Here is a 288,358-nt window from a genome sequence, read left to right on the forward strand (position 1 = left end):
AACCATTTATCCGACATGTTAACCATACTAACCTCTAATGTTAAATTCCATAATATAACTTGTCTGGAACTGCTGGCATAGTCCTGCATTGACATATGGTGCTCTGGGTCTGTAGCTGAATATTATTCCCTCCTTCTTGGATCTTCATTACTTGTTAAGACGCTGAAGTTAACACTTTTCCCATAATTTCCTAAATATTTCCATTGTTTTCCATTATTTTCCTATTGCATCAAGGGTAAAAATTAAAGTGGTGACTCTCACTAAAAAGGGGATCATTTTTTCCTTTTCTTTTTAACAACACTAGAACAATATTGACAATAACAGGGTATTCAATCTAACAAAGCTTGTCAATCTAATTCTCTTATTGTGTTCAAAGTAACATGCTGTAAATTGAATTTTGGAGTTACCTAAAGTCTTATTGTTTTCCACATTACTAATTTATTCCACGTCCTCTATGTGAAGAGAACCTTTAAAACGTCTTCATGAAATCGGCAAGTTCTCATCTCTGTTCTCGTGTTCTTGTTGAGGAACTCAATTCAAGGTACTGTATCAGCGGAGACCCACAGCACTTATTTCCATTCATAATTTTAAACAGTCATGTCCACTCTAAACCTACGGTTGCTCTAACTGTCAGCTTGGTGAAACAATAGAAGCAAAACTTAAAAGACTTGTAGACTAAAATGAAATGTGACCTCAACAATTACATGACAATACTGTTAAATTGCAGCAAAGAGGCAAAAAGAGGACAATGCAGAATATATCATACCTGATCGTTAAGCTGCCTGTATTGTCTTCTGAAATATGGTAATTGCTAACGAGTTTTCTTGACAGTACAAACCAAACTCGTTTGAATGTTCCATCTCTGAACCAACCGCTTGCACGGGCGGCAGCGCTGTTCCTTTAAATGCGCGCGGCGCACCGGCCCACGCGCCTTCCGTGTGTCTTTTTCTTGTTCCTTCTATTCCAGATCTTCGTCCGGCGCGTTGTCGCTCGCTGTCATTGTTGTTTTCAGTGCTTTTGTTTCTTTCTTTACGATTACCATTCCAGTCATGGCTGCCAATTTAACTGACGAGCCTTTTCCTTTTCACGGATTACTTCCTAAGAAAGAGACCGGTGCAGCGGCTTTTTTAAACCGACACCCCGAATACGATGGTCGGGGAGTTCTCATCGCAGTCCTCGACACCGGCGTAGATCCAGGAGCACCGGGCCTACAGGTAACTCCAGCGGGAGGCGGCTCAAATTGTGTAGGCCCCAGCCGGCAAAAGTGTGAGATTGAGTGAAAACAGATAGGAAGAATGTGTTTCCTGTGTCATTCCACGCAGTTTGACAACTGACAATCACAAACGTGCATGTGCGTTTTAAATGATGGCCGGGATTAAACGACTGCCACCTCTTACTAGCAAAAAATTCGTGAGCAGCACCTGACACAAGTCATTTGTTACGTTGGTACACGTGCGCGTGTTTATAGTGGTATATTGCTGTAACAAAATGTTTCTTTCAGTTCAGGATCAAGGCTGGTTCGGAAGAGGGTGCTTCAAACACAGTCACTCAGATATATTAAACAGTTTGATGTAATCGCTATCAGAATCGTGACATTAATGTGGCCGGACAAAAAGATGTCCCTGATTGTAGTGTTGCTGCGGTCTACCGTTGTGCGGACACTTCAGTTTGCTGCTTTCAGTGGCATTAAATACGAGTACATTATCATGAATGACACTAAATCAGTTGTTCCTTTTTTGAGGCATTACTGTTTGAACCTGTCATTTTAATTGGAGAATGCCGTTGATGGTACACTGATTATCATCAGTTCCTCACGGATCCCACATCCTAAGTTTGAGATCTGCACCAGGTTGCTGTCTGTGTAGGCTATGCATGCTTTTATGTATGTATTACCATAAATATCGACATTATGTCATGTTGATTGGCACTTCGAAACTGCCCCTGTGTGGTTGGGTGGGTCCAGCCGTGGACTATTGTCCAATCCAGGGTTGGTTTTGCTTTGTGCCCAGTGCAGCTAGGATAAGTAAGTTTGAGAACGTTACTTGATCATAATGGATTGACTTTTAAAGTTGGATGGATGGATTATTTTTTAAACTGAAAAGCTGTTTCCAACTATAACTTAATTGTACAACTGTACAACATAATCATTTTGAATTTCTTGCACCATCATTTGATTGACTATATGAGCTGGGATTACATCCAACTTTTCATTCATTCTCTAACTCACTTAACCAGTTCACGGTTACAAGGAACTAGTGGGTTACTCAGGCAGCATTAGATGAAAGGCAGGGACAGGGCACTATTCATATATATATATATATGTATGTATGTATGTATGTATGTATGTATGTATGTATGTACATATATATATATATATATATATATATATATATATATATATATATATATATGTATATGTATGTAACTGAAATTAACTGCATGCTTGTTATTATTTAAAATGTATGTGGAAAAACTTCACTGGACATTCTCTAACCAAAATAATGCACACATATTAACTGTTTTGAGAATCCATCCATTATTCAAGCCTTCCACCCATCTCACTGTTTTCTAATCCGTTAAAACTGCCTTCTCTACTACAGTACAGTGGGAATCTGTAGCTTATCCTAGCAACAGTGGGCACAAGGCAGAATCCAACCTGATGTGGCTTCAGTCCATCTAAGGGTGCACACACACACACATTTACACATGCAAGACCAAATTAAGTCAACACGTCTTTGGGATGTAAAAAGAAATATATGCAAACACAGAAAGGATGCATAAGTGCCATCTACGTATACTGTACAGTAACCTAAGCATAAGTTGATCTCTAGCTCCTGGAGCTGCGATGAAGCAGTATAGACCAATATGCCACCTGGATGAAAATGTAGATATTTTAAGCTTAATGATTCTGTAACATTTTCTATGTCCTATTAAAATGTATCCAGATTATTTTATTTCCTATTAAATAAGTCATGCATTTTGATTGTAATATTTCAGTTGTTTTATGTGAATTTTAATGTTAAGAATTTTGGTCTTTAATGTGTTAATGGATTGTTTCCTACTTGGTCATTTTTTAAAATAATCTGAAATACTAGCTGCTTGTTATGTTTCCAGTTTTCTCTTAACGCTTATTTATAAATGATATTTTCTAAAATGAGTTTTCTGTTTAAGACCTGTTTAGCTAAATACTTCATTTTTCATAACAGTATTTATTGTAGTTTTTTTTTTTTCTTTCTAGATAACAAGTGATGGGAAACCAAAGATTATAGACATTATTGACACAACAGGCAGCGGTGATGTAGACACATCGACAGTTGCGGTGCCGAAAGATGGAACATTAATAGGCTTATCGGGAAGGACATTAAAGGTCAAATTTCTGAATTGATTACTTTATGGAAACTCATGCTTACCAATGCATAAATGTTAAATGTTTTCCATGTCCTGTTTTGTTGTTTCAGTTGTAGCAGTGATAATGTCTTCTATAATGTGTATGGCTGAACATTAGTTGTGCAGATTAGCAGCAAAGTGTGCAGAAATTAATGACTCATCCAAAACATTTTTACCAGACTAGCAGAGAAAAAAAAAAGTTAATTGAAGAAGTGTTTTTGAAAGTGTCCAGTATTGCCTGACCAGTGTTTTGGGAAGGGGAAATATTAGACTAAGAAATTTTGAAGTACTCTTCACATGTTGAGTTTAAATGTAGCTATTATTATTGGATAATAAAGGTTTTTGAAATTGGCGGAGGAAAATGAGTAGAATGGATGTTTGCATTTTTGAAGTGCCTCTAACTTTAGAAAATCCACATCCTACACTGATTTTTTTTTACTCTGTGATATGTTTATTTAAAAGGTCTGGGTTTACACAGGTTAAAACAATTGCCTTATTAACACTCACATTTCCTGGAAAAAAATCAATTATGACATCATCATTCAGGTTGTGAATCTGAAGAATGGCAGTAAAATGAAGACTAAAGGGCGTTCGAAAACAAAGTTAGTACAAAACAGTATCCACAGTAAGAGTTTGGTTGTCAAAGTGAGCAATGCTGTTTCAATTATAAGAAAATAGAAATTACATTTGACCACTCAGATACTGCCTAGAATAAGTTGTCCCTTAAACACTCAGAGCAAAATAAAAGGAGACCTGTGATAAAAGCCATAAAGTGGCCAACAATCCGTTTTAAGGAGGTACAGTGTTAGTAGCTGTAGGTGTATCAGTCAATCTTTTTAAGAACTTTGCATGACACTGGGCAGTATAGGAGGGTGTTGCAAGAATCATGTGAAAGCATGATTGGAATTTGTCAAAGGACATAATAATGACCCAGTTGTGATGTGGAAAAATATTCTATAGTCAGAGGAGACCAAAAACATTTTAACCAAAGTTCAAAGAGACATGTTGCACAGCTATGATACTGTCCACACATCCCAAAATACCATACCTCTAGTGAAATATGGTGGTGATGCCAACATGTGCTGAGATTACATTTTATAAGCAAGCACTGGACATGTAGTTAAAATTGAAGGAAAATGGATGGTGGGAAAATGTATTTCAGTCTGCTAAAATATTTTGAAGAAAGTATGTCTTTCAACAAGGCAATACTTCTAAACACAAGGTAAAAATAAAATAAAAATAGCTCAATGACAGGAGGGTGAAAGTCCTGCAGCGGTCAGGTCAATATCCTAATCTCAATCAGATTGGGAATCTAAGGCACTGTTTAAAAAGTATGGTGCCTAGGTGTCATCTGTCTAACCTCAACAACCTGCCTGGAAGTAGGGGCTAAAGTCACTCCCAAACATTGTGCAAAGCTTGTACATACATACCCCAAAAGACTTAATGCTGCTGTTTCTTCAAAAGATGACTGTTTAAAATATTAAACTGTAGAGAGAGAATCAATTTGCAAAAAGACTATTTCATTTTTTTAAAGATTTGTATCTTCAAACAATGTCATCCTACAAAGATAATTTTACATTTTTTCATGTAAAACTATACAACATTTCAGTATTGCATCGTTATCCAGCAAAACTGGACAGTTGCTTACAAAACTGAATATTTTTGTGAGGAACTGCATTTGTATATTGAAAACTAGTTACAAGTAACCACTTACTTTAGTGGAATACAAGTCAGGAAGCCAAGTGTAAATGGGTAGTGTTAGGGTTGGAAACCCCAAGAGAAAATATAATATTGACTGTTTTACCTTTTTTTTTTATAAAAATGAAATTGTTCTTGATGTCAACACAGCAGATTCAGTCTAGTTAAAGTTTAGCCTTTATGTTTGTTGGAGAAGTTACTGTATAGTAAGGTTAATCTGGAATACATTGTCTAGTGTATTGTGGTTCGTTGAGTGCATCTTGTGCTGTTAAACATCTATTCAGATAAACGTTGCTCTGTATGCATTGTATTGGTTATACTGTGTGCAACAATCGAATAGAAAAGCTTTTTATTTAACTGACATGGTTGCTGTCAAAGTATTACATATCATTCATTACCTGTTCGTTTTATTACTTCAATTATAGGATGTATTTAAAATATTGTAGCTACCGTACCAAGTGATTGTTTTAATTGCTGTTCACTCATAGCAATTTGGTCACAGCAGTCACAGTGACGCATTTTCTGCTACAAAATTAATATACTAATAAGAGTGGAGTGTCCTTTTCCAAAACTTAATCTTTGCCTGCTTGTGTGCTACATACTGTATGATAGTCCCACATATTCCTTATTTCTCACTTTAGTTGCTTGTCATTTCCAATTCTGTAACTATGCACATATTTTAAAGAAGCTACTCTTTATGCTAGTCTGATAATAGTGATTATTCTTCATTGTTGCCTCATAGACCTATTTGGTAGGGCCCAAGTATGAGGCTTCCATGTTGATTGGTCACTCTAATTTGGCTTCATATGAAACAGTGCTCATGTGTGTGTGACTGTGTCCTGTGTCAGACTGGCACCCTTTGGACAATTTATTCCTGCTTTGTACCCCTTGCTGAAGAGGAAAAGCTCTGGGAAGTAGCATGGCATAAGTGTGAACGGATAAATGCACAAGGGAGCAAACAAAACAGAAAAATATGCACACTGTCATTAAATCGTCTCTTCAACTTTAGCACTTGAATCTCAAATGTCTTTAACAAGAAATATAAGAACCCTAACTTGACATCTGCCATTTTTAGTGGCTAACACATTTGTAAAACACACACCAGTATGCCAACTGCAAATGTAATTTGGTGTAACCTTTGCAACGAATATCGTAAATTAAGCTACACAACACAAACTAGACATGTAAATGAAAATATGCCGGGTGTATGTGTGTTATGCGCATATTGTAAGAGACAACAGGACTGTTTTTTAGTCTTGTTGCCACAGATACTGTAACTGTTTCTGAACAATAATTTTAAAATCTGTTAAAAAGGGTAAACCATTGTAAAATTAAGATTCTTAATTAGGCATGTGCTTTTCACATGAACATACATTTTTGTTTACTGAAAGTTCTGCTTCTGTTTACTTTGGGTTGATATGGAAACTGCATCCCATGCATTAAGGCCTTGTTCATGATGAACACAAATGCATCAAAGATGTGTCATTTATAGTGTCCCTTATATTTGCAGCTTCTACATTTCAAAGCACAAGGGGAGAAAAAATGTGTCTGATTATACTTTGATGTGCATTATGCTTAAAGGTATTAGTTGTAAACAAAAATCTGATCCGACATATTTTGCAGCTGTGTCAACGAAGTTACTGAGCAGGCTTCATAAAGCCTTTAGCAGCTTCAAAATCATTTTGACAAATGTTTTCATGCACAATTTGCTGTTCTTTATACAAAGAGGACTGTTTGACTTATGTTAGGTAGATTGCCCAGAGGGGACTGGGCGGTCTCGTGATCTGGAACCCCTACAGATTTTATTTTTTTTCTCCAGCTTTTGGAGTTTTTTTTTTTGTTTTTTCTGTCCACCTGGCCATCGGACCTTACTTATTCTATGTTAATTAATGTTGACTTATGTTTATTTTTTATTGTGTCTTCTATTTTTCTATTAATTTTGTAAAGCACTTTGAGCTACATTTTTTTCTTTGAATATGTGCTATATAAATAAATGTTGATTGATTGATTTATTGTTTAGTGCTATCAAGAAGCACATCTTGATTTTCTCTGAAGCACAGTTCGGTTTGGCTGAGGAACATTAACATAACTCAGTTTAGTTCCTTTCCTTCTAAATCTAAACCCAGTGAAAGCCAGTTCCAAATATCTGACTTCTCTGTGTTGTTAGTAGTCTGTTTTATAGGAAATCTGTCATTCTCCAATTTTCAAATCTGACCACCAATGCTTATCGTCTTGAGCGTGAAAAGGTCCCATACCTACAACTTTTACAATCTGACCACTAATGCTTAGCTAGCACCCTCATTTACCATATGACATGAGGGTTCACATAATGATGATAAATAATTAGATTAATCAAATAATAAACCAACAATTAGAACTATAAGACCTGTAAAAAGTGTGATTTGAAAGATATCACATCCTAAGGCTGAAGTCTTGGTCAGAGTCATGCTTTTTAAGCTTTCTGGAGTTGGCGGCAGAAGCCTAATAACTAATAACTCCACAATCATGCATTTGCAGATGGAGTTGAAATATAATTTTGATTATAACATAGAAGTTAAACATGAATTATGATTTTTTCCTTTACCACTGAACATTTTTTTTGGTTTACTGGAAACAAATTGTTTTTTATAAAAATAACTTAAAGGCAAAATAGTAAATGTGGAAAAACAACATAACACAAGTACAAATGCTTTGAACAAACTGAGAGAAAATATGTCTTGTAAATGAAATGATAACTGTACTGTAAAACTTCTAGTTCCACATTGCACAATAATTTAAAAAAAGTCTAAATGCACTACCAATGCATGTGTCAGTGAGTGCTTTTACCTGTGCTTTAATAACCTGGTTATTCACAGAAACCTGGTATGGAAAAATGCCAGGCATAGCAGTGTGCGCCTATGGGATGAGAAAGAGAACAAAGTTGTGCAACAACTTACACCACCTTGTAAGCAGGTACAACAGGCTTAGTACGGAGGATAATGTTACAAAATTAACTCCACACACATTTGGCACACTGTTACAAATATGAAAAAGAACTTATATGCTCTTAAAAAATATGGAAACAATATTTTATATTTATATTTGGACTAAAGTATCGTGAGGTACTGAACCAAATATATTTAACTCATAACCATGGGGAAGTATTTATATTATGTTTTATGTTACTCGGCCACTGGTTCTGAAAGTGTGCATTGAAAGGTGCTGCCAATTTCTTAATCCTGTATTCCTTTGAAGTGCTGTGGAGGTATATTATAGGTGGTCTTCAGATTTGAAATGAGCTGTCTCACAATATGTATAGTACAGTATAATAAAATATATCTCTGTATAATTCAGTATGTGTTGCATAAGGCTTGTGCTGTGAAATTTGTGCAGCAATGAGATGTTCTTTGTAAATATTGTCCCGTCTTTGACTAGGTATTTTCACATTTTGATTACTGTTGAATTTATTTGGTTATTAGGAAATATTTGCACATTACGAATGACAGTTATCAACTTATCTGTATTATGCTTCAGGTATGTTTCTCCTAACATGTACCTCTCATCGTCATTACTTTCCATATAGGGATTTCAGGGTCTTTTTGTACACTCGAAGTGAACGTTTATAATAACGATGGCTTAATGATTGTTCTCTTTTTTTTTTTGTCAAAGAAATTATTTTTATTACAGTTTTATCCTGTTTACTTGAGGGTGTACATTTTCCTGTGTTCTGTCCCATTGAATTGAGAGAAATTTGTAGTGGCATGTTGAATAGTTGAGAGAGGGTGTGGTATTAATTGCTGGTGTGCTGCCGTTAACAGGCAATCAAATGGCCAGTGAGCAAACACAGAAGAAATACAAGACCAAAGAGGACTAGCTGCTGATTGCTTAAAGTTGGAAGTAATCCCATTCTGCTGTTCACTGACACAGCACTTAGACTTGAGGATCATTTCCTTTTAGTATCTTCACATAGTCTGATCTTGATTCTTTCCTATTATGGTACTATCTTGGGTATTCTGTAACTAACCCTCTAGCTCCATGCTTGTTTTCAGATTCAAGTTGTCTGATGGTGATGGTATTTGAACTTTTTTTTTTTTTGTGCACAGTTTAATAATGTCGTCTGAACATTTTGCCAAGGGAGAATTACATAGGGGGTTTGTGCTTTAAATGGAAGTTTTTATTAAATCGGATTTCTGCTTTAACCATGTTACTCACTTTATGCAGATTCTGTGTATGTAGATTCACTCGGTGTTACCTGTTGCAGGCGGTTATTAAGAGGATGAAAGAAAGAGACAAAACCAATAAAAAGGTTTGGGGTATTCACCCTATATAGATGAAAGAAGGGTTTTTCGCATGAGCAAAAAGAGTCATTTTAACTGACTGAGTCCACAACTGAACTGAAACAACAGAAAATATGGAATTATATAGGGCAGCCAGAATGGGGTGTGCTTTGAGGGTCAGTACCAAGAGTGAGGTCAGAGTGAAGTAAGTACATTGTTAGTTTCACCTGCTGATCTGCTGATGATTTATGTAAAGTGCGTCATTCGCTTAGGATATCCGCATTCCTTTCACTTTTCAAGATTTTGTCATCCTTGTCATAATTATTACTATTGTGTAAGACTGTATGAATAAGAATTTTTTGCTGCTATAAGTGATGCTCCTTTAAAATTGTCTGTAAAAGATTTAATCTTCTACATTTACTCATGTTACACTGTTGAACTTGAATTTATTTAATTAGGATTAATAAAACGCAAATCATTTTTTTCATTAAGCAGTCACAAATTTGCTATGACAAACCTAACCATGCTCTGGTGTAGCTAGTCCACCTTTGTGGAGCTAAGGTGCTTCATACCAGATCAAATTGAATTCTCCTGTTTTTACGAATGTACATTTTGTTATGTCCTATATAATGTAAAAAAAAATGACATAAAATGGAGATTATCATTTAATACACATATCAAGGAACTGGTATGAAAAAACCGTAGTCCCAAATTATGTAAAGTTCATTAAAAACAAATTTTGGGGATACAAAACTGTGATTCTCTTATTGGAAGTACAGAAGGACAACTGAGTAACTGATTGAGAAAGCTGCTATTCAGGAATGCAACCAAAATGCTTATGACAATGCGAAGAAAGTTGACAACAGAAACTGTACAAATGACCACGATTGCCCATGCATTGCTAAAATAGGCTAAATGCAGAGTAACAAAACACCTTCCTGGTAATCCCTGCTTTTAGCAACTAAGTAACAATGTGCAGTCTGAGAACACCATCATAAATGAATGCCAAGAAGGTCAAAGTTATTAAAATGTCTTTCTTATAAATACTGTAAGAGACATGGAGAAAGTAAACAGTATGAGCCACAACAAAAACAAAATAAACAAGAAAGCAAAAATCAAAACTCTTGTTGCTTTTTTGGATTTTCCTATACAAGGTCATTTTCAAGTTAGATGGTAAGGCTGTTCTTCTATTGAACCCTTGCTCTGACATTGTCCCTAGCATGAAGCACAATGGCTCATTGACTGGAAACAGACTTTAAGCCCCAAAAAGTGGGACCAATTCTTGCGTAATCGTCCAAATAATTTCCAAAGGATTAGAATCCTTAATGAAACTGTTGAGGTTACCTTCCTGTGAGTTCCCTCCCTCTGTTTGCCTAGGGTGTTCTTCAACCCTGAGCACCAGCTTACATTTATAAGGATAGGTAACCAACCTTATAGTCTATCACTTAATTTATTAACACAGTTATATTTGTTCACTCTCTTAGGGGTCTTCTCCTGTCCAGTTGCATTCACCTTAGCCTGCAATTCTGGTCAAGACCAGGAAGTGCACTTCACATAAATCTTCTCGGCTTTAGGAATTTGAAAGGTTTTGAAGACATAAGGCAAAATACGGTAGTAAGGGGGGGAAAAAAAACTACTCTAAGAAACATGAGAGATTAATCTTTAGTCAGGACAATGACGCAGCCTATACGACAAAGGAGCGGCTTACTCAAAGCTTCACACCTTAATCCAATTAAATATGTGGCATGAAATGTTAATTGTTGTTTGCCAGTTGTTATTATGTAACTATAGGGAACTTGAGTTTTGCCAGATAGAAGGTTAAAAAATACATGTGACTTCTGCAAAAACATTCTTAATTGTAATTTGTACCAAATGCTTTTATTTGCTAGCAAAGAGGATGATTGTTCTTGTATCAGTTTTTTTTTTTTTTTAAACATTGATTTTACTTTTATGTAATAGACGTGTTAACTGGAAAAATGTCATATATTTAACAGTTCATATTGTAGTAGAATAATATGTAAAAAGGTCTAAAGGAAGATAGTACTTTATATAGGCATTACGTGTACTTTTTGCCAAAAAGTCACTATGGTATACAGTTTCAGACTAAATTATCCAAACATACAGTATTTACAAACTCAGAGAAGATATACTTTTAAATATGCTGTCAGTATTTTAACTTTTGGCAAAACTCGTTGATTTTTAAAACCAGTAGACTCTAATACAAAAATAATTGTATGAGCTTTCTTCCTGAGATGCTTATAAATGTAACATTTTTTATGTACATATTTTTTCAGCTGCACACCTTTCACTTCAAAAAGCACAAATACATCTTGTAAAATTCCTTATTGCTTATTGTATTAATTGTAAACTATATAACTGTAATAAATTAATTTCTTTGACAAAAAAGAGAACAATGTGCTTATTAAAGGCGTATCATTTTTAGTATTTTGGTTTCAATGAGAATTAAGTCCAGTAATATTTGTTAAATGTCTATGGTTAATTTTGACAATGTATTGTTTTAAATATTAACATGTTTAACTTTTTAATAAAAAATACACAATGGTTTTTGAAAAATAACATTCAGTTTTCTGACATTCCTTGTTATAAATACTGCTTTCTAATTTCTTGATAAATAAAAATGTTTACATTTGTTTTAATTGCTTTTAACATTCCCATGCTACTAATCCCATGTACTAATTAATAAATGACCCTTAGTGAACTATTTTTCTTTAGAATGTTTATACTTGTGCAAAAGAAAATACACATTTAAATGATTTTTAACTACAAATGATTGATGATGTTCATATATATATATATATATATATATATATATATATATATATATATATATATATATATATATTTAAGAATTTCATTTAGGTTTGGAAATTGTGGGTTTTAAAGTCATTTTTTTTTTTTTGTTGCTGATGGCACCGTGGTTAGAAGTGGTTAGTTTTGTTGCCTCATATTTTCAAGGACCTGAGTCCTATTTACAGCATGGTCACTGTCTGTTTGTTCTTTCTCTCTCTGACTGATGTCTCAAAAATGGCCCGTTATGAGTGAGTGCATGTGTATTTGTGTGCTGTCTGAAGGACTAGTTGCTTGTCCCAGGTTATCTCTCAGAAGTCATATAATTGATTTATCAGTTTTGTTTACAGAGCACTATTAAGCTTTTTCTATTTCTGTGGAATATTTTTTTTGATGTATAACATATACAGTGCACCTAGGTTTGTCTTAACTTTGTCTTTTAAACATTGGGACATCAAATAAGCACACACTAGACAGCAAAGATGATTAATTTCTACTGCATTTCCTGTTTCCTCTTCCTGCATTATGTTGTATGAATATACGAATCTCCTGAGCTATTCAACTGCAATGGCATTAATATAGTGCCAGAATAATTATAAACAGACTAATAGCAAGCATCTTATCACAGTCATTGAAGTAATCCCTCATTAAACGGCTTCCTGTCCTGGAGTCTATGCTCTGATAACATGGGGGTTTTTCATCCTACTGTATCAGGATTTTTTTTTCTACTGATAATAATTTATATGACAAATATTGGACATATCTAAATTCTTTCAATCATTAATAAATTAATATTTTGATTTCTAAAGGTTTTACATAATATGGTGTTAAAAATGGACAATATGCAGTATATAATTAGGATATTTTTCATAATTAGGCAATTGTTGTTTTAGTGGGTTCATAAAATGGAATGATGGATGTAGAGATTTTAATCTGACTGACAGACCTAAAAGACTTAAGACCTTGTCTGGTAGTGTTTTTGAAAAGTAAAATGTGAAAAAAGATTTTTTTAATTAATTAAATTCTGCATGCTATTCTTTCTGAAGCAAAAGTATATTAACGTTACCGCCATGTTAAATATTTGAAAACTGGGTCCATATCACTACAGGCTAGCAGCTTAACTATACCATCCTGAACTTTAAAGGGTTTTCTTTTTATGCCTCTTGATTTTAAGTTGCTACAGGCAAAATATTGTGGGCATCGATGGGTGAATTGACGGTTTTACTGTGTTGCATGTAATCTTGGCAAAGAAATATGTATTGAAGGTTCTTGTCTTTTGTTTTAGATTCCTACAGCCTGGACAAATCCCTCTGGAAAATATAACATTGGTATCAAGAATGGCTATGATTTTTTTCCAAAAGCTCTGAAGGAAAGAATACAGGTAAGCTAAATATCCTGCATTTTCTCATCACTCACTAAACAGAATTGTTCAAAGGCAGCTTAGAGTAACTGTGTAAATTGTAGAGTAAATTGATTAAACTCTGAGTTGTGTCCTTTTGTGAACATTCACTTCATTTTTTTTTTTTTTTGTTTTTGTGAATAGCACTTTTCCATTTTTATCATGAATCTTTAAAGACATTGTCTGTGCGTGTGTGTATAATTTGTAAACTGAGGTGGATTTTATGGATTAATCTAATCCCATCATTGTAGTCATTATTGTGGCAGTTTTACCCTATTTTGTATTTGAATATTTATTGAATAATTTGATATATAGAATATGAAAAACTCGCACATTAAAAAACACAACCAAAATAACTCCAAGAAGAAGACAAACACAACACTGTCACCAGGTTATTTATCAGCCTGACTGCACTGACTTGAGAACATGGAAAGAACCCAGAACTATTTTAGTTAAAGGGTACCTAATGTTTATACCTTTTTAACGTCAAAACCAGGATTTTGCTTAGCTGTTTGGTCTGTCCATTACCAGTCTAAACAGTAATAGAAACTGTGTTTCTTCTCCAAAAAGCCAACTTCTAAATAGGAGACGCTGTCCTATGCTGTTGTTGAACTGCAAGCTCTCATTCAGTGTAGATTAACTGCACTGGATTAAAAAAAACAAATGCTATACATTTTACAGTGTCGGCCACGTCACTTATTGGATGTGATTTATGTATAATTTAATGTTTGGAGAAAATATTTAAAATACCTTTATAAAGGGTTACCTGTGCTTATATAAGATGTTACCACTGCTAAGTAGTTTTTTTTTTTTTTTCAGGTCCATAAGTTTACCATTAAAAAGTTGCAGGCCCTGGCATAAATATCTGACAAAGAGTGAAAGGGCAACTTTGCCCAAAATAAAGCTATCAAAAGTGTTTAAAAAAACTATTATATTTACAGTAGCTACTATATATACTGAAACGTTGTTTTACTTAAGCACACTCACAAGTAATAATAATGGCAACTGACACATGCTTTTACCAGAAAATTTGTGTGTTCTGTCTGAAGAAATACTGTGGTTGTAACTTTTGTCACTAGCATGAATTTTTAAAGCAATCTAGCTTCATCCCCATGAAAGAACTATTGTCAAACAGTTTAAATAAGAATAAATGAGTTACTTACAATATTGTTTTGTCGTATGCTATATTTTCATAATGCATCCTCTTCGGGTGTTGTGGAACACCACACAATGATCAAACAACCACATTCCAACAAATACTTCCACAAAGAGGGAATTTTGCATGATATTTTGGGGAACTTTATTTTGCTAAATGTCGGTCAGTTGCCCCCATAATTATTGTACCCAAGAATTTTATAGAGGGTCACAGCATGCTGTTGTACAGTGTGGGAGAGGGACAGGAACAGCTAATAGAGCAAGAAAATACAATTTGACTAAAATTTTATTTGGTTATTTGATTACATCAGTTAATCTCGGCAGCCCACATATTTACTTTGTAATAGACTAGTCTCCTATCCACAGCTGATTTTAGCCTCATCCCCAGTGCTTGTTTTGATGGATGTTGGGTCTCCATAGCCTTGTCATTGAGTAAATAGATTTCAATGGATATATGTATTATTTTAACATTGAAAACGCAGAATCTGAAAAAACACAATGTTTGAAGTAAGACAGCAACTCTCTCATAGTCAAAAATTCTACTTCTGTTTCATTTTTCAAAATTAATGAAAATTTGTTTAATTTTTTGTTTTGCTTTTGATGAAGAAAGACAATTCTTTTTGAAATAGTTGCATGCAGATATCAGATTCTTATTTTTATTTATTGAAATTATTTGTTTCTCTTACAGTATATGCTTGGTTTTAAATAACAAGTGTTGAGTGTGCAGTTGTCCTTGAGTGTGTGGGGGAAATGCTTGATCTTTTAAGCTCTTCTCATATACTCTATGTAAAGGTAATTGAGCAACTCGATTTGAGACTAGTATAAAATTATATTTCTATTTACATCCTTGCTGCTTGAAGAAAATACCCTTCATTTTCAAAAACTGATTTTCTACATGATTTACTTAAAATAAAAATAAACATTATTTACAGCAGAAATTTTTTTGCTAAAAGGAAAAAAAATGTTGTTCAGTGTTTCAGTTAAAGCTGACTCTTGATCACTATTTTTACCTGAAACACTAGACTACTTTTATGCAAGGTGTACTTTTTTCTGCCTTGATTTAGGCACTCTACTGTACATTTAAAACTTTTGCCCTGTGTATGTACAGTATTTGTCTGAAACTATTCATGTTGCCTGAAATTTTTTAGTTTCAGGAGTTGATCTCTGTAATAATGAAGACATTTTTATTCTTAATTAGTCTGCATCTAATCATTGTCAGAAAAATCTCTCCTTGCAGCATTTCAGTTTGGATACCGTGCTAACAGGTCAGTTGAAAATGAAGTCAAGTATAGCTCTCCATTATACCTTGCAGCATTCAGGCTTATGTTAGCATCTTATTTATGGATTTTAGAATTTATCCATTGCAAAATATTTCAGTATGAACATGGACAATGCCACATGTCTATAAATTTATAACTTTCTGAGAGCAGATATTGGGCAGAGCAAATATCACTCAGGATCTCTTGAGGAGAGAGTTCTGTCTCTTCTATTTTTGCCCCTCTCTCTACTCCAGTGGCTGCACCTCTAGTGCTATATCTATTAAACTGCTGAAGTTTGTAGATCAGACACATAGTGCCCTATTCAAGGGAAAGTGCATCAGCTGGCTATTTGGTGTACCCTCAGCAATGTCAATCTAAAGGCGTTTTTCCACTGCATAGTACGGCACGACACGGTTCAGTTCAGCTCACTTTTGGGGGGTTTTCCACTGGGAACAGTACCTGGTACCTGGTCCTTTTTTTAGTACCACCTCAGCCGAGGTTCCAAGCGCGCCGAACCGTTACCAAATCGTGACGTGTAAACTCTGCTGGTCACTGGTTGGCCGGAGAAAATCGTCATTACTGCGTCATTGAACTTGCGACACGAAACACAACAGACCCGCTAGATTTTTAACACAGCCAGCGAAGGTTTGGACGCACCATTTTGTTTTAACCAAAAATGGCTGTTTCGTGGTCTATTGAGGAAGTACAGACGTTCCTCGTTGGTAGCCGAGGCGGATCCAGCGAGAGCTGGATGGGGCGACGCGGAATGAAAAAGTTTTTCAGGAGGTCGCTTGTGCCGCGTTTACGATGATGTCACGGCAGTAGAGGCAGCGCAACTATAACGACACGTGAATAATCCCGCCCACTCTAAAGCGGTACTAAACTGCAGTCGAAACGCAAACTGAGCCGAACCAAGGTGAGCTGTACTGAACCGTGCTGTGCCATACTATGCAGTGGAAAAGCGCCATTAATACCCTTACAACTGTGAAAATAATTGTAGATTTTAAGAAGCACTCACATCTTCTATACCCTTGGTTATGAGTGGTCTCCATGTCAACAATGGAGATAAATTCTGAATTTCTTTGCACTTTTATCACTCACTGTCTGACATGGGATGGAATTATAACTTGTCAAATGCATCAGTTCTGCATTATCAAATAGTTTTATATATTTGGATTTTTGTACCACGTTTTGGCATTCACCACGGCTATATATAATGTTGTGATGGTGTCTTTTATATTGTACATGGTTACTGTTAATTGTATTTACTTTTTTGTGCTACTTATGGATATAGCACCAATAGAAATTCCTACCCGTTATGCTGCCTGCCAATTAATGTTCTAAGCCCCAGAAAAATTTAAAGTTCAAGTTTAAAAAAAAAAAACAAACAAAAAAAACAAAACATCAGAGGACCTCTTAATGAAAATGTAGAAAAAGACAGTAGCATCAGAGTAATTTAACAAAACCTAATTGAAGCTTAAAGTGTTGTCCCTAGTGATGAGTAAACCCCATCTAGTTTACTTCATTCTGAGTTTGAAATTACAGACATGTTTGGGAACTTTGCTAAACTTGGCAAAATGTATTGAAGTCAATAGGAAAAGAGGAACTGAATTATTTTAGTGGATTGGAATGGTGTAATAGTATTCAGTGTCCCTGGGAGCTAAGGAAGCATCTACCAACTATGTTGGACCAATTATTGTGGACAAAATGTGATCTGAGCTGTGAGGCAGCAGTGCTAACCTCTGAGCCACCCTGTTTCATACAGCAAATGATGCAGACAAATTGATAACCAAAAACAAATTACAACAAATGGCCACAAACTAGCAATAAGTAAAAACAGATATATATATTTACCAGCAGCCGTACCACATGCACCTGAAGCTAAGAAATTTTGGGCCCAAACAGTATTTGGATGAGAGACCAACCAGTAAAAGCATGGGTTGCTGCTGGAAGAGGCCAGCAGGAGTCACTTACCCTGAGATCTGAATGTGAATCAATGCCCCAGTGCATTGATGGGTTCATAGTGCTGTAAAAATGGTACTGTCCTTCAGATGAGACATAAAACCAAGGTCTTGACTCTCTGTGGTTATAAAAGATCCCTGGGCATCTTTTGTAAAGAGCAGGGTGTTTCCCCGATATCTAGGCTAAATTGCCCTCCATGGCCTAGTTATTCTTGCCCACTGATCGTTCATTTTCTCTAATTGGCAAACTATCTCTCACCCCTACACCACCTATAGCTCATGTGTGGTGTATCATCCAAGTGGCTATCACACATTAATGGTGGTTGAAGTGGCTCCCCACTCACTATGAAGAAGCACTTTGAGTAGTGAGAAAAGTGGTGTATAAATGTAAAGAATTATTATTATTATTATTATTATTATACATGTTTATCAGTGCATTCAAAGAGTTCCAATAGTCAGGGCACTGATTGGCTGTACAACAAAGCAGGTAGTAGCCAGAGCCAGAGTCTATATAAGGTATTTGTGTGGAGTGTGAATGCATGCACAACAAACCTTATACCCTGTGAAAAAATAATAAAGATTTATTACAAGTTATAAGGTGTTTGTCTCTTTGTTAAAAGAAAAAAGAGAGAAAGATCTTGGAAACAAAAACAAGTACTAGTTGTGTCCAGTCTACAGTATCTGTGCAATCCTTTGTAATTTTATCCTCCATCAAAAACATAGAAATTCCTAGTAAATAGTAATACATCTTTTGTTATTTCAGAAGGTCTCATGTTTTCTAAGGTTTGTTTTAATTATGTACCTTCTTTCCTTATATGAACCCAGTGTGAGGCAAATTGGTTGCAACTTTGGTAAGAGGGATCTGAAGTTCGGTTAATGTTACTTCATATTGGCACTTCCCTGCAGCCTCTAAGAGCTTATGATGTGAGAGATCAGTGGTGTATACTCTGGGAGTTGTACGTGGTCTCCACTCAATAGCAAGGAGTATAATGGGCTTAATCCAGCAGTAAAGTTTCAACATACACTGGATCTATGCTGAACAAAACAGTATTTTCATAGTGTTCTCAATATGGTCAACCAATGTACTTCTCAAATGAAAATACTATGAGTTTTTGGTTTTTTTTGTTTTTTTTTGTTTTGCTTGTTTTTTTTTTTTGTTTAGCACCTGCACCAAACATATCGGGCAGAGACTTAAATGCAAGTTGGAGTACACTTACAGTACACATGCCTGAAAGTTCTGTGCATGGCTGTTACAGTTCTGTCATGTCACTCTATCTCCACAAAGCATAATCTGTTTGTCTAACTCGGCCACACAGCTAATTTCCAGGAAAATATTTGGCAAACAAGGTCTCCAGCGAACACAGCAAATTCACTGCAATAAACACTGACAAATTTCACCGATCACCACTAGCTGTAATGTGTGAAACGTACGGTATTGGCAGTATGAAATCATAGTTAATTTTTTGTTTCCATTTACAAAACACTAGCATGCATGCACTGTTGTGTCATTTTCACGTGCTGTTTGTTCAAAATTGTTTTGCATTGTGTTTGTCAGCTGTTAATCTTAGCTGGCTACAGATTTCTCCTAACATGGTTACAGAGGTGTTTTTTTTTTTTTAAAGTAAATGTTGTTGAGACTGCTCTGACCTGAATTAACATTTTCTGAGCCTTTATGGATGACAGATTCTGAGACCTGAACATATGATGTGTTTTTCCTCTTTTTCTGATGTTGCATTATGCCATATTACAAGTGATAATCAAGTGTGAATATATGTCCCTGAACTGTCAAAACTGGCACAACATTTTGTAAAGCTGTAGTGTGAATGTGGTGTCATGTTAATATTGTCAGGTATTTTTTTAAGTAAATATTGCTTGGTTGGTAAAATGAGAAATGATTTGTACTCTACAATAAATGATCACTCAGTTGAGCATGTTAGTATGAAGGCAGTATTATAATGCTTTAAATATATGCTGTCCCCTCAAAACACAGAAAGAACGGAAAGAAAAGTTATGGGATCCATCACATCGAGGTGCAATTGCTGAAGCTTGCCGTAAATATGAAGAATTTGACAGCACCCACACTAACTTATCTCAGGTGTGTTCAAAGCCTATTGTACACAAACTGCTTAAAAATTTTTAGCAAAGTGTTTACATTTTTAAAACTTTTTTTAATTATGTTTGCTGAAATTTCTGTTAACAATATTCATTTTAAAGGACGAAAAATTGGTAAAGGAGGAGCTGCAATGTCAAACAGAGCTGCTTAATTCACTAGAGAAGAAATATAGTGATCCTGGGCCAGTTTTTGACTGTTTGGTGTGGCATGATGGTGAAACATGGAGGTTAGAATGGTTTTAATTATTATGGAATGTATTTATTTGCCTACTAACCCAAACAGGATTTTTGGATAATTGATAAAAAGCCTCTGTTTTTATTACTTTACTTTTTCCTGAGATTTTGTTCAAATCAACTTTTTTACTGTGTGAAAATTTTGTCATTGTGTTTCCAGCTTTTTATTTTAGAGATCAAAACTATTAGAATTTTTCTTTTGCGTAAGAATTTAAATTAAGGCTTTCTCCATATTGTATGCTTAAACAACTTGGGGCATTTAAAATTATATTTGCATAGTAAAATAAATAGAATGTTTAACAAATATTTCATTGTACATATCTATGTTGCTTTTTAATAGTAATAGAGAGCAGCATTGGGATTATCCTGTAGCAGTAACACTTGCCATTGGACCATCATGGAATACACAACCTAAATGTGCTGTGTTTACAAAGTAAAAGCTTGCACAAAACAGTGGAGGCCTATTAATCTGTGAGCAACATTGCAACACGGTGTATCCGTGCATGCTTCCAACCTTTCAACTAACCTTATATCTGAAAGCATTAAAGGAAGTTACTAAATAATAATCCATTTGATCTGTAACTTGCCACAGTGTTTCAGTGAATAAAAATAGGATTGTGACAAAAAAGCCAGGCTGAAAAAATGTCCCTGATCAGATTTCCTCATATGGAAGGGTTTGACTTCTTAGACAGGCCTGATTTAGACAACATATTTTGAAAAACTGGAACATTAGCATTCTACTTTGTCTTTTATATTGTCTTCACCGTTGCTTCCTATAATAAATAACAATATAAAGTATACAGTATTTTATGGACGTGGCTTTTTTTTCCTTTACTTTAAGGTCTCCTTTACTATTTGTTTCATTGTTGGGCATTATCATCATCATCATCATATTCATCAACTAATATCTATACTTTTCCAAAGATAGTTTGAATAGTTCTGCACCCTTCATATCTAACTAACCTCTAATGGGAGGGGATTCTCTAAGGACTGTTACATTTCACTCAGGGTGTCAACCCTGGCCTATACTTAAATTCCTTCTTTAATTGATTCGTTGTACTTTTCAAATTCTTTTGCTTACATTAATATTGTTATTTACACAAATAATAAACATAATTATGTTCCTCTGCTTGTGTTTTGTGGGTGTTTTCCCCAAGAGGTGAAAATGAAGGCTGGGAAAACAAGCAGTCCCTTTTGGCTTAATGAACTTGCTTTGTGGTGTTGATGAATCCTCATGATTATTGCCCTTTTGATCTTTTTGCTCCTACTTTGCCGTTTGTGCTGCCCGGAGTCTCCTTTGTTTCATAATATTTTGTCCAAATAAATCTTATTTATAAAGATTTTTCTCCCCCTATCTTTTGCTTCAAGATGAATGTTTCACAAATACTTCCTCTTGTGAGAATATTTGTTTATAGTTTTTGGGATATCCTTAAGACATATAATCGGTTCATAAAAAAGCTTGTGACATTTTCAGCATATTCATTTTGGTCTTGCTATCCTGTTTATTTTATTATAATTATTATTATTATTGTATTTTTTATTTTGTAAAATTACTCACACTCATTGCTCCTTAGCAGAAATTTGGCAGTAGTATGAAAAGGCAGAAGACAAAAGTTAATTGAAGTAATTGGATCACATACTTTCCCAGTGGTTTAGAACAAACTGAAGTGCTTAAATTCTGACTATATGTCTCTTCTAAAAAAATCTCTTTTATAAATTATTGTGGTTAATTTGAATAAAATTATTTAAATTTCATTAATTATGCATAGCAGGGCTTTTCAATTACAAATTTAGTTGGGCCAGATTTTCAAACCAAGACGTTTAGCTGGGTCAGACTCTTTTCAGTGGCTGGTAAGCAGCAGGTAATAACAATTTTCAAACAAACATACTGAATATACTGTAACTGAGTACAAGTTTAAACTTAATGTCCTCATTAGTTCATCCCTCTCTTGGGTTCGAACTGGATCTTTTGTCTCTCAGCCCAGCTGTTGAACTATGCAAAGATAACCATTTCAGCTAAGGAAAAAATATATATTCATGCTGGGCAGCTACTGTCCTCACTGTCTGCAAAGACAGTGCCATCACTTCAGTGCAACACAATCACAAATTGACCTATGTACTCCTTGTGTGTTGATATATACGTAACACCTCTGGTGTACCTAACAATATCATTGTTTTGCTAAGTAGTAGTCCAAAACGTACCAAAGTATGCAAAAGGACAAAAACAATAATATTTTTTCCATAGTGAAGATTATGTGTTGCTTATCATGATTGTGTGTTTACTTTTATAAATTTTTTTTTTTTTTTTTACCATTTTATAAAATTCTTTTTGATATTCTGTTCTTTTTGAATTGTGTTGCTTCTATTATTTTTCAATTTCTAACCTAATGATATAATAAAAATAATTATTTTCCCAATTGTTTACAGTCTTTTTTAGTTGATTGGTTTTAATAATTGTACTACTAGGGCAGAGTGGTGGCTGTGAGGCTAAGGATCTGTGCTGGTATCCAGAAGGTTGCCGGTTTAAATCCCCATCACTGCCAAAAGAGATCCTATTCTGCTGGGCCCTTGAGCAAGACCCTTAACTCCAGGGGCGCTGTACAATGGATGACCCTGCGCTCTGACCCCAAGGGGTATGCGAAAACTAACAAATTCCTAATACAAGAAATTGTATAAGGTGAAATAAAGAACAAAATCAAAACAAAAAAAACAAAACAACATTCTAGGAGAAGTTCAATTTGGTAGTGTTGATTTCTGATTTATTTATTTGCTGGCTTCTTACCCGATTAACTCAATATTTATTTTTTATTTTAATTGTTTTATTTGATTTTTTTCAGAGCTTGTATCGATACTTCAGAATGTGGAGATCTTAGCTGCTGTGTTCCACTCCAAAATTTTAGAGTAGCCCAAGATTATGCAACATTTGGCACTTCAGAAATGTTGAATTATTCCGTAAACATTTATGATGAAGGCAGTATGCTGTGCATTGTGACAAGTGGAGGTAAGGATAACAATTAAAGATTGAAATGGTCAAATACAAGCAAAAATCATGCTAAGTTAAGTGTGTGTGTGTGTGTATGTAATGTATGTAATGTATGTATGTATGTTATGTATGTGTGTATGTATGTATGTATGTATGTATGTGTGTATATATGTGCATGCATGCACGGGTTCATGTATATACAGTAATAAAGGATATGGTGCTGCCTCTGAGCCTAAAGGAGCTATGAAGTGGAAGCAGCAGTTTGAATGTCAATGCTGTGAACGAAGCAGGCAAGAGTGTTTTTGGAGCTGCATGGAAGAAGCACCAGTGGCCGTGCACAGGAGCAGCGTTGTAGGATGGCCAAGAAAGGCGACTACATAAGGCATTATCTCTTTGACACATGTGCATACTAGTATTCCGTCCACCCAGGTGGTTACAATACAAATCATAATATTAAATTTACCTCCAGTAATAAAGTTTCATATAACAAGCAAAAATCTGTGTACATTGTTAACTAAGGCATTATTGTATATTATATATAGCTGCAACCAACAACTATTTTGATAATTGATTAGGTCAATTATTATTTTGCTCAATCACAGGTTTAACAAAAAAAAAGACATTTTTATGCAAAAGTGCAAGCATTTTATTCAGAACTGAAATTGTTCTGTTCCTTCCACAATCCTTTCCTTCATAACAATAGTCCAATGTTGATCTAAAATTACACTTGGCAAAAAAATTGCATAGCTGAAAGTCTTGTTTCTAACTGTGCAGTCTTTACTCATACAACTCTTGACAACAACACTTGACATTAAGGAGTAGGAAGCTGAAACTATTTTTAAGTAACAACAAAAGTGGCCTAGAGTGTATTGTTTGACTTTATCTTGTAGAAGTCTGCAAAGACTGTGAGATAAATGAAGTGTCTAACAATTCTTTATAGGACAGCATCAAACACTGGCCATCAATGTTGTTAAAAGAAATATATTGCAGAAGATCTTTTGCGTATTGTTGATGGGAGCAATTCTGTTGTTTTTTTCAGTAAGTGCGAATGGGAGGGGGATCACCATAATTCTAATGTGTTTTGTGAAAGATTTTGTTTTTTAATGTAAAACGAGTTTTACATATGTATACTTGCATATAGTATGTTGCCATTATAGAATAATTTCTTCCAGCCTTATCTAAAAGATTTCATAGATAAGTTGTTTGTTTATTATATGCTTTTTAGCTGTCAGTTCTTACCTTGTCAATAACTCTGATTTCTCTGTGTTAATCAGAGTGGCTCAAGCAGAGTGAAGAATTCACTTTCCACTCTCTAATGGATTGATACAATTAAAATAAATATATATTTATCCAAACCCTTTCAAAAGCGACTATTTATTTACAGTACATTCACAACATTTTTCTTTTCAGATACTACTGCAGCATATATGTGTTCCCATACTAACCAAAATACAGATTCCTTACCAGGTGTGACATAAAAATGACTACAGCCTTTAATCTGTTTGGTCTTTGGCACTCCACTGTATTTACATTCTCTGCCTTATCTCAAAAAATATAAATAAATTATATATATATATATATATAATATACACATACGTACATTATTTGACATAATCCTGATTTATACATTTTAAATAATTTTAAAACTTATAAATCTCTAAAAATCATATTGTAAATTCTAAAAATAATAACAATAGAAACCTCGAAGTTTCTAATGTTTTATGTCATCATGCCACATCTGAAAAACCAGACTCTGCTTCACTTTTGGGTATGACAGTCATGTGAGAAGTAAAGCTGTTCTGTATTTTAAGCATTTACCACAAGCAAGAAAGTTTGTACCAGCAGGAAATATTTTGAATATCTGAGCTACAGGCAACAGCAGAAACATTGTTTTCAGAACAGTAGTTGAAAATAAACAATATTTAAAATACATTACATTTCATACATTCAACCAGTACGTTCTTAAAAAAAACTCTTGCTAATATTCGTTTAATTACATTTTTTATTTATTTATTTTTTTTTTATATTTTAGGAGCACATGGAACACATGTAGCCAGCATTGCTGCTGGTAATTTTCCGGAGGAGCCTGAGCGAAATGGTGTAGCTCCTGGTGCACAGATTCTGGCCATTAAGATAGGAGACACAAGGTTAAGTACAATGGAGACTGGGACTGGCTTGATCAGAGCGGTAAGTTTCATTTCTTGAAGTGTATGTTGTTTTTGAAAAATTGATTGTTTGTGGAGTAGAGATGACTAGGCTACAGATGTCTCACAGAGCTGTCTTTGCAGTTTTTCTGCCATCATGAGGGAAAAAAAATTATCAATTCACATATACTGTAGTTCAAAAGTGGCTTGTGTCCATGATTTGAGAAAGAAGAAAATAATGAACATAAAAAAATATATAAAACAAGAAAAACCACTGCATCTGAACATTGTCTGTACTGACAGTGTTCAAATTTGCATCTTTGCAAATCCATTTAATCACATATCATACTAATTAAAGCTAAAGCTATGAAAACAAGCTCATCTCATTGCAAGTCCTAGTGCAAAAACATATGTATGTGTTTTGCTATTTTTTTCCCTCTCTTTCACAAATTAGCTAATATTTCTCAGGCTGGATTACATACATTTTATTAAACAACTTGTAATAAGAAGTCAGACATCTAGGGGACAGTTGTTTTATGGAAAAAGAAATGTTTTGATTATTTTACCAGCATCTTAATTATATCTCTAAGATACAATGTGAAATATAAATGATTTTATACAGGCATGTTTACATACTGTTTTGATTTGGGAAAATGGTTCAAGGGGTTCTTTAGAATAAGTGGGCAAAAATCAGAGAGAAGAGGTCTGATACTTCAATAAAATTTACTTATTCAATTATAACATTTAAATACATATAATGCAGTAGCGATCGATTATAGAAATAAATATATATGCTTACAGTAATATATTTAAAGAAACAAACTTATACGTACAGTAACATACATCAAAAGACCCAGAGCCATCATCCTAGACCAGTAGACTGAGGGAGCCCGCATGTCAGTCTCGTCAGAGGATCAACCCCATGTGCCTTTTATCAAGAGAAGACCGGGCGGTGTGCACCTTTCCCCACGGTTGAGCGTCCAAAGAAACTGAGGGCGGAACCTTCCCTTATATACTAAGGTGTCCTTGCCCAAAAGCGGCCTACGTGAAAGCAGTGCATGCAGAAGTGATCAGTTTCAGCATACCCCCTCCTTCCACGGGACACGTCGCTATTTTTCTTTTACTCGGCCTTGAGACTAGTGCCTGATACCAGAAGACACAGTAATATGCTTACATGTGAAAAAAGCCTCTCGAAGTGAAAAACAACTCCTTACATAGCCTTGGCTGTATCTTTAGAACATTCCCGGCTGTTTTTCCCAAAACATTAGTCTCTGTAGCTGATTCTGCGCTGAAGCGACCAACGCCCATCTGCTCTCCTGATTCACTCCCTCTCTTTATTTCACCTTTGCTTTTTACAGAGAAAAATCCTTCCATTACACATACATACTGACCCACAGAACTGTGCGACCTTGTAAAAACCTGGTGTCTCAGTGAATGTTACAGAAATATAAAATTAAATGTCAGCTCACAAAAAACTTGCAAAAGCTAATGGATTCAGACTAAGAACATTTTAAGAACTATTTCATAACTGGAGATGAAATCTGAATATAATAAATATACAGTACAATAATGGAAGCACGGTAATTATACAGTATGAAAGAAATTCAGGATTTAAGCTTGTGATTTTTTTTGTTTTTTGTTTTAAATTGAGGGTATACAGTATTCCACAATGATTATATGCCTCAAAAGACAGACTAATGGGTCGACATTACACTGATTTGCTTTGGAGTTTGTAGCAATGAATAAGGGAAAAGTGCCGACAATCCACTTTCTGATTCAAAACACTGCCTCACCAATCCTGTTCTCCAGATTTGGGTCCTTTATGGCTATCCTCTGTTCCTCAGTCTTAAGGGCTGTCTCCACAGGACGCACTATGCCGTGATTAATATGTGAAGTACATATGTGCTTTGTAAAATAAAACTTATTTTGTTTACTTAGTTTCCTTATAATAGGCCAACCTCAGACTTTTTAATGACCCGCCCATGTCTGCTTGTTTATATATGTGTGTGTATAAAAATGCATTCATGTTGTGTCATGGTGCAGAGGCTAGCACTGCTAGGTCATTGATCCTGTGTCCTGGGTTTGAATCCCTCATTCGATTTGTTGTTCATGCAGAGTTTGCTTGTTCACCTTATGTCTGTTTGGGTTTTCCTTGCACATCCCAAAAAATGTCCTGGCTAGGTTAATTTACATATGGGAGTTATGACCCAGCTGATCAGTGACTCATACAAAGGGAAGGGAGACCCGGTTGTGCTGTGGCTTGATCTTGCCAACAAGTGCGACTCAATACACCACAATCTGGTTGAAACTACCCTACATCAATACTATGTACCCAGCAGGATCAAGGATCTCATCCTGAACTACATTGGAAACTTCAGGCTTAAGTTTCCAGTTCCAGTGATTCTAACATCTGACTGGCACTGGTTTGAGAAAGGGGTCATAATTGAGTGTACCATCTCAGTTATTCTCTTCAACCATGCCATGAGAGTTCCACTGTCCAAGTCTGGCACTTGGCAGCCCCCCATCAGATCTTTCATGGACAAACTGACTGTCACAGTTATGTTAGTGCCTAGTAGCTGGTGGGTCCTCCTCCTGGAAAATCTCATCTCCTGGGCAAGAATGAGCTTCAGACCAGCAAAATCCAAGGCCTTGGTGCTGAAGTGGGGAAGGTGGCAGACAAGTTTCACTTTTTTGTGGATGCCATTACAATACCATTCATTACAGAGAAACCAGTTACAAACCTAGGCAAGATCTTTGATTGTACCCTTAGGGATTCAATAGCTATCCAAGCAGCGAGCAAGAAGCTTTTAGACTTGGTTCACCACAGTAGGCAAATCTGGCTTACTTAGAAGGTTCAAGGCTTGGTTAAACCAACATGGCATCTTGACTTGTATCATGTGGCTTCTGCTGGTGTACGAGGTGAATATGTCCAACTGTGGAGAGCCTGGAGAGGAAGATTAGTTGTTACCTCCGTATGTGGCTGGGTCTGCCACACAGTTTAAATAGTACAGCACTGTATGGGAGTAGCAGTAAGCTCCAGCTTCCAATAAGCACCCTTGAAGAAGAGTTTAAAGTGTCATGCACAAGAGAGAGACTGTTCTATCGGGACTCCATGGATTCTAGAGTGGTATCAGCAGAGCCCAGGATAGTCTGGAGCTGCTGGAGTCTCGGCTGAAACACAAGGCTCTGGTGGGTGTTCTGGCAACAGGGCTGGAGGGTTTGGAAGCAGTCCCACAACCTCTGTACAACAAGGTTCATGGCAAGGGCAGACATCATCTAGTCCAGGAGGAAGTGCGTGCAGGTGTGGAGGAGGAGCGAACCAGACGTAGGGTGGGCTTTGAGTCCTTTGAGGTGGGGTGTAGAGGCTTTGCTGGCTGCTCTTTATGCAAGGTCTATACCATGCTTGGCATGATAGGAGCTGCAAAAAGGAAAGCCATAAAGTCCGCCATAGAGACTGCAGAGAGGGTCTTCAGGAGGTCTGAATTGTGGACTGTTGCTGCTGGGACACAAGTCAGGACCTGGTCAACCATGGCTGGATCACCTGAGCAAGAGTATTTAATGTTGTGAGACCCAAAATACCCAATGACCTCAGGAAATATCACTGAATTTGTGTCCTAGCAAATCCTTGGATGTATCTTTAAATAAACAATTCCAAATTTCCCCTTGCTTACTGTGTGTGCTTGAATGGGCCCTGTAATAGCTCTGGGCAAGGTCTCACTCCATTTCCTGCCATATGTCCAAAGCTGGAGCCCTTCAGTAGTCCTAGATTGGAATTAGCAAGTTTGAGAATGTTGTGTCATGTTTTATTATGACTACTATAGGCACACGATTAACTAGGACATAAGATGATGTAATGTGGCTTTAAATCCATACAACTTGATTAATTGGTTATTATTATTCTTTTAATCTTTCATCATTTGCCACCATAGTGGAGAGAACTGTAAAACTCATTTTATTCTGATAACTAAGATTCAGAAATTGTAATTACTTTTTGTCTGAAATGACACAACAAACTCAAAAATGAGGAGTGATCTCTGACTATATAATATAAAATAAGCAAGAAATATGTTATAAGGTTTGGGTTCCTACGTAGGAGATCCTGATTTGTTCTGGAGAATTACAGGTTAAAGATGTTATAAAGGAAAGTTCTGGTGATTCATATTGCATAGATCAGGAAAGGAAAGCGAAAAAATGCTGCCATCCAGTCTGGAAATGTAAGTGAAGTGGATTAAGGAACCCACAGGCAATCGGCTAGGCAGACTCAAGTTGGTTTTACTGTTCATTTTCCAGCTTAAATTGAAACATGCGTGAAACCCATGCATAAAGGCACTCAGACAGAGAGATCTGATGTACCTTTCCTTGGCAGGTGGCATGTCTTATCCTGCTGGATCTGTAAAATAGTGGAGGAGTAAGCCAATACGGTGTTTTGTGTGTGATCATAAGCAAATTGTGTCTGCACAAGAGGCAGTTAAAAAAAAAAACAAAAAAAAAAAAAACAGGTTAGCAATGTAAAAATTGGAAAGCATTAGCTAATTGATATTACTAAGGAAACAGATTGAAGAATACCTAAATCACGGCATAAAGGGGTTCTGGAAGTCCCTGCTATTGGAGAAATAAATTGATGCTTTACTCCAAGTGTCCTTCTTGCTCGGTTCAATATATTATTCAAAAGTCAGTCTGTTATTTCCTAATTCCCTTAGTCCCTTAGGGTGGCGGGGACATTATGTGGTAGAGCCCATCCCAGCCAGCATAATGCACAATTCAGGAAAAAGCCCTGGATAGGGCACTAGGCCACTGCAGGGTGAACACACACATACACCCCAACCACACGCTAGGGTCAATTTAGGATTGCCAAGCCACCTAACCTGCATGTCTTGCGACTGTGGGAGGAAACCAGAGCATCCAGAGGAAACCCATGTAGACATGGGGAGAACATGCAGACTTCACACAGGCAGGATCTGGGATGCAAACCTTGGTCTCCTTACTGTGAGGCAGCAGTGCTGCCACTACCTATTCAAAGTGAATCTACATTTTCAAAAATGTGGTAAGCCGAGTTTATGGGTGTTTCCTGACATTGTATTGGCTAAAGCTAAGACAGCTCTAATGTTTGGCTAGACATCTTATAAAAACTTTTTTTTTTTCCTTTTTCATCCAGATGATAGAAGTTATAAAATACAAGTGTGATCTTGTTAACTACAGCTATGGAGAAGCTACTCATTGGCCAAATTCTGGGTGAGTAACATTTTGAAGATTTTGATGCATAAGCAAGAAGAAAGTAGATGGCATACTATAATGACAATGACATTTATTTGGTCAGGATCTTCACTTATCCTATTTACATGAAATATTTAGAAATACTTAAAATGTTTGCATTATTAGGCATTTTAATATAGTGTTAGATTTTTACTTACCACAAAAAAACTCAAGTTCTGTGATGCACCATGCATTCAAACTTCCTTTTTTTGTTTGTTTTTTTTTTTTTATTCAGGAGAATATGTGAAGTGATTTCCGAAGCCGTGTTGAAACATAACATAATCTACGTTTCCAGTGCTGGTAATAACGGTCCTTGCCTTTCTACTGTAGGGTGTCCGGGAGGCACTACATCTAGTGTTATAGGTAAAATAAACTTTAATTGTAGCTTCTTTCCCTCATCCAGCAAATAATCAGTTAACTGAAAACATTGCATTAGTAGCATTCATGTGATCTGAATCTGTGTACTAATACACAGAATGTTTTAGGTTTTTTTACTAAATGCTAAACAATTTGTAAAATATTTAATGTTTTATTTCAGATTAGCAGAGTTCGGATTCCTTGGACCTACATAAGTCTCTAAAAGTTAAATAATCAGAGAAACCCATGAGATTATATTTAAATTATTTAGTAGCCATTTGTGCCCACCGGGAAACATTATCTCTGTGAATGCACTGGGGAATTGCACTTTGCAAAAGTAATTTTTCATACAATGCCGTTTCAAAGCTGTAACAACTGCACAAATCAATCACAAAACAAATAATTTTGCACTTAGCTTGTATTAAAGAATATTACGATATACAAACCCACAGTCAAGCTCTTTCAGGATGCCCATTATAAAAGTGTACAAACATGAACACAACAATTAGGTGAGATGATCTCAATGTTCTGGCTGTTGTCTCCTCCAGATGCTGTGAAAGTGTGCAGAGGTTTGGTGTATGGAAGGTTATGGAGGGGTGCATTTCAAAGCATGTCAGCAGCTGTGGTGCCCCAGTATTTGTGGGGTCATAAAATGCTAGGGTATGGTAAAACTTTTTGTTACTTTAAGATAGTATTGTTTTAGTACAATATACTAATCAGTATCTAGGGGCTTCGTTCTATACATTTTCAATTGATTAAAAATTGCGAGTGATCTCCCTTCGGCTTTCTTGTATCCTCAGACATAGGTCATTCATATCGGTAAACTGAAAGAATAGGTCTTATTATTTACCTTATTATTTTAAGGGTTCTATGTTGGCATAATATTTTTAAATGTAAATGAAGCACCTTTCAAATATGTCTTTTAACTACATGTTTATGTTCATATTGAATATGAATAAAAATGTGCGTTGCCCGGGAACCACGACATGGACACAGCAGATACAGATTCCCATTACCCTTTTCTGGTGGGTTCAACATATGTGTGTTGGTTTACCCCTCAAGAGTAAATTTAATAAATATATTAATATAAATACAAATAAATATAACCAATATCCTACATATACAGTACTTTTACCAAAGTAAAGGAGAAAATAAAAAAAACCCAAAATATTAAATGTAAATATAATTAATTGTAAAACATTCAATAATCAGAATTAAATAATGAAACAAACAATACACCGCTTTGAACATCTGTACAAAAGTACCACTTGATCCGAAATATTTCTGTGGTGTAACTTCGTAAACGAGTTGTATCATAATTTTCTTCACATGGCTTTCTACCAAAACAAATAGACACCGCAAAAGCAATAGAATAGACCCCACAGTGAACATAGTTTGTATGCTGTACAACTTTTCCAAATAGATATTTTCTCCTCCAGTGAGTTGTTTATGATTTATACTATTGAAGATGTGCACTACACTACCATCATCGTATGAACAAATCCAGTGACCAATGTCCTCAGCACTTATAGCTGTCTCATCAAACAAAATCTGAATTTTTGGTGTATTTGTGGTATGAGGAATAATGGAATTGGGTAACTGAAGAAGTGGTGACTGAGGAGAAAATGTAGTTAATGTTGCTAATATTTTATTGAAATATTCACATTACCAACCCATTCTGGGCTAAAAATATCTTTATGGTGTTGATCATCCAATGGATGGATGTTGCTTCTATTTGCGGGTGGTGCAAAGAATAAAATGAATATTATGCAATTGAAGACTACATGCATGATTATTAACATCTTGTTTAATAACTGTTGGTTTATTTACACCTTTACTTCTTGTTCAGTCCTCTATTCTTTGTATCTTAGTCGGGGAAGGAACCAGCCCGGTGGTGAAATCGGTTATTTTCCCTGCATCAGAAAGAATTTTATAATTGGATATAAAATACACAGGTTTGTCATATGAAAAGTATGTTTCATACACTCCTGCATAAATTCCATTTGTTGCAAAAATGATGTATATTTGTGTATTCAAATCAGTGGTTGGGATTTCCATTGGTAAAGCAGATTAAAGTTTATATTTGCTGAAAGATACATGTAAGTCACTATTGTTGTCATCCATTGTATATGATGTTCAGATCTCCAATTACAGTGACTTCTTCAAAAGAGTTCACCTTATCCACCAGCGATTAAAAAGTGGTTCGAAACACATTTATTGGCGTGCGAGGAGACTTCTATCCAGAAACGATGGTCATCACAGGAACAGTAAAAACAAATAATTTAACATGGTAATCGTTGCTCTTCTCTATACAATGATGTATTACATCATTCAGACCATCAAGATTGGGTTTCGCAAAACAAATGAATCCTCTCTAACCGTGTTGAGCATCACTCCCAAATACTAACTTGTATCCATCAAGTCCGACTTCTTCGTTTTGAGAATTCAGAGTTTCAGAAAATATCAGTATGTCACTGTTAAAGTACCACTTTTCACTTTTGATAAATTCCAATTTATTCCTTAAAGAGCATACATTCTGATATGCTATTTACAGTCCTGTTGAGTCTTAAATACACGAAGTGGTATGTACAAATTCTTTGTACTTCTTAATATGCACAGCTCCTGTAAGCAGGAATCCTTACTTCTCGACTCTTTTGGGACCCAAACAAAGGCCTAGTTATCCTCCTTATTTCATTAAAATCCAATGCTACTACTTCATACGTCTGTTCTTGGCTTTTATGGATGGTAATTGCTTCTGCGGTAACATTTGGAAGTTGAGTTCTCAAAATCTGGTACTGTACTTTATTCGATATATTTAGTGCAACGCAAATTTTCCTAATAGGCACTAAGTTAGATGCAATTTCACTGTAATAGATGAACCTCTTGTGGACTGTTCTTGCTTTATTACTGAACTAAAGAATCTTTGGTTCTTGACTTTTATCATTTTCAAATGATATTAACCTTCATACTCCCCAGACCCCGTTGACTAGACCATCTTCCACTATTGCTGGTTACCATGCATTTTATTCCTATTTTTAAAATTAATTGATGTGGTTGGCCATTTACTTCACTCAACTTCTTGCACTTTAGTCCTTCCAACACTTTAATCCTTCGTTGTCTCTAAGATCTTCCTTAATATTACATCTTTCGCATAGGAAATGTACTCTGGCCCAGGATAATTTTTAATTGTCTCTTCATTGTAAAGGTCCACACATTTATTTTCACTATACAGTCTGATTGCACCATTCGGAACTGCTGACACTTGCCTGGACTTGATCAATATATTTTTCTTCCATATTTCCACAAGCTAATGCATTCAATGCTTCAATGAACTCAAATTCATCCTTTTGATGTATTATTTCTTTTTTTTTTTTTTTTTTTTTTTTTAATTTTATTACAATCAATACATAGCAATCAATTTTTACAAAAAAAAGAATTATGCTAAGAACAGATCGATCCCCACCCTTGAGAGAGAGAGCAAGCCAAGCGGTGTAAAATTTAAGGCTTTTAAAAATACCTAAATCAACAAATTCTCTGTGCTTTATAAACATTTCAAAATATTACTGATTAGATCCTGCCATGTTTTGAAAAAGTCTGCACAGATCCTCTAACTGAGTATTTGATTTTTCCAATTTTAAATAATATAACACATCAGTTTCCCACTGACTTAAAAGAGGAGAGTTTGGGTTCTTCCAGTTTATCAGAATAAGTCTGCGTGCCAAAAGTGTAGTGAATGCAATCACAATTTGTTTGTCTTTCTCCACTTTAAGACCCTCTGGAAGAACCCCAAACACAGCTGTTAATGGGTTAGGAGGGATTGTGAGTCCAAGACTGTCTGAGAGGTAATTAAAATTTTTGTCCAGAATAATGTTAATTTGGTGCAGGCCCAGAACATGTGACCTAGTGAGGCTGGGGCTTTTGCAGCGTTCACAGGTTGGATCATGCCCTGGAAACATTTTGGAGAGTTTTAGTCGAGACAGATGTGCTCGATATATAATTTTGAGCTGTATAATTGTATGCTTTGCATATGGAGCTTGAGTGAATTCTCTGCATTGCTACTTTCCACTCCTTTTCTGATATATTAATTGAGAGGTCATTTTCCCAGTGTCCTCTTGGATCTTTGAAAGGAAGGGATTGTAAAAGGATTTTATATATTGTAGAGATGGAGTCTAACTCCTTGAAATTGAGCAATAATTTTTCCAGCGTGGATGAGGGTGCAAGATGAGGAAAATCTGGAAGGTTCTGTTTAACAAAGTTCCTGATTTGAAGATAGTGAAAGAAATTTGTAGCTGGAATGTTAAATTTGGAATGTAATTGTTCATAGGATGCAAAGGCGTTGTCTATATAAAGATCTCTAAGCAAGTTAATTCCAAATTTTTCCAGATATTAAAACTGCATATGTTTGTGAGGGTTGAAAGAGGTGGTTCTTTTGCAGGGTGCCACAGAAAGAAGCTTCTCCGTCTTAAAATGCTTTCTACATTGGTTCCAGATTCTAAGTGAGTGGAGCACAATTGGGTTATTAGTGTATTGCCGATAGCGTGTGTTTATTGGAGCACAAAGCAAGGAATACAAAGAAGTACTGCAGGATTTTACTTCTATTGCGGTCCATGCCTGTGTATGTTCTTCTATTTGTGTCCAGGTTCTTATCGACTGTATATTTGCGCCCAGTAATAAAACTGGAAGTTAGGTAGAGCCATGCCACCTTCTGCCTTTTGTCTTTGTAGAGTCGCTCTTTTGATGCGTGGATGTTTAGAATTCCAAATAAATGAGGTTATTGTTGAATCTAATTGCTTAAAAACGATTTATTAATGTATATTGGTATGTTTTGAAATAAAAAGGAGCTTAGGAAGAATATTCATCTTAACAGTGTTAATTCTTCCAGCTAGTGTGAGATGAAGGGTTGACCATCTATGCAAGTCTTGTTTAATTTTTTCCATGCAGACAGCGAAATTTTGTTGATAAAGAGCTTTATGTTTACTTGTGATGTTTACGAGGTATTTAAACTGTTCTGCAATGATAAAAGGAAGGGTGTCTAATCTAATATTATATGCTTGCGAATTCACGGAAAGAGTACACTTTTATTCAGATTAATTCTGAGACCAGAGAGCTTTTGAAATTCTGTGAGTGCTGCTAAGACTGCAGGCACAGAATTTTCTGGATCCGATATATACAGTACCATGTCATCTGCATATAATGAGATTTTCTGTTCCAGTCCTTCTCTGCTAATCCCCTTTATCTGATCAGTATTTCGACAATGTATTGCCAGTGGTTCAATGGCAATTGCAAACAGCAGTGGTGACAAAGGGCATCCTTGTCTTGTGCCACGTTCTAGTTTAAAGTAGTCTGAGCAAATGTTATTGATGCAAACTGAAGCTTCTGGGTTAGTATACAGTAATTTAATCCATGCACAAATGTTGGGCCAAACCCAAACTTCTCCAAAATAGTAAAAGGTATTTCCATTCAATCATGTCGAATGCTTTTCTGCATCCAATGATAATAATATTTCTGGGGTGTTTGATTTAGTTGGTGAGTATATTACATTAAACAGGCGTCGAAGATTTGAAGATAAGTGTCGGCCCCTAATAAATCCAGTTTGGTCTTGTGATATTACTGAGGGAGCACTCTCTCCATCCTTCTAGCTATGATTTTAGAGAGTATTTTAACGTCGTTATTCAGAAGTGAAATTGGTCTGTATGATGCACATTGTAATAAGTCCTTATTTTGTTTTGGAAAGACAGTGATTAGTGCTTGGCGAAAGGTTTGTGGAAGAGATTGGTTATCTCTGGCTTCTGTAAATGTTGCTAGATAGGAGGGAGCTAGCTGAGCGGAGAATTTCTTGTAAAACTCTGCAGGGTAGCCGTCAGGGCCTGCTGCTTTTCCACCTTGGAGTGACTTTATAGCATCCAGTAATTCTGATAATGACAGAGGTTTATCGAGCTCCTCCACACTAATAGCGTCAATTTGTGGTATCTGTAATTTATCCAGAAATGCATTAGATTGTATATTGTCTTCTTTAAACTCAGTAGTATATAGGGATTTATAGTAGTCTCTAAAAGTGTACATTATATTTTTGTGTTCGATGATTTTATCTCCGTTAGTGTTAGTAATTACGAGATTGCGTTGTACATCTTGCTTGTGAATTTGTTGCTAAAAGCTTATTAGCTTTCTCTCCATGTTCATAATAATGATGTCTGGATTTGTAAATTAGTTGTTCGGTTTCTTTAGTTGTCAAGAGGTTTAATTCTGAATGTAGAGCCTGCCTCCTCTTATGTAGAGTCTCGCTTGGTAGTCTGGCATGTTCTTCATCTATTTTAGTAATTTCGCTTTTTATCTCTGCTACTTTCTTCGCGGTTTATTTCTGTGGGAAAGATATGAGATAATCTGTCCTCTTAAGAAGGCCTTAAGAGTTTCCCAGAGTATTCCTGCAGAGATCTCAGGGGATGTATTTGTCTCTAGAAAGAATTCAATTTGTTTGGATATAAATTCAGTACAATTCTCGTCAGCTAATAGAAGCGGATTGAGGCGCCATCTCTTGGGGTGAGTGTATGGGGCTTAGTAATTTCAGCTCCAAGATCATCGGAGCATGGTCTGAAATAACAATAGCATCGTATTTACAAGATTTAATCTTAGGCAAGAAGTTATTATCTATAAAAAGTAATCAATCCTTGAGTAGCAATGATGTACTGGTGAGTAGAAAGAATATGTTCTTGAATTTGGGTTTAAAAACCTCCAGGGATCTGATAAGTTGTGATCAGTTATAAACTTTGTAATTATCTTTGCGGTGTTAGTTGCCGTTCCCCCTGTGGAGGAAGTCTTATCTAAAAGTGGATTTAGAACACAATTAAAGTCCCCAGCCATTATAAGTTTATGAGTGTTCAGATTGGGAATGGATGCAAATAAATTTTGTATAAATTCCTTATCATCAACATTAGGTGCATAAACATTTATCAAAATCATTTTACAGTTAGATAAGTCTCCCATGACCATCACATATCTCCCTTCAGGATCCAATACTACATCTGATGCTACAAATGGTACTGTTCTATGTATGAGAATTCCCACCCCTCTAGTTTTCTTTGTAAAACTAGAATGGAACATTTGGCCAGTCCAGTCTTTTTGCAGCCGGAACTGATCCTTACTTAGTAAGTGGGTTTCCTGTAAAAATACTATTTTAGCATTTAGACCTGTTAGGTGAGAAAGTACTTTCTTTCTCTTTAATTCGTGATTCAGGCCTTTAACATTCCAGCTTACGAAGTTAACTGTCCCATCATGGAGACACTGATTCTGAGTTTTTGGTGTCATATTAGTCTTAACTGGAAGTGAAATAGTTTAGGTCTTAATTTCCTATTCCCCCAATTTCTTTCAAATCATAAAATCTAAATACCTCCCAAAGTGGATTTCTTCTATTAATTAGAAAAAAATCGTTGCCTTTTCTTATCTTGTAAATCGGTGAGTAGTAGTTGGTAGTGGTAGTTGGTTCAAATCCCAGACAACTAAATTGGATATTCCTCCAAACGATTTGTTGACACTCATTATTTGTCGCAAACAACAATCTACATGACTGAAAAGTATACTTCCAACCATGGAAACTTCATTGATTATGAGTAACTTGACGTTCAATAATTTTTCCCTTATTGTGTTGGCCACTTCTGTTAATAATTCAGGCATTTGACCTCGAAATTGAGAGACCGGTAATGCTGTATGCAATGTAATACCTTCAATAAGAAATGCAGCCTTTCCTGATGACACGCATAAAAGTACATCCCCAGTCGAACCTGGCTGAGATTCGAAATAATTTCTGATAGATTGATGTATACATCTGATGACCGTACTTTTTCCAACACCTGCTGATCCACTCAAGAAGATATAAAAAGGAGTATTTTCTTAATTTAAACAAATTCAGAATATGGAAGATGAAATCTTTCTACCCCTCATTTAGTCAGGAAGCCAATAAGCAGATATCCTCGTGGGGCATTTTTTTTGAACAGTTGTACCGATTCTTATTCATAGCTGCTTCCTGTCCTCCTTGCTGCAGTATATCCACGTTCTGTTCCAGTGAAACTTTTTTCTTTTATATATTCTTGTGCGTCTTCCTCTTCAATATCGATAACGTCTTGTTGGGCACTTTCCAACACCTCGTCCAAAATTTTCTCCAATTGCAGAAAATATTTTCCTATTTTCTTTGAACCGTGCCAGACTCTCATTGTACAACTCCTCACAATTGACATTTTGTGTCTTGGAATTCATTGTTCCATGGCAGAAAGAGAAGTACTTGTTCTCTGAAGTTATTTACTCTATCCTGTTGTAATTTGTAGCACCTGTACCTAATCACTGACTATTTCTTCTTGTGTCTGTACTCCTTGGATTCCTCCAAGTCAAAATTGTCTTCATCTAACTTTGCTTACCTCCTAATTGGTACATATTCAGATGCAAATTGTGCCATGCATATGTCATCTAAACTTTCTGGATGAACACTATACTTCTTAAATAAAACTTCCATGTAGACTTCCATGGAGTCTTCGCTAAGACATCCCAATTCTGCATTTGTCTTAGCATTCTGGCTCTTTCCTTCCTAGGTCTTGTATTTATGTAGATTGTTTTAAAGCTACATTTCGACAATGGCATTAACAACACATGGTATGCTGCCTCTTGCGTGGACATCAGGTTGCTATTAAGGAAAACGTTTCCAAAAGATCTAAATTTCTCTTTGATACCTTTATTGCCTTTCTTGGCATCTGACGCTGCATCATGTAGTATTTTTGACAATCCACTGTCAACTTTACTTATATATTTAATAATACTAGGGGGCTTTGCCCCCTGCTCGCTTCGCTCGCCAACCCCCAAGCTAGTTCGCATATCTGCCGCTCTCGTATGTGAATTTCACTTTCACCAAATAACAAACCTTTTAATTCTTGGGGATACGCTGCTTCATTGGGAAGAAATGCTACTTTTCCCTGATGGCAACATGAATTAGACAATCTACAATTATCAGACTGAAAGTTTAATTCTGAAAAATATATTCAAACTCTTTTCGCTATTCCATTATATCACTGCTTAATAATTTCCATTTGTTTGCGCTAATGCAATCTTTACTATCATTTTTTTGAGACTTACAAATTTTAGTACTTTCATTATCTCTAACCTGATCTGCATGTGTATCACACCATCATTTTTGAATTCTTTACGATGTTCTACCCCCGGGCGTGGTTAAATCTCTTGGCACAAAGTTTTGTCTCGCGGGACGTGAAAGTATCTCTCTGAAAAAGTCACGTCTTGTCCCAGGCTAAAAAGATAAAAAAAAAGATTTTTTTATTATAAAAGAGAGATTCGAAGCAATCCGTACTCTTCTAGTACATACTGTAGGTCCATATTTGACTCAAAGAAATGCAAAATATCTTTGTTGTTGCCATTGACATTAACTTCCATACTCCTTTTATCTTAAAAATATTTGAGGCCTTTTTAGAAAAGTCCTAATTGCAGATATATAATCATCTTCCCAATATTTGAAACTTTTAGAATTTCTTCAAATGGTACGTCCGCAGTCCTCCGTGTTCTTCGAATAATATACCATCTGCTTCCGTATTGCTGACAAACATTCTTTGTTTCGTCTTCGGCAAGTGGATCCAACAATCATCTTCCTCAGCATAGCTGGAATAAGAAAATTGAATCTGCACTTGTTTTTATTCCTTTTCCCTTTATAGCGCATATGAGACTGTCTGTGCATCTGAAGTTGGATGTATAGATCATCTTTTTGTACTCACAAGTAATAAATTCATCAATATTATCAATACATGCTTTAATCGGATTGGGATTAAATGAATCATTAACTGGTGCATTTTTAAGCCATAAAAACATGTGTTCATGGGGGGATCCTCTCTGTTGAAATTCAATACGTTTGTAAGAATCTTTGACGATGTATTTTCCAAATACAGACCCTTCTACTTTCAATAGCAACATTAGCTTCGACATTTTGTTGTTGTAATACCTTGCACAGGTAATGGGATCATTTTAATGAGATGAGTTTTTTCATGGTCGGTGAGAATGTTTTCGTGTTCCACACTTACAGGCAATCCTTGTAGCATCAAAAGTGTCTTGAGGAGTTCCAGCCACTTTGTTTCTCCAGCAGAAATTGTTAAGAATGTTGGTTTCTCCACTTGCCTAATTGTTGCCATCAACTTCTTTTTTCGGGTTTTCCAGTGCAATGGAGATGATCTACTGTAATCTGTTTTAAGATCTTGTAACCTTCGTCGTATTCCAGTGAATTATGGAGATAATTTTTATCAAGCACATCTTTCGCTTTCATTCCCGTCCTCTTCTTTGTTTTCCTCAAACACATGTTTATACTTGCCAAGGATGTCATTTCCAATTTATTCTTTGTCATAAGCAATAACCTTGAATGGACACAGGCATACCTATCTCTGTGGCGAGTATCAAACTTAACCCTATCAGTATATGAAAACTTTGCAGGTGTATTAAATGTATGACCGCAATATATTTTTGGGGAAACACAACTCATCAATGTCTGTTACAGCATGTCATAGAACCGGTAACTATCAATCAACATCACTTCTTCATCCACTTAATTGCACAAATTGTCTTCATCAATGTCTTCATCAAAATCCACATTTTCTGAAATAAAAATTATTGATAAATGCATTATCCTATAATTGGCTTGATTGCTCACTGTCCTTTCGGATAAAATCAACTGCAGTACTGATGTCATGGTTGGCATGTCGTTGGAGGTAGGTTCTGTCAATGGAAATATTGTGCGCAAGATCTAGTGGCATCTCCACTAAATGATCCAAAGCGTCACAAACTGCTGCTGCAAAAAATAATCCTTCACAACAACAAATTTTATCTGGCATGGAACACTGATCCTTAAGAAATTGCAATTTTAGTTTATTACCAATTTGAATCACTTGCTCTTAATAAATTGTAATAATTTTCTGTAGCCCGAAAGAAATCAACATTTCTTCTTTCTTGTTTTGATTATCTCTCTTGTAACTGTTCACTTTCACAATAAACATTTAACTTCATTGCTTCAGCGTTCTTCTCCCTTTCGACATTATAAGTATCCTGGATCCTCAAAATTTTCTTACCGTCCGCATCGTTTTCCCTTTCTGTCTTGCGATAGGATTCCTGGCTCCTCAAAATTTTCATAGCCTCAGTATTTTGGTGTCTTTCTGTGCTATGATAAGTATCTTGACTCCTTAAACGTCTGATAGCCTCAGCATTCGTAGACCTTTAAAATTCACGATAACTCTCTTGACTTTGCACTCTCCTCATCTTCTGTACTTTTTTAATTGTTTCTGCTTCTCTAAATTCCTCTTGAGATCTTGCTGACCTTATTATTATTTTTATTTCTTTTACTATATACAAAGAATCAGAACATAAACTTGACATTAACTGCTGGATCTTCTTTCTTTGTTGTAAATGACTTTAATCTTTAAGATAATTATGTGATCAATCAATAGCTCTTGCATGTTTACCTTAACAAAGATTAAACTACGTTTATTGTAATTTTTTTGGCTGAATGTTGTGCATAGGAGGAGGTCTTGGGGGGAGGGGAGGTCTACAGTGTGAGTTTTGGGGAAAAAAAAACCCTGGCCCTGTGTGTGTGTGCTTTGAGACAATTGAGTCTCAATAACGTGAACTGAATCAAGGAAAAGACACCAATGAACAACAACGATACACTGGCCACAGGGAGATTCTCTCGAGCATGTTGGTGGGCTTACTGACATGAACGCACAGCTCGCCTCCAATTCAAGTCGAGTGCAGTAACTGAGTGGAGCGAATGAAAACTCTCATGTTCACAAAATGCAGCCCCTAAACCCCGAGTACTTACCCTGTCTCTGTCGCGTAGTGATGCAGTTCTAAACTTGTTCGACCCCAGCTTGAGATGGGTCTAGCTGTAGACGACACTCTTGTCCAACTTTGTACCACCTCTTTCTTATTGCGGCAGACCGGAAATATCAAGCCATCACTTTTTTTTTTTTTATTGATGTCACAAAATGCGCCACCATACAACTTGCTAGAAGTACTTGAATAGAAGATTAATAAAAGGTAAAGTACCACTTCTAGTTAACGGAAATAGCCCAAAAATTGATTGAAATCTACGTTTTGTACCTAATACTTGTATGCAAAATATGGTTGACCTAAGTGAAAGCGTACTCAAGTTATCATGTTTACATACAGTACACAGAAATAATTCCAAAAATGGTATTTTCAGACTTGGGAGGTCTAAAATGTCGAGATTCATCAATATCTCGAAATGGAATTTTTGGAGGATTCCAATACTTCGTATACGAGAATGTTAGGGAGGTCTAAAACATAGAGATTCATCAAAATGTCAACATCTAATCTTTGGACGATTACAATGCTTTCCCTATACTTCATTTATGAGAAAGTAATCAATGGTTTGCTCCAAATGTGATGTAAAATTTGAAACCCCAAGTTTTAAAACCGTAAGGAGACATATATGGATTGTCAGAATTTTTAAAATCTCTTATAACACAGGGAAGCTGTCAATATCCTGCACAAAACACTGAAAATATTGAAACAGGGATATTTCATTGCTAGTACCAAAATGGATGTCAATGCATCCATTTAATTATTATTGAAACCATCACTCCATATATGCTATAAGTCATTTCTGAAAGATTTCAGTATTTCCAGTGACATAGTAAAATAGTAATAGTAATAAATTATCTTGACCCTTTACTGAGAGGTATGTGGATGAATGCCATTTTCATATTTTGGAAATCACTTAAACTTTTATATTTTGCATGCAGATCTGTTCTTAACCTGCATTTAATATGAAACAGGCACTTAACAGAAAAAAGACTGCAAGTTCCTTGGCTGCTATAATATATTTATGTTATAAAACACTTTGGTAATCATACTTACTATTGAGTACATCATTATGCTTATTTTATTTGTAAATCATCTTATTTTACTTTTTCCCCTCGTACATTTGTTTGCAGTTTGGTTTGTCATTATGCATAAATCTGAACTGCTTATATAGCAAGTCATTTGTTTTGTAGGTGTTGGTGCCTATGTTACTCCTGACATGATGGTTGCAGAATATTCACTTCGAGAGAAACTTCCTGCTAACCAGTACACTTGGTCATCAAGAGGACCGAGGTAGGTTAAATTAGTAAGACAGATACCTTTAATACTGTATGATGATGGGGAAATTTATTGTTTCCATTATTTTCTCAAAACATATATAAATGAAAAATTATAGGCTAACCTTTAATAAAATGATTCAGGTATCTTCAAGTAACTGCAAAGTCATAGGTTTGATGTCACTTTCACAATATCTTTTAGGAAGACAGTTAATTCTCCTTCCAAACTGTGCTGTTTACCTTATGCAAAAAGTCAGAGTAATATCACAGTGTTAACTTGGATACCCAATTTCACTCTTTTGGATTATGGATTGAAAAATAATAATTTTGAAAGATCCTCGAGCATATATAATGACACATTTCACAAAACACTTTTATTTCATACTTATTTACATATATAGAAAATTCAGGAGTTTTAATTCAGCGTTTCTCAACCTTTAAGTATTTGCGACCTGAGTTTTCATAAGTTTTAATCGCGTCCCCCCCCAACATTTATTTGGAAATGTAAATGCATATTTTATTATACCTTCTTAACTTTTATTGACATTTATCTAACTCTATATTTATTGTTCTAGTATCAGAATGTAGTTTAAGTTAATTTGTTTTGGTTTCAACAGATGGTTTTTCATATTTTTGATTCTTGTTTTCTTTTTTTCACATCTTCGCGCCCCCCTTTTTGTTACATTGCGCCCCCTATGGGGCCCGCCCTACAGGTTGAGAACCACTGTTTTAATTATTCAAGCTTGACAAATATAAAAGCAGAAAATGAGAAAATATGTAGTATTTCAGCATGTGTCTGTCTTGGCCACCTAATTACACTGACATCATCCTAAAGCAGGACTCTTATTGACTTAACGTGATGTCTTTTATGGCAATAATTACTGAGAGATTTTGATCAAATAAACAAAGGATTTCTCTTTTAAAGAGTGTCAGTTGCTATAAAACTAAACAAAACAGAATATAATGTGATCAGTAATTAACTTTAGAAAAACATTTTTGTTTATAGAACATTCTTTCAAAGCTAATAGGAAAGAAACAAAATGCATACCAGAAGAAACTAATATATGTAAAGAAGTTTTTAGTGTTAATTTTTTATATCGTGGCAGAAGAAGATATTTAGGCATATTTTTGCCACATGTAAAAAGATCACGTATTGAATGACTTAGAGCACATCATTTTAGAAATACGGTAAATAAATTTAAGAAAATATGTTGTATCAGAAAAGCTTTTAATTTCTTTGGTTGGGCCATATGTTCAGTTCGCATCTGTTGTGTCAGTACACAGCAGTTGTAATTCGTGACTGGGAAATTGCTTAAATACAGTATCTCAGATACTTATTGGTAATGTGAAGAGGGTCTTGTGTTTTGATTTCAGAATAAATGTATTTGTACATAAGTGATTTGTTTTTACCATATAGAGGATTAGAGTGTACTGATAATTAATGTGGCATTTTCTGTATTTATGCAATGTTATATCTTAGTAAATCTTGTAAATGAAATCTTTTGACTGTCATTGCAGTATTGATGGAGCTTTAGGAGTAAGTATCAGTGCTCCAGGTGGTGCTATTGCTTCAGTTCCAAACTGGACGCTCCGTGGCACTCAACTCATGAATGGAACATCAATGTCCTCACCAAATGCCTGTGGTGGCATTGCTTTGATTCTCTCAGGTAAAATGAAAAGTGTACATTTGGATTCATTTAAAGAGTTACATTGCATCATTGGTGTACTACAATACACAATCAAATACTCTGATATAGTAACTGTGCCAAAAATTAATTTCCAGAAATGTTATCAATAAATAAAAATAGTAAAAGAAACAATCTTCAAAGAAATATGTAAAACTCTTACTAAAATGCATTGGCCCGTCTGTGTGCGTTGCATTTCTTAAAAAACGATCAATTTGTTTGCTGATAGCCTAGTTTTCTAGCTGAGCGCTTACATATAGTAAAGAAGTCAATTTTTGTTAATGTAAAGTATAAGCCACTATAAGCCATGCTTACAAAATAATTTATTTGGAACTTTGTTTCATAAGGCAACGCACCCCAAAAACAGATTAGGACAAAAGTAAATAAGGGAAATTAAAAAAAAAAAACAAAAAAAAAAACCAAATCAATAAAAAAAAAAGATAAGCAAACATCAACCTCACTGAAACCCTATACTTTGGACATTGCCTTAAATTGGTACTTCAAAATGATTCAACACTTTCTAACCAAACAACAAAGCCATTTTATGATAGATACAGTAAGAATGCAAGATCACACACCGTCTATATCACAGCTTTCTGAAGATTTTGGCAAGGAGTTACACTTTCTCTACTCCTGTTTGCACTATCTTTTGAGCCTTAGCATAGCTGTTCGTGCTTGCATTGTGATCTCTCAAATTTGTTTCTGAGGCTTCTCGCATGCCATCTCTCTATATGGAATGAGACACCATCTGATATTCCTCATGTCTTAAATTTGTTTCACAGTGATGAATATCACTGTTTTGTTCCCACTTAATTCTAAATGCCCCATCAATGGTATTCTTTTATCCAGTAAATGTAAATATTTGAGAATAGACCTATATCTGTTGCTGAATAAAATTCTAAAACATAAAAAAGCCATCCCTGTACGTTCAATGAAAGCAAAAGTTATCCCCCTGCTGATCTTCTCCTTCCTGCTCAAATTGCTGCAGTCAAAATTAATGTAGAACCTGCCTGAATATTGACAGTTTTAGAATTCCACTCCCTCTTACATTATTTCCACACTTTTAAATCCCCTCTTTGAATTAATTTGAAATGGCAGGAAACATTACTTAAAATATAGAACACTAAGGCTAGGTTTATACATCATGCTCTGCGTGTTCTTGTGGACACTAATGGATGTTTAATGATTACATCGATCAATCCAGGGATTCGCCCATTCCAGCATGCATCAGGAGCCAGGCAGAAACAAACCCTGGACTGAGCATCAGCTCATCGCAAGGTGAATGAATACAAGCACACACATACTTTACATTAGCATCATTTTAGCATCACCAAATCCCCAAACCTGCATGTCTTTGGAAGGAAACTGGAACACACTGTTGAAACCCACCAGGAAAACGTGCAAACACCAGGAAGGGAACACAAGGGACATGACTCCCTGCGAGGAAGCAACACTACTGCTCCACCACCATGCCACCCCTGCATGAATAATTATTAACTGTATTCATTATTTAAATGAAGTTAACGACTTATCTGTAAAATGTATTATACAAACTTTAATGCATTTCATCATAAAAGTGATGTCAAGTATAAATATAAGGATTCTAAATGTGCTAGGAGCTGGAATATCATACATTTAATGTATTCTTTGTGGTAATTGCTGCTTGCCATTACTATCAGTGCAGGAGGTAGCCCCAGAAGCATGTAGCTATTAACAACTAGGTCGGTTTTAAGATGACGTTTGCAATGGTCTACTCTAATGACAAAATGAACTACAAGATTAAAGTGGAAATTTTAATATTAATGCCAAAATTTCCACTTTAATCTCAAAATAGGCATTTTTTTGTCTGTGGCTCAAATACATTAACAGAAGATGGTATGCGAGACCTTTAAAATGTATCGCGTCATTACAATGGGGAAAATGCGATGCTTGAATATAAAAGCACCACAAATGCATTTGTACGACAGCATTTTGCTTCACCACATCAAACCATTCATCAAACATTAAAGCACACACATTTACCTTGTAGGATCTGCAAAGTGGCATCCTGTCGCATGTTAATAGTAAACAGAGACTCTGACAGCACGTTCCAACTTAAACACACTGCACCCCCTGATTTTTATTTATTTATTTATTGCTGGTGCTGCAACTCGTGCACACAATGCGTTAATTTCTGAGGACATGCTCAGATTACGTATCAAATGGATGCTGGGAACACGTGGCAGCCATGATGCGTCTGCAAACGTGCTCTGAGTGTGAAGTATAAACTGGCCCTAACTTCTGCCAAAGACGTTGCTAGCCTCTCTTTACTATATTTGGAATTCAGTCATTGTATATAACTGGCCCTAACTTCCGCCAAAGACATTGCTAGCCTCTCTTTACTATATTTGGAATTCAGTCATTATATAGGTGTTGATTATTCCCTGTTAGCTTTATTAAAGTTCTTGAATTCTCTCCCTTCTGCTAACTGCTTGAGTTCTCTGTAGCTAGTCCTCACAAATTCACCAATATTCTGAATTATAAATCATTATACAGTAAATTTTGTAGACTTCATTTTGGCCCTGTTATAATTTGTACCATTCAGTCCTGGAGTAGACTTGGATTCATACCAAGTTTGCTCAAGTCAGCTCATATATGTAGTAATTTATTTGTCATAATTGGAGGACACCCATGCATTTAATCTTACTGGTGTCTTCAAGGCATTCTAACTTTTGCCATTTTTTTTTTCTTGCACACTTCCATCTTCTCTATACCTTTCATGTCTTATCTTTGACTCCGGTTAGATCATAGAATCAATTTTGTCTATCTGCAGTGTAATCTTCCTTCACATACTGTTTATTTCTAACTACTTTCTCTTCAGTTAATGGCCCTGTATTAGTTATCTACTCTTTCTTATGTAAATAATCTTCTAAACCTGTTCCTTTTATTTTTGTGAAGACTAAAGACCTTTCTTATTATAAAATAGGCATATTCTGGAACACAGATCATTCACAAAACATACCTTACTCTTAGAAGGCGACACAAAATGGGCCTGGTATCTGATCCATTGTGTCATTTCTGCTCACATGGTGTTCCTGGTACTTTTCTGAATAGGGATAAAAGTGGTCAGAAAATGGACGGACAGATTACAGTATTTAATGAAACAACAAGTTACCAATGGGAATTTATAACTGTCTTTTACCCCCTGTTTTTACCCCAGTTTTCTCTAGGCTTGGTCTCTCTCTGTGGCAGGTTTGTACTGTATATTATCCAGTTTATGTTGCTCCAGTTTCAAAAAAAAATTTAGGTTAATTGATGGTCAACAAAATCGATCCTGGTTTGATGTGTGCATGTGTTTGCCAAGGACTGGCACTAAGAATTTTTTTGCATTATCTATTATTCGCTGTAAGGTGTATATCGCTTTTCATGCAGTTAGTTAATTTGATAATGTTTGTATTATCCATTTCAAAACCAGACAGCTTTTTTTTTTTTTTTAATAATTCTCATAATTTTAGACTTAATATCAGAAAATAGAATTGATCCAAGTTCCTTATATATAGTCAATAAATGATAGCAGGAGATTTAAAGTTTGAGTGGATAGACATCCCATTTACTGAAAAGTAGCAAAATAAACACGGCTTTACAAATGAGCTCAAAACAGGTCTGAATTCAGCAGGTAGACAGAGGCTTTTATATGGCAGAGACAGGAAAGAGATGGTCCAGGGTGGATGGAAGAGGAAATGATGTCCGTGGTACATATTCTGAAGGAAGTTGTCATCAGAAATGGCGAAAGTGCCACATCAGAGGGTGGGTTTATGGTGACATCACTATTTGGTTGGTTCTTCAGCTGGTCTGCATAAGGACAAAAGGAGAGATTAAGTGACAGCGCCAACCCTTGGTCTGGCTGAGCAATCACATGATTTGAACTTACCAACCTTCTCCCAAGTGCATGTATGTGACATAATTTTTTTTTAACAGGTTTGAAATCTAATGGTGTCCGACCCACTGCATTTGCAGTGAGAAGAGCTTTGGAGAATACAGCAATGAAAGTAGATGATATTGAAGTATTTGCACAGGGGCATGGAATTATTCAGGTACTGTGAAATATACTTGTATGTGTCATATGTTTACTTATGATTTCCCAATACTCCCACCACAAAGACTAATTTAGTTAACATTTTACAATAGGTTTTTAGAATATGTAGCTTATTACCATTTAACCTATCCAGTTCAGCATATTGGAGTGTCCATCCTTCTTTTTTTTTTTTTTTTCTTTCTTTGTTACTTATTCTTAATATCATTGCCTAATCTTATTTTTCTTTTCTTGTAACTTTCTCTTTGACATCTTGTAAAGCATTTTTGAGCTTCAGTGTTTGTATGAAAATGTGCTATTTAACACTAGAATTACCAGAGCCTACGAAAAAACTCATAGATCCGTCTCCCCATAAATCGCTTCTCACCTCTCCGTCAGCTTCTTTTGTCCTTTAAATGCGTTGATAAGCAGCAAACAGTCTGCTATCACATCCCCCACCAGCACACAGTTTTCTCAGCTCAAGTCTGTTTACCTGCGTGTCAGTTGCATAGAGTTGTATAGAGTGAGAAGTCAAGCAAAATGACACCTTTTGTAAATACTATATCGTTATTTGGAACACTTGCATTTCATGTGTATTAGGTGTCTAAAATGATCTTTGTAAACACATCGTTAAAAAAGAAACATTTTTCATGTTTTAGTAATAATTGACAAAATGTAGACATGAAGTTTATAATGTGTGAAGCTTGAAGTCCAAATATCAAAGAAACGCTTTCACAACAGGTACAAATATAACAGAACAAGTGTGCTTTTATTCAAAAATATAACTGCAGAAAAACATTGACACACATTTACTACGGCTGCTTCGGTGGCGCAACGGTATCAACTGTTGACTGGTAATCAAAACTCAACAGGTTCAATCCCCAATGAGTCCGTTTTGAGAATTCAGCTGCTTTTATTCTCACTATTTTAAAATAAAAACCTATATTTGATTTCAGTCTGTAACAGCCGGGGTAAATGTATGATACTTGTAAAGGTTAGCTTTGTTTTTTTTTGTTTGTTTTTTGTTTTTTTTATTCCGTTTTATTCTCTCAGTCGCGTTCACAATCCTATCCTACCGCCCCCCATCTGACACTGCTGTTTTCACATAAAGACGCACTATAGCTCAGAAATTTTGTAGCCAATCTGTGCATTGCAGTTAAAGTATAGTAATGGAATCTGCAATGACAAGTTTGTTGATTTCAAAAATATTTTGACCATGGTAAATAGCACATTATATTGGTATAGTCAATCTGTGTGGTTATAGAACCTCTGCAGAGAATACCATAACAGTTTTGTTTAAGTAACCTCATAAAAGCATTATTAAACTCTGACTCAGCTGTTTGAACAGTTAAAGAGTTTCCCAAAGGTATTTAATTTACAATTGGCAGTTTGTTAGATTTAATTAAAGTAAACAAATAGCATAATCAAAACAAATTTTAATTGTAGAAGAAAGCCCACTTCAACTACCTTAAATTGTTTTATACTAGTTGGTTTCATAAATTAAATATTTTAAAAAACAATTTAAATACATATTTGTTATTGTTACTTATTATTTGCTCCTTTAAGTAATTATTATGAGATTTTGTTTTACAGACTATTTCCATAGTAAACCTCTGAGCGAAGGATGTAAAAAGAGAGAAAATATGTGGAAAATGATGCATTGTACTCAACTTTAAAATATATAAAGAATAACTAGTTTTATTTATTTTGTCTCGGTGCTAGCCTGATACTTTTGTGTGACACAGTAACAAACAAAATTTTTATTTTATATACATACACGGTGGCACAGTGTTGTTCCTTCATAGCTTCACAGTCTTGGATTCCATTCCTGGCATGGGTATTGCCTTTGTGGAGTCAGCATGTTCTCCCTGGCTACGTGTAGATTATTTCCAGGAAACTGTTTTTTTTTTTTTTTTTTTCCTTCATCTTAAGGATTTGTATGTTATTTCACTTAAAAGGGTCCATTGCGAGGGTGCTTGTATGCATAAATATGTTGGACTGGAGCTTCATTTGTGGCTGGGTCTTTCTTTAATCCAGTGCTTCCAGGACAGACTTCAGTTTCCCATGTCTCAGAACTAGATTAGGTTACAAGATGGATAGATATACACCATAAGCTGCTCAATCACAATCCTAAGATTTGGCATGTAAGCAATATAGTATTTACAGTAAATCGAGATATTTATCTGAAATTAATTTCAAGCCTTATTCAAATGAAATTTGCTGGTGTGTAAAAATGTACAGTACACTTTATAAGATTACACAAAGGTCAAAAAGATAGGAGATGCCATATTTGTGTTCGTTTAAATAATGTTATATGCAGTATAATTAACACTACCAGATGCCCTTTGATGATTTTAGAAGTATAGGTGTGTTGTAATAATAAAGGAAAAAAATGGCTCTTCTGTTGCCAAGACTAACCTCACTTTTTAGGTTGACAACTATATACAATTCATTCTTTTAATGAAAGCAAAGCATAGTTCTATGCAATTTTCATTTGCCAGAAAAGTGAAGTGGGTCTTGATCAAAAACATTACATTTCCTTTTACAGGTTGACAAGGCCTATGACTACCTCATGCAGCATGCATCTTTAGCAATTACCAATCTGGGTTTTACAATTACTGTTGGAAACCAACGTGGAATCTACCTCAGGGAACCAGCACACCTTACTGCACCTTCTGATCACGGAGTTGGAATTGAACCTGTTTTTCCAGAAAATTCAGGTATGCTACTCCTTTATTCAGATCATAATTTAGGTTTGTAGCTAATTGAAACACATTTTGGAATACCTTGATGATGCATTAAGAAAGCAAATGCACAGGTTAGTCATGGAATATTTAAATTGGGAAATAAATGTGTAAGGAGCTTAGCAAATGTGTCATAATGTATTAGACAGTAATGTTAATGCATATAAACAAAAACAGAAATTTAATAAAGCAAAGAAAAAAGCAAGATGAGTAATTAACAATGTTGTCATAAATAGAAACATAAGGATCTAAGACATATGCACAATTATAAAATAAATTGAATATACAAGAAAATGTAGGTAAGATAAAGTGCCTATGTATGAGGCTGCCACAAACAGTAGAAAAGCAAACATTTCTCTGAGGATATCTAATTTGAAATCAAAACCTACAAGCAGTATAGTCATGAGATTTTTCTTGTGCTACGGATTCCTGTGCGTTTTTAAAGCAAAAAACTCGGAATTAGCATAAGCCACCCTTATTCAGGGCATTCTTTAGAAATCTAATGATTTACTTCATGAGGTAGAAATACATAATAAATGAGTAGTTTTGTCAGACACTTGAATGTCTAAATATGTTTAATTGTAATAGAAATTTGTAATTTTTCACCTTCTATAAAAGGTCCCCATAGAGGGCTAGTAAGCAATCAAAAACAACATTTTTGTTATATAACCTTCTGGGAGTGATGCTTATGGGGTTATGATGACTGGTGAAGAATTATATGTCAAAAATATTTTAATATTTGTGGTCAGTGACTTCAAAATAGCATAAAGTTATAGTCCACATGTCTAGATGACTGAAGTTTATTTGGACCCTTGTATCCCATTAGGGGTTCAACCCCTACAGTCCATTGATTTGGCATGCACAACTTCAAGTACTTATGATTATCTTTGCTAAAAACATCAGTTAGGTTTACTCTTATCATAAGGGCTTTTGCACAAACCATTGTGAAAAATAGCATCAAAATGAGGGGTTTCATGTCTAGTGGGGCAAAAATAGAGGGGAACGCCAAATGTCTGCATAACTAGACATCAAGAGGAGTTAAATAGTACATCATATGTAGGGGTTTGTCCTCTAACCAGTGAGTCAGGAAGTGCAGGACAAAAAAACTGAAAGGATTTCAAAGTGTTCATAAGTGATTGTACATTACTTGAAAAATTCCCCAAGAATTGCACAGCAATTGGGTGTTCCATTTTAAAACATTGCAACATTGGTAAAAATACACATTATATCTCAGAAAATGTAATGCAAGAGTTACTTAATATTTTCGCATCAGAAATTAGATATATAATAACAAAAATATACATTCTGAAGATCCTTTCACACATGACCAAACTACAGGTGTCTTGCTTTTAATACTGATGATTGTTTATAAAAAGTTGTTAAATTGTTCAAGCATAAAACAAGTGAACTTCTTGTCATCTGTTATTGAGTAAACCACTCACTGGCATTGATTATGCCCAAGCAGCTACTGAAGTACTTCATTTAGTGAAATGTAATGAAATGACATCTTAAGGCAACCTTTTTCTTCTTTCAAAATGTGTCCATCAGGACAGCTTGTTTGACTATGATTAACAAGTGACACACTAATAAACAAAAAGTGTCACGCTGCTATCTATCTGCTACAAAAGTACATTATAATAATGATTATTATAGAATTACTGCAGCAGTGTGTAATTGATCATGTTATGTTATTCAGTTAATTAGTGGTTACCATTTTAAAAGAAAAAACTGCATACATGTCCTTATTAATGAAAGACAATTTCTTATTATACTACTTTTTCAATGTGTTCTTTTTCTCACAGATAATTCAGAAAGAATATCCCTCCAATTACATTTAGTGTTAACATGCAATGCTTCATGGGTCCAGTGTCCTACACACATGGAGCTGATGAATCAGTGTAGACATATGAACATACGTGTGGACCCTCTAGGACTCAGGGAAGGGATACATTATACTGAGGTACAGTATGTTTTAAAACAATACTTTGTGTTTGTTAACCTTTAATCATTTTTATTATGCCCTAAGACAATATAAAGGAAAACTTACTGGTGGAGCTCTTTTAACATCAGTGTCATGAAGGAATGGGACTAATGCTTTTCCCTTGTTCATAAGTAAACATTATCCCTTTTTGTCTGGAATGTTCTTCCACCATTACCAGTATTATTCCCTCTATTGCAGAGCAGATTAGATTTACACCCTTGACTGCTGTTCTTCTTGTTGTGTATTAATTTTCACATTATATGCCAAAATGACAAATATCATACAACAGACTTTGAACTTGCTTTTATATTTTATAAATGTGTTAAAATTCTTACTTGTGAGTACTTCAATAAACTAGGAATTACAAGCAAAAATTATAAAATGCAGCACAAATATGTAATACATGAATGGTGATTTATAAAAGTAAAGTTGCAAATATTTTGGTTAATGAGGTTTCTTTTGCAAGTGCATGCTATTCCAGTCATGCTGTACATCCTACATGCACAATCCCCATTTCAGTGTTTAAAAGCAAGTAGTGTACAGTGACAGGATAACATCAAATGCTGTATATGATATGAACAAAAATGGTACTTTTTCAGCAAAAGACAAGTAAGCCCTCATACTTCTGAATTAACTAGTTAAATATTTGTCTTCTTCATTAACAAGGCTAAATTAAATAAAAACAGTAAGTAAAAAGGGAAAGACTGTAATTTTTGAAAGACTAAGGCATTTCAGATATTCCAGTTATATGAATTGTTATCCTAATGAAACAAAATGTGAAAATATTTGTGTTATCGAGAGAATGACTGTACCATATTTATGGTTAGTAGTCTTTTACCTGGTTTCACTTGTTCCACAAAAATTGTGTAAAATTTAATTTGAATGTATGGAAAAAAAAGTCCTTTAGAAAAGAAGTGTTTTCATAATATTGATTTTAAACAATTAATGCTTTTTGTGAATTTCTCTCTCTTAGGTATGTGGTTATGATACTACAGCACCAAATGCAGGTCCTTTGTTTAAAGTTCCTGTAACAGTTATAATACCTACAAAGTAAGTTAGTAATTCTACTCTGTGTTTTTTTTTAACTGTTTTTGGATTTGAATCTGTCTGGAAATATTCTGTTTTCTTCATTCAACTCTTAGCTTGTATGTAGTATTTATGTGTATTTAAACCTTTACTCTTTTTTTATTTATAGGGTAAATGAAATCACTGCTTACGACATACCTTTCAAGGATATGTATTTTAAGCCTGGACAAATCAGACGTCACTTTATTAAAGTTCCTCAGGGAGCTACATGGGCAGGTAAGAATATAAAAATTGTATAAATTGTGATATATATAAAATTGTGGTGCAGGGCGTAGCATTACTGACTCACAGTAAGTAGACCAGGGTTCATGTTGCAGGTTCTTCCTGTTTGGAAGTTTGCATTTTCTCCCCATGTCCACTTAGGTTTCCTCTGGAGTTCTGGGTTCCTCCCACAGTCCAAAGACATGCAGGTTAGGTGGATTGACAAAACTTAATTGTCCCTAGTGTGTGTGTGTGTGTGTGTGTTTGTTTATGGTGTGTGTGCATGTCTGTGAGTGTGTACGCAGTGTGATGGACTGGCACCCTGTCCAGGGGTTGTTCCTGCCTTGTGCCCTGTGCTTACAAGAACAGGCTTCAGCCTCCAGCAACACTGCTCAGGATTAAGCAGGCTTAGAAAATGCTATGGTGAAGTATTAAATTGTAATAGTAAATTTATTTAAGGTTCAGATTAAAAGAGCATTGTCTTTTTTCTCATTTTCACCTCTAAATTGTAAGAACAATTGAACATATATTAAAGAATACAATGCTTAGGTAAAATTAACACAAATAATGTTTCAACACTATTCACAATCCACAACCTCTCTGGAAATTTTTAAAATTACTTAATCCATTATGTAGTTGCCACTCAATGATACTGAAATATTTAGAGGGTTAATAGTAACCTTGGATACCTCCTTAAGGACAACACTAATAACTTTTTCTAAATTCTAAACAAGCTTTGTACAGTTCCTCTAGTGAATTTTTTTTTCTAATTTTAAATCGAATAGGGAATCCATTTGTCCATTTCTTATGGTATACAATATAGCCTAAAAAATCTGAACTTTTTTTTTTTTTTGGTGGAATATTATCCTATTCGATAATATTTGGAACATTGCTATAAGGGAATTAGGTGTACTGTACTTATTTCAACACTTTTTAATAGGTAGAGAGAGATTTTTTTCCCCTATTATTTTCCAAAACTAAATTTGTAATACCGGTGTTTCTGGTCGGTCTTATTATTCTGTCGGTGAGTTAAGGGGTAGATAGTGTAACAAAGGCACCATATAGGCGCCGGACCCGACACAGATGGACACGGAGACACGTATAAAAAGTACAAAGACATTTATTTTTCTTCACCCGTGGGCGCACGTCTTCCCTGTGACCCACAGGCAATACACAGTCCCACAAAACACCAATCCAACACGTAGCAACACCACCTTCCTTCCTTTACCACCACTCCTTCTCAAGCTTTGTCTCCTTCCTACCAACTCTGGCTCTCTGAGTGGTGGTGGCTGGCCCTTTTTACAACCCATCTGGAAGTGTTCCAGGTGCTTGACCACCTAGTCCTAATTGCACCTCCGGGTGGGGCTGAAGATTTGTCCAGCCAGGCTGCTGAGTCCATGCAGCTCCCCCTAGCGGCCATCTGAGCCCCCAACCAGGCTGTGGAGGACTCCATCTCCCATGGAGCCCTGCGGGTGGTTGGGGAATCACCGTCAGCCATGGAGGCTGTCACCAAGCATCCCGGGGGAGGTACTGGAGTGCCCATGGTGTCTCCCCCGGAACATAAGCAGCAGGGTCATCCCTGCCGGGCATGGGACCCGGCTGTCCTTCACAATAGATAGATACTTTTGTTAATCCCAAGGGGAAATTCACATACTCCAGCAGCAGCATACTATAAAATATTAAAGAGTGATAAAAATGCAGGTAAACAGACAATAACTTTATATAGTGTGAACATTTACCCCCCAGGTAGAATTGAAGAGTCGCATAGTGTGGAGGAGGAACGATCTCCTCAGTCTGTCAGTGGAGCAGGACAGTGACAGCAGTCTGTCGCTGAAGCTGCTCCTCAGTCTGGAGATGATACTGTTCAGTGGATTCTCCATGATTGACAGGAGCCTGCTCAGCGCCCATCGCTCTGCTACGGATGTGAAACTGTGCAGCTCCATGCCTACAATAGAGTCTGCCTTCCTCACCAGTTTGTCCAGGCCTGAGGTGTCCTTTATGCTGCCTTCCCAGCACACCACCACATAGAAGAGGGCACTTGCCACAGCCGTCTGATAGAACATCTGCAGCATCTTATTGCAGATGTTGAAGGATGCCAGTCTTCTAAGGAAGTATAGTCGGCTCTATCTTCTCTTGCACAGAGCATCAGTATTGGCAGTCCATCCAATTTATCATCCAGCTGCACTCCCAGGTTTTTATAGGTCTGTACCCTCTGCACACAGTCACCGCTGATAATCACGGGGTCCTGGAGGGGCCTGGGTCTCCTAAAATCCACCACCAGCTCCTTGGTTTTGCTGACGTTCAGGTGTAAGTGATTTGAGTCGCACCATTTAACAAAGTTCTTGATTAGGTTCCTATACACCTCCTCCTGTCCACTCCTGATGCAGCCCACGATAGCAGTGTCGACAGCGAACTTTTGTACGTGGCAGGACTCCGAGTTGTATTGGAAGTCCGATGTATATAGGCTGAACAGGACCGGAGATAGTACAGTCCCCTGCGGCGCTCCTGTGTTGCTGACCACAATGTCAGACCTGCAGTTCCCGAGACACACACACACATACTGAGGTCTGTCTGTAAGATAGTTCGTGATCCATGCCACCAGGTATGAATCTACTCCCATCTCTGTCAGCTTGTCCCTAAGGAGCAGAGGTTGGATGGTGTCGAAGGCACTAGAGGAGTCCAGAAACATAATTCTTACAGCATCTCTGCCTCTGTCCAAGTGGGAGAGGGATCGGTGTGGCATATAGATGATGGCACCCTCCACTTCCACCTTCTCCTGGTATGCGAACTGCAGAGGGTCGAGGGCATGGCAGACCTGTGGCCTTAGGTGGTGAAGCAGCAGCCGCTCCATGGTCTTCATCACATGTGACTTTAGGGCAACAGGCAGGAAGTCATTCAGCTCACTAGGACATGATACTTATGGGACTGGGGTGATGCAAGATGTTTTCCAAAGCCTCAAGACTCCCCTGTTCCAGGCTCAAGTTGAAGATGCACTGTAGAGGACTCCCCAGCTCCAGCGCACAGGCTTTCAGTAGTCGTGGCGATACTCCATTTGGACCCACTGCTTTCATGGCACGAAGTCTCCTCAGCTCTCTGCTTACCTGGGCTGCTGTAATTGTGGGTGGGGATGTCTTTCCTATGCTGGTATCCGCAGATGGATGGGAGGAGGGTGCAGTACTCCCAAGGTGAGAATGGGTTAGGGTGGTCAAACCTGTTAAAGAAGTTGTTCATTTGGTTTGCTGTCTCCACGTCTCTCTCGATGGTGGCACCCTGCTTCGAGCTGCAGCCAGTGATGATCTTCATCCCATCCCATATTTCCTTCATGCTGTTATTCTGTAACTTCTGCTCCAGCTTTCTCCTGTACTGCTCCTTCGCCACCCTGAGCTGGACTCGGAGTTCCTTCTGCATGCGCTTGAGCTCATGCTCATCACTGCCTTTAAAAGCCCTTTTCTTCTGGTTCAAAAGGCCCTTGATGTCACATGTAATCCATGGCTTATTTTTAGCATAGCAGCGTACTGTTCTTACTGGAACTACAATGTCCATACAGAAGTTGATGTAGTCAGTAGTGCAGTCAACAACCTCCTCAATGTTCTCACTATATGATCCCTACTGAATATCCCAGTCCGTAGTTCTAAAGCAGTCTCTCAGAGCCTGCTCTGCCTCAGTTATTAGTCCCTACAAAGGTGGTGTAATTAGCATATATTTTTTAAAACCCTGAGGCAGCCACTTTTGCAGATTACTTTCATTTTTCAAGAAATGTAGCCAACTTTTCTTTTAGAAGGAATGCTTCCTTTTAATAGCTACATTCACTGCTGAAGGGGTAGTTTCTTTCCTTTCTGTGGTGCTACCTTTAGGTAAGTTAGACTCCCATAACCTCTGCTGTCCCTTTTCTCTGGGACCAGAGAGTTGCTTTCCCATAGCTAACCTATTCCTTAAAATTTCAGATATTTTCCTAGAAAGAAGTCTGCTGAGGCTACAGAGCAATATAAGTGATGATAATAACATGATAAAAATTATACAAATGATTTGTTGAATAGTACAGTGTTTCATAGGGAATTAATTTTAAGTTAATTTCTGTGGTAAAGATGTTATTTTTCTTAGCAGAAACTAGTAAAAAAGACCCCATGTTAAAATTTTGAAAGACATATTGTTTACTTTAGTAATTTTGGTGAGCTGTTTTTCAGAGCTGTTGAGCACAGATCAGTGTGAAAGAAGTATACAGTATTAGTAAAATACCAAAATATAATTTGCATAACTCATTTTTCTCTCTTTCATATTTGCACACAGTTAAGGCCAAACACTTTGCTCTCTCCTGATGAAAATATAGGATGGGTTCTTTATTAAAAACATTACTGATTTCTGTAAACGAAAGAGTGTAAAAGTATTTAGTTGTTAGACTTGTACAAATTTTAGTAATAAGTGCTTTTTACAGCATGCAATGAATTTACATTTTATTGTACATTTAAAATACAGTCTATTTTGAATGTGGATAACTATTAACTGTACTACTCGAAATATGTGCTTGGACCAAAGATGCAGATGTAGCTACTTTCTGTGGTTATTTTGTAAAAGTTTTGATGGCTTGTTCTGACTTTAAGTTTATAAAGCTTATTTTGTTATTAAAATGGTTATTTTATACTTTTCTCTGAATTTTTGTACTACTTAGCACAGTAAAAGAGTATACTACTTAGAAATCAGTTAAGAAGTATAATATGGAATTAACAAACTAAATAAATTAACATCTATAAGGTTTTAAGTAACATATGTTTATAGAGTGCTGTTACTCAAAGTATTACAGTAATCTATTTTCTGTGTAAACACCTGCATGAATCTGACTCTGTTGCGTTTTAAGCAGGAGTTTTAATAGTGTAGTGGCATGAGAGTATATTAGCAAAAAAAGAACTTAACATTAGTATATGCCTTTTTGAAATTGTATTTAGGACATCCATAATTGTAAGTAACAAAGTGGAATTATACGAATACTGAAATGGACTTTTAACAATGAATCTGATACTTATCAACAGTATAATCAGTATAGCAATAAACTTTTTTTTAAAATCATATTTACATATTCTGCATTCATCTAACATCATCTGAAGTCCGTCAAAATTTTAAAAATAACCAAATAATATAAGTTAAATTGCAACTGTATTACTAACTTATGTGTGTCCCTTAATGATATGTAAAATTATAGGATAGTGGTTCTCAAAGAGTGGTGAGTCAATGCGTCAGTCATTTTTGTATGTGCAATGTGATATTTTAATCAGTCATATATAAAAGGGTACATTCATAACGAAATAATTATTAATTTATCATAGTTCCTTTCCTGTTCATCCTTCACACTCCTATTTGAACTTCCCTGTTATTAGTGTCAATGGGAAACATACACCAACCCCAAACCCACAAACGAACACTGATTTCACACCTCCCACACAACTCCTATTTGCTCTCAGTGAGCGCTTCATCTTTGGAGACAATAGGCTTTTTCAAGATTGCTAAATGAAAGTAAAGAAAAGCACTACAACATAAAACAATAATTGACACAAAACATGATTTCCTTGTACAGCAGATGAGTGTATAAGAAATAAAAGGTACAACACATGTTTCAACGTGATGCTTTAAGTTTATTTGATGATTTGAATTATTGCTGCCTCTAGTTTATTGTGATCTATAATCTGTTTTTTTTATTATGAAAATCATGTTTCCAATGTACAGTATTTTAATTTCATTTTTTGAATGCTTAGTTGAAACTTTTTCATTTAATATATCCCTGTCTAACACAAAGTAAAAACATCCAGGAGATTAAAAATTTAAAACACAGTAAGTTTTATTGATAGTAAAATTTTTAATACAAAGATAACATTTTTTTTTTTTTTTACACTTTTTTTCCCCCAGAGGTTACCTTAACTTCCAACTCAAGTGATGTGTCTTCAAAATTTGTTCTTCATGCAGTCCATCTTGTTAAACAGAAAGCTTATCGTGCTAATGAATTCTACAAGTTTTCTTCTCTTCTAGAAAAGGGTTCAGTTACAGAAGTGTTTCCTGTGCTTGTAAGTAAAGTTATTCAAGTTTGTTTTTATCATAGACCTTTTTGGTCCTGTAAAATCGTGATTGTGCCAGTGTTCATTGAGATATATAGACCATAGAAAGATGAAGTATGTTTTATTGGTATCTATGAGTGCAACTAATTCATGTATTTGTATATGTTCCAGACCTGGTTATGGCTGATGCATATTAATATACAGTACATTTATTTTTTTAGCTGAGTGTTTTATCCAAATTTTTTTCAGTATCACAGAGTTAATCATTTTCAAAAATTAATCCTCGTTTTGCTTTCCAGATCACATTTTTAAAATTTCCTTGCATAATTTATTAAAACAAAGATTATATGTTTTTTTTTTTTGTAATTGCTGTATTTAGAAATGGCCAAAAAATTATTTTTTTTTATGTTCAGAATTCGAAGAGATCTGACAATAACAAATGTAATTTCTTTCCAACAGCCTTCCCCAAAAACTAATTTTATTGTGAATGTTTTGATAGCAGTTTTCAGATGTTGAAGATTTCAAATTTATTTTTGCAGGAAGGAAGGACAGTTGAGTTTTGCATTGCTCGATGGTGGGCAAGTCTGGGTGATGTTACAATTGATTATGTAATAAGTTTCCATGGCTTGACCTGTTCTCCCTCACCTCTTCACATTGTGAGTATCTGCCTTGGTAGATGATTGATCAGAATACCACACTAAAATTGGTTTTATTTTTAAATCATTTGTAAAATACTCAAAATCTTAAAAAGTTTCTTGATACTGGTAGAATCCTGTTGTAATAAAATTCATTGGACCATAAAAATATTTAGTTATAATGGAAATTTTGTTGTAACAAAAATGGGGAAAATAGTGTGCTATCGTGACCGGGGTCGTCTGCAATTCACCATCTCTAACAGTAACGGTGCAAAGATAGCTCCATAACTTCTCTGCTGCATCTGGTAAACAGGAAACCAAGGGTAAAACAATTGGTTGTCCTCTGCAGGATCAGGCTTGTCATACAATCGTTTTAACATTTAACACTTGGCTTTGACCTGCTCTTCCTCACAGTCCTGGTCTGCCTCATTGGTAAATTCTGAGCCACTGGTGTTCTTCTAATTTGAAGATGGAAGCTAAAGCAGGACGTTTGGCCCGTGTCACGGCTTCTATCTTGTGTGCTTAAGTACTGAAGTAACAGTTCCTATTTTAAATGAAATCTTGAAACTGTACCTGTGTTCTCTAAGCAGTAATAAAGTTCCTGTATTTTAAAAAAAAAAAAATTTTAAGAAACACAAGTATGAAAACAGAATAAAAATGAGACGTTAGATGTAACTTTCTTTTCAGCATAAACTTATGTAATTTCTCACTTTTTTTGATCATTGCAAAAAAAAAATATTGAGAAGCATTATGAAATTCAAACAGTACAGTATCTGAACACAACTCAACTAACCGCACGGATGGTTAGTGGAGCACTGACTCACATTTGGCTATGCCAATATGATATTTTGCCTACACTCTCGCTGAGCCTCACTGAGACAAGACGGCAAATTGCGCAACAAACTGTCACTTTCTTTTTGTCTAACAAGAAAGACAGCCTGTTGTAGGGTCTCCGATCCTCTGCGAAAGTATAGGCATGGCATTGAGTATTTTTTGCATCTCATTATTATCTTTGAGGCCATTTTTGTTAGGAAAAACATTTGTTATACTGAAATTTACATTTCATTAAAACAAAATCTGTTAAATATGATGATGTTGCATGAACATCTTTCTGGGCCAACAAAAAGATTTCTGAAAATTTTTTGTTATTTCAGTATTGCTATAACAGGATTTGACCTGTATTCACTTTACAACTTTTTTAGTTGTCTGAATTCTTTTTGTTTTTTGCTTCTCATGATAAAGAAAGTAAATCTCTTAAAGACTCTTGGTTTTCTTGCTTTTTTTGTCATTTGTTCTTTAGCATGCTTCTGAAGGTGTTACTAGATTTGAAGTATTGTCTGCATTAAAATATGAAGACATTTCACCAAGTATAAACCTTAAAAATTGGGTGCAACCATTAAGGTAAAAGTCATTTATCTTGGCAAATTACATTGTGACACATCTTTTGAGTGCTGCATGCTTATGAGCAACATACAGACCACAAGAATAACCTGTGCAGACAACTGTAGACATGTTATGTACTAAAGTAAATGTTATTTCTAATCTTATTTTTGCAGGTAAATCTAATTTTATTTTTTTTTCATATCTTATAAGACATTTTATCATATTTCGGTCTGGTCAGGTGTAAAAACAACTTACTGTTTTTGAAAACACAATAGATTTTTCCTTATCTTAATTATTAAAATATATTTCTATCATTATGTGTCTAGCATGCTACTGACAGCCCGAGGATTTTCAGTTATTTTCTGAATATTTTTAACATATAACAAAAGAAAACTTAAATGAGCACTTAATGTTTTTACCTTCTTTTTATATACATTATATACTTTATTTTTTGTATTTGCATTTTTTGGAACTTGTATTTTTTGTAGTTTTATTTAAATTTAAAAAGATACTGACTTAATAAGAATGCTTTTATATCTGATTAAAACACAGTTCTTTGAGGAAAAGAGGCACTAGTTTTTAAGATACTGTAAAATAGTGTTAAATCTGTGGCTGTGAGAACAGTATTCAAAATCCAGTATAACGTTTCAAGAGCACTACATTCCTTTGCATTATTCAAAATGCAAGGTTTCCAATAGGACAGAGCAGTGTTTTTAAGTTTTAAGCAGCATTATGTTGTTCAGTTATGTAAGGCTGACTGATGCAAGAATTATAGGTTACTCTGCAGGGCTTCGTTGTTTTATGGTACACTATTTCTTGGTGTATGGGTTTCAGATGTTGATCCTGTTTTTCCATGAGGTTAACAGCTTGATTTCAATAATTTAGGTATACAAATTAATAAGCTTGAACTCCATCCATTCATTATCCAACCCACTATATCCTAACTACAGGGTCACGGGGGTCCGCTGGAGCCAATCCCCACCCAACACAGGGCGCAAGGCAGGAAACAAACCTCGGGCAGGGCGCCAGCCCACTGCAGAAGCTTGAACTCTATATACAGTATTTCAGGAAAAGTACAGCATACTGAATCTTTGTAGTTTATACATAAAAAATAACACTCCCAAATGACAAATTTCTTGTTAACAGTTTGTTTTAATAATCTTATATACATTGCATTACTACAACACTTGTGCTTGTATGTTTTAAAAAGGAACACAAGAAATAAAGGAGGTTTGAGTGCTTAGGTGGGTAAACCTCAATCAGTGTAGTGATTGTTTAAACAAATAAAGAAGAAAATGCTTCTGGATTTACTTTTTTAAAGGTTCTGTCTTCATAAAGAGAGTTTCTAGAATACACTAATCATGGAAAGACGTTAGAGTTGACAAATGGTAATGTTTTCAGTGTATACTAATATGAATAGATTTTACAGTAAAATGCAGATGGTCCTATGGCTATGAACAAGTTATCTGAACATTTATCTAACATTGTATGAAAGTTGGAACTTTCCATAAATAATGCATAATGCTTTATTACTTATTTTACGGAAAACTTTTTCAAAGTGACAATGAAGTTATATTACTATATGTAATTAAAATAAACTACAAGTATGCACAGCATGTCGACCTTACAGTATACTTAAACATCCTACAGGTACCTCTTTAGATTTAAAAAGCTATAATGATGGCATGAAAACCTCACCACTATCTGACGATTGATGTTTTTGAAGTGATGTGCTGCCTTTTCTGAGGGTTCACTGAGTGTCACTTTCCCTTCCTACAGCTAAACTCTCTGAGATAACACAGCTGGCACATGTACTTGAAACTTAGAAATTACAAGTAGTTGTTTCTAAAATTCTACTAACTGGCCAGCTGAATGGCTGTGCGCGCTGCTTAAGGACGCAATGATTAATAATGATGACTTACTGTGCAGTGCTCATACCCCAACCATGGTGATGGCCGCTATGTATTTATCTCCTTCAAAACTAACATAGTTCTCTTCAATGTGAGTAAAAAACTGCACTGGCTAGATGAAAACTGAATTCAATTGAAAAGAAAATTTTGTGGGTTTTATGTGCTATTTGTATCTGTGGAATTGCCCTAAATTGAGATTCCTATAACCTGAGACTTTCATGTATGTAACACACAATAATGCAAACAGATACTTGTACAAAAACATAAGATTTTCTTCATTGATAATTCTAATAGCTGAACATATTAAAATTGATTAAATAAACACATGGTCACAAAGTTGCGTAGATGGCTAAAAATGTGTGAAAAGCAAGCTGGTTGAAAAATTTAACATTTTTTCTCTGTAATGTTTTTTGGAATTAAAGTAAAAAAAATCGTCTAATTATTCCAGAATGATGATATAGCAACAGACATCAAAATGGGATGTGGTGTTTTCCAGTTAAAACAATAATTCTAAAAATATGTGAAATGACAGATGAGACATGCAGAAGTTCTCAGTCACATATGCTTTCACTAAATGGCAGCAGGCAGTGTCAGTACTGGTCAAATTAATGGTGTATTGTAGGTGTGCATTAACTCGGCACATTAGTCATACCTTCTCTACTAATAAAAATGGAGAAATTAGAAAGGGAACAAGTGTGCAATCAGGGACTAATCAGCTTCTTAAAAGTCTTTGCAAATAGTGCAGATAATGTCAATGTCGAATTTATTTACAGTGGTGTGAAAAACTATTTGCCCCCTTCCTGATTTCTTATTCTTTTGCATGTTTGTCACACAAAATGTTTCTGATCATCAAACACATTTAACCATTAGTCAAATATAACACAAGTAAACACAAAATGTAGTTTTTAAATGATGGTTTTTATTATTTAGGGAGAAAAAAAAATCCAAACCTACATGGCCCTGTGTGAAAAAGTAATTGCCCCCTTGGTAAACAATAACCTAACTGTGGTATATCACACCTGAGTTCAATTTCCGTAGCCACCCCCAGGCCTGATTACTGCCACACCTGTTTCAATCAAGAAATCACTTAAATAGGAGCTGCCTGACACACAGAAGTAGACCAAAAGCACCTCAAAAGCTAGACATCATGCCAAGATCCAAAGAAATTCAGAAACAAATGAGAACAGAAGTAATTGAGATCTATCAGTCTGGTAAAGGTTATAAAGCCATTTCTAAAGCTTTGGGACACCAGCGAACCACAGTGAGAGCCATTATCCACAAATGGCAAAAACATGGAACAGTGGTGAACCTTCCCAGGAGTGGCCGGCCGACCAAAATTAACCCATAGAGTGCAGAGACGACTCATCCGAGAGGTCACAAAAGACCCCAGGACAACGTCTAAAGAACTGCAGGCCTCACTTGCCTCAATTAAGGTCAGTGTTCACGACTCCACCATAAGAAAGAGACTGGGCAAAACGGCCTGCATGGCAGATTTCCAAGACACAAACCACTGTTAAGCAAAAAGAACATTAGGGCTCGTCTCAATTTTGCTAAGAAACATCTCAATGATTGCCAAGACTTTTGGGAAAATACCTTGTGGACTGATGAGACAAAAGTTGAACTTTTTGGAAGGCAAATGTCCCGTTACATCTGGCGTAAAAGGAACACAGCATTTCAGAAAAAGAACATCATATCAACAGTTAAATATGGTGGTGGTAGTGTGATGGTCTGGGGTTGTTTTGCTGCTTCAGGACCTGGAAGGCTTGCTGTGATAGATGGAACCATGAATTCTACTGTCTACCAAAAAATCCGGAAGGAGAATGTCCGGCCATCTGTTCGTCAACTCAGGCTGAAGCGATCTTGGGTGCTGCAACAGGACAATGACCCAAAATACACCAGCAAATCCACCTCTGAATGGCTGAAGAAAAACAAAATGAAGACTTTGGAGTGGCCTAGTCAAAGTCCTGACCTAAATCCATTTGAGATGCTATGGCATGACCTTAAAAAGGCGGTTCATGCTAGAAAACCCTCAAATAAAGCTGAATTACAACAATTCTGCAAAGATGAGTGGGCCAAAATTCCCCCAGAGCGCTGTAAAAGACTCATTGCAAGTTATCGCAAACGCTTGATTGCAGTTATTGCTGCTAAGGGTGGCCCAACCAGTTATTAGGTTCAGGGGGAAATTACTTTTTCACACAGGGCCATGTAGGTTTGGATTTTTTTTTCTCCCTAAATAATAAAAACCATCATTTAAAAACTGCTTTTTGTGTTTACTTGTGTTATATTTGACTAATGGTTAAATGTGTTTGATCAGAAACATTTTGTGTGACAAACATGCAAAAGAATAAGAAATTAGGAAGGGGGCAAATAGTTTTTCACACCACTGTATATAGCACATTTAAAACAACATAGCAATGCTTTAGCCAAAGTGCTTTACAATAATAGAATAAAAGAAAAACATACAATTAACATGAATGACATAAACAGAAATAAATAAATGAACATAAATAAAATAAATAATAAATAGAAGTAATGTGTTACACAATGAGGAAACCATCAGTATTACTGAAGGTCACGGAATACAAGTGAATAGAAACGAGTCTTTAATCTTGTTTTCAACAGTTCAATTGTAGACGACTCCTTTTATGTAATGAGGTAAAGAGTTCCACAGGTGAGGAGCAGCCGCTGCAAAAGCCCTGTCCCCCTTAGTTTTACACTTGGTACGAGGGACAACAAGAGACAACTGATTAGGAGATCTAAGCACTCTAGATGGCTGGTGTAAACCACACAATTCAGATAAATAGGCTGGAGCAAGCCCGTGTAAAGATTTAAAAAATAGCAACAAGATTTTAAAATCAATTTGAAAACTTACAGGCAGCCAGTGTAAAGAAGCTAATATTGGAGAAACAGAATCAGTCTTTCTTGCCCCAACCAGAAAGCGAGCGGCAGCATTCTGGACCAACTGTAACCTGCGTATCAGGGATTTGCTAATCCCAGAATACAGCAAGTTGCAGTAATCAAGGTGAGAGAAGATAAAAAGTATGAGTAGCTTTCTCAAGATCCCTAGAAGATAAAAAAGGCTTGATCTTACCTAATAGACGAAGCTGGAAAAAGCAACTCTTGATACAGAATTAAACTGTTTCTCAAAAGAGAGGTTACTGTCAAAGAACACCAAGATTGCGGACTTGAGGTTTGCAAAAGACGGAGAAAGAGCTGAGAAGTCCAAGACCAATTTGCACTTTAGCTGATGGACCCACTATAAGCACCTCTGTTTTTATTTTGATTTAGATCAAGAAAATTATTAACTAGATAAGTTAGGTTGCATCTCTAAGGATGCTAATTAAACCAGAAACTATTCTGGTATGTACTTTTATAGATTCTGTTTCTTTTATAAATGTCTATGATTCAGCACTTCATATTTAAGACTGTGTGTGTAATGCAGTCATTTATGTTTTCACACTAGTTATTGCACTAAGTTAATAAACTTAGAATAAAATATAATTTAGTACGAAATAAAAAGAGAAGTTCTGAGCAAGCAAGGCACTCACAATTGTTTCATTGCCACAGTTGATTTGCTTAGGACATTGTCAAACTATGAGTGTTTCTGTAACTGTTTATCTAAACCTGCCATTTGGATAATAAACTATAAAAGTACTATATGTATGAATGCATATTTAAAATGAGAAATAAATAGCTCAATAGTAATCAGACCAAGAAAAAGGATAATATATCACCTCCAGTCATTGTTATGGCAACACCATAGTATTATTGTATATGTAACTTAAAGCATTCTTTCTATGCTTCTGTAAATAAGAGATGTATCTTAATTTTTTTTTTTTTTTTGTTTTAGACCTGTGCTTGTAAAAATTAAACCTTTAGGCTGCCGAGATGTCTTTACAAACAATCGTCAACTGTATGAGATTATTCTGACATATAACTTTCATCAGGTAGGTGTTTTATTGGATATTTTAAGGCAATTTCAAAATACATTTATCACTTAAGTATTCTATTTGTACACATTCAGGATAGATTCTTTCATGCCTCTGTTACTTTCAATTTCAAGTGAATATCTTTTTCACTTTTAAAAACATAATATTTAGGCTTTTATTTTACATACCTTGGATGAAGTTATCTGTTTATAAATTAACACTGCACTCTTACAAATCTAATTTGAGCTACTTTTTAATGTTGAAAAATGATTCATCACATGGTGGATACAGATTTGTTGAAAGTGCATTTTTAAAAAATATATATTTGTACAGTAGATGAAACAGCATATTGAACTAGACATCCCATTTTTTTCTGTTTATAATTTGAAGCTTAACTATACGTTCTATATTCCCTACTGGCTTAGTCAGTTTACAGTACATAATGAAGTTAAATCAGCAACTTAGGCCAGTCTAAACTGACACTGTTTTGTGTAGCACACACCTAACCAGTTTAAGAAACTAATGTAAAGATATTGTTTTCTGCAGCTCCATTACAGAATAATTTTATATTTCAACCGTTTTAACTTCTGCAATATATAATTTTTCTGATATTGTTTATATTGCCAATCTTTTTCCACCCTTTGATCAGATATGTCTTAAATATTACATTCTTCCAACACATACATAGTTTTTTTTTCTATTTTTAATTCAGTAACCTGATTAAAAGGAGTCTGCCCTAACTTTCCTAATACTTTATCAGCATCCATGCTTTACTATAGTGTATCTAGTAATAAGGAAAATATCAGTAGTATATCTAGACTTTATCAGTAATGTTATAATGTGCACAGTCATACAATTTATGGCAATTCTGGGATTAATTTAAATATATTCATTTGATTTAAATAAACAATGACAGGGCTGAAACATCAATGTGCACATATATATATATATATATATATATATATACTGCTCAAAAGAATTAAAGGAACACTTTTTAATCAGAGTATAGCATAAAGTCAATGAAACTTATGGGATATTAATCTGGTCAGTTAAGTAGCAGAGGGGTTGTTAATCAGTTTCAGCTGCTGTGGTGTTAATGAAATTAACAACAGATGCACTAGAGGGGCAACAATGAGATGACCCCCAAAACAGGAATGGTTTAACAGGTGGAGGCCACTGACATTTTTCCCTCCTCATCTTTTCTGACTGTTTCTTCACTAGTTTTGCATTTGGCTATGGTCAGTGTCACTACTGGTAGCATGAGGCGATACCTGGACCCTACAGAGGTTGCACAGGTAGTCCAACTTCTCCAGGATGGCACATCAATACGTGTCATTGCCAGAAGGTTTGCTGTGTCTCCCTGCACAGTCTCAAGGGCATGGAGGAGATTCTAGGAGACAAGCAGTTACTCTAGGAGAGCTGGAGAGGGCCATAGAAGGTCCATAACCCATCAGCAGGACCAGTATCTGCTCCTTTGGGCAAGGAGGAACAGGATGAGCACTGCCAGAGCCCTACAAAATGACCTCCAGCAGGCCACTGGTGTGAATGTCTCTGACCAAACAATCAGAAACAGACTTCATGAGGGTTGCCTGAGGGCCCAAATGTCTACTGCCCTGTGCTCACTGCACAGCACCGGGAGCTCAATTGGCATTTGCCATAGAATACCAGAATTGGCAGGTCCACCACTGGCGTCCTGTGCTTTTCACAGATGAGAGCAGGTTCACCCTGAGTATATGTGAAAGACGTGAAAGGGTCAGGAGAAGCCGTGGAGAATATTATGCTGCCTGTAACATGGTTTAGCATGACTGGTTTGGTGGTGGGTCAGTGATGATCTTGGAGGCATATCCATGGAGCGACTCACAGACCTCTACAGGGTAGACAACGGCATCTTGACTGCCATTAGGTATCAGGATGAAATCCTTGGACCCACTGTCAGACCTTACGCTGGTGCAGTAGGTCCTGGTTTCCTCCTAATGCACGACAATGCCCGGCCTCATGTGGCAAGAGTATGCAGGCAGTACCTGGAGGATGAAGGAATTGAAACAATTGAATGGCCTTCACGATCCCCTGACTTAAACCCAATAGAACATCTGTGGGACATTATGTTTCGGTCCATTAGGCGCCGCCAGGTTGCTCCTCAGACAGTACAACAGCTCAGGGATGCCCTCATACAGATATGGGAGGAAATGCCACCAGACACCATCCGTCGTCTCATTAGGAGCATGCCCGACGTTGCCAAGCAAGCATTCAAGCTCGTGGGGGCCACACAAGATACTGAAAAGCATTTTGAGTAGCAGAAATTAAGTTTTTGAAAAAATGGACTAGCCTACCACATCTTCATTTCACTCTGATTTTAGGGTGTCTACACAATTGAGCCCTCTGTAGGCAGAAAACTTTTATTTCCATTAAAAGACTTGGCATCCTTTTGTTCCTAAGACTTTGCCCTGTCGTTATTTGTATAGATATCCAACTTCATATTGAGATCTGATGTATCTAATGTGTTTCTTTAAAGTGTTCCTTTAATTTTTGTGAGCAGTGTATATATAGTTATAGTACAGGCCAAAAGTGTGGACACACCTCCTCATTCAATGTGTTTTCTTTATTTTCATGACCATTTACATTGGTAGATTCTCACTGAAGGCATCAAAACTATGAATGAACACATGTGGAGTTATGTACTTAACAAAAAAAGGTGAAATAAGTGAAAACATGTTTTATATTCTAGTTTCTTCAAAATAGCCACCCTTTGCTCTGATTACTGCTTTGCACACTCTTGGCATTCTCTCGATGAGCTTCAACAGGTAGTCACCTGAAATTAAACCATATATACCCGCGCTTCGCAGCAGAGAAGTAGTGTGTTAAAGAAGTTTATGAAAAAGAAAAGGGAACATTTTAAAAATAACGTAACATTATTGTCAATATACAGTAATTGTTTTGTGAGTGTTATGAGTGTTGCTGTCATCAAGGATTTGATTATCATTATTTCTTTCAATTAGGTTCGTATTTGTAGGATGTGTTGTGTTCAAGTTACATTCCGTGTTTGTCAATTGTTGTAAAGATAACAGGTTTCATTCATCGATTCGTTTTTTACTGCATCAATAAACAGCTCGTCTTCCTCTTTATCTGAGACGTGACACACTGCATGCACGGGTTTTTTTTACACTGTCTTCCTTTAGCAGGACATTGACTTTTTCCACCGTGTGCTTTGTTTCCGCAGTAGCTGCACTTATGAATATGCTTGTATGTGTCACACGCTTCATATTTTTTTGCTGCCTTCTCAATTGTGTAATTCGGTTTTTGTTCAGCACTCTTTTGAACTGTTGCTTTTTGTCTGTGCACTGCGTCAGTTCAAGTGAGCCGCTGGGTGTACATGCATCGAAGGTTCCCAGCTGTGCTGGTGCCATCTCGTGCAATATCCACGGTTGTATTTAATGTTAGCTAAGACCCGGCACTTAAAAGTTTCTCTCGCAGTTTCGCTGAGTTTGTGCCAAACACCACCCTGACCATCTCATCTTCGTCTGCATAAGCACAGTCCTAAACCCGTGAATATTTAGCGGCAGTGTTTCTATTGGACTGCCGCTGACGGACGGCCTTATATGGGCAGGCACTAAATTACGTGGGAGGCGTAACTCCGCCTCCCACGGCCATCGAGCAGAAGTCTATTATAGTATGTGGACGAAAAAATAAGTTCCAGTTATGACCATTGCGCGTAGAATTTCGAAATGAAACCTGCCCAACTTTTGTAAGTAAGCTGTAAGGAATGAGCCTGCCAAATTTCAGCCTTCTACCTACATGGGAAGTTGGAGAATTAGTGATGAGTGAGAGAGTGAGTCAGTCAGTGAGTAAGTGAGTCAGTGAGGGCTTTGCCTTTTATTAGTATAGATATATTGGGGACTGGACCCTAATTGTAAACGATGCCATCTAACTTGCCGAGTCATGTTTTGGGACTGTCGTAAATTAAGACAGATGTTTGCCTATGTATCAGATAGTGTCAGATTCACAGTTAGTCCTGTGATGGCATGATGACAGAGTAACATCAGATGGGAGTAGACTATGTAGCTTTAACTCATCCACTAATTTTGCTTATCTGGAGGAATCCTCATATGCCTTCCTTCCTTAATTCATTGAGAAAGCTAGATCTTGTGTAAGGGTGTTTTTTTTTTTTTTGTTTGTTTTTTTTTTTAAATGATGGAACATTACAGAAATGTGTTAATGTTGTTCTAAAATAAGTGTAACAGGTTCCAGTCTTTGTTTTCCCCCGTTGTTATAATTAATATGAGGAAATATTTTTTAATGAGCTTTTTCAAATAGATCTGGGAAAGGGGGACTGGAGCTTATGATTTAATGCATTTTAAACCCCTCCTTGAAATGTTGTATTAATTATATTTTTGATCAGACTATGGTTTATATCTTGTAATGTGAATTATGTTTTTCTTAAAAGCACTGTAATGTATTTATTTTTTTGAAAATGGCAAAATAGCATATTTTGCCAGAAGTTTGCTAGTTATCTCTAAACTCATAACTGCTCATTGTTTCTGTGGGATACAAGAGTTTCAGAGATAATTTTCATTCGTATTTTCCTTTTACTTACAGCCTAAAATTGGAGAAGTAACTCCAAATTGCCCTTTACTTTGTGAGTTGCTTTATGAGTCAGAATTTGACAGTCAATTATGGATGCTTTTTGACCAAAATAAAAGACTTCTTGGGACAGGAGATGCGTACCCACATCAGGTATGATTAATCACCTATTTTAGCTGACTTGTTGGAATTATTTCTTTAGTATATAGTATGTTGCCATATTTGATTTTCTTTATAACTTTTGATTTTTTCAATTTGTTTGTATACTTGGTTGACATATTATTTGATATTTTAACAAAGTTTTTTCCCTCTTTTTGCAGTATTCACTTAAGTTGGAGAAAGGAGACTATACTGTACGGCTTCAAGTCCGTCATGAACACATTACTGAGTTAGAACGGTTGAAGGATTTGCCTTTTAATATTTCTCACAGACTTTCTAATACTTTAACCTTAGACATTTATGAAACTCATAAAAATGCCCTAATAGGCAAGAAAAAAGCCAATACATTAACTTTTCCGCCAAACTGCTCTCATCCTTTCTTCGTAACATCTTTACCAGATGATAAGTAAGTACAAAAAATATATATATATGGCATTTTTAAGTTTATATCAACATTGTAAAAAATTGTTTGGTTCATAGATAATATTGTGATTATAATATCTTGTTTTTGATAATTTTGTATTAGCATTCTCTGCTTGCAGAAGCCTTATTCGTGCTTGGGTCAGCGCATCTGACAATGCTCTGACTAATGCTAAATTCTATTCTGAAAACATAAAGAATACCGGGTGGCGTTTAAGGACACTCCTGACTCAACTATAAACCTTGAATGATCACCAAAGAGACCAGTGTTCTATAAGAAGAGAGTGTTATTAAGAAAATAATAGCACTGGGGGCATAAATACAAGGAGGCAAAAAGTAATAAATCACCTAAAACCCCTATTTGCCAGAATGAGCCTTTCTAAACATTTTTCTTGCACCATTGTTTGTCTAGAATTGGCCTAACATTTCCACCCTTTTAAAAACAATAAGACCCTCCTATATGTTCCTCTGTACTCTTTCTGTTACTCTAACCTGCCATGCTTTGGCCAATGAAATCCTAATTCCTGCTTATTGTTCAACTCCTAGTCCTTTTGGCTGAAGTGAGTTTTTAAGATCTGACTGTTGGTTGTTTCCATGGTGATCCCCAAAAGTACTGCCAAAATCTGGAATACCCTCTGGAGCACCTTGACCATATTCCTGGAGTTTCACCTAGAAGAGCATGGGTTTACCTTCAATCTTGAAACCTAGTTCCCATTTAAAGGAACAGTCATTCCCCAGGTAGCCTGTACACCATAACACATGGCAGATGGTCATGTATAAAGGATCTCTCTGCTGCCACCTATTGGAATGGAGGACATCTAAGCAATTACCCATAATCCTTCACTAGCCTGTGTCTAATTCTGTGCCCTCGAAATTCTTGGTTCCAAGGCACTCCCTACAAACATATACAGTGCATCGGGAAAGTATTCACAGCGCATCACTTTTTCCACATTTTGTTATGTTACAGCCTTATTCCAGAATGGATTAAATTCATTTTTTTCCTCAGAATTCTACACACAAAACTCCATAATGACAACGTGAAAAAAGTTTACTTGAGGTTTTTGCAAATTTATCTATACTAATAAAAGGCAAAGCTCTGACTGACTGACTCACTCATTCTCCAACTTCCCGTGTAGGTAGAAGGCTGAAATTGGGCAGGCTCATTCCTTACAGCTTACTTACAAACGTTTTAATTTCGAAATTCTACGCGTAACGGTCATAACTGGAACCTACTTATGTACATATATACGGCCATAGCCTGCAGCTCGGTCGCCGTGTGAGGCGGAGTTGTGTCCCTCATCGTCACGCCTCCCACGTAATTGAGTGCCTGCCCATATAAGGCCATCCGTCAGCGGCAATCCAATAGACACGCTGCCGCTACGGGTGAAGGACTGTGCTTATGCAAACGAAAATGAAATGGTCAGGTAAAGCCGGGGACATCGCAAGATCGCACAAGAGAACGGCTCATGTGAACTGACTGTGAACGCAGTATGTACCGAACAAGGAAGAGCTCCAAAGAGCGCTGAACAAAAAATGCATTACACAATTGAGAAGGCAGCAAAAGAATATGAAGCGAGTGACGCATACAAGCATATTCATAAGTGCAGCTACTACGGAAACAAAGCACGGTGTAAACTGTAAGTTTAAATTAAGTTTATAGACACGCTGGCGTTCGTCATGCCTACGATGAATACCATATTCATGAGATACAAGTTTAAAATTGCTGTAACGGAGTTAAACTTGCGGGTGAAGGACTGTGCTTATGCAAACGAATAGGAAAGCAAAGTGTAAAGCTTAACTTTAAATTAAGTACATAGACACGCTGCTGCTGACGTTTGTCATGCCTAAGACAAATACGATATTCGCGAGATACATGTTTATTGCCAGGATGCAGAGTATAAACGAGACTTTTGATCACTTTCTAACCGAGTTAAAATTGCTGGTGAAGGACTGTGCTTATACAAACGAAGATGAGATAGTCAGAGATAGAATAGTGTTTGGCACAAACTCAGCAAAAATGCGAGATAAACTTTTAAGTGCCTGGTCTTTAAATAATTGCTGGTAAAGGACTGTGCTTATGCAAACGAACAGGAAAGCAAGGTGTAAAGCTTAACTTTAAATTAGGTTCATAGACATGCTGCCGCTGGCGTTTGTCATGCCTAAGATGAATACAATATTCGCGAGATACAAGTGAAGGACTGTGCTTATGCAAATGAATAGAAAGCAAATGTTACGTTATTTTTAAAATGTTTCCTTTTCTTTTTCATAACTTCTTTAACACACTTCTTCACCGCTGCAAGGCGCGGGTATTTTGCTAGTTAAAAATAAAAAAAACTGAGAAATCACATGTACATAAGTATTCACAGGCTTTGCTCAATACTTTGTCAATGCACCTTTGGCAGCAATTACAGCTTCAAGTCTTTTTGAATATGATGCCACAAGCCTGGCACACCTATCCTTGGCCAGTTTCGCCCATTCCTCTTTACAGCACCTCTCAAGCTCCATCAGGTTGGATGGGAAGCGTTGGTGCACAGCCATTTTAAGATCTCTCCAGAGATGTTCAATCGGATTCAAGTCTGGGCTCTGGCTGGGCCACTCAATGACATTCACAGAGTTTTCCTGAAGCCACTCCTTTGATATCTTGGCTGTGTGCTTAGGGTCGTTGTCCTGCTGAAAGATGAACCGTCTCCCCAGTCTGAGGTCAAGAGCACTCTGGAGCAGGTTTTCATCCAGGATGTCTCTGTACATTGCTGCAGTCATCTTTCCCTTTATCCTGACTAGTATCCCAGGTCCTGTCGCTGAAAAACATCCCCACAGCGTGATGCTGCCACCACCATGCTTCACTGTAGGGATGGTATTGGCCTGGTGATGAGCGGTGCCTGGTTTCCTCCAAACATGACGCCTGGCTTCACACCAAAGAGTTCAATCTTTGTCTCATAAGACCAGAGAATTTTGTTTCTCATGGTCCGAGAGTTCTTCAGGTGCCTTTTGGAAGCCACTCCTTAGAAAAAGGCACATGGCAGCCCGTCTTACCACTCTACCATACAGGCCTGATTGGTGGATTGCTGCAGAGATGGTTGTACTTCTGGAAGGTTCTCCTCTCTCCACAGAGGACCTCTGGAGCTCTGACAGAGTGACCATCGGGTTCTTGGTCACCTCCCTGACTAAGGCCCTTCTCCCCCGATCGCTCAGTTTAGATGGCCGGTCAGCTCTAGGAAGAGTCCTGGTGGTTTTGAACTTCATCCACTTACGGATGATGGAGGTCACTGTGCTCATTGGAACCTTCAAAGCAGCAAAAATTTTTCTGTAACCTTCCCCAGACTTGTGCCTTGAGACAATCCTGTCTCGGAGATCTACAGACAATTCCTTTGACTTCATGCTTGGTTTGTGCTCTGACATGAACTGTCAACTGTGGGACCTTATATAGACAGGTGTGTGCCTTTCCAAATCATGTCCAATCAACTGAATTTACCACAGGTGGACTCCAATTAAGCTGCAGAAACATCTCAAGGATGATCAGGGGAAACAGGATGCACCTGAGCTCAATTTTGAGCTTCATGGCAAAGGCTGTGAATAATTATGTACATGTGCTTTCTCAATTTTTTTAAGTAAACTTTTTTCACGTTGTTACTATGGGGTGTAAAGTGTAGAATTCTGAGGAAAAAAATTAATTTAATCCATTTTGGAATAAGGCTGTAACATAACAAAATGTGGAAAAAGTGATGCGCTGTGAATACTTTCCGGATGCACTGTACTTTTACTGTCCCTAGGTGTAGTTCTTTCATCTTCCTAGTCTTTCACAACTGATGTAGAGTTATCATTTTGTTGACTGCTTTATTGCTGATGCATGCTAATATAATAGAAATCAAGCTTTCAATATGGTGTATTTCTTTTGCCCATGTCTTCACTCTGAAGTGCATATATTACATTTTGAAACCTTTAGCCTTTAATAAATTGACAAACGTTTACAGCATCGTAAAAGACTACATTATGGAATTCTGTGAAGCTATATAATGTTTGCCATAGACCAGAAAGAAATGTAATATTTATATATACACACAGTATAACATAACAATTTTATGTAGTGTTTCTGTAGATAACTATATTATCTAGTTTTAGTTGGTAACTATTATTATATTTATCTTTAGATTTTTCTAAATTGCTTGTGACGCTTAATAGAAATCATTTTTTGGTATGTGGTATATTTTTGGTGTTTGTTTCCATTTAAAGACTTTTAGACCTATCTATTAAAAGGCTAAGCTATTTAACATTAGTGTTAAGCAAAGTTCATAAAGATATAGTTTTTTCATTAAGTATTTGCTTAAAAAAATCTAATTGGTATGTTATAATGTAACTGTTTATACTACACTTATTTTTCTTGTGCCTGTACAGTTGTGCCTCATAATTCGAACAATTCTAACTTCAAACCTTCCAGAGTTTAAACGTTAAATTCAAGAGAAATCAGATCCAGATTTTGAATGATGCTTCAACGGGAGGCGTTCAATAATTTATCTCCCTCAGTAGGAAAGAAAAGAGTTTTCAAAAAGTTTTTGTTTTATTTTTCAATATAGTACCCTGATAGCTCAATACGCTTCTTCCACTTTTCCTGCAATGACTTTAAACTCCTTTTGAAAAAATCTTCTGTTTAACCTTGACTTTTTCATCACTTGAAAACCACTGTACATGGAGAGATTTCTTCAAACTCGGTACAGGAAATAATCTGAAGAAACCAGGTCAGGACTGAAGGGTGAATGGTTCAGCTGCTGGAACCCACATTTTTGGATGGCAGGCTGTGGTTGACATGACATGTGAACTGGTTCATTGTTGTGAAGAAGCAGCATTCCTGCTGTGAGTTTTCCTCGTCTCTTCTCCATAATTGACTCCCGCTAAGCAATCATTGTGTTGGTGTAACTCTCCCCAGTTATGGTTGTCTTGTGTGACATGAACTCCAGAAGCAATAGTCCTTCAAAATTCCAGAAGATAATTGCCATGACTTTGCCTGCAGATTTTTCAGTCTTGAACTTTTTAGGGGTGGGGGATGACTTGTGCCTCCACTGCATTAACTCTATTTTGGACTCAGGATCTCTGTGATAGAACAAAATCTCATCTCCAGTCACCAAACAATGAAAAAAAATTCATTAGGTCTCCACCAAGTTCTCCTGACAGCACTGGAGCCTCGTGGCCTTCTCGCATGACATCAGCATTCTTGGAAACCATCTTGCTCTGACCTTTTGACATGCCAAATTTTCATGAATTATTTTCCAAACTGTACCTGCCGAGATGCCCATTTCTTCAGCTATTTAGAAAACCTTAATTAGTCTATTTGCCAAATTTGAATCCTTAACTTTCTTATACCTTTCTGTGGAAATTGCTTCCACTGGCCATCCAGTGTGAGGTTCACCTTCAATGGACTCTATCCAATTAAATTGCTTGCTCCAAATTTTTATTTTGAAGGATGATGTGGTATACTCACCATAAACTGCAGTCATGCATTCATGGATCTCTTTTGTCTTTTTCACTTGTTTTGTGAGAGATTTTATCACTGAACGGTGCTCTAAATCTAGCATTTTCTTATTTGATTCGCACGAGGACTCTCCTGACATCCTGTCTCTTAAAATGTTAGTCTCACACTGAACCACATCTGTGTATGAGTAACCTTGAGACATGTCAAAACATGCCGTGACTTGTTTCAACATGCTTGCTACTTCCTTTCATACTCCGGTAGATAAATTATTAAACACCACTCATATGTTCAAACTGTGTGTGCAGAGAAAAAATGCAGCAACAGATGGTGCCTAAGTCATCTCTCATTGTGAAAGCATCTCTTGCATTACACTTGTGTGTCTTCAGTGTATTTTTCACTTTATTTTTGGTGTGTTTGGTTATACATGTAACTCCTATCTGTTAACCATGGCATCCACATGGGACACATCGCCACTCCTCACATAGGAACAGTAAACTCAATCTTCATCTTATTATGCAGTATTCATATATTTTATTTATTGGTTTTTCATGTTTTAATTTATTATTTAGGGCATTTAGTTGTTTTTTTTTATAGTCATTATCAGATCCTTTCTAATCCTTTTTAGTACCTTCAAGTCTGTCATAGTTATATGTTTACAGAGTATCTAAACTTTCATGAAAAAAATAAGTTTATTATGTAAAACCTGCTCACTTGGCAGATTTTAAGTTTTTATCATTCTAGTGGAAAGAGGTAGGATTTAAATTTTGCAAATAAAAGACAAATTAATATTACTGCATGATTGTATACTAAAATTTGAAAATGAATGCAGTGATTCACAGTATTTGATATCTTTTCTTTTTTGGTTTAGGATTCCAAAAGGTGCAGGGCCTGGGTGCTACCTTGTTGGAACCCTTTCAGTATCGAAGAGTGAACATGGGAAAAAAGCAGTGAGTTGATTGTTAATTGCATGTCTGCTCACTCCAGTTTTTGTTTGTTTGTTTGTTTGTTTGTTTGGTTTGTCTTTTTTTAAAGTATCAACAGGTTCGCTTTAGCTTTATTACTGTACCATTTCCCATATTGTAAGTGCCTTCTGCTATGTGTCTGCATGAAGTTGCATAAAGTTGAACATTTTGATAGCAAAAGGAGAAGCCTTGGGACAAAATAGTTTACAAAATGTATTTTTTGCAGGTTAATTTAATTTCTGAAGTCCAAATAATATTAGTCACAATAATTTACATTTAAAGTAAAAACATTACGTACCTGTAAAATTTGTATTTGTGAAAATTTAATGCTAACATCTGCTGTCAAGGACATCTGGAACCTCTAACTGGCTTTGCCGCCTTAGAGGTAATTTTAATTAAATCATTAACTGAAAACCTAAACTAGAATGTCTTTAACATAAGCCTAGGCTTCTCCCCAGATGGTTTGATCAATATGCAAATCTTGTTTAACAGAATTACAACTCCATCCTTTTGCCCATTCCATTATTTAATTGGTCAGTGGCTGTATCTTGTTGTAGTTTACACTAGCAAATGCAAAATTTGGAATTCATTTTTTGCCAAACAGTTTACTTTGATTGTCCTTTTTAAAAAAAAGTTGTATCAACATTGTGCAGTGTTTAATAGCTTTATAAATACTAAAATTGAAAGTATATATGCAGTTATACAGAAAGAAGCACACTTATCGTAGTTGTAGAAGAAATAAGTTACAACACAATATGAAGGGTAATAAGAGTAAGAGTGTTTCTTGCACAAAGGGCCCAATTTTAAAATTGGACTTTGTGTATACAGATTGCCAGAGTTTCATATCATATGATTGCATTATGTGCCAACTAAGTGAATTGTGTTTAATTTTTTTGACATAATACTCCCCATGTAACAATTTCAGTTTATTAAAGAGTGCATATGAGTGCAGTGTTTCCAAAGAGCCATTGACTATATTCACTAAGATTTATAAATGCATTGTAAAAATTAGCTCTTGTACAGCATATTATACTAAGCTGTTATTGGATTTTCAATTTTCACAGCAAAATTAAAAAAGTGTAATTTTTTAGAATTGGGAGTGTAAATTACTTTTGTCCAAATGAGCTTGTTCAGAATGTTAATTGAAATAAATTCATGAGAACAGTATGTACAGCTTCTTAAGGAGGAATACATAAAAGTAATTAACATTAAAATATTACATGGCTTTTTAAATTCAAATTTTAAATGATGAAAATTGCACATCAGTGATGCTTTTTGCTTATTGTGTTTTCATTTGCAGTGTTTTGCTACTTTGCCAAAAGAAATTCTGGGGAGAACCCTGACAAACATTCCCTTATTAATGTATTTTTAGTTAATTTCGTATCATTTCGTTGCATGGTAATTGAAAAACAAATTCAGTACATTCCATTCTAAGCTTGAATTGTTATTTTCTGAATTATTCAGGCAGAATAGTAATTCTGTATGCAGAAAAGGACCATTTTAAATTGGAATATTATCCACATTTGTATAGTGAATATGCATGTTTTCTTACTTTATGTTGTTCTGACTCCCAGGGGCAGGCTTCTTCAAAACGGCAAGGAAAATTTAAAAAGGTACTGAATCCATCAGTGAAATACCGTTTTGTAATCTTTACTTTCTTAGTATTTCTGTTAGTGGGTGCTCAGGTTTAGTTTTCATGCATCACTGTGTTAGATTTCATTTTGAGATTTTAATCAGTCTGTTTAATGCAGTTGATTCAGCTCCTTGCTTCGTTTCTCTCTTTTAAATCAGTAAATTATAGTTTTTAATAAAGAGAGTTATTATTTTAAGTAATTAAATTCACCATTAGATATATGATTTTAATTTTCATATTTCTGTTTAGATCATTTCCTGCTCATGTGCTCATAAGCTGTCTGCTTTACAGAAATTAAGTCCATAGAAACGTCTGTATTTTCCCTTTTTCCTATTGCTGAAATTCACTATGTGGGACTCTGTGAATGACTGACATCTCAAGCCAAGTGCTGACTCCTTTTTTGTGGCTAATTCTGCAAGGCTACTGTCAGCCTTGTAGTGCAGTAAAAGAGTTCAGTAAATTGATGGATGAACATCTGTTAGGATGCAGTTCACCTCCACATGGTCTTTTGGCCTTCTGTTATTCAGTTTCATCTTTATTGAAGTGTATTAGATGATTTTTAATTGCAGTAAAATGTAAAGTTCCATAATTTATTTTAGTCATTGATGTGCAATATATTCTACCAAATGCCCTTCACAAAATATATAAAGGTGTTTTTAATAAGTTATATAGCATTTGTAGATGAGAGTTTTCCTAAAGTCTTCATGCCGATTCAGATCATTACAGTGTGGTTGTACATAATTTGGCAATTGGCACTGGCAATACAAATTATGATCATATGACAAGTTTAAGTCAAGTCAGGAAAGTTGTTTTTATTATTACCTTCTTTCCTGAGCAGACCTAATACTCTCCATACTTACTGTATTGCCACCTATTTCAACAGAGAACCTGAGCTGACCGTGAGTGTGTTTACATGCACACACAAAGCTAGAATTATTGGAGTTACCCAATTAAAACAGAAACCTGGTTTCTTAAAAACCTCCAGTTTCATGCACAAGGTTACTTGTGGAGCTCTCTCTTTTGCCAAAATGCTCCAATTTCATTAAACTCTGCTAAAAAGAGTTAAACATCCTAATTGGCTGCTGAACTTAATTACATCATTCATTATGTACAATAAAGGTAATTAAATACGTTATATAGTTACTCTTTACAAAATATAATATGCTACAGTGTGTTACATTTGCATTATTTTTTCTTCTTTTGTATGAAACACTGTCCATTTGACTGGCCGGCATTTGTTACTGAATCCTAACCAAGAACGCAATCAACCGTAATAATTTTATTCTGTTTTATAAATGTGTAGCCCTTCACATTTATCCCCTTTTTTACATCTCCAAACTGAGCCACTGAAGATTTTCAGTATGGAAACTAGTAGGTGTGAGTAAATGTATACCAAGGTTTCTACCTTGAGGACAAAAATGGCAGGATAGGCGCATCCCTTGCAAATCCTAGTAAAAATAAATGGGTTTGTAAAATCAGCTAGTAAAGTTTCAATGCATTATAACAATTTCTAGAAAACTAGTAATAAAGTATTCAGTTAAAACAACAATGTGCTAGTATGTAATGCTTATCAAAATATATGAAACTATAAAATAGAGCCTTTAAAAGCCTTAAAATTTAATAGAAATTCTAAATGCACAACAAGCTGTATACCTGGAAGAAAAAGGATGGATGTTAGTTACTTCACAAAACATAAAGGACTTAACGTTTTTCGGTAATTTAAAAAGTATTATTGACACATTTCCAGCATTCAGTCTAATAACCGTTGGTGGTTAACCATAGTCACTGTTCCAGTAAGTCTACAAGTACACAGGAAGAACATGCAAACCCAAGGCAGACCCCTGCTCTGTATGGCTAGAATGCTACCTCTGTGCTACTGCACTGGCTACTTTAAAACATTTGTAAAACTCACTAAACTTTAACCTGATTAAAATTAAAGGTAATCCTACAATGTCTGTTCAGTTTTTATCACTTGATTGTATGTTGTGTGTACGCTTAATCTGTACCTCAGCAGTAGACAATATCTTTGTGAAATAACACAGTACTTTTATGAAATTACATGATAATTATTGTGAAATGCTACAGTTTTTTATTTGGTGTGGTAGGAATTTGTTCTGTAATTTTCTCTATTCAGGCTGAAAAAAAAAGTAAATATTCATTTAAGTTTTTAATGTCCATAACCCCCAAACCTCTGCAAGTAAACAGTTCTAGAGAGTACATTTGTCCATGATCAGACTTTGAAATCACTTCCTCATAAAATGTGAAAAGAATCTGTTTCTCTATTTCTCCTTTGACTGACAAACTGCCTCTTTTTAAATAAAAAGAAAAAAATAATAATTCTAATCTTGGGTGGAGTGGTGGCTCTGAGGCTAGGGATCTGCACTGGAATCTGAAGGTTGCTGGTTCGAATCCCGTAAAATGTCAAAAGGGTCTCTGCTCTGTTGAGCCCTTGAGCAAGGCACTTCACCTGCAATTGCTCCGTCCTGGGTATGACGTTAATCTGCATCCGTCCCTGCATGTAGGCCCTCCAACCTGCAGGGAAAAACCTCACACTGTTCCACTCCATCTGAACTAGTGTGGTGCTGAGGTATCGCCCATTGCATGGCTGCACTCGGCTCCTAATCTGGATCCTGAGTTGGTTTGTTGTGTGGTAGGTGCGGCAATGCACTGTATCAGTGCGTGCTCCTAACCTTTGCATGTAAATCCAGTGCAGTGTCACCACAGTTACCGGGGCACGTTTGAAAACAAAGTTACACTACAGATCTGAAACAAAATGAAGCTGTGGTCATTGTATGCTATCTGAACCACAGACAAAAACTACTTTTCAAGCAGACTTTCAGCTTTCAGAAAGTTTGTTTATATAAAGGACTAGCAAAATACCCGCGCTTCGCAGCGGCGAAGTACTGCATTAAACTTTTTATTAAGAAGAAAATTAAACCTTTTTAAACTGAGGGAAAATATGCCAATAATTATTTGTTAAGGATCTCTTTGTATACCATGTTGTCAGTTCGGCCCTCCGGTTGTAACATGACCAAGCTGTGCGCTGAGCTTACTCTTGACCATGTAACTTACAGTTGGCCATGTGAACAGTAATCTTGTTTCAAATCTCACAGCTTGGATTGCTGCTGTTATAATCGGTTTGAGTTTCATGGTTTGTTTCAATTGCGACAGTATTTGCAGGATTTGTTGTGTTGAAGTGACATTTGGCATCTGTCAAGCGTTGTAAGCACACAACCGGTTTCATTGATAAAATCACACCCAGTTTTTGAGAGTTTAAACATTTATAAACATCAAAGTGTCCACTACTGAAATCGTCACCTGTCAATCTAAGATGTTTAAGAGGCATTGGCGGTTGTCGAAAGGTGTAAACTATTTGGCCATTTCGGTACACTTGAAAGCGACAACCGAACAATTCAGCGGCAGCCATCAACTCACATGCAGAACCATAGGTGAAGGGCTTAAGCATTTCACACTTCTAGTGCTCCTGTGTAGTATAATTATCTCCTGTACCATCATCAGTCCACACCTTGAACCCGTCCCAGTCATTCAATACATAAGACAGAATCTTCTTCCAGATATCAAGAGTGAGCCTGATATGGCCGTGCAATATGTAACAAAGAGAATGGAAAAGGCAGGTGCCATCTCTGGGCATGGAAACCACTCGGTAAGTGACAGTTCTTTGATCGATGGTGATCATCTCGATAGACATGGTAATGGGGGTTGGAATGATAAAGGAAATGGGTACCTGAGCAATGTAAAGTAAGTGTAAAATACGTACACAATAACTATAATTGTAATAAACAAACAATAAAACAGCGGAGAAGCCGTGGATTAAACAAATTAGGGCTGTAGTTATCAGTAGGGAGACGTGAATCCGTGGCGAAGCAAGGAAGGGAATGTAGAGACCGGAGCGACGGACGGCCTTATATAGGCAGGCAGCCAGCCAACAACGTGGGAGGCGTTGGGATGGGGGACACAACGCCACCTCACACGGTGACCGAAGTGCAGGTTATGGACGATATATATGCGTAAGTAGGATTCAGTTAGCGTTGGGAACCCGTGTACCAAATTTCTTGAAGATGGGCCCATAACAGAGTAACAAAGACTGTTGAAAAGTTCAATATGGCGGCCGACAGTGGCATCATACCACCGAAATAAGCACGTACATTGGTTTCGGTTAGTGCAGGGAAGCTGCCTACCAAATTTCGAGAAGATGGGGCCATAAATAAGAAAGTTCAACATGGCGGACGTTGTTGACCGTTATGACCATTACACATAGAATTTCGAAATGAAACCTGCTTAACTTTTGTAAGTAAGCTGCAAGGAATGAGCCTGCCAAATTTCAGCCTTCTACCTACATGGGAAGTTGGAGAATTAGTGATGTTGGAAAGTTCAATATGGCGGCTGACAGTGGCATCATACCACCGAAATAAGTACCAAATTTCAGCCTTCTACCTACACGGGAAGTTGGAGAATTAGTGACGTTGGAAAGTTTAATATGGTGGCTGACAGTGGCGCCATACCACGAAATAAGTATGTACATTGGTTTCGGTTAGCGCAGGGAAGCCGCCTACCAAATTTCGTTAGGATGGGGCCATGAATAAGAAAGTTCAATATGGCGGACGTTGTTGACCGTTATGACCGTTACGCGTAGAATTTCAAAATGAAACCTGCTTAACTTTTGTAAGTAAGCTGTAAGGAATGGGCCTGCCAAATTTCAGCCTTCTACCTACACGGGAAGTTGGAGAATTAGTGACGTTTGGAAAATTCAATATGGCGGCCGACAGTGGCGCCATACCACGAAATAAGTAAGTATATCGGTTTCGGTTAGCGCAGGGAAGACGCCTACCAAATTTCGTGAAGATGGGGCCATAAATAAGAAAGTTCAACATGGCGGACGTTGTCGAACGTTATCGACCGTTATGACCGTTACGCGTAGAATTTCGAAATGAAACCTGCTTAACTTTTGTAAGTAAGCTGTAAGGAATAAGCCTGCCAAATTTCAGCTTTCTACCTACATGGGAAGTTGGAGAATTAGTGATGAGTGAGTGAGTGAGTGAGGGCTTTGCCTTTTATTATTATAGATTATGTCAGCTTTCATCATCCTTACATCCATCCATCCATCCGTTAGCCAACCCGCTATTTCCTAACACAGGCTCATGGGGTTCTGCTGGAGCCAATCCCAACCAGCACAGGGCGCAAGGCAGGAGCAAGCTTCGGGCAGGGCGCCAGCCCACCACAGAGCTTACATTTCTATTTCACTGTATACAGTACTAAAAACACAATTGTATATATTGTATGTTAAAACTGATAGCTCATATCTGATATGCACAGCACAATGGCACCAACTGTGTTATTTACATGTCAATGTTACCTAAACATTACAGTGTAATAAATATTAATAAATAGTTTTATAATTCAATTTATTCTGTTTTATATAATTAGACTTTGGGTATGTTCTAGTCATTTTTGACTAGACAATTATTATATGACAAAATATTTCAATCTATTCATTTTTTAATCTATTCTATTTACCAGTAAAAGACCGCTCCAGGATACTGCCTTAAGAGGCAGAGTTTTAAAGAAAGTCATAGCTGAAACTGAAAATAAAAAAAGATTAAAATGGATAAAAGAACATACAGGCATTGCATAGAAGTTGTCTGGAAAAGCATATTATGGTTGGCATCCTCGAGTCATCTTTTGTCTCACATGACCCTGGTATTTAGTGTGTATTTAAGGAAGAAGCCAACTTTGAACCTGTAGTGTTTTTAAGAAACAAAGTATAGAATATGATTTACTTTACTTATCCTCCTATGCAGATGAGCATCCACGCCTTCCCCTTTGTTTTCTGCTCTGGTTAGATCCAGTTTGCCACTTTCTCTGAAGACATTAATAGACACCTTTGTATGAAATCTTCAGTTTCTTGGCAGTTTGTCACATAGAAAAACCTTCCTTCTGCCAAAAAATAGACTGACATATTTCTTGAGAAAGCTGTTTCAGTTTTGCCATTTTTGAACCAAGAATTGAACTTTAAGAATGCTAGTACCCTGTAATCCAGGTGAACAGAATAACCTGTTTCAGTGGTGTTAATGCAAGTACAAAGGTTTCTCGAATAATCAATTACCATGTAAGCATTACAAAAGAGTTTACCATTAGGACACTGAAGTAATACCTGCTGAAAATTGAGCTTTGCAATTATACGTGAATTATAAATTAAAAAAACAGTCTGGCAGTAATTGCCATTAACAACATTAGTAATGTCTTGACTATATTGATATATCACTTTAATGGTATCTTGGTAAAAAAAAGATCAATTTCTATCAAAAACATGAAAATTTGAGGGTGTGTCCAGATTTTTGACTTGGTAGGGTATACGGAGTTTACAGTTAAATTGGTTTTAAAATCTATTTTGGTTCAACTTTCATAATCTTATGGAGAGTTTTAAGTAATGTATTACAGATCTTATCCTCTAATAATCTTACAAAGGAAAAAGCAGTATTGTTAAAATCAATGTACTGCCTCAATTCATACACCTTTTCCTATACTCAACATTATATAAATGCGTTAACTTCGCTTATATGGTAGGAAAAAGGTACAGCTTGAAAAGTAATTTTTTTTTTAGAAACAACCGAAAAAGGTAGGATAGCTCTACATAAGTTTGACTTTTACTACTGGATAGCTAACATCCATGAGTTAAGATGAGTCGATTAGCACTGAACTCAGTTTTGCATGGATAGTCACAGACAAAAGCCTGCGCCTGCCTTTTCTGTTTTTTGTATGCCAGCATTTACAAATTGCTGTGAATATAGCAGAACTTCATTTGTTCAGCACTAAATGAGGATTTGGTGTCCTTACGGGTATTATATGAAGGAAGAAGTGCTACTTTCAGTTTTAATTTTACAAATTAGCTATAATTTTCAACCCTTCTTAATACAAAGAAGCACTGGATTGATTTAATATATAGAACAAGTATAGCAATTAGACAGAGACTTGACAGTATGTCAATAACTCAGAGATGTCACTTTAAAAAGTTGCCCTTCTTCATCATCTTTATTTTTGCTAAATGTAGTAAAGGTTTAAAATTGTTTCTATAGCAATACATCTCCAGAAAACTTGAAACAGTGCTGAGAAAGGGCCTTTTAAATTTTCAGTACGTAATGGAAGTCAACCCTAGATAGAATGCATTCTTTCTCATTCTATGCAAAGACTTGGTCTAATTCAGTTCAAAACTGCATATCACTTACAGGACATTGCTTTTGATGAAGATTGTAAAGAAATATATTCTTGGCTGTTCATAGTTTTTAACTACTTTGTTTTCCTGCCTGTTTAAGCAAATCTGTCTTTATGTGTACTTATTATTAATTAGTAATTTGTAACGTTTATATTTTTATCTACCTGTGAACTTGTCATAGCACTCTGCGCCTGCATTCAGTGTAGAACCCTGTACTGAACTGAACTGAATTGACTAGGTCCTATTTGTCAGAGATTATTTCAAGTATCCATTTCCCTCAGCTATTTTTTTTTTGTCTATGTCGATTACTTAAAACTTAATTAGACTGCAGTTTTCATCCACTGTCAGATAGCCTTGGAGTCACCATAAACCTTAATGTTTTATTTGTCCTATTGATTAATTAACAATATATTGTGATGAATTACAGTAAAAATATATTACCAAAAATTCTGAGAAAGGTAAATTTGTACTGCACGAAAGAAATCAAAACATATTTCAGTTTATTGTAGCCCCTCGTTAATTGCAGTTTTCTACTATGGCTCACTATAGTCAAGAGCAAACAAGCACAATTGCATATCCCTTAGTCTGATTAAGCTTTTCTGATTACTATACAATTTTTTATTCTTAGTCCTTTTCATTGGTAGGGAAGATGGATTTCAATAAAGGTTTTGGATGAAGCAATTAATATTTAACTCTGTGATTTACTGAATTATGTTGTTATTTTAGAACTTTGTAAACCAATAATAGTATGAAAAAAATCCTGCCTTGTGCCCTGTGCTATCAGCCCAGGCAGCAACTGCCTATATATCTGTTGGAACAAGTAGATCAGAAAAGAGCACAATTAAGAGAAACAATTTCATCTTGAATTTCCTGAACTGCATCCTGGATTTTTCTGTGAATGCTATTGCATCACCTCATCCCTAAAGCCCACAGTGAAATAAAAGGCAGGTTCAAAAGAAAGTAAAATCATTTTGGCCTTATGTTCTATTTCTTTAAAAATTGTTTTTTTTGAGCAACAAATTAAAATAATACATAAATGTATTGACCACATTTCATACATTGAAAGCATCTCAGTAGGCTTTATAAAAAGTAGTAAAATCAATTCTTGCTGGTAATGACCGTAGTCCTTCAAGGCACTAGCTTTGGAATAGATGTTTGTTTTACTATTTTTGGTATGGCAATGGTCTCCAGAGATTCAAGATATAATCGTGCTTAAATTCTACTTTCCACAGTTAAATTTTTCATCATTATTGCTCAATTTTATGTTGATATTTTAAATAGGATTTAATATCATTGTGGATAATAGAAATAAATAAAGGTTAAGATGATGCAAACGAAAAGTTAAAGCACTAGCAAAAAAGGCTTGTTGCTACTGATCTAACCACTAACCCTTTTCTTGTGAGTGAGATTGCTTTCATTTTGATTTTTTTCCCCTTTTTTGTTTGTGTTTTCTTCTATTTTGTTTGCTTTTTCTTTTCTCTGTTTGTGTTTTGTAATTTTGTTACCACCATTGATTGATCTGTTTTAATTATTTTAATTTATTTGGTATATAGATTAAAATTTTTATTATCTAGTAGTTGCATAGCTCTGTCTTTTGCAGGATACTTTAGTGTCTGAAAACAAATATTTCATAAATTGATTGTTTTAAATGGAAGATACGTGACTGATGACACCTCTTTAAAATAATTAAAATCTTCCTCTCATTTTGAATTAATTAATTAAACTGAAAAGTTCCACTGCCTTCTGTAACTGGCAGTAAACATGTAAAAATCTATAACAAACTATTGCTCTTACATGAAGTATGAACATGTGGGATCAGAGTTGGTCAAAATTGTTTTTAATATGAAAATGTTGAAAAAGAAAAGTCATTTGATGTGCCTAAAAGCCATTTCACATTAGACTACTTTTACAGCGATTTTCAGTTGCAGACTTCATTTACATAATCTTAGTTACGTACCAGCAATCAGCTAGTCCGTAACTCGCTCCTAAAAAAGCAAACACGTTTTATCTTGTCTTAAGTCATAGGGTTGTACTGTGTGTACGTGAAAGCTGACACCCAATGAACGGTTACCTACAAATACAATGCATATAATGCAGCAACAAGGAATAAGGAACACAGGTATTTTGGATCACAAACAGAAGAGAGGCTTGTATACCTGATGGCTTATGTATTACGTACCATGACAGAATGGAAAAAAGAAAAATGGGTGAGAGTTCGGCTGAACTTGCTCTACCTGTTAACTCTTCATACAGCACCGGCTCTGTCAGGCAGCATGTTATTGGCTCTCAGGAAAAGGGTTGAGCACACGATTCTTTGGAAGTGTGAAACTGTGCTGGAAAATCATCAGACAGTTGTATAAAATGACATGCCTAACAATTTTTACCCATGTAAACTGACGTGTTCAGATGACTAGAACAGCATCTGCCGTCGCCAAGTTTGACTTTTTGACTAGAAGTCGTGTAATGTGATATCAGCTTTAGTTATGTTAGAAGGAAAAAAGAATTTAGCATTTTTGCAGATTTTTTTTTTTTTTTATAAATCTGTCTTATATTCACATTTGTATTGGTAGCATTTAGTTTGTTTTGATTACTTCATACTTTGCAAAACTGTTAGCATTTAACTAAATCAAAAAAATCTATATTTGAGGAAAAATAAAAGAGAAAAGTGACTTATTTTAACATGCACTATTTGGTGTTGCCATTTATAGTGGTAGTTTTCATAGAATTATGTGTTTGCTGTTTATTACCAGTTGTAAATAATTTATTGGCCAGTGTGCTTGGCTATAGATTGGAGACTGAATTGTTGTTTTCTTCTGGTAATGAGCAAATGCTAAAAGTTTTGTTTAGATACTTTAAGCATACACCTATTACTCATTTATTGGTGTGTAACAAGACCTTAACATGTACTTCTTTGGGTCTTCATAACACTTACAAAACATCAGTAAAGCAGTTATTCATTTATGCAATGAGACCTACTAAAATAATTCCACTTTGGAATGGTGTGCAATGGGTCAAGGTAGGAATATTTCTCTTGATATTTCAGGATTCATTATGAGAGCTGTGAATCCTTCATAGTAGCAAGTAAATTTACCATCATGTCAATATGCCACACTGCACAGAGATAAATTGTCTATCTACTGATACTTTGTAAGTGTTATGAAGAACCAAAGAAATGTCTTGTTACAAAGAGTAAATGGCTAATAATTGCATTTTGAAGTTCCTAAACTAAAGTGTAACCAAGAAAATTTTAAGTCTGTAATTGCTGCCTGAAATGTAAGATTATCTAATAAGTCACATTTTTTCATACTGTGTATTCAATGCCTAAATGATATGCTTCCTGCCTTTTGCTTCTGAATCTGTACAGTTGTATTATAAATTAAATAACTCAAAAGATTATTTTAAAAACTATAAAAATATATATTTATTCACATTTGCCTTAAAATGGTATATGCATATTCTGTTAACTATATATTTGTTTTAAGCCAGGAAACATTATATAGAATTCAGTTGCTTTGTTCATTGTCCTAATTCATTTTCTGAATATATAACTTTACTGTCAGCTGAATATGTTTTTTTTTTTCCCCCCCTCTTTCTTCAAAAGTACTACTGAAAATACTGATTCAGCTTGGGCATTTATACCTACATGTTCTTTTTCCCATCAGGATGTATTATGTGTACACTATCATTTGATACAATCCCCTAATAAGCCAAAAAATGGTGGAAAGGAAAAAGAAAAAGAGGCAGAAAAAGAAAAGGATGTTAAAGAAGAGTTTGCAGAAGCCATCAGAGACCTGAAAATACAGTGGATGACAAAGTATAATATTTCATGTATTTGTTTTGTTATTTACTACTTAATGAAAATGATTGCATTTTTACATTTACTGAATTTAATAAGTAAAATTTTAAATTTTTAGTAAATGTAATGTATACTGTATATAATATTGTGCACATCAAAGAAGCTTTGTTGAAGTTGCAAAGATGTTTATTTTATGCAATTAATTATACTTTTTTGATATGTAACAGTTATTGTGTTAATATGATAATGTTAATCAGTTGTAGAGCTTTAAATGTTTTAATCATTGTTTATGAATTTCTTGCAGATTAGATGATAGTGCTATATATGATGAGCTAAAGGAAACCTATTTTAATCACCTACCTTTGCATGTAGCGAGACTTCATCAGTTGGACAATGAAAAGGTGAAACAGCTTTGTTTGAAAAGTATATAAACTAAATGACCCAGTATTTTTTGTCAGTGGCACTTGTATCTCTCTCAGTCCTATTTTCAAATGCTGTGCTTTGCTAATAAATGTACACCACATCATGTAACATTGATATTTAAAAGTTTTAAAGCTGAATTATAATATGATTATAGAACTGTGAACTCGACTGACAAAACACCATTTATACAATATATTTAACTTTTGCGTCGTATATAGCTGTCATGGCTCATGTTACTGAGCTGTTTGAATATTTTTGTACAATCAACACACAATAAAGCAATAATTAAATTCTGGAGCACCAAACATGTAGTAAACCTTCACTTTGATGCAGGGCTGAATTAATCTATACTAATAAAAGGCAAAGCCCTCCCATCACTCCCTCTTCCCGTGTACGTAGAAGGCTGAAATTTGGCAGGCTCATTCCTCACAGCTTACTTACAACAGTTGGGCAGGTTTCATTTCGAAATTCTACGCCTAATGGTCATAACTGGAAGGTATTTTCTCCATTAACTGTAATAGAGTTGAGCTGGAAAGACGGGGCGGAGTTTCGTGTGACATCATCACGCCTCCCACGTAATCACGTGAACTGACTATCAACGCAGTGCGTAGAAAACCAGGAAGACCTCCAAAAAGCGCTTAAGAAAACATGCATTATATAATTGAGAAGGCAGCGAAACAATAAGAAGCGAGCGAAAGTGACATATACTACCATATTCATGAGTGCTGCTACCTCGAAAGAAAGCAAGGTGTAAACCTAAACTTTAAATTAAGTTCATAGACAGGCTACGCTGGCTTCACATGCCAACAGGTAATGCGGGATACAAGTTTAATGAGAGGACGCAGGATATAAACGAGTTTTGATCACTTTGTAACTAAGTTAAAATTGTAGGTGAAAGGGGTGTGCTTATGCAAATTCCGAGAGACTGTGTTTGTGGGGGATTGACAGTTAAGGCGGGTAGGGGAGTCACGTCATCGCCTCCCCCCCATTCATCTCATTTCGCTCTGAGCTGAGCTCATGCTAACGCCGTCTTGCGAAGCAACTTCGTCAGACTGCCACCAAATACTCACAGAAAAATCCACAAGTTCATACACACGCTGTCTCTAGAGTTTCTCCACACTGAATCCTCCAGGCACTACTTACAAAAGGTCACATTGACAATCGCACAGCTGAGAAGCTTCGATGCATGTGCTCCATAACGCGTTAAAAAATAATGCATTTAATCACACTTTGCATTACAAGCAAAGGGGAGCTTTTGTCAATGCATGATTTCCTGGTACACCGATTACATTGATCAGCATCCCGATTCATTTTACCCTCGCACCACCTTAGTTTGAGAAGAAGTATGAAAAATATGAGGTTAACACAGAAAAACAGATCACCAATTCAAGCTTTATGAATAATCGATTCGCCATCAATAATTGTTTTGGTAAAGCCATCCTCCTTCCATTTTATAATTTTTCCGCCACTAGCCATGATTAAATGAACGGTAAAAAAGTAAGAGCAAAGCGAGGGTGACTTATTCAGGCAGGCATATATTTGACAGCAACACTCATGACAATGTCAATCATGTTATGTTATTATTAAAATGTTTCCTTTTCTTTTTCATTACTTCTTTAACACACTACTTCTCCGCTGAGTAGCGGTATTTTGCTATATATATATATATATGAATGACCTCCAAAGAGCTGAGACTTTTGATATCATGAACGTGTCTGCAAAAACTGGGGTCTCCTGCCCAGCAAAAGTCAAGCAGCCAGCGCACGTGCATAGCTGTGCCGGCCTTTGAGACGCTGACTGCGCTTCTGCCTTAAGTCAAAGTGAGCACTGTTAATTTTTTCATCCTCCCCGCGCTTATAGCCCAGACAAGTGCAAACACGGACCCCTTTTCTACACCACGGCAAAATAATATTAAGGCGATTCACACTTTCTTTTGCACGTATACGATTATGAGGTCCTCAGCTCGGATTATGAAGACACGCACAGGAGTGGAGGACTGACAGTGCCATCACAGCCGATTAATGGCGGGACGCCTCACCAGTCTATACAAGACCCACCGCGACTGTCCCCAAAAGGCGATCATAACGTCAGCGAACACCTCTCTTTATACTATATAAAAGAAAAAGGCAACTTTCCTTTCTTTACACCTTTTTTCCTTTTATCCCAAACCAAAGCCTTTCTCTCTTAACACTGCAGAGGACACAAAACTAATTTTATTTAAATGCCGGTAAGGCACATTACCAGAGGCACAAATTTGAACGTTCACAAAGAAAATGTAATTTCAATGTACCTGTACTTCTTAAAACGTTAATGTTTTACTGTTTAATAACTTATAGACTATAATTTATTATTTTTCCCTTGCACTATATACCTATACCTATACACACACATATAGACACATACAAACATACACACAAGTATATGTATGTGTATATATATACACACACACACATAATTTGTGTGTGTGTATGTATGTATGTATGTGTGTGTATATATATATATATATGTATGTATGTGTATATATATATATGTGTGTATATATATATGTGTGTATATGTGTGTATATATATATGTGTGTATATATATATATATATATATATATATATATATATATATGTATATATATATATATCTACAGATTGCCCACTATAAAAATGAATAGGGTCACCAAAGCACAAATGCATTTGAATGTTACCATATGTACAAAAATGCATGCTTGTTTTTATCTAATAAATTGCAGATCTGTTTGCCTTTGCCATTTCAGAAAGAGAGAGGACTTATAAAAGGCATTGAAAAAAGTCATAGAAGTTTAAAAACTATGAAAGTAACACAGCCAGCATAGTCATTGCATTTTCTCAAATAAAATCCAGGTACCAGGTACAGTGGAACATCATGGTCAGAGGTAAAAAAAAAAAAAAACAAAACAAAAAATAATTCCAATGACGCAAATAGAAAAATCTGTCAAATTTCATGAACCATCACAAATTCTAAAACTGATATATAGTACAAGAAAAACATATTTTATCCAATCCAGCACAAGTTACTATAATCTTGAAAGGAGAACTCTGTCTAATCAAAGAGTATGTAAAGTAATTTTAAAACTCGAAAAACCCATACATGCCATGACTCCAAGCAAGTGCTCAGTGCCCATATTACATGTAATATGATGAAGAGAAAATTGTATCTATTGTTAAGTAGTCTATTGTTTAAATATAAACCTGTGCAAAGGGTGCTACGTGTTGACTGAAACAAAAGACAGAGGTCAGAAAGCCTATAGGCATCATTGTGACCAAACAGTGATTACATAACTGGTAGTAAGGCTAGTATAACTTGGGATCCTTCAAACCTATTATTACCAGTACTTCTTTTCCCTCTAAGACCCCTGAAACAAAAGTATGCAACTTGCACCTTACATTTATTGTTATAGAAGGAGGAAAGGCTGGCTTGTAAATTTCATCAAGGTTTGGAAACACCTTACATAATTCTTTACATTTTGAGTTAAGATTGGTAAGAGGGCAGATAAACCAAATTTGAATGATGTGTTTTGTTATGACTGTTATTTGTCAATTAAATGTCATACTTTATTCCCATTTTACATGGAGATATTGTACTTCAGTTTCTAGTATTGTAATACAAAATAAAGAAATGTTGTGTTTACTATTCATTTAAGATGATAATGAGATTATGGGAGAAGTGCTTGAAAAATTATTTTGATGACTTACTTAATGGCAACTCATTTTTCATGACAGGACCGCATGAAGAGACTCAGTGAAATAATCTGTGCTGCCGACTTTGTAACTTCTCAGATTGATAGGACAGAATTAGCTGTATACTTTGCCATGAAGACTGATCCTAGAGCGGATGCTGCTAACATAAAAAGGTATGATACTGCACTCCCCTCAGACAAAAAAACAACAGCAACAACAACTGTGAAAGCATTTCAAACATTATTTCTTTTTTTTTTTTCATGTTAATATTTACAGTGACCCAGACTTGAATCCAGAGTGCTTATTTTTGATTTGAACATTAATTGTATGCACTATTTGCCCATGTAAAACAACACAAAAATGTTTATTTTCCCACATGAAGTTACTGAATTCTACCAAGTGTGATGGTTACAACACAAAGAACTGGCCATGAAGGGAGAATAAAAGTAGAAGATATTGCTTTATAAGACTGTGTTCCTGAAGATTTTTAGTATAACTGGGGCTCAGTCTTAGTCTTTTTCCCTGTGGTCCTAAAACTGCAGGTTTGTGTTCCAAACAGTTTCACACACACTGAATCATTTTACATTCAGCTGAATGTGTTTAAATAGATGGTATTTTTTTCCTCTGTTCTCTTATCCTATGCAGTGGAACGTCGGTTTGTGAGCATTATTCGTTCCGGAAATGTGCTCGCAATCCAAAGCACTCGTATATCAAAGCGAATTTTCCCATAAGAAATAATGGAAACTCAAATGATTCGTTCCACAACCCAAAACTATTCATATAAAAATGATTAATACAAACTATAAAGTAAAAATAAATAAAACAAATTAACCTTTACCTTTTAAAAAGAATCATGGCTGGTGTGAGTGAGTTTCTAAACTCGTGGGATTCCACCCAACGGGACGACACGCGGAAGAGTGTCCCAAAGCAATCGCAGTCTCCCAGCGCTGTAGCAGTTCGCCGTATAAGCGCATCCAAAAAGATCGCAGACATGCTATAAGCGCCTGCCGTCGATGGGTGATACAAGGAACATTATAAAGATTCTGCTACAATAAATAACAGCGCTGTTGCTGTTTCAAGCTGAATAAAGCTGGTGTTGTTAAAGTACTGAGACTCGGCTTCGTGTTTTGGGGCGCAAGATGGGGACTCGCACTTCACAGCACACATGTGCGCACACACACACACACACAGTCACAATGCTGTAGTAAACAGTATATGCTTATACGGATGTTGACTATATGAGTGAGGCACTCAGATGGAGAATAGGAGATGAGAGAGAGACACACACACACACACGAGAAAAGAACCATCAGCTCAGTTGTGATCACATGACGCTCAGCAGACAAAGTGTATCCATACTACTCGTATTGCAAGACATCGCTCGTTTATCAAGTCAAAATTTATTAAATTTTGCTCGTCTTGCAAAACACTCGTAAACCAAGTTACTCGTAAACCGAGGTTCCACTGTATTTGAAAATGCACCACAGTGTGATTTTTTTTTTTTTTTAGTTTTTTAAATGCATTTATAAGACATTTAGAAATATTTGTGTTTTTTCTGTACCTTTAAAAGCTTAACTCCGTTTTGTTATTTCCCATCAGTACTAACAAGGGACTGCTCACTGACACCCAGTTAGTGTAATTCTTAACTAGTATGAGTCATAAAATATTGTATGTAGCTATTTGGCATACTGTACACTGACACTTGCTTTTGTGTTTCCCTTTTAGTGAGATGGAGAAGCAGAAGGCATCTCTAATTGATGCCCTATGCAGAAAAGGCTGTGCACTGGCAGACAAACTCCTTCAGTTACATTTACAAGATGGTGCAGTGTCTAGCGAAGTGGGAAGCTCAGATGATGATCCCGACAGCTGTCTGAAGAGCCTGACGGATACATTCTGGGAAATACAGAAATGGTCTGATCTAATAGACTCCAAGGTATTTTAGTTTCAATTCAGTTTTGTTTTCAAAATTTCAATATTAAAAAAAAAATAGCCTTTTTTTGTGTATTGGATAATAAAAAATATGCTTGTGGATTGAACCCCATTGAATAACAAATACAGTGGATTGGTGAAAAGATGCCCACCCAATAGTTTTCCTTTTATGCAATTATCAGGATTATGGACAACCAGAGTTCAACCCAGCAGCATTAGGCACAATGCAGAAAACCATACTTGGTGAGATGCCAGTTCATCACTCAAATATATTAATACCCACAGTCACACCTGGCTGGTCTTTCAAGTCACCAAGTAAACTAACAAGCATGTTGTTTAGGCTGTGGCCAAAAACCAGAATACTGATAGAAAAGCAGCACGGACACATAGGAACAAAATTCAGGCCGGTGTTCTTTTGGAAGCTGTGAGACAGCACCACTAACTGCTGCATCACCATAGCTGCAATTAAAAAACATAAAAGTTTAAATGCCTCTTTAACTTGTTTTCTTTCAAGTTCTATAAACTTAAGCAGGTGCAAAGATCACATTTACATTGATATTCATTCAGTTAGCAGATTATTTTATCCAAAGTGACTTACAGAAGAGGTCAACATAATTGAGTAACATCAGTCTAGGGGACTGTTCTGGAATAAATGTCACAGGACATGGTTACAACATTGGTCATCAAAAGTGGATAACTCAAAACAAAATGCAAGCTGGTTACCAGAATCTTCCCAAGTTATCAGCTAAATCACAATTCATAAAACAAGATTGTTCAAATGTTCTTAAACACATTGAGAGAGTCAGCAGTTCGAATGGAAGTGGGCAGCTCATTCCATCAGCTAGGAGTTACACTTAAGTCGGAATAGAGATTTGATGCCGTGCAAAGGTGACATTGGTAAAACCGAATGAGTGAGAAAAAGCATATGACCTCACAGGACCTCACAAGGTTTCGATGTATATGTGCTGACTTATTGACTGCTCTGTAGGCAAGCATGAAGGATCTGGATTTAATGTATACTGCTATAGGGAGCCAATGTAGTGATCTCAAAAGGGGAGTAACGTGATAATCTTAGCTGGTTAAGCACCAGACGTGCCACTGTATTTTGCCTCCTCTGCAACAGCTTAGTATAACAGACCAGTACACATGCCTGCAGAGTGATGGCAGTAGTCCAGATTTGTTAAGATAAAGCCTGGACCAGGAGTTGAGCTGCATACTCTGTCAAATACGACATGATCTTGAAGATGTTATACAGAAGGATAGCTGCATCGATCATCACCACAAGGTTGCTAACTTACTTGGTGGGTATTAGTGATAGTGTACTGAGCTGAACAGATATGGCATGTTGCGTGGATAGATGAGCTAAGGTCTGTCTCTGCCAAGCTCAGTTTTAGGTGTTCCTCCTTTTTCCAGGCTGTAATATCTGTGAGATTGATAGAGATTCTAGCATAACACTGATATGAGAAACCGTAGGAATGGATGATAGGGCCTAGTGAGATGGTAGGTCACAGTGTCGGACCTTTATAACTTCAGCTTAAGTCTCTAGTCCATCAGGGGAATTACCAGGTCAAATGATACATTCCTTCTGTCTGCCATTCACTAGAATGTCCCAAGTATCCTCCAGATGGGTTGTGCCTCATACAGCTCTTGAGAATGGTGCCATATACCTCCATATTACCAGTGTCTACAATGCATCAATGATTTTGTAAATAACATCCAAATGTTTATGATGATAAAGGAATAAGGAAAAAATGAATAATTTATTTGCTTTTGTAACTTGTTTTTAGGCTGTACTTCATTCTGGATTTTATTTTATTTATTTATCTGGATTTCAGGTGAAGGCTGGAAGGTGCAGTTTCAGGGTGTTTTGAGTAACAAAAAATCCTGGGAAGCAGCAGTGCATTCTTGGTTTTACAATGTTACACCACGTGCTGCTTTGCCAGTTCAAAAAGTGTGCATCTCTATGTGTATTTTCTGTATTTCATACTTGTGCTTGTGTTAGTGGAGGCTATCAAAACCAAACTAAACGAAGCTTATGAAGAAGATTATTTTAACTAACAAGGTCCAATGCAAGCATTTTCTTGGTGCCTTTTGTTGTACAGGTTTTTTCCAAAGCACCCAGTATACATATAGTTTTATATTTCTTTATGTTAAGAAGCAGTCCTTAACATATTGCCAACATTTCTAGTTCTATGTTTTATTTTTGCTATACTGTATTACAGATATACAGTCGACCATTTTGTTTTAAATTGTTTTTTGAATATCGGGTAGGCCCATTGACACTCCACTACTGATTTTGCAGACTTAAGGAGGTACAACCTCAATTAGAGCATCCTTTTAAACAACCTCAACTGATTCCTATTATAAATACCATGTGTATTATGTCAGTTTGTGTTGATACAGTATATATACATTAAAGAAATGCCAGATTAAGATTGCCTTATGAACCACAGGATGTGATATGTTGTCAGTAGTCAATACTGCTGCATTAATACTTGCCTTTGCTGCTTAGGTCTTTTGTAAAAGTTAAGTTTTCACTATAGAAATATTCATGGAAAGCAGACTGTAAAAGTGGTGTGTTTATTTCAAGTTTTATGCAGAGTCATCTTAACATCTTTTGCTGCCTTATGAACCATTAACTTCATATCCTGCCATGTTCTGCCTATAAATCTATTTCCTCCTAACTGGAACTGTTATTTGACAAACAGCCTTTTTCTTTTTATTTTCAAGGTGTTAACATTTGCCTACAAGCATGCCTTAGTTCTAAAAATGTATGGGCGCGCCCTTAAATTTGCAATGAAGATTGTTGAAGAGAAGCCAAGTAAAGAGCACTGGAGAAATTGTGCACAGGTAAGATGTGTGGTTAAACATACTCTCGCTGCATCATGGCGCTCAGAGCGTGGTGCGTTGCATGCTGTGAGTAAGACTTCCACTGTACTCTGTACACATGACAGTACTACTACGACACGCACAACTACTACATAGTGTTTGTCTTTTATTTCTCACATGTTCTCTGTACACATGAAAATACTGCTAATAGCAAAGGCCAAAAAATGTGTCAGTCAAGTAACAGACAATGAAGACAATGTCTTATTTCATGTCACCCAGTTCTCACAATACCATGCCTAAATACAATGCTCATTTGCACATTGCAAGTTGTGTCACATTATTTTTCAAATATATGAAAATTAAAACAAGTTTATTTGTAGCATATAAACAAATTCTAATGGCTAACAAATTTTAGCAACTTTAAAGTCTGTGTGTATTTTACATATCCCCAGCCCTCCCACCCGTCTCTTCTCCCACAATCCTGAGAGTACTGACTTTACTTCTTACATATAAAAATGTGAATAGCCCATTTTATTCTAGCAAGTGAATGGAAAAATAAGTTTCCTGCTGTGTCAATTTCAATTGTAACTACAGGTTAGTAGCTAAGATGATTTTCAATATTGTTGAAGCAGGCTGCTTTAAAAACGTCAAAGGTGTTGAGCTTAGACACCTCTGGCTTATACCAAACATGGCGTTAAGTCAGTCAGTCATCATCCAACCTCCTAACACAGGGTCACGGGGGGTCTGCTGGAGCCAATCCCAGCCAACACAGGGCACAAGGCAGGTACAAATCCCCGGGCAGGGCGCTAGCCCACCACAGGACACACACACACACACGCACATCCACACACCAAGCACACACTAGAGACAATTTAGGATCGCCAATGCACTTAACCTGCATGTCTTTGGACTGTGGGAGGAAACCCACACAGACACGTGGAGAACATACAAACCCCACAAAGGGAGGAACCAGGAAGCGAACCCAGCTCTCCTTACTGCGAGGCAGCAGCGCTACCACAGCGCCACCGTGCCGCCCGGTGTTAAGTCTGATGGGCAAAACGCTTATCATAGAACCTCCTAGGTGACTTGTTGTTTTTTAAAAAAAAAAAAAAATCAATCTTTCTCATTGCCACTCTCCCATAAAGCTGTGACTGGTGAAACACCTGAACAACAGTTGTTGTCTGCACAGTCTTACCAATCTCACCCACTATAACGTGGCCTTTCTCACTAGTCATCTTTTTACATGACCACTCAGTTTTTGCGGATGGCCTGTTTTGGGCAGATTTACAGCTGTGCCATACTCTTTTTCCATTTCTTAATGACTGATTTGACTTGGATATATTTCATGTCTCGATTCCCTGGCTTGTGCTTTTCCATCACCTTTTCACAATATTGTTTGGACTGTTCTTTTGATTTAATTGTGTAGGTTAGGCCACCATACTGACTCGCCGTTAGTTGCTCCTTCCACATAGAGGAGCGTTTAGACTACAATCAGCTGAAATCCCTGACTGCAAACAAGTGATCTCCATTTAACCAATGATGCCACTTTTAAATGCAATTGGTTTAATCGGTCATGATTTACATGTATAATAAATAAAGGGAGTGAAGAGATTGTGTTCAATAATTGCCTTCAATTTAGATACATTTGTTTTACCATTTAAAAGTCTTTCTGGTGATCAGTGTCAAAACCCTCCATGGTGACTCAGTGTTGTAAAACAACAAAACATAAAAAACTCTAAGGGGGTTAATATATTTTACAGGCACTGTACCTAAATGTTATATACAAAAATTTCTCTGGCAAATAAAATACATATACACACTCTGCAGCTGTTCAGGGTTGCTTCCTCAAGTTTTCCCGCACTGAGAGTGTCCCTAAGTAGTTGGTATGGACACCTGTGTACAGTATATTGTGTCTGCTGATCTGTACTTCCGATTAAGTAACCTGAAGTTTTGTATTTTAACATATTCTTGTTTATCATGGCAACATACTGCAAGTTTGTCTGACATGCAAATAGGAATTTCACTGTACTTTGGACTCTGACTATATTGCTACAACTACTATTCCTCATACTATGCATGAAAAGACAAATAAGAATCTTGAAGGGTTTGCATCTTGCTCTAAGTTTAACACTTTAATACATTACAAATTAAAATCTGTGCTCCACATACAGTGCATCCGGAAAGTATTCACAGCGCATCACTTTTTCCACATTTTGTTATGTTACAGCCTTATTCCAAAATGGATTAAATTCATATTTTTCCTCAGAATTCTACACACAACACCTCATAATGACAATGTGAAAAAAGTTTACTTGAGGTTTTTGAAAATTTATTAAAAATAAAAAAACATGTACATAAGTATTCACAGCCTTTGCTCAATACTTTGTCAATGCACCTTTGGCAGCAATTACAGCCTCAAGTCTTTTTGAATATGATGCCACAAGCTTGGCACACCTATCCTTGGCCAGTTTCACCCATTCCTCTTTGCAGCACCTCTCAAGCTCCATCAGGTTGGATGAGAAGTGTCGGTGCACAGCCATTTTAAGATCTCTCCAGAGATGCTCAATCAGATTCAAGTCTGAGCTCTGGCTGGGCCACTCAAGAACATTCACAGAGTTGTCCTGAAGCCACTCCTTTGATATCTTGGCTGTGTGCTTAGGGTCGTTGTCCTGCTGAAAGATGAACCGTCGCCCCAGTCTGAGGTCATGAGCGCTCTGGAGCAGGTTTTCATCCAGGATGTCTCTGTACATTGCTGCAATCATCTTTCCTTTTATCCTGACTAGTCTCCCAGTTTCTGCCGCTAAAAAAAACATCATCCCCACAGCATGATGTTGCCACTACCATGCTTCACTGTAGGGATGGTATTGGCCTGGTGATGAGCGGTGCCTGGTTTCCTCCAAACGTGACGCCTGGCATTCACACCAAAGAGTTCAATCTTTGTCTCATCAGACCAGACAATTTTGTTTCTTATGGTCTGAGAGTCCTTCAGGTGCCTTTTGGCAAACTCCAGGTGGGCCGCCATGTGCCTTTTAGTAAGGAATGGCTTCCATCTGGCCACTCTACCATACAGGCCTGATTGGTGGATTGCTGCAGAGATGATTGTTCTTCTGGAAGGTTCTCCTCTCTCCACAGAGGACCTCTGGAGCTCAGTCAGAGTGACCATCGGGTTCTTGATCACCTCCCTGACTAAGGCCCTTCTCCCCCGATCGCTCAGTTTAGATGGCCGGCCAGCCGGAAGAGTCCTGGTGGTTTCGAACTTCTTCCACTTACGGATGATGGAGGCCACTGTGCTGATTGGGACCTTCAAAGCAGCAGAAATTTTTCTGTAACCTTCCCCAGACTTGTGATTCGAGACAATCCTGTCTTGGAGGTCTACAGACAATTCCTTTGACTTCATGCTTGGTTTGTGCTCTGACATGAACTGTCAACTGTGGGACCTTATATAGACAGGTGTGTGCCTTTCCAAATCATGTCCAAACAACTGAATTTACCACAGTTTACCACTTAATTGTTTACCACAATTAAGCTGCAGAAACATCTCAAGGATGATCAGGGGAAACAGGATGCACCTGAGCTCAATTTTGAGCATCATGGGAAAGGCTGTAAATACATATGTACATGTGCTTTCTCAATTTTTTTATTTTTAATAAATTTGCAAAAATCTCAAGTAAACTTTTTTCACGTTGTCATTATGGGGTGTTGTGTGTAGAATTCTGAGGGAAAAAAATGGATTTAATCCATTTTGGAGTAAGGCTGTAACATAACAAAATGTGGAAAAAGTGATGCGCTGTGAATACTTTCTGGATGCACTGTAGCTGACATTGCATTGTTTGTACGGCTTGTCATGCAGTGAAATGAAACGTAGCATGTATTGACACATGAATGGCCATGGCTGCAGTGCACATGTCAATCACTGTATGTTTTGTACTCGGCCAAAGTTGCTTTAGTACCATCTTTTTAGAGTCACTACTAGTGTGTTGTGTTTTTTTTTTTTGTTGTTGTAGTCTCTGTGTAGAGTACAATAAATTAGATGTTTTTGTTTACTTGGAGAAAGAAGCAAAAAGAACTCAAAGCTTAAAAAAAAATGGTATAAAAGATTAAAAATGAAAAGACAGTAGCAAATATTTATAACACAAGCATTTTAAGAAAAAAAAATAGGATCTGACCTTGATTTTTGTGGTTAGTAATTTTTTGAATTCCATCCTTTCTTTCCCCTTTAGCTGATGAAGTCACTGGGATGGATGCACTGTGCAACTTTTACTGAAAACTGGATTCCAGTAATGTACCCTCCTGATTATACACTCTTCTAAATATTCAGACATTTAAGTTAGTCTTTATACCATATAATGTCAAAGATAAATATTTATGGACATTTCTAATAATTTGGAAATTCTTTTATATTATTTTGTAAAGCATGACTTCATCAAAGGGAATGCCTTAATCTGCAGCTAAGAGTAACTCACATTGCAGTAACCATTCTTAATAGATGACATAGGTTTATTTGCATGTACCCTAAATGTTAATTTTATGTACAACTTTTTTAAATTAAGCTAATATTCAGGGTTTTACAGATTATACTTAACAATTTTAATTAAGTTGCCACAAGTTCAACTGAAATGTATATCTCAACAGTTTCTATACATTATTTTATCGTTATAAATTACTGGTACATATGGTATATACTTTTGCTAAATTTGCAAAAAAGAAGTATTTATGGATTTATTTTATTTATAAAATCACTGTATCTATATCTGGTATTTTTTTAAATACAGCATAAATTTATTGATAAGCAAGTATTGTTTAATAAATTTTTTCTCACCACATATGCAAACTGTTCAGGTTTTTTTTGGACATTGTATGTTTAAAATTTCACAGAATATATTCAACACAAATCCTGAATAAAAAAAGTTTAAACAATTACCTTGGTATAAAATTGTAATCTTTGTACTTGTTTATTTTATTAGTTCTTGGGTTCTTGTACAGTACACTGCTTTTTGAATATTCAGCTTAGGGCTGAGAGACAGTGTGCCTTGGTATTTGAAGACATGGACAAATTTTTGGTACGTATCTCAATATTTAAAATTTTGCTGTTCAAGTCTAAATTAAACAATCCAAGTGGAAACACAGACATCCACCATTTGAAATAGGCTTTCAAATAAAAAAAACTCAAGAGTTAGGAAATTGTATTTTTTTTATTCAGTAAAAACAAAATATGGTACTAAGGTCATCTCAGTTAGTCAGTAGCTTTGCACAGCATATCTGTTGAAAAATAAGTCTCTCCATTACATATAAAGGCAATAAAAGTAAACTACAATAGATTGATTAAAAAAAAAGTACCATATAACAAAGGATTAGAAAAAGCAACATATAACAAAAATATCAGCAGTTCTTAGGAAAGACACTCAGTCTGGCTGCACTGTCATAAATAATCTCAAGCATCTCTTGATACAGGAATGTACAGACTTTTTTATGATTTTACTTTTTACAAGATTTATGATTTTTTACAAAGTTTTTGAGCCATGAAATTTTAGTTTCAAGTACTTTGCACCATGCTAGTGGATCTTTATGGCCATCCATATTAGGTGGCTGTCAGACAGAACAGTATATATAACATGGTGCCTGGTGATACTGAGCAATGATGAATAGTGAATATGCAAGGTGGAATTGTGCACAAAGTAGAAACAGATGGATACAATAGATTTAGATGTCTTCCATCTTAACAGAAAGGGCAAACAAACTCTTAACTTTTGCAGAGCACTCACAAATAATTCTGAAAGTCTTTCAAACAAGTGGATCCTAAATACATTGTTTTCTCTCACTAGAAGGCTTTTCCTGTTTAAATAAAACTCGGATGCATTCTTCTTTACATTAAATGGCAGCAGTGCACCCTGCAAGAGCAGATGCTTGCTAGCACCCGATGAACCAAAATCTAGAAAAAAGGTGATTAAGAAAAACGTTATCTGCAATTTGCTTCATTAAAAGATAAAACTAAAAAGCAAAAATGATTCAAATAATCTCCAGCTTGATCTCTACTTTAAACCCCACAGTGATACACACTGGTGATAGGAAGTCATTGGTACTCATTCATATGACTGATTAAATTTCTCACCACTTAAGTATTGGGTAATTGTGTAACTGAATCCTTATTCTCGCATCTAAAACATGACCATTTGAGGTTAAATGGCAGTTAGTCATATGAAAAAGTTTGGGAACCCCTCTTAATTCTTTGGATTTTTGTTTATCATTGGCTGAGCTTTCAAAGTAGCAACTTCCTTTTAATATATGACATGCCTTATGGAAACAGTAGTATTTCAGCAGTGACATTAAGTTTACTGGATTAACAGAAAATATGCAATATGTATCATAACAAAAGTAGACAGGTGCATAAGTTTGGGCACCCCAACAGAAATATTACATCAATACTTAGTTGAGCCTTTTATTTTGCAAATATAAACAGCTTCTAGAGGCCTCCTATAGCCTTTGATGAGTGTCTGGATTCTGGATTGAGGTATTTTTGACCATAATTCCATACAAAATCTCTCCAGTTCAGTTAAATTTGATTGCTGCTGAACATGGACAGCCTGTTTCAAATCGTCCCTTAGCTTTTCGATGATATTCAAGTCAGGGGACTGTGACTGCCATTCCAGGAAATTGTACTTCTTCCTCTGCATGAATGCCTTTGTAGATTTCGAACTGCGTTTTGGATCATTGTCTTGTTGGAATTTTCAACCCCTGCGCAACTTCAACTTTGTGACTGATGCTTGAAAATTATCCTGAAGAATTTGTTGGTATTGGGTTGAATTCATCTGACCCTCGATTTTAACAATTGCCCCAGTCCCTGAACTCGCTACACAGCATGATGGAACCTCCATCAAATTTGACAGTAGGTAGCAGGTGTTTTTCTTGGAATGCGGTGTTCTTCTTCTACCATGCAAAGTGCTTTTTGTTATGACCAAATAACTAAATTTTTGTCTCATCAGTCCAAAGCACTTTGTTCCTAAATTTAATCTGGCTTGTCGAAATGAGCATTTGCATACAACAAGCGACTCTGTTTGTGGCGTCAGTGCAGGAAGGACTTCTTCCTCTTTACCCTGCCATACAGATGTTGTTTGTGCAAATTGCATTGGACTGTAGAGCGATGTACAGATACACCATCTGCAGCAAGATGTTCTTGCAGGTCTTTGGAGGTGATCTGTGGGTTGTGTATAACCATTCTCACAATCCTGCGCATATGCCGCTCCTGCATTGTTCTTGGCCTGCCAGACATGGGTTTAACAGCAACTGTGTCTGTGGCCTTCCATTGCCTGATTACATTCCTTCCTTTTGAAACTGACAGTTTAAACCTCTGAGAGAGATTTTTGTAGCCTTTCCTTAAACCATGATACTGAGCAATCTTTGTTTTCAGATCTTTTGAGAGTTGCTTTGAGGATCCCATGCTGTCACTCTTCAGAGGAGAGTCAAAGGGAAACGCAACTTGCAACTGACCACCTTAAATACCTTTTCTCATGATTGGACACACCTGTCTATGAAGTTCAAGGCTTAACGAGCTAATCCAACCAATTTGGTGTTGCAAGTAATCCGTATTGAGCAGTTACATGCATTCAAATCAGTAAAATTACAAGGACACCCACATTTTTGCACAGCCAGTTTTTCACATTTGATTTAATTTCATACAATTAAATACTGCTTCACCAAAAATCTTTGTTCGAAAAACACCCCAGTACTCGGATGTTCCTAGGAAATGAAAGACATACCACTGTTATCTTTGTTGTTGAAAGTAGAGTAAATTATTATGCAGGCTGAGAGGGGTTCCCAAACTTTTTCATATGACTCTATATCCTGGCCCAGTGTTAGAGAATGAGTGTGCCTTAGCCTGCCAAGATGCCTGCAACATAAAGATATGATTATAGTGATTCAGATCAAGCGGGATTACCTGATATATCACTGACATGGGCCCATGCATTTGCACTGCACTCTATGTACTGTAATTTCTATGAAAAATAATTTGTAAGCTATATTTTACATTAATGTGTCATGCAATGGTGATCAATGCAAGAAAATTCAGTTACTGCTTGTTTTAAAGTTTTATATTTGCAGTGGCATTCAGTGATAATGCATGCCCTGAAATCAGCTTCTGACCTATTTTATTGAACTTGATGGTTTGATTTGTCATTTGTGTATCATCTCTGACATGTAAATTGTGTCCAAAATATTTCATACTCAACCAAATTTTGCCAGGATTTAAGCTGTATATAATTTGTTGGTCTAATTTGAGTATAGTGCTACACTGGCATGAAAGCTGTAATCATACTGCTGCTGTATGTGTAAACCCAATGGAGCACAATGAAATGTTTTCATTTATGTTCTGTTTCCCTGTTAAATTTTTTAAAACTTTAAAGAATAAGTTCAGAATAAATCAAGTTGAAGTTATTTTTTCACCTTCTTCAGGGTATATATTAGTTTGTCACATAAGATTGCATTCTAAAGTGCAGCACATTTTATAAATTTAAATAAATAAAATAAATTGTTGACTCTTGTGTTTTATATTGGAGCTGACCAGTACAGGGGGCCCTTTGTAAAGAAAAGCCATAAAAGTTGATGAATATGTGCAGTTTGAAGTATCATAGGTTCAGTGTAACAAAACGTGCCTTCCACATTTCTGTCTTAAAGACATAAGGATACGTTTCCTGCATATTTGTCTGTTTGCAGCAGCTGTCGTGGCTGGAGTTAAGAAAACATGACGCTGAACATGTGGTGTTATTTTACATAGCCAACAATGCAAGATTCATGGCGAATGGCAGTTTAGTGAAAAGAGCACATATGAGTATCAATGTAAATTTTTATACACCTAACAATAAATCTGAAATGGACTGATTACAATGCCTTTTATATTTTTGAAAGAGCCAAGTCACCTTTGCATATCTTGCAGACGTATGATAAAAAAAATACCTCAGAAAATGAAAAGGGCAGAGTGTGTAATAGAACAGATTGAAGCATCACAAACTAATTATCGGGTGGAATTTTTTTTTTTTTTTGTATACATTTTTTTATATATACAGTACATGATGAGTTACATGAAGAATTAAACACAATGGTTTTAACTCGGTAAATTCACTGACACTGATCCCATTCAATCTAAATACACAGGGAAAACATGCAGATTCCATGTGGACCCTCCCACTGTGAGGTAGAAATGGCAGGTCTCCACTTAGTAAACTTCAGTCTTATTAAACGTAGGTGAATTGGCATTGCTAAAGTAGTCCAAGTGCATGTGTGGGTGTGTTTGCCCTGTGATGGAGTTGTGCTGTATCCAGGCAGCGTTCCTGCTTTGTGGCCAATGCTCCCACTGTCCTGCACCCCTGCCTTGGATATCTGGGTTTTGAAGATGGATTGATGGATGGATAGATGAATGCAAGTCTAAAAGATCAGTTCAGTTCTTGTATGCTACATACAGGCCTGTTCAATGCCCTTTCACACTGAAGCACATGCGTGCATCATCAGTCGAGCAGCAGCAGGCAATATCTTTGTGTAATAAAGAAATAATAATAAAGAAATAAGCTTTCATGGAGTGAAAGAATATACGTGACTGTTTCTTTTTCAGTTATTCAGGAAGTCCAGTCTGGAAAGTATCTCAGTGGACAAAATGTTGGTGTCCTTGTAAAATGGCTGAATCTTACGCCATTTTGCTTTTTTTGTGTGTTTTTTTTTTTTTGGCTGTCTTTAAACAACCTGTATGCTCCGTTTTGTGTCTTTAAACAACCTGTATGCTCCGTTTTGCAATATGTGTGTAATCTCAAAATGTGAATCAATACTTAACATTTTTATCTTTAAAATGAATGTTTTTCGTAAAGTTTAAGTGTTTTCTTTATATAAGACCCCAGTATATGAAAGCTGAAAAAACCAAACTTATCCTTTAAGATGTGTAATTGCTGAAATTAAATGTAACTTTTCAAACATGCATACATAACAAATGTAAAGAAAAAAACGAAAGATGAACAAATATTTCTGTATAATGTAGGATTTGTCTATGACAAGAGCATACACTGTTTCTTGCATAAATTGAAGGGTGATTGCCATTAACAGGAACAATTCCCGGGCTGATTTAGAAAATATGCAAAATTAAATGAAGAACGGCAGTTTAACTTGTCACTTAAAAATGTAAATTTGAAAGTACTTGAATAGAATAAGAGCAATGTAATCTTCTACATTCACTAGTCATCTTTTGTTGTTGCCATAAATATTTTTACATCGGTATCAGGGAATTCTGCAAGAAGTGTGGTTTTAAAAGCATCTTTAAACTTCTCTGTAAATGTGAGGTCAGAGCGGAAGCGATATTTGTTTGACCACAATAGAGTAGTTCCAGGTTGTACAAAATGTTTCATGGCATTAAGCAGTTCATCTAAGTATTTGTGGACATAAACCACATCAGCTGCAAGAACATAGTCATACCGATAAACAGACTGAGGGTAGGTTTCCGCTAGATTTTCTCCCCAGTCAAGTGCAGCCACTTGCGGTACATAGCGACATCTGTTTCGAGTGTTGGAGATTAAGTTGCACTTTAGGTTTCCCAGAACGTCTGGAAGATCTGTAGCTGTGACCCAGCCTCCTGCAGGAGGAATTATTAAAATGATTAATAGCAGAAATTGAAAAATTCAAATCAGGGTATGTTTAGAATTAAGATGAGGTTACCCAACAAACAAGCCATAATAGAAAGCAGTCCTGTTCCAGCTCCTAATTCCAGGATTGCCTTGTCTCTGAGATTAAATTCTTGTTGGTTGTTTTCCAGATATTGGCCCAGGGCAATTGCCTAAATGATAGAAAGAAAGAAAATTTAAATGTTTATATTTCTATATACAGTTTTTCTCTTTTTTAAAAAACTCTTCTTTGATTCTTGAAACTACTGACTCAGGGCAGAGTTTGTGGAGGATCTTATGGTGAGATGAAACAGCTAAACTAAGCTGAGAAGTTTAGGTTAGGGCAAGATTTCTGAACTGGATGGGAAGCCCCGGTGACAAGAATTAAAATGGTGGAGTAGTGCAGCATTAAGCAAAACCAGAACCTAATGAATTATCACGTCCAAGTGTCTTCATGAATATATGTCGCTTAAAAGATTTTATTGTGCATATCTTTGTTGCCGAGTAGTAAAACTGAAAATTGGGTAGTGCCATGCCATCTTCCACTTTTGATCTTTATAAAGCTGCCTTTTTTGAATGTGTGGCTGTTTTGAATTCCAGATAACTTACTGAGCCTAATTTCTTTTTAAAAATCTGATAAAAGTACATGTGGGATACACTGGAATAGATAGAGCAGCTTAGGGAGGATGTTCATTTAGACAGTGTTATTCTGTCTAGATATGGAGGTTGGACCAGCTGTTAACATCGAGATTGATTTGATTTTATTCGTAATACTTCCAAAACTCTACTGGAAGAGATCTTTGTGTTTGTTTATAGTGGGTATTCCCGGATATTTAATGTGTTTTGATGTTATGAAAGAATAGCCATGCAATCTGGTATGATGTGCTTCAGAAATCACTGGGAAAACATGCTTTTATTCAGATTATTTTTGATAGCAGAAACCTTGCGAAATTCCCCAGACATGTCCAAGTCTAATGGTAGAGATAATTGTGGGTATGATATACGGTATAAAACACCATGTCATTGGAGTACAATAATATTCTCTGATAATCCCCTTTATCTCTGGTATCTTCCAGAGATGAAAAACCAATGGTTCAAAGGCTAACATGAAAAGCATTGGTGATAGTGAGCACCCATGCTGAGTTCTTCATTATAATTTGAAATTATCTGAATTTGTGTTTATTAATATGCACTGGGGCTTCTGGACTAGTATAAAGTAGTTTAATCATTGCAGATATATTGTGGAACCTGAATCTGTGCAATAGATTTAAATAGGATTATCTGTTCACTTTATCAAAGTGTTTTTCTCCATCCAAGAACAGTAAAACTTGTGGTGAGTCAGAGTTTGTTGGCAAATACAGTATATTACATTAAAAAGGTGCTGAATGTTTGATGCTGAATGTCTGCCTTTAATTAATCTGGTTTGGTCTTGTGAGATTATTGGTGGAAGCACTTTTTCAGTCCTACTTGCAATACTTTCACTACTCTCTTAATGTCATTATTCATGAGTGAAATTGGTCTATAAGATGCACAATGTAGTAAGTCTTGATTTTTTTTTGGGAATACATTTATTAATGCTTGTCAACATGTTTGGGATATAATTTTGTCTTTTTTTAGCTTCTATAAATGTTGTTAATAACAATGAAGCCACAAAGTTGAAAAGTTTTTATAAAACTCAACTGGGTCTGCAGCGGGAGCTTTGGAATGAGTTTATGGCATTCTGTATTTCTAAAAGTGTCAGTGTTTTTTGAAGTTCTTCTGCAATCAGAATACCGAGTTGTAGTGTTTGGAGATAAATTCTATTTTTGAAAGAGGCCAACCATCTTTGTTGTGGCGTGTCTTGTGCACACCAAACTATATTGTGCTGTTTATTTTACTTTTCCTTCTGTAATTTTGTTTCTTCAGCAGTTATGGTCCACCATGACTTGCAACAACAGAAAGATGTGCACTCAGATCAAATGATTATTTATTCCTAAAAGGTGTCTACAATTCACCAATTACATTCTGTTTTGTTATTTTACATAGCCAATGGAGTGAGATTCAAGCCAAGTAGCAGACATGTAAAAGTGTCATTGTAATTTATACATTTATCAATAAATCTGAACTAATTACACTCATTATATTTTTAATAAAGCCAAGGAGCCAAGCCCCCTGCATGGCACACTTTCTGTGGTGTGTCCTGCGCGCACACACAATAAAAAATACAGTATATTCAGAAAATGAAAATGCACATGTACAATTAAAACTCAGAAAATGACAAAAGTGTGCAATAAAGCAGAGTGAAGTGCCACCAACTGATTATCGAATTTTTAATTTCACTCCATAAATACACAGTAAGACAGTGCTTCTCAATTATTTTCTGTCATGCCCCCCCTAAGAAGAAGAAAACATCTCGCGCCCCCCGCGTGACTATAAATAGTATCATTTGTCTATAAAATTGTTATAAGTACACCTTTGCATAACGCTGTATCCTTATTAACGTATAAGAGAATAAAAAAAGAAAGAAATATAGACCAATTTACAACAAAGAATAGCTTTATTAAATGTAACAGAAAAGATTTAAAGTGCATTCTAAATTCAAAAAAAATTTAAAAGAAAAATAAAAAAGCATGTTCCCCGAGGTCAAACATGCCCCCCTTGGGCACGCCCCACTATTTGAGAAACACTGCAGTAAGACAATGCAAACTCCATGCAGATTATGGTGTAGTGAGTACCTCTGTAGTAAGCTTACTAAACTTCAATGTGATTAAATCTCACTGTATGCCTGTAAGAGCTGTTCAGTTCTTGTCAATTGACTGCATGTCGTGCAAGTGAATTATGATAATGGTGGCACCGGGAAATATGTTGGTAAAATAGCAAAATAAGCTTCCATTTAGTGAAAGAATAGGAGTGTGACATTTTCAGTTATTATTGTGTAATCGTCTACAGAACAGAGGTGACATCTGGACATCTACATTCAATGTCAATAAGATTGCTTGGTGATGACATTCTGAGGTGAATCCACACCTCTGGGGAAGAAAGATGCCACAGTGGAAAAGGAGCAGCAAAGTAAAGTCCTTTTAAAATGGCTAAATATCACAGCAATGTTTTGCGCTTTTTTTTCCTTCTTAAAATTATATCCATTTATCCATATATGGATATGCTGTTTTGCAATATGTGTGTCATATCGAAAAATGTATCAATACTCAACATTTTTGAATTGAAAAATTGACATATTTGGTAAACTTTAATGCTTTTTTTTACACTGGGACTCCAGTACCCATTCACTTTATATTCTAAAGTAAGGCATTTTATAATAATTTTATTTTAGGCAAATTAATATATACCATGATTGTGAAGAAAATAACTTTGACTTGGAAAAAAAAAAGCCAAACTTATCCTTTAAATTATTAGGTGCCATTTGATGCCCCTTTTTGCCCTGAGTGGACAGATGGGATACAAATGTTATTTGCTTCATATTTAAAACTAGCAAAATACCCGCGCTTCGCAGTGGAGATGTAGTGTGTTAAAGAAGTTATGAAAAAGAAAAGGAAACATTTAAAAAAAAAAAAGTAACATGATTGTCAATGTAAGTGTTTTGCCACTGTTATGAGTGTTGCTGTCACATACACACGTGGACAAAATTGTTGGTACCCTTCAGTCAATGAAAGAAAAACTCAAAATGGTCACAGAAATAACTTTAATCTGACAAAAGTAATAATAAATAAAAATTCTATGAAATTTAACCAATGAAAGTCAGACATTGATTTTCAACCATGCTTCAACAGAATTATTTAAAAAAATAAACAGGCCTGGACAAAAATGATGGTACCCCTAACTTAATATTTTGTTGCACAACCTTTTGAGGCAATCACTGCAATCAAACGATTCCTGTAACTGTCAATGAGACTTCTGCACTTCTCAGCAGGTATTTTGGCCCACTCCTCATGAGCAAACTGCTCCAGTTGGCTCAGGTTTGAAGGGTGCCTTTTCCAGACGGCATGTTTCAGCTCTTTCCAAAGATGCTCAATAGAATTGAGGTCAGGGCTCATAGAAGGCCACTTTAGAATAGTCCAATGTTTTCCTCTTAGCCATTCTTGGGTGTTTTAGCTGTGTGTTTTGGGTCATTGTCCTGTTGCAAGACCCATGACCTGCGACTGAGACCAAGTTTTCTGACACTGGCCAGCACATTTCTCTCTAGAATCCCTTGATAGTCTTGAGATTTCATTGTACCCTGCACAGATTCAAGACACCCTGTGCCAGATGCAGCAAAGCAGCCCCAGAACATAACAGAGCCTCCTCCATGTTTCACAGAAGGGACAGTGTTCTTTTCTTGATATGCTTCATTTTTCTGTCTGTGAACATAGAGCTGATGTGCCTTGGCAAAAGTTCAATTTTGTCTCATCTGTCCATAGGACATTCTCCCAGAATCTTTGTGGCTTGTCCACATGTAGTTTGGGAAATTCCAGTCTGGCTTTTTTTATGATTTGTTTTCAACAATGGTGTCCTCCTTGGTCGTCTCCCATGAAGTCCACTTTGGCTCAAACAACGACGCGATTTGACACTGATGTTCCTTGAGCTTGAAGTTCACCTTAGATCTCTTTAGAAGTTTTTCTGGGCTCTTTTGTTACCATTTGTATTATCCGTCTCTTTGATTTGTCATCAATTTTCCTCCTGCGGCCACGTCCAGGGAGGTTGGCTACAGTCCCATGGATCTTAAATTTCTGAATAATATGTGCAACTGTAGTCACAGGAACATCAAGCTGTTTCGAGATGGTCTTATAGCCTTTACCTTTGACATGCTTGTCTATAATTTTCTTTCTAATCTCCTGAGACAACTCTTTCCTTCGCTTCCTCTGGTCCATGTTGAGTGTGGTACACACCATGTCACCAAACAACACAGTGACTACCTGGAGCCCTATATATAGGTCCACTGACTGATTACAAGATTGTAGACACCTGTGATGCTAATTAGTGGACACACCTTGGATTAACATGTCCCTTTGGTCACATTATTTTCAGTCTTTTCTAGGGTACCATCATTTTTGTCCAGGCCTGTTTCATGAGTTTATTTTTTAAATAATTCTGTTGAAGCATGGTTGAAAATCAATGTCTGACTTTCACTGGTTAAATTTCATAGAATTTTTATTTATTATTACTTTTGTCAGATTAAAGTTATTTCTGTGACCATTTTGAGTTTTTCTTTCATTGACTGAAGGGTACCAACAATTTTGTCCACGTGTGTGTATATATATATATATATATATATATATATATATATATATATATATATATATTAGCAAAATACCACGCCGCGTGCAAGTACTGCATTAAAATTTTTATTAAGAAGAAAATTAAACCTTTTTAAACTGAGGGAAAATATGCCAATAATTATTTGTTAAGGATCTCTTTGTATACCACATTGTGAGTTCGGCCCTCCGGTTGTAACATGACCAAGCTGTGTGCTGAGCTTACTCTTGAGCATGTAACTTACAGTTGGCCATGTGAACAGTAATCTTGTCTCAAATGTCACAGCTTGGATTGCTGCTGTCATAATCGGTTTGAGTTTCATGGTTTGTTTCTATTACGACAGTATTTGCAGGATTTGTTGTGTTGAAGTGACATTTGGCATCTGTCAAGCGTTGTAAGCACACAACCGGTTTCATTGATAAAATCACATCCAGCTTTTGAGAGTTTAAACATTCATAAACATCAAAGTGTCCACTACTGAAATCGTCACCTGTGAATCTAAGATGTTTAAGAGGCATTGGCGGTTGTCGAAAGGTGTAAACTATTTGGCCATTTCGGTACACTTGAAAGCGACAACCGAACAATTCAGTGGCAGCCATCAACTCACAAGCAGAACCATAGGTGACGGGCTTAAGCATTTCACTCTTATAGTGCTCCTGTGTAGTATAATTATCTCCTGTACCATCATCAGTCCACACCTTGAACCTGTCCCAGTCATTCAATACATAAGACAGAATCTTCCTCCGGATATCAAGAGTGAGCCTGATATGGCGTGCAATATGTAACAAAGAGAATGGAAAAGGTAGGTGGTATCTCCGGGCAGGAAACCACTCGGTAAGTGACAGTTCTTTGATTGATGGTGATCATCTCGATAGACATGGTAATGGGGGTTGGAATGATAAAGGAAATGGGTACCTGAGCAATGTAAAGTAATTGTAAAATACCTATACAATACCTATAATTGTAATAAACAAACAATAAAACAGCGGAGAAGCTGTGGATTAAACAAATTAGGGCTGTAGTTATCAGTAGGGAGACATGAATCCCGTGGCGAAGCAAGGAAGGGAATGTAGAGACCGGAGCGACGGACAGTCTTATATAGGCAGGCAACCAGCCAACAGCGTGGGAGGCGTTGAGATGGGGACACAACGCCACCTCACGCGTGACCAAGGTGCAGGCTATGGACGTATATATGTACGTAAGTAGGATTCAGTTAGCGTTAGGAACCCGTGTACCAAATTTCTTGAAGATGGGCCCATAAGTAACAAAGACTGTTGAAAAGTTCAATATGGCGGCCGACAGTGGCATCATACCACCGAAATAAGTATGTACATTGGTTTTGGTTAGTGCAGGGAAGCCGCCTACCAAATTTCGAGAAGATGGGGCCATAAATAAGAAAGTTCAACATGGCAGACGTTGTTGACCGTTATGACCATTATGCATAGAATTTCGAAATGAAACCTGCTTAACTTTTGTAAGTAAGCTGTAAGGAATGAGCCTGCCAAATTTCAGCCTTCTACCTACATGGGAAGTTGGAGAATTAGTGACGTTGGAAAGTTCAATATGGCGGTCGACAGTGGTGTTATACTAACGAAATAAGTACGGACATCGGTTTCCATTAAAAGTTCAATATGGCGGCCGACAGTGGCATCATACCACCGAAATACGTACCAAATTTCAGCCTTCTACCTACACAGGAAGTTGGAGAATTAGTGACGTTTGGAAAATTCAATATGGCGGCCGACAGTGGCATCATACCACCGAAATAAGTATGTACATCGGTTTTGGTTAGCGCAGGGAAGCCACCTACCAAATTTCGTGAAGATGGGGCCATAAATAAGAAAGTTCAACATGGCGGACGCGTTGTCGAACGTTATCGACGTTATGACCGTTCGCGTAGAATTTCGAAATGAAACCTGCTTAACTTTTGTAAGTAAGCTGTAAGGAATAAGCCTGCCAAATTTCAGCTTTCTACCTACATGGGAAGTTGGAGAATTAGTGATGAGTGAGTGAGTGAGTGAGTGAGGGCTTTGCCTTTTATTATTATAGATATATATATATATATATATCAAAATACCCGAGCTTTGCAGGGATGTCGTGTGTTAAAGAAGTTATGATAAAGAAAAGAAAACATTTTAAAAATAACGTAACATGATTGTCAAAGTAATTGTTTTGTGCATTTGGCGGCAGCGTCACGAAGTTGTTTTCGGTAGCTGCATCAGAAAATGTACCACGACGCCTGGCACGCCTCCTTTTACTGTTTTCTCACAGCTTGGATTGCTGCTGTCATAATTGGTTTGAGTATATATATATATATATATATATATATATATATATATATATATATATATATATATATATACACACACATACACACAAACCGGATTCCAAAAAAGTTGGGACACTATACAAATCGTGAATAAAAACTGAATGCAATGATGTGGAGGTGCCAACTTCTAATATTTTATTCAGAATAGAACATAAATCACGGAACAAAAGTTTAAACTGAGAAAATGTATCATTTTAAGGGAAAAATATGTTGATTCAGAATTTCATGGTGTCAACAAATCCCAAAAAAGTTGGGACAAGGCCATTTTCACCACTGTGTGGCATCTCCCCTTCTTCTTACAACACTCAACAGACGTCTGGGGACCGAGGAGAGCAGTTTCTCAAGTTTAGAAATAGGAATGCTCTCCCATTCTTGTCTAATACAGGCCTCTAACTGTTCAATCGTCTTGGGCCTTCTTTGTCGCACCTTCCTCTTTATGATGCGCCAAATGTTCTTTATAGGTGAAAGATCTGGACTGCAGACTGGCCATTTCAGTACCCGGATCCTTCTCCTACGCAGCCATGATGTTGTGATTGATGCAGAATGTGGTCTGGCATTATCTTGTTGAAAAATGCAGGGTCTTCCCTGAAAGAGATGACGTCTGGATGGGAGCATATGTTGTTCTAGAACCTGAATATATTTTTCTGCATTGATGGTGCCTTTCCAGACATGCAAGCTGCCCATGCCACACGCACTCATGCAACCCCATACCATCAGAGATGCAGGCTTCTGAACTGAGCGTTGATAACAACTTGGGTTGTCCTTGTCCTCTTTGGTCTGGATGACATGGCGTCCCAGATTTCCAAAAAGAACTTCGAATCGTGACTCGTCTGACCACAGAACAGTCTTCCATTTTGCCACATTCCATTTTAAATGATCCCTGGCCCAGTGACAACGTCTGAGCTTGTGGATCTTGCTTAGAAATGGCTTCTTCTTTGCACTGTAGAGTTTCAGCTGGCAACGGCGGATGGCACGGTGGATTGTATTCACTGGCAATGGTTTCTGGAAGTATTCCTGAGCCCATTCTGTAATTTCCTTTACAGTAGCATTCCTGTTTGTGGTGCAGTGTCGTTTAGGGGCCCGGAGATCACGGGCATCCAGTATGGTTTTACGGCCTTGACCCTTACGCACAGAGATTGTTCCAGATTCTCTGAATCTTCGGATGATGTTATGCACAGTTGATGATGATGGATGATAGATACGCTGGGTAACACCTTTCTGATATTGCTCCACTATCTTTCTGCGCAACATTGTGGGAATTGGTAATCCTCTACCCATCTTGGCTTCGGAGAGACACTGCCACTCTGAGAAGCTCTTTTTATACCCAATCATGTTGCCAATTGACCTAATTAGTGTTTATTGGTCTTCCAGCTCTTCGTTATGCTCAAATTTACTTTTTCCAGCCTCTTATTGCTACTTGTCCCAACTTTTTGGGATTTGTTGACACCGGAAATTTTGAATCAACATATTTTTCCTTTAAAATGATACATTTACTCAGATTAAGCGTTTGATCTGTCATCTACGTTCTATTACAAATAAAATATTGACATTTGCCATCTCCACATCATTGCATTCAGTTTTTATTCACAATTTGTTTAGTGTCCCAACTTTTTTGGAATCCGGTTTGTGTGTATATATATATATATATATATATATATATATATATATATATATACTGTATATATATATATACTGTATATATATATATATATACTGCGGTGGGTTGGCACCCTGCCCAGGATTGGTTCCTGCCTTGTGCCCTGTGTTGGCTGGGATTGGCTCCAGCAGACCCCCGTGACCCTGTGTTGGATTCAGCGGGTTAGAAAATGGATGGATGGATGGATATATATATATATATATACTGTGTATATATATATATATATATATATATATATATATATATACAAACATACACACAGGTATATATATGTGTATATATATGTATGTGTCTATATGTGTGTGTATAGCTTTGGTCACTGAGTGCAAGGGAAAAATAATAAAATGTAGTCTAAGTTATTAAACAGTAAAACCACTACTGGAGTGGTTGCGGGTAAACTACATTTTAAAGACTGTGTAACACAACAGGTAAGTAGAACTAACAGCAGCTAAAATGTATATGGATCATCTCTCGGTAGTAGATCCCTTTTGAAAGGCGCTACACGACGGCTGTGGTATAGAAATTACATTTTCTATGTGAACGTTCAAATTTGTGCCTTTGGTAATGTGCCTTACCGGCATTTAAAGAAAATTAGTTTTGTGTCCTCTGCAGTGTTAAGAGAAAGGCTTTGGTTTGGGATAAAAGGAAAAAACATGTAAAGAAAGGAAAGTTGCCTTTTTCTTTTATATAGTATAGAGCGATGTGTTCGCTGACGTTATGATCGCCTTTTGGGGACAGTCGCGTGGGTCTTGTGTAGACTGGTGAGACGCCCCGCCATTAATCGGCTGTGATGGCACTGTCAGTCCTCCACTCGTGTGCGTGTCTTCATAATCCGAGGTGAGGACCTCATAATCGTAACGTGCAAAAGAAAGTGTGAATCGCCTTAATATTATTTTTCCGTGGTGTAGAAAAGGGGTCCCGTGTTTGCACTTGTCTGGGCTATAGCGCAGGGGGAGGATGAAAAAAATTAAAAGTGCTCACTTTGACTTAAGGCAGAAGCGCAGTCAGCGTCTCAAAGGCCGGCACAGCTATGCACGCGGGCTGGCTGCTCGACTTTTGCTGGGCAGGAGACCACAGTTTTTGCAGACACATTCATGATATTAAAAGTCTCAGCGCTCTTTGGAGGTCATTAATATATTATATATATAGCAAAATCCCGCCCGCAGCGAGAAGTAGTGTGTTAAAAAGTAATGAAAAGAAAAGGAAACATTTTAATAATAACGTAACATGATTGACATTGTCATGAGTGTTGCTGTCATATATATGCCTGCCTAAAAAAGTCACCCTCGCCCGCTCTTACTTTTTACCGTTCATTTAATCATGGCTAGTGGCGGAAAAATTATAAAATGGAAGGAGTATGGCTTTACCAAAACAATTATTGATGGCGAATCGATTATTCATAAAGCTTGAATTGGTGATCTGTTTTTCTGTGTTAACCTCATATTTTTCATACTTCTTCTCAAACTAAGGTGGTGCGAGGGTAAAATGAATAGGGATGCGCTGATCAATGTAATTGGTGTACCAGGAAATCATGCATTGACAGAAGTTCCCCTTTGCTTGTAATGCAAAGTGTGATTAAATGCATTATTTTTAACGCATTATGGAGCACATGCATCAAGCTTCTCAGCTGTGCTTGTGCTAAGAAAAGGAAAGATTTTAAAAATAATGTAACACGATTGTCAATGTAACCTTTTGTAAGTAGTGCCTGGAGGATTCAGTGTGTAGAAACTCTAGAGACAGCATGTGTATTAACTTGTGGATTTTTCTGTGAGTATTTGGTGGCAGTCTGACGAAGTTGCTTCGGAAGACGGCGTTAACTGAGCTCAGCTCACAGCAAATGAGGTGAATGGGAGGGAGATGATGACGTGACTCCCCCACCCGACTTAACTGTCAATCCCTCCACAAACACAGTCTCTCGGAATTTGCATAAGCACAGCCCTTCACCAGTAATTTTAACTTAGTTACAAAGTGATCAAAACTGTCGTTTATACCCTGCGTCCTCTCATTAAACTTGTATCCCGCATTACCTGTGGGCATGTGAAACGCCAGCAGCAGCCTGTCTATGAACTTAATTTAAACTTTAGGTTTACACCGTGCTTTGTTTCCGAAGTAGCTGCACTCATGAATATGCTTGTACAGTATGTGTCACTCGCTCGCTTCTTATTGTTTCGTTGCCTTCTCAATTATATAATGCATGTTTTCTTCAGCGCTTTTTGGAGCTCTTCCTGGTTTTCTACGTAATGCATTGACAGTCAGTTCACGTGATTACGTGGGAGGCTTGATGATGTCACACGAAACTCCACCCCCCACGGCCATCGAGCTCAACTCCATTACATTATATGGAGAAAAATAGCTTCCAGTTATGACCATTACGCATAGAATTTTTGTAAGTAAGCTGTAAGGAATGAGCCTGCCAAATTTCAGCCTTCTACCTACACGGGAAGTTGGAGAATTAGTGATGAGTCAGTGAGTCAGTCAGTGAGTGAGTGAGTGAGTGAGTGAGTGAGTGAGGGCTTTGCCTTTTATTAGTATAGATTAGTTGAATCCTTAAAACTGCTTGTAAGTTACTCACCCCTGGCCATACAATGGCAGCATAGGAATCAATTGACTCTTGTATTTTTATCTCGTAGCCCAAAAATGAGTAGATGTCTTTTCCAAAAACTGAGTAGCTGCTTGGTTCCCAGGGCAGTTTCGGAAGAGTGGCTGATGGTACCAGTTCTGACTCTACTGGTAGTTCTGCAAAAAAATTAATAAATAAATAAATTAAACATTTTTAAAAAGCAACCTAGTGTGACTAAACTGTAAAGGATGTTTGTAATGCTCAGTATACAAAATAATGGCTTGATGAAAAGCTTGATTTAGTGTTGCTAAGGCAGATAAAAAACATCAAAACTTACATGACATTAAGGAAGGGCCTGATGGGAGCATTATCCAAAAATAACTGGAAGGGAGAAAGTCCCTCCAAAGGCAAGTGTGGGTGTATAACAACCACTAAGTGGTGGCAAGCATGGCACATATCATAAACTCTCTATAAGGGAATTTTTCATAAACAACAAGATCAGCAAAAAGCCCCAGAGGACTGGCAGAAAACCAGGAATGTTCTTCCAACATAGCATGTGGCTGATGATGTGCCCCAGATAGTATATGGAAGTAGAGATTGTAAATATAACTCAAATGCTTGCCAATCTTTTATTTTTGATGCTGTATCTGTGAGAACCACATTTCCTACGACTCGAACTACATGACTGAAATTACTAATTACGGTAGCAGATAAAGCAACTTGAACCAGGAAGGATCTTCTAGTGTTTCAGGAGAGATTACTGTAGGTTACACCTGAAGAATTTAGAGAAGAGGAAATGCCAGGAAAAAAGTGAATTCTGCAAGCACTATGGGAAAGAGAAAAATGAAGGGAGCATCTAAAAAGAACTTAAACAAAATATTAAAAGGGAAAGAAAAGCCAAAGGAGCAAAATATGGTATGTTGTAAATAGACTTTGTTTTTAATTTTGATTCCTTTTCAGAAGCATTTTTTGAATTAATTACTTACTTGTAATGTTTTGTTGGGATCCCAAATTAATTCCTAGCATTAATTTTTGGTTTTGGCTTCATTTTGACATAGATGATAATTTGTTGTGTTCTTACAAAGTAATTTTGTTGATTTTAATCGATGCAATTGCATAGCAGGGTTGTCTTGTTGTTGTGATAGCAATGAAAGTTCACACCGAGCACTTCACCTCACCATCGGAGTTTGACTGAGTATTCCCTGATAGAAGAGCATTTGATTTAGTTATTGTTTTCTTGGTACATTACATTTTTTCATTTTCTTTGCCTTTGTTTGTGACTTATGAGTAATCTCCTCATCCTCATTTCAAATCTTTTTGCCTGTTCTTTAGTAGAACAAGATGAAAGTAGAATTGAACATGCTCTTTGAAATCTGGGAAGTAAAAAGTTAAAACAGATGCTGGTGGAATGAAAGCTAAACAGAACAGGTTGGGACCAGTTTGTCTCCATTTGTTAGAAAGCAATGTATTTGGAGACGTTCCAGGCACGGACACAAAATTTAGCAAAGTCTCAATAGTTGCTTTTAAAAGTAAAAATGGAGAGGTTTGTGATTGTGCCTGAGCTGTGTGTTTCATGCACCTGCTCGGACACCAAAACTATGAAGAGAACTGTTTAATCTATGAAAGAAGTTCATAAATGGTTGGAAATCTACATAAATCAACTTTCACAATCACTGGTTGTGGTTTGCACATGGTGATATGTGAGCTTTCAAGAAATAATCCAAACTTGCTTATTACAATAAACAAAATAATATAATTTATTCATTGCATAAGGGTAGTAGAGGACGGATATACTGCATACAAATAAATATACACAGACACAAGGACAATGACAAACAGTGCAAACAATAAATAAAAAACAATAAAGGTACAAAATGAATTAATTCTATTTGCTTACTTCTAAACATTTACCCTAGGAAATCTTATTTATTCTGGATCGGAAGCGCTGGTCTTTCAGCTGTTGAGGCAGATTAGTTCGTATGTAGTTATAAGTGTTTACAGCTCGCCAGCGTTCACTTACCCCACCTTACCCCCAGCTCCACTATAACCAGGGCCAGCACCACCATGAAGGCAAATTAGGCATTCGCCTCGGGCGCAGATCATAAGGTGGGGGGAAAACCCAGCCACATGGGTATAGCTACCAAACAGTCGGTTGGCGCACTAATAAGCTTGGCCTAGGGTGCAAAATAGCCTAGCACTGGCATGGACTACAAGGACATGTGTACGTGTGAGGCTGATGCTGCTCTGCCTTAATGAAAGGTTACTTAGTTTTTCCAATAATTCATAATAATAATTCATTCTATTAATTAATAACCTGAAATATCAGTGTTAATGCATTTGCTGGCATTATGCAAACTTTTAATTCACAATAGCAGGCACACTTATGTCTTGGTTCCTGTTGACTCCGAGTCGAGTGACGCTTTGTCCCCGTCTTCAGGATCCATGGAGAGTTTTTCTGGCACAAGCAGAAGGCCACTGAGCACACTTTGCCTTACTTTTTCTCACCTCCAGGCTGCAGGCCACACTTCAGTTTACAGCCTTTGAGGCTTCACACGATGTGGTTCTTGCTGTACTAGCCTAATAATTGCGTCTTCTGCGCAGTCGGTCACTGGTCAACTCTCTCCTTCAGCAAGACTGAAGTGTTGCTTTAGATGCAGTCTCTCTTCCTCAAACACTTTGCTGTTATTTTAGCAAGGCAGGACTAAGAGCAACAATCACATCCAGCGCTGTCGTGGAGGATCATCCACTCTAAATGTTCAGCACTAGGTTACCCTCTGGAGTTGAACGGATCACGGCAGCCATTTTTACAACCACACTCTAGGCAAATAGGGGTTCTGCTACAGAGCAGGCATTAAAGCCAAGCACAGAGTGGGTAGAAACAAGCGAGCAAATGCTTGCAATGGGTTATGAAGGATGGTGTGGACATTAATTTCTTGAGTTCACATAAGCCCATCCTTTTCATTGGCAATTGGTGCTAAATTTTGTCCATCAATGTGGTCAGTGGTTGAGTTCTAGTTCTTTGTGTCATATGGTGCCATACTGATACATTTCTGTGATTGATCAGTCTTATCAGAGGAGACCCCGGAAGTGTGTTATACTTGGGCTGAAGCTGATTGTTTGTAAAAGAGGTAGCTGCAGTTAAAGATGAGTTCAGTGTTTTTAAAGTCAGTGTGATTTGTTGAAAAGCATGACAGAACACACTGAGTCCGACTGATCGAGCCACCCCCTCTCTAACAAATTACTTCTGGGAATTCTTACATGGGTATGTACACTTGGAAAAAGTTTATACCCTTTCTCTGTAGTGCTTTAAGAGTATGGTATGCTGCGAGTGATTGGACTATTCCTACCAAGTGCCAAATTAATCATCCACTAAATCGGTTTGCCACAGAGCTGTGATGTCGATAAGAGAATCGCCATCGATTTCCAGGTATTACAATGAAGGTGAACACACTGCAGGCCCAAGAACTTCTTATATCGATCCCCCTTCTATAATCAGAAACCTTTAGGAGGTGATGCACATGCCTTTTGATGCAATAATCAAGCTCTGTCATCCTACAGCAATAGGCTGGCTTTTCTTTTTCAAGAATTTCTATTACTCTGAACTTTATTTATCCCATTTCTCTTTCTTCAAGTAAGCTTCATTCTTAAAGAGGATCGGTGAAACAATACAAAAATATTAATGCGTCCATTACTAAACCAAATACTAAGAAAATATACTGGAGCAATTTTCTATAAGCACTGTTACATGATTATCAAGACACCCCTCCTCACTAGCCAGAGCTTTCATTATTTCTCTCACATTTTAATTCTCCCCTGTGGCCTTGTCACTACTGAACAATTATCTGGACCTCTGCCACAGAAAGGACCAAATTCGAACCAAAGCCATGGACGCCATAATTCCAAATGTCATTCTCCATGGTCTCACTAAATTCATCCCACACACAGGCCTTCTTCTTGGTCACTGACATAAGTAAGCTAGTTCCTTTATGACTAATAGCACCTCTCATAGAAATGTTGGTTGCCCCCTTTCAAAAATCCCACAACCTTCCTTGCTACTGAAGTCCACAAGGTAAGGTTACTTACATGACAGATATCACTTTTATGTCACTTCTCATGGCTGGAGATATTTAAAACATAAAAAGGCCTGATCAGATTCCCTGACATCCCCTGGGAAGATCTTCTGTAGGTAAAGACTAAAGCATTCTAAACAGAAACGTCCACTTTTGCCACAATTGCCAGTACGCCATCACTAACAGTTTGGAACTTTTAATTCTATCATGCAAATATGCAGTCCATCTGAGCCAACTCATAACCAAGTGGAACGCGCCTGACAGCTAAGTACTTCTCTTTACCTGACGGTTTAGTCTATATAGCATTAGGATAGATGTCATAGCTACTTTTGGCCCAAATTACTGAGATACTAGCTACAATCGTTAGCAGCGTTATGTTTGAAACTGGTGTTTAATTTATGGACAATCCATGCCTACCACAGAAATTGAATAACAAGCCACCATACAGGTTAAGACCAGACAGCTATCTCTGCTCTTCCTGATGTGATCATGGCTGTCTGCCAGTAGCACTACTTAAGTCAGTTTGAGGTACCCACTACCTCTAAAAGGGCTGCATTCTCTAGCTACTTCTCGGGGCATATGAATCAACCAAAAATTTCTACTCTCCATGACTAAAATGAAATGACTAAAAAAGAAAAGAGAACTCTGTTGATCAAGAACTCTAACTCCAGAGCAAATGCTGTAAGTAGATGTACTGTATATCTATTGCTGTCCAGCCATATCTAGCCATCTCCTGTCACGTTAAGATTTAATGCTGTACATCTGGATCTTTTCCACCACAACTGCCCACCTGCCTGGCATTTCACCCAAACCCCAACTTTTTGCTTTTTGTTATTGATGTTGACAGCTCTTCATGACTACTTCTGACTGAGTCCAATAGGTTTACATGAGCCAACCAAACTCAAGGCACTTGCTGACAATAGGATTATTCAATATGATGATTTTACCTCCTTAGTGTTACATTTATTCTCAAAAAAACACGTAAAAAGCGTTTATATTTTATGACTTGAAAAATTACATTTTTATTAAATCTCATTTTTCTACTGTAAAACAAGCAAAACACTAAAAGTACAAAGTAAGAAGTGTAGAAAGCGTAATAATGATACAAATAATAATAATAATAATAATAATATGAATGGCCCACTTCACATGTGTGAGTGATGCGAGCGTCACTGTTGAATTCACCAGAATCACTTTTGGTTTCACTGACTGTTGCAATTTCGAATGCCTGAAGACAGATTTACCTCATCTGCTGAGAGGCGTTTCTTATGAGATTCCATTGTTAGGCCAGGAGAAGACGTGTCTCCACCTTTGCCCGGGTGATGATCGGGCCAGACACACCTATGCCATTGCCCGAGTAACACTTGGCACTATAGCCTGCGTAGTCCTTGGGTCTTTACACAAGACACATCTATACCGTTGCCCAAATGACACTCAAAACTAATACTTTTAGCACTGTGTTTACAGATCGAGTGACACTCAGGTCTAATGTAAAGGAGGTTAATTGGCTCTAGATGATTTTGCATTGTCAATATAAATTGCCCCCTTATTAAAGTTACACATAGCATGCATGTCGTAATCTCATTATGCCCCCCACTTCCTGTATCATAGCAATTGCAGGAAAATCAGGATCTGCCAAGTAGTAAGTCACACTTGAACTTATCACATACTTGCCTGAAAATACAGCATGAGACTTCTCATGACTGGAGATATTAAAAGGGGATGGGGAGAAAAATCTGCTCAATAGGTGGAAAACACACATGAAGTGCTTCCCAATTACGGCTAAACCTGTGTGTGAGACAAACGCCATAAGCACCAGATCTGAAAAACTCCTCAGTATGGTCAGTAAGGCATTGATAAAGTCGATCCAGCAACATTCTTTCAGCTTGGAGGTGAATCACATACTGGAGAATATCAGTACAAATTAAGGGAAAGTGCATTTAGGACTGAAGCCAGGAAGAACTTCTTTCCGCAAAGAGTTGTGGGACTCTGGAACAAACCACAGAGATATGAAGTTGAAGTAGAAACCTTGACAAGCTTTAAGAAGAATCAGGATGAGATATTGGGACAGCTTAGACTATTAGTTGAACAAACTAGCTTGATGGACTGAATGTTTTTTTCCCCGTTTGTCACATTTCTTATGTTCTTATGTAATATTGACGATTTTCTCCTAAAACCACAAATGGTAGATATGGTTATTTTCCTTTCCAAGAACACTTTTAAATAGTTTATTTATACAAATATAGTTTATATAGATTTGTGGCCTGTGCATTTAGTGAGTCTTGATTTGATTTGTTTCATTTTGTAGTGAGATGGCCAAGTATTAGGCTGAACCAAGACTATTGGTTTGATTTGACAGCTCATTGTCATACTCAGCCTTATTAATACTATTTAATTTTCCGATTCCTCCTATTTAAGTTACACTGGGCTATGACATTCCTTAACAAATACAAGGAATGAGTAAAACAGTTTAGTCAAAATGTATTGTTTCATAAATGAGATTGGTACCCTGCCATTAATAGCCATTGAAAAGTTGATCTAGATAGCTCGACTGTGCCACTCAGTGGTTGTAAGTGGTTTTTGTTTGGCAAGTGTTTTTGCCAACAGAAACTAGGAGTTCAATCACGTCATGTAACGCCGCAACATGACAAAACACCCTCAACATCAGTCACGAAACACCCATCGCATTACACTATGGTTAAGATTAGGGTTGTTGGAGGGTTATCCGACTCAAAAGACGTTTTGTGACTGACGTTGTGGGCATTACCTGATCTACGTTATAGGTATTCCAGGCTGCAGTTAGACCCATCTCGTTTTTGCCCCCAAACAATCACATCAGTAATTGCAAATCATTAACAGGAAAACGTCAATATCACACAAAGGCAGCTAGTAAACACCACCCCAGGCCTGACTTTATTGGGTGATATGGCGTAAAATCCATATCACGGTATAAATGAAAATTCTGATGGTTTCACCAGATGCCAGTATAGTGTATATACAGTAAGTCCTTGCTATTCATGGATTCTCTTGCTGCAGATTTGCTTATCTGTTATTATAAAACTGTAACACCTGCAGTCTCATCACACCATGTGGAAGAGAACAAAAATTCTGAGATTCCTATCGCACTGCAGCGGAACGTGAGATTGAGCTTTAACAGCGCTGCGATGCTATTGGATGTCCAGCCTGCACACACACACTACGCTGTATGAATCAATGTGCGGCTTCCCGGCACCAAGAAGCGTAGGTATGCTGTTGACCCCTATTCATGATTGAGGGCTTGTAATTGTTCTCCACGAAGAAAGAATTCCCAGTAAGTGTGTGGGTTATAAGCTTGCACTGATTTTGATCATCTACCGGTCTAGTGATGTTAAGTTTGTTCTGCCTTTTCAATTTCAACATTCATCTTTGATTCTCCAGTGTGAAGAACTCTGCTCTCTTCTGATTCTGTTCCTGTCATTTCCACTTAAAACAAGTCTACTACTTGCTATGCGCTTCACCACAGAGAGTATTTCCCTGTGGAAAAATCTTAATGGTTGCTGCATCTGCATCTGCCCTTTGTACACACTGCCCGCCGCTACTACCAATTGAATGATTTAGTGAGGGCCTCAGACCAGCACTGCCACTGTCGCTTGTGGCTTCTGGCAGAGCACCAAGAAGGTGATCAAACTTGACCATCTAGAGGAAGTAAAAGTTGTTTCTGTAGGTGAACTTGTAGAAGGATCATTACTGAGCCTCAAGGGTGTGAGAGTGGATGGCTAGAACGTCTGCCAGTCTGGGTGGGTGGGGGTATTTGGGATAGGGCACCCTCCGATGAACTTAGCTGATATTGGGTGCACACAATTCTGGGTTTATGGTAGCAAAAGTGTATTGTGAATAGAATCTGCCATCTCAGCACCGAAAAGTTTGCTACTTTATCTCCGGAATGTCCGGTGCATACAAACAGTAATGAATACTGTACTGAAAACTAAAGATGTTATTACGCTAGACAAAATATTGTAAATATTGCTGATAACTTGCATCAGTCTGGAGATGTATGTCCAGCAGGGAGCGCTAGCTTCCTGTGAATGAGTTCTGTCATGATTGTGGAGTGTTACGTAACACAAATCTATATAGATTTCAAATAAAAGGCGATTACCCCTGCCTAGTAAGAAATCACGCAAGAGAAATAGCTTAGTTTTGTTTAATGTCGGCTTACGCTGCATAACAGATAAAGGAAGCCAATGACAAAACCCAGTTCGGGAGTGGGGGCTCGAGGTGTTGAGTCTGTCGATGTTCGTCGGTGCAGTGGAAGGCATTTTCGAGATTGGATGACGTTATCTCCCATCCGTACATTGGCTTCAAAAGGTGTGCCGGGCAATGTTTTCCCCATGTGCAGGCCCCCCACTCAGGTGAATATGCAATTCCAAACAAGGCAACAGAGCTTAAACACGAATATAATTCCATGCTGACTTAACAGAATAGAAACAGCACACAACATCTCTCATTCTGAAAGCATGTGCTCCAGTTGTTTCAATCTGTCTTATCTGCTTGCCTAGCAGTTCTATATGGTGAACCCCTGTGCTTAATCTCGCTCTGTGTCATGTGGGTAGAAAAAAGCAGATTTATAAGATATATTTGCACAGAGTACATTGAGCTATTACATTTATGCTTATTACAGGACAAGTAACCAACAGTATGAGCTGGCATTTCATTGTGATAATGAGCAGTTTCAGAACGAGCTGCAGGGAAGCTTATCAAAATGGCGAGCCTGTCAAAGTCGCATAAGAATTCCAACAAGTATTGCGACAGTGAGCATTAAGTTACCTAAAGGAGAGCTGCAGAAGAGCAAGAATTCATAAGCACTTGGTGCTGACGAGTACCGCAGCAGCCTGGTAAACATAATGACTGCTCCTGTGTGATGATGCTTTAAAGAAGTATGCCGTATTACAATTTCTGAACAATTTTAAGCTGCATATAGTTTAAATATGTAGTTTTGACAACATAAAGAACAGAATAAAATAGTAAACCCTTCCACTATGTGGAGAGTGATAGAAGGATTAACTCTTAAAGGGGTATACTCACTTATTACACACAGTTCACGTATAAGTCGACATTAAGGCCTTGACGCAAAACCACTTGTCCCATTTCCGTGCTGTATATTTTCATTGTTTGCAATTTTTCACTAATTCTGAGCATACCAGTAAAATAGTTTTCTCAAAATCCATACCAGAAGAAGCACTTCACCTGGTATCCTGGATCAAGTGATATATTGCTCACTATTCCCACAGGTGGCGCAGTGGTAGTGCTGCTGCTTTGCAGTAAGGAGATTGTGGGTTCGCTTTGGGGGTCCTCCCTGCGTAGAAAGCACTTTGAGTAGTGAGATAAGCACTATATCACGAATCAATTATTGTTATTATTAATAAGTCTTAGGTTGCCTGTTTTGGGAACGGTTCAACTAGGCCTTCTGTTTAGGTTAACTTGCCATAGGTAAAACTACCAGGAACACACGGCTCCTAACAGTAAGGCTCTATGGATCACAAGCCCTTCCACTACACCCAGGTCATAATCCTAGCAGAATGTCATACTAATTGTTTCAGTTCTTTAAAATTTCTTGACTCGGTTATCTCCATAATTCATCACCAGACATTTCTATTCATGCTGTTCCAAACTCTTATTCCCTTTTTGATATTATCAGTGTAATTTCCCTGTTTAAAGTCTTTGTGCTTATGCATCTTATGCTGTCTAAACTAAAGATTGGTGGATAATCAGAATACAACAGAAGCCTACCTTTATCTGCGCTTGATGAGTTGGAGTCACTTGACATTTCTGCATGCCCTTCTGTGTCATTTTCATTGGCCTCCTTCACATCACTCTGCTGATTTAATGATTGTTTTGGATCCATGTTATAAATCTTAGAAGATCAAGGATAAAAAAAAAATTGGATCATAATGAGCAACTCTTAAGACGTCCTTTACTTTTACATAACACTTTGTGACCACCAGGGGGCATTGCAGGCCCCCAAACTCCAGACACAATTGCATGGATACAAGTCTTTAATAATAATAATAATAATACATTTTATTTATATAGCGCCTTTCCATGTTTAATCTTATAAATACCTTATACAAACATTTCAAAAGGGCACAAACCAAACACAATACAATTCTTCACTCTCCATTTCCTGCTCTCCTTCCACCCGACTCTGGCTCTCCGTATTGAAGCGGGCTGCTTCTTTTATACAGCACCTGTGAGTACTTCCAGTGTCACAAGGCTGTCCCTCCGAAGCGCTTAAGGCGGAAAACCCAAAAAGTAGGGACCATTAATCCCATCAGCATACCCTGATGGCACCCATGGAATTCAACAGGGCTGTTCAATGAAACTACAGTTCCCAGAATGCTCCTGGGGGTATCTGTAGAGGAATCGCAACCCAGTGATGCTGCCACCCAGCGTTTTGAGGTAGACAATAACCCAAGTAAGTTGTCTTCCTCTGTCCTTCCATTATATTGGTCTCAAAGCCGGGTAAGGATCCTTGTTCAGTCCAAGCAGGATGCCAGTCCCTGCATGCCGTCCATTACAACCTTTCCACTGTGAACGCCATACCAGGATGCTTTATAAAGTCATATTAATATTTTTTTTATGTATTATATCATTCAGAGTGCAGGCCAAGTATCATTCAGTAAGTCAGAGGCAATCACATCTTACAGCAGGATGGCTTAATCACTAGGGCTTACATGACGTGTATGAGAAGGACGACGGATGGGTACATACCATCGGACATGTAACAAAGCCTGCAGCCACTTGTGGGACTGCAAATCATGAACAATGATGTGCACTTTCTGGTAGTAAGAATATCGACAAAATGTTCTCCAGTATTGCACGCCAAGTCTTCAGTTGGCACTTCAGACAATTCAGTCTCAAGTTTCTGGCTCATCGTTATGAAAAGGCACACATTCTACATTCTGAGTATTATAAGGAAGGGGAATGAATGACAGAAGGCTTTGCTCGTCGCTTTTTTGATAGGCTTTTTACTACAAAGAGGACAAGTAAAAAGTATGCTGGCTTCAGGACACCTGCTCACTTGGAGTGTCTGACTGGCAATGGGCAAGCCGCTGTGTCCCGAGGGGAAGTTGACTGGAATGAAGGGACGATTTGTGTAAAGTAATGTGTCTGCCTGAAAAAAAATGAGACTACGTTAATATAGCACAGCTTTGGGAAAGTAAAAGCTATAAACTGCGTCCCAAAAGCATTACTAAAATGACATTGAAACGTAAGGACATATTTGTATGGACAGTTTGCACACTTCTGCTCCAAACAGAAAATGGAGCTGGGCTGCATGTTCATGAACTTGCCATTATCCTTCATCATTATTCAGTAATCTTCTTCTGCTTATTTCGGCTGTTTACCGTTAGAGGTCGCCACAGCGGATCATCTTCTTCCATATCTTCCTGTCCTCTGCATCTTGTTCTGTTACACCCATCACCTGCATGTCCTTTCTCACCACATCCATAAACCTCTTAGGCCTTCCTCTTTTTCTCTTGCCTGGCAGCTCTATCCTTAGCATCCTTCTCCCAATATACTCAGCATCTCTCCTCTGCACACGTCCAAACCAACGCAATCTATGACTTGTAATAAATAAACAAGACTTTGAAATACTACAGCAGGAGTTTGATTGTTCTGCATGGTTTTACAGGGAGGTGTGCTGTCCTTCCTTTACATGATAACTAGGAAATTCTCTATACATGTGACAATACCACTATGCAGATACTACAGTTATACTCGGATTTTATTTTATTTCAGAAACTATTCAATACAGAAAGTCTTCATTAGTTAACCTAACAACATTTGGTGTTAATTATTAAATTAACAGTTACCAGAACAACTTTTATGACTGTGATTAAAGTCACTGGAGTGAGGAATTTGAATTAAAATGGACTTGGCAGCCTACCACACACTCAAGCATTTCTGCTATACTTAAATTGTCAGGGGAGGTTGTCTGTTTATCCCTGCTGGTTTCTACTTTGCAGCTGCAAATAGCTGTATGGTTTTTTGACAGGGCAAAAATGTTATCCTGCAGATGCAGCAACCATTAAGATTTTTCCACAAGGAAAAGTGCATAGCAAGTAGTAGACTTGTTTTACATGGAAATGAGTTCCTCAGAGTTCCTCACGCTGGAGCATCAAAGACGAACTTTGAAATTGAAAAGGCAGAACAAACATAACATCACTACAGTAGATAGGCAGATGATCCAAATCTGTCGTTTTCCTTCGTTTTGCAAGAAATTCTGCTCTGTAATTTTAAACAAAGATCAGATGACCTGTTCGTTTCAAGCTGATGTAATATGATGATTATGAAATGAAAGTACCAGAAGGAGAACAGTCAGCTAAATAGGCCAAGGATCTCTACAAGGATGTCTGTGAGATATGGGCCAAACTTTGAAACGTGAACCTGAACTTGTAAATCACAGTAAAGTCTTCTCTGCCTGAAACGCCTAACCCTAATTGGCACTAATGCTACCACGCTGCCATTGTAAATAGCCTCTGCCAACAACAAGGGGTTCTAACAAGATAAAATGTTCAACGAAAACGTAAAACAATGCACCAAAATCTCTTTTGAAAGCAAAAATGAAGAATTATATGACACCATCTGATGGAGCTCAATGATGATGGTAGGCCTCTTCTCAGTCTCAGCTTCAAAACCTATTGGCCAGTTACCAAAACTGTTTCTGACAGAACATTTTCGCGGTGTATTTCAACTCAAATGGATTGTGTTACATTCCAAGCCGAATGCAAAAAGATAATCAATTTGTATTTTGTAACAGAGCAATCCAGATGCAACCAAATATCCTTTTAACATCATGTAGCACATAAAAGAGAGCCTGTCTTACTGCACAACTTCTACAGAATCCACCGCCAAGCTTCCACAGTTGTCATTAATGACATCCATAAAACTCACTTGATGCTCAAGGTCCCGTTCAGCGATTTTTTTCTGAGATTTTTTCAAGTCCTCTGAGTCGAGACTTTGGCCATGAGATTTTTTAAAGTCACGCCCTCATTTCGACCATTTTCAACCATGCCCGCGGTCCTCTCACCTCTAATTCGTGTGAATGCTTTTGACAGACACAGCTCCGACTCTCTCAGCTCTTATAAATTTTAACGTTTTCTTCACTTTAAGTTCCCTTAATTGGAAGACGTATTATGTCTTATTGAAGAATTTCATCACGAAGGGATATCAACACAAAAAATGAGCACACAGGCAATCCTAGCAGTGAGAAACGATGAAGTCAAACTAATTAACGGCAAAAATGTCAATTGGTTACACAGCAAATTGTTAAATGCGTATCAATAGACTATGCTGAAACGGTTGATGGTAATTGTGCAGAAGATGAAAACAAAAACTTACAATATTCCGAAGAATATCTAAAACCGTTAACACCATCCGGTCTTCCTCTGGATGAATTACTGTAGAAAGAAGGATGTATCCAAGAAAGGTGATGTAGTACATTTTCCGCAGATAACATTAGACTACAAAAGAGATCTTGATATGCCATTCGTATTAAAAAGTTAACAGTTTCCTGTTAGAACAGCTTTTGCAAAGACAATGAAATAATCTCAAAGCCAAACATTCGAAAAAGTCATTTTATTTAATCTGTGTGTTAATTTCAAAGCCAAACAGAACAAAATCGTATTACGCAACAAATAACTCTAACGCAACATGAAACGTACTTTAATTTCAAATTATTATGTTTTACTATTTTTTAATATGGTGTGGAAGACCAGCCTCAACACAGACAGACAGACACCAATTTTCATACCCACAGCACAATTTATTTACAGTAGTTACAGTGAGTAATCCAGTGCGCCGGCACCAATCACCCTCACTCCGGGCCTCTTCAATAACCAGCCTTCTTTCACTGCCTCCACTCCTCTCCTCTGAGCTCCTCCTCTTCCACCCGACTCCAGCTGATGACTGGAGGGAGACGGCCCCTTTTATTCCCACCCGGATGTGCTCCAGGTGCCTCCTGATGCACTTCCCGTAGCACTTCCTGGTGTGGCGGAAGTGCCGCATGAGCACCCTGGGTGTCCCTGGTAATACTTCTGCCAATATCTCCGGGTGTGGCGGAAGTGCTGACGTTCAAGGCTTCACAATCTTCTTGGTGCCCCCTGGCAGTGACCACGACCCCCTATAGGATTGAGCTTCCATGCTCAGTTCCCGTGGCCCCTATACAAACCAGGGCGGCTGCCCTCTCGTGCTCCAGGGGAGGCGTAGTCCCTCTCCCGACCCTTCTATGTGTCCCGGCTGGGCAGAGCTCCCAACTGCCCGCCACAATGGTTAATTACTCCCTGTAATGTAAAATAGTTAGTTCTGTTATCCATCCATCCATTATCCAACCCGCTATATCCTAACTACAGCGTCACGGGGGTCTGCTGGAGCCAATCCCAGCCAACACAGGTGTAAGGCAGGAAACAAACCCCAGGCAGAGTGCCAGCCTGTTATGCATATGTAAAATAAAAATCTGTTTAAATTGTACATCCACATCCCCATATGCGAGCAGCAGAACCGCAAAGAGACTAACGTGTAGCGCCTGCCCAGGGGTTGGTGAACGAAGTGAGCAGGGAGCAAAGCCCCCTGGTATATACATATTTTTTAAATATATATATATGCTGCAAATTATGTATATAGACTTGTGTGTGTGTTTGTTGGTAACGTACTATTGTCACTGTCCTAAGGAGACATGTAAGTAAGAATGTCCTTGATGTACAATGTGCATGACAGAAACTAGAACTTATGAGCTTGAACTCTATCTGAATGGTCATCCAATATGTCCAGATTTTGTTCATGGACTCTTATTGATTAAGTCAAGAGTGAAAGCACTTCTTTCTTTTCTCCCTGGTACTGTAAGACAGAAGGTAGCATCTTGATGAAGATATTTTGTAAAGTGGTTAGGTTTTCTGTTTTTGTTTTTTTTTGTAGAAAGTCTGTTTTGGACGGAGCTCCTGCAGCACCCATTCTTCACATTCGTCCAGCTCTTCATATAAAAGATGGAACTGACAACACTAAGGACACACAGTGTAAAATAAAGGACGCAACACTTATTCTTATTTTTTTGCACCCGGTCACGTTAACAGACTTGTCAAAAGATTTCCATTTATCCTCTTAATTATGCAATTAGCCTGCAGTTTTAGCAAATGTATTAATAAAAGTGTTTCGGCTTTGTTTTTGCCTTAAATAGCCCAGGAGACTCTTGAGGAGTTTTTCTTTTCACTGCCTTGAAACGCATAGTGCTGTGCGTCCAGGTGTAAGAACTGAGAGGCGATCTGCTGTTATTACAAACCAGGTCCCTACATCCCATGCCATCATCACACACACACACACACACACACTACGTGAAACGGGATCTGGTGTCTGGCCTTTTACAGCGCTGAACAACCTCACTTTTATAGTTTGCTGCGGACAGCTCAAGACAATTCCTTCCTTGAATGCAACACAGTGACAAGGTGCCTACCATCCTTGATCTGCATGGCATCCCTTGCAGAAAGGCACAAGCTGAGACCTTCAAAATGACTTATTGCAGAACATATGCACAATTATATATCTTTAAGTCTTTTTAGGTAAATGTGTCTGCAAAATGTGTAGCAAGAACAATGTGTCCCAGTTTTATCTAGAGCTATAGTATCAAGCAAGCTGCAAAGTTTAAACCAAAGTCAAGCATCTGAAACATTTTACTGCACATGACGCCCCATCATTAGAGCCTACAGAATAATGTATGCAGTCATCTATACATTACACCAGCCCCTAAAAATGACATTCTGTAGCCCAAGGCGCCATCCATGCTTTATTCTGAATAATGCAATTAAAAAGGTACTTGAAGTTAAACCGCATTACCTTAGTCTGCCCGAAAAATCACAAGTCTGAGGAGAAGAGTAAACTCCACCCCAGCCAACACGATGCCAGATATATAGAAGAGATACACCTTGCTGGACACTCCCATCTGAATCGCTGCCACACAGAATGACTGCAGCTTTATTTAAAGCAGCACAATGACAGGGCTTTAGAGTGAGGGCTCCTTCCAGAAAAGCATCTGTCAAAACAATTTTCCAGCCATTTAGGGAGCACTGAATCCCTGCTTAAGATGGCATGCTGGACAAGGTCCCATTAACTTTATGGCCTCCAAGAGGATTTTAAGCAGACTCTCCTTCAGGGTGCTTTGAAAGCGTGTGCTGTTGATAGATGTGCGTCTCCGCTCAGGGCCAAATGCTTCAGATTGTGTGTGTTGGTGTGTATTGCACAAGCTTCATCAGGGTGTTAGGGAGGGGGTGACCGGGGCTGGAAGCTTTGTTGCCAGTTTCTCATACATTTCTAAAATGCCTCATCAATATTCCGTCTTTTCCATTTGCATGATGTTGAAGCGATTAATCAGTGGAATGATATGACAAATTGCTGCCTCCTTTTAAGGGGCATATGATTTGGGACTGGAAGTACTTAACAACTGGTGAATTTGCACAAGGTGGGGAACCTTTATTTTTTTTAATAGACAGAAGAATAAAAATACAAAACTTTAACAACTGGAATTTTTTTACAGCAGTATTTCAGTAATTCAAAAGACAATCAAATCCAGCAGCATAAGGCAGGAACAAACTCTGGGCAGCAGGACAGCAGGCTCTCATAGTGCACACTCACTTACACACATCCACTGACATGGGGTCAGTTTGTCACCAAGTACTCTAATGTGCTATCTATAGAATATAGAAGAGGACTACCAACACAAAACAGAGAGAGTTCTAACAAACATTGTACAGTATGATCATGACAGGATTTGAAATAGATCCTTGGATAAAACAAATATATCAATACTTGCAGTTATTCATTTTCTGAAGCATTTTCCATGAAGAAACATCAACAGCCTATCCTGGCAGAACTGGATACAAGACAGGAACCAACTCTGGACTGGGTGCCAGTGCATTCTAAAAATTCAAAAAGAAAAAGAAAAGAAAACACAAATCACACAAAGAAAACCATTTTGTTTTATAGCAGTGGTTCTCAACCTGTGGGGCGGACCCCCTAGGGGGGCACGAAGATGTGAAAAAAAGAAAACAAGAATCAAAAATATGAAAAAAACATCTGTTGAAACCAAAACAAATTAACTTAAACTACATTCTGATACTAGAACAATAAATATAGAGTTAGATAAATGTCGATAAAATATGCATCTACATTTCAAAAAAAATGTTAGGGGGGCGCGATTAAAACTGTTATGAAAACTCGGGTTGCAAATACTTAAAGGTTGAGAAACGCTGTTTTACAGAGAACATCATGGCCATCTATTCTGTATGTACGTATGTGGTGTTCAGTATAAAACCAATGATATATTACACACCTTCTACAGTAGTCATTGGGTACATCAGACTTACCGACTGTCGTTGCTGAGCTCGTCGTTGATCACATCCATTTATGTGACTAATTGCTGGATATAATTGTTTTTACCACCTGCATGCCAACTCTCCGGCACAGTCGGGCTCACCCCTCTCTCAATGGAGCCGACCTGACGGAGCTGGCACTATACAAAGGGTTAACAGGTACGGCAAATTCAATTGTAGTCTCTTCTCCTTTTTTATTACCACGCTTATTTTAACTTCACCTGTTTATTGTCTGGTACAAATCTTGTAATCGATATTTAACCCACTTCCTATTGTCCAAATGAATGTTGCACACTTATTCACTTCCGATGACAATACATGAATCAATAATCAGTTTCACTAATTGATCAATTAATCCATGTTAATTAAAAAATGAAATTTTCATATGAAGAATAGTTCAAAATTTCACCAATAGATGGCGCTAGTAATGGATAGAAATAGTAAGGGAAGTGTTAAAATATCGATTACAAAATTATACTAAATCAAACCCAAGACTAAAAAGTTAAATATATATATATATATATATATATATATATATATATATATATATATATATATATATATAAATAATCAATCAACATTCAAAAAACACTTCTTAAAATCATAGCAAAAGTGCCCACACTTTTATTTGACAAGTGATGTATGAGAGACATTTTTTACTTTTTAGTACACTTTTTAATTTAATATAAGCATGCTTTTTAAAAGTATTTTATATACTGTATATATTATTTTTTCTCTTTTCATTCTATCACTGCACACAGAACATGAGAAATCAGACAGAAGCTTCCTTTGTTTTTGTGAGTCCCTCATTCCTCATCACTGCCTTCTTTGCATTGTAATTCCGGATGAACATTCATTGGTTGTCAGCTCTCATGCACACAGAGCCCCCCATATTTAAAGAGAACATGACACCTGTTTGATTTTAACACAGTGAGTTGCAGATTAGTCCGAGTGAGTCACTTTACACAGCAGACAACGCGCTACATAGGAACGCGTCACTGAATGTCTCCAGCTCATTTAGATTAGGTGAATAAATGCTGCAACTGAAAATCGCTGTCCAGAAGAAGTCATGTAATGTGAGTTGGCCTTAAGATCTTATTACAATTAAATCACAGTCACACTTTAAGCAAAGACTCTGTACTTTGCAACAAAACAAACATGGTTGAAATAAATTATAATATTGGAGTGATTCCTAAGCAAATGTTAGACTTGTCTTCCCCCTACTGACAAAATTTGGGTCAATCATCCGTTTCTGTGGCAGCAATGATAAAGCTGAGTCCACGGACCTTCACCTTTAAAGGCTGCTGGCTTTGCTTTACTTTATAAGTTGCTTTTTCCGCTGTTTTTTCTTCTTCCTTGTCATCCAGTTCAATGGTCAATGTATTGCTTTGCGTAACAGTAGAAGAAGTGGAATGGGCCTTCTACAGAAATTGTTTCCATTCAATCGATTATCCACAGGTATCGCTTGTCAACCATTTTTTTCACCATTCCATTTGCACCAGTCCTTTATAACATTTTTTTCACCCAGACAATTATCATTCTTTATCGTTCAACAGATATAACTAAATTATGAGTTAAACAAAGTAATTTGATATGTGATTTCTTCCTTTGAAGGACACATCCACTTGTATTGTGTGATGCAACAACGTTTCTGCCATACCCTGACTTTCCAAAAACAGAAAACAGTGGAAACAGTCTATTAGCACGTGTGTAACTGCATGGGGGTGTTGGGTTTGGGGGGCAGTGAGTTTAGGACAGGCCAGATTTAGATCTATACATGGAAGAACAAACAATGGTGTAGAAATAAAAATGCATAGTAATGTAAATTTTAAGCAAACACGTAAAGATAGAAGGATTAACACATTAAAAATAGCTTGCCTTAATACTAGAAGTATCAAAAATAAGGTAAGTGAGTTGGAGTTGTATGTAGCAGAGCATAATTATGATATTATAGCAATAACGGAAACCTGGCTAAATAACAAAGATGGGGATGAGTGTAACATAGAGGGATACACATTTTTAGGAAGGATAGACAGAACAGAAAAGGAGGTGGGGTTGCTGTTTATGCCAAACAGGGTTTAAATGTAAGTCATCTTCAGTTGGATGATGAGCCCCATCTTAGTGAGGACATGTGGCTTCGCCTGGAAAATATTAGGGAAAAGGTCTATTTTAGGAGTGTGTTATAGACCACCCAATTCAGACAGTAATTTCAACACACATCTTTTAGTAATATCAAAAGGCAAGTTTACAGGGGATATTATAGTCATGGGGACTTTAATTATCCAAATATTAACTGGGATAACCTTACAGATGGAGGAGCACAAGAGCAGGAGTTTTAGAAGTAATCAGCGACTGTTTTTAACACAGCATGTTAAAGCACCAACAAGGGGTGAAGCCTGTCTGGATTTAGTATTCTGTAATAATCAGGATAGAATTGAGGGTGTAGAGGTGATTGAACCACTAGGGTCAAGTGACCATAATGTAATACAATTCTCAGTATTTTGTAAGAGTACAGATGCAAAGACTAAAATTGTTAAGTTGAACTTTAGTAGGGCTAATTTTGAGCAGATGCACAAAGTCTAAGTAGGATAGACTGGGATAAGCTTTTAAATGTGGAGACAGTCGAGGAGCAGTGGAACAGGTTTAAAAATGTTTTACATGTAATGCAGGACAGATACATACCTAAATTTGGAAGTAATAGGAAACTAAAAAAAACTCCACGATGGATTAATAAAGATTTAAAAAGAAGTTGCAAAGGAAAAACTGCTGTATAAGGCATATAAGACTAATGACTGCAAAGAGAACCGTAGCAGTATGAGAAAATGAGGGCAACCATTAAGAAGGATATCAGAGAGGCTAAAAGACAGTTGGAGAGGAATATAGCAGATAAGGCGAAAGAAGACCCCAAGAGATTCTTTCAGTATTTTAGTAGTAAAAGAACAGTTAAGGAGGAGGTCAAGTTCATCAGGAATAGTAAAGGGAATTAAAAGATACAGACAATGAAATAGCAGATGCCCTAAACTTACATTTTTCTGAGGTGTTTACAAGTGAGCAAGTGGATAACCTGCCAGAGGTAAACACAACTACTAAGGAGGTACTGAGGGATTTGGAAATTGTAGAGGGAGAAGTGCTGCTCAGATTAAATAAGATGAAATCAAACAAATCACCAGGCCCAGATAATATTTATCCTCGTGTTCTTAAGGAGGCTAGTGAGTACATATATAAACCCTTGACACATATTTTTAGGAAGTCACTGTGCACTGGAGAGATTCCAAAGGACTGGAAAATGGCAAATATCATCCCATTATATAAAAAGGGTGACAGGGCAGATCCAAGCAACTATAGGCCAGTAAGCTTAACAAGCATCACAGGAAAATTAATGGAAGGAATTATTAAGGATAAGATTGAGCAACACATGACAAGGACAGGAGTTATTCTGAACAGTCAGCATGGGTTCAGAAGAGGGAGGTCGTGTTTTACTAACATGTTGGAATTCTATGAGGAGGCAACAAAAGGATACGATCAAAGTGGAGCTTATGATATTATTTATCTGGACTTTCAGAAAGCATTTGATAAGGTGCCACATGAGAGGTTGGGCATCAAGTTAAAAGAAGTGGGAGTTCAGGGTGATGTTTTTAGATGGGTGCAGAATTGGCTCAGACACAGGAAGCAGAGGGTGATGGTGCGAGGAACCTCATCAGAACTGGCGATGTTAAGAGTGGTGTTCCACAGGGGTCAGTGCTAGGGCCGCTGCTATTTTTAATATATATAAATGATTTAGATAGGAATATAAGTAACAAGCTGGTTAAGTTTGCAGATGATACCAAGATAGGTGGATTAGCAGATAATTTGGAATCTGTTATATCATTACAGAAGGACTTGGATAGCATACAGGCTTGGGCAGATTTGTGGCAGATGAAATTTAATGTCAGTAAATGTAAAGTATTACACATAGGAAGTAAAAATATTAGGTTTGAATACACAATGGGAGGTCGGAAAATCGAGAGTACACCTTATGAGAAGGATTTAGGAGTCATAGTGGACTCCAAGCTATCAACTTCCAAACAGTGTTCAGAAGCCATTAAGAAGGCTAACAGAATGTTAGGTTATATAGCACGATCTGTGGAGTACAAGTCCAAGGAGGTTATGCTCAACCTTTATAATGCACTGGTGAGGCCTCATCTTGAGTACTGTGTGCAGTTTTGGTCTCCAGGCTACAAAAGGACATAGCAGCACTAGAAAAGGTCCAGAGAAGAGCGACTAGGCTGATTCCAGGTCTACAGGGGTTGAATTATGAGGAAAGATTAAAAGAGCTGAGCCTTTACAGTTTAAGCAAAAGAAGATTAAGAGGTGACATGATTGAAGTGTTTAAAATTATGAAGGGAATTAGTACAGTGGATCGAGACTTGTATTTTAAAATGAGCTCATCAAGAACACGGGGACACAGTTGGAAACTTGTTAAGGGTAAATTTCGCACAAACATTAGGAAGTTTTTCTTTACACAAAGAACGATAGACACTTGGAATAAGCTACCAAGTAGTGTGGTAGACAGTAAGACGTTAGGGACTTTCAAAACTCGACTTGATGTTTTCTTGGAGGAAACATGTGGATAGGACTGGCGAGCTGTGTTGGGCTGAATGGCCTGTTCTCGTCTAGATTGTTCTAATTCTAGTTCTAATTCTAATGTTTTCCTTAATTGATTTCACCTTTATGGTTTTGTTACTATTAAACTGCATGCTAGCCACATACTGTCTTCTTCCTCTTTATCTTTTCCATCTTCTATGTGGGGTCAATGTGCTTGATCAACCTTCCCCATACAGCTCAGTCCTGCCCCTCCTCGCCAGTGAAGCCCATTTCTTTCATATTTTCTTTTACATTGTCCATCCACCTCTTCTTTGTCCTCCTTTGCTTTCTCCTCTCCTGTACTTCCATTCCCATCATTCTTTTACCCACATATTCCTTGTCTCTCCTCATCACATGTCCATATTACGTCAGCCTACTTTCCTGTACTTTCTTAGATCTTTCTCCCACTTTTATTGTACCCCTGGTTGTCTCGTTTCTTTTTCTGTCCTTTGTTGTAACTCCACACTTTCTTTTCAACATTCTCATTTCTGTCACATCTAACTTCTCCTGTGCTCCCTTTACTGCCCATATCTCAGCTCCAAACATCATTGCTGGTCTTACCATTATCTTAAAACCTTTAACCTTTGCCTTAATTCTTCAATCACACAATACTTGTGATACCTTTTTTCCAATTGTTCCATCCACGCTGTACTCCATGGTTTATCTCTGTATCTAATTTTCCACCTTGGAATACCACTGAACCTAGATATTGAAATGTAGGTTCTGAATCCTGATCCTGAAGCCCTTTTCCATTCTTCCAAATTCCTCTCCACTTCCTCATCTCTGGTGCTACACAAGACAATGTCACCAGCAAAAAGCCTGCACCATGGGAATTGGTCTTTTTATGCTAAGGGCTCATTTATACTTCACGCTCAGAACGCATACACGCCCGCATCATGGCTCCCACACGTTCTCAGCGTTCATTTGATGAGTCCTCTGAGCAGATCCTCAGAAATTAACGTGCCGCGTGCGCGAAGTTGCAGAACCAGCAAAAAGTCGGAGGGCGCAGTTTAGATTTATACTTTATATCATGTTTATGACGAAATGCATTAAAGTGTGTATGTAACATTTTACAGATAAACCGTTAGTTTCGTTTAAATAATAAATACTGTTAATAATTACGCACATGGGGGTGTAACGGTGCTGGAGCGATAGCACTGCTGTCTCGCAGGGAGTTATGTTGCTGGTATTTCCTGCTTGTAGTCCACACTGTGCTCCGGTTTCCTTCCAAAGATATGCAGATTTGGGGATTTGGTGCCGTTAAAATGACGCTAGTGTATGTGTGTGCTTGTATTCACCTTGCGATGAGCTGAGGCCTCGTCAAGGGATTGTTTCTCACTCGTGCCCAATGCTTCCTGAAATGGACACATACATCCCTGGATTGATGGATTTAATCAATAAACATCATTTTCAGAGATATTACGGTATGGTGTCATCAGAATTTAATGAGTGTTCTAGGCAATTCACAACACAGAGAAGCCGAACATTTTTTCACTGTGATAATATCTCACACTTCCACCTGGTGGATTCCTCCAGATTTACGTAAAGTACGCGCGCAAGTATGAACACTACAACGCTTGTGTAGCAGGAGCATCCGCTGCAGCATGTGTCGCGTCGTGTGAAGTATAAACCCGGCCTAAGACTCAACACATTCATAGCCAGATCAGCGAGGTAAGGACTTAAAGAAGACCCCTAGTGCAAACCTACTGTAAGTGGGATCTGATCTGTTACCCAAATACTGCTTTAACCCAAGTCCTCTCTCCTTCATACATACCCTGGACAATCCTCCCATACTTCTCTGGTACTCCTTTCCCTTGCATACACCTCCACACTCCTTGACATCGCACTCTATCAAATCAGTAAATACCATATGCAGACCTTTTTCTGTTTCTTGATGCTACTGTATTTGTTTCAATGCAAAGGCTGTATCAGTTTTTTCCTCTCCCTAGCATAAAACCAAACTGCTCCTCCCCTATGGTGGTCTTTTTCCTAAACCTTCTATCTCTAACCTTTTCCCAGATTTTGATTGTGTGTGACATCAGCTTTATCCCCCGCTGAAAATCACCCTTTTCCTGATAATGGGTACAATCACACCATTCCTTCACTCCTCTGGTTTTCTCTCTTGTTCATAGATTTTCTGCATGAGATCAACACAACACATTTATTCCCTCTTCTCCTAAATACTTCCACACTTCTCCTGGTAAATCATCCATCCCTGTTGCCTTTCTATTTTTCATTCTTTTCAGTGACTCCTTCACTTTCTCCTTCCATATTCTTGGTACTAGCCCTTCAGTTGGGACTCCATCCTCAAATACTAAACCGAGATTTTCTTCACTGAATGGCTCTTCAAAGTTCCTTTTCCATCCATTCCTGATCCTATCATGCTCATTTAAGACCACACCTTGCTCATTTTTCATCTGCTTTAACTGACTAAAATCCTTTCCAGCCCTGTTACTAGTCTTCACTATTCTCAACCTGTTCTTAAGCCCTTCTTCCTTTAATATCCACCACTTTATCTTTGGTGCTGCTTGCTCTCGTATTATTCTCCTGCTGATTCTGATTTCCCAGTCCATCACCACCACTTTTTGCTGCTCTGTCACACCTATATAACCTACAATTCTTAATCTCTTTTTAAATGAGATCTTCTACACATTAGAAAGTGTATTTGGCTTTCCATCCTCCACTATGGTAAAGCACAAGCAGATTTACTTTCTTTTCAAAATATGTGTTAACTATTACCAAATCATATGCCATGGGAAAATCTAATATCCCCTCCTCCTCTCCATTTCTCCTCCCTACTCCCCAACCTTCATGTAACCTTTCCATTATCTATCTACCGTCTCCCACATGCCCATTTAGATCACCCCTAACAATCAACTTTTCTCCTTCTTGTACGGCTCCAAGCTTTTCATCCATTTGTGCCTAGAAAATGGAAAATGTCGTTCTCCTCTTCCTTACAGCCCAGTGGAACAGCATATGCACAAATGACATTAACTACTGTCTCATCAAGGCCCAGCTTGACACTCATCACCCTATCACTCCTCCTTTTTAAACTGACAAAACAATCTTTTAGTTTTTTTGGATTCTACTATACCTATACCATTGCTCTCTTGCTCATTTGTTCCACTGTACAACAACTTGAAACTTCCTCCCAATTCTCTTGACTTATTCCACTCCCGCCTTCCTCCTTTACATCAAAACAGCCCACTGTCTTCCTTTCCCAGTCATTGTCTCAACATTCAGTGTCCGCAATCTTAACTTTAACTCACCCTTTTTCTTGCCTCTCCCCTGACATCTTCATCTGGATTAACTTCTATAGCCAGGCACATCCTTGGCCCAGTAACCCTTGCTCACATCCCACAGGGGTCAGACGAGGCCCCTGCATGACACATACATTCTAGCATTTTCCAAAGCTGATTGGATTGATTTCATCATTAAGGTTTTGGCTAAGGTTTTACAGCCGGATGCCCTTCCTGACACTAACCTTCTCCATTTATGTGAGCCTGGGCCCAGCACCAAGTTGGGCTTGTTTGCTCCCCACTGGCTAGATTGCTAGCCCCATACAATAAATTTGCTTAATCTTATTTGAATTTAATCTTTTTAAATTCCCTAATTGTTTGAAAGGGAAGGAGTGTAAACTTTCCCACATCCCAAAATCATGAATGTTCAGTTAATTGTTGACTCTAAATTGTGAGTGTCGGTGTGGCTGTGTGCAGGCCCTAGGGTGGACTCATAAACCATCTAGGGCTGTTTCTTGTTATGCTGTGTTAACTGAGGGTTTGCGTGTTTTACAACATTCTGAAAGACACGCATGGTAAATAAACTGGCAGCTCTAAGCTGGCTCAATAACTATAAGAAAGGGAACGTGTGTGAATTTCTAACAGGCAGTGCTATCCATGTGTGTGGGTTCAAATCCCATCCCTAACCTATTTACCACTTTCCATTGATTTAACTTTGCATAGTAAATACCAACTCAAACCCTAAAATTTGCTGAAATAGAAAATTACTTTTAATTGATTGTTTTTTAATTTAATACAATGTAAGTCATGGTGACATTATGTTAAAAAAAGTTTTGTTTTCTTTTTGCTTTTATAACTAAAAAAGAACTTCCTATCAAAAGAAATGTCCTTCTTACCCAACCTACAGGGAATTTTCAGTAAATAAACGGTTAAATATGTACTGCAGAATTTTAGCAAAATTTTAAAATATATTTCTCTAGCATAATAAAAAAAAATATTGGGTCGATACATGATTTTCTCAGAAGACACTTAAACGTCCCGTGAGACAAAGCTGTGAGACAAGAGGACAGCGCGACAAGCAGAACACGCAGCTCGGCAGCAGCAGCAGAAAGACAGCAGATGATCCGACCACATCTCTTTAGCATGCGCTCAGCCCCCCCACCCCTCACAAGTGGCAGAGACGTGAAGTGGCTAGAGCATAGCACGCCCTGGTTAGGGGGTGGGCGAGCAAAGCGAGCAGGGGGCATTGCCCCCCTAGTGCAGGGGTGTCAAACTCCAGGCCTGGAGTGCTGCAGTGGCTACAGGTTTTCATTCTAACCCTTTTCCTAATCATTGACCAGTTTTCACTGCTTATTAACTTTTCCCCCATCACTTTAACAGCCCTGTTAGAAGAGTTCAGCCCTCTGAATTGATGTGTTTCTTCATTAAATGACAGCCAAGCAGAAATGAGATGTGAAATGAGCTAACAGATGACCAGCTAAACTGAGGCTTCAAACTCCAACCAATTTCATTCCAACTAATCTCTTAATAAGAAGCTGATTCTTGCTGTTAATTAAACCCTTTATTTAATTCTGTGGCCTGTTGCTGCTCTCATTCTGCCACAGCACACATTTCAAAAACTGTTGTTTTTGTGTTCTTTCTAAGAACATCGTCAAAATGTTTTGGTGACCTAATAGATCAGCCTTACTGAGACCTTCACCTTTCTTTAATTTCAGATATTGTGCGATGGGCACAGGTGAGCTGGTCATGTGGTAGCTCGTTTTGTGTCTCATTATTGTTTGGCTGCTAATTAAGGAAAAAGAGACAACTAAGGGGCCTCAGTCAAGTTAATTAAAAGGAGTAATCAGCAGCAAAAACTGGTCACTAATTAAGAAGATGGTAAGAATGAAAACATGCAGCCACTGCGGCACTCGAGGCCTGGACTTCCCCACCCCTGCCCTATTCTATAATATGAATAAAAAATAATAAAATATCAAGATTTGAGTTGATTAATGATTCATTTGCCCCCCCTCTCTCTCTCCAACTACGTATAAACGTTTTTGATTTTCAGGTGCTTTCATCGTGTGCAACCTGCTGGTGGTTTAACTCTTCTGTTACTCTAAAATTTGGATTTTCTCCCAAAATCTTCATAATGTATTTCAGTGAATTGTGGCTCAATGAATGACCTATCATTTGTCTGGATAGCTATAAAAAAAAAGTGGTATTGCCAATTTTACAAAACATTTCCAAGGAGTCTGATTTGACAGAAGATTTCCAAGTACAGTATAATAAACTTTTCTCTTCTTTACAGGGCACACTCTAGGGGTCTCACTTAAAAAAAAAAACTATGTGAATGGAAAATATGTGTATGCCAAAAAACTCTAATTTATAGAACCTGGCATATGTACATTTCTGAGCAACTCCTTTCTAAATTACAATCATATTTTAAATCTGTGTAAGTGAACGACCTCAAAACCCGCCTGGTTTCCACTCTGAAACAACCATATATGGACTATGCCAATCAACCTCATGCATATGCAGTCACCCTACTGATGAATCAAGTCCTGTGCTGTGCTCTGCCACTGAGTGTGGGGGTCAGGGAATGGCATAAGACACCAGCGTCTGAGCAGGCAGCCACATGCACCTGGCACATGTACCAGCATGTAACAGTATGTAACAGCACAGGCCACATAAAACACTGAGGGTTCAGCCATTTACCTTACCAATAAGCCACATACATCACCGTCACATCTGTCAAAGCTACTTTGCTACAAAATAAATGAATCACAGATTGACTCAGGCTACTGAGCCACAAGGTTTGTCAGTCTCGTCTTGGCATTAAAGATGATTTGTGCATTCAACTGGAGTTTAACTGCACACAGTTAACAAAAGCAGCCTAATTCTTGCTAGGTGCCCTAATTGCAATTGGAGTTCAGTAAATTCCTCAGATTGTGTTATGACAACCAGGACACTTCTGCAAATTGCCTTTTTAACTTGACAAAAACATGTCATGTTTTATGCCTGCACACCCACATCCAGAAACTGAATGTAGTGCCTTATCAGTCAGATTATGGCTTCCAGCACAGTGGGCTTGGTTGAGATATGCCTGATGTGTCGTCCAGTTCCCTGAGAAGTGACAACATATGACTGATATGAACGGATGATAAACCAAAAAAGTTTTTCAGTGCAAATTGGGAAAAGCAGTCCTCTTAAAAAGCAACTGAAAGAATTTGTACCTTAGATTCATCAAGTTTAAGGTTTACTATCTTTGTCACAATAATGTACATTTATAATTACAGTGATATGAATTATTATACATGTGAGTTGTCATTTACCTGGTTTGGCTGCATATCCCTACTTGATCAAGGGAAATCAATGGTGATGTCATTTTCCAGTTTCTCCGAAATGTTGCCTACTAATGAATCAGAGTTGCTGTAAAAATATGCAAATTTTCCGGTCAAGTTTTCTTTTACAAATCCCCGCTTTTGCGTAGAAAGTTGCGTATGCACATTTCAGCCCTCTCCTGTCCAGTAGCTATGAAAACTGTTCAAGTGGTACCTATAGGTACCAAGATTAAAATCTATAGATATATTTACCAAAATTGTAGATAAGTAGATACGATGTGGATGTGAATGAGTAGATAATAATGTATCCTATCTTACTGAGCCAGTGACTGTAGTAGGAATTGGCTATTTTAAAACAGTAACCAGCACTCCCACCCTGGTTTTGTTTCTGCTTTGGACCGAATGCTTCTGGAATTAGTTCTAGCTTCACACAACCTTAAATAGAAAAGATGGATGGATAAATGGAAAAAGCCAGGTAAATATTATGTTGCAGGTATGGGCCAGACAAATGCACACAACATGGCCGCTAAGCCACAACTTTCCTCCTGGAAAACATGAGATGCTGGAAAATGTGACTGACAATGTGAGCCAAGGTTGGGATCAGACTGGGATTGGTTGAAGATTTGAATACCATAACAATTCCATAACACAAATAAAACTCAATTTTATTTGAAACCTAAAACCAAAAGAGATAAAAAAAAAAGTGAGGGCAAACTTTCTAAAAACACTTTTCAAAAGTTTCAAAAACTTGAGAATAGAACAAGTAGAATGATGGCTATGCTGGCAGATGGAAACAGGGAATTTACTTAATAGGAGATTCAATCATTTTGACAGTCTTTAAAATTTAGAATTTTCCAAACATGGGCACATCTTCATCTATGAACCTAGACTGTTAATCATTAAACATTTGACCAAAGATGTGAATGTTGTATTAGCCATAGGGATAACAGAAGAAAAAGCAAAAGCAAGACACTGAAGGAAAAAGATAAAAGGAGCTTAATAGTGGGACCAACTGTGTTACTGTAGTTCCTGCCAAGAACAGACCAAGCAGTAAGAATCACTCACAGAGCTCCCAATGAAAAACTACCCCACTTAACACTGAACCAATCAACAAAACTGAACCGAACGACAAACAGTAGACGTGACCATTGTTATCAGTAAAAAACAAATGACTGAAAGTGATCGATAGCTTCCAGAGACTTCTTCAAGTCATCCCAGATAATGTTTTCAGAGGTGTGCAATAGCTTAGAGAGAGAAACATTGGGTATCACAGTTTGCTTGGGCAATGCTAGGCTAAAATCAGAAAACTGATTAATTTACTAGCCTTTGAAGGACACATTACAGGGTTTTTGAACATCCTTGAGATCTCTCTTATGGTCAAAAGCTCATAATCAATAGCCTCAGATGTGATTAATTCACATTGATTGAATACAGCGTGTGATATCTTTCAATTGGTGGTGAGAAACTGCACTGACTTGGAACTACAGCTGGCTATAACTACTTCAGAATGGCTGTAAGACTGACACTCCCTGCATTTATATGGATTTTGTTTCTTTGATTCCTGTCCTCCAGATGAATTACTTTGAGGGACAGATATTTAGCATTCTAAGTGCTAGAATCTGATTGTCATTATGGCCCACCATTTTTAACAACTCATCAGACACCTTGATGATTTTAATTATGAGCTTTATGTTGGACTTTGCCAGGAAACAAGTAGAAAAAAAAAGAAGAAAAAAAAAAATTGGTGGCCCCTTGGAGCTATCCTGACACCCACCCACCTATCAGTATGGCTCACCTGATCTCTGTTGAATTTCACGGGTCTTGTTCAGAAAGCGGATGCCACTTGAGATGACCTTCCTCATGGTAATCAGGGTTCTCATGGAAGAATTTGATGATGATGGTCATGTGGACTTCTGGCCTTTAATCCATCAATGTAGGGACATCACGGTGCTTTGATCAGGTGGTGGTGGTGCAGATCGCCACCACAGAAAACCAGAAAAGGAACAGAAGAGAAAGTCGGGGTTAGTATGGATTTTGGAGAAACCATGAATAATGATAATTAATTGAATATACAGTACAGAGCATCAGGATTAAACTAAGATGAAGCTATGAGAAAGCCATGTTAAAGTAATGTGTTATAGCAGTTGGCGAATTGTCCAGAATATTTACAACAAGTGGTGTGTCTGAACAAAAACTTCCACACTCAGGAATAGCTTTTACCCACTGGCAGCTAGATTACTGAATTCTGAGAAGTACACAGAATTATCACCAACTGTTGTATTATCAGTGCTCTACTGTATTTGCCTGGCGAATTCCTATTGGCAGGCTATTCCAGATTTTAGGTGCATAACAGCAGAAGGCCGCCTCACCACTTCTTTAAAGTTGAGCTCTTGGAATTCTAAGCAGACACTCATTTGAAGATCTAAGGTTACGATTTGGAGTGTAAGGTGTAAGACATTCCGAAATATAAGATGAAGCGAGATTATTTAAGGTTTTGTAAACTATAAGCAGGATTTTAAAGTCAATTCTAAATGGCACAGGTAACCAGTGTAGTGACATCAAAACCAGAGCGATGTGCTCGAATTTTCTTTTCCGAGTTAAGATTCTAGCAGCTGCATTCTGCACTAGTTGCAATCAATTAATGTCTTATTTTATCTAGACTTTTAACTAGACAAACTTAAAAAAAAAAAAAACAATATGGTATATAGGTTAAGTGGAGAAAAGGAAATGTAAAAAATAGGCAGGGCATCCTACATAATTAGGCAGCAATAAGTAAAAATCCACAAAAAGAAGAAATAAATCTAAACTACAAATGGTGGACTACAAGCGAAAAACCTTAGCACTAGCACTCTTCCCATAGTCTCAATTTTATTTAAAGTTGCATACTCATTAAATATACTTTAACAGCACTACCTTTATAATAAGTACTTTTGGAGACTGTGTGGATCACACCCTCATCTCCTTATCAATGAACAACTTGAATTTTTTGGCAAACGCGTCCCCATAGGAAGTGAAGGATGCTTCAAAAATGGCAGGCGGGTGAGATGGGTCCTCATACTCTAATCAGTGAATATCTGCTTTACACTCTACTTTTTATGCATTTATTACAGTGATAAGAGAGGAGCATAAAACATTAAAATCAGAAATAAAAAACATTCTCAATAGTGCTATACGAGAGTGTGATCGACAGAAAGCCAAGGACAATGCAGCAGTTAAAAAACAGCAGGGTATACCAGTTGACTCAGAGGGGCACAATTAAACATGCAATGTTTGTCTTCAGTGGCGTAGCTGGGGGGGACGGAGGGGGCGGTCAGCCCCGGGCGGCACATTTTTGGGGGCGGCATTATTGGCCACAAGGCTCAGTACAATTCGTGTGTAAGCAGCAGGGTTCGGAAAAATATCACTCATGTATGAAAAAAGTCAAATTCTCTGATTTTTAACCACAAATGCTTGAAAAATAATGTTCAGATTGTCCTTCTGCATCAGACACAGCAGTTGAAATGTATGAGGCAATAACAAAAATAAACAAACGTTACACCGATAATAATTTCTAGGAAGATAAACATCTAATTTATAATTTCATTTCGTTATTAATCCGAATGCGTTCTTGCTCTGCGCAGAAAAAATCCCCACCTATTACTTTGGTTCTGGTTTTCGTAGCGTAATTATATTAAATTAATAATTAGAACACGGCTTATCAGTGTGTCTGTACTATATTCTTGTCTAGTTGATGCTTATAAATGTGTATAAAAAATTATTGCTGTTTCTTTATATATGAATAAATCTATGCAAAATGTATCTTAATTTTTCTCTATACGTCATTTTAATTTTCTATTCAAATAGTTTAACATATTCAGATATGTTGGAGGGCAGCAAATTGAAGATCCAAGAGCGGCACAAACTCGAGCTACGCCACTGTTTGTCTTACTGACTTACCGGAAGAAGTGGAAAGCTTTGACCCCATTGAATTTATCACCTCCAAACTACCAATTTGGTTCCTTTCATTTCAGGAATGAGGTGTAGAAGTAATGTGTAGTTTTCAGATTTTCTGTCGATATCATGCCCTTGTACTTTTGATTTTTTTTTTTTTTTATCTTCTGTGGTTTAGCGATCACCAGACAACACTTCAAGCTTCTGGAGGTCTTAGCCGTTAAATTATGAAGTATTTAATGTATGATTTCAGCAGGAACACAATGGCTAGTCAAAAAAGGCTTTACCACCTGCAATGATAAAGGCCAAAAAAGCTTGTCTGTGGTCTTTTTTATTCTTCTTTGACGTTTATGTGGGTGTCAGAGAGGTGCCCTGTTCTGTTGATCTCTTGGTTTCCTTGGGTGGGCTTCCTACTCCATTCCATGTCACCAGGAAAATAAAGAGATTTCTTGGAAAAATAAAGTTTGAAGTCTTTATATTTTTTTATTCTTTACACTTACTTCTTATATAAATAGTGGGGATCTTAGTTTTCATCTTTGAGTTAACTTTTACAATGCTAAATATGTGCATGGTAGTTTTGTATATTGTTGCAACCTACAGGCGGAAAATGTTTCTCCGCAAACTATTATAGGACTTGAAGAAGAATACAAGAGAAAGCAGGGTGAAATGACACCTTTTATTGGCTAACTAAATAGATTGATGAAGGGGCCTTAGCTGCCTCGACAGCTTGCATTTGTAATCTATTTAGTTAGCCAATAAAAGGTGTCATTTCACCCTACTGTCTCCTGTATCAATCTATGGCTAACACGGTACAACACTCTACTACTTTGAAAAGAATCAGAAGTGTATGCTATATGGAGAGTCTTTGTTCTACTTTGACTGCTGTACACTTGCCTTTATCGGTGGCTGGAGCCATTTAGATTTGATCTGGGAGACTAGATCTTGTTTCAGAATTCGGCTGGTCACTCTTGGAGATTTGTTATACCTGTATATTAAGTGTTATATCTGCTGTCGTATTTCTTCATTTCTTTCTTTCATTATTTTTTATGCACTTTCTCTCATGACAATGTCAGATCTTACTATCACTTCCTGGAAGGTGCTCAGATTAAAGTGTCAGTGTCGTTGGTCATGGTGCTGGTAATACTGGTATTGTTTTACTGGAAACACAGCTTCATCTACACTAACACAGATAAAACCATTGGTTTAGTATAAAAAGTTTTCTGCCCACAACAACATTTTCATACCATTGTCTAAAGTGAAATGCTAAAAACACATAAATCTTCCCTATTGAGCATGAACGATTTGTTACGAATTTATTAAAGCCATTAGCAATTAATGTAAGCAAATATGTTTTTGGCATATTGGAAATATATTTTAAAAAGGGCTAACACTGAACACCAAACGTGGGGACTGCAGAAGAAGAAAGAAAGATCTGTCCAGAGCTAATCAAGATTACAATGAAGCCCCTTGCCAAAGTCAAAGAATAGTCAGCCAAGTGTTTTGCGATTTGTCTGTTTTCACTTATTTAAAGTTCTCTACTGGGGTTTTCTTAGCTCAGGATTTTGCATTAGAATTGTAATATATTTTGTTTTTCTAGTGTGGCAGGTGGCCAGGAGGGCGTTGTTTTATTTACGTCTTTTCTCCAAATTTGCCTCAGGAAATCTGCCTGTGCTTCCTACAGTACAATATCAAAACCCAGGGAACACAACAGAAGAGAAAAGGAGCCATGTCACTTGACGCTGTTGGATGCCAATGTCTTCCTTTGGCTGTTGAATAAACTTTTGGAAACTATCGCTAAACATTTCACATTTGTTCTTATTACTGTTGTTTACAGTACTATTGTATTGTGTGAGAACTGCTATTGTATTGTGTGAGAACTGCATTGCTTAATACAGAACAATTACTAAGACCATAGTTAAATTAGGTAATATTTCAGCATGCGTATGTAATTTTTTCAGTACTTTTATTTTCGAAGATAATACAGTCATGTTTGGTTTTGCTTAATACTTATTCTAGTAATTTGCTTGTTTTTTTAAGTACTACCTTATTTTTTTGTACTCAGTTATTTGTAATTATTGTAAATTTGGTCATAGACCTACACTCGCCTAAAGGATTAATAGGAACACCATACTAATACGGTGTTTGACTCCCTTTCACCTTAAGAACTGCCTTAATTCTACGTGGCATTAATTCAACAAGGTGCTGAAAACATTCTTTAGAAATGTTGGCCCATATTGATAGGATAACATCTTGCAGTTAATGGAGATTTGTGGGATGCACATTAAGCTCCCGTTCCACCACATCCCAAAGATGCTCTACTGGGTTGAGATCTGGTGACTGTGGGGCCATTTTAGTACAGTGAACTCATTGTCATGTTCAAGAAACCAATTTGAAATGATCTGAGCTTTGTGACATGGTGCATTATCCTGCTGGAAGTGGCCATCAGAGGATGGGTACATGGTGGTCATGAAGGGATGGACATGGTCAGAAACAATGCTCAGGTAGCCCGTGGCATTTAAACGATGCCCAATTGGCACTAAGGGGCCTAAAATGTGCCAAGAAAACATCCCCACACCATTACACCACCACCACCAGCCTGCACAGTGGTAACAAGGCATGATGGATCCATGTTCTCATTCTGTTTATGCCAAATTCTGACTCTACCATTTGAATGTCTCAACAGAAATCGAGACTCATCAGACCAGGCAACATTTTTCCAGTCTTCAACTGTCCAAGTTTGGTGAGCTCGTGCAAATTGTAGCCTCTTTTTCCTATTTGTAGTGGAGATGAGTGGTACCCGGTGGGATCTAATGCTGTTGTAGCCCATCTGCCTCAAGGTAGTGCATGTTGTGGCTTCACAAATGCTTTGCTGCATACCTCGGTTGTAACGAGTGGTTATTTCAGTCAAAGTTGCTCTTCTATCAGCTTGAATCAGTTGGCCCATTCTCCTCTGACCTCTAGCATCAACAAGGCATTTTTGCCCACAGGACTGCCGCATACTGGATGTTTTTCCCTTTTCACACCATTCTTTGTAAACCCTAGAAATGGTTGTGCGTGAAAATCCCAGTAACTGAGCAGATTGTGAAATACTCAGACCGGCCCGTCTGGCACCAACAACCATGCCACGTCAAAATTGCTTAAGTCACCTTTCTTTACCATTCTGATATTCAGTTTGGAGTTCAGGAGATTGTCTTGACCAGGACCACACCCCTAAATGCATTGAAGCAACTGCCATGTGATTGGTTGATTAGATAATTGCATTAATGAGAAATTGAACAGGTGTTCCTAATAATCCTTTAGGTGAGTGTATATCTTGCCATCCCTTTTTTAGTATAATTCTAGAAAAATTAGTCATTCAGCATTTAAATGATTGTGAGTAAGTGTCAGTCAGGCTTTTGATCTAATTGTAGTACAGACACTGCTTTAGTTGAAGTAGTTAATGACTCGCGGCTTAATGCTAATGCAAACAATATATTGTTTCTGTTCTTGGCCTTTTAGATTTAAGCACAGTTTTTGACAACGGTGATTACAGCATCCTTATTAACCACCTTAGTCAGTAAGATGGGTCTTCTGAGTAATGTTTTAAGCTGGTTTCAGTCTTATATAACATACAGGAAATGCTGTGTAAGTTGTGACAATTGTAGATCATCGATCCATGATATTGTGTATGGTAGGTCCCAGGGATCAATTGTGTCCACTATTATTTCCACTCTACATGCTCCCATCAGGTCAGATTATTTCCATACACAAACTAAACTACCATAGCTATGCAGATGACACAGATCTTTACTTATCAAAAGTAACAGGTGACAGTGAGGCTCTAAGCCCTCTGATCCAGTGTTTTACTAGTATTACAAAATGGATGAACATTAATTTCCTCAAAATTAAAAGGAAAAAGAATGGAAATTTTGGTTACTCCTTCTTACTTCCTTCATGCCAGAACTCAGCTCATGGAAGGTTAGTTTTCTTGGTTGGTTATTGTTAGTTTTTGTATAAATTACAGATTTTTTAAATGTTTATTTTTTTCCCTGTGCTTAAAACTCATTAAAAAAAGTGTTTACAGCGATTGGTTCATAAGGTTATAGCGTGAACTCTTGCAATGTTAGTTTTCTCTGTTCAAGGTTTTCTCAGTGTTATTTGATGTTTTTATATTTAGTTTACTATTACACTGTGCATTATATGGTATAATTAACTATTTTTGTGCTTAAAAATCTTAAAAAAAAAATATATTTACATACAGCTCATACGGTCCGCAACGGATTAATTGTATTTACATACAATCCTATGGGGGGAAATCTGGGTCACGACCAAATCGGGTTACGACCAGAGTTTTGGAACAAGTTAAGGTCTTGACCCGAGGTTCCACTGCATGTGATTAATTAGAATAAATTGATTATGTTCCCTCTTAATTCTAAATGAAATTGTAAATAGTATTAATTTCAATCTTCCTTTATCTAATCAGTTTAGATATTTGGAGAAAGATATCTAGCCAATGCTGAAGAAAATTCTTCCTCTAACTTTATCTGTATTTTCCCTGATATCAAACAATCTCTGCCCTCCTGGTCCTGGCTTTTTCTGTCCCTTAATGCTCATCATGCTCCAGTGCTCTGAGGTAGGATCTATACACAATGACATGCAACCAAGCCTTAACTTTTGCAGTGAACCCCTGTTGGTTAAGCAAGTTCATGCATTGTTTGCACTACTTATTGTAGTTGTTTAAGCCTGCCATATTTGAATCAGGGGTGCATCCGATTGGTTTTCTGCATATGCTAACCTAAAATGTATGCAATCTGTGTTTAAAATGTCTATGAATTTAGTATTTTCATTTTAAGAATGTTAGCGCTTACTGTGCTTTTTAGCCAGATTCTTTATTTAATGTGATGACTCTGGACTTGTAACATCAGATGCAGTACACAGAGAAGACTTGGAACTTTGGTGGTGACCCATAAGCCGCAGGACTAGTGTATCAGTGTGCATCTCTTACTCACTTTGTGCCCTTGAGCAATTTCTCTCTATGCCAGACAATTGACATTTAAATTTGGTGGCAAAGTCTAATCAGCATTTTTCTTATTTTTACTGGCATCACATTGTCACCACTGCCGTTTGCTAAACCCTGTAATGAAAAAAGTGGGTACAGAAAATGAGTGAATGCATAGAAAGACAAAATGCAGAACCACATTGGAGGAGTCTTTAAGACCGAACGTGCACCTCCGTTGTCGGCTAGCGGCTTGCCAGCGTCACCAACTGCACCCAGCTCTTTAAGAAAGAGAACATGCCCCATACACGCACGAAGTGTCTGGTTTGCTTAGATAAAATCTTAGCAATAAACCAGCTCTGTCCTGTTATATCTTTTATTACAGAAGATAGTCAGAAACAAAAGCTCAACATTATTGCCATTGCCAAGGTCAAGCACGAAGACACATTTCAATAAATTGGTACTTTTACAAAATAAATGATAACCCAAACCCACCCAACCAATTAAATACAAACACACCATTATTTACAACACAAATGACAACGTAAATTCCGACATACAATAAATAAATTACCCATAATTTCCCAAACTATTTACATAAATTACCCAAGGGCGCTTTGGTTTTATATCTTTACACATCAAGGGCGTTTGGTTTTATATCTTTCCCTTGCTGTTTTTAATGGCTCCAATATAACTATTGTAATTGGACCTTGAAGAATATGTAAAGATTACAGAGTTTCGTTCTAACATTTATGTCTTGTGCATTTTAGATTATAAATATGGATGGACTTTAGTACAGTAATCCCTCGCTATATCGCGCTTCGACTTTCGCGGCTTCACTCTATCTCAGATTTTAAATGTAAGCATATCTAAATATATAACGTGGATTTTTCGCTGCTTCGCAGGTTTCTGCGGACAATGTGTCTTTTTTACTTCCTGTACATGCTTCCTCAGTTGGTTTGCCCAGTTGATTTCATACATGGGACACTATTGGCAGATGGCTGAGAAGTTACCCAATCAGAGCACGCAGTTAAGTTCCTATGTGCTGATTGGCTCAGCGATGGAGCGCCGAATTCAATTCTGCTGCGTTAACCAGGAAGTCTCGTCTCGCTCATTCAGCATCAACGTGTTTCGCTGTGTAAGGAGTTAACGTTTGTGCTCTTTTGTGTTCATCTTTGTGCATAGTCAAGCCCTTCATTGTGGCTCCAAAACGATCTGCTCCTGCTGCTGCTTCAGGGGATTATTTTTAATCCACCAATTATCTCAAAAAAGCATTGGCACCATTGTTTTTGGATACTAATAATAATCAATTCATTAGTGATTTTTTATTGTGTTGTTAAGTCAAGTGACAGAATTTTGTCTGAACGGTGTTTCAATGTAATTTTATAGGGGCCAGCAATGTCATAGCAGTACAAAACCAATTAATGAAAAATGAAAGAACAGCTTAAAGTATGCGCCTTTTAAGATGCTATAAGTGGCATAGTCTCAGCAGAGTAGTCAGCCTCGAAACCTTAGACGGCATATTTTTTTGTTATTCAGTACTCCCTTCAAGAATAGGAGCAGAACTTACATAAGGTGTCCATTTTTGGAATGCTGGAGGCAGTGGAAATGAAACACATCAGACAGTTCCCCAAACCTGAGTAGCATTTCTTCTTTTGCATAGTGTTCCCATAAGGCTCTCAGCAGAACACTAAAAATGTGACTGCTATCTCATGCTAGACGTGTGGGGCGTCCCCCCCAACCTGTTTTGTGTTGTGAAGGCTTGCTTTCAGAGCAGTAGTAGTATTCTTTCTCTGTATCTCCTGTAAGACTCCAATAGATCCGCAGTGTATGGAAAAGAAACAGTATGTGTGAGTAGTGTCATTTGAGTATTGAGTATATATAAACATTTGACTACCATTTTGTCCACTTTTGTAACCCTATGAGAGGAGGACCTCATGGATATAATAAACTGCTCCAAGTCAGATCTGCCAAATATTCATTTAAATTTATTAATTTGGCTGACAACTTGATCCAAGGTGACTTGCAGCCTTTGAGTATTAGTTACATTTGTTTCGTTTTTCCAATTGGAACACAGGCAGGCGAAATGACTTGCTTATGGTTACATAGTGTCAGTAGCAGGATTTGAACCCAAAACCATAGGGTTTGAAGCCCAAAGCCCTAACCATTACACTACACTGTCTGCCAATATCCATTTTCTGTATCCTATATTCAAATTCTGCAAATTGTTGTGCAAGTTTTGGTTTCTTAGACTTTGTTTACACTGCGCTAATTCACTATGACAAGTTCTTCCCAGATGCCAAAAAAACAGAAGCTGCATAAACAGTCTCAAGTTTCAGAGGAAAATGATGCTGTTCATTTTTGGCAGAATCTACACCACCCGACCTAAGGAATTTTAGGAGCTTAAGAGCAAACTCTTGACCTGGCAACCCTGCCTTGGCATCTGTCTGTTAACTTTAAGTGGGTTTAATGTGCCACATATGCTGTGTTCCATTTTTTAGTTAAGTGCAAATACTCTAAAGTCCTGTTCATAAAAGGAGAGCCAGCACTGCTTCAATGATGATCTAACTTTCTTAAGATGAAACCTACACCCAACGGTCTTCCATGTGACCATCCATAGCAAAGTAGATGATAGTTTTGAATTTAATGAGGGTGACAGGTGAGTGAGTGGTGAGGAAGTGTGGCCAAAAATGTGTTTTTTCTAACTGAACCCTCTCTGCCTCCAAAATTATGAGAGTTTATTTTTATTAGTTTACATCAATGCTCTGAAATTGCAAACGGTTCTTTTGAAATATCATACTTCACATGCTGAACCTATAATTGGTTTTCACAGAGGCAAGCTGGGTAGAAGGTTCAGAAGTTGGTGGGTGAGTAGGTTTCGTGATTTTTTTTTCCATTTATTTTCAAATGATTCTGAAACACACTGCTTATAACTTTCCTATAAAGTTCCTGATCACTAACTTAAATTCACCCATCCATTATCCAACTCGTTATATCCTAACTACAGGGCCATGGGGGTCTGCTGGAGCCAATCCCACCCAACACAGGGCGCAAGGCAGGAAACAAACCCTGGGCAAAGTGCCAACCCACCACAACTTACTCAAATGCATCATGTAATTTAATTATTTTAAAGAGGAACATCAGGGTTTTATCTATAAAGTCCACATTTTCTGTTAGTGTGGCTTCAACTGACACACACGTAAAGGGGCTGAAATCTCATTACACAGACAGCTTATTATTAAAAAAGCCCCTCTCTAACAGGCAAACACTCAATTCAGGGTACAATGATGTACTTGAAGGGGAAAGAGGAGTTAAGTCTGGGACCACTAGGGCCACCAACTCAAGATTAAAGAATTATTAACATATATGTGTTAATGACAACTGCAAATGGAGAACCAAATAAACTGCCTCTTTAATTAGTCATTAGTGAGTCTGGGCCTAATACTAAAAGTGAAATGGGTGTTGCTACAGCTCCTTCTCCATCATTGACAGTCTTCTCCTAGTGTTTTAATCTGCAGTCATCCCTTACCTATTATTGTAATATTTTTTATTTATTTAATCTAAGGGGTTTTGTTAACTTTCAGCATCCTGATGCTACACGTCAATGATATCTATCCAAACATCTCCATGTACCACCACGTAATGTCACAGTTGCTATTATTCCGGTATGAGCATAGCATGTGCTTCTTTCCTTAACTTTGCTAACTCAGAATGTAGGTGCTCTTCTAAGTATAATAAAATAAAACATAACTTTTGATTGGAGGATCACCGCTTAAGTGCATACGTCAAATTATCTATCCATCCATTATCCAACCCGCTATATCCTAACCACAGGGTCTGCTGGAGTCAATCCAGCACCTGGCACAAGGCAAGAACAAACCCTGGGCAGGGCGCCAGGCCAGCCCACCGCAGGGCACACACACACACCAAGCACACAATAGGGACAATAATTTAGAATCACCAATGCACCTAACCTGCATGTCTTTGGACTGCGGGAGGAAACCCACACAGACACGGGGAGAACATGCATACTCCACGCAGGAAGGAGCCGGGAAGTGAACCGTGTCACCCATACATCAAATTATATTTGTATGAAATACTTATGTTTGGGAAATCAATAGAAAATGGCTATAGAGCAGGTGGTCAGCATCCATTCATGTTATTTTTATCTCATTTCATTATAATGGAAGCTGGAATATATCTAAGAAGCACTGGACTCCAGGCCTGTTCTCATCCATTACAAGGCACTCACCCATAAGAGGACAACTTTAAGATACCATATTTCAAGACAGTGACTTTTTATGAATTGCACCAAATTTTATTTCTCTGTATTCTTTGATTGAAATGGGTTGGCATGGTATGACCCCTCAGCTTATTAAAATTGCATAGAGGAGATACATCATAGCATACCTATCATCTCTAGACACAAAGGCAGTTGTTACTATATGGTTACATAAAAAATAACTCTGTGACAAAAGAAATAATCAGGATTCCCTCAGATCTAAATTGCAATGGTTCACTTTAAAAGTGCTATATCTAGTGCTGGATCACATGGTTTGACACATCTTTAAATAAATGTCTGTCTTGTGGAACTGGAGCACATTCTCCTATCTTGTGTTTCATTCAGATAGTGAGGATTCCCTTTCCACAATGCCAAGGAAATACTGTAATAACAGAGCAGACAGGGATCCCCTAAATCAGTCATGCCGAATAGCTTGGTTATTTTTAAAACAGTAACAGCAAATTGAACACAGTGAAGGAAACAATGAGACTATGGAAGGGACAGAACTAAAAAAAGCTCTGTGCTTAAATGTTCTTCTCCCTGGTACCATATAGTCGCATATCTTAAATTTGATCCTGGTGTGCCACTATGCTCATTGACAGATATTGTAGTATCAGAAGCTCATTCAAGCCTTTAAAAGCTATAGCAACATTTGATTAGATGCCTTATTTCTTCACGCATTTTTGCCAGGTTCAGGAAACATCTGAATTTTGTTCCCATTAAGTAGTTCTGTTAGTAGTACATTTTCTTTTACCTTTCTCTTGTGATTTAGCAACACAAGCAGCTATTCCATAATTTGTAGGATTTTACCTCTTCATCATTTCTTTCCTAAGAATACATCCATAATCTCCCTGGAGGACAAGTCCCGGTCTAGTTGGTAGAAGGCAGTACAGTATTTGGATCAATAGGTTCTATTTCTAGATCTCTCTATTATAATAAAAAGACTTTTTGGAAGATTTTTTCAAGTCCTGCGAATTGAGACCTTGGCCATGAGATTTTTTTCAAGTCACGCCCTTCTCTCAATCATTTTCAACCACGCACACGGTAATCTCACCTCTCGTTTGTGTGAATGCTCTTGACAGACTCATTTTCTGCTTTCTCAGCTCTTATAAATTTTAACGTTTTCCTCACTTTAAGTTCCCAGTTAAAGAAGACGTATTGTGTCCAAATCTTATTGAAGAATTTCATCACAAAGGGTTATCAACAGAAGAAATGAGTACATGGGCAATTCTAGCAGCAAGAAACATTGAAGTCAAATGAATTAATGCCAAAAATGTCAATCGGTTACATGATAAATTGGTTAAATGCGTATTAATAGACTATGCTGAAACAGTTGGTGGTGATCCTGCAGAAGATGAAAACATCAACTTGCAATATCCCGAAGAATATCTACAACTATTAACACTGTCTGGCCTTTCCACTGCACAAATTACTGTAGAAAGAGGGATGTATCCAAGAAAGGTATTGTAGTACATCTTCCGCGGATAACATTACACAACAAAGGAGATCTTGATATACCAGTCATATTAAAATGTTAACAGTTTCCCGTTAGAATAGCTTTTAAAAAGACAATTAACAAATCTCAGAGCCAAACATTTGAAAAAGTAATTTTATTTAATAGAGAGAAACGGGTCACGGGCAGTTATACATTGCATTGTCACGATGAAAGTCCAAATACAGAATCAAAATTCAATGCAATATTGACAAAAATGTAATTCAAAAAATTGTTTTTAATTAAATTTTACAGTAAAAATGTATTTGTGTGTTAATTTCAAAGCCAAACAGAATGGAATTGTATTATCAACAAATAATTCTAAACCAACATGAAACATAATGTACTTTCAAATTGTTACTTCATACTATTTTTTACTATGGTTAATTACTCGCTGTAATTTAAAATAGTTCTATTATGCATATGTAATAATTTCCATGATAATAAAAATATGTTTAAATTGTACAACCGCTTCCCCATACTCGAGCGACAGAACCTCAAAAAGGCTAGCGTGTAGCACAGGCCTGGGGGTTGGCAAGCGAAGCGAGCAGGGGGTAAAGCCCCCTAGTATTACTATAAGATAAACTGTCAAGACTCTGAAATTCTAGAAAGAAAGATTGAATTGTTGCTTACAACTCTTTCCCAGTCTGTACGTCCAGGCGCCATTTTGACACGGGCTCCTGCTCATGATATACTTTTAGTGTTTATGTATTTTGTTGATCGTGTTGCTATTTTGTTTTTTCTTTTCCAGGCACCATAGGCATGTGTCTGATTCCAGTTTCCGAAGGGCTAGTTAGGCACAATATGCTCTGGTTAGCTCATCTGTAGGCTACATGCTTTTTGTAGGAGTAAAGAGATACCTGCTGGAGTGCAACATCATTGTATTTCATTAAATATATTTTTGATTTTTCTCACTGACTTGAAAATGATCCTGCTACTCCTTGTATGCTGACATTTTTTGTTGGGGTGTAAACAAATCTACAAAATGTGATTCCAGTTTTAAACAAATACAAAATGCTGACTGGTGGTGTCCTGTGTGTCTAATTAGGCTAAAACAATATTGAAATTTGATGGATCACTGAAGTGAGACTATTAGTTATAGTACATACAACTACTTTTAAATGTTTTCTTGTTTTCATTTGATTTTAATAATTCGCTCCTTGCCTATAATTTGATTATTTAATGTTTCTAAACATGCTGAATTAAGACCATTACTGGAGCAATACAGTGGTGTGTGACCAAATGTACTGATCTGTACATAGATGGACTAAGTCCTTTATAATATTAACAGAGCCTGCTATGTACATGACTGTGGTGTTATGGGTCCACAGCTCGCTGAGCAAAGGCCATTTTTTAAATAAATAATCATCGCTCGCGGCTTAGTGAGGCGTTGGGCCATAGCAAGCCACGGGGCGATCTGCGGTGTGGGCGTTTCTCACCGAGTGCACAGGTGAGGAACTGCCCACATCCGTGATTGTTCCCGTGGCTAATGTGCTGCAGCTACTAGGGCCCCTCGCAATATAAAAGAAGCGCGAGTCGGTTGGAAGGGATAAGGAAAAAAGAACGAGAGAAAATAAAAAAAGAGAAGGAGACGGAGGTTATAGAGAAGCATGTCGATGCAAGAGAGAGAGCCACGAAGAGCGTGTGGGTGAGCGAGCGAACAAGCGCACGCGGGCAGCTGCGAGGGCCTGGGTGTTAGGCCTACACCCAGGAATTGGAGTTGTTGTTGCTCCCGCTGAGCGACCAGGTAGCGGGAGTGACTAGGGGAAGGCGACTGGCCGCGGAAGTCGGGAGGCTTGGTTGGGGAATTATCCAACGTGAGCGTCCTGGCCGTTGGATTGAACCAAGTCTCGAGGCTGGGATGAGTGCCAGACCGAAGCCAGGGATCAGGAGGTCTCCAGTCTCGTGTGTGTGAATGGAAGAGGGCAGCTGCAGAGAGCGTCTCGCCTGCTGCAAAGCCTAGTTGGGAGAAGCAGGTGAGACGCCAGCATAGGAGAAGCACTGAGCTTGTTGTTTTTAAAGATTGCTTCCAGTTGGACGTTTTAACCTCTGATTTTAAAGGATTGTTTTTTTTTGTTGTATTTTTTAGACCTCCACGTTTTTTAATGGATTATTTATTTATTCACAAGACTTTGAAGCACTGCACTTTATTTGGACACTTTGAACATTTTTGTTTTTGTTGAGTTGGTTTTTAATAAAAGCCCTTTGCACTTTTTGAACCATCCCCTTGCTCAGTTGTTGCCTCCACTGTCTAGCTCAACTCAGTTATATCTATCGACGGTGTTGGGTTCAAGGGCTTTCAAACAGTGATGGGAGCGTGGAGCCAAACCCACATCGTCACAATGACCCATTATAAATTGTCATTGTAAATGCACTGCTGCAATGGTATAACAGGGCCATGTTTAGGCAACTCAGATCTAAATTTCTTTTTGAGCATAACTGTCTTGAAATTCAGAGGTGCATCAATAACAAAGTTATATGCCTGACTTATTTAATGTCACTGTGATTCACTAATTCACTCTGGAATATTATTATAATGCCACAAATGTGACCAGTAGCTCACTTTTATAAGGAACCCTTGTCAGGGAGCAATGGAACAGTTTAACTAAATTCAACATAAAAATGGAAGCTCAAGCCACACCTTAATACAAATAACACATGCTTCACCATAAGAGTCTGATGACCTGGAAGAGGAAGGAACAAATCTCACTCCAAACGGCATGTCAAGAGAAAAAGAAAAGTAGTAGAAGTAGCAGTAGTAGTAGTAACATGTCCCCTCTTTCTGACATCATGATTGACAAGAATGCCTTAAGATACAAAACTTCAGTGTAAGTGAAACAAAACTCAAATTAGTTTACCTGACATTCTCCTCACTTCCGTTTCAATGCTCCAATTACTTGAAACCTTGGGGAAAAATTCCTGTCTGATCTGCCATGAGGTTCCATTCCAAAGCTGGGGAGAGCAAGAAAAAGACAAAAATGATTTAATCAAGTGTGTTGTCATAAAGTTTAACACCTTTGGGAACTGGCGTAGTACTGGCACGCAAGATGCAGCGGCTCGGTGCTCTTCCTATTAGTGCTTTGTTTGACTGTTTGCATATATGCAACTATTCTTCATAATGACATTCTGCTGGGTTTTTCATCCAATTTCGTTGTACTGATGCAACGACAATAAATAAATTCAATAAACACCTGTTTTTTTGTGTTTCCTTTCATCTTTAAAAGCTACTTTTAAACAAAGCCATAGCTGTTTCCCTAATCTTTTTTGTTTCTTATTACAGTGGCCCTTCCTACAGTTCCTACGCTGTTTAGACCATTATGAGCTAGTTCATGCAGGGATATACAAAGTCTAAGAGGAACGAAAATTGTAGTTAATGACATTCATATCTTGTCAGAAAAAAGAAAGACAGCTTCCACAAAAGTGCAGCAGTATCAGAAACAGGTTTCTGTTTCCCCAAAAATTAAATCTGAGGTCACTTACTTGGCATAACCAAAAACTGGACTGCTTCTACACTGGTCAAAACAAAAACTGTTAGTTAACTTTAATATCAGAATAACTGGAAAGAAATCAGTGGCTAAATGCAAATTAGCCGAGACTGAGTTACAGTGTTAACTAAATGATAAACTGAAACAGCTGTATAAACATACATTCGCTGTTCTACAAACCAACATTTTCTATCCCAATGTCACGGAGAACAGAATATTATGCCAGAGGCTTTGGAACCAGTCCTAGTTGGGATGCCAGTGCATCACAGAACTCATTAGCACCTCTATTCACATACAGAGTTAATAATAAATCTTACATGGGCGAGGAAGCTAAACTATTGACAGAAAGCCTTAATGGACACACAGACAGTAAACAGGATGAAAATCAAACCAGGAGTCAGATACGGCAGCAGTGGGACTAACTGCATCATCGGGGAAGAAAACGTGTAGTGTAATTTCATAAAAGTGAATATGGCGAGTTTAGATAATTTTCTATTGCAGGTTTTTGATGATCTGTATGAGTCACTGATTGCAGGTATCCATCACCCACATCCAAAGGACATGCAGGGAGGTTTGATTAGTAGCTAATTCTAAGAGAGTGTGTCCAAGTATGACTTACGCTGGACAATCTACTGTTGAAAACCACCATGATCCTAATGATACTATGATAGAATCCAGCTCTTTGAACCACTAAAACTAATTTAAGCACTTCAGTAAATTTATGAACTAATAAGATTATTGGCAGCGTTTGCTTTATAACATTGTGTCTTTTCAAGACCAAAATTGTTACAGACACAGGTTAACAATTAGTATACAGTGGTGTGAAAAACTATTTGCCCCCTTCCTGATTTCTTATTCTTTTGCATGTTTGTCACACAAAATGTTTCTGATCATCAAACACATTTAACCATTAGTCAAATATAACACAAGTAAACACAAAATGCAGTTTTTAAATGATGGTTTTATTATTTAGGGAGAAAAAATCCAAACCTACATGGCCCTGTGTGAAAAAGTAATTGCCCCCTTGTTAAAAAATAACCTAACTGTGGTGTATCACACCTGAGCAATTTCCGTAGCCACCCCAGGCCTGATTACTGCCACACCTGTTTCAATCAAGAAATCACTTAAATAGGAGCTGCTGACACAGAGAAGTAGACCAAAAGCACCTCAAAAGCTAGACATCATGCCAAGATCCAAAGAAATTCAGGAACAAATGAGAACAGAAGTAATTGAGATCTATCAGTCTGGTAAAGGTTATAAAGCCATTTCTAAAGCTTTGGGACTCCAGCGAACCACAGTGAGAGCCATTATCCACAAATGGCAAAAACATGGAACAGTGGTGAACCTTCCCAGGAGTGGCCGGCCTAACAAAATTACCCCAAGAGCGCAGAGACGACTCATCCGAGGTCACAAAAGACCCCAGGACAACGTCTAAAGAACTGCAGGCCTCACTTGCCTCAATTAAGGTCAGTGTTCACGACTCCACCATAAGAAAGAGACTGGGCAAAAACGACCTGCATGGCAGATTTCCAAGACGCAAACCACTGTTAAGCAAAAAGAACATTAGGGCTCATCTCAATTTTGCTAAGAAACATCTCAATGATTGCCAAGACTTTTGGGAAAATACCTTGTGGACTGATGAGACAAAAGTTGAACTTTTGGAAGGCAAATGTCCCGTTACATCTGGCGTAAAAGGAACACAGCATTTCAGATAAAGAACATCATACCAACAGTAAAATATGGTGGTGGTAGTGTGATGGTCTGGGGTTGTTTTGCTGCTTCAGGACCTGGAAGGCTTGCTGTGATAGATGGAACCATGAATTCTACTGTCTACCAAAAATCCTGAAGGAGAATGTCCGGCCATCTGTGCGTCAACTCAAGCTGAAGCGATCTTGGCTGCAACAGGACAATGACCCAAAACACACCAGCAAATCCACCTCTGAATGGCTGAAGAAAAACAAAATGAAGACTTTGGAGTGGCCTAGTCAAAGTCCTGACCTGAATCCAATTGAGATGCTATGGCATGACCTTAAAAAGGTGGTTCATGCTAGAAAACCCTCAAATAAAGCTGAATTACAACAATTCTGCAAAGATGAGTGGGCCAAAATTCCTCCAGAGCTGTAAAGACTCATTGCAAGTTATCGCAAACGCTTGATTGCAGTTATTGCTGCTAAGGGTGGCCCAACCAGTTATTAGGTTCAGGGGGCAATTACTTTTTCACACAGGGCCATGTAGGTTTGGATTTTTTTCTCCTAAATAATAAAAACCATCATTTAAAAACTGCATTTTGTGTTTACTTGTGTTATATTTGACTAATGGTTAAATGTGTTTGATGATAAGAAACATTTTGTGTGACAAACATGCAAAAGAATAAGAAATCAGGAAGGGGGCAAATAGTTTTTCACACCACTGTAGTTACTGGAATATAATAAAAAAAATCATTTTTATTCAAATTCATTCCGCTGGTTGATGTCAGGATACTAATAAAATGAAGCAAATGACAGAATTAATTAACTATCAGTTATTCAATACTTGTTCAGCTCTGATGTTCATTTTGACAGCTTGGCATCTGCGGTTTATAAGTGAGAAAGCTTTGGACTGCGCGGCAGTTTGTCCTCCTGGACTGCTGCCTGTTTGGTACAATTGTTAGGAATAAGTAGGAGTATTAAATCTTTCAGAAACAGATATCAGTGTGAGAGAAATAATAGTTTCAGGTTATTTGAAATAAGCTAAAAGAGTATAAAAGAATATCAGCAGGCTATTTAAAAATAGTAATAGTTTATTCTGAGAACCCATATATATGGTAGATATTAAGTTAATACAATCTGGCTGATATGATTAAAATTTCTTTACTAGGAACTGGCATTCGGTACTAATTTCAATCTTGCACCTAATGCTGATGTATTAAGAATACACATGATGTTATATATATATATATATATATATATATATAAAAATCTCGGGCAAGACGAGACTTTTTAGCCTGGGATGAGACGTTCCATGAGACAAGACTTTGTGCCAAGAGATTTAACCATGCCATGGGCTGGAAATAAAAGACAAAGAGTAGAAGACAAACTAGAACGTCATAAAGAATTCGAAAATGTTGGCGTGATACACATGCAGAGCAGGTTAGAGATAATGAAAGTACTAAAATTCGAAAGTCTCAAAAAATGATAGTAAAGATCGCATTAGCACAAACAAACGGAAATTACTAGTCGCTGAAATAACAGAACAGCAAAAAGAGATCAAATACAGTGCATCCAGAAAGTATTCACAGCACATCACTTTTTCCACATTTTGTTATGTTACAGCCTTATTCCAAAATGGATTAAATTCATTTTTTCCTCAGAATTCTACACACAACACCCCATAATGACAATGTGAAAAAAGTTTACTTGAGGTTTTTGCAGATTTATTAAAAATAAAAAAATTGAGAAATCACATGTACATAAATATTCACAGCCTTTGCCATGAAATTTGAAAATTGAGCTCAGGTGCATCCTGTTTCCCCTGATCATCCTTGAGATGTTTCTACAGCTTAATTGGTCCACCTGTGGTAAATTCAGTTGATTGGACATGATTTGGAAAGGCACACACCTGTCTATATGAGGTCCCACAGTTAACAGTTCATGTCAGTGCACAAACCAAGTATGAAGTCAAAGGAATTGTCTGTAGACCTCCGAGACAGGATTGTCTCGAGGCACAAATCTGGGGAAGGTTACAGAAAATTTCTGCTGCTTTGAAGGTCCCAATGAGCACAGTGGCCTCCATCATCTGTAAGTGGAAGAAGTTCGAAACCACCAGGACTCTTCCTAGAGCTGGCCGGCCATCTAAACTGAGCAATCGGGGGAGAAGGGCCTTAGTCAGGGAGGTGACCAAGAACCCGATGGTCACTCTGTCAGAACTCCAGAGGTCCTCTGTGGAGACAGGAGAAACTTCCAGAAGGACAACCATCTCTGCAGCAATCCACCAATCAGGCCTGTATGGTAGAGTGGCCAGACGGAAGCCACTCCTTAGTAAAAGGCACATGGCAGCCCGCCTGGAGTTTGCCAAAAGGCACTTGAAGGACTCTCAGACCATGAGAAGCAAAATTCTCTGGTCTGATGAGACAAAGATTGAACTCTTTGGTGTGAATGCCAGGCGTCACGTTTACAGGAAACCAGGCACTGCTCATCACCAGGCCAATACCATCCCTACAGTGAAGCATGGTGGTGGCAGCATCATGCTGTGGGGATGTTTTTCAGTAGCAGGAACTGGGAGACTAGTCAGGATAAAGGGAAAGATGACTGCAGCAATGTACAGAGACATCCTTGATGAAAACCTGCTCCAGAGCGCTCTTGACCTCAGACTGGGGCGACGGTTCATCTTTCAGCAGGACAACGACCCTAAGCACACAGCCAAGATATCAAAGGAGTGGCTTCAGGACAACTCTATGAATGTCCTTGAGTGGCCCAGCCAAAGTCCAGACTTGAATCTGATTGAACATCTCTGGAGAGATCTTAACATGGCTGTGCACCGACGCTTCCCATCCAACCTGATGGAGCTTGAGAGGTGCTGTAAAGAGGAATGGGCGAAACTGGCCAAGGATAGGTGTGCCAAGCTTGTGGCATCATATTCAAAAAGACTTGAGGCTGTAATTGCTGCCAAAGATGCATTGACAAAGTATTGAGCAAAGGCTGCGAGTACTTATCTACATGTGATTTCTCAGTTTTTTTATTTTTAATAAATTTGCAAAAACCTCAAGTAAAATTTTGTCACGTTGACATTATGGGATGTTGTGTGTAGAATTCTGAGGGAAAAAAAATGAATTTAATCCATTTTGGAATAAGGCTGTAACATAAAATGTGGAAAAAGTGATGTGCTGTGAATACTTCCCGGATGCACTGTACATTGGTTGGATTTAAACTTTAAGTCAGAGACTTGTAAATTGTCTAATTTGTGTTGCCATCAGGGAAAAGTAGTGTTTCTTCCCAATAAAGAGACGTATCCGTGAGAATTAAAAGATTTTTTGGTTGGTGAAAGTGAAATCCGTATATGCGAATGGCAGAGACGTAAAGTGACTAACACGTAATGCAGGCCGGGGGGGGGTTGGTGAACAAAGTGAGCAGGGGGCAAAGCCCCCAAGTGTGTGTGTATATATATATATATATATTGTGGAGAATGGCCAGCCATTTATCCCGGCCAATACCTCCAAGCCGCCAAGTGGAGCCCTCCTTGCAGCATGGAGGTCCCCAGAAGACCAGCAGGGCATCATGGACAATGGAGTTTTTATGCACAGCCCTGCTGGATGTCATGGGGGCCACTAGGGGACGCTGCAGGGAGGAGTAATGGATATTTTTCCTAAGCCCCGGAAGCACACGTGGACAAGAGGAATGATGTGCTTCCGGGGTGAAGAAAAGAACTTGTACCTGACCCGGAAGTGATTGAGAGCCAAATGGACTGGGGACTAGGAACACTTCCGGGTCAGGAGATATAAAAAGACTGTGGGAGCTCTCAGACAGAGAGCTGAGTTGGGAGGCAGGGTGGCTAAGCATCTGGGAGAGGAGGATTGTTATTGGTTTATTGTTTATTGAGTATTGTGGAGAGGAGCGTGCTTTATGCACCTTATTATTATAATAAATAATAATTATTTGGACTTTTACCTGGTGTCTGACGTGTGGCCTGAGGGTACAAGGGTGCGAGCAAAACCCTTAAACTGTCACAATATATATATATATACACAGTATATATTTTTTTTTATAGCATTCGTAGTCCGAGTCCCGATCTGATTGTATAGGTGGGTACCTACCAAGTAACGCATGTGGTTGGTCTGCCAGTCTGCAAACATCCACCACGGGCCCTCTCAGTTGCGAGAAGCTGATCATAGAATGTATATATATATATCCATTCATCCTCTTCTGCTTATCCGAGGTCGGGTCGCGGGGGTAGCAGCTTAAGCAGAGAGGCCCAAACTTCCCTCTCCCCAGCCACTTCTTCCAGCTCTTCCAGGAGAATCCCAAAGCGATCCCAGGCCAGCCAGGAGACATAGTCCCTCCAGTGTGTCCTGGGTCTTCCCCGGGGCCTCCTCCCAGTTAGACGTGCCCGAGCCACCTCATCTGACTCCTCTTGATGCGGAGGAGCAGCAGCTCTACTCTGAGCCGCTCCCGGATGACTGAGCTTCTCACCCTATCTTTAAGGGAAAGCCCAGACACCCTGTAGACTCTACAGTGTAGAGGAAACTCATTTCAGCCGCTTGTATGTATATAAAAAACACCAGGTGTATTTTATGTAACCTTTGAGCTTATACCAGCTAAAGTTGATCATTTTCGAGGCATGGAATGTGTGGTTAGAGGCTCTAGCACTGAACATATCATGCTGACTATTTTGGAAAAATCAATATGCTGAAAATCTCTCTAAATAGAAATCAAACATCAATTTCGTCTTTAAAATGTATTTATATTGCCAATCAGCTGACCATTTTCATGTAGAAAGGGTGTGCATATGGGACAAAAGGATAGTCAATGTATTGGAACAAACTAGCCGTCTAGTAGTGAGCACAAAGACAATGCTTTTCAAATGACACCACTTGCCAGCATTTATAAAAACACACACAAAACACAGCTAAATGCCCACATGTTGACACAGACACAGTGTCCAAGTAGTGAAGGAGCAGATGTAAAAGGTTATGCAGTGGAAAGGAGTATGGTGGACACATTAAATGCCTGCCAGAAAAAGGCAATACAATAAAATGTATTTTTATCATTATGATTATTTACTATGAAACTAGATTTTCCATTCGCTTCATTGTCCTGCCAAACTGGAGTCACTAAAATGACAACACCAATAGAATCTTCATGGAATTTACGGATGATACAAATTGTCTGTAATGTTAAACTCATTTACACTGCAAGTTTGTGTTTTATAAATACCGACGCTTCTGAGCATAAGCACATTTTATACATGACGCCCCAGGAGATGAAACATAGCCAAAGTGAAAGTCAAAAATCAAAACCAAAATACTAATTCTAAATTATACTAAACAAAAACAAACAAAAAAACAAAGCAGATAATCACTAACCAGAACTTCCATAATAACAAAACAAATATCAGAGAGTTGTCAGGAATCCACAGTATTAAACAAAGAAATGGTGTGATGCCGTCGTAAAGAGCTTTGTGCTAATTACATCAGCTTCTGCAGGCATGGAATAGCAACCAGGACTTGCATCTTAGCAAAAGAAAAACCAAAATGACATCACAGAAAAGAATTTTTGACAATATTAAAACAAAACCAAATCAAAGATAAACAATAGAATAGAAATGGATTCTCCAGCATGATAAAACTACCAAAACAAAACACCAAAAATCCCAAAAGTAAGAACAAAAATGCTAAGCAATTCCCAAAATGACTCCAATGATAACACACACAAGTATTTATTTAAGATTCAGAACAGCATGGTCTATAGATACATGACCATTTATGCCACTAGTAGAAGCAAAATATTTTACATATGATCACTTTAGTGATGAACACCATCTTTATGTGTACCAGAAGCCATGACACAGGGGCAGATTAAGTGGTGGGTTAAGGTCCACATCCAAAATAGTTAGAGATGGTGATCAAGCCTCATGTAATGTTATTAATAATTATTATTTATTTATAAATTTTTCTAACAGATGCCTTTATCCAAAAAATTGACACACATACATCTGAGTAATAAGCATGACAGCCAATAGTTAACAAATGATAGAGCACACAAAATGGTAAAGCGGACGACAATTACCCTAATTTGCTCTGCACCTTGATAAACAAAGCAACTCTTAGTTTAAAAAGTTTGGAGATGTCATGAGGGATAACACTTTGTGAAGGGGTATGTTTTCAAAAAGCACCCTTTTGAAATTGAAAGAAGAGAGGAATCTGTAATTACAATCCAATTGATGGCAGATTTCTAATTAATTGATGGTGTGGTGCTACCAAGAAGGAGAAACTGATTATGTGTTAAGGTCTGCAGCACTTGGGGTATTATCTGTTTTGACAGAGATGCAGAGGGGCATTTGATAGTGATTTCAGTTCAAGATTTAAAGAAGAAAACCTGTGATTCTTGCCTGTCCAGATGGATTATTGATTTGCAGAGAATAGAGATGACAAGAAGAGAGGAAGGACAGAGTAGTATTTTTTAGAAGGAAGGGCTGTTTCTAATTCTGCAGCTCCAGGCCGACAGAACAAAACATAAGCTGTAGATGTGAGGTATCAACTAGGAGAGAAACGAGAGAACAGCAGCATAATGAGACAAAGGGAAAAGGAAAGAATTGCGGCTTGTACAGTCCTACAGAGACCTGGGAAAAGCAATCATAAAAGGAAAGATATAGAAATGACTGAGGTACTACAGGACATAGAACAAAAAAATGAAAGGACATGTAAAGGGATGACAAGAAAAAAAGTGGAGAATGAAAAGTGAATAGAGAAGGAAATTAGAAAGTGGACAGGGACATGTAGAGAAATAAAAGGCAGAGAGTGAGGAATATCTCTTTTGCATGTGAAAATGACATTTAGTTGAAGGTCTACAGAGTAGTTAGTAGAAGACGCGTCGCTAAGGAAAGAAGGAAAATGAGCAGAGTGTGCGTAAGATGGAAAAGGCAACAAAGGACTTGAAGGAGGGCACAATTTGACTCCAAAAAGTAAGCTTAACCACTAGTCAATACCACCTGAAATGAACCAAAGATGTTTATATTTTGCTTGAGGCAAAAAACCAAAACCCAATTAGATACAGTATTATAATTTATTCAGAATACATTGAAATGTTGGTCTTACCCATCTCCCCTTGTAATATGTCTTCTGATGCAACTTAAAAACTACATTACCAACATCTTCTGAGCTAATCGTTATTACTTTCAATAATCACTGGGCATTTCTGTGATAGGGTAGCACAGTGGTGCAGTGGTTTGTACACTTTCTGAACAGGTCTTCGGCCTTGATTCCTGCCTTTGGTCACATTCTTTGTGAAGTTTACCTAATCCCCCCTGCTTCTTTGTGAGGTTTCTTCCTTATGCCAAGCTCAACTAGTCATGTTAAAATAAACTCCAGGTTTTATGTTACTTCAGCAAATTGTTATGAAGTTGCCACATGCTGAGTAAGGAAGAGACACTGAAAATTAGTGTACTATTTTATAGTCATCTTCGAGGTGTGGTGATGAATTCAGCTAAATTTACTGCTGTACAACATTATGACATAAATTTTACATTAATATATATTGAAACCCACTTGTTCCAGCTCCAGGTTTTAGGGGGCCTGGATACTCTCAGAAATATTCGGCATAAGGCAGAAACCAAACAGTCACAAAGGGGCAAATTTAAGTCATCACTGGATGAGAGAAGAAACCAAAATATTGGGGAGATAAAACTCACACAACACAAAAACAATATTAATTGTCCATACAGCCACTGGCTGAGTGAGGGATTCCCAACTGTGAAGCAGAGGCACGAACAACTGCTTCACTTTGGAACCCCTCACTGTTTTATTATTATTAGACAATTAGACAAATTAACCCAGCCAAAGTGGATGCACAAACCAGTGTGTTTCTTTGTGCCAATCCCAAGCCCAGATAAATGGGAAGGGTTACGTCAGGAAGGGCATCCAGTGTAAAATTTAGCCAAATCAATATGCGGACAACAATGCAAATTTCCATACTGGATTGTTCGAGCCCTGGGTTAACATCGATCACCACCAGTACTGTTAGCCAACAGGGTGGTTTACAGTTGGCCAAAGAAGAAAAAGAATAAGAAGGAATAGAAGAGGGGGGAGATGTGTCTGGAGGAAAGAGGAGAGGAGGAAGGTAAAGAGAGTGGAACGGAGGGTGGGAACTTTGAAAGTTGGCAGTATTAAATGGTAAGGGGAAAGAGTTAACCGATATAATGGAAAGAAGGAGTTTGATATATTGTGCATGCAAGAGACTAAATTGAAGGGGAATAGGGCCAGGTGAATCGGAGGTGGATTCAAATTGTTCTATCATGGTGTGGATTGGAGGAGAAATGGGGTAGGAGTTATTCTGAAGGAACAGTGTCAAGAGTGTTTTGGAGGGGCAAAGAGTGTCAGACAATAGTATAATCAGTAATGATTATAAAGCTGGAAATTGGAGATGTGATGATGAATGTTGTTAGTGTATACTGTATGCCCTGCAAGTTGGGTGTGCAATGGGTGAGAAAGAAAATTTTTGGAGTGAGTTGGATGAAGTGATGAACAGTGTACCCAAGGGACAGAAAGTGATTGGAGCAGATTTCAATGGACATGTTGGTGAAGGGAACAGAGGAGACGAGGAGGTGATGGGTAGGTATGTTGTCAAGGAGAGGAATGAAGAAGGTCAGCCGATAGTGGATTTTGCCAAAAGGATGGACATGGCTGTGGTGAATACATATTTTAAGAAGAGGGAGGAACATAGGGTGACGTACAAGAGTGGAGGAAGATGCACACTGGTAGATTACATCCTATGCAGAAGAGCCAATCTGAAGGAGATTAAAGACTGCAAAGTGGTGGCAGGGGAAAGTGTAGTTAAGCAGCATAGGATGGTGGTCTGTAGGATGACATTGAAGATCAAGAAGAGGAAGAGAGTGAGAGCAGAGCCAAGGATCAAAATGGTGGAAGTTGAAAAAGGAAGACTGTAAGGTTGAGTTTAGGGAGAAGGTGAAACAGGCACTGGGTGGTAGTGAAAAGTTACCAGACAGGTGGGAAACTACAGCAGATGTAGTAAGGGTGACAGCAAGAAGGGTGCTTGTTGTGACATCTGGACAGAGGATGGAGGAAAATGAAACCTGGTGGTGGAATGGGGAAGTACAGGAGAGTATACAGAGGAAAAGGATGGCAAAGAAGAAGTGGGATAGTCAGAGACATGCAGAAAGTAGACAAGAGTACAAGGAGATAATGCACAAGGTGAAGAGAGAGGTGGCGAAGGCTAAAGAAAAGGCGTATGATGAGTTGTATGAGAGGTTGGAAACTAAGGAGGGAGAAAAAGACCTGTACCGATTGGCTAGACAGAGGGACCGAGCTGGGAAAGATGTGCAGCAGGTTAGGGTGATAAAGGATAAAGATGGAAACGTACTCACAAGCAAAGAGATTGTGTTGAGCAGATGGAAAGAGTACTTTGAGAGGCTGATGAATGAAGAGAACAAGAGAGAGAAGAGGTTGGATGATGTGGAGATAGTGAATCAGGAAGTGCAACGGATTAGCAAGGAGGAAGTGAGGACATCTATGAAGAGGATCAAGAATGGAAAAACCGTTGGTCCAGATGACATACCTGTGGAAGCATGGAGGTGTTTAGGAGAGATGGCAGTGGAGTTTTTAACCAGATTGTTTAATGGAATCTTGGAAAGTGAGAGGATGCCTGAGGAGTGGAGAAGAAGTGTACTGGTGCCGATATTTAAGAATAAGGGGGATGTGCAGGACTGTAGTAACTACAGGGGGATAAAATTGATGAACCACAGCATGAAATTATGGGAAAGAGTAGTGGAAGCTAGGTTAAGAAGTGAGGTAATGATTAGTGAGCAGCAGTATGGTTTCATGTCAAGAAAATGCACCACAGATGCAAAGATCACTCTAAGGGTGTTGATGGAGAAGTATAGAGAAGACCAGAAGGAGTTGCATTGCGTCTTTGTGGACCTGGAGAAAGCATATGATAGAGTGCCTTGAGAGGAGTTGTGGTATTGTATGAGGAAGTTGGGAGTGGTAGAGAAGTATGTAAGAGCTGTACAGGATATGTACAAGGGAAGTGAGACCGTGGTGAGGTCTGCAGTAGGACTGACAGATGCGTTCAAGTTGGAGGTAGGATTACATCAGGGATCGGCTCTGAGCCCTTTCTTATTTGTAATGGTGATGGTCAGGATGAGAGACAAGATTAGACAGGAGTCCCTGTGGACTATGATGTTTGCTGATGACATTGTGATCTGTAGCGATAGTAGGGAGCAGGTTGAGGAGCAGGAGAAGAGGTGAAGATATGCTCCAGAGAGGACAGGAATGAAGGTCAGTAGGAACAAGACAGAATACATGTGTGTAGATGAGAGGGAGGTCAGTGGAATGGTGAGGATGCAAAGAGTAGAGTTGGTGAAGGTGGATGAGTTTAAATACTTGGGATCAACAGTACAGAGTAATTAGGATTGTGGAAGAAAGTGACAAAGAAAGTGCAGGCAGGGTGGAATGGGTGGACAAGAGTGTCAGGAGTGATTTGCGACAGACGGATATCAGCAAGACGGGGGCACTGACCAGAAAGTAGGGGACAGAGCTGGAGGTAGCAGAGTTAAAGATGTTAAGATTTACATTGGGTGTGACAAGGATGGATAGGATTAGAAATGAGGATATTAGAGGGTCAGCTCAAGTTGGACGGTTGGGAGACAAAGTCAGAGAGGCGAGATTGCATTGGTTTGGACATATGCAGAGGAGAGATGCTGAGTATATTGAGAGAAGGATGCTAAGGATAGAGCTGCCAGGCAAGAGAAAAAGAGGAAGGCCTAAGAGAAGGTTTATGGATGTGGTGAGAAAGGACATGCAGGTGATGGGTGTAACAGAACAAGATGCAGAGGAGAGAAAAATATGGAAGATGATGATCCGCTGTGGCAACCGCTAATGGGAGCAGCCAAAAGTAGAAAATGAAGAAGACAATTAGACAAATTAATGAAACAAAATAAGTAAATGAACCAGTTACAGAATGATTTGAACTATGTAAGGGACTTGCCTTAAATTGTTTAAGTCAAATGTAAAGTATGGAGTGACCATCCTTTTATATGCAGTAAGAGGTCTTATCAATAAGAATCATCTAATAGTAGACTGAGGGATACAGCTTATGGGGACTCTGATAAAGAAAAGGTGTAATTGGGGAGATTTGTTAAAAAACACTAATTACAATTACTTGTTTGGCTGACACCTTTATCCAGGGCAACTTACATTTATAATACAATTGGATGTTTGTTTTTTTTTTTTTTCCCCCAAATAGAGCACAGGCTGGTCAAGTGACTTGCTCATTATCACACATTGTCAGTGTCAGTAGTGGGATTTGAACCCACAACCTCAGGCCTCATTGAAACCTCGTTGAAGTCCAAAGCCTTAACTACTACATATGTTTTGCAGGTTTTAAATACAGAGTTAAAGAGATGGAAGAACAATACATTACATACAATGGTGTGTGCCAATGGAACAAAGAAAACCAGGAATGGAGATAAGTGTAACATACATTGTTGACACACAGCATTAAATTAAAAACCCAGCCACTCAAACAGTACCACAACTACACTCACTCACAAACTCTTTCATACTTCCTCACAACAGTATAAACATTTCCCCCTAAAAATTCTACCCAACCCTACGCTGACTGTGGCTGCAGCAGGAAATGGTCTTTAAAAGTTGTATAAGTTGTTATTTATGGGAAAGTCTATGGAATAAGCTTCTAGGGTCTGACATGTTTTCACAAAATAAGGGTTTATGGTTCCCTTGGCCTCCTGCACTCCTGTCTAATTATAATGAAGCAGAAGGATAGACATCAATCATATACGCAACAGACTAAAAAGTCTTACTATACCTGTCCCACATTGCAACACACTGCTACCTTCTGCCAGACTGAAGTAACCAGCACAGGGTCTTTATGATGTAGTTAAAAAGTTGCTGGCTCCTGACATGGGGCTATGGCCTTTAAAGTTGTCTGTGTAGTTCTTTTCTAAATAAAAAGTTGATGTTTCTTGCCCCCATCCTGAGGTCATATAATCCCATTCATGACTACTGCGATCCTTGTTATTATGTATTTATCTATCCAAAGAACTTGTCGATCCTATCTATCTGAATGCCTTTCAGATCTATTCATCTACTGTATGGGTATTATACATATATTACAAGGGTGAGCATGTTAACCGAAAACTTATTAAGTGAGTTTGCGCTTTTAATGAACTGGCCTCCAGCACAACATTTCCATTCTGTAGTGGGAAAAAGGGGTTTGAAGATTAATAAATTACAGGGATTATGTAGCTATATAACAAACCATTTGTATTTCTCTGTTTTACCAAACTTGTATTCAACTTTCTAATTTAATCCTTTTCACGCATAAAAAAGAGTGAGCGACTCTCAGTACTGCATTTGTTATTTTTCATGTAACTAACTCAAAAAGTAAATCTGAGAAGGACGGATAAATTCTAACTGGCTGATTGCCTGCTCTAATCCAGTGCTTCATCAATTGCTGTGATGAGTGATGCATTTTCAAAACTGTACTTTGTGCTTGGCCAGCCTTCTTACTTCCAACAGTAGGTCAGTTGCAAATGATATTCATACATGTGAAGCTAACTTCACCGATGACTTGCCTTAATAAGGCCAGAAATACAGATCTGGGTCTTACTACACCATATGACTGTACTCAGTTTGTCATTTGGGGTTTCATGAGCTCTGGGGCATATTTTATAATAACAGCTGCAGCCAGGATAAATACAACTGTCTTTGATGGTATGGTTTGAATTTGGCTCAGATCCAGTGCTAGAAAATAGCTTTTCTGTTAGTGATTGTTATCCGGAGAATGTGCTGCCAGTCATTCATTGTTCTATTGTTTAAAAGGAGTCCAACTGATCTCACCTTTCAGCTGGAATTTCTTCTCTAAGTGCCTGGAAAAATTTATTATTGTTGCTTTATCAATCCAAATTGCATTGTTAACTATGTGACTAAACACACAGTTTTATAATATAGTCTTCATCCATCCATCTGTTATCCAACCCGCTATATCCTATCTAAAGGGTCACAGGGGTCTGCTGGAGCCAATCCCAGCCAACACAGGGCACAAGGCAGGAAACAAACCCTGGGCTGGGCGCCAGCCCACCACAGAATATAGTCTTAATTTTTAAGTAAAAGAAATCTAACCTAATCACTGTTTTGTTGCTCAATAAATCTTGAAATTAGGAACTGGAATACAATTTCAATTAACTTCAGCAATATTAACACAACTGCAATGAATTAGTCTTTCAAAATTGGGGAATTTCATTTAGATCTTCAGTTAGGTCACCAGGAATGATATCAAGAAATAAGTCTAAATTTAGAAATTCAAGTTTTAACAGCAAAGAAAAATATTTAGCTTCTATGTCATAAAAGGCTCTATTTAATTTTCTTTAAACTAAATGATAAATTAATACCATAAAAATCATTTAAACTGTAAAATTCAACAATAAAAATTCTTGTCTTTAAATAAAGTGTTTGAGAAATATATATATATATATATATATATATATATATATATATATATATATATATTTAAATTGCTGTGCTATTCAGAGTGAAAAATGTGCTTTGAACATTTTAAACATAGTATGACCTCTGTCCATTGTAAATATTGCTAAATTAATAATAATAATCAATAAAGAAAACCGTACAAATGTAAAAACAAAAAATGGATGGACAACATTTTTGTGTTTTGAAATGGAGAGCTACCGTAGCTGCATGTTGCAAACTGCCAAAATGACAAAAACTAAAGCTGAGCACAAACCTCTGTAGTCAGACTCTTGTAGAGTATTATTCTAAGCCAGGAGTTAAATTTAGAGCATCACTGCAAGCTGCATAAAAATACAAAAAAGGAGAGAGTGTGTAGGAGTGGAAGAGACATAAATATGATGAAGTTTATCAAAAGTATAAAACTGCTTTCTTTAAACATTCACCACAATAACTGTAAAATGGTATGACCACTAAAAATGAGCCCAAAGTTGCCAGTACATATATCCTTTTTCACCTACATCTTCCATGTTCCAAAGTTCTCCCTGCTCTTTTTGTTGTTAACAGTGCAAATGTGTTCACAGCGTTAACAACAAGTGTTACAAATAAGCAAGAGATTGATAATACACAATAACATCTAAAGGGCTGAGGTGCTGGTGTAGGAGAAACAGGAAAAAATAAATAAAATGGGTACCACCTATGCCAAAATACGCTTGGTTTTCAGGTACCCATCAATTAAGGTCCATAATTCAAAGCTCTACCATTCCCTTCAGTTAACTTAAGAGTTCTTAGGGTATTGTAAATTGTGTAGACCAGGGATTCCCAAACTCGTTCCTGGGGACCCACAGTGGCTGCAAGTATTTGTTCCAACCAGATTCCTAATCAGTGACAACAGATAACACTAAGCTAATTTAATTAGCTGGTATTGTTTCCCCTCTTCTCTTATACTACATTCAGAAAAGCAGAGCAGCATAATTTTTACATTTATAAGACATTAGAAATATTGGATCTTGTTCAGAAAGTGGACACCACTTGAGACAGCCTTCCCCTCACCCAAACACTAACCTTAAGGTCAATAAAATAGGTCCCTAATGTTAAGTCACTATTTTAGGACAAAAATGATAACAGAAATGTGAAACCTACTTATATGCCTAATCTTAATTATTGTGAAATAACTAAGTGGCGTCCTCTTTCTGAACAAGAGCAGAAATATTTCTGCTTTTGCTATAGATTTTAATCTCTTTCATTATATTTTACCCGTTCTCTGTGCAGTTTGCACACTTCAGTGTGTCTTAATAATGACAATTCAAAACTAGCAGAGCAGACACCCAAGCAAACAACACTGAATCATGAAAGGCTGCAACTATTTTAGTGTCAAGCCCCACTAATTAGTAAATAATGACTTAATTAAACAATTAGAACACCTGGAAAAGTAGAATGAAAATGAAGATGAAAATGTTAAAAAGAGAGTACAGTAAACCCCTTGTTTATTGCGGTTAATCCGTTCCAGACTCTACTGCGATAAATTTCCGCGAAGTAGGATTCTTTATTTATAAATCTAATATTTTTGCAGTTAGAGCATAGAAAACCTGTTTACGACCTTCTAAATACGTTTTTTAACATTATTAGAGCCCTCTAGACATGAAATAACACCCTTTAGTCAAAAGTTTAAACTGTGCTCCATGACAAGACAGAGATGACAGTTCTTTCTCACAATTAAAAGAATTCAAACATACAGTATCTTCTCTTCAAAGAATGCGTGTCAGGAGCAGAGAATGTCAGAGAGAGAGAGAGAGAAAAGCAAACAATTAAAAATCAATACGTGCTGTTGGGCTTTTAAGTATGCGAAGCACCCACGATAAAGCGGCCGCAAGGAAGGCAGCAATGTGAAGGTAGTCTTTCAGCATTTTTAGAGGGGCGTCCGTATCCTCTAGGCAAACAGCCTCTGTGCAAATAGCTCCTCTGCTCACACCCCCTCTGCCAGGAGCAGAGAATGTCAGAGAGAGTGAGAGAGACAGAGAAAAGCAAACAATCAAAAATCAATAGGTGTTGTTAGAGCTTTTAAGTATGAGAAGCACCGCGCGGGAAGCATATCGTATATCATTGAGGAGTTTTATTTAATACGTAATACATGCTCTGATTGGGTAGCTTCTCAGCCATCCGCCAATAGCGTCCCTTGTATGAAATCAACTGGGCAAACCAACTGAGGAAGCATGTACTTTAAATTAAAAAACCCATTGCCCGCAGAAATCCGCAAACCAGCAAAAAATCTGTGATATATATTTAGATATGCTTACATTTAAAATCCGCGATGGAGTGAAACCACGAACGTAGAAGCACGATATAGCGAGGGATCACTGTAAAATACATTTTCCCCATAGATCTGCTTAGTACATTTTAATAATTTTTTTTTTTTTTACCAAACTTAGTTTTCTACCATATTTACTCGTGTACCATGCGCCCTCCTGTAAGACGCGCACCCTAATTTTTACAAAGAAAATCGCAAAAATCGTTTTGCCATGTGTATGACGCACGTTGTGATTGTATAGGAAGTGTTTAGAGAGAGAGCGCGGGCAAGAGAGAGAGAGAGTGAGTGCGTGAGCAAGCGAGCGAGAGAGAGCGCAAGCAAGCCCAAGCAGAAGTAGTAAACATTACAGAATTACATTTCCCCATGTATGATGCCCAACTGATTTTCTAATACTAATCTTCGGGAAAAAAAATATGCGCGTGGTACATGCGTAAATAGGTCATTTCTATACTATTCCCAAAACACAGAATCTTGTAAATAACAGTCCACTTAATTAGCCCAGGAGTCAAATTAGAAGCAGAAGCTGCTTGGAACAAAAACCTGCAGCCATAGTGGGTTCCCAGGAACAAGTTTGGGAATCCCTGGTGTAGACAGTATCTTTTAAAATGTTAAAAGAAAAAAATCTATAAATAATGTAGAACCAACACACATTTTTTAATGAATCAGTATACTGAAATGCAACAGAACCTAATTAGATTAAGCAATAATAAGTACATGCTGAAATTTTTAAAACTAACATGAAGCTATTAATGAATAAAAAGAGTTAAATTTTACTTTTTTCAAATGTAATCTAAATGTAAATGTTTAAAAGAAATTACCGTATTCCAAAAAAGTTATAACAAAATCCTTGGATGACTGTATCGATTTAACAGCCAGTGTACATCTCCATCGTCAACTATGGGCCATAATCAGTGTCTGAAAGAAAAAGATCACTGGTAAAAGTGGTCAGAATGGCCTTTCAGGGTAAGGAGGTCTGCAATCTGTGAGCACCTTGTTGAAGAACTGTTGCTCCTCTGGATAATGAGGAACCATTTGAGTTAGCTTGTGCTTCTAGGTGAGAATGCCCCAGTGTATCTCCTGCATGAAATATATTGGCCTAGGTGTACTTGAAGAAGGTGCACAGCATGACAGGCAGATTACATTTTTGGCTGTCCTTGTAATGCCTGTGAATATTTTACAAGGAAATTGAAAATGGTGCTGAATATTCTTAGTGAATTGTAATTTGACTAAGGTAGTCAGTTGCCACCTGAAACCCTCACAAGGGCAAGCAGAAATGTAATGAAGAGCTTTGGTGGGCATACATATCCAGAAAAGTGGTTCTTTGACCTTGTGGCATTAACTAAATGTGTTTATCCTTCAATGCATACATACTTCCAAATAGGCAATGGAAAGACGAAACACATGAATAGTAGGGAACCATTAGCAGATGGCTACTAAGACAGGTAACAAAACATCAGAACAAGAGTATGGTCCAGTTGATAAGCCAGAATAAAAGCAAGCTCCTTTGCTTGCTGCTGAGATCTTGGCTCTTCAGATATGTTCAGGTAACTATTTGGAGAAAAAGTCTGCAGTTTGGATTGCTTGCTGAATTCCAGTAAGGCAGTACTCATATGTGAACTCTTGTTTTGTTTTGTTGTTGCTCTTTTTATCATTCTACTTAAATATTCCTCTCCTAGGAGTGTATTCTTGGTATGGTTTGGGGGCCTGTGTGCCTCATGATTCTTAAAGTGGTAGAAAGGCAGCCAGAAGCAGGTTGTGTTAACTCTTTTTTACCATCTTATTCTAATTCTGTTTCTACCAATAATTAAATAGTTGCTCTGTATTAGAAAATTATAGCAATTTTATAGGTTTATTTTAAAGAATATTGTAGTTGACTTCAAATGTATCTGTTTACATTTGTAAAGTATGTTGTCTTAGAGTTCAAAATCATTCTAATACACTATAGACTTTGATGCCAATTAAAATGTTTTTTCTAGTGCAAGTCAAACATTTTTGCATGTGTATGTAAATGCAAGATAATCTATGAACAAATATAGAATATAGAGCATACAGTAACTTGCATATCTATTTAGATAGATAGATAGATAGATAGATAGATAGATAGATAGATAGATACTTTGTTAATACTTTATTAATCCCAAGGGGAAATTCACACCTAAGGAGAAAGCATAAATTGATTATTCATTGCTGATTATTACAATGGCAGGCATCTTGACTCTTCTTAATGCATCAGTAGTGTCCAACAGTACGAGTCAACGGTTTCAATAAAGAAATAAACCCATTCATTTCCTGAACTCAACTTTTTCCATTGCAGTATTAAAGGAAGAAAAGTATGAACCAGGCATCAACAGGTCACTACTAGCTCAATAAAAGTATACTGTACACTCATATTCACAACCATATCCAATCAACCCAGGTCAGTTTAAAGACACCAGCTATAGTAACCAAATAGGCCAACGTAAGAAAGAGACGATGAACAGGCCAAGACTTCATGTCTCTGGAGCTATGAGGCTATAGTACTAGCCATTATGAAATCATAAATATATACATAGAAGCAAGAAAAATTAACAGAAATAATCTATGATTAATGATCCACAAAATACACCCAGCATGTTGCCAGACCACCTGTAATTATGTAACAATACCTTATGCTTTGTACTTTTAAACAAACAAACTTTCTTCTGGGATAATTCCACAGACAGACAAACAGACAGACAGACAGGCAGACAGAAAGAAAGAAAGAAAGAAAGAAAGCTCTTTGGAATGCTACCAGTGTTCAGTGTGACTTGTACACAACTAACAAATATGGTATATAGCGTAAAAATACAAAACAAACAACAAATTTAAAAGTATAAGTACAAAAAGAAAAAAAAACATTTGCAGTCCAGTAACTAACCTCAAAATCTACTCTGGTATTAAGTATATCAATATTTGCTGCGTACTTTTCATGTACTGAATGAACTTCTTGTGCCCCCTTTAGCAATCTTGCATGCAATAGAAAAACACCTGGCTGTTAGACTCATTCTATTTCCTGGTGATAGTTAAAAAGCATCATTAATGTCAGATAGGCATCATTACAGAGATAGAGATTGCTTATTTTCCGTTTTTACAGAGGTTCAGTCAGATACATGAAATATAGTACTGGTCACTCATATACAATATGACAAAATAATTGCAAGAGTGTAAAAAATACAGAACAGAACATTGCTGTTGGATGTTTAATGTGTTATTATATAGGTTACTTATTCTAACTGTGATGGACATTATTGAGAAGATGAAATGCAGAGGGGTAAAAATTGTTCTTGAGCCTTGCGAGAAGTGCTAGCTTTGATATTGGTATACCTATGGCCTTACCTGAGTCTGGAAGACGAACTGAGCACAGTGTGCGTAGGGAGCACAGAACTGCATCAGTCCCATTTCTGTAGTGTTTGGTATACTGTATACAATATTGACAATACTGTTGTGGGAAGAGTAGAGCCAGTGATATGTTGTGCCTGCTTCACCACCCTTTGTAATGATCTGTTTTTCCTGGGCTGTGGTGTTCTCATACCAGAATGTGATCCCTTAAGTCAGTGCACTCTCAATAGGGCTGTGGTAGGACTTTGTTTCCACATACCACACATCCTCAAGCATCTGAGGAGTTAATGGCACTGCAGTGCTTTTTTCAATGATGGCAGTGGTGTTTTGTGACCAGTTTAGCTTCTCTGAGATGTGGAGACCAAGAAATGAGAAACTATTCACTCTCTCCACCATGCCCCATCAATGCAGACTGTCGAGTTGTTCACCTGTCCTCTCCTGAAATCCCGAATCACTTCTTTAGTGTTGGTTATGTTCAAGGTGAGATTGTTGATGGTGCACCAGTAACTAGACTATTAATCTCCTGATGGTATGCAGTCTCATTATTGTTTGTAATGAGGCTGATGACTGTGGTGTCATCAGCAAATGTAATTATATTAGTATCATAGTTGGCTGTATAGCCGTAAATGATTAGTGAGAACTGCTTTGGGGTCAGACAGTAGCCTTATGGGAGCCCCAGCGTTTACCATCAGTGGTGAAAATGTTTTTGTGCCAATCCTAACTACCTGCTTTCTAGCTGTTAAAAACTCCAATATCCAGTTACAGATTGAATTGGGCAGACACAGTTCCTTAGAGTTTTGCAACCAGCTAAGAAGGGGTAAAGGTATCAAAAGCTGAGTGGTAGTCAGTAGAATAGCATCCTAACATAATGTACAGTGGTGTGAAAAACTATGTGCCCCCTTCCTGATTTCTTATTCTTTTGCATGTTTGTCACACAAAATGTTTCTGATCATCAAACACATTTAACCATTAGTCAAATATAACACAGGTAAACACAAAATTCAGTTTTTAAATGATTGTCTTTATTATTTAGGGAGAAAAAAAATCCAAACCTACATGGCCCTGTGTGAAAAAGTAATTGCCCCCTTGTTAAAAAATAACCTAACTGTGGTGTATCACACCTGAGTTCAATTTCCGTAGCCACCCCCAGGCCTGATTACTGCCACACCTGTTTCAATCAAGAAATCACTTAAATAGGAGCTGCCTGACACAGAGAAGTAGACCAAAAGCACCTCAAAAGCTAGACATCATGCCAAGATCCAAAGAAATTCAGGAACAAATGAGAACAGAAGTAATAGATCTATCAGTCTGGTAAAGGTTATAAAGCCATTTCTAAAGCTTTGGGACTCCAGCGAACCACAGTGAGAGCCATTATCCACAAATGGTAAAACATGGAACAGTGGTGAACCTTCCCAGGAGTGGCGGCCGACCAAAATTACCCCAAGAGCGCAGAGCGACTCATCCGAGAGGTCACAAAAGACCCCAGGACAACGTCTAAAGAACTGCAGGCCTCACTTGCCTCAATTAAGGTCAGTGTTCACGACTCCACCATAAGAAAGAGACTGGGCAAAACGGCCTGCATGGCAGATTTCCAAGGCGCAAACCACTGTTAAGCAAAAGAACATTAGGGCTCGTCTCAATTTTGCTAAGAAACATCTCAATGATTGCCAAGACTTTTGGGAAAATACCTTGTGGACTGATGAGACAAAAGTTGAACTTTTGGAAGGCAAATGTCCGTTACATCTGGCGTAAAAGGAACACAGCATTTCAGAAAAGAACATCATACCAACAGTAAAATATGGTGGTGGTAGTGTGATGGTCTGGGGTTGTTTTGCTGCATCAGGACCTGGAAGGCTTGCTGTGATAGATGGAACCATGAATTCTACTGTCTACCAAAAAATCCTGAAGGAGAATGTCCGGCCATCTGTTCGTCAACTCAAGCTGAAGCGATCTTGGGTGCTGCAACAGGACAATGACCCAAAACACACCAGCAAATCCACTGCTGAATGGCTGAAGAAAAACAAAATGAAGACTTTGGAGTGGCCTAGTCAAAGTCCTGACCTGAATCCAATTGAGATGCTATGGCATGACCTTAAAAAAGCGGTTCATGCTAGAAAACCCTCAAATAAAACTGAATTACAACAATTCTGCAAAGATGAGTGGGCCAAAATTCCTCCAGAGTGCTGTAAAAGACTCATTGCAAGTTATCGCAAACGCTTGATTGCAGTTATTGCTGCTAAGGGTGGCCCAACCAGTTATTAGGTTCAGGGGGCAATTACTTTTTCACATAGGGCCATGTAGGTTTGGATTTTTTTTTCTCCCTAAATAATAAAAACCATCATTTAAAAACTGCATTTTGTGTTTACTTGTGTTATATTTGACTAATGGTTAAATGTGTTTGATGATCAGAAACATTTTGTGTGACAAACATGCAAAAGAATAAGAAATCAGGAAGGGGGCAAATAGTTTTTCACACCACTGTATGTGTTCTGACTATCCAGAAGAGCAGGGTGGAGAGTCTGTGATACAACATCATCCACAGATCTTTTTGTCTGGTAAGCAAAATGCAGAGGCTCCAGAGAGGCAGGGATAATGCTGTTGATGTATGACAACACAAGCTTTTCTAGACTTTTCATGGCCACTCAGATCTCTGGGGTTTTTGCACACAGGAACAATGGAATACCTGTGGGATGGCTGCCTGTGTAAGAGATGAGCTGAAGATTTTAGTGAAAACTCCAGATGATTCTGAGGCACAGATATTTAGCACCTGCAGTTTTATCTGTCTGGTCCTACAGTTTTGCAAGGGAGGGTTACACCTGTGGAATGCTCAGTTACTTAAAGAGTGAATTCAGCTGGCTGACCTGGAGAGCTGGTTGCTTTTTCCACATTATGGCTTTCAAAATGAGCATAGAAATGTTGAGATTGTCAGAAAGTGAGGCATCAGTAGTGAGAGTATCTTGTCCTAGAGCCTCTAATTTGTTAAAGCCAGCCAACCTTGACACATGCACCTTCAATTACCACAGTTGGACTACTGTTCGAGTTTGGCATTATAGGCCCTTTAAGCTTGCCTAATTGCCTTTTCCATTGAATAACTTGAACCGTTCTTTATCACCACAGATAAAGGCCATTTTCTGCACTCAGTCTGTCACATATATCTCTGTTGAACCATTGATTTTGGTTGGGGAAAACCTTAATTAGTCTTAATTATAGTTTGTCAAAGCCTCCATATTCTCATTAATGTTTGAGGAATTAGCTACAGATAAGTCCCAGTCTGTAGTTTGAAAGCAGCCCTTTAATTGTTCCTCTGCCTCAGCTGACCACTATTGAACTTTTTTTTTTTTTTTTTAAACAGTGACTGGCTGTGCCTTTAATTTCTGTTCATAAACTGGCCGCAGCACAATGGAAACATGGTCAGACTCGAGAAAGTGAAGCTTAAGACTTCCCCTGTACGCATCAGCAATATACAATCAATCCATTGTATTATTTTCTCATGTAGGACATGATATATGCTGATGGGAGAGATGACTTCAGTTTCTAATAGTTAAAATCTCCTGCAATGTTTAGGTCCACATTGGGAATTTGTTTTCGTGTTTGGTGATGATGTTAAACAGTTCATCCAAAGCACGATTCAAGGTTGCAATCTGTGGAATAAAAACCGCAGCAATTACAACTCCTGTAAATTCTCTTGGTAAATAAAATGGTCAACATTTAATAAAAAACATTCCTTATTCTCTTGAGCAGGATTCAGATAATATAGTGACGTCTGTACACCATGTATTGTTAACAAATACATACTCCTCCTTTGCATGGTTTACCTGCAGACATTCTGTCTCAGTCCAGTCTTTAAAAGCTGAATTCTTCGATGGCGAGCTTTCATCTTGCAGTAGATTCCATCCGTTTTGTTCTTTATTGATTGTACATTAGCTAATATTATTACGGGAAGAGGCAGACTTACCCCTCTCTTCCATTGCCACTGTTCCAGTCCACACGATCTGCCTTCTCTCCATTTGCTACCGTGTGGACTGCACTGACAACTAACCCTCCAGGCTACAGTTATCTTTGAGTATTTCTGGAAAACTGGAAAGTTCGTCAGGCTGTTAAAATAAACCTTAAAACTTTACACGAATGTTCAAACGTAACTGTCATATATACTTAACGTGTGCATACATTATTTCTGCATGTAAGACAAGAAATAACAAACAAAAAGACATTGAAATGCTAAATCTGGTTAGACAATGGTCAACATGTTGCTTTCGCATCAGTGCCACATATGATACGGTGAAAAACTTCTCTATGGCATTGAAAAATATTTTTGTGGCGCCCAATTTTTCTTAATTGTTAAGAAAGACTTCCACCTTGCTTCTTCCAGGTATGGTATTGAACTCTTATTTACTCTGGACTTTAGTATGAAAACGTCTCTGATGTAGTCAGGTAGTATTTTCAAATGGCAGGGCAAGCCATGGCTCACGTATAATATACCGTATTGTCAAAAATGATGTATACAAATGATACATGAACTTTTCATTCCTACATTATTGAAACAGAAAAGGTATTTAATTCCATTTTTCAAACAACAGCAGAAAAAAATTTGGACAAAATTTTTTCTCTTTCTTAGAAAAGGATGGTATTATTAATTATTTTCTGGCCCCATTTTATAATTGTTAAACTATATCTTATGCTGCCTAACTTTTTCATTCAAGTCTTTACTTAATGTTCCTTTACTACAATTGTAATCAATCACAATGGCACAAAACAAATAAGCATATATGGACAAGAAATTCAACTTCAGTATGTTTTGGAATATACCGTATAAATAAATTTAAATTCAAAGACAGGTTATAGTTTTGATTCACCAGATTTTAAGTGCTACCATTTTCTTATTTTATGAAGCAACTATGAAATGTTATTTATGACACCAGAGTTGGATTCAAAGGTACTCACTCACTTTATGGAGTTATTTTTTGTTTTTTACGTACAGCTTTGAATAATTTAATGTTCAAGCTAGGAAGATCACATAACAACTCCAGGTCAAAGAAAAGTTGAAATCTGTCAACAAACTTGTTCTCTTTTTCCATACGGAATCTCATTGCCCAGAGGATGATAGTGTCATCATGACACAAGTGATTGAATGTAACAAGTAACTCCTCCAGAAATGGGTGGCTGTATACAACATCAGCTGCCATGATGTAGTCAAAATGAAAGGATGAACGAGGAAAATTCTTCTCCAGCTCCTTCCCCCAAGTGAGTTCCTTGACATTAGGGAAGTACTTACATCTGTTTTTGGTGTTGAAGGAAACGTTATACTGCAAATTACCCAGCACATCTGGAAGGTCTGTTGCAGTGACATTAGCTCCTAGAAAACAGATATACAAGAAAAGTAAAAAAAAAAAAAGTACTATGTAGTAAATAAATGTTCACGATCCAGCACTGCTTAATGCTTTATGCACAGATGACTCTATGGACAGTGAACAAAATAACAAACTGTACACTAGCAAAGAGAAACAGTGGACACAAGTTGTGAACAGGGGTAGACTCACACGTCACGGGACAGTTGGTACTGGAAATAACACAAAAGTACAACTTTAGAAATTACAACAGAATTCAGTCAGTACCTCTGTGACCCAGCCTCAGCAAAAACAGAATATCATAAACTTAAAAAAACAGCATTTTATGACAAGGCTGCCATTCAAAAACCATGTGCTTCTGAGTCCTACTAACAAAACCACAGAACCTGTTGTGAGGAGCTCAAAACCTGGACCCCTGCGAAATAGAACAAAGTAATTTGGTGTGATAAATCATCTTTCACCACATTCACTTCATCCAGATAAGTTAACATTTAGAGAAAGCCAAAGGATGCCTTCAACCCACAATGTCTGTTGCCATCTTGTGCAAGTCACTGTGGAGCGGCAGAGCTGTGCAGTAATGTCGGGCTAAGTAGTCAACATTTAATGTCACCAGGAAGCACTCTGTTCACAATGTTCAGAAGCAGCATCTGCTCAGTTAAGGTGAGGAAAGACTGTGTCTGAGTGCTGTTGTAATCCAGATGTTGTGGGTGTGTGGCTGGCCACTGGTGGTTACCAAATTACCTGAGAAGTGAGGTGGCTTCTGGTATATACAAAAACACTTTGTGTACCTGGGAGCCTGTACATTGTGGTGGGGGCATAGTGTGGTGTGGTACATTGTTGTGCACAGTAAGGATGAAGTAGACAGCTCAACTGGCATCAACGGGAAGCACTAAGCTCTCAGTGTTCAGAAGCAGTGCTGCTCAGCTAAGGTTAGGAAGCCTTCTTTAACTCAAGCTGATAAAAAAACTGCTTTTGGAGGCAGTTGCTACAGACTGCTAGACTTTAAATGTCATCTCAAACAAACTCTTAAGTTAAAATATGTTATCTCTTAAATGACTGCTATGCATTGATTTAAAGTTTGTATCTTTACTGATTTGAACCTTGCATCTTTTAGATTATTTGTTTAGACTCATAAAAAACAGATTGTATAGACATATTGCTGACATTTATTACCCTGGAGAAATTAGGATTAAAGGGTTCTTCAGCCTGGAAAGCAAACACTGATGTTTTGCAAACATGACAGTGGTTTTAAGATTATTGATGTAATCACTGTTAATTTCACGTGGAGCAGGGCCATTCTTAGGACGTTGGGGGCCCTGGGTATAATTAGACTGTGGGGGCCCTAATGCGTGTAGTATTAGCTACAGTTCAGCCAGATTTGACCTGTTTCCACTGGGCACCGCGTGGAGGTATGTAGCTAAGCCCAGTGTGTGCAAAATGTGCAGTGCACTGGTGCATATTTTTTATAAATTTTAGAGCATTTTATTTATTTTTTTGTCACAAAAAGTGTGTTTTTTATACCGTTTTCCATTTTTTTCTACCAAATTAAAACTTGGGCTAATGAACATTCCAGAATAAAGCTCAAAAAATGGAATCAACTTTTCGCACTTTAACACTTGAGAAATCTTTAATTAATGCCGAGTAATCAAGCGATTGGACAACGTTTCGCTCAAAGAACATTAATGCTAAAGCATTCAATCGTTCTTCTAACATGGTTGTCCTGAGGTAATTCTTGATTATCTTTAGCTTAGAAAAGCTGCGTTCCCCAGCAGCGACAGTAACTGGTATGTTGCTCGTTGCTTACTGCTGGTCAGTTTTGAAAGGACTCCGTAGGAGAATGCACCTTTTTGGCCACGACAAATTTCAGCAAAGCTCCTTTTCGTGTCTCAATAAAGGCTACATCGTCTGCCTTTTTCTTTTGTTTAGCAACACCGGATGGATAACTGCGTTTCATATTATTATGGTATGTGCGAAACTGCTAACATGAATAATAATAATAATAATAATAATAATAATGGTGAAAACACCCAGACACTTAAAAAAAATATATATATATAATATCCTACACGATTCCTTCTTTCTCAAAAAACAAGTCTTACTTTTCTTATGTGAATCTTTCATTTTTATTTTCCATTTTAAACATGGGTTAAATTCAACATTTGTCAGTAATTATAATCATCACGGTGGCGCAGTGGTAGCGCTGCTGCCTCGCAGTAAGGAGACCTAGGTTCGCTTCCCGGGTCCTCCCTTGCGTGGAGTTTGCATGTTCTCCCCGTGTCTACGTGGGTTTCCTCCGGGCGCTCCGGTTTCCTCCCACAGTCCAAAGACATGCCAGTTAGGTGGATTGGCGATTCTAAATTGTCCCGTTTGTGTGTGTGTCCTGCGGTGGGTTGGCACCCTGCCCGGGATTGGTTCCTGCCCTGTGTTGGCTGGGATTGGCTCCAGCAGACCCCCTGTGACCCTGTGTTTGGATTCAGCGGGATGGATAATTTGTTTATAGAATTAATGGAAAAAAAAATTAAATGCAACACATTAAAAATACATTAAATACAACAGTAGTCTTTATGAAATGTTAACATCTTGGTATTGCAGCAGCAGGAATGTGACCCATTTCATTTCTGTTTCAATCAAAGTACGGAGTGCAGGGCATCTTTGTCTTTGAGTTCAAGATGGTACTGTCTCCCACTGACAATTGTAGGTTGCACTAAGCAAATATAGTCTTTAGGTGGCCAATGGAAAGACTGTGCAGGATAGCTTGGATGCATGAAACAAATCAGGATGTCTTATTCCACTTCACTCTTGTCATGAATCATACCAATCCAACATTTCTCATCATACATGCACCCAACATAGCCTCCAGAAGGACACCAGTCTAATGTGAGAGACGTATCTGATCCATCAAGAGTGTGATTATAAGAGGGCAGGATCTCTGCTGCTGATTCAGTGGAGAATATTCAGATAGTCAATTGACTGTCTTCACTAGATACTCGGCTGACTTTGAGTTTACAATCTTCTTCCGGGATGTGACAGTAGTATTCTCGAGTACCAGATTCTCTTTTGGCCATGGAGAATCACATTCTCTGTTCAGCAACCAGAGATAGGACATCATCATTTTTGATAACTTACTGTTTATTGACACATGGCACACATTCAGTCTATGTTTAGGGTGGAAAATAAACATGAAAGGTTTGCATAAGAAAAGCAAAGCTTGCATTTTGAGGAAGAATGTAGAATAAATAAAAAATATAAAAAAAAATATCTGCACATTTCCACATGCCATTAGGGTGCTCTGAAAATGAAATCCAAAATTATTTGTTTAGATTTGAGAGGTCTGCTTTTCAAACCCTAAATACAGTTACTTTTTTGTTTATTGTTTTTTAAGAAAGCCTATATAGTTACCTGAATAAGGAAAAAAAATCAAAAAGTCTGTGTTGATTACAAATATGTGTTTCTGAGGCCTAAACATACTGTAGCTAAGCCAAACACTCAAATTAAATATTAGTTAATTTGAAGGTGCTGCTTTGCTGCTTTGACCATGCACAGTCATTGGGACCAAATGTTTTCATTTCATCATAATTAATGTACCAGCGTGGAAAGTCTGAGCCTACTCAGTGTTTTAGTTCTTGAACTACAGACTTGTGAAATTTGATGAAAAAATGAGGCCTGATACAATTAGCTTGGTGTCTCCACACTTTTCTGAGTATGAAGTGTGTGGGCCATTGGTTGATATGACATGGAATGACCCAAATAATACAACATATATTCAACATTTACAGTATATACACTGATCAGATCCAACATTAAACATGTGAGTATCAGAACTGGATATGGAGCAATGGAAAAAGGTTGCCTGGACCGATGAATATAATTTTTTTTAAGATCATGTGGATGGCACTGTGCATATGTGTCATTTAAATTGGGTAAAACACAGAAGCAGAATCCACTACAGGAAGAAGGCATCTGGCCAATGTTCTGCAGGAAAAAACTGGCTCCTCACATTCATGTGGATGTCACTTTGACATGTACCACCTACCTAAACATTGCTGCAGACCCTGTACGCCCTTCATAGCCATGGTCTTTCTGTGTGTATTATGTTTATGGTGTGAGAATACACAAATACAAGAATAATCTTGGGGAGTTACACACATCCTGCAATAACAAATATGGCACAAAGAACAGGGTGAAGAGCAAGCAGTCATCTGATTTTATAGTATCATTTCATGATAGTACATTTGCTGGAGTTGACAGGATTTTTGGGGGCAATCATGGCTCATAGTTACTTTAAAATATAGTAAACTTGTCACAGTCAGCAGGATTTGCACAGTGGAGGAATGAAGTGTGATGTGGTGGGTGGCGCAGTAAGGTGGGAGCAGAGTAGACAGTTCAGCTGACATCACCAGGAAACGTTCCACTCACAGTGTTTAGATGCAGTATCTGGTCTGCCAAGGCTGGGAGTTGATCTCTTAGTTCAAGCCAATAAGAGGCTGCTTCGGAGGGCTGCTGTAATCCAGACATTGTGGGCTCACAGCTGGCCACTGGCAGCTACCACAGTGCAAATCTGCAAACTGAGATGGCTTGTCGTATGTGCGAGTCCATATTAAAAAAAGTCTTTAAGTCAGACTAAATCTGCAAGTATGTATAACAGTTAAAGAATAAGATGTTTTTTAGAGGACTGTGTTCTTTTGTGAACTTAGAATAATACTGTTAGAGGGTTACCTCTGCTCGCTTCGTGGCTGGCACTATGCCACTTCACGTCCCTGCCACTCATATTGTGAAGAGGGGGGCTGAACGCACCCCAAGAAGACACGGTCACTCCTCCAAAACCTCCTCTTAAACGGACATACAATGGGAAACAAATAGTTTTTTTTTTTACCTCCTCTTTGCTCCTCTGTGCCGCGTGATCTGCATCTCTCATGGCACTTTGAACATTTAAAAACCTGTACAGCCGCTGTCCTACTCTTTGCCTTTTATTTTTGGCCACGTGCATGCTTAAGTGTCTTGGCACAAAGTCTCGTCTTGCGGCATGTGAGTTCTTCATATTTTAGTTTATAATTTAAAAATGGAATAAGAATCTGAAAATCTAACATCACATTAAATTTCGATAAATTCTGAAAAGAATGATACCAAACATATATATGTAGGTTTTAAAATAAGCCAGATTTAAAGCGTGACATAAAATCTTCACATAAAATCGTTGCACTTTTAGGCATTGGATTATATATACTGTATATATATACTGTATGTATATATATACTGTATGTATGTATATATATATATATATATATATATATATATATATATATATAAAGAGAGAGATTTATAGTATTTTATGTTCAATGTGATTTGTGAGTGAACTTGAATTCCGTTTTCAATAGCTCACAACTAATACAAGCAGTTCTTTTGGTATTTTAACTCCCACTTCCAGACTCCAAGAATGAAGCAGAACCATAAATAAAAATATACAGTAAATGAAATGTCTGATAGAGCTATACTTAAACCTATAAACATAAAGAAGATTCAAGTTTAAAATACAATAAGGTATAATTGGATGCATTTTTGTCAGTGAACTTGTTTCAGATGAGCAAAAGGAAAAAGATCATTTAAAATGTTGCATACATTAAACGAATTAATGGATAAATCCAAAGAAACAAAAATATTTAAAATGAAATTGCAAAACAACATATTAACATAATTTTAATTAAAAGTATGTTTTGATAAAAAGTAAGCAGTATGTTATTTTGTACAGGTTTGCTCCATATCACTTACCAAGAATGCTGCATACAATTGACACCAAGCCGGTCCCTGCTCCAATTTCAATCACATTTCTATCAGTGAGGGGGTATTTTTCCTGATTGGTTTCCAAGAAATGGCAAAGCACCATACCCTGTAAAGTAAAACAGTTTCTATCTAAGGAATATTTCTCTGCCAAAAAAAATATTTCTCAACTGCCATCTTCAAAGTTATAAAAATAAGTGATGCATGCTTGGCATGGGCATTATTAGACGAGCTTGAATAAAATGAATGTGGGCAGTGGACAAACTCAATGAATTTGTAAGAATGTAGACATTCCTGCCATGTGAAAGCCAAAGACTATGCAATTAGCCAAAGCAGAATGTTTAGAGTAGAGCTCATCAGGTCTTTGGATTGAGAGAAAGTATTTCTCCCATTTGTTTCTGTAACCAAACTGGTGCCAAAGTCATGTTCTGAACTCTTTCACTCCTACACAGGTAAAGCCAAAGGGGAAATCCTGATGTTTGGAGAGCCCTAAATCTCCATACGTAAACTCCTAGGTATATGTCCTGGAGAAATCTCTCCAGTGGTGCACACAATACAGTGTCAAAATAACACAGTAAACAGCAGATACTGTATGAGTGGTAAACTGAAACTGACTGTCAAAGAACACGGGCAGTAAATGTTTCATGTCTTAATGCCCACCTTAAAGGAATACTCCACCCAAAAAATATTCCAATTTTTTTATGTTTCTTTTATACATCACTACTTTGTAGTAATGGTTGAGAAAATATTGTAATCTAAATTTTCATGGAGAAAGGACCACAGTAAATAATATAAAAACATCGAAGAACAAATCTCATGTTACTCATATCACATAATCCACACCTCAAGTCATCCAGATGTATGCTCACAACAGGAAAACCACATGCATTTCTTGCTAAAGTACTGTGAAATAAATACTCTCCAAAAATCAGAGGAGTGCACGCAGAGGAAACGCATTCACATTGTATCCAGATTTGAAGCTAAGTCATTGTCCCCTTCATTAATTGAACAAGAGTCATGTCTTTGCATGAATAGCTCATTCCCTTCTGAACAGCAACATTTTGCTGTTGCATTTCCATGTACCTTTTCTTGGTGACCCACTTGACTATAGTAACAGGCTCTTTTTTAGAGACAAGTTACACTTTAGTATCGTTCTGTGATGGTAGCTGTACATTTTGCTCTATGTCTACTGCTATGAGTTTAATTTTGTCTTTTAAGAATCAGGAACTGCTATTAACCATCACAAAATCTTAGTTCAATAACTATTAGCACACTCTGTGAGTATCTTCCATTGTGAAATGTTATTTACAACCCTTGTTTATAGCACTGGGGCATTTTGTTAATTTATTATTCTTATAAACCAAATAAGCAGTTTTAATATAATTTATAAATCTTGGGGAGTAGCCACATATTGTCCTAGTCAGATAAGCTATGGAAGGTACAGTCCCTTCAGTCTTGAACTGAGAAAGATATATCAGGAATTAAATCAGATTTTAGAATTTTTTTATATGAATCAAGCAGTCAAGATGGAAGCCATAGAAATGATTGTAGAAATCTGGAATAAACTATTCAGTCATGTAGCGGAAGCAGACAAAGTTCTGGATAATATACTGGGATAGTTTGCTGCTAGCTAGCCAAATTATCTTGAGGAACTCAAAAATCTCCTCTTGGTCCTCTGATCTTCTATACTACCCAAACAATGCTGTCACTGAGGAACAAGGTAGGCTAAGAATATACGGCTCAAAGGTTAAAAGGATTGACCTCACATATTAGTTAAGGAGAATTAGAATAAGTTACAAAATATGCACACTAAGGAACAGAGGACACTACAAAGTGTGGGATGGGACCCAAACTGGTATGTTTTGTAAACACGTCTCTTTCCTCCTCTTGTATGCATCTATTACTGGCTCAGTGTGTCAGTGATTAATCTGTTTTGTGGCTAGAGTCTTTACATGTTATATTTTTGGAATTTGTATATACATTACGTATTTCTTGTTGTCAATTTATTTTAATGTTATGGTGGTGATATCACCTCAGCACTATTTAAATTATGCTTTTGGGCGCCTGTCTGCATTTTATATGTTGCTTGTGATTTCTCTACTTATTGTTGGTCATGTAGCAGTGTGAGCCAACTTGCATCAGCTATATAAAGATCAAGTAACACAGCTGCTGATATCCTAGTAAGGGACTGTCAGCCCTAAACTAGTGTAGCGCAAGTTTCACATTTACCGTATGTGACTTCAGCATTTGCTTAGTAATTTGGCTCTGGTGAATGATTCAAACATCTTACAAAGTTTTACTTGACTTAGACTACTCTTTTGACAATGATTCTGCCTGCTCCCTTTACTTCTGTTATATCTCCTGATCATTTTCTCAGGTTTCCAAGATTACATAGGACATGTGTCTATTCCATGATGGTCTCTATATTGTTGTTTCTGCTCCAATCGGAAACAAATGTCTTAGAGCAACTTTTTATGTCTTAAACAGAGAGAGAGAGAGAAAATGAGCCGGCATAAGTTGGACAGGTGAACTGCCATTACTGAAGGCTATAAAAACAGCTACTGTTTGCAAGCTGGATTTCACATGTATGCTCATTCTGAACTTACTGAAGGCCACACCACAGCCCCGTAACAATCCGTAGATTCCTTGATTCTGATCTCACAGTCAGCAAAGTAATAGCCTTCCCATACAACAGTCGTGAGAACAGAAGGGGTGAAACGTCTCTTCATAATTTCTATTGCCATTTCTTCATCATCATCCTCATCATCATAATCATCTTTGTTTTCTGAAACAAATAAAAAGCCAAAGATGACAAGTAAGCTCCTTTAGGGTAGGTTGTACAATATGAAAATTATTTCCTATGGAGTAAAGCTGTCAGAATTGAATTTATGGCAAACATTTTCTTCTACTTTATTTCACACAACTAGCTGTGCTACCCACCTAAGATGGGTTGAAATCTAAGTAATCAACATTAATATTTGCAGTGCACCACGCAATACATATGTCTCTGTTATATGAATCTTGGTATTAGACTTGTAAAAACAATGTTACTGCTTGCAATGCACCATCTATTAGAATGACAAATGCAATGCATTTTATTACCAAAAATATTTGTGAAGTGCCATTTTTTGGAATGACAGAGACATAGTAACTGGACAGACACACAGACATACATCTACTTATTCTTTATTTCTCAACTGAGACCCTCCACCTGCGTCCTTGACCCAATACCAACCAGGTTTTTCAAAGAAATATCAGGCGTGCTAATTGACAATATTCTGGACATAGTTAATTCGTCATTAGATACGGGGGTCTTTCCAGACTGTCTTAAGGCTGCTGTAGTTAAACCCCTTCTTAAGAAACATAATCTTGACCCCTCTGCTTTTGAAAATTTTAGACCCATCTCTAACCTGCCCATCTTAAGTAAAATTCTAGAGAAGGCAGTCATTATGCAGTTAAATGACCACCTCAATAAACATGCTATTCTTGATACATTTCAGTCAGGCTTCAGAACAAATCACAGTACAGAAACTGCACTTGTTAAAGTAGTAAATGACTTGCGGGTAAATGCAGACAGAGGCCATTTATCTGTTCTCATCCTCTTAGATCCAAGTGCTGCATTTGACACCATTGATCACAATATTCTTAGAAATCGCCTTAGTCAATGGGTGGGCCTCTCTGGCAGTGTCTTAAATCGGTTTGAATCCTACCTGGCAGGTAGAAAATTCTTTGTGAGTTGTGGGAATCAAATCTCAAAGACACATGATATTCTATATGGTGTTCCACAAGGCTCTATCCTGGGTCCGCTGCTTTTCTCAATCTACATGCTTCCGTTAGGTCAGATTATCTCAGGGCACAACGTGAGCTACCACAGCTATGCTGATGACACACAGCTGTACTTATCTATAGCACCTGATGACTCCGACTCTTTCGATACACTAACACAATGTCTTACTGGTATTTCTGAATGGATGAATAGTAATTTTCTCAAACTAAATAAAGAGAAAACTGAAATTTTAGTAATTGGCAATAATGGATTCAATGAGGTTATCAGAAATAAACTTGATGCATCAGGATTAAAAGTCAAGACAGGAGTAAAAAACTTAGGGGTGATTGTTGACTGTAATCTGAATTTTAAATCGCATATTCATCAGACCACTAGGACAGCATTTTTTCACTTAAGAAACATAGCTAAAGTTAGACCTCTTATATCATTGAAAGATGCTGAGAAATTAATTCACGCTTTTGTTTTCAGTAGACTAGATTACTGTAATGCACTCCTCTCAGGACTACCCAAAAAAGACATAAATCACTTGCAATGAGTGCAGAATGCAGCTGCTAGAATCCTAACTAGGAAAAGAAAATCCGAACACATTTCTCCAGTTTTGATGTCACTACACTGGTTATCTGTGTCATTCAGGATTGACTTTAAAATACTGCTTATGGTTTACAAAGCCTTAAATAATCTCGCTCCATCTTATATATCGGAATGCCTGACACGTTATATTCCAAATCGTAACCTTAGATCTTCAAATGAGTGTCTCCTTATAATTCCAAAAGCTAAACTTAAAAGAAGTTGTGAGGCGGCCTTCTGCTGCTATGCACCTAAAATCTGGAATAGCCTGCCAATAGGAATTCGCCAGGCAAATACAGTAGAGCACTTTAAAACACTGCTGAAAACACATTACTTTAACATGGCCTTCTCATAACTTCACTTTAACTTAATCCTGATACTCTGTATGTTCAATTCATCATAATAACTATTCATAGTGGCTCCAAAATCCGTACTGACCCCTACTCTCTCTTCTGTTTCTTTTTCCGGTTTCTTTGTGGTGGCGGCCTGCGCCACCACCACCTACTCAAAGCATCATGATGCACCAACATTTAAGAAACTGAAAGCCAGAAGTCTACGTGACCATCATCATCAGGTCCTTCAAAGAAAACCCTAAATAAAAAGAGGACTGTTTGACTTATGTTAGGTAGATTGCCCCGAGGGGACTAGGCGGTCTCTTGGTCTGGAACCCCTACAGATTTTATTTTTTTCTCCAGCCTTTGGAGTTTTTTTGTTTTTCTGTCCACCCTGGCCATCGGACCTTACTCTTATTCTATGTTAATTAATGTTGACTTATGTTTATTTTTTATTGTGTCTTATATTTCTCTATTCATTTTGTAAAGCACTTTGAGCTACATTTTTTGTATGAAAATGTGCTATATAAATAAATGTTGTTGTTGTTTAAATAAGATGGATAATTACTTATATGTTTGAAGATGTGACACATAAAATAATGCCTCCTGTCTCAAATTTGTTTTTAATTTCATTGATTCTGCATAAGCTCATTTGTTTTACTTTTACACAGCAGACTCTTGGGTTAAAGTAAATTCCAACACACACTCTATATTGCATGTGGTGAATTTTGAATTTCATTCAGTGTTTGTATGCTGTTCTTTGAGTGTTGCCCACTTTGATATTACCTGGGGCTCAGTAAATCCTAAATGGGACAATTGTTTGTGGAAAGTGAAAGGACATAAAGTCCATATAATTACATATATTCATTATTTATCCATTTTATTACCTGCTTGTCACAGCCTGAGGCTTAGAAAGATTACAAATACTGTATATACTGAGATATTTGAAAACAGATTACAAATGACATGTCTATCTTAATCACCACAGCAAGTGCAAATTGAGGAGCATGGCACTGTTATTAAATACTCCATTTATTTAATTACAATTTGGTAACCATACTTGTCAGGAGGATTTAATAAGCAAGCTACAAAACCCTGGTGTAATCTTGTTTGCTGACAAAAATAGCTTCACAAATTATTAATAGGAGCACATTGAAGGACTGATGTTGTTGAGGGAATATACAAAGTATAAATTATCTAAGTGTATAAAGTATAAACTTTAAAACAGAAGATACAGAACAACAAAGCACTGATTGGTACAAAATTGCTGTTATGAAATGGAAAAGTACATTATTCCGGTGACTTCAAGATTTTGGCAAATTGTACTCAGAAATACAAGCTTAATTATGACATTTAATTTGTCTCTCTCTCTCTCTCTGCATAAACCACAGTGTACACTGAACTTTAACAGATTTATTTTAAGCAACAGGGACATATTTATTGAGCATTGCCATCCTGATAAACTATCTTCATGTACAGTATGTAAATATTTTTACCTATGTCATTCTGTGGGTAACCGGAGTCTTCAACCATACATTACAATTGTCTTTGTCTTGTCTTTTAAAACAGATGTGCCTGCAGCCATGTTCAAGACGTATACACCAAGAGTGATTTTCCTGCTACATGGAATGTAAATTATAGAGCTGGATGAATTCAATTAGCAATTTCTAGTTTTCATTGTTTTTCCAATTATACTCTGCATAATATATAAAATGGAGGAGAATACAATGTACGCAGAGAGAAGGAATGAACATAGAAACTAACACAATGACACTAAATAAAAACCTTTCTTTTTCCTTCCCCATTTTGGCCAGATTTCCAAGTTTGTCCACTATAAAGTTATAATAACGTTAAGCTCTTTCACCTCTCTCACATGTGTACTGGGATTAGCCTTTTTAACTTTACATTTTGGGGCCAATAAGACATTTGTTAGATTTAAGCTCACATTACTCTTTCTTTGGATGGCAAAATACATACTTCTGTCAGTTCTCAATCCCAGATAACAGCTATTTGCAATTTGAATGGCACAGCATTCTCAAAACGTAATGGGGTCCAACAATCAATACATAGGGACTTTCTTACCTCTTGCAAAAAAAACAGATTAAACCAACAAAAAAAGATACTTAACCACTAATACTGACCAAAGAATTTCACTAAAGCAATGAATCTGCGGTGTTCTTGTTCAGCTAATGTTTTCTTGGAAATCCATAATGTGGCTGGCTTAGACAAATGTTTTTCCCAGTGCCCCATGATGCTTTGCAAGGCCAGTTTGAGAGAGCTGGATCACAGTGTTGGATGGGACAACCCAAGTATATAACATTGATTCCGGTGGAGGGAAAATTAGTGAAAAACTTACAAGTAAAGTACATTTAAACAGAAAACATGTATGCAGAAGAAAACCAGAAGTGTGTCAGGGTTTTTGTGTCTTATAGGTAATGTCTTTTTGTATGGACTTGTATGTGACCTGTGTGGAATATGTCAGCCTACCCATTTGGCAGTATTACCCAGAGTCCTGTGCAGCCGAAGAAAGCAGAATGGAGTGAAAAATCCACATGCTTTAGCATTTTGCTTATTTGGTATTAGCAGCAGTGAATGAGCAAAAGTACTGAGGAAAAAAAAAACTCTTATTTTAAGTTTGAAAGAGATGAATACCAGCTATCCAATCTGTGTGTTTTTGGGGGTGCACAGTGACATCATGCTTCCTGTCCGGAATAACATTTACAGTTCTGATATTTAACTCTATTAATTTTATCTCAGGGAGGCACACTGGTTAGCATGGCTGCCTCACAGTGCAAGTCACACTTTTGCCCACTATAATCATTCCAGCATACAGTTATGCTTGAAAGTTTGTGAACCCTTTTGAATTTTCTATATTTCTGCATAAATATGATCTAAAACATCATCAGATTTTCACTCAAGTCCTAAAAGTAGATAAAGAGAAACCAGTTTAACAAATGAGACAAAAATATTATACTTGATCATTTATTTATTAAGGAAAATGATCGAATATTACATATTTGTGAGTGGCAAAAGTATGTGAACCTCTAGGATTAGCAGTTAGTTTGAAGGTGAAATTAGAGTCAGGTGTTTTCAATCAATGGGATGACAATCAGGTGTGAGAGGACACCCTGTGTTATTTAAAGAACAGGGATCTATCAAAGTCTGCTGTTCACAACACATGTTTGTGAAAGTGTATCATGGCACGAACAAAGGCCATTTCTGAGGACCTCAGAAAAAGAGTTGTTGATGCTCATCAGGCTGGAAAAGGTTACAAAACCATCTCTAAAGAGTTTGGACTCCACCAATCCACAGTCAGACAGATTGTGTACAAATGGAGGAAATTCAAGATCATTGTTACCCTCCCCAGGAGTGGTCGACCAACAAAGATCACTCCAAGAGCAAGGTGTGTAATAGTTGGTGAGGTCACAAAGGACCCCAGGGTAACTTCTAAGCAACTCAAGGCCTCTCTTACATTGGCTAATGTTCATGTTCATGAGTCCACCATCAGGAGAACACTGAACAACAATGGTGTGCATGGCAGGGTTGCAAGGAGAAAGCCACTGCTCTCCAAAAAAAACATTGCTGCTCGTCTGCAGTTTGCTAAAGATCACATGGACAAACCAGAAGGCTATTGGAAGAATGTTATGTGGACGGATGAGACCAAAATAGAACTTTTTGGTTTAAATGAAAAGCGTTATGTTTGGAGAAAGGAAAACACTGCATTCCAGCATAAGAACCTTATCCCATCTGTGAAAAATGGTGGTGGTAGTATCATGGTTTGGGCCTGTTTTGCTGCATCTGGGCCAGGATGGCTTGCCTTAATTGATGGAACAATGAATTCTGAATTATATAAGAGAATTCTAAAGGAAAATGTCGGGACATCTGTCCATGAACTGAATCTCAAGAGAAGGTGGGTCATGCAGCAAGACAACAACCCTAAGCACATAAGTCGTTCTAACAAAGACTGGTTAAAAGAAGAATAAAGTTAATGTTTTGGAATGGCCAAGTCAAAGTCCTGACCTTAATCCTATCGAAATGTTGTGGAAGGACCTGAAGCGAGCAGTTAATGTGAGGAAACCCACCAACATCCCAGAGTTGAAGCTGTTCTGTACGGAGGAATGGGCTAAAATTCCTCCAAGCCGGTGTGCAGGAATGATCAAAAGTTACCGGAAACGTTTAGTTGCAGTTATTGCTGCAAATGGGAGGTCACACCAGATACTGAAAGCAATGGTTCACATACTTTTGCCACTCACAAATATGTAATATTCTATCATTTTCCTTAATAAATAAATGATCAAGTATAATATTTTCGTCTCATTTGTTTAACTGGTTTCTCTTTATCTACTTTCAGGACTTGAGTGAAAATCTGATGATGTTTTAGGTCATATTTATGCAGAAATATAGAAAATTCTAAAGGGTTCACAAACTTTCAAGCACCACTGTAGGTGGCACATTTTTCACTAGCCATCAGGGACACTTAAAAGACCACTGCACCATTAAAATCCACTCAAAAACTAGTTTAGTTTCTCTTTCCCCATTGGGGAAAAATATTTTTGTTGAGTTGGGCAAAATTTCTGAAGACTTCCATAATTTGCTTAACTAGAGGCGAAGCAAATTCAGTGGGGTTAGCTGGTTACAGTTAACCATTTTAAAAACATGTGCACAACCCATTAAATTAAAGCAGCCTGAGAAATGTAAGATGTACAAGAAGACAGACCCAATTTAGCCTGAGTTTCTCCAAGTCATCTAACTGGATTGTATTAGATCATACATAGATGAAATCATATTTAAAAAATCCCTGTCTTAAACTGAAGACACTGAACTTGTACATAGTTCATTGTGTTTCAATTCAATTTTACCTTTTCCTTGGGACTGCAGAACCAGACGCCTACTCACAAACCACAAGAAAGCCCAGAAACAGGTTAAGTGTAACAATTGTCTTTGGCTGAACCCTGTGTCCTGAGATATAATAATGTATAATAGCTGCAGAAACATTCAGTGACCATATTAATTACTTGAATTATTTTTTAATTTCAGGAAATGTATCTTAATAAGATGCAAAGGTTATGTTTTTTCAGAACTTAGGTAAAAAATGAACAGATTCTAGTGAAAGGTTAAATTAACCTGAGACTTCCATTTGGAACCTTCTCTTGTATATTGAATCAAACTGGAACTTGATTATTATCAAACCAAAAGGTACTAAGAACGTATTTTTAGTTCACTTCAGGGTCTCCCAGAGTTGTCTTGGAGGGATCCTGAAGAAAGTTAATGTTAATCTGTAATCAGGGGTCTTCTTTAGGAAATGTAGTTGGCTTTACACACTGCCAAAATTTACGGTTCCACTGTGAACCAAAAGTCGCATATGCCAGAGGTTACATACAGCAGGAAAAAAAATCTTGAAAAATGCTGGTCTAGTTGCCAGTTCTAGGATGAGATTAATGCAAATTACTGCAGGCATTAAAGGATTTAGGAGTCATGCTTCATATACAGTTTCTACTTCTGTAATCCGTTTAGTACAAAATGAATTTTTAGCAATAGCTTTGTCTTTAAAATAACTATGGCTGCCTCATACATGTCAGATGCGCACCTGACTGGTCTGAAAGTATGACAACATCTCTAGTGTACATTAGGTAGAAATAATTAATTTCTCTCCTTTGAAGATGAGAGTATTTATCAAGTCAAGTCATGTATGTGATTCCAGTATTCAAACATGATCTGATAGCATTTTCTCCTTTCCTTGGGCTCCCTTAGACATGGTTTCATTTTGTTTTGTGAGCTGTGTGGCCTCTGTTCAGATTTCTTTCAGCATGCAGTACTAGCTTTGGAACCATCAAAGAATGTATTTTTAAATTGCCTGAATGTACAGCTTTTCTGTGTTGAATGTTAGAAAAAGTAATTGCTTTGCTGCATTCAGTGGCTTAATCTTTCAAAAGTGGGTCTTCATTTTTTCAGAATTATTTACACCTTCTGCCATATTTCATGGCAAAGGTAAACACTCATCGCCAGCAGATTTCCAATTATTAAGGACAGGGCATAACACATTTACAAGCTGACAGTTAGAATGTGCTGCATTTCAACACATTCTGAACAGTATGCAAGAAGCAATGCACAATGGCTGCCAAGTGTTGTGGGAGCCGTGACAGACCAGGGTACACATTCCTTACGTAACAGGGGCAGAAGAGAATTTACATTTACAAGGCAGCAACAATGCCAAACTATGAAACACTGCATTTGCTGCATGAATAATACACCATGAGAAGATTTTTTTTTCTCTTTAGTGTTCTTTATATGCCACCTTCACTGGGAAAACAAAAGATAAGTACTTTAATTGGAACCTTTTTGCTCAGAACAATAACTTACACCACAAAGTATTTTTAATAGAACTAGGGGGCTCCACTCCCTGATTGTTTCGCTCGCCAACCCCTGTGTTTGGTTAATCAAATATACAATTTTAAAAGCTTTTTTTTTCTTTGAAATTGTTTCAATTTCATTATTTGCACTTTAACTTGAAAGCTTCAGTAAAACAATATTTGGAATTACCTTTTCTTCAAGATCGCATTGAATTTTGATTCCGTTTTTGGAGATGCATTGTGACAACGCAACATATAACTGCCCATGAGTGAATATTGTTTCTTTTTCTCTAATAAATAATCCAACTTTTTCTAATGTTTGTCCCTGTGATTTGTTAATTGTCATAGCAAAAGCTATTCTCACGGTAAACTGTAAACATTTTAATACGAATGGCATATCATGATCTCCTTTGGTGTCTAATGTTATTTGCGGAATATATACATTACCTTTCTTGTCGCCTGTTAAAATTTGCATTGCTTCCCCGTGATCATAAATATACACCTGACCAAATTGTGTTTTCTTTTAAATTAAACTTGTCGTAGCTTTAATTGTTGCGGGACCACAGATTCTTATAGCGTATGGTCCATTATTGTGTAAATCTATGTTTTGTACATTAAATGATGCAAAGGAGAAAAGATTATTGTAAACTTGTATATTTTGCCTGTAGTGTTTGTGGATTATGCGGTGCACTGACGCCCTGCCCTGGGTTTGTTTCTGACTTGCGCCCTGTGCTGGCTGGGATTGGCTCTAGCAGACCCCCCGTGACCCTGTATACCGATATAGCGGGTTGGGAAATGACTGACTGTTTGTGGATATTACTTTCCCCAAACATCAAATCTTTTAATTCTCTTGGTTACACCTCCTGATTGTGTAGAAACACTACTTTTCCCTGATGGCAACACGAATTAGACGATCTACAGGTCTCTGACTTAAACTATAAAACCTTACAATATTTCCATACTTCTGACATATCACCTGTGTCATGTATTCAATCTCTATTCGTCTTTCCATTATTACACCGAGTAATTATTTTTTAGTCTCTTTTTTTCCACATCTTCACGCCCCCCCAGGGGGGCCTGCCCCACAGGTTGAGAACCACTGCTGTAGCAACCTCCGCGTTTGGCATGAAAGAGAAAAAAACCAGACTGACATAGTAAAATCTTGCAAATGTTTTACTTGAACAACCGGCGACTTTGTAATCCCAAACACAACCTTCTAGCACCCTCTCCAACCCCCTCCCCCCCTTACCGCATCAATCAATACCCCACTGTCAGTCTTCCGTGCTGTACTCCGCCCTCCCTCAATTGGACCTAACAGTCACTTAAAAATAAAGGTTTCAACCTGGCTGGTTGAAATACTTTCTAATTTTACTACTTTCATATTCTGTACCTTTCTCTGCATGTGTATCGCGGCATGGTTTATTTGAGCCTTTCGAATTCCACTGCTTTCATAATCTCTTATCTGCATTTTTTTCTCTCCAACGCTTTTCTCTGCGCTCCTCTTTCATCTTTGCTTACTCGTTGGCATTTCATGTAGAACGTATTGTCCTTATATGCTTTAAATGAGCTGAGAGCACAGGATCTGTGTGTGCTACGTTACTTTACACGACTGAGTGTATTGCTGCCCAAGGTCTTATTTGATATTGGTTGTAAGTAGGGTGTGTCTTGCAAGAATCTCATGTTCCACGTCCCCGCGAGACGGTCCTGGGACAATCTCTTGGCACCAAGTCTCATGTTTATGGTTCCCACAAGACGCTCCGTGGCCAATCTCTTTCGTCTCGCGGTTCTTTTAAGTGTCTTCCGAGAACTTCCAAGAAGATCACATCTCGTCTCCCAGGTTTTCCTTTCTAAGATTTTCTTTTATAATAGAGAGATTTCTTCAAATAAACTGGATATTATCTATGTGAGAATATAGTGCAATAATTACTTAAATTCAATAGAGCACAGCACTATATATATCCTGTGAACAAGTGCAATTTGGTTTAAACAAAGGAGAATTTTAGTTAGATGACCAGGGGATGACAGAACAAATACAACTGCTTAAGGAAAAGGATGGTCAGAGAAGTGGCGTTGGTTGTATCAAAAGACCAAAAAGTTAGCAACAAAACTAAAATGGAAATATAGTCAAGCGACAAAAGTGAGAGGTCCTAACAGCATCATTCAAGGGAAATACATGGAAATTGTGCAGAGCTACAAGTACCTGGAGGATTATATAAAGAACAAAATAGACTAGCCTGAGATCACAGTGGCACTGTACAAGAAGGGCCAGAGCAGAATGTGCTTGCTAAGGAGCCTCAGGTCTTTTGATGTGTGCAGCAAACTTCTGCAAATATTTTACGAGTCATACTAGCCAGTGTATTGTTCTACACCCTGGTCTCACGGGGTAGCAACATGTATTCAAAAGAGGTGCAATGCTTGAACAATCTTATCATTGCGAACCCTGCATACACTGGAAGCTATTATGGAAAAGAGGATAGTGGCAAATTCGAATGCCATCATTAAATGTCCCCTCCACGAGGCGCTCTCTCGGAGCACTTTTTGCCACAGGCTCATTCTACCACAGTGTGCTAAGAAGCACCTCTGGGGGTCTTCCTGCCCACTACTATCAGGCAATTCAATGTTTCCACCCAATGTACTTGTTAAGTTTATTTTTTATTCATTTCTTTAATTATTTATCGGTTGATTGATTAGATGTATTATCTATTCTGTGAGTCTGTATTCTTGATTTTTATGTTTCTGCTGCTGTATGCTTTTGAATTTCCCCATGGGAGTTATCTAATCTAATCTAAAGACACTTTTGCCTAACTAGAAATAGTATTCAAAATTCTTCACAACCAGTTTGAATTCCAACACCAATGTCAACTCGAGGATGCATCACATTCACTGCAGAATAGCAATCAATAAGCCAATATCCAACAGCCATTGTTTAGTTTAAATCAAAGTCATTTAAAAAAGATGTAACATAAGTAAAAATAAAGTTAAAAAAAAAGTAGTCCTTAATTTAAAATGTTTCACTCATAGCATTTTGTATCATTCAACTTGATATCAAAAGTGTATATCTCAAAATCCCATTGCATACTGCAATATTTATTATCAAATAAAACATGTCTCTCTATTATAATAAAAAAAAATCCTGGAACAAAACAAGACTTTTTAGCCTGGGATGAGACGTGACTTTTTCAGAGAGATACTTTCATGTCCCACAAGATGAGACTTTGCCAAGAGATTTAACCACGGCTGTGACCAGAAATAAAAGGCAAAGAGTAGATGACAAAGTAGAAGAATTCAAAAATGTTGGCACGATACACATGCAGAGCAGGTTAGAGATAATGAAAGTACTAAAATTCGAAAGTCTCAAAAAATGATAGTAATTAGCACAAACAAATGGAAATTGTTACTCGGTGAAATAACAGAACAGCAAATAGAGATTGAATATATTGTTCAGATTTAAACTTTAAGTCAGAGACTTGTACATCGTCTAATTCATGTTGCCATCATGGAAAAGAAGTGTTTCTTCCCAATGAAGAGGCATATCTGCCAAAATTAAAAGATTTGTTGTTTGGTGAAAGCGAAGTCCACATATGCGAGTGGCAGAGATGCAAAGTGGTTGGTGCGTAGCACAGGCCGGGGGGGTTGGCAAGTAAAGCCAGCAGGGGGCGAAGGCCCCTAATCCATCACAAAACTGAAACGTCTTCTGCAAGCAATTTAATGTACTGATGAATATTCCAAATATTTTTTCATGAGATGGTTCATTTGGCTGCAAATGCTTAATTTTCAGTTATAAATGATCTTATTCATTTTATCTATTATTTTCAAATCAAAGCAATAATTAGTTCTAATTTGATCCTGTAAACATAATCCTCTCATTTAAAACCATTTAGGCAGTCAAACACAACTATACCTGTGGCTAACATTAACTGAGTTAAAACAAAAAAATGTATGCTTGCTTGCTGTGAAAACCACTTATTGCAATCTGCAAAAAATTGATGATTAAATTATTGGTACACAGACTGTATTTATACATGCCATTTTATGCAGTTTGTACAAGTAAAATTGCTATAAACTACGTCTTTTGAATACATGTAAATTCTCATTAAAACCTACATCAGCAGTACAGGTGGCTTTTAAAATAATCTGCTTAGTTTTAACCAAAATTAAATAAACAAATGCAATATTTATAAGAAACTGGTGAATTATGCAGTATATGCACAACATTTAACAGATTGTGTGTCAGAGAAATAATAAGATAAAAGCTGCAGCTCGGATTACAAACTATTGGAACCACAATAACTTAGTTGTTCCTACTTAGCCTTGCTCTGCTCCATACTTGTTTGCCAACTTTTCAAAGATTATCATTTAGAAATGCAAGATGTCTTATTTTTGGGTGAAAAAAGAAAATGTTTTGCAAAAGGCACCTTTCAAAGAAATATCAGACGTGCTAATTGACAATATTCTTGACATAGTAAATTCGTCATTAGATATGAGAGTCTTCCCAGACTGTCTTAAGACTGCTGTAGTTAAACCCCTACTTAAGAAACATAATCTTGACCCCTCGGCTCTTGAAAATTTTAGACCCATCTCTAACCTGCCTTTCTTAAGTAAAGTTCTGGAGAAGGCAGTCATTATGCAGTTAAATGACCACCTCAATAAACACGCTATTCTTGATAAATTTCAGTTGGGTTTTAGAACAAATCACAGCACAGAAACTGCACTCGTTAAAGTAGTAAATGACTTGCGGGTAAATGCAGACAGAGGCCATTTATCTGTTCTCATCCTCTTAGATCTGAGTGCTGCATTTGACACCATTGATCACAACATTCTTAGAAATCGCCTTAGTCAATGGGTGGGCCTCTCTGGCAGTGTCTTAAATTGGTTTGAAACCTACCTGACAGGGAGAAAATTCTTTGTTAGTTGTGGTAATTACAACTCGAAGACACATGATATCCGATATGGTGTTCCACAAGGCTCTATCCTGGGTCCGCTGCTCTTCTCAATCTACATGCTTCCGTTAGGTCAGATTATCTCAGGGCACAACGTGAGCTACCACAGCTATGCTGATGACACACAGCTGTACTTATCAATAGCTCCTGATGACCCTGATTCTATTGATTCACTAACAGAATGTCTGACTTGTATCTCAGAATGGATGAATAGTAATTTTCTCAAGTTAAATAAAGAGAAAACTGAAATCTTAGTGATTGGCAATAATGGATTCAATGAGGCTATTAGAAATAAACTGGATACATTAGGATTAAAGGTCAAGACGGAGGTAAAAAGCTTAGGGGTGATTGTTGACTGTAATCTGAATTTTAAATCACATATTAATCGGATCACTAGGACAGCATTTTTTCACTTAAGAAACATAAGTAAAGTTAGACCGCTTATATCGCTGAAAGATGCTGAGAAATTAGTTCACGCGTTTGTTTTCAGTCTACTAGATTACTGTAACGCACTCCTCTCAGGACTACCCAAAAAAGACATAAATCACTTGCAACAAGTGCAGAATGCAGCTGCTAGAATCCTAACTAGGAAAAGAAAATCAGAACACATTTCTCCAGTTTTGATGTCACTGCACTGGTTGCCTGTGTCATTCAGGATTGACCTTAAAATTCTGCTTATGGTTTATAAAGCCTTAAATAATCTCGCCCCATCTTATATATCGGAATGTCTGACACCTTATATTCCAAATCATAACCTCAGATCCTCAAATGAGTGTCTCCTTAGAATTCCAAGAACAAAACTTAAAAGAAGTGGTGAGGCGGCCTTCTGCTGCTATGCACCTAAAATCTGGAATAGCCTGCCAATAGGAATTCGCCAGGCTGATACAGTAGAGCACTTTAAAAAACTGCTGAAAACACATTACTTTAACATGGCTTTCTCATAATGTCACTGAAATCAAAATCCTGATACTCTACATCTCCAACTCATTATAATAACTATTCATGGTGGCTCTAAAATCTGTACTAACCCCTACTCTCTCTTGCGCCACCACCATCTACTCTAAGCACTGTGATGTTCCAACAATGATGGATAGATTAAAAGCCAGAAGTCTGTATGACCATTAACATCAAGTGACTCCGTGACAATCCTAGAGGACTATTTCATTTATGTTAGGTAGAATGCCCAGAGGGGACTGGGTGGTCCCGTGGCCTGGAACCCTTGCAGATTTTTTTTTTTTCTCCAGCTGTCTGGAGTTTTTTTTTCTGTTTTTCTGTCCACCTTGGCCATCGGACTTTAATCTCTTTCTATTTAACTAATGTTGTCTTATTTTAATTTCTTATTTTGTCTTTTATTCTTTCTTTTCTTCAGTATGTAAAGCACTTTGAACTACTTTTTGTATGAAAATGTGCTATATAAATAAATGTTGTTGTTGTTGTAATGACAGAAATTGCACTCTGCTCAGGTGTGCTACAGGATGAAAAAATGGTGGTCTAAACATCACATATTACATCAGTGGCTCCTGAATTGCATGCAGCGTAGGCCAAATTTGATTGGAAATTTACAAAAATATGTGAACAACATCAAAGCCAGTATATCTAAAGAAATGAATTACAACAATTTTTCAAGTTAAGACCTAGCATGATTCTTGGGAATGTACTTATGCTTTAGACAAAAGATTGTATCTTACTACATATGCAAGACACCCTAACATTAATACAAGTAAATTAATCATAAAAGAGTCTGATAAATGAAGTCTATGCTTAAGTTAATTTGAAAGAAACACAGATAATTGATTGTCTGTTTATCTATTTTATAAGGTTAGCAATTGATAAATGCTGAGAAACTGGACCGATTATAAAATAAATACTTCATTCAATGCAAGAAGCTGTTAAAACAGATGCCCACTAGCCCCACTAATGTACTGCACACTTAATGATCACTTCCCAGTTAGCAAATGGATGCATTTTCCTTAAGCAATGAAGCAGTACTGAAAACATGATGTACATGGAACATAGGGTGAAATCCAGACTGTAATTTGTCATTTTCTTTTCCGTGGTATTCCTGTACTAGAGATCATTAGGTCCCTGCATGTTTGGTTGACATTCTGTCAGATACCACTATCTTAGGGACTCCAATACTGTCTCATAAAGCTGTTTGTTCTTTATCCTATAATACAGAAATCCCATTATGCAATTCTTGGCAAACACTCATGCAGCCTTGTGGCTATGACTCCAGGTTTGCTTGAGCAGTTTGACACATTTTAATGTGCAACCTAGACTGAAATCCTTTGCCTAACTGACATGAAATGCGTTAAGAAAATCATACAAAGAGAAGAATTTTTGACAGTGAAGTTCGTTCTAAGAAGACTGACATCAAATGCAAGAAAACCTGAAGAAAGTTCACTAGTTATTTTAAAATGGCAGTGTCTTAGACGTAATCAGTTTTACCAGCTACTTTTTATAGCAGAAAACACACACAGACTAATCCCAAAGGTCACCCTGTTGCTAGTAAGCATTCGGGATTGTCTGGACAGGAACAGTGGTTACCTTGTGCTGATGAAAGCTTCCATGAGGATGTCATCCCAGCTATCAGTGATGTTTTGCTTTGATTATCTACAGTGAGAAAGCAAACAAAAATCAGCCGTTACAATGAAATGGAGTAAGTAAGACAGTTTTAGTCTGAAAAGCCAATAGCAAAGTAAGTGAAGGCAAATAATGAATCCAAAGTGAATGCATTGAAAACAATATAGAATGGAGATCACAAGGCCCCATCCAACTTTATTCACAGTTAACTTTTTATTTATCCACAATCCTCATTGTGAAGAAATATTTTCTAATATCTTGAACCCCAGTAGATGTTTAGATATCCTAATGAACCTTTTGGGTGTTAAGAACTGGAAAACCACAGTGTTCTCATTTTTTTCTGTTTGTAGGACTTGATGTTTACAAGCTTCATCTTTATGTGTGTGTTTTTATTTAACATGTTTGTTTGAAAAAAGATTAAACTTTTTCTGTTTTTTCTTAAATGGCATGATGCTGCCATTTTATAATTTTAATGGTTCATTGGTAACTAAGATACATTCTTTGGTTGCTAGAGACCATCACAACACCTTGCTTATAAAGTCCAGAGTTGCGCCATTAGTCTTTTGTCCAAGGTTACGGATTTGAAATGTAAACCAATATTGGTTGAGTAATTTTGGTTCCGATTATCTGGTAATGTCTCATAACTTTCCATGCCTCAATTCGATTCTCAGTCTTAGTGATCTGGTTCCAGTTGAATTATTATCTTTTTAATGACTCCTGGCAAGTCTTGTTTGTCTACAATAAAGGCTTAAGCCCTCTGGTTTTAACAATCCGCAGTCTATATAGAGACCTGTGTGTTACAGTTTCTGTCCTCGAAAAACGGTCACATCTCCTTTTGTCAGAAGGCTATTCGAAAAGAGTAGATGGAAATTTAAAGGCAGATGGAGAACACTGAGCCACGTTGAGTACTCACGCCTGGCATAATATTTGGCACCGTACTCTGCCCTTAAAGTGTGTTTAACTGGCTTGCTAATTTCTGTATGCTATTTGCCTCAAATCAATAGATAAGTCATTGGTTTTAAAGGGAAAAAAGAGTTAGGCAATAGTAACTGGACCTAAAACCAGAGAGATCATTGGCTAAATAAATATCTGCAGTCTTCCTGGTGATGACCAATGAGAGAGTGTGCTGCAGGAAAGGCCTTAAATATGGTTTAAAGCTGAAAAAGATCATTTAGAGCACACATAAAAATTGAAAAGGGCAGTAAAGTGTTTCATTGTTTTACATTGTAACTTCAGGGACCCAAATTTAATATGAGTGGGTTTTCTACAGCTACTCCAGCATTTTCCTATATCCCACTATCTGTGGTTATGGGTATGTCAATAAATGTGTTTTATGCCACTCTGATGTATCATTAGGGAGAGGTCCCTGCTATGAGAGTACAGTAATGCTGCTAGGACAGGCCCCAGATTCCCATTATCCTTTAAAGAAATAAGTTGAAAAGGCGTACTTGCATAGACAAATGAACTTATCTTTATGCAGTTTATGTCACAACTCCTATTGATTAGACTGGTTAATTTCACAGGTCAAATCATATTAAATTAAAGAAGATACAATTTGCCTTTTAAAATCAGTTGGAGAATTGATGTTTACAAAATCCAATTTTATTTTTTTTAATATTAGGAAAGAGTAGCCACTTTTTTTCTAGAGGTGGCTGCTTTTGCTCTTAACCTATGCTGTGCTGAAAAACTTACAATAACCAGCGATTTATCTGCTTTGTAGGAATGAATACATTTAGAAAACTAAGCAGCTCATCTATGCACTAAACAGTGTCTTAATCGCTTTTTAGCTTTCATTTGAAACTGAAAGAGTCCCTTAAGCAACTGATGGGTCTTGGTTTATTTATAAAATGTTACTTGAGATACAGTGATAGGAAAGTGCTCATTCAACATTACCAAATGAACATTTCTAAACCTGATTTGAACATGCCTGCTTTCAGTTTGTCTTACATTCTCTGCTAATAAATTAACATACCTGAAGATATGCTGAACTGTTTATTACTTTTTCCCCGTTCTGCGATGGTTCTCACTGCAGTGCCTTGATTGCTGTCCACACAGGTTTAACGGTTGTGCCAACCCAGAAATGCATGACTTAAGTTAACAGATCTTGACAGCTGCACTGTGACACATCTAGGCCACGCTGCAATATATTTACAGCTTGGACAGATCATAAAATGTAACTGAAAGACAACACATAAGAAGAACATTTAGACAATTACACCATCGTTCCAGAGGCTGGAATTTCACACATTAGAAGAGGATTAATTAAAGTTCCATTCATTGCATCATAGTTCTGGAGTCTACTCCAGTAAAAAAATATATATATAAACAAGGCCTGAAATGTTGTTTTATTATTTTATATGAAAAAAGTGGCTTGAACAGATTGGTAGTGCATCAATTAGATACCAAATGCGTTCCTCGTGACTTAGTTTACTTCTACATAGAGTACACAGAGATTGAACATTTCACTTTCTTAAATGCCTTTTTTCTTGTAATTTTTAAAATACACAGCTTGAAGTAGTAGTGGCAGAGTGAAGTAGTGGTTAGCCCTGCTCTCCATTAGCTCGAGTTCGGAGTTACATCACAGCCAGCTCACTACCAGTGTGAGGTTTACATGTTCTCCACACGCCTCTCACATTCTACAGATGTGTTTTAAATTGGTGACTACAAGTGATTATGAGAGTGTGTGTAGGTCTGTGTCTGTCCAGTGATGAAGTAGCATCCAGCCTAGCACTGGTTCCTGCTTTACGCTCAGTATCCTGGGATAGTTTCACCTCCCCTTGACACACACTGGAAAAAGCAGGTTCAGACAATGGATGAAAAGTGTGAAGTTGTGCTGTTCTTTTTAAAAATTACTTTAATTATTAATACTGTAAATTAAATATAGAAGTACATTTCAGTATAATTATGCTCCTACCAACATACAAGGTCTAGTTCACCCTACCTGCTCATGAGGACTGATTGAAAGCAGAAGGAAAGCCACTGGTGAAAAGATGAAAAACTTAGAGATGCCTCAGGCATGTTCTTCTCTGCTATACGGAGGGGATTAGAAGTGTCTAGAAAAAAATGACACACTACAGAAGGGAGACAGAAGCTGCAGGGAGGCTGTGCAGCACAGAACAGTAAAGACCAAGAATCAGAGTGCTGCTTCTTCCAGTTACATGATGAAGGAGCACTTTAATGGAGGAGAAGGAAGAGTAAATGTCAGTTCAGTTCCAGCTGTCAAAAGGAAAGAAAACTTTGTCGGGCAAGTATAAAATAAGAGACTGCTTTTTTGTTGATCAAAGAAACTTGGAAATGAGCTTGAGCTAAAAAGATGACTTAAATGTCCTCTGTGGGCACATTTAAGGAGGACTCATCTCTTGTAACTGATCGAGATAAACCCTTTAATATGCCTGTCAGCATCCCTGATATTTACGATTAAAATTTCATTGAAAGACTTTGTGTTTTAGTTGGTGAAAAACCCCACCTGGTCCCTAGAATTATTAAATGCACAGATATACACACAACAATGTAACATCAAATACACTTTGCAGTAGAAAAAGATGCTCCCAGAAGCAGCAGTCTGATTTGTGTGAAAATGGGCAAGAATCAGCACGTCCTAGTAAGTAAATGGATTGGTTTGCACATATATTATCATACCCATACCATTTTTATTTGTTGAGCGCTTAAAAACACAGCATTACAACTGACCGAAGCGCTGTACAGTTAAAAAGAAGCAAGACTAAAACAAAATATTTAACACAAACATTAAGAGAGAAATTAAAACAGAGATACTAAAAACAGGCCAGAGGACCCAATAAAATAGGGAAATAGGAAGAAACAAGTGGAAATGAGACAGGTTAAGAAGTAAAAGCCAATGTGAAGAAGTGTGTTTTTAGGCATAATTTAAATGAGGCAACTGAGGTGGCTTTTCTAACCACTAAAGGTAGGGAGTTCCAGAGCCTGGGTGCACAGACGGAAAAAGCCCTTTCACCACGAGCTTTAAAACGTGCCTTGGGAACGGTTAGGAGCAACTGATCTGCGGATCTAAGAACACGAAGAGGATTGTGACGATGAAGCAAGACACTCAAATAGGCGGGGGCTAGACCGTTTAATGCCTTATAGGTTAGGAGGAGTATCTTAAAATCGATTCTGAATCTAACCGGTAGCCAGTGTAGGGTTTTTAAAATTGGTGTAATGTGTTGGCTTCTGCTGCTTCCACTTAGAAGCCTTGCAGCCGCATTTTGAGCCAGTTGGAGTCTAAAAAGAGTGGCTTTACTGATACCATATAGGCAGGAATTAAGAGTAGTCGAGCTGGGACGTAATGAATGCATGGATTACTGATTCCAGGAGGTGGTTAGACAGAAGAGGCTTGAGTTTGGCGATTCGCCTAAGATGGAAAAAGCAGGATTTTACTGTGCTGTTGACTTGAGCATCCATTTTCAGGACCGTATCCATTTTGATTCCAAGATTGGAAACAGACGAAGTTACTGGAATGGGAAGAGAGTCGAGGCCAAGGGGTGGGGTCTGTTTGCAGTCGGGACTAAAAACAATGACCTCGATTTTTAAATCGTTCAGGTGAAGGAAGTTTACAGCCAGCCAGTCCTTAATGTCAGATAGACAGTCGAAGAGAGGTTTGGTGGAGTCAGTTGGCTTGAGGGAGAAATAAATTTGGCAGTCGTCAGCATATAGGTGATATGAAATTGCAAGTTTTCTAAAAATTGCACCTAAAGGCAGGATATGAATTGAAAAAAGTAGTGGCCCTAAAATGGAACCCTGAGGGACCCCACATGGGAGTGGGACTGATTCAGATGAAAAATCGTCTAGCATGACTCTAAGAGTTCTGTTGCAGAAATATGACCTGAACCATTCGAGGACTAAGCCAGATACACCAGCCCAGGATTCGAATCGGTAAATCATGATGTCGTGGTCGATTGTGTCGAAGGCAGCAGATAAGTCGAGAAGAACCATAATCACGTGGAGTCCTGAGTCCAATGCTAAAAGGACGTCATTTAGGACACGTAAATGCACGGTTTCTGTGCTGTGTTTGGGCCTAAAGCCTGACTGAAAAAGGTCCATTACCTGATGGTCCTGTAGGTGATGAGTTAATTGCTCATAAACTACTTTTTCGAGTATTTTTGACAAGAAAGGTAGTTTGGAGATTGGACGAAGATTAGAGAGAACGGCAGGGTCAAGATCAGGTTTTTTCAAGATTGGATGTACAACTGTGTGTTTGAAAGCACGAGGAACTATAGCCGAGGATAGACTACTAGTTATGATCTAGGCAAAAAAACCAATCCTGTGCAGGGTGCCAGCCCACTGCAGGACACACACACTAGGGACAAGTTAGTAAAGCCAATGCACCTAACCTGCATGTCTTTGGATTGTGGGAGGAAACCCATGCAGACACGGGGAGAACATGCAAACTCCACACAGGGAGGACCCGGGAAGAAAACCCATTCAAAGGTGTATATGTTAATTTTCCAGTAATGTTGCTTTGATCTTATCTTTTGATATGTAGTCACATTGCATATATCAATTCATTTTATCATCTACATTAACACAGTATATTGCCCTCTATGAACGCCAGGTAATGATTTAGGTGAGTGACTAACATGACTACTATGGGCATTATGGCATCACTGACTGTGTGCCGACTGGTGTTAGGATTGAGCATACTAGGCTACCAGTGTTAGCATTAGTTCTCTTTCAATTATGAGTACTGCTTTTCAATTGATGCTGATGCCTCTGCAGTTATATGTGCAAACGATGCAGTGGTGGTGCAATCCAGACATCATTCCTCCTTAGAAAGTGTGGTTTCAAGGTAAGATCCACACTGGAATAGAGGTACTTGCTGATCATGGTACTGGAGAGTAGCAATGTAATGCATGTTGGTCAGGCATGCAAGAAATAATTTCACTGTACACATCTATAAACTTGAACTTAAAACGGCATAACGCTTGGATAGCGCATATCATAGCGTAGAACACACTACTGCCCATTACAGCCAGTCATTTCTGTTAGTAGTTGCATCTCACAATAATTTATCTAGGAGGTCAAGCCTCCCAGTAAATGATTTTAGTGGCAAACACACAATCCAACAAGACCATGACTGACGCAACACTGCTATGATGTTCTGTAAATATTTACAATCATCTATGGCTAACTGTGTTTTAGACATACCTTTGAAAGAGATGCATGAGATAATGTGTAACACCAACTACATACTACTACTTACATGCATTAGGGGCTGATGACATAATATGGCATCAGTGTGACTTTCTAAAGCAATTCATAGCTTCTGGAATCACCCACATTGAGAGTTTTGGCCATTTTTTTTTAATGACCCCCAAACATGGAGTCTCACCTAGATTAATATATTGGTGCTTAGGTCTGATTCTGTAATTATTTATTACTTCACATCTTAAAATGATCTGTATGCCAATTTTCATGTAATTAGGCTAAGAGTACTGTTCATAATCTTTTTCTTTGTTAGAGAATGAAAATATTGTATGTTGTAGCTTTTACCAGTGAACAAGACTCCAGTCTTCAAAACATTCTACAGGTAGCTTCCTTTCTAATTTAAATAGTTTAATTTTTAATAATAATTCTTATCTTTTTTCCTGCTATCATAAACTTTGTGCTGTTCTAATATTTAAAACATCTATCTACTTAAAAATGGAAAATGTTTTTCACTTAACCACTTATGGCAAAGCTCTTTAAGCTAAAAATCCCTGAACTCTGGCAATATATCACACTTGCCTTTATAAAATGGATGATGGGATACATAGTGGAAAGATTAATTTAATCCCAGGATTCAACAGTATTCGCTGGAAATATTTCAAAATAAATCTAGTCTAGAGGCAGCTGCTGTCGGCTAATCAAATCTGACATACATTGCTGATGTCCGTTGGCTTTTTAGTTGATGTAGTATTAGACATTTGCACTGCAGGACAAAAAAATGAGAATGTTACTAACATTTTTTTTTAATTAAATAAAAATAAATTATTATTAGAATATCAATTTACACAGCATGGTTCATACAGATTTTTGTTTTCTTCTTCAATAGTTTACTTGAGATGCAAAAAATTTTGAAAAAAGGATGAGCCAATGGATGTAATAACAGTTTAATCATATAATGATTATTTAAAATTGATTTGATATTTCCATTTGACATTAAAATTTGAGCACTTAATGGTTTCCATCCTGCATAAGCTAAACTCTTGTTTAAACTCTGTGCTTCTCCTCAAGTCAAAAACACACAGGTTAATCTGCATGTTTAAACTGTCTAATAGAGACAAAGAGACCATAACTGCCCTGCCCTGAATTACTTTGTACCAGTTAGGCTATGGCTCCCAATAAGCCTAATTTGGATTTAGCAGATCAGTAAATTGACGGGTTTAACAACAGACCACCTTGCATGAAGATGGGGCATGAGTTGCATTGAAAGCTTGCATATTGTAATCTTTTTAGTTAGCCAATAAAAACTGTCATTTTGCTTGACTTCTCACTACAATAGATGAGATTTTTTTTTTTGATTAAAAAAAAAAAAACACCCCACATTTCCGATAAATACCAACCCTATGTCTCTTTATTTGTGATAACGTAGATGCAGACACACTTATATAAAAGTAAATGGTGTTTAAGGTATATTTTTACAATTCAATTGCTACACTATTTGTGCTGGTGAGGGCTGCATGATAGCAAATGAAGTAAGATGAACCAGTATGTATTCATTATTTAAACAGAAATAGTTGCTTTTAATTTTAAAGAGAGCATGCTGTGTTTATTATGTAACTGTAAACCGAGATTCAAATAAAACAAGGGACCCTGTACATACAAATGGTATAAAAGAATGGCTCTATTTTGATTACAAAGTTGCACATACACAGTACATTAGTAAAAATTATTTTGCTTTCTATGCTCATAAAATTCCTGTTCTTATTACTATAATGTAAAATGCATACTGCAGAGTTGAAGTGTGATGTATTAAAATATCCTCATCTAGAAGCAGATTTTGCTAAACTTAAAACAAATATCAGAAACAAAAAACAGAGACTATTAAGTTAATGTTTATTTAGGTCAATTTCATGGCTCCAGTTCATGTATTTCATAGACTTATGGAAAATACAAAAGTATACATACACATTTATCCTCCTGTGGAGATGAAATACAGAACTTGATCCCTAAACATATCAATCATATGAAATTAAGTTTATGTTGAATGATGAATAAAAATGACTCATAAGTTTAAAAACATACAGGAGAGTTCACACATCATACAATCTAATAAAGGTCTGCACAATCAAAACTGTTTACAAATGTATGAAGTACAGGAAAAAAAAAAATCAAACTGATTTTAAGTTTTTCTTTTTTTTTGTCCTCTACCTCTTCTTGCTTTACCTCTTTGGTTGGTGAAAACTGGTTTTGCAGAGACTAAATGAAGTTCACGATCTTCATCTGTATCATCACTGGAACTGCTGCTGACTGTTTTGGGGGTATCATGGACTATGTTCATGTTATTGTGTCTTTTGGTTGTTACTGAATCTCCTCTAATAAATGAAGAACCTTGAGGATACTTGACAGGTTCGGATACTTGTCCCTCACAGTTATCCACACCTACATCTTGAGAAGAAGAAACTAGGAATCCACCACCAAACAATGTATTTTCTTCAGGATTTATGATCTTTTCATTCATGAGATTTAAAGATGATTTTTTCTCCTTTGTTTTTCTATCTTTTCTTTTGACTTCAGTTTTGCTGCAACATTCTATGATGGCAGACTTATTTGCCTTCTCTGTTTGCTCATAACCCTCCTCCTCCTCATCATCATCATCAACCTTGCCTTCCCATTTTTTTCTTTTAAGGCAAGTGACTGCTCTGCGCAAACGTTGACTTTTAATAGCTTGCTTCTCATGCTGTTCCAGCCTAAAGAAAGAGTCAATGCGCAGCTGGGTCTGAAATTAAAAAAAATATATTATATATACAAATTGAGTGTCCAGTGGACCAAGACCAAAATCAGACTGGATCAACAAGCCTGTATGTTAGAAAAATGAAAAATTGGAAAAGCATCATATAATGACCACAAAAAATTATTCTCTCAAATGAAAAAATGATACCTCAATAACAGACAACCAGGAAAGACAGTTTTCAGGTTATCTGATTTTTTTATGGTAATATGATTTATATACAGTATATATTAAATAATACGGCTGTGTACCATACACAACAAAATTATTTATTAACATTTAATTTCAGCACACACATGTAGAATATGTGGCCTATAAAAGATAACATGACAAATTATGACATAGTTGTCATAATTTGGGGCTGAAGCCTATGCTGGAAATTTAAAGGAGGAAAGGAAGGGACCAAGCCTAGTCAGGATGCTAGTCCACCCCAGAGTCCACTCAGGCATACATTAACACTCATTTGGGGTCTATTTAGAATGACCAATTTTCCTAATATGCATATCTATATTAAACCCATTTAAAATGTATAAAAATGCAATACCAATACAAATGGGTGAAAATAATTACAGATCAGTAGAGAACAGCAATAAAATGCATTCCAGGACACACCATTACATCCTATTCCAACAGCATAAGGCATCTTTACTTCTTTTATGCTGAAAATAAAAAGATGTGTGATGATATAATTCAAGTTTTTAACTTTAACATCCTTGACATTAATCCTGAGCATGACTTGGGCTTGGGACTCTTTTGTAACTAGTTTTCCCCAAGTCCCACTTGGGGTGACATGTAATGATCCACTTTCACAGTTTTAAGCTTGAATACCTCTTGTGATGTCATTCTGCTGTCATCTAGTGGATAAAATAAACTGCAAAAATCTATAAATATATTTCTATACGTTTTGCCATTCCTAAGTAACTCATCAATATTCGTGAGTGGGGCAGGGTCTTAAAACCAAAACATAGAGGCATATAAAAAAAAAGTTGTAAAGCCAGTTTTAGAACAAACTGAAACATCAGTTGAATCAGTTGATAGTGATGACAGTGTGAATTAGTCAACAGACACTCACTGATAGTGAAACTGAAGCATATGGCACTATACAACCAAACCGGCATGATATATCTTGTGAACTCTGTCGCTTGAAGGTTCAATGTACAAGCAGGTGCGTGGCAAAAAGACAAACTAATTGCAATTAAGATACCCCCACAACATCATTTACAACGCAGTAACTGTTGTTTGTGTCAGGGGAAATGGTCCTAAGCCTTGTGTTGTGGTCGCCTACAATAACACAACAGGTGCATTAATCATGCAGTTCAGGCAGTGATGTTCTACCCTCTCATGCACAAGCAACAGGAAAAAATATTTTAAGTTTGCAATTAAACACGCTTCTACTGTCCCAATGGCAATATTGATGTGTACGTTGGTGACGGTTCCAAAACATCACACAAAGCATGTCTACTAAATCTGCATTACCTTTCGTACTGTACTTATGTTGACTATTTGATATGTACATGTTTCTGTTACTTGTAATAACTTTTTTTTTGAGGAAAAAAAAAATTCAAACTTGACTCATGTTTCCCAGGAGTAAACTCAACACTACGGAGGTTAAAAAAGCTAATGCAGCAAAACTCTTTTAATTTAATAGTGAATTAAGTACTCAAGGATAGCAGTTATGGTTCAGTGTGGTTACTGTATTTCAGACAGAAACCAGGAAACACTTTATACAAAATATCAGGGGAATCTAGTACAAACCACCGAGTCTCGTAGTTGAAGTGGAATCCTTTTAAAAATCTTTTAAATATACACAGATATGAGATTGGTATAACTTGAATATTAGCTAGGAAAATGAGCTTGATATACTGAATAGTCACTTACAGCATATTATACTTCTGCCTTAATTTTCAAACTCATTCCAGTTGAGTTAAATTGTCATAGTATAAAAAGATTAAATAAAAATAAATAAATAAATAAAAACAGCAACACAGGGTCCTCTTTTACATACTTTTACATACAGTATCTGTTATGGTGGATGTCAAAACTTCTATTTATTATACAATAAGCCTTAGTCGTTTATGTTTAGAAATTATGTAGGACAATTAAGTACTTATTAGTTAACAATTATTATCTGTATTTGAAACAAAACAATGCTACATTCTTAATTAAATTTCCTATTCTATGTTCAAACAAATAAAACCGTGTTAATCCTGAGAAAGCCTGTGTGCAGTCCTTGTGCTAGTAATAAGCTACTATAATTAGTGTGTTTAAATATAAAAGAAAAGATAATGCCTGACTGAATACCATACCAACAAACTATAAATGAGAATCTCAGAACAAAAACTAACAAGAAATTAAAACTGTGCTGTAAGATAAAAGGTAGGTAGTGTAACACCTCAAATAAAGTTTTAAAAGGGATGTCTAATAACTTAAGAACGTCTTTTTGTTAACCTTTAAATCTAAGCCTATTTACAGGTAAAGGATACACAGAGTGTGAATTTTATTACAAACCTGATGAGCGTTGAGCTGTTTCATCACAGGCAACAAAATGTCATCTGTTTTTTTCCCACTCCAGCCAAATCGACTCCCACAAAATTTGAAAATAATATTAAGGAAATATTTAAAATGTATAAAAAAAAATGTTGCAAAACAGTACTGCTTCACATGCACCTTTTCAATTATTTAATGTCATTTAAAATCCATTCATGCATATTACATTAAATACCTAGTCAAATTAACTATATTGTTTCATCAGTTTAAAAATTTAGCAAAGAAGTTACTATTTTAATAAAATAAAAAACAGGTTAAATAGAAAGTTGCAAATAACCTTGACTTGGGAATTTTGCAGTTCAAGAAACAGTTTATTTTTATCACATAGAGCAGCCATTAAAGCAATGCTTAAAAGGTTAAAACACAAAGACAAAAATCCAGTTAAGCAAGAAAAGTTAATAAGGTTTAATATTTATAACATAATGTGAAGTAGGAGTCACATTTTTACAAGTACCATAAAGCTATTAGAATGCCATGTTATTTTTTGATTTTATAAACATGTCTGCAACATTTAAGATACAACCCATAAGAGTGTATTAATAATGTTTCTACAGTCCAAAACTGAAATGCTGAATTTAAAGGTAAATTACTTTCAATTTTTGCTGCAACACTTGTGAATAAATATTCATTAAAACATTAATAGATCATAGATAACACATTCTAACAGAAGGGAAAAGGTGACTTGGTGTTAGAGCACACTTCTCATGCTCAACCTCTGATATTATGGCATGTTCAATGCTATTTGATACTGTAAAATGAATTAAATAGTTAAAGTATAACATGGATATGAATTGGACATGGCCAGTGGGTTTTTACAAACTGTTCAGAGAGTTTTTATGCATTGGTTTTGGGCCTAAATTTTACTTCCTGGGGAATTTAATTTTAGTGACCGCACCTGCATTTTATACCACCGTAGGCCCAAGTACCTGCTTGATACATTTATAGAAAAATCTATTTTGTATTTTTTTTTTAAATAAGTAAATATTAATATACTGTTCCTAGATTTTGAAGGATTAAAGTTGAAAATACACGACAAACTATGCTTCTCTCTCTGTGCAAGGTTGGACTGAAGAGATTATGTAAAATTTCATCATGAGCTAACTATCATACAGCAGTAGTTTAAGTGAAAAGGGACAATCACGTATCTTAGAAAAAAAAAAACCGCTTGATTTCATCCTTGCTGATTCTTGGTATACTAGGAAATGGAAAGAACTGAAATGACAAAATATCTAGAAATAAAGAGTAAGCTGAAAGATATGGATGGATAAAGTTTAAAAACAATCCATTTCAAGAAGCAATGTCAAAAGAACATACAAAGAAAGTAACAAAAAGAAAGGAATAAACTGAACAAACCAAGAAACAGAGAAGAGAACATGCAATAATAAGCACATATGTTGAACAAGAGAAGTGAGCTATAAAATGGGATCTCAAGGCATTTATGAAGCCAGGAGTGCTCCCAGGATATATTAATAAGGCAAATACATGTTGAGAAAGAAATTGATTAAGATACACCTGACAAACTAAAATGAAGAAATACAGGGAGTGCTTGTGTGCCAAAATTATGTTAATTAAATTAGGGGAGTAAACCTAAATACTACAGACAAAATATGATAATGCACAGTTTCAACTCAAAAATATATTGAGTCAAAATGGCCTAAATCTAGTAATTTACAGTGGATTCAGATCTCTTCAATTACTGCACAGTTTTTGTGTATAGTAGATTTAATTTTAAACAGATAAACCTGCCATTTTTGGCCATAAATATACACTCAATAACATATAATGACATAATGAAAATGTGTTTTCAGTGAGGTTTGCAAATGTATTTAAAATCGAACAGATGTGTACATTGATGGGAAAAAATAAAAAAAAAATTAATCAATTTAAAATTAAACATACAACACATCAAAAGTATACAGAAAGTTGAGGAGTCTGAAATATTTCTGAATGCACTGTAAGCTGAAATTCAGTGTACACCAATGCAGGGACTATAATAGCACCTGGGACCCTGCTCTTCACAGTTTTAGCGTAGAACCCTGCAGAAGATCGGGAAAAACTACATCATCAGTAAGAAAATTCAGTAACAGAACACTGGATGATTGCAACACAAGCCCAGGAACAAGCATGCAACAAGCCTGCAACACAGTATATGATAAAATGACCAGGGTGAAAATTGGTAGAATAGCTATATTTAGATTTTTTCCCTATCCTAGCAACCCTACAAAATGACAGAACCTTTACCCATAATACCCTCCAAATTCTTGAATGAACTGACTGCTAATATTAGAAATATCCCTATGCCCACAGCTTTTTAAATCATGCCTGAAGCCTCACCTTTTGCTCCATAGCATGCTGTTAGATCTGTTCTATATCTATATTCTTTAATGACTTAGGCAAGAAGTGTAAATGCCTGTTCCTAAGTCAGTACAGTACTACTCCTTCTCTTATCATGTACTTTTGTAGTACTTGGAATGAATTACCGAGTTAGACCTGGCACTACATCTTAACACGTCTCCAAAATCATGAGTCTAAGCTGCACCATAGCAAAATATAAAGCATCTAGGGAAAGACCTGAATCAGATAAACCTTACCTTCTCTTCTCTAATCCTCTGCTGGTCCAAGGTGTTTATCTCCTCTGTGTAACCAGGGTTTTGCATTTGTCCACTCCATTGCTAGTTTGCATCAGTTTAATGCTTTTATTATGTACCAGTAATAATTATTCCTACCATCAGCAGCTTTAAAAGAGATAAGTACATCTTCATGCCTGTATATACATAACTCACTATATTTTTGTTTTTAACTAAGTATTTGTAAATGTGTATAGCATACCGAGTGATTGGAAATTATACCATGCGAAAGTGTGTGTATATTACATATATACAGCAATGTCTTTCGATGTAGGAAGCTACAGTATATCTAAGACATCAATGAAAATATTCTCAAAAATACAACCATAAAACACACAAAATGCAAGAAATATTTCAGCAAATGATTAAAATATATATATTACATAGACTGTAAAATAAAGGATATTCTTTTATTAGGTCCAAATCAGGTGTACCCCATGAAAAATCAGCATGACAATCATCAACCACTGGTTTCAAATATGCTACTTGCACAGCAGTATTGGGAAAATATGGAGGAACCTTCAAATGCCGGAGTTTCTTTTTCACTCGAGTGTCATTGGGATTTTCTCTTATCTTTTTGTTCTCCTGAGCTTCAGCAAACCACTTGCTAATCAGAAGAAAAAGAAACTTAGCTACAATACAATAATACTTTACTTGTTTTATCAGTGTTTATATTTAATAGTGCAGGATATGTGGCAATTTTCTGCACAGTATCTGTTTTGTACAATAAATTCAAGTTTTACCTAATTTCCTTATGAAATTAGCAACTACTGTATACTTTATTAAATGCAATTGACAGCAGTGTCCAAACAAACAACGTCAAGGCTATCTGCTCAAGAATCCCTGTTTATTTTAAGTAAATAATTTTTCAATTAACACCTTTTATTTTCATTATAATCCATCGATAACAGATATTCAACAACAATATTTACTTATATAGCTCATTTTCATACAAACAATGTAGCTCAAAGTGCTTTACACGATGAAGAAAGAGAAAAAAGACAAAACAAATAATTAAAATTAGAGAACACTAATTAACATAGAATAAAAGTATGGTCCAATGGCCAGGAAGGACAGAAAAAAAAACAAAAATAAAAATAAATAAATAAATGAAATCTGCAGGGGTTCCAGGCCATGAGACCTCACTAGACATTCAACTTAAGAAAACTGTTAATAAGTTAATAATAGAAACTTAATGAATGGCATATAATTTTTATCAGGTTGCTATAAATAAAATGAATAAATCACTTACGAGAATTTAATTAGTGGTTCTAATCCTGGTCCTGGAAACTCATTTAAAATCTCCATGCCAGTGACATATCCAACACCAGGAATTCCTTCAGTGTAGTCACTACCCAGCAAATAAGCCAGATTAATTAGTTTACTTCGGTTTAAACCTACAGAACCCAATAAAAAAAGATTTTTTTTTTTTAACATGACACTTATGTGGTCTTATTTATACATGAGTTCAAACAGTAAATACAAACTCCTATTACATTTTATTGCCGTAAGTAGCAGAAGAGTATTTGAAAGAGATACTACAGTATATATTTTTTCCTTTTTTTGAACAAATGACCTTTGACAGTATCAAACAATCTTTTATATGGTGTAGTAAATGAAATGTTGTGTTGGAAAGTATTTGCAAAAGGAAATTCCAAAAATTACTTGTACAATGTATCAGCAGTATAGCTTTTACATAAATTATAAAGACTGCATCTCCAAAACCTTCTCTCTCCACCTTTCTGTTTATTTTTTTTAGTGAGGAAGTAACTTAACTACTATTTGCCTTTTACTCTTTTTAAAAGCGAGTTAAATATTGAACAATGCTAAATCAGGAATCAAAAGTCAACACTATTTTAAGTGAACAATATTATACAAAAGGGTTATACCTACAGAATATGCTTCACACTGTATTTTCATCCTTTCATGAATTAACTACTGCACATAGATGTTTGTTCAAGTCTGGTGCACTTTAAACCTCCAAATAAGCAACAAAAGCAAAGCATTATAAATCAAAATGGTCACTAAAATGTGACCCGAGTCTGTACTTTTCACTGAATTCATACAACTTTTGTCACAGAAAATTTCACATTCTAGAAACCTAGTTTCTAATTGGCAACTTTCAATATAAGTAATAAAATATGGCCAACAAATGACTTTGTTCATATTTACCACATGACTAAATTATACTACAGCAAAATAGATATACAGCACAATACCACTGCTGTGTCTGAAAATTTTGAGTTGTGTAAGCATATGATCAAAATTCACAAATGTTTTTCTTTCAAAGTTCTAAATGGATATGCCCAGTTTTGGGAACTTCTGAGCCGTGGTTTGGCTGTTGCTGATATCACATTTTAAACTTCTATCTTTAAAAGCCTACAAACTCTGCATAGTTATAATTCAAAGTATAATTTTAAATTTAGGGTCCACAAAATGTTTGCCATAGACACAAGATGTTTCCATAAACGCTCAAACATTTTACTGATATAGAAATATTTTTCTGTTGAAAAAAATGAAGGGTTTAACTATATGAAAGTGTTAACTAATCAATTTTCACATCTTTTTCCTAAAAATACATACACAAAACTTTGTAGCTCTGTTCTGCTGGCACTCGCCTTTCCAATACTCCCTGTAATATTTCATTCAGCTGTTCAACCTTTTTGAAAAAAGAAACAAGAAAAACAAATCACAGATATGGCACAAAACAATTTTATTTAACAGCTGAATATTCTGTAAAATATACTTCAAAAAAGTAAATTAAACTGTTGTAATTAATGGCAGATTTTTTTGTTCAAACCAAGTAGAGAAAAAAAATATGGAATTATTCAAAGATGAGGAAAAATTATGGAATTACTTAGTAATTTGCATTTCTTAAATACCTGCACAAGTCTAAATAGGATAATTAGTTTATAGTTAAAGCTGTTGCACCTGGCTGACTGACAGGAAAGTGATCAATCACAAATCTATATTGGCCAAGGAGATGATGCTGGAACTTTTGTTTGGTGCCGTTTTAATGACACATATAACGGTGACTGCCTGAAGAAAACAAGCAAATGTCCTCACACACTGCTGATATGAGGTTGCATGTCAGGTAAAGGACCAGGGGAGATGGCAAACTTTACCAAAACAGTAAATGCATTGGTGTACATGGACATTTTGGACACTTTTCTCATTCAATCAATCAAAACTAGGTTTGGTGATAATTAAGTCATTTTCCAGGATGATAATGCATTTAGCCACAGAGCAAAGAGGGTTAAAACTTTTCTTCAGGAAAGGCTTATCAACTCAATAATATGGCCAGCAAACAGTTCAACAGGAAAATGAAAAAAAGGTCCATGACAAAGCTCCATCCTGCAAAGCTGATCTGTTAACTGCTGTACAAGAAAGGTGGAATCTGATTGATGAGCAATATTATTTTACATCAGGGAGGTCCATGCCAGGAAGAATTCAAGCGGTCATAATTTTTTCTTCTACTTGGTCTGAACAAAAAATGTACCATTAATTATAACAATTTCATTTTTGAGGTATGTTTTATAGTGCCAGATTGTTCTGCTGTTAAATAAAATTAGTTTTGTGTCACATCTGTGATTTGTTTTTAACAAAGTAAAACACCAAAACAACCTGGTGGTGATTCCAATATTTTGCCAGGGGTTGTAGAATCCCACATCATTTTAAATCTTCTGTTAGACCAGCATTTTTTCAAACAGTTGGTGAGGCATAAGAAATGAATGATGCATGGTGGCAGAGTGATTAGCACTGATACCACAGATATTCAAAGGCACAGCTGTGTCACAATCAGTGTGGAGTATTCGGATTCTCTCCATACTCAGTCGGGTTTTTTGGGTACTTCAGTTCATTCCAAACATGCCTAAGACTTGCATGTTATGTTAAACAGCAAATTTGCCTGGCTTCACTCATTGATTTGTGCTTATGTATACTATGTGATGAGCTGTGCTCTACCTTTTGCCCAAAACAGTTTCTTGCAATGTAATAGAAAAAACAAGTTAAGAAAATGGAGGGATGACTAAATTCAAAAGACACTAGGCCAAAGCAAATTACTTGAATGAAGGAAGAACAGTGATAAAAAAAACATTTTACCAAATTTAAAAGAAAAAAAATAACAGCACAAGGACAATATATTTTATAAGAACAAACTGTACATTTCAGGGTTACATAGAGTCAATGTCTAATACCAATAGCAATGGATGCTTGGCATAAACCAGCCCAGGAAGGGATGCAAGTCATTGTGCACACAACCATACTTATTCATTAACAGTCAACTTAGAAGCAGTACTTTACCGATTACACATGCATTTGGGTTGCAGGAAGAAATTCACAATATCTGGGGGAAGAGGGGGTCAAGAGGAACATGAGCAGAGCTCCAATAGACAGTGCTGTGTCTAGTCTCTGGAGCTGTTGGGCAGCAGCTCTTCTTAATCTTTTTCTTTTGGTGAGGCAAAACCAGTTTTCATGTCAGGTTTACCTCTTTATAAGCGCAGCAAATCAAAGACAAGGTCAGCTTCACTTTACAAGTTAACCTTAGGGTAGAAAACTGTAAACGGAGTGTTCAGGTCTTATCAAAAAATGGAGATTTTTTTTTGTTATACTGTTAAAACCTTAAAACTGGAACCAGTGTAGTAATTTGTGATGTTAATATTACTCCACCAGAGTTTGTGGACTATTGCCATTTGCTTAAAGCAGTACAATTTCATATAAGAAATACTAGTCTTGTTTTCTGGGCACTGAAAAGTAAACCAACATTTTTATTTGCCCGACTCTGATTTAAAAAACAAGTGACTAAAAACTCAATTAAAAAAAGTATTGTGCATTTCAGTTCAATGAAACTAATGTAGGTGCAACTTACAATTCTTTCTCAGTGATGAGGTCCTTACAAAAAAATGTAGCATTTAATTACACTTGCATTTACAGCATCCGTGGGGCAGGTTCTCCATTATAGCTTTCAGAATTAATAGACATACACTGGCAAAGACACAGGAGTCTTTCCTTTGGTGGTGCTATTGGGGACAATAAATCATAAGTAGGCATGAGCAAACCCTGTAGAGTTCGCTTCACTGGGAGTTCTGAAAAACTGTGGAAATATTTTTGAAAGTTCACTGAATTCAAGGAAATGCAATGAAGTCAATGGGAAAGCACGAATTAAACCAGTTTACAGTGGATTATAATGGTTCAATGGTCTTTTAAGTTTTAATGAGGGCCTTGGGAAGCAACTGCCAACTATGTGGGACCAATCGCTGTGGCCAAAAATGTGACCAGAGCTGTGAGACAGCAAAGCTAATCACTGTTCCACTATGCCCCAAAAACAAAAGCCAAAAGCCAGAATAATTATAAATAACATGAATAAATGGGCAATTACTAACATTAAGTTTACATATATTAAACAAAATAGATATCACTGTGTCCAGCACATGTCATGCAGCATATCTGAAGTGCTGTTCCACATGGCCACCATTTCTTTTATGCATTTTGGGGCATGCATGTATATACCACAAATAGGCATGCCCCAAGGAGATTGGATTTGCCAATAAGTATGCAGTGGGAGATTGCTCATAGTATACATGCATGAAAGTTCATGTCAAGTGTGAAAAGTTCTGTGTACGCGCAATCAGGAATTCCCATCCCCATGCAACATGGCTACTACAGCTCTGTGATGTCAAGTGGGCCTCACAAAGCATTACAGGGCACTGGAAAAAACATTCACCTAAGGTGGCCGCATGGTGGATTTTCAGAAAATAACTTGGCAAAGAAGGTCACTAGCAAACTCAGAAAATTTGCAAAAACAGTTTGGTTAATTTTGCCAAGCAAACCTAATCATAAGTAGTATGGTTCCAGTAATCTGGTGCTGCTGATGCATGAACTCATGCACTCAGATTTTTCTGGCCAAACTGAGAGTAAATGAAATTCAAATTTTTACTAAAAGCTGGTAAAACGTATCAGATGAAATCTGAAGTCTACCAACTCAATAATTATGCGATACAAATCTGATTATGTACTAACAACAAACTTTAATCATTTTCTGAACAACTATATTTTAATTATTAATTAATCTCACTGTTAATAAACCCAGTATTCACTAGTGAAACTACTACTTGCTCCTACATTTAAGAAGTTTGATACCTAGCTGGTTCTGAAGATCAACAAGCTGATAATTTTCCACATATTTGTTTTGGTTAAAGAAGTTCTTGTAAACATTTCGTGCTCCAAACAACCAAATATCACTGTCATCTGTTATAGTACCACTGGTCTGATCAGTAATATCCAAAAAGGCACACTGTGCTTCTGCTTCCATTGGTGCCACAATAAAAGGAATTCCAAAAAGTCGCAAAAGTTCCTGCAATTCAGAAAAATAGTTAATACTTAAAAGTGAAAAAAAAAAAAAAAAACTTTTTTGATTTTTATGTAAAAATATACATAGAGTACAGCAGATTTAACAGATTTCTATATTTTGTTTTAAAATATAAAAAAGTAAATATTTAAAATCAAAATATCAACAACACATATACAGTGGTGTGAAAAACTATTTGCCCCCTTCCTGATTTCTTATTCTTTTGCATGTTTGTCACACAAAATGTTTCTGATCATCAAACACATTTAACCATTAGTCAAATATAACACAAGTAAACACAAAATGCAGTTTTTAAATGATGCTTTTTATAATTTAGGAAGAAAAAAAAATCCAAACCTACATGGCCCTGTGTGAAAAAGTAATTGCCCCCTTGTTCAAAATCACCTAACTGTGGTGTATCACACCCGAGTTCAATTTCCGTAGCCACCCCCAGGCCTGATTACTGCCACACCTGTTTCAATCAAAAAATCACTTCAATAGGAGCTGCCTGACTCAGAGAAGTAGACCAAAAGCACCTCAAAAGCTAGACATCATGCCAAGATCCAAAGAAATTCAGGAACAAATGAGAACAGAAGTAATTGAGATCTATCAGTCTGGTAAAGGTTATAAAGCCATTTCTAAAGCTTTGGGACTCCAGCGAACCGCAGTGAGAGCCATTATCCACAAATGGCAAAAACATGGAACAGTGGTGAACCTTCCCAGGAGTGGCCGGCCGACCAAAATTACCCCAAGAGCGCAGAGACGACTCATCCGAGAGGTCACAAAAGACCCCAGGACAACGTCTAAAGAACTGCAGGCCTCACTTGCCTCAATTAAGGTCAGTGTTCACGACTCCACCATAAGAAAGAGGCTGGGCAAAAACGGCCTGCATGGCAGATTTCCAAGATGCAAACCACTGTTAAGCAAAAAGAACATTAGGGCTCGTCCCAATTTTGCCAAGACACATCTCAATGATTGCCAAGACTTTTGGGAAAATATCTTGTGGACTGATGAGACAAAAGTTGAACTTTTTGGAAGGCAAATGTCCCGTTACATCTGGCGTAAAAGGAACACAGCATTGCAGAAAAAGAACATCATACCAACAGTAAAATATGGTGGTGGTAGTGTGATGGTCTGGGGTTGTTTTGCTGCTTCAGGACCTGGAAGGCTTGCTGTGATAGATGGAACCATGAATTCTACTGTCTACCAAAAAATCCTGAAGGAGAATGTCCGGCCATCTGTTCATCAACTCAAGCTGAAGCGATCTTGGGTGCTGCAACAGGACAATGACCCAAAACACACCAGCAAATCCACCTCTGAATGGCTGAAGAAAACCAAAATGAAGACTTTGGAGTGGCCTAGTCAAAGTCCTGACCTGAATCCAATTGAGATGCTATGGCATGACCTTAAAAAGGCGCTTCATGTTAGAAAACGCTCAAATAAAGCTGAATTACAACAATTCTGCAAAGATGAGTGGGCCAAAATTCCTCCAGAGCGCTGTAAGAGACTCATTGCAAGTTATCGCAAACGCTTGATTGCAGTCATTGCTGCTAAGGGTGGCCCAACCAGTTATCAGGTTCAGGGGGCAATTACTTTTTCACACAGGGCCATATAGGTTTGGATTTTTTTCTCCCTAAACAATAAAAACCATCATTTAAAAACTGCATTTTGTGTTTACTTGTGTAAATATTTGACTAATGGTTAAATGTGTTTGATGATCAGAAACATTTTGTGTGACAAACATGCAAAAGAATAAGAAATCGGGAAGGGGGCAAATAGTTTTTCACACCACTGTAGATATGGTTTCTTACAGTCCACATTTGTTAACTGTATATTCAGATAAATTAGCACATTAAAGATCTACAGTATATGCAGTCTGGGTTAGGCAAACAAGATAATGTCTAGCTTAAATGGGTTAGACAAAGGAAACTTAAAGAAATTAAAAATCAATGGAAAAAATAATGTTCAAACAAATGTACATTAGTTTATGAAACAAAGAAATATCATGAGCAATATACTTTAAACTAAAATACTAAATGAAGAAAGCCAAATAGAAAGCAGCTGAAACTGAAAACGCTTCTTCACTGAACTAATTTTTTATGCAATTTTCTAGTGGCACATTTCTGAAAAACGTTGTGTTCATTTTTAAATGGAGTAAAATGGATTTCTGTTTTACTCAACATCCAGTCTGGTGGCAGAGGGATGTTTTAGTCTTTATCCTGAAATATGTCCAGTGCCTTTTTGCATTTTATTGTTATATAAGTGTTTAAAACTTTTTTTGTCACAACCAAATCTTGCCCATCTTAGTATCTTCTTGACCCAGTCCTCAACAACCATCAGATTGAACAATATTTCCCCATGTAGAATCATTGCAGAAAGTCATGGTGGGGTCCCCCTTGGTGATTCATCACTGTTAGACACCCCTTGTGGGGTATTAATTGGAGAATAACCACCAAAGTTATAAGGGGGGTGGTTTGTTTAGTCCCCTTGGAGAACTGCTGCAGACAGTCATAGCCTGGCAATTGTGTAACCTGCCCATGGTGACCCATCTCAACACACTTTGCAAACTGTATGCTATACTTTCCCACTGAAGATGCAGGGTGGTGAGTCACTGTTGTAAGTCCCAAAAGGTGACAACCTGCAACCTATAGTTTAAAAAAATATTATACAACATTAAATCACAGTGGCTTTTTGACACTGATTAACAGAATAGGAACGGTTAATGCCAAAATCAAAACAGATCTCTACCATTTGGCAATGTGGAAAAGCAAGGAAATCCAAAAAACAAAATGATACAGGAATAACTTAAAAAGAACAGTTAATGTCCAGCAGTGATCAAGTCAGAGTCCAGTTCTCAATCCAACTGAAAATTTGTGGCTGGAAAAAGTCCATTCATACACAGTCCTCACGACACAGTTTTGTAAAACTGAAAGAAAAAAATGGCACCCTCCATATGTGCAATACTGAAAGTGATTTATCCATACAAACCCATAGCCAGAATTGCTATCAAACATGAATCTACTAAATATTGACCTGAAGGACGCAAATACTTATGTGATCACTTATTTTGTGTATGTGTAATTAATTTACACCTCTTTACAGGGATCAGTTTTTACTTGGATTAGCATAAAAATAATCTTTAAAGTCAATGTTAAAAAACCAAATTTGAATCCACTGTCATTTAATGTTGTGTAACAAAAAATATAAAAGCTTCCAAGGGAGTGAATTCCTTTTTCAAACAGCAGACAATCTCTTGTCTCTAGTAAGTCATGGGTATTTTCTTCTCCACCTACCTAACTGCCCCTGGCTGTCAGTTCAAAGACAATGGCTTTTCATTCAAACTGTTGTAGAGCAGTAAACCTGTACAGTTTCTCAAGGACACTGACAAATTTCTGTCAAGATTTCTGTCAGAGTGTGGGGAGTCTTTGGAGTCCGAGATAAAACATTGTCATTTAGAAGACATTCTGGAACTAGGTTCACAAAAAAGGTCCTCACCTGGGGTTATATACATTTCTCATGACAGGATATCAGTAAGATCAATTACACCGAACTGGTGTCCATGATTTCTGTAATGTATCAATACGTCTCAAACTGAAATTAACTCTACAACTTTGTCTACTATTTTTTACATGGCTCATTAACATGTGGAGCAGTCCTGCAGTGGGACTTTTGTGACTGCATTTGTGTAGGAGCTTTTTTTTTTTTTAAAAATAGTTTCATTTTCATGATTTGAAAAGCAAATAGTACAGGACCATGCCCAGTCTTAAAGTTTAAATATGGGATTAAAATTATATGTTACTGGAAATTAATTATGTTTGAAGTTGTGCCATAACTCAAGCAAAATGTGATCATGCCACAAATAAGCCTCAATTTAGGTTTCAGGATTTACTGTATTAAAAAAAAAAAACAATAAATGCTTTTAAAGCATCAGTATAGCAGTCATTTGTCTCTGTGCAGTATGACATGTTAAGAACCTTTGATACACTGCAAAAATGACGTTTGAATATGAAGAATTCCAAGGTCTTATGCTGAAGTATGCAATATCAAGAGAAACATAGCTCAGTTAAGCCACCTCTTTCACCAGATTTTCCCCTGGGTACAAATAAAGTTCTATCTATCTTTGCTTGTTCCAAGGTCAAGTTATTTTAGTAAACCACATGCACATATGAATAACCACTTTACTGATGATTTTGTAAGTGTTAACATAAAAAGACGCCTTTGTTAATGTCTTATTAGAAATGAGTAATACTTATAAATGTAATACATGCATGTTTGCAGTACCTACACTAAAGAGTTAACCGAGATTCCCAATGTTGACAAAGAATATGCATGCTTACTTAATGAAACACAATATAAACAAGTTATAAAATGTATGCATGCCATAACATTCAGGTGCATTCAGGGACCTAACACATTTTTTTGTTTATTTATCATTATAACATTTTTGTTTATTAAATTTTTTGTAACAATAAGTTATAATCATATATGTATTTATATGAATTAGTTGACTACATTAAATACATGTTTTGTAACACCACTTTACAATATAATGTATTTTAAAATGTAGCCCAAATATGCTTGTGATGGCCGAATAGCTTTCACAGATAGCAGAATCAAATCAAATGATGTAAAAATGGCACTCCTGTACAAGGGATGAACAAAAATACTATTTCGATACATTTCTCCTACTGTGATATTTTTATGAAAGTGGAAAAACCTCTGTCAATGATGTTTCTTTTAACACTGTGTACTAAAAAAATATTTTATGACACCCAATAATATCATCACATATATTCACCTTAATAAACAAGTAGTGCATACAACTAAATCTTTAAAGCCAGTGTAAAGTGTTCAACACATAATCCAAAGTTTCTAAGAGTTTATTTTTAAGTCAATTCTTGATGAAATCCCTCACTTGCATTCCATGCCCATAAATTAATAATCCTGCAGCTTGTGTCAAGGTTACACATTATTCTGTTATCTTTTCACTTTTCCATTAAGATGCCATGTCATTATATTCCTTGTTTCCAGGTATAGACATTTTAATGCACTGGCAAGGTGACATAGTGGTGATATCCACATCTCTAGGAAACTGAATATGAATCTCCAGGCTGGCTACTGTTTATATGGAGTTTGCATGGTTTCCTCATGCCAATATTATAGCAAATTACCCATATGATGTTTTGCCTTCAACATTCAAAATGTTTACAAGTGGTGACTTTAAAATGGTCTAGTGTGATTGACTGTGGCAATGTGCATTAATTTGCCCTGCAATACAGAGACACCCCCATGTATGGTTAATATTTTAATATCTTTTTATACAGTAACTCACAGAGAAGCATCTGTAAGATTAGTGTGTAGTAACAATTTAGATTCTTATGTATTTCATTAAAAGAGCTACTACTAAGGGGTTAAGCAAAGCTCAAATGTATCTGCTTTGAATCATTTGTAAAATACTTTAAAATAACACTTCTTCACCTGACTTTCCAGATACATCTGGCCTGTAACAGTTTTAGCAACACGTTCCTGTTGTTGTTTCTGCTGTTGTAAGCTGCTTTGCTGCATAGACAGGTTCCTTTCAAGAACTTCAAGCTCCTCCTTTAAAATAAAACAAAAAATAACACATAATCCACAACACACAGTATACATAATCTTTATCTCATTATTATTTTAGCTGTCATTTCATAAATTCACACATTCACGTTAATCAAGAAGAACTTACGTAAGTGATGAATGTAATTTATGTTTTAGATTACTAATCATTAGACATCATATATTTGTTCATTAAAATAGAAAACGCTTAAATTATCTTATTTGTAGATTACATGATTGGACTGCTTTAAATTAGCTACTGTCATTCCACTCCCCAGGAAGGATAACATCTCTGAACTGAATGACTATAGGCCAATTGTTTTGACCACAGTGGTTATGAAAGTATTCAAACATCTCATTCTTTCCTACCTAAAGTCCATCACTGACCTTCTATTTAATCTACTTCAGTTTGCACCTAGGGGAAATTGTTCAGTGGAGGATGCAATTAACTTATACCTCCACTACATTCTTCAGCACCTGGACTTGCATAACACTTATGTAAGGGTCTTGTTTGTGGATTTCTGCTCAGCCTTCAATGCCACTGCAGCAGAGTTGTTTGAGAGTGAACTAATGCAGGTACGTGTACCCTATGGCGTCTGCCAATGGATTATTGACAGGTAGAAAGCAGTATGTGAGACTGGGACTTTATCTGTTGAATCCAATGTCAATTGGCATAGGCTCCCCCCAGGGCTTTGTTCATTCCTCCTGTTTTCACTTTATACAAATAAATGTAGACCTATGGACAAATCTATAAAAATAATTTGCAGATGGCATAGTGGGTCTCATTTCTAATAATTCTTCCTATCAAACAGAGGTGGGCCATGCTTTAGAATGGTGTTCTTGTAACAGCTTGGAGCTAAATGCTATTAAGACAGTGGAAATGAGGAGTGATTTTCCGCCAATAAAGTCTCGAACTGTCCACCTTTACAAATTAATGGCCAGACTGGGACTGTGGTCCAGTTATTTAAATTCCTGGGGACTACTTTCACCAATGTATTAAAATGTGACAAGCATATCACTTCCATCATCAAGAAAGCCAGGCAGAGATTGTTCTTCCTTCACCAGCTTAAGAAGATTGGCATATCAATGCATATATTGTGTGATGGATGGCCGGCAGCTCATCCCGACAGACACATCCAGGCTGCTAGATGGCGTCTCCCCTGCAGCATAGAGGTACCCCAGATTCCTGCAGGGAGCCATGGTAGATGAAGTTTGGATTTACAACCCTGCTGGGTACCTTGGGTGCCGCCGTGTGACACTGCAGGGAGATGAGGGGATTTTTATTTCCCATATAGCCCGGAAGTACTCCCAAGTTACAGGGGCGGAAGAACGGAATTACTTCCGGGCTGAAGAAAAATTCCAAGTCTTTATCTGACCCGGAAGTCCTATTAAATCACATGGACAGAAGCACTTCCGGGTCGAGGACTATTTAAAGGACTGGTCGAGACCCAGCAAGTAGAGATGGAGTTGGGAGGTAGAGTGACAGAGCTGCTGAGAGGAGGAGGAGAAGAAGAATTGTATTATTGATTGTGTATTGTGGTGGTGGAGGTGCTTTGAAGGCACAGTTTATTTAAGAAGAAATTAAAATATTTCTGGTGCTTTTACTTGGTATCTTGGACGTTTGTCTGTGGGGTTTGAAGAGTGACAGCACCCTCTAGTGTCACAATTGTTGTGAAGTAAGTATTACTCAGCCATCACTGAGAGTATTGTGACCTCCTCCATCACAGTTTGGTTTTCTTCGACCTCCTCTCTTTCTAAGAGTCAGTTACAGCGGGTGGTTTGTTCAGCTGAGAAAATCATTGGCTATTGTCTTCCAACATTAAAAAATGTTTATCACCAGAGCAAAAAAGAACAGAAAGATTGCAGCTGACTCCACCCACTCCAGCACCTCTGTCAATTAAATTGCTATCACAGAGGAAGTACGGGTCTATTGCAACCCAAACTACACACCATCTCCACAGCTTCTTTCCTCAAATATTCAGATCCTAAATAAACTTACATACAGTATGGTTATTTCCAACTGTTTTTTGCAACATATAACTAACTGCGCTGTTTGTCGATTCATAAATACTTCATACTTGCTCAACTTGTACTATCTGATATTATTTTGTATAGTTTTTCTATTTATATTCGAGGGTACTACTGAAGTTACTATATGTCATTGTTCACAAAAATACTGTATTTGTACAGTGGTTTGCATAGTGTCAGGTAAGTGATGGGTTGAAATTGTGTTGTATTCCATGTTTTGCATCTAATCAAAGTCAATTCTGGTATGTTTCACATGCTAACAATAAAATGATTCTGATAGTATAAATTTTTCTGTATGCAATAATTCAAATATTCACAAAGACAGGAAAAATCTTTGATAATAAATTTCTGTTTCTTGAGTCTTCTATAGATGTAAGACAACTGAAGAGATTAACTAAACATTAATGCATGAACTAATCTTCACAATTGATGTTCACTACAATCTATGTTTAGGTTTTGAAATCTCACAATTTTAAATAAAATGGATAAAATATCAGGTAAAAAACTACTCTCATGTTGTGCAATTTCATGTCAAAAAATCTGGATCCTCTCATTGATACATTATTGGTAAATATTGAAGAGCTCAGATCCTACTATATAAAGATGTAATTATTTCGAGATTTGTTGGTTTCATCTAAAAAAAAAAAACTGCAAAGAAAATGAAAAGCTGAAGTCTTTACAGCTCATTATTAAGTCCTTTTGTTACTAAAAGGTTAAAATCTTCACTTAATCTCAGCAAAGTATATAACTGTTAAAAGGCAAAGCAATAATTAGATGCTGTAGTCAAAACAATAACCTCTGTTTATTAAATATTTTATAAAAACCATATGAATATGGTGTTACAGCGGTTCATGCTACTGTCTCATTAAGTCCATGGACCTGACTTTAGTCCTTAGCCTTGTATGTTATTGGTACATTTAAATGAGTAGTGTGCATGTGTGCATGCCACAGAGCATACTCTGAAATGGGCCGCTGTCTCATTTATGAGTGGTTCCTAAAAAACATCAACCCTGAAATGGAAAATGAGGTTCAGAAAGTACACGATGAGCTGTTACAGGTTGTAAAAACATTGCTTTTCATTGGTTTGGGGGAGAAATGTTGACTGATTAAAATACATTATCGCTGCTGCCTCATAAGGAGGAATATTTCTGACAAAATTAAATATGCAAATAACTAAAAGTACTGTGAAAAGTGATAAGAAATAAGGAAAAAGAGCACAAAATCTGACCGTAAATAAATACGTTTTTTACTGAAGATTTAATTTTTTCTGTAATACTCCACCAAATGCAAAATTAAATATGTCTTGAATTTAAAACCGTCAATTTCACTCATCTATGTTAAGATGGCAGTCTCTAGCGCATGTCATACTTTAATTGGTAAATCGTTGGTACTCTGGACTTAAACCTTCAGCCATCAAATTTCACACTAATAGCAGATACTTCAGGTGCAGGCTCCTAATGATGAATTTGCAGTTTATAGAATTAGAAGTAGCCACTTCACAAAGTAATTCTGGGCAACTTTTTCATGTACTGGTAATCAACGTGCACAGTCACAACTTTGAGTATGCGCAGGAATAGTAGGATTCTCAAATCAAGCAAAGCACATACGTTCACTCTGCCCTTTCAATTTTGACTAATGAAACTTACAGTTTTAAATTCAAGCCAAATTGCATGTTGTGGAATATTACAGACAAAACTGAATAAATAGCTTAGCAACAACAAAAAAAAAAATTCTGAGACACTTTATATTTATGCTCAAATTTCATGCTCTTTTTTGCCCCCATTTATTATCACTATTAATTTGTGTATTTATTATTTGAGTACTTAATTTTGTTTGAAATACTTCTCTATTGTCAAATATCATGTGTTCATATTCTAAGCCTAAGCACTAACCGTTTGGAGGTTGCATGTGTTTCTATGTTTGGGATGGTGGGGGGTGGAGTGCTCCCCCACCACCACCCCAAGTACTTCAGATTTCCAATATTCAAAAATGAATTATGATAGGTTAATTTGTAACTTTAAATTGGCTTGATCAACTCGATTTTACTGAGTGTAAATGGAAATCTGTGGGTGGGGTTTACCATATGAACAGTGCTTCCAGAAGAGATATGGACACCCGTGATGCTAAAATAGGCTAAAAAGGTACAGAAAATGGATGGATACACAACTAATGCTGTAGTTACATAATTTTAATGAAACCCATTAAAAAATGACAATATCTTCTGCATTATAAAGATTATACCACATTACCAGAGTTATATCTTCCCAAGCTGGCTTGTCTTCTTTTTCCTTATCCCTTTCTGAGTCATTCTGTATGTTCACATTCACTTCCTCATCACAATTCTCATCTGATGTGGATGGCATGGTTTCTGGTTTAGAAATAGTCAGATGTGAAGGCATACTTGAAGAAGGTGCAGACTCAATATGTAATTCTGGTGCTTTATATGCCTCTTCTGAAAGCTGAACAATTGGTTCAGAGGAAGATTCTTCAGATACTTCAATGAAGCTTTCTGCAATGGAAAGAAACAGTTTAAACATATGAATAACTACTTAAATTAGATCAGAGACCAAAGAGGTAATTTAGCCAAAATTTAACATGTCTGGTAATCGATTAATTAATTAGATACTGTATAAGCAATTCATCCAAAACAACAGAGATATAGATATATATGTGTATGTATGTGTGAATATATATCTAGAGATCCACAAAGGGAGAAAATGCAAACCGTATCATGGACCTTCGGTTCCATATATATATATGTGTGTGTGTGCCTCTGTCTGTGTCTGTCCGGTTGCTATGTCTCTGCCATTCCAAAAGATGCCACATCACAAACATTTTTAGTAATAAAATGCAATGCATTTGCAATTGATTAGATTTCAACTGGACATAGACAGGTAGCACAGCTAGTAGAGAGTCAAACGGTACAAAGTAATACAGTGAGCGTATGACAGTGACACTTCCTATTAAGACCTTTCTGCAAAAGTAACACTTTGTCTACTTCCATATATATATATATATATATGAATTGTAATTTATATATAGATTATATACACATTGTTGTGAAGGGGAGCGCAGCACATCTGTAAACCAGTTACAACTGGTTTGGATTGGTTTCAGCATGTAGTATTGTTTTAATTACCATTTGAGTTAGACGTGTGCATAGTCATTCGGCACAATGTCGCAGTTCGAACAACATGCTACTACAGCTTCATGTGCAAATTGGGGAAATCAGCTTCAGATACACTAGCGGCACTTGCAACAGCACTGCAAGTATATATACAAACACACACATTTTCTTTGATGATACAGCAAAGACAAAACATTTTGGTTGATATTCATGAAAACTTTATTATTACCTTCTGAATCACTCTGTTCAGTTTCTGCGTCCATGTCCACATTTTTTGTATAAATTAAATCTTGCTTTAATGTTTGTGAGGAAAAAGAGACCATGATATTTTCTTTTTTTAGATTTTCAGGAATATCTGCATTACATGAGTGATCTGATGTAGAAAGTAATTTAATATGATCATTAATTTTTTGACTCAAATTTGCAGGTGATAATACTGTGGTATCCTTGATGGTCTTGGTGGAATGTGAATTAGGTGATGCTTCAGAGCTTGTTTTTAAAATATCTTCATTTGGTACACTTTCCACATTTATGGCAAACACTTTTTCAGAAGAGTGCTTTGGTTCAGATGGAAAGCTGCTTTTAGTTGTTTCACTTATCTCTGGATATGTCATCGCTCCTTTTGGAAATGGATCATCTTCAAAGACTGTTAGTGATTTTTTTCTTTTTTCATGCATTATTTCCACAATTACTTTTTTATCCTCATTTGAGCTACAAATGGAACCTTCTTTCTTCAACTCTGGTTGATTACTTGGGCAGTGTAAATCAGGTATTTCTTCTTCATTATCACTTAGAGCTTTCTGAATGGCCAAGAGTGTTCTTGGTGACAGAGCCTCCTTATTATGATTATGTGACATACAAACACTTTCCTTTTTTGATTCTGTTTCAGTGCCCTCTATTTTAAAGTCTTCATCTGAATAACTATCTTCCATAGCTGATTGTATGGCCAACAAGGTTCTGGGGGAAGGTGGGGCTCCTAATGTCTCCAAATTATTTTCATCCTTCAATTCTGACGCAGTCACTTTTTCTGCATGGCTAGAATATGTAGAATCACTCAGATGACCTTGAGTAACGGGGCTCCAGAGAGGCATTTGTTTTTTATTAAAAGTGCCACATAATGTGGAAGTACTAGCTTTAGAATGTACCGTTTCATTTTCCTTAGCAACCTCCTCATTTTTCTTTGCTCCTGGAAAAAAGTAACATTTATGGTATATTATGTATTTTTATAATTTCAAAATCTTACTGCCAAAGTATCAAAACAGAATGTTAAAATTAAAATAGTCTTCACAATCTTATTTAACAAATATTACTTTAAATTCTGAGACAACTGAAGCAAAGAGATTAACTCTAGATATATTGAATGCAAAAAAATTCTTAAATTTAAAATATCTAAGATGCACTTTAAAAATTGCAAGTAAGAAGGTACAAGTTAAGATTTAGAAGATGCAACCTTCTATTTAGAAGAATTCCTTGAAGATCAGTGGATTAGAAAATACAGGTAAGTATTCAATAAATAAAATCTTGTTTCTCTTACACACCATCCATTTTTTTATTTTTTAGCTTTATATGTACAAACCTTTATATTTAGGAATTACCTTTTATAAGAATGTAATGTGATGTATCTTCAGAAACGAGCCTTCGTGTTTCCATATTACTTTCATGGACTCCATCCAAGCCAAACTCATTTTGGATGAGGCCTGAGGTCTGGTGGTTCATTTCCTTTTCAACATTCTCTATTCGCTGGTTTAAATTATTTCTTTTCAGTAAGCCAGCCAACTGATACTGTGAAAAATCTGACGATTTCTATTAAAAGAAGATATTTCATATTTCCAAGTATATTTTTTAAATTCTAAAAGCTTTAACATCTTTCTTTTTTATTAATAATCAATATGAGGTACATTTTTATTCAATCAGCCACTGAGTGATACCTTCAATTAATATAACTAATTCATATCAATAATGCAATTACAGAACAGTATATACTGATTAATATTAATCAAAAGTGCAGTCTTAACAAATGTTACCTGCTCTGCAGATATATAGAAAGAATGATAATTCATTATGTGTGGCATGTGAAGAATCAACTAATTCTCTTTTATTTGTTTACTAGCAAAATACCCGCGCTTCGCAGCGGAGAAGTAGTGTGTTAAAGAAGCAATGAAAAGAAAAGGAAAATTTTGAAAATAACGTAACCTGATTGTCAATGTAATTGTTTTGTCACTGTTGTGAGTGATGAGTGTTGTTGTCATATATATATTTACACACACACACACACACACATAAACATATATATATATACATATCTATACATATACACATATATACATACATATATATCTACATATATACACACACATATATACACACACATACATACATACACACACATATATACACACACATATATATATATATATATATATATATATATATATATATATATACATACATACACACACAGCTATTTCAGATCAGTGCAATACGCTGTTTGTTAAAACGGTTGACTCCGCTCTTACGTGCAATAACAAATCAAATCATTCAGTTGTCTTTGCTCATATGTCATTTTAGAGCTGGACGCCTGGCATCTTTTTTTGGCCACAAGTTCGTTTCTGTTTGGTGTGAGGTTCTGTGTTGTGGAGATTCTCAGGATGGATTGCAGGTGCTCATCAGTGAGGCGACTCCTGTGTGCTGTTTTGTTAGTCTTTATCACTGAGAAGAGCTTCTCACACAGATATGTGCTACCAAACATGTACAAGGTTCGAGCCGCATGTAGACGGACTTTTTTTGTTCTTCAAAGTCACCAAAGCGCCGTGCAAACTCAGTGCGCAATAACTCTAGCTTCGCAATAACTTGCAGCATCATAAGGTAGACTTGATTAACGCGGTAAGTGTTGGAAGGCAGCTGAAGCGCTGCATTATGGGATCTGTAGTTTATTGTGTTACCAGCGCTTCATATACCGGGCCATCAATAACAATAATACAGTATATAAAATGATCTCGGGCGGATATAATTACACGCCGGGCGGATGTGGCCCGCCCTTGAGTTTGACACATATGGACTAAATAGAACTTGAAAAGATATATTTTTTCAAATGTGATCGCGCAATTCAGATAGAGTTGACGCACACTACAGCCTGCATGCCTCAATGAGTCATCCTCCCCTCGCTCTTACTTTTTTACCGTTCATCTAATGAATACACTGAGTATGGCTTTACCAAAACAATCATTGATGGCGAATAAAGTATCCATTATTCGAGTATGTAGAGCGGGATATATATACATATATATACATATATATATATACCCGTATCGCAGCGAGAAGTAGTGTGTTAAAAAGGTAGAAAAAGAAAAGGGAACATTTTAAAAATAACGTAACATGACTGTCAATATACAGTATTTGTTTTGTGAGTGTTACTGAGTGTTGCTGTCATCAAGGATTTGATTATCATTATTTCTTTCAATCAGGTTCGTATTTGTAGGATGTGTTGTGTTCAAGTTACATTCCGTGTTTGTCAATCGTTGTAAAGATGACAGGTTTCATTCATCGATTCGTTTCTTACTGCATCAATAAACAGCTCGTCTTCTTCTTTATCTGAGACCTGACACACTGCATGCACGGTTTTTTACACTGTCTTCCTTTAGCGGACATTGACTTTTTCCACCGTGTGCTTTGTTTCCGCAGTAGCTGGATTTATGAATATGCTTATCAGACGCTTCATATTTTTGCTGCCTTTTCAATTGTGTAATTCGGTTTTGTTCAGCTCTTTGGAACTGTTGCTTTTATCTGTGCACTGCGCCAGTTCACGTGAGCCACTCGGTGTACTTGCATCGAAGGTTCCCAGCTGTGCTGGTGCCATCTCGTGCTATGTCCATAGCTTTATTTAATGTTACCTTAGTCCTGGCACTTAAAACTTTCTCTCGCAGTTTCGCTGAGTTTGTGTCAAACACCACCCTGACCATCTCATCTTCCTCTCCATAAGCACAGTCCTTCACCCGTGAATATTTACCCGTGGCAGTTTGCTATTGGATTGCCGCTGACGGACGGCCTTATATGGGCAGGCACTAAATTACAAACGCCAGCGCAGCCTGTCTATGAACTTAATTTAAAGTGTAGGTTTACATCGTGCTTTGTTTCCGAAGTAGCAGAACTCATGAATATGGTTGTATATGTCACTCGCTCACTTCTTATTGTTTCGCTGCCTTCTCAATTATATAATGCATGTTTTCTTCAGCGCTTTTTGAGGTCTTCCTGGTTTTCTATGTACTGCGTGATTACGTGGGAGGCGTGATGATGTCACACGAAACTCCGCCCCACGGCGTTGAAGCTCATCTCCATTACAGTAAATGGAGAAAAACTGCTTCCAGTTATGACCATTACGCGTAGAATTTCGATATAAAACCTGCCCAACTTTTGTAAGGAAGCTGTAAGGAATGAACCTGCCAAATTTCAGCCTTCCACCCACACGGGAAGTTGAAGAATTAGTGATGAGTCAGTGAGTGAGTGAGTGAGGGCTTTGCCTTTTATTAGTATAGATTATACTATGTCACAACAAGTATCTAAAAATGATAAAATGGATCTAGTCAACTTTTCTTAAGAGTAACTCAATCTTAAAAATATAAGTACCTCTGGGGGTGCTTCAAATAATGTTCTTCGCCTCTTACTGAACTCCTTCATATCCTTAAGAATTTCATGTTTTATTTCTGCAGGCAGAGTGGTAAATTCCTCTGAGTCAATATCTATAGAGTTAGGATCTTCAAAAAAATGTTCCTAATCAGGTACACAGTAGAAAACAAAGTGTTAACCTAAAGTACCTGCCAGCACTGTCAAATGAAATGTAAATGAAAATAATTTAATAAACAATATGCAGACTAATTTGCATACAGGTTCAATGTTCAATTCAGTTGTACAAATTTTCTATATAATCTCATTTAGAACAGTAGTTGACACTGATTAGAAGTGACAAAAAATTTATTCACACATTTAAGAACAAGAGGAATTCACTTTTGGATTGTTAAATTGACAGAAGGAGGAGTAAATCAAATGAAAGAAAACCTTGATATCAACAAGCAGGTAGCCAATAAATGTAAAATAATTTGGAATCAGTCAATCAATCATTTTCTAACCCACCCCTTTCCTGAACAAGGTCACTGAGTGCTGGAATCCATCTCACCTAGCACAGGGCACAAGGCAGCAACAATTCCCTAGATAGGGCACAAGTCCATCACAGGGCGAACACACACACACACACACACACACACACACACACACGCACACACACACACACACACACACACACACTAGGGCCAATTTAGTGTTGCCAATTCAACTAACCTGCATGTCTTTGGACTGTGGGAGAAAACTGGAGCATCTGGAGGAAACCCACAGAGACACTTGGAGAACATGCAAACTCCATGCAGGAAAGACCTGGGATGCAAACCCTGGTCTCCTTACAGCAAGGCAGCAGCGCTACCACTGCACCAATGCTCCTCCTAGTGGGGAATCAAGGAAGTTTAATTTAGGACAGCATGCCCAAGAAGACGTTTCCAATGGCTTAATTAATGGCAGTTTCTAAACACATATTAGTGAAACAGAATATTTTATATTGTTCAGTTTTAAGGTCAATAATTAATCAAGAAATCATACCAGCAGCTGGTCCAACTACTTAATTGATCTTAATTGCTCCTAAGCAAAAGAACTGCAACCAAGGGATTTCAAAGTTAACTTTTATTGTATTAGAAAATACCTGAAAATTTTTTCTGTTCGTAGACATCTCTTCCCAATCTCTTTCTGCTTCTTCTTCATAACTGTTGGAAAGCAACAGTGTAGCAGTTTTCAAGTTAATAATAAAAACATAACATTTGCTTAATTCAATTCAGATTCACAGGAGACCGAAGTAGCTATGCACAGGGCACAAACACACTGGAATGGCCAAAAAAAAAAAAAAAACACACACACACACACACACGGAGACTCCACTTTTTTCAGAAGTAGGATTCAGAAATCAGTGACGCAGTAACATGCTGCCTATGTGAAAAATATTTGATTATACAGTATTCCAAATAAAAAGCCTAATAAATAAAATTCACTAGAATATTAAGATGCAAGAGAAACCATGAAAAGTTTAACCCATCTGTTTATCTTCTAAAACAACTTGACTGTGTTCTTGGAGAAAACGGAAAATCAACAATTTTGGAAATGTCTGCTGTAGCAGAATGAGAGCAAGCCATGGAATTAAATGATTAGTTTAATTAACAGCAAGAATCGGCTTCTCATTAACAAAGTGACTGGAGTGGATTGGAGTTTGAAACCCCAATTTTGGCGGTCATCTGTTAAGTTTGCTTCATGTGTAATTTCTGTTTGGTTGGCATTTAATGAAGAAAAGAGTAAATTCAGAGCACTGAATCTTTAAAAACAGGGATATTAAAATGAAGGGAAAAAGAATTTAATTAGCAGTGAAAACTGGTCACTGATTAGGAAAAAGGTTAGAATGAAAACCTGTAGACACTGTGGCCCTCCAGGCCCGGAGTTCAAGACACCTGCTTTAAATACTATTCCAGATTAACAGAAGACAAATTAACAACACTTATGTTCTGTTTTGAACAGTTGTTAATATGACAAATTTAAAATATGATCTGTCACTCAAAATCTATATGAACATTATCAGCACATACTTCATAACTTCAATTAATGATAACATTGTTAACAAGACCCCAGAAATAAAAGTTATCTCACAAATATAATATTGCAGTGTCTAACCCCACTTCTCATTGTGAATACTTAGCAATTTGAATTAAATAACAGATGTTATAAGCTAGGCATTATTCAAGGTCTTGTACTTCTCCGTTTCACATCATTCAAATCTGAAGTGAATGCTTATCAGATGAGCAATAAGAAAACTTCCCACTCCCCAGGCTTGTGACTTCTAAACTACAACTTGGATGAACTACTTCCTCAGCCTTGCTCTGCTCCATTGCAACAAAGGTGAGTTTCTCAAAACCATCACAACACTAAGTACTTTCTTAATTTCATCTTAAGATTGTTTGTTAATTAACTAGTGTTCTAAAAACCATTCTTAACCAAAGTAATATGCAAACTTATTCATGAATTAACAACTAACCCAGCCATGTAGTTATTCACAAAGAGCACTTCAATCAAATCTTACCTGTATTTTTGCCAGAGACTGCTCATCATGGCACAAGAATAGTCACGGACATCTCAGTCTGGATAGTGTTGTAGTAAATGTCACTCTTAAACTTTTGAAACACGTACTATCTGCAAATTTCATGACTTTTTTATTTTATCTGTTAGAGCACCAACAGTCCAACCAAGGGTGGGTGGGACATGTTACACAAGCCTGAATATTAAGCCAACATTACAACTGTGTTGAACTTTATCAAATATGTTGACTTAACCAAACAATTTTGTATGTTAATCAACGAGTAAGGTAACTAATTATGGTAATTCATTTGAAGTGTTGATGTCAGCTGTCTGAAGAACATTAACCTTGAATCAGTGATGCCATTCAAGACAACTGAACCATCCAAGAAGTCAAGACTTTAGGACGTTGTGCATTGATTGGATGGTAACTATCATTTTCTCTGCCTATGTTGTTGTGTGACAAGGTAAAAAGGTATTGGAGTCTTTGTTTAAATTATTATACTACAATTTCATTGAATTGCGTGATTATACTGAGTTAATCTGTTTATCTCAGGGATCTAAATTAAACTTATAAGTTATGAGACTGTTTTGGTAAGATTAGGATTTTGTTGTCATCATTGCCATTGGCTGCTTGTTAGCCTGAAGGGTTACAGATCTGCCCTTTCAAAACTATGTTCACAGTGCAGCTCAATTCTAATTTTTTCACTCACATGTGATAAAGGTCATTTACATGTAATCACAATCTATTTATATTTTTTATACATTAATGACAGCAATAATCTTCTTTCATGACTGTATCTCCTTTCATCCACCCTTAAATTAAAATCTATAAATTTTTTCTACCTCTCTTTTGGAGCCAAAACCCCACTTGTCAATATCTCAGTTAAATTATTCCCTTTGTCTCTTTCATTGTCCAAATTTTTATACAATTTATTTTTTTTGAAATCCAATCTTTTCAGAAATTGTGAACAGCAAAACACACATTGAATTACTTCTGTCTGTGATACTAAACCCAATACAGACATATGTAACTTGAATGTGACCTGCTTTTGAATGCTTGACTTGGAAATGTCTGGTGTGAGGGACGGCCGGGATGTCCTCAGCTGGGAAAGACCAGGTGAGATATACAAAGGACATACAGAAGACATTATTTCCCCTGTTCAACCAGATGACAGCACCATGGTTTCCCACAGGGCATCATGGGTACTTAGACACAGCACTTTTGTGTTTTGTGGGTGATGCAAGGGGGTGCTGTGGGGACTAACGAGCCCTACCTTGTTGGACTCAGGCCTAACCCATAAATGCTCCCGGACCACAATTATGGGACACCGGAAGTATTCCTAGGTTGCACATAAAAGGAACTGCCTGCCACTGCTCTTAGGATCCAGTGTTGGGAGAAAGGAGGATAGTTTGATGGGAGGAATGGAGGGGCAAAGAAGAAGAAAGAAGACAGACAATCACAGAGTGCTGTATATTGTGGTGCTTGGCTGTACTTGTGCTGTAGCATAGGAAATGCTAATAAAAGAATTCCCCACAATAAAAAAAAAAAAAACCTCTCTTGTTCATTTTACACTTGTGTCTGAGCCTGTCTATGTCAGGTGTTTGGGGAAATGGAGAACACCCTGGTGGCCACACTGGGTATTTATACTCCCCAACTGGACATCCTGAAGTTCAACCCCTTGGGGCAGCCTAACATAGTGCAATAGTGGGCTGTTTGTGACATACAGCATCCGTCACCAGGCAGTATGGCCAAATTATGATGTGCTTCCGCATGGAAATGACACACCATAAATGTGTAGTCTAAATAAACAAAAACTGCTCTGCTGTAAGGTGAATTCTTCAGCATACATGCAACAACAAAAATCTAACATACTTAGATTTAGATACATGCGCAAACATCCAAAGTTCTGTCAAATACTGCACAGGAAAAAAAACTAGTATTCCCGTGAGTGGAAATCGTAGCGGTATTCTGCTTATCACAGACTTACTACTTGCAGCACGAAGCGACATGATGTGAGCAGAGTTCTGATGCTCCCATCGTTCTCTTGCTTTTGTGCGCGATGCGCTGGAAAAATAGACAAAATTATGTCTCTGGAAATAATTAATGTTGATGGAGTACAGATGCCTCACCGCGTAGTAAATATAAGGGGGGATCAAAAGGGCGACCTCAATATAGAAAAAAAGTTTAAATTTCATCACAAAAATAACAGAAACGACGAGTATTAAAGTAATACCACTCAAATGCAATAGAACCAAATTAATGAGTTTGTATAAAATATCAAATTGATCTACATATTGAATTGCCTTAAGAAGTGGTCAACTTAAAAGGCGGGTCAGCCTAGTTTGTAAACAAGTTCTGACCAATACTGCACAAACATCAGAAAAAATAAAACAATTGTGAAATTATACTTAAGAAACTTCAAGTTGTGTGACAGAAGCACAAGTCTATCCACAGCATCTAGTTTCAGAGCAGCACAGTCACACATTACATTTCTTTCAATACTAATTTGTTTAAACAGATTTTGTTTTTGCCTGAAACCTACAGGGCTCTGTATTTCTGGTGAACTGACCACACAGGCTATGTGCTCGCTTTGTGCATGCGCAGCAGTCTATCCAGTTAAGATACATGAGACAGTGAATGCATGGACTCTCAAGGAGTGTTTTGGCAAAGTGAGTTACATACAGTACTTGATAATTTCAGCTTGCAGATCATTAAAAACAACAATTGAGATATTATCATAGATTACACATATCGCAAACTCCTAATGCCAAAATTATATTTACCAATCATTTAACAATAGTCAGATTAACAACAACACACACACCTCGACCGGTTTGTCTTCCCAATTTTTACACAAACACTGAATATTCATAGTTGCAACCCTAATACTTTCTCTTCCTCACAACACCTCCTTCATCTTAACTCCCACCAAACAGGGAACCTCACACTGCATCAGATCTAAAACTATCACATACTGGGTTGTCAAAGCTTTCTCTTTTCTTTATATTGGTTGTCTTGGAGCAGAATTGATTAAGACCAAATGTCCTCCCTGATGCCAAATATCTTGAGTCACCTTTTATGACTGCAAAAGGAACCTTATTCTAATCTTAGGTCACAGGTGCAATTCTATCCCCAGGTCACCGAGTATAAGCATATTTCCTATAAATATAGGAAGGCAATGATTTATAAAAACTCTGGTCTTGTTATTTTGAACAGTACTACATTGTTCCTGGTAAAGTAAATTTTGATTCTGAATTTGAATGGTGGTCAGTTAAAAGGCAGTTATAACAGGAAGCCAAATACTTGCTGCTGCACACAATTTCTCACAAAAGCTAAGAATCATGCAGGTTTCCTAAAGATTGTCGAGTGTTTCTCTTAGTTTAAACACATTAAGTCAAGTTGTCTGGCAACCCTTAATTGCCCCAGTATGGGCACTTGGAGATTTGTGCGTGTGTGTATGTTTGTTGCTGCTGGACAAACAATGCTACCAAGCATATGCTGAAGCTATCTGTAAACATTTGCATTATGGAGTCATTTCTGAAAATAGATGCTCTACTGGCTGATGAGGAACCAAAGTAACAGAGTGACTTGCAAGAAAGGCATTCTAGAATTTAAAGCACCAAATTATTCAAGAGTGTGGTCATAATTCAATCATTAATTACTGTATTTCTGCAAAACGGGTTTTTTTTTAAATCAGATGAAGCATTTTGGGCATGTTCCTTCAAATATAATGCTAATTCAGACCTGGTGTAAAAAATTTACAATGTCCAGATGAATACGAATAAAGCAAATATTTTTTGACTACAATATTGATTTCAGCTTTAGATTTTTAATACATTTGCAAACGGTTCTGAAAACATGTTTTCACTTTGTCATTATGGGTTCATGAGTGCAGAATGAGGAGAAAAATGGCAAAGTTATCAACTTAAAATCAAACCTACAACAAAAATAGGTGTGCAGAAAATGAAGGGTTTTGAATACTTTCTGAATTCACAATATATCAGAACCTATGCCATTAATATAAGCAAAAAAAAAAGCAATGGTTCAAGGGTAAAGCCTTTACAGACTGCAGCGATGACCTTACCCATCTTATTTGTGCTAGTTATCCCTGGCTGATTTAACAGCTTGAAATCAAACATTGTAACTTACTCTCGTACCAAATGCTTCTAATTTCAAAATTTATCTCTGGTACAGAACCATATCAAATGCTTTTTGAAAGTCCAAGTAAATTATGTCACAAACTTTACTTTTATCTACTGCTTTAGTCCATTGTATAAAAATGTCTTGTTCTATAATTACTTACCATGCACCCGGAAAATTTCTGTCACCAAAACTTATCTACAACGTTATCAATGGAAATTTTTCTGTGTTGGCTAGAAACCGAATGCAAAGGCAGTTATGATAACTACTATAACATGAAAATAGAAAACAGAATGTGAAGTCTGTTCTCAAGAAGGCACTTATTCTATTACAGACACAACACCTATAAGGTAGGTTTCAAGGTCAGACCTTAATTCCCAAAACAGATACAAATGCAGAGGGTTCCAGCTGATATGCAAAGTAAAACAAAGATGTATCCTTGTCAGTTATGATAAATAAGAATACTTAAAATATGTTTTCATACACAGAAAATACAGGGAAAAAGATATAGTAATTAGACACATCAACAGGTAACTACACTGAAAACTGAATCTCCCAAAGTAAAGACAAGAATTATAATAACTACGTAACACACCTATTTGCTTTTGTTTAGTGATTTTACCTGTTACGTTCCTGGTCTTGCAATGGAGGTAAATTGTAAGTATCATCCACTTCTTCTCTTCGAATACTAGAAATGCTAGGCAGAACATCTTGACTGAAAAAAAGATTAAAGTTAAAATCAAAGTACACATAAATTACTATAGTATACAGTAAGTCTCATAACTGGTTAAAAGAACAAAGAACACATTAATACTGCAATTTGAAGCATGCCAGATATGCTTTTTAAAACATTTTCACATAGCAGCACATTTTAACTGAACCATGTACCATGTGTATAGAAATTTATTTGGCTTTTATAAATGTCAATATATATTCCCCTATAACAGAAGAATCAAGCAACTCATAATATTGACTACTTTTTATTGATCAAACTCTGATGGGTAGGATTGTTATGCAATAGGGGCAACCCTGGAGATATGATATTGTATGCAAGGATCAGCACTAAAATATTGTGTTGCGCAGAATCAGACAATCTTTCCATGCACATGCAATAGAAAGAGCATGTTCATTAAGTGTTATGTACAGTATATGACTTACTTGTTAGGTGGGATGCATAATAATGTGTAAGAAATATTAAAGGAAACAGCTCTTTTGGGATTAAATCAGTTTAAATAGAGAGCGGGGGATAGGAACATGTGAACTGAGAATGCCCTGTGGGTCTAACCATTGTACAAATATGAATTCTGTTGCTGTTAGAAGCCTGTTTATAATCCCATATTTACAAAGACCACGTTGAAAAGACAAAAGGAAAATATGCAAGTTGATGTGCCACAAAACTAGTCTAAGAGGCTGTGGTGGCTACAGGGGATCCAGAGTGTCATCATATTTGATGATTTTTTATAACATTAGCACTAAAAATGGGTTGGAAATGCTACAAGGTTCAGTTTACAAACATTCCTTGTTTCAGTGGATGTCTAGAAATGGAAGAACAAGTAAACCTGATGAAAATTTAGGGTATATGGCAAATAATGATTCTGGTTTTAATATGAGGCACAATTAAGTGTTAATATTAATTTTTGAACCTCCCAAAAAAAAAAAAGGTGTCCAATGAAAAATTTTTTATGAGACTACATAATATCTGTGATAAAGATTAAATATGACACCGTGATTTTGCTTTAAGGACAGAGTGCCTTGTATGGTGTGTTGCTTTACTCTCTCTACTGGGAGAACTTTCTAAACACATGTATATTCTCTTGGCAAGAGCAAGGGTAGATCCAACTGTCATTGTCCATATAGAATAAATGGGTATATGTAAAGATGGACTTCTAGATCTGCACTGTGAGTTTAAAAAGTTAGTTGAGGAGAAAGAACAAGTGATCATCTCAGATGTTTTGCCTCTGTGTCAGAAAAGATTAAAAAGATTAAAAAGTTTAACATGTGGCTCAGATCTTGGTGTAGGCTAATGGGACAAAGCTTTGTAGGACATTGGGGATGCTTCTGGCCATAGGCTTTTTAATATTCCTGCCTAAATTATCAGTGGTGTTCACCAAAGTGACATGGAAAAGTGCCAGTAGTGGCAGAATATCACACAAAAAAAAAAAAAAAAGACATAAATCATTTGCAACGAGTGCAGAATGCAGCTGCTAGAATCCTAACTGGGAAAAGAAAATCCGAACACATTTCTCCAGTTTTGATGTCACTACACTGGTTGCCTGTGTCATTCAGGATTGACTTTAAAATACTGCTTATGGTTTATAAAGCCTTAAATAATCTCGCTCCATCTTATATATCGGAATGCCTGACACGTTATATTCCAAATCGTAACCTTAGATCTTCAAATGAGTGTCTCCTTATAATTCCAAAAGCTAAACTTAAAAGAAGTGGTGAGGCGGCCTTCTGCTGCTATGCACCTAAAATCTGGAATAGCCTGCCGATAGGAATTCGCCAGGCAAATACAGTGGAGCAATTTAAAACACTGCTGAAAACACATTACTTTAACATGGCCTTTTTATAACTTCACTTTAACATAATCCTGATACTCTGTATGTTCAATTCTTCATAATAACTATTCATGGTGGCTCTAAAATCCGTACTGACCCCTACTCTCTCTTCTGTTTCTTTTTCCGGTTTCTTTGTGGTGGCGGCCTGCGCCACCACCACCTACTCAAAGCATCATGATGCTCCAACAATGATGGACTGAAAGCCAGAAGTCTACGTGACCATCATCATCAGGTCCTTCCATGAAAATATGATGATTTATGTTAGGTAGAATGCCCAGAGGGGACTGGGCGGTCTCTTGGTCTGGAACCCCTACAGATTTTATTTTTTTCTCCAGCTTTTGGAGTTTTTTGTTTTTCTGTCCACCCTGGCCATCGGACCTTACTCTTATTCTATGTTAATTAATGTTGACTTATGTTTATTTTTTATTGTGTCTTCTATTTTTCTATTCATTTTGTAAAGCACTTTGAGCTACATTTTTTTGTATGAATATGTGCTATATAAATAAATGTTGATTGATTGATTGATTGACAATTGAATATGTCTGTATTCTGTTATACACAAATTTCTGGTAAGACGCTTGTGTTGTAACTGTTCCTTTACTGCATCTGTTGGATTAATCCTCCTGTATTAGATATTTCTGGCACTTCAGCATTCGGACTATACACATTCAACATAGCTGAATAAAATGAGCAAAAATGCTGCAAAAGAAAAATGCTGCAAAGAAACAGAAAATGAAATCAAAATGGAAGAAGTGATCAAGCCATCTGGCTTCCCTTGGTGACTAAATAATCCACCTTGTTCACCTTGAACATCACTTGGACTGACCAGGGCCGGTCTTAGGCATGTGCAAACTGTGCACCTGCACAGGGCCGCCCAGCCAATATATATTGAATATAAAACGGAAAGAGAAAATAATGACACAGGTGACAGCTGAAGCGAAGCTAGTGCAAGTGGGTGAGTCGTCTTACAAGTTAATGTTTCACCTAGTTTTAATAAAGTATTAGTGTTAGCGCAATAGTCATAGTGAATATCTGGTCGGATAGGGGACACAAGACATTCGCATACCCATTCTAAGCAAACTGAAGAGATTTCGAGTACATGAATCTGGTTATTCGAAACAAAAGAGAAAGGCTGCTCAGGAGGCTTTCATTGCGTCACAGGAAGGAGCAATCCTGAACTTTACCATAACTTAAACGCTTGTGTCATGAACATGAGGCGGCTATGCAGTGTCCGCAACGGACGTGGCCATCCGCCGTGCATAAGATACCAAACTGACATTGGCGGGCGAGGGGCCACCGATTCTTTCTCTGCCCAGGGCTGCCACGAATCTAAAGCCACCCCTGGACTGACAATCTGCTTATAACACTCATTTAATATGTCATGAAACCTACTCATGCTACATCATTTTATCAGTTGCCCATACTGCTTAGATTGTCACATACAGTACTTAATAATCTGACATTTATCACTGAGCATGTATTGTTTATATTTTTTATTTTACAGTACCATCATTGCATGTTAAAGAATTAACAACAATTGGCCATACAGTGTTCAGGTATAATGATAATAAATTGAAAAGCATTTTGGAATTAACAGAAGGAACAAAAAGGGATGGGTGTGGGCAATTCTGGGTGGACATCAATAAATCGTGCACTCTCAAAGGAGATGCTCTCCAAATTTAATTATGAACTACACTGTAAATCTGAGCTATCCAGGTTTAGTTTGCTATAAGCCCTTTGCACAAAATTCAGAAGTGACACATTATACAGCAAGCTAACTTGGCAGAAACAGATATACAGTGGTGTGAAAAACTATTTGCCCCCTTCCTGATTTCTTATTCTTTTGCATGTTTGTCACACAAAATGTTTCTGATCATCAAACACATTTAACCATTAGTCAAATATAACACAAGTAAACACAAAATGCAGTTTTTAAATGATGGTTTTTATTATTTAGGGAGAAAAAAAAATCCAAACCTACATGGCCCTGTGTGAAAAAGTAATTGCCCCCTGAACCTAATAACTGGTTGGGCCACCCTTAGCAGCAATAACTGCAATCAAGCGTTTGTGATAACTTGCTATGAGTCTTACAGCGCTCTGGAGGAATTTTGGCCCACTCATCTTTGCAGAATTGTTGTAATTCAGCTTTATTTCAGGGTTTTCTAGCATGAACCGCCTTTTTAAGGTCATGCCATAGCATCTCAATTGGATTTAGGTCAGGACTTTGACTAGGCCACTCCAAAGTCTTCATTTTGGTTTTCTTCAGCCATTCAGAGGTGGATTTGCTGGTGTGTTTTGGGTCATTGTCCTGTTGCAGCACCCAAGATCGCTTCAGCTTGAGTTGACGAACAGATGGCCGGACATTCTCCTTCAGGATTTTTTGGTAGACAGTAGAATTCATGGTTCCATCTATCATGGCAAGCCTTCCAGATCCTGAAGCAGCAAAACAACCCCAGACCATCACACTACCACCACCATATTTTACTGTTGGTATGATGTTCTTTTTCTGAAATGCTGTGTTCCTTTTACGCCAGATGTAACGGGACATTTGCCTTCCAAAAAGTTCAACTTTTGTCTCATCAGTCCACAAGGTATTTTCCCAAAAGTCTTGGCAATCATTGAGATGTTTCTTAGCAAAATTGAGACGAGCCCTAATGTTCTTTTTGCTTAACAGTGGTTTGCGTCTTGGAAATCTGCCATGCAGGCCGGTTTTGCCCAGTCTCTTTCTTATGGTGGAGTCGTGAACACTGACCTTAATTGAGGCAAGTGAGGCCTGCAGTTCTTTAGACGTTGTCCTGGGGTCTTTTGTGACTCTCAGATGAGTCGTCTCTGCGCTCTTGGGGTAATTTTGGTCGGCCGGCCACTCCTGGGAAGGTTCACCACTGTTCCATGTTTTTGCCATTTGTGGATAATGGCTCTCACTGTGGTTCGCTGGAGTCCCAAAGCTTTAGAAATGGCTTTATAACCTTTACCAGACTGATAGATCTCAATTACTTCTGTTCTCATTTGTTCCTGAATTTCTTTGGATCTTGGCATGATGTCTAGCTTTTGAGGTGCTTTTGGTCTACTTCTCTGTGTCAGGCAGCTCCTATTTAAGTGATTTCTTGATTGAAACAGGTGTGGTAGTAATCAGGCCTGGTGGTGGCTACGGAAATTGAACTCAGGTGTGATACACCACAGTTAGGTTATTTTTTAACAAGGGGGCAATTACTTTTGCACACAGGGCCAATATAGGTTTGGATTTTTTTTCTCCCTAAACAATAAAAATCATCATTTAAAAACTGCATTTTGTGTTTACTTGTGTTATATTTGACTAATGGTTAAATGTGTTTGATGATCAGAAACATTTTGTGTGACAAACATGCAAAAGAATAAGAAATCAGGAAGGGGGCAAATAGTTTTTCACACCACTGTAGGTAATGTTAGCTTGTTAAGGTTCAACATGTTTTATGTCAGCATGTTGTAATACAGAATAAACAAGGTAAATTAACTCTAATTTTATAAACTATGTATGTAATTCGGTGTCAAATAATGCCAAAGATGGTCCTGAAAGCTAGAGGTTACAGATAAATGATAAATGAACAAGGGGCCACATACAGTTCAGACTACGGTTAACCAAAACAAAAAAATATTAGAAATGGAAAATTTCATGCCGTTATAGTTAATGAAAGTTAGTATGCATGTAAACATAGTCACTATAAACTTGAATTATGATGTTCTTGCCTGGAAATGTATGAACATATGGTATTGTATGTGTTTTTAAACTTTACGCTCATATAATAAGTTAGAAGAAAAATAATCACATCGCAGTTATAGCAAGTTGTATACACTAATTGGAAACAAGTGCTGTAGTACAGCCATGTTCAATTAAGAAGGGAGTGCAATCAGTGCAATCTCTTGCACATTAACTCGAAAACAAATACTTGACCATTGTCAACTGGACATCAAAGCTGTTCCAGTTAAAAAGATTTTGCACTGAACCAATTTTAAAATAACTCATCAGATTCAAAGCAAAAACATACATGCTGTTACTTGTAACAAAATGTGGTTCTTTGTTTGCTTTTGATGGTTTGGATCAATTTTCTTTATCCATGTTTCATCAGTGGGAATGCTGTGGAAGTTGAGGTAAAGATGTTTCTGTATAGAATTTGAACACAGAGTGACATGACAGGGCTACTTGTTTTGTGATTCTGTCATTGTTTTGGACGACTGGTACAGTGTTTACCCCACAAGCATGCCTCATGAAAGAATAATACAGAAGTGCCAGAAATATCTAATACAGGAGGATTAATATAACAGATGCAGTAAAGGAATAGTTACACCCCAAGCGTCTTACCAGAAATTTGTGTATAGCAGAATATAGACATGTTCAGTTGTGTGATATTCTGCCACTACTGGCACTTTTCCATGTCATTTTGGTGAAAACCACTGATAATTTAGGCAGGAATATTAAAAAGCCTATGGCCAGAAGCATCCCCAATGTCCTATAAAGCTTTGTCCCATTAGTCTACACCAAGATCTGAGCCCCCTGTTAAACATCCCTGCCTAACACCTCAGAGAAATCAGAGTCTAAGTCCAGCTCTGCAAGATCCTGAAAATGGTTAGACACCTTCAGCCGTGAGGCTGAAGCCCTTAGACAATGACCCACCTGTTTCCACCTCTCTAGTCTAATGTCTCCTACTGTACCAGCTTCAGAGTGCAAACTATCTCAATTAATGACAGCTGGGAAAGATCTGTAAGTCTTTACCACAACACAAGCCAGCCATCTCCTCCTCCAATTTAGCAACCTTGAACTTGAGGTGCTGGATTCATTGACATTTCCCACATATGCAGGCCTCTTGGAAGCAAGCTTCGTCAAAGCTAGCTTCTAAAAAGTCCAGTATTGTACGTCATATGTTGTATTGGTCTCATTTTAAAAACTTGTTTGGATGACTTTTAACCACTTTTAAAATTAAATAAAAGCTAATGAGTTTAAAGGAACTACAGCTCATTTTCAATAACTTAGAGAGGTCCAATGATTTCTGCAAATACAAAAGCGTCACATGAATATGCTGCCTGCTGAAGTCTCTTTACTTCTACAATACTTTTTCTTACTCTTGTTCAGTTTCCTAAGAGACAGTGTCTGTTTTTTTCTTCTTAATTTCTAGCCCAAAAAACTATCAAATACAATAAAATGTACCCTTTACTCTTACCTTTTTCCTAACGTAAATAGTCATCACCATGTATGTGATGTATATGGTTTAACCAGCATTATTTTTTAATCCTTTACTGCATTCCTTACTGTGAAATTTTCTGATTTTTTTTTCATACTAGCATATGATACAAAGCTGGTTACTTAATTATTTTGGGTCAGATTGCTACACACTGCCTGCTACTCCTATTACCAATTCACCCATGTGCTGTGCTGTTGAGCTGAACACACAACTTTCACTGACAATATTCCTTGTTCCTGGGCTGCTGAAAGAAATTACTTCTAAAAGGGAAAAAAGTTGTACTAGTACTGTTGTGGAAGCTTTGGTTGATGCTATCTACTCTCTGCTGATGGGGAACTAGAGGAATTGAACAGTGATTAAGAAAAAAATTTAGAATTACAGGATGTCACAAAAAACAGCATCTCTCTCTCCCTATATTATATATATATATATATATATATATATATACACACTAGCAGAATACCGCCTTGCAGCGGAGAAGTAGTGTGTTAAAGAAGTTATGAAAAGAAAAGGAAAAATTTAAAAAATAAAGTAACATGATTGTTTTGTCATTGATATGAGTGTTGCTGGCATATATATATATATATATATATATATATATATATATATATATATATATATATATATACTGTACATATACATATACATACACATACACATACACATACATGTGCACATATATACATACACACATATACTATGGGGTGCCAAACAGGCAAACACATTGATTTTCTGAATATATAAAGTCGGCGTCAGAATATATAAAGTCAAAACTTGAATATATAAAGTCATTCCCGAATATATAAAATCAAAACTTGAATATATAAAGTCAGCGTCGGTATATATAAAGTCAGCGCTGGAATATATAAAGTCAAAACCTGAATATATAAAGTCAGCGTCAAAATTTATGAAGTCATTCCTGATTATATAAATTCAAAGTCAAAATATATTGATTGAAACGACTCTGAACTGAACTAAGTTAACAAAAACGTATTCAGAAAAATAAATTAAAAAAACACTGTTCGGTTAATGTTTTGAAAATGATGCATGTGCCCTGCCCAGGATTGGTTCCTGCCTTGCCCAGTGTTGGCTGGGATTGGCTCCAGCAGACCCCCGTGACCCTGTGGTCGGATTCAACGGGTTGGGAAATGGATGGATATTCCAGCGCTGAGTTTGTACATTGAAGTTTTGACTTTATATATTCCAGCGCTTACTTTATATATTCCGACACTGACTTTATATATTCAAGATTTGACTTTATTTTTCCGAAAGTGACTTTATATAATCAAGTTTTGACTTTATATATTCGGGAATGACTTTATATATACAAGTTTTGACTTTATATAGTTAAATTTAGTCATCATTGCATATCTTTTTCTTTACCATAGAAGTTTAAAGACTAAATTCAACTTCCATTCCTACCAAAGATATTTCTGGCGACTAAATAGAACCTACTTATATCTAAATTCGAGCAATCGAGCTGTCGCCTGCCTGCCTGAATAAGTCACTCTCGCTTTGCTCTTACTTTTTTACCGTTCATTTAATCATGGCTAGTGGCGGAAAAATTATAAAATGGAAGGAGGATTACACTGAGTATGGCTTTACCAAAACAATTATTGATGGCAAATCGATTATTCATAAAGCTTCAATTGGTGATCTGTTTTTCTGTGTTAACCTCATATTTTTTACACTTCTTCTCAAACCAAGGTGCGAGGGTAAAATGAATCGGGAAGCGCTGATCAATGTAATCGATGTACCAGGAAATCATGCATTGCCAGAAGTTCCCCTTTGCTTGTAATGCAAAGTGTGATTAAATGCGTGATTTTTTAACGCGTTATGGAGCACATGCATCGAAGCTTCTCAGCTGTGCTTGTGCTAAGAAAAGGAAACATTTTAAAAATAATGTAACACGATTGTCAATGTAACCTTTTGTAAGTAGTGCCTGGAGGATTCAGTGTGGAGAAACTCTAGAGACAGCGTGTGTATTAACTTGTGGATTTTTCTGTGAGTATTTGGTAGCAGCGTCACAAAGTTGGTTCCTCAAGACGGCTTTAGCTGCAGAGCTCAGCTCACAGCGAAATGAAGTGAAAGGGAGTGGAGATGATGACGTGACTCCCCCACCCACCTTAACTGTCAATCCCCCATAAAGTCTCTCGGAATTTGCATAAGCACAGCCCTTCACCTGCAATTTTAACTTAGTTACAAAGTGATCAAAACTCTCGTTTATATCCTGCATCCTCTCATTAAACTTGTATCCCGCATTACCCGTGGGCATGACAAACGCCAGCGGCAGCCTGTCTATGAGCTTAATTTAAACTTTAGGTTTACACCGTGCTTTGTTTCCGAAGTAGCAGCACTCATGAAATAGAAGGAATGATATACTTCCGGCCTGAAGAAAAAGAGAATTACCCGACCCGGAAGAGTTGGATAATCACATGGACTGAGGGCTCAAACACTTCCGGGTCAAGGAGTATAAAGGACTATGAGAAATCCCAGACGGGGAGCGGAGTTGGAAGGCAGGGTGGCTATGTGTCTGGGAGTTTGAAAGATTGGATTATTGTATTATTTATTGAGTATTGTGGAGAGGAGCGTGCTTTGTGCAAATTATTATTATAATAAATAATAATTGGACTTTTTATCTGGTGTCTGACGAGTCGTCTGAGGGTACAAGGGTGCGAGAAAACCCGAATCTGTCACAATATATATATATATATATTATATATAATATATATATTTATATTAATATTATATATAATATATATTTTTTATATATATATATTTTTTTATATATATATATATTTATATATATATGCAAATCTGGCTCACTCATCAACAAAAACACTATTTCCCAATTAATTAAAATGCTGAAATTGGGCAGGATGGTACATCTAGAGCAGTAGGTATCCGCTAAGAAATACATTTTAATATATCAATATATTAAATAACCCCCAGGATAAATACCAGTCTATATTTCTATGGACAGGCTGAGTAATAGCATGGTAACTAACAGGCTGAAGTACCGCTATAAATATTTTCAGTAAAAAAAACCTCAAACTCCAGTCCATAGCACACATTCTGACAGAAAAATACCCTTTGTTGGTCAGTATTTAAACTGAATCCTAGTCAGGGATAACCACAAATCTTTAAGCGGAAATAACACTATGACACCACTGTTGGAGTTCTGTTTATTATCTGGGGTTTGTGTGAGAGTTTACAATCCTAGATGGAGACCAATTATTTGTATGAAGCTATAGGTAGTTTAAGAAGAATCATGCAGTTGACTACAGGAAGATTTCTCTTGACAACAACATTTTGATAAACAGCCAAAAATGTTGCCCAATCCATTTTTGGAGTTTTGTGTGGAATTATATCAGATTTAATTTTTTTCTCTGCTTTTTATGTTGCTCCTATACACACAAAATGAATAAACACATGAATACTAATGCATTTGTAATTTCAACAATTTCTGGCGGAGAAGTGATGCATTTTCTGAAACAAGTGCAGGGGTGCCAATATTTTTTGCCATAACTGAAACAAGAGATTGTGTCTACTCACCTTTTGTCACCCAAAGTTGCTTTAATGGCTTGTCTTTTCAAAAATGTTTTGAGTAGTTTTTCTGATGTCTGCCTAGACTCTTTTGCTGCATCTTCCTTTCTCTGCCTTCTAATAGCCTAGAACAATTTACAAAAAAAAATGAATCATTACAAACATATTAATTTGTACATTTTTATTAATGTTTTTAAATGCAGTCTCTGACATTGTTGTACAGGGAAGGAGGTCATGGATTACATAAAGTATAAAAAGTCCCAAGACACTCTGAAGGTATTATATTTCCTAGCTGGTTTTGCAGCATCTGGGAGTTCTCCATTTGAAGCTACTACTGAAGATCTGTCCAGCTCAGCATGTTTAAACCTTGTCTCTCATTAGGAAAGCTAGATACTAAAGTGGACTGAAATAAAACAGCCATTTCCATTTAGAAACATATTTACTGTTTTTTCAGATATAAATACCTACTTTTACTCTTCTGAATAACAATGTCAGGCAACAGAATCATTTATACTGTAATGTGCTTTATGTGTGAAGAGCTGGTACATCCATTGCATTTTTCTTCAGCAGGATGGCTAGAATGATGCAATACATTACTTTAAATCTGGACGGCCTTGGTATCAAAATGAGCAGTAAAGCAGATCAAATGCTTGACTGGCAGAGACAGGTAGGCTGCTGAGCTTGGGAACAAGTGTTTATTACCTACTGAAAAGATAAGAATGTGAAGAGATGCATGTTTTAAGAGAAACAAAAGGATGGCCTGCCTTGGGTGTGCAGTACAATTCCAGTTTTAGGCACTCTTTTGGAATACAAAAACTCAAGATTTTGAAGAAACCACCAAAACAATGAAAATGTTCACCAACAAATATTAAATGCTTTATTAATAATAATAATTTTACTTGCATAGTGCCTTTTTTGTAAAATAAACACCAGGAGCAAAAAAATGTGCAATAAATCTCATATGGCAATTGACAAATGCATTATATTTTCAACACTGTTAACTTAGAAACCAATTTGCCTATCTCTAGAAAATCAAGAGTTGGAATGAAATTATGGATTGATTATAACTGGAAATTAATTAAGCAGAATTACAGGTTTTACTTTGTAAAATTAAAAGAAAAATGTTTGTATAATCTAAAGATTTATCTTTTTAGTAAGAAGGCTAAAAAATCATTTCTGCCTCCATGCATTACTAAGAAAGGCCATTAGGTGTCATTCTAAAGACTAAGTATAAACAAGAAGAATATAGTGAAAAGACCCACAACTCACAAACCTATAATAAAGATTCACAGGTGGAGTATTATTAGTACAGCTTAAGTTTTTTTTAAAACATTTCAGTGAAGCAGATAATATTCACTACCATACTTACCAGTGTTTGTAGTTTGAGCAGAGGTGCATCTCCATCAAAAACAAATATAGGTTTTATTTTGAAAAAAAGGAGCTTGCAAAGCCGATTGAATAAAGTGAGCAAGTGAGCATGCTGAACAGCATTTCCTTCACGGTCTCTGATGCCTTTCACAGCTTGGTTCAACCAAATGCTAATATCTATTCAAAATGTTAAGGCTCTTCTTGAAATGAAATGTTTCCATGAGAAAAATATGACCGGTTTCTAGTAACTAGAAATTTGTATAGCTTGAATATACACATTCAAAAGGTATATTAGAAAAGGAAAGGAAGAAAAACAGAAAAACTTCAGAATTTACATCTTTTTATTCTAAAATTCATCCATTATTTTAAAACTTTGACTTACGGCCCAGAGTTCACTTAAGTCCTTGTGTATCTATATATAACCCCTTAAATTACAGGCCAAGTGAACCAAGTGCTCTTTAGTAAAACTAATGCAATTGTTGTAAGAAATTATTACAGTGAAAAACAAATTAGTGAGTATATAATTTAATGAAAAAAAGAATAGCTTCAGAATCAACAGGATACCAACAGCAAGTATCCTCCCTTCCAGAGTCTCTGGGTTTATTGGCCTTCCTGTGCTTTCAAGAAGTTTCCACAAGCCTTGGACTCCCATTACCGTTCAAAATTCCTGAGAAAATCCAGAAGCCTGTGGTTTTAGTCCATCAAATTACAACTTCTGATTAAAAAGAAAAAAAAACACACTTCTAAAATTAGAGTTTAATGCTTCTTTTTAATTTAATAATAAATACTTTAAGATAGCTGAGAAAAATAAAAACGCATGAAAATAAGATTACTAAAAATGATTTTCATATACACGTTAACATTTTTATGAAAACTGTAGAGATGTAAAAAAAATAATTAACATTATGACAAAATAATTCCTAAAACAACTATTTTTTTTTAATGTTAGAAGGTGGTCAAGCTCCACATACTTCTAAGTATGACATTACTGCATGACAATCAATATAATACTGCACAGACAGAATTATTCAGAAAAAAGGACAGGATAAAAATGAAAAATTAAAAGATTACTTAATATGAAGGTCGACCACATACTAAAAATTATATTTTGGTTAATACAGAGGCACAAAATTTGGAGGTGCAAACATCAGAAAGATATCATTACAGATAACTTTAAAATAACATCAGCTCCGAGGGTTTTACAGTTCTGAAGATATGCTTATTAAGTTAACAGCTGTCTCTGAAATGGCCTTCAGTGTGAATATACTGTATGTGCAGATGTGCCAGTGATAGACTGGCATTCCATCTATAGCCTGTTTTGCAGGTACCAAGGTAGACTCCAGCCCTGCCATTATGAACTGGATTAAAATGATTATAGAATGTATGAATATCCTTTTAGTGTGCATTTGTTTTTAAATACACAAAATTTAAAATGTGAGGAGGTTTCACACACTATGATTGGATATGTAAGTAAGAATTGCACTTCATTCTAAACTGTACATGACATAATATTACTACAGCAGATAAAAATGTGATCACATGTACTGGTAAAAGATAATATTGGCTGTTTGTTTAGTGAAACCATTCACTAATTAGAAATGAATGACTGAGCACTGAATCACATACTACTCTCCCAAATTTCTTACAAATCTTAGAAACCAGCTGTATGTACAAAACAAGACCACTTCATCTATTCAGCACCAAAAAATAGTCAAAAATGGTTAACTGGGTCCAAAGATACTGCACGTATGCCACGGCATACCCAAACAGAGAGAAAAATACTACATTATTGACAGGTAAGACTTGTAACTTATGAAAAGGACAAGGGAATATACTATTTGTCTCCTCAGCACCAGCAAGAAAACCATTCAAACACAAATAGGATGCTAGGTTACAAGTTCTACCATTAATAAACTAGATTATGTTTACAATTATCATACTCTTCAAAGAATCTGAAATCCTTATTAGTCTTAAATTTTCTCAGTTTTTTTGTGGGTCTTCTGTAGTGGCATTCTGTACCAGCACCATCACCTGATCAAAGGACAGTGCAACCACTTATGAGGTTTGATTGAAAGCTGATACTCCAACTTGCCATGAGACCAGCTGTGCTGGTTCATCCAAGATGGAGCCTTAAATTAATAAAAACACAACACTGCTTAGGAACATTTAAATTAGGCAGAATGCCCAGTGGGAACCTCTACAAATTTATCTTTCTCTGTACACCCTGGCTAACAGCCCTTATGAACTGGTTTAGAGACTTAAAAAAAACAATTCTCGACTTAATTATACAGTATATCTATCGTATATTAAGTGTGCATTATTTATTTTTGTATACTATTTATGCATTATTTTTCTTACATAATTTTAATTTGTTTTCTTTGCATGTAACTACTTTGTTAAAATCTTGCAAAGCACTGAGCTACATTATTTGTATGAAAATATGCTCTAGACTGGACTCACATATGGGAGTATATTATGCTTAAACTTTGTGATGCACTTGTAAACTGCACTTGAAAGCTCACATATGGCATACTGTGTTCAGCACTGTCTTCTTATTAAATGGAGGATGCAGTGCTGGATAGAAGTCCACATAACAAGTATGAGTCTTATTCTAAAACTAACCAGCATAAATTAACAGACACAAGGCAGGTGAGGCAATAAAAAGGAACTACAACAAGAGTTCATTCATTATTCAACAAGACCATAATACAAAACCAACATTGCTCTTGAAAAGTTAGAAAAGATGAAAGTGAATTCTTCAAATTGCACAGTGTTCTAACTTAAAATCTGATCGAAACGATTTCTGCACACAATTGTTACCCAAATAGGATGCAACAGCTGGAGGAGGAGAGAGGAAATACAAAATACCTAAAGCTGTAATCTCTGCTAATGGGACAGCTACCATATATTGAACGCCTAAGGGCTACAGGGGTAAATACTCTCTGTTTTGGATTAAATATTTACTTTTTCATAAAATTTGTAATCGCTTTTAATATTAGTGTCAAATATAACTCGTTAGCCATGAAAAAACACTCAATTCTTATTTGTTTTAACTTTCACGGTAATAGCTGTGTAACAGAGTACAACTGGGGTGACCAGATTTTCAAAGTCCCAAACGGTGACACTTAGAACATCACTTTATAGGTTACCTGATGAAGAAGAGATGCTACTCTGTTTTTTGTTTATATTTACTTTGCCTGGATGTCTTGTACAACTCAGTCATCGTTACTCTGGGATTAAGAAAGACATTAAACAAATTAACACTAAATCTCCAAACAGTATTATACTACTAATATAACGTTCCCTTGGATAATACAAAAATGCTTTATCGGTGAAATATTACACTTTTGGATTAAACAATTTACATTCATAACTAACATTATTTTTTGTAAATTTATAAAAAACAGGAAGCAGGTCTGAAGAAGAAAATTCTTTAAACTATTCAATAATTCTTTACACAATCAGCGCAGCCGTGCGCTCACACTTAATTCAGAGTAGCCAACAATACTTAAGTCAACAAAGCATCACGAATCAGATTAAATATGATGGAAGACAACAAACTGTACAACAATACGAATATCATGATGTAATTCAAAATTATTGCCGTTAAAAATTTACCAAGCGCTGTGCACAAGTTCCGCCACCAGAACCTCAGGGTTCTTTAAACACTCGACTGCTCCATGACGCGCACTGGTTGCACCATTCATAATGCGCCGTCTCGATACGCATCGTCCTTTACAAAGGTTCCGTAATGCTCGATTAATGCCCAGTTGAACTCGGTGACAGCAGCATAGAAGAAATAAGGCTGTCCACCAAAACACATCAAAAAGCAAAGGAATACAAAGTGTCCGAATAAGAAAACGATGTATGCCTAGGTAAATCGTAATTGACGAATTGGGGTGCCGATAAATAAGTATAGCATATTAAAAACAAGTTTAAATCAATCGCACATATTTTAACTTGTCTCAAATATTTTGGTTTCATTTGCAGGCTTTTCGTGTATTAAACCATAAATAAGTAACCTCAGAAATGCCAGATAAAACAATTGTATTGGACGGTGGTTTGGCAACCGATTTAGAGGCAGCTGGCTTTAAGCTACAGGTAAGCTTTTCTTATTCACTGTTAACGCTAATTTAAAAAAATGGCAAGAATTGCTGCACTTTAGCAAAGTCAGAAGTTACAAGGTAGAACTCTCTAAAATTAAAAAGTGGCACATTTCCAATGACGTCGGATTTTTTTTTACATTTTTATATTACACATATTTGATATTTGTTTTCAGGAAATATTACAAGACATTTATTAAAACAACTTGCTATATTTTATAATTGGTTTTCAGTTTTTTGAAGGGTTAAGAAACCCTTCCAAAACTTTTGAGAAAATTGTAGATCAGCAGTAGTAAATGTTGAAGAAGGCATTGTATACAATGACTGCATGTAAATCACAGTACTGTAGTACAAAGTAAAAATCTGCATAATAGTCATTTTGTTTTTTTTAAAAAAGCAATGTTTTATTTTAACTATAGTACAGCTAACATTTTGCCATGTGCAATATGCATATGCATGTATACTATAGCTCATTTATTCAGTATTGCTTGATGGCAAACATGGAAAAGTAACAACAAATAATCCATCACCAAACTTTATTACCCTTAAACTTGGTAAATTTCTTACATACAAGTTAATTGTTTTTAAAAGTGTATTTGTATACAATATTCTTATTTTTCCTTCACTTTGAAAAAAACAAAAAAAAAATGCAATAAATAACTCCAGAAATAATACACGGTCAATTGGGATGGCATTGGGCCATGCAAAAAATAGGATCTGTGAAGCCGCAACACTAACTACTGCACTACTATGCAGTCGTTAAACACACACATACCCACACACTGTGCCTTCCAAAGGTGTTGAGATACTCAATATTTTCTAGCCAACATAATTTTAGGGTCATGAAGAGACAGAGGCCATCCTGCATTAGCTTCAAGGTAAGATGAAACCAAGTAGTTTAAAATGGTTTGTATGTACAGCAACTGTACATTAGGTTAATTGGCAAATCCAAGCATTGTGATTGGACGTATGAATGTGCCTTGTCTGATATTGGTTTCTGTCTTGTGGCCTAATGCTGCCCCATGCAGCCCTGAATTTGGATACAAGTGGGCTGTGGAAGGTAGTCTAAAATATATTGTGCCATGTGTTTAGCTTTTACTTCTAGATGCAGTGGGTTCTGAGATGTGAAGTCCTGGCAGCTACACTGGACAAATGATGAATTTACAAATTTGGCTGTTTAAGTGCAAAATTAGCTTTATTGATCAAAATGACCATGTCATTGGGAAGTGTTAAAACAAAATAATACATGGGATAAGGTGAACACACTGTTATGGTTTTCCAGCTTTTCTTTCCTTTATTTTTCCATGTAAAAATCAAAGATGCCCCAGCTTAGAAATGAATACTTGGAATGTGTAAAGCACATTTAGTAGATTTAGCACATAGATAGATTTAGTAATTAGAGGCATACTCTTTACTTACAGTGACTTTCAGTTCAGCATTTCCTGTACATATTGGTCAAGTCCATTCTTTGGCTTGGAGATAATTTGGCCTGTATTTTTATACAGAAATGTTTTTAAATCATTGGTGTTTTTTTCCTTTTAGTCTTTCTTGGATTAAATGTTTACTTCAGGTTACAACACAAAATTTTAGCCAAGAGATTCTGGATTTCTGTTCTTTTTGATCAATTCCTCTAAACATTTTATACACAGTGCCAAAGATGGCAGAAATTCTACAAGGTATCTACTCATTATCCATCCATTATCCAACCCACTATATCCTAACTACAAGGTTACGTTGGTCTGCTGGAGCCAATCCCAGTCAACACAGAGCTCAAGGCAGGAAACAAACCCCAGGCAGGGCGCCAGCTCACCACAAGGCACACACACACAAAGCACACACTAGGGACAATTTAGAATCGCCAATCCACCCAACCTGCATGTCTTTGGACTGTGGGAGGAACCCAGAGTACCCAGAGGAAACCCACACAGACATGGGGAGAACATGCAAGCTCCACACAGGGAGGACCTCCATTCATTAGAGCATGTGAATTTAGCATATGTTGTGGATTTTCTGTTTGGTCTTCCTAGATTCATAACAGATTTGATGGTTTAGTATTATTTGCTTGCTTTTTAAAAGGGAGATCCTTTATGGAGTGCAAGAATACTTTACACTCACCCTCAAGCAGTTAAAGAAGTACACCACAGGTAAGCAATACACATATATATATTTTTTCAAATTTGATGTTACCACCGTATAAACAGATGTTTAGACTCTTACTTGTCAATCATGGCTATTTAGCTCACTGAATCACTAACAAAGTAACAGTAACAGAGTAACAATTTTAAAATATATCCTGCAGCAATGCAAAAAGTAATGCTACTCTGAGTAAAGTGAATTAATTGAAAATATAGTGCTTTGTTTATAAATGATTTTGCATTATTGGCATAATAAATTAATTGAGTTAAGCTTATAATCTGAATATTTCTATATGAGTATAAATCCACAGTACAGTATGGATGAAAAAGAAAAGTCACATCCTAATGTGTTTTATGAAAATTTCAACGACCATATTTTGAATTTCCGCATGTTATGACATTTTTGACACTTCACAGTTTGCTTTAAGATACATCAATTTTTACTGTGGTTCGTCTTCTATTTTAATGACCAAGATGGCTACAGGTTTTCAAAACTTCTTTACAGTATTTACAAGTATTCTTAGTAATATTTATAGTAAGGAAATAAACTTATATTCACTTAATTTAATTGCATCTTTAATTTCCTTATGCTCATAAGGAACAAGTTTGTTATAAAATAATCCTGCACAGCCAGCCAGCCTGCCCGCCCCTCAGCTTTTAAAAACCCTCACTTGGATACATCAACACAATTGCCACATTTTCACTAATGATAAGCAGCAGTATTTTCAGTAGTTTTATGATTTTCGTAGTTGTTTGTTTTGATATTTTTAAGATGCAGTGTATTAGTATTTTAAAGAGTTACTGGATATCCAAAGATAATATCTTTCTAGAAATCCAGCTCACAAAATATCAAAGATTTACTTAAAAAAAAAAAAAAAAAGAACTGTATAGTTTTTTGTTGTATTAATATGAAAATTTGTAATAATATAATATTATTAGCAAAATAATCAAGCATCCATGTTCACTGACTCAAGGAAATGTCAGGCATAAGTACAGTGAAATTACATATAATGAGCTCAGAAATTAATATGTTTTATTAGTAAGTTAAGTTCTCTAACATCAGTATTTCAATTCAAAAGTTTCTTCTTTGTGGTGGTAGATGGGTGGATAGCACTGTTGAAATGGAATTTGTTTCTTTCCCAGTCACCTTCTGTATGGAGTTTGTTTGTTTTCTTTTGATAGTCTAGGTGTCTCCCAAATATAGAACTTGAATGTGTTAGTTTGATTTGCAAATTAAATTTTCCTAGATGTAAATATGAGAGCACCCATTGATGAACTTTAGTCCAGACCAAGGTTGGGTCCTCCCTGGAGGTTGATACAGCTAGTTTTGGTCATGAACCCATATGACTGCGTTATAATAAAAGTAGATTCAGAAATTATGACATTTTCCTGGAATGTAAGCTTATTCTGATTGGACTGTGATTAACACAGACTCTCTTAATTGTCCCTTCATACATTATTACTTGTTTAATTATATTGAATCCAAGCTGCTGTTAACCAAGCATACAAAAATGAATTCAAGAGGGAATTGTATTTTTTAAAGCAGACATCTAAACATCATAAGTAATATGCGATTGCTTTTTAATTAGGTATATTAACAGTACTATAACAGTACTACAACAACAACAACAACATTTATTTATATAGCACATTTTCATACAAACAGTAGCTCAAAGTGCTTTACATATTAAAGAATAGAAAAATGAAAGACACAATTATAAAACAGAATAAATCAACATTAATTAACATCGAATAAGAGCTCAATGGCCAGGGGGGACAGAAAAAACAAAAAAAACTCCAGACAGCTGGAGAAAAAATATTCTGTGTGAATTTAAAGCGAGAACCACCGTTTAAATAAACAACACATTGTACATTGTTCTGTTAATCAACAAATGAAGACTCATGGAAAATTTCAAAGTAAGGACAAATTCCACATGGAAGTATTCTCTGATTAAGTGCTTAATTGTAGTACTGTCGATACCAGCAGCCAAGAGTGGGCTTCCAGGAACCAATTTTTATGCTTATGACCTTCATGACCTATTGTACCTTCTCCTAGTTAACCTTTGGGAATGGACCTGAATGATTTTCAGGCTGTTTTTTCTAATGTTTGCATATATAGCAGAAGATCGAGTGATACTGTCAATAGTCATCTCCTGCTCCCTCCTCAGTTCTTAGATAACTGGAACCTATTGTGGTTACAACTTGCCGAAGCCAAAACCAAAGCATAGATGGCATGCCGGTCATTTACAGCACATCTTTGGTCACATTAGAGTTACAATCATTGTGACTGTATGTCCCTTGTTCTGTTTAAGGAAATCAGAGTCACTGGAGGAAAACAGTTAAACTTTGAGGAGAACATGCAAACTCCACACAGGGTGCACCCAAGTTTGGAAGTGAAACAGGACAAAGGTTATTCAGTTCAATTCTTAAATTATGTTTTTTTAAGATAGCTGCCCATTATTATTCATATTGTGATTTTTTTTCCCCTTTTTTGTGTACATGTACCTTATAGATTTCTTCAAAGTGGTGCTGACATTATCACAACAGCAACATATCAGGCAAGTATTGAGGGTTTTATGAAGTATCAGGGACTAAGTTTGGAGCAAGCCAAGACAGTTATGATGTCTGCAGTGCAAATCGCTAAAGATGCAATACAAGATGTCTTGCCCTTTTGTCAAAAATCAGGTACTTGAGCATTTTATTTTACATTCTACAGTGTCAAGTGTAAATGCATATATAGACAATTATAAAATTGACACTAAGAAAGAAAAATTTAAAAAAGCACTTAGCAAATGATTAAGAGGTGAGATAGAAATGATAAACACTGGCATAGTTTATGATTATGATTGTTTACTCCTTTCCAGAGCTTAAAATGCCAATTCCATCTATACAGTAATACAATGGTATTCATTAAACTGCCATAAGATTAATTAGAATGCCTAATTGACAATAACTTGTTTTAATTTGCACAACACAATTGGGAACCTCTGGTGCCTCACAGTTCCCTGGGTTTTAATGCCTACTAACATGTCTGTTTGAATTTTTTTCTCATGTATACATTGTTTTCTACTCATGTCCCAAAAACATTTTATTTAAGGTTAACTGGAGACTGTAAATTGACGTTATTTAAGTGTAGCTATTTGTGTGAGTTCGATAGAATACCATCTTGTCAATGACTGCCTTAGTGAGTTAACCTCTGGGTACACATAAACCATTGATAAAACATGTTTGGACATAGGTGGATGATCACTTTCCGTATGGGTTTGATGATATTAATTAATGTAAAATGTATATTTAATTTTAAAGGAAGAATGAAACCCTTAGTAGCTGGCTCAGTTGGTCCTTATGGTGCATTCCTACACGATGGATCAGAGTTTACAGGGGCATATGAGGAACAAATTAGTCAAGAGGTACTCAGTTTTATTTCAACATAAGCAATGTTTTCTTCTTTTAATGTAAAACAATGGGATTTTTTTAGTATATCTAATGCTGCCGTATTTGATCTTACACATTCATTACAAATTGGAGAAGCATTATAACCTAAACTGTCCATTGAAAATAAATGGATTTAAATTATGTTGTTCATTACTACTTTTTGTTTGTCAGTGGCAGGATTTTTTAGCATTGTTGCTGCATTCTTAGTTACTCTTATCGTTTAAATTAATCTGATAAAATGTTAAAACAATAAAGGATATACTGTCTGTTGCTCTTTTTTGTCAGAAAGAGTCCAAAAGAAAAGATACAGTAACAAAAAAATAGGTTAAAAAAGGTATGTTCCATAATGTAAAAATTGTCCATTAGAAAACGTACCAATTTTAAATTAGTAAACTTCTAATACTAAAGTAACACAAAGATGCTAATAGTAATGTAATGCACAAGAAAAAAAATGTCACATTTAAAATTCTTTTAGGATAAACCCTAGTGTGTTCCTACCCTAGGGCACCACTAGAGATTTTAAAACACCAGCACAAACAGTGATTAGAAAGAAAGCCCAATGTCATTTTTGATATAGGCTATGACAGCATTTGTATGTATATTATATAATAACTAGCCGACGCCCACTGTAGCATACGGCGGTGTAAGAATAGGAACGGAAAACGGTAAGAAAGGAATTCAGAAATCAAGAAGAAAGAAATACTTCTTGAAAGACGTAGTTGTGAATTGGTGTTTGGTAGTCCGAAGGAGGAATAGGAATCGAGAAAAGCGGAGTGGAGGTGTATGTAAGGTCGCAGGCAGCGTGGGGAAGGGTT

At 36.9% G+C, this 288,358-nt stretch overlaps 5 protein-coding genes across 12 annotated transcripts in view; 2 read left to right on the forward strand and 3 right to left on the reverse strand.

Moving 5' to 3' along the window:
• Positions 1 to 908: 908 nt before the first annotated feature.
• Positions 909 to 107,733, forward strand: tpp2 (tripeptidyl peptidase 2). Of its 4 annotated transcripts, none has more exons than XM_039744670.1 (30): positions 909 to 1,214; positions 3,239 to 3,367; positions 13,435 to 13,530; positions 19,914 to 20,018; positions 20,138 to 20,262; positions 23,107 to 23,270; positions 25,285 to 25,439; positions 30,552 to 30,628; positions 30,885 to 31,012; positions 44,050 to 44,149; positions 45,652 to 45,800; positions 49,776 to 49,891; positions 52,418 to 52,589; positions 54,416 to 54,573; positions 55,568 to 55,644; positions 55,790 to 55,896; positions 61,777 to 61,931; positions 62,462 to 62,578; positions 63,858 to 63,958; positions 69,701 to 69,797; positions 74,373 to 74,510; positions 74,678 to 74,922; positions 81,263 to 81,347; positions 82,937 to 82,975; positions 93,889 to 94,040; positions 94,327 to 94,423; positions 98,195 to 98,325; positions 99,878 to 100,085; positions 102,812 to 102,931; positions 107,131 to 107,733. In XM_039744670.1, exons 1-30 carry the CDS (start codon positions 1,050 to 1,052, stop codon positions 107,218 to 107,220), a joined length of 3,798 nt encoding a protein of 1,265 aa, XP_039600604.1. In that variant the 5' UTR covers positions 909 to 1,049; the 3' UTR covers positions 107,221 to 107,733. The 4 variants fall into 4 exon arrangements, with proteins under 4 accessions (XP_039600604.1, XP_039600605.1, XP_039600606.1 ...); XM_039744671.1 differs by having other exon boundaries at positions 911 to 1,214; positions 81,269 to 81,347; XM_039744672.1 differs by lacking the exon at positions 82,937 to 82,975 and having other exon boundaries at positions 911 to 1,214.
• Positions 107,734 to 112,609: 4,876 nt separating this feature from the next.
• On the reverse strand, positions 112,610 to 141,479 carry LOC120523394 (protein-lysine methyltransferase METTL21C). Its single transcript, XM_039744674.1, has 5 exons — positions 141,252 to 141,479; positions 135,156 to 135,279; positions 125,332 to 125,495; positions 113,600 to 113,717; positions 112,610 to 113,516 (listed from the first exon to the last, which is right to left on the reverse strand). Exons 2-5 carry the CDS (start codon positions 135,268 to 135,270, stop codon positions 113,122 to 113,124), a joined length of 792 nt encoding a protein of 263 aa, XP_039600608.1. The 5' UTR covers positions 135,271 to 135,279; positions 141,252 to 141,479; the 3' UTR covers positions 112,610 to 113,121.
• A 54,904-nt stretch (positions 141,480 to 196,383) lies between these two features.
• Positions 196,384 to 224,721, reverse strand: mettl21e (methyltransferase like 21e). Its single transcript, XM_039744683.1, has 5 exons — positions 224,642 to 224,721; positions 222,634 to 222,699; positions 206,717 to 206,895; positions 204,102 to 204,219; positions 196,384 to 198,343 (listed from the first exon to the last, which is right to left on the reverse strand). Exons 2-5 carry the CDS (start codon positions 222,665 to 222,667, stop codon positions 197,937 to 197,939), a joined length of 738 nt encoding a protein of 245 aa, XP_039600617.1. The 5' UTR covers positions 222,668 to 222,699; positions 224,642 to 224,721; the 3' UTR covers positions 196,384 to 197,936.
• Positions 224,722 to 224,765: 44 nt separating this feature from the next.
• ercc5 (excision repair cross-complementation group 5) lies at positions 224,766 to 281,568 on the reverse strand. 5 transcript variants are annotated; one of them, XM_039744679.1, is made up of 18 exons: positions 281,489 to 281,568; positions 281,020 to 281,100; positions 278,435 to 278,585; positions 277,872 to 278,047; positions 276,512 to 276,627; positions 265,805 to 265,897; positions 259,627 to 259,687; positions 258,507 to 258,650; positions 255,479 to 255,686; positions 254,113 to 255,069; positions 253,006 to 253,265; positions 248,615 to 248,734; positions 242,929 to 243,142; positions 238,043 to 238,187; positions 237,197 to 237,397; positions 234,125 to 234,209; positions 231,052 to 231,604; positions 224,766 to 224,846 (listed from the first exon to the last, which is right to left on the reverse strand). In XM_039744679.1, the coding sequence occupies exons 3-18, from the start codon at positions 278,520 to 278,522 to the stop codon at positions 224,818 to 224,820; spliced, it is 3,450 nt and encodes a 1,149-aa protein (XP_039600613.1). In that variant the 5' UTR covers positions 278,523 to 278,585; positions 281,020 to 281,100; positions 281,489 to 281,568; the 3' UTR covers positions 224,766 to 224,817. The 5 variants fall into 5 exon arrangements, with proteins under 5 accessions (XP_039600613.1, XP_039600611.1, XP_039600609.1 ...); XM_039744677.1 differs by lacking the exon at positions 224,766 to 224,846 and adding an exon at positions 229,422 to 229,594 and having other exon boundaries at positions 278,435 to 278,537; positions 281,489 to 281,563; XM_039744675.1 differs by lacking the exon at positions 224,766 to 224,846 and adding an exon at positions 229,422 to 229,594 and having other exon boundaries at positions 281,489 to 281,563.
• A 56-nt stretch (positions 281,569 to 281,624) lies between these two features.
• The window catches only part of zgc:172121 (uncharacterized protein LOC337599 homolog), a 23,903-nt gene continuing 17,169 nt past the window's right edge, over positions 281,625 to 288,358 (forward strand). Inside the window, exons 1-5 of the mRNA XM_039744682.1 lie at positions 281,625 to 281,745; positions 281,861 to 281,971; positions 284,050 to 284,117; positions 286,621 to 286,793; positions 287,415 to 287,518. Coding sequence (XP_039600616.1) covers positions 281,900 to 281,971; positions 284,050 to 284,117; positions 286,621 to 286,793; positions 287,415 to 287,518 — 417 coding nt within the window. The 5' untranslated portion in view covers positions 281,625 to 281,745; positions 281,861 to 281,899. The remainder of the gene's footprint in view (positions 281,746 to 281,860; positions 281,972 to 284,049; positions 284,118 to 286,620; positions 286,794 to 287,414; positions 287,519 to 288,358) is intronic.

Source organism: Polypterus senegalus, chromosome 2 (assembly GCF_016835505.1).
Source record: "Polypterus senegalus isolate Bchr_013 chromosome 2, ASM1683550v1, whole genome shotgun sequence".
Lineage (NCBI taxonomy): Eukaryota > Metazoa > Chordata > Cladistia > Polypteriformes > Polypteridae > Polypterus > Polypterus senegalus.

What these genes read in the sequence shown, in the direction of transcription:
- mettl21e (XM_039744683.1), bottom strand. Translation starts at nt 222,667, where the DNA reads ATGACATCCTCATGGAAGCTTTCATCAGCACAAG. An exon ending in GAAGCTTTCATCAGCACAAG is followed by an intron (nt 206,896 to 222,633) that starts GTAACCACTGTT and finishes TATTTGTTTCAG; the next exon opens with AAAACAAAGATGATTATGAT. An exon ending in AATTGTATGCAGCATTCTTG is followed by an intron (nt 198,344 to 204,101) that starts GTAAGTGATATG and finishes TCTGTTTTCTAG; the next exon opens with GAGCTAATGTCACTGCAACA.
- LOC120523394 (XM_039744674.1), bottom strand. Translation starts at nt 135,270, where the DNA reads ATGGATCCAAAACAATCATTAAATCAGCAGAGTGATGTGAAGGAGGCC. An exon ending in CTCATCAAGCGCAGATAAAG is followed by an intron (nt 125,496 to 135,155) that starts GTAGGCTTCTGT and finishes ATTTTTTTGCAG; the next exon opens with AACTACCAGTAGAGTCAGAA. An exon ending in TATTATGGCTTGTTTGTTGG is followed by an intron (nt 113,517 to 113,599) that starts GTAACCTCATCT and finishes TTCCTCCTGCAG; the next exon opens with GAGGCTGGGTCACAGCTACA.
- tpp2 (XM_039744670.1), top strand. Translation starts at nt 1,050, where the DNA reads ATGGCTGCCAATTTAACTGACGAGCCTTTTCCTTTTCACGGATTACTT. An exon ending in AAGGGATACATTATACTGAG is followed by an intron (nt 54,574 to 55,567) that starts GTACAGTATGTT and finishes TCTCTCTCTTAG; the next exon opens with GTATGTGGTTATGATACTAC. An exon ending in ACTGGAGAAATTGTGCACAG is followed by an intron (nt 102,932 to 107,130) that starts GTAAGATGTGTG and finishes TTTCCCCTTTAG; the next exon opens with CTGATGAAGTCACTGGGATG.
- ercc5 (XM_039744677.1), bottom strand. Translation starts at nt 278,522, where the DNA reads ATGGGAGTCCAAGGCTTGTGGAAACTTCTTGAAAGCACAGGAAGGCCA. An exon ending in GAACCACTAATTAAATTCTC is followed by an intron (nt 237,398 to 238,042) that starts GTAAGTGATTTA and finishes TCTTCTGATTAG; the next exon opens with CAAGTGGTTTGCTGAAGCTC. An exon ending in AACAGCTCAACGCTCATCAG is followed by an intron (nt 231,605 to 234,124) that starts GTTTGTAATAAA and finishes TTTTAATTTCAG; the next exon opens with ACCCAGCTGCGCATTGACTC.